General features: G+C 44.1%; 1 protein-coding gene across 1 annotated transcript; it reads left to right on the plus strand.

The window, feature by feature from the left end:
• The first annotated feature begins 68,224 nt into the window (after positions 1-68,224).
• Positions 68,225-242,457, plus strand: LOC129699608 (muscarinic acetylcholine receptor M3-like). The gene is given in 6 exon segments (XM_055639561.1): positions 68,225-69,815; positions 155,184-155,326; positions 168,113-168,212; positions 213,643-213,824; positions 239,834-240,057; positions 240,060-242,457. Coding segments are annotated over 2 exon segments (1,779 nt in total). The 5' UTR covers positions 68,225-69,815; positions 155,184-155,326; positions 168,113-168,212; positions 213,643-213,824; positions 239,834-239,849; the 3' UTR covers positions 241,631-242,457.
• The last annotated feature ends 1,336 nt before the right edge of the window (positions 242,458-243,793 follow it).

The following is a 243,793-nucleotide window of genomic DNA, read 5'->3' on the forward strand; positions in this document are numbered from 1 at the left end:
TCCTTCCCACAGCAATCTGAACCGGTTCAAATGTATATCAAAGTCTTTTTTGAAAGGTACCAATTATTTAGCTTTTCATCTCCGCACCCTGCATTCCAGATCACCAAACTGCTGCGTAAAATAAATTCATGTAGATAGAGCATTGTGTCCACAGCAAAGAAAGTAGCTCTTTGATTTTCAATTAACATTTATACAAATCCTACTAAGTTTACTTTAGTTTAGAGATACAGCGTGGAAACAGCGTGGCGCACCGAGTCCACACTGACCATCATTCACCCATACTCTAGTTCCATCCTACACACTAGGGACAATTTACAGCAGCTACCTAACTGATAACCCTGTGCATCTTTGGAGTGTGGGAGGAAACTGGAGCACCCGGAGGGAATCCACACAGTTACAGGGAGAAACTACAAACTCCATACCAACACGATCAAATCCAGGCCACGGACACTGTAAAGCTGCAGCTCTTCCACTGCGCAACTGTGACATCCTCTTATGATATATACCTTATGATATATTCCATCCCAGACAACATCCTGGTGAATCTCATCTGCACCCTCTCCAATACAATCACATCCTTCTATTTTGTTCTGAACAGAACTAAGAACATTATTTGTAGGAAGGAACTGCAGATGCTGGTTTAAACCGAAGATAGATTCCAAAAAGCTGCAATAACTCAGCGTATCAGACAGCACCTCTGGAGAAAAGGACTTGGGTCTGAAGAAGGATCTCAACCAGAAAAGTCACCTATTCCTTTTCTCCAGAGCTGCTGTCTGACCCGCTAAGTTGCTCCAGCTTTTTGTGTCTATCTAACAATAATCCATCTGTAACCCAATGAAGGTTTATGAAGTCGTGTCACGGACTCCCTCTTCTAAGACTCTATTCCCCATCCAATGAAAGCCAGCATGCTGTATGCTTTCTTCACCCTCCTCTCTGCCTGTGCTGCCATCTTCAGGGATCTTTGGATATGTAATGAATCTACTTCCATCTAATTTTCCCAATTTGTTTTAATTCATTCCTGGTTTGTTTGCGACGCTGACTATTTCAGCACTGAATGAGTTGAGGGGATAATGAGGAGCTGAATGGCTGGATTCTTTAGAGCGACTTTAGAGGCTTTAGAGATATACAGCACGGAAACAGGCCCTTTGGCTCACTGAGCGTGCTAACCACTGATCGCCCCGTACACTAGCACTATCCTACACACTAGGAGCAAGTTTCAATTTTACAGAAGCCAATTAACCTACAGCATGCCTTTGGAATGTGGGAGGAAACCGGAGCATCCAGAGGAAACCCACGTGGCCACAGCGAGAACATACAAACTCCACACAGACAGCACCCAAGGTCAGGATCAAACCTTGGTCTCTGGCGTTGTGATGCAGCAGCTTTACCAGCTGTACCACTGTGCCATATGTGTTTCTGGATTTTCACAGGAACTGTGCAGGTGCTGATGCCAGGTCTTTACAGAATAATGATGGTGAATAGTGACAGATTAACTGACAGTACAAGTGGAAATTCATTGGCAAGCTGAAGCGGACAATACAGAGGCATATGGCAGGAGAAAATGATATGTCACATCAGCGCAGTGATTGCTAGTTGCCAAAGTAGAAATAATTTTATTTGCATCTAACATGTTCCATGTTCACTAAGTTGAACTGTTGATCACTGTTTAGTGGGATATACCCCTGCTTTTCTCTCCCCCGTCTCTTCCTTGTGCCCCACCTGGCCCAGCACCCATTTCTGCCCTTCCACCTCTTTTCCTTCCTCTGGCTTTACAATTCTCATGTCTTCTATACTTATCTCACACCTTTTGTCTTTTCGTCTCTGTCCTTTGGCCAACCAGCTGCCTATCAAATCCCTCCCCCCCTCCCTCACCCATATCCACCTTTCACTCGCCCAGCTTTATCCTACCCCTAAAAAAGTCACAAATTGCTGGAATAAGTTAGCAGCTCAGGCAGAATCTCTGCAGAACATAGATAGATGATTTTTTCAGGTAGGGTCCCGACCTCCGTGTTCTCCAGAGATGCTGCCTGACCTGCTAAGTTACTCCAGCACTTTGCATCTTTTCCTGTAAACCAGCATCTGTAGTTGCTTGTGTAAACTTTATCCTACTCTCCTACACAATGAGCATGAAGAAGTGTCCCGACCCGAAATGTCCTTGTTCATGAATTTTACAGAAGAGATGGGAACTGGCTAGAGCAGCACAGTGGTGCAGTGGTATAGTTGTTACCTTACAGCGCAGGAGACCCGGGTTCAATCCTGACTATGGCTGCTGTCTGTAAGGAGTTTGCACGTCTTCCCTGTGACCTTATGGGTTTTCTCCAGGTGCTCCAGTTTCCTCCCACATTCCAAAGACGTTTAGGTTTGTAGGTTAATTGGTTTCTTTAAATTGTCCCTAATGTGTAGGATGGAACTCGTGCATGGGTGATCACTGGTCGGCATGGACTGAGTGGGCTGAAGGGCCTGTTTCCACATTGTATCTCTAAACTACAGATGTTGGAATCCTGTGTAGTACACAAAGTGCTGGAGTGCTGGGACAGGCAGCATCTCTGGAGGGAATGAACAGGCAATGTTTCAGGTCTGGACCCATCACCAGGTTGGGTAGGTGACATTTTGGATCAGGACCCTTCTTCAAATTCTAGGCCTGAAGAAACATTCCTACCCGAAACATGTCATCCCTGTCGCAATTAATTCTCATAATTCTTAATTATAATTTCTTTTACAAACCATTGAGGCCTCCGATGCCATTGGAAGTGCCCAGGAGTAGACCCACTGTTTCTTATGTCATTATAACCAGATGGCCAGTCTTGTTGCTTCCAATCTGCTGGACCTCTGGAACCTCGAGTCTTAATTAAGTGAGCTAATATCCCAATCAACAGCTGCCAATGAAAGTGAGAGATAGTTTAGTTTAGTCTAGTTTAGTTTTGAGATACAGCATGGAAACAGGCCCTTCGGCCCACCGTGTCCGCTCTGACCAGCAATCCCCCGTACACTAGTTCTATCCTACACACTAAAGGCAATTTACAGAAGCCAATCAGACTACAAATTTGCACGATTTTGAATGTGAGAGGAATTGTAATTAAATAATCCTGAAGATCCATTCCTTCAATTAAGTTGTTATCAATCTTCTTGCTTATATTCTCTTGACATTCTCCATGAACTTCATGGACCATTAACTCTCCCTTTGTGTGACAATCTACAAATATTGGTTCAGCCTAAAACCACTGTCCATTCTGCGATGATTATTTTTAACCCATATTGCCATAACAGCAAACAAAACTTGTTTCTTGGGTTGAAGGAAAATGTACAGTGGAGTTTCAAAGACTTTAGATACAGTGTGGAAACAGGTCTTCGCCGACCAGTGATCCTTGTACACTAGCACAATCCCACACACTAGGGACAATTTACAATTTTGCCAAAGCCAATTAACCTACAAACCTGTACGTCTTTGGAGTGTAGGAGAAAACCAGAGCACCAGGAGAAAACCCACGCAATCACAGGAAAACGTACAAACTCTGTACAGTCAGGATTGAACCAGGGTCTTTGGCATTATATGGCACCAGCTCTATCACTTTGTCACTGTGCCGCCCTAAATATTTTGGACCATTGCTTTTGCTATTATATAACCTAATGATTTGCACAAAGGTATATGGGAACAGAATTGCTAATGTCATGAACCTCGAGGCATAGTCAAGGGCGAGGAGGATAGTAATAGACTTCGTGGAGATTCTGAAAAATTTGAGTAATGGATGGATAAGACTCAATACATTCAAATGCTGAGGATATGAAGTATTTCAATTTGGTTGGAAGAATGAGAAGAAGCCATATAAACTGGAGCATGCTCTTTGGAAAGAGGTATATAAAAGAGCGTTCCAAGGATACATGTACATAATTCATAGTCATAGTCATACAGGGTGGAAACAGGTCCTGCCCAACTTGACGACCAACATGTCCCATCTACACTAGTCCCACCTACCTGTTTATGGGATATGGGCCAAATGCAGGCAGGTGGGACTAGTGTAGATGGGACATGTTGGGTGGTGTGGGCAAGTTGGTCTGAAAGGCCTAATTCCACGCTTTATGAGTCTATATGACAACTAAACACTCTTGACTTTTGACTGATTGGTATTATGAGATATTTTACTCTTCTGCAAGTGTGGACAGGCTTTACCGGTCACGGACAAGGAGATACCTCTGGAGCTTTAACATTCTCCAGGTTTTCTTGCTGAAAGGTAATTGAACCCACACCTGATTCAGAGGCAAGGTGCTACCAAGTTGACCTCAGAAGGCATGCAATTGCTTTTTGTTCTGTTTCACCTTTCCAGGCTTCCACTGGTTCCCTCCTTGGACGGTGGCTATTCATAGTAACATATCGAAATCTGTAGACTGGTGTTTACACAGAATGATCAGTGCACTGCTTTTATGCACTTGAAAGATAATACCAATCGTTTCAGCCGACACTGCACTTTTGTGATCCGCTCAGCTCCTGTTGTGATCGGAAGGACTTTGGTCGAGGTTGAACGGTTTATGGTGGAACTGACAATTTTATGTCAGCATTAACACTTGCATTATCGTAACTGTTTAGTCACACATCTGGCAGCTAAATAATCATTGCTTACAATTAAACCTGAAGTAATACTGGCAAATATCACTGGGGCAGTTAGATTCAGGTTTGGTCATTTAAAAATGTATTAACGTCTAATGTTGTACTGCATAGAGTTGCGCTATAAAAATGTCCTTCGATAAATGAGTGGGAACAAATTCTCCAGTCACAGACATCGAGACACACAGAGACACACCGAGACACAGTCACATAGTCACAGATGCAGAGTCACAGAGACACAGAGAGACATACTGAAACACAGAATCACATAGTCACATAGTCACAGAGACACAGAGACACAGAGACACAGAGACATATAGAGACATACCGAGACACAGAGCCACAGAGACACACAGACACACAGACATACTGAGGCACAGAGTCAGATAGTCACAGAGACACGGAGTCACAGCATCACAGAGACACTGATACACACAAAGACACATAGTCACATAGTCACAGAGACAGAGTCACAGTGTCACAGGGACATTGATACAGACAGACTTAGAGACACAGACACACAGAGACATACCAAGACATGGTCACAGCGATAGACACAGTGTCACAGAGACACGGAGTCACAGAGACACATCGAGACACACCTAGACACAGAGTCACACAGTCACAGAGACACAGAGTCACAGAGACACAGAATCATCGAGACAGAGAAACAGAGAGACACTGAGATACATGGAGACACATGGAGACACATGGAGACACACCGAGACACAGAGTGGAACAGAGACAGAGACACAGGGCACGGTAACAGGCCCTTCAGCCCAATTTCCCAGTCCGACCAAAATACTTGCCTGCATTTAACTCATATCCCTCTCAACCTTTCCTATCCATGTACCTGTCTATATGTCTTTTATATGTTTACTGTTTTTAAATGTTGACAGAGTCAACTTTACATTTCAAGATTTAGGCATATTATTCCCAGATTGTGGTTTTGGAATCTCTTCCAAATTTGCATAATTTGGTGGAAGTATCAGATTATCGGGAATGGGTGATTTGATGTAATTATTGGATAACAAAAGTCTGAGAGACACCAGAATATGCAGATGCTGGTTATAAAGAAAAGACACAAAGTGCTGGAATAAATCAGCTGGTCAGGCAGCATCTTTGGAGAACATGTATAGGTGACATTTTGGGTTGGTAACGTGCTTCAGACAGATTGTGGTGGGATGGTGGGTGGGGAGGGGGAGGGGGGGCGAGAATGCTGGAAGAGAGGAGGAGCAGGACAAAATGTGGAAATGCCCTGACCTGAAATGTCAACCATCCTTTTTCTCCAGAAATGCTGCTTGATCTGCTGAGTTAATCCAGCATTTTGTGTCTCTCTTTGGTATAAACCCTGCTCCAGCCCGGCTGGAGTTCCAGAACCCTGGCCTCACGGTACAAATTCGACCCGCCGATTGGTCGCGGATGTCCCGATGAGGCTGAGATCGCCCACCTTACACAACCTAGGCGCTGCATTTTCAGCTGGTCTACTTCGGGTGGCGGTGGGGGGGGGGGATTTCAAGTGCTCTTTCATAATTTAGTCCGGATTAAACCAGTTGCCAGAAAATATAGTCATAGTCATACAGTTTGCAAACATGCCCATTGGCCTAACTTGCCCACACCAAACTACCTCCTCCGGCAGCTCATTCCATACACCCCCCACCCTTTGAGAAGTTACTCCTCAGGTTCCCACTCACCTTAGGACCACCGACCCTGCGCCGACTGGCGATCACCCCGTACTCTAACACCATCCTACACACTTAGGACAATTTACAATTTTTACCCAAGCCAATCAACCTACAAACCTGCAAGTCTTTGGAGTGTGGGAAGAAGCTTAACACCTATGTCCTCTGGTTCTCGATGCCCCTACTTTGGACCACCGAGTCTGTGCCGACCAGCGATCACCCCGTACACTAGCACCATCCTACCCACTAGGGACAATTTACAATTTTTACCCAAGCCAATCAGCCTACAAATCTGCAAGTCGTTGGAGTGTAGGAGGAAACCAGAACACCAGAACAAAAGCCATTCAGTCACGTGGAGAACATACAAGGTTCGTACAGACAGCACCCATGGTCAGAATCGAAGCCAGGTCTCCGGCGCTGCGAGGCCAAAATATGCTCATGATTCAAAACCAAAAAGTTTTTTTAAGCATATAGTTATGCGAAGTCAGCCTTTTCAAATAGCTCCAATTATTTTACGTTGGCACACTGTGCAGTATGTACGTAGCTCAGCCATCTGCTCTGTCTTCTATTAGAGGAATCTATCCAAGTGTTGCATCAAATCTAGAAACCCATAAATTAACTTCACAGAATGGGATGTCTATCACAAAGGATGGGATGCTGTATAGTTATTTACACACTGCATTGTCTATCTGCTAAGATCACCAACACGATATAATAAATAACTAGTTTCAGTGATTTTTTTAACCACTTAACTCACAGCGGAAGCATCGTTGTGCTTCAGGCATTAGATTCAGACAGATAAATTGGCACAGAGTGACAAGTTAAAAATTCTTCTTGGCAAGATGTTCATTAAGATTTTTTTTGCTCAAACACTGCTGAAGCAAAGACTAATTCTACAAAATGAAGCTTGTCTATTGCTTCAATGTCATCTGTATAGACTTAACATGAGTTAATTGTGAATGAAAGGAAAGGTTGAGAGAAAGACAACATTTAGCATGTGCAAGAAAGCTTTGCAACCACTGAAGTAACAGAATTTGTGAAATGCAGGCACCACTTACCTGTGCGTCTTTGGAGTGTGGGAGGAAACCGGAGCACCCGGAGAAAACCCACGCAGTCACAGGGAGAAGATGTAAATTGTGTACAGACAGCACCCGTGGTCAGGATTGAACCAAGTCTCTGGTACTGTAAGGCAGCAACTCTACCAACGTACCACTGTGCCATTCTTTGGGTTTGTTCAAAAGAAACTACCATAAGGCAGTAAACATGGAGTCTTACAGTTTTACAGCATGGAAGCAGGACCTTCGGCCCAACTTACCTATGCTGACCAAGATGCCTCCACAAGTCCCATCTACCCATGTTTAGCCCAAATCCCTCTAAACCTATCCTTTCCATGTAACTGTCCAAATGTATCTTAAACGTAAGGACTATCTCAACTACCTCCTCAGGCAGCTCGTACTACATACCTACCACCCTTTGTGTGAAAAGGTTGCCCCTCAGGTTCTTATTAAATCTTTCCCCCATCCCCATTAAACCTATGCCCTCGAATCTATGTTCTTGCTTCCTTTAATCTAGGCAAAATATCCTATCTGTTCCCCTCATGATCTTGTACACCTCTATAAGATAATTCCTCCTCATTCTCCTGCGCTCCAAGTAATAAAGTCCTAGTCTGCTCAACCTCTCTCTAAAACTCAGGGCCCCGAGTCCTAGCAATATCTGTTTTTTAAACATTGTGAATAGAGAATAGTGAATATTTTTCAATATTTTTGATTATTTGGAAAATGGTGATTATGAATTTTAAGAGTAAGGATTTATCAAAGAACGAGAAGCAATAACAACCAATTGTGGACTCAAGCTAACATGCTGGGTAAGTATTAATAAGGATATTAAAAGGTTCTGAGCAATGCTTAATTAATGAAGATTGCAACTGTTTGTACATTGTTCAGCCCCACTGAACACCATTCTACATCATTTGCATTTTTTAATCCATCTGGATGGAATTAATGAAGGCACAAATATAGATAAATTTCACGGAGCAAATGGTTTGTGAAATGTAAATAGTATTTTTGCCGCTTCTTCAGGATTTTACTTCCACATTGTGTCATTGTTATGTCTCCTTTGTGTTTTTTTTACAAAAATGCCTCATGATAATTCCCCATTTGTTTATCAGGGAAATGTGTGCATTTTGGGATATGTTTGCATTGTTTTATGTAATTTCAGCCCTGATAGGGATAAAGTCTACGAAAGAAAATGTTAATCATGTGAGTCTTTTCAATTAAGTGTGGTATAAAAGGATGAAGTGAAGACAAGTAGTAGAAACAAAGAACTGCAGATGCTGGTTAATACAAAAAAGGGCACAAAGTGCTGGAGTAACACAACGGGTCAGGCAGCATCTTTGGAGAACACGGATAGGTGATGATTCAGGTCAGGACCACCTAGACAAAGATAATGTTAATGCCCTCTGGTGCACTATAGTAGTTGTGTCCTATGATAAAATGATCTATGTATTATCCGACAGCAAGGTCATTGGTAGGTAAGTGTTATCATCCACATCATAAAGGGAGTTGAGATTAGTTTAACTTGGCATCACATTCGCCACAGACATTGTGGGGCAAAGGGTCTGTTTGTTACCTTCACATCTTAGAATTTAACAATAAACAAGGAACTGCAAATGCTGATCAGGCAGCTTCTGGCCCATTCTTAGTCACATGTGAAACGAAAAAAGATGAAAAATTGTGGAATACATTTCTTCTCATTCTGAAAGCATTACAGGTATATTGTTTTGCACTACATATATGATTCATATTTTTTTCGGTTTATCAAGTGGAATTTTTATGTTATGCTGACAACGTTTGTTTAGGATCAGAGGTAAAATATGACTGGCCACGTGTGTGACATCACACCGAAGAATTATACAAACTATGAATTTTAAAAAGCTAGAATGTTCATATCTTTAGCAGGCATGCTTTATAATTCTGTAAGTAGGAAAATAGCAATGAATAAGATTAATCCCTTACAAGAATTTTTTAATGTATCACTTCGTGATGACATCTGGTCACGTGTGTGACATTTTGCTTCACTTTCCAAAGAATGAGCCTTCTGTGGAGGGAATGGACAGATGCCATTTCAAGTTGAGGCCCTTCTTCCAATTCTTCCTGAAAGTGGTAATAAATGTTGAGGAGATTTCACAGTGGAGCAGTAAAATGAAGTCATAAGAAACTGCAGATGCTAGAGTCTAGCAGGAGAAACTCAGCTGGTCAGGTGGCATCTGTGGAGGGATTCGAAGGATGACATTTTGGGCCGGGACCCTTCTTTGAACTGGAACTTTATATTCAGTTTGTGCGGGAATCCAAAGTCAAAAAACTGGTGTTATTTGGGCAAACCCTTGGGCTCTGACCCAAAATGTCACCTATTCTTTTTCTTCACAAATGCTACATGGCCCGTTGAGTTACTCCAGCATTTTGTGTCTATCTTCGGTATAAACCAGCATCTGCCGTTCCTTCCTAAAAAAATTGTCCAAAGATATAAAAGCTGACTTGGCTACTCTGGACTGGGAAAATAAATTAAAAGGTAGAATGGTGGATAAACAATTGCAGATATTTAAGGAGACATTTCATAATACACAATTTCATAATACCCAATACATAATACACAATAATACGCAATGCGTGTTTGACATTGAGGTCGGACGCAAATCGATCTTCGGTTTAAACCAGCATCTGCAGTTCCTTCCTACACACAATGTTATTGAGAAATGTATGAAGGACACAATAGGTCTAAAGGTTGCGGGCTTCCCCAGATTTGAGTTCCTATAATCTAGGGTCTTGGAGGAAGTGGCTACAGGGGTAGCCGATGTATTGGCTGTGATCTTCCACAATTTCATAGCGCCAGAAAAATACAGCACAAGAAGAGATCCTTTGGCCCACAATGTCCGTGTCGAACATAATGGCAAGATAAACTAATCTGTCTGCACATGACCATTTTGCTTCATTCCCTGTTGCAAGTAAGAATTGAATTGTTCCTTTTCGGAACACAGGACAATAAAACACTCTTGACTTTCTCTTGACTTATAGGGTGGCACAGCGGCGCAGCAGTAGACTTGTTGCCTTACAGCGCCAGAGACCCGGGTTCGATCCTGACCATATTCTTCCTGTGCCCGCATTAGTTATCTCCGGTGCTCCGGTTTTCTCCCACATCCCAGAGACTGGCGGGTTTGTAAGCTAATTGTCTTTGGTAAAATTGTAAATTGACCCTTGTGCATAGGATAGCACTTGTGTACGGGGGATCAATTGTCAGCATGGACTTGGTGGGCTGAAGGGCCTGTTTCTGCACTGTATCTCTGGTCTAAAGTATAATAAATCATCCCAACAATAATGGTGAAAAGGAGGTGAGAACTTAAGGCTGTTAGGTTTAAGGGGCTGTCCCACTGCGGCAACCTAATTGGCGAGTTTAGAAGAGTTTAGGAGATTTCGAAAAAAATGTCATGTTGAAGACCTCCTTCGACTATGTAGAAGACCTCCTTTGGCTATGTTGACGACCAGCTTCGACTAGCTAAGACTAGCTTCGACTAACCGGGAAAATTGGACACCAAATAGTGGAGAGTGAAGACAACCTCCTTCGATCTCCTTCAACCTCCCTTTGACTATGATGATGACTACCTTCAACTACCCTCGATTACCTATGACTAACATGCCGACCTACTACGACTAAACCTACGAGTAAAAAAGTATTGATTTTTCCCATGGCGACCTTTTTTTACTCGCGGGCATTTTTTAACACGTTGAAAAATACGGCGCAACCTAGCTGAGGCCTCGAGTATGCGGGGACTACTCTTGAGCATGAAGGAGAGTTACAAAGACCTCCTCGGACCCCGTGTCGACCATCCTATGAGTATGAGTCGAGGGCAAACTCGCCAGAACTCGCGGATTAGGTCGTCCAAGTGGAACAGCCCCTTTAGGTTTCGGTTTATTATTGTCATGTGCAATGAGATAGAATGAAAAGCTGCGTTGTGCAATCAGATCAGATAATACTATATGAATATAATCAAATCAAACTCATGTACAAAGGGGTAGATACAGAGTGCAGAATAAAACACTCTTGACTCTTAAATCTTGACTCTTGACTTGGAACAAGTATATGGGTGATCGATGGCTGGACTTGGTGGGCCGAAGGGCCTGTTTCCGAGCTTTATCTGTATCTGTATCTCTAAAATATCACTAATCCATTTGCCTATTGTAGATTCTCTTCCCTAAATTCCTGAGATATTGAAAATGATGGAAAACTGTAAACACAGTAGGCTTTATTAAGAAAGGAGTGAGGCAGAACGAAGGACACCAGTTAGTTTTACATATGTCAGCGGGTATATGCCGGAATATATTAAGGAGATAATAGTGGAACAGCAGAAAGCCATGGTAGAGATCAACAGGCATCAACATGATTTTATGAAAATGAAATTGCTTTTGACATTTTTAGTAGAATTGTTTGAAGATTTCACTAGAAAGAAAGGCAAAAGAATATTTGTTTTCCCAGAAGTCATTTGATTAAATGAAACATAAAAGGTTCCTCCACTAGTCTGGCAAGTGTTAGGTGGATACAGGAGTTGAGGGGAATACAGTATATTAGCATGGATAAAGGAATGACTAACAGAAAACTGATTGGAATGAAAGAATCATTTTCAGGTTGGCAGTAGGGATCAGTGCCGTAGTCTTTGATATTTAAAATCCACATTAAGTGAAAAGATCATGGCACACTGTGTTTAGTTTTTAGCTTCATTTATGGATAGTGTGGAAACAGACACTTCGGCCCACTGAGTCAGCGCCAAAGTTTTCTCCGGGTGCAAAGACATACAGGTTTGTAGGTTAAATTGTAAATTGTCCCTAGGGTGTAGGATTGTGTTAGTGTACAGGGTGATCACTGGTTAGCATGGACTTAGTGGGCCGAAGGGCCTGATTCCACGCTGTATCTCTAGACCACTAGAACTATCCTACGCACTATGGACAGAAGACAATTAATCTACAAATATGAGGTTATCCAAGTTTCTAAGAAGAATAAGAAATGTACAGTCACAGAATTATGCTGTACAGAGAGATGTGGGTGTCCTCATTCAAGGAACACAGAATGTTCATGTGGCGATATAGAAAATAATTAGGATGGCAAAGTGGTGATGGGTCCTTACTTCAGATTTCTCTTCTGGCTGCTCCATCACCACCTCCCCCCCCCCCCCCCACCGTGTACGCTTTCACCCATCCCTGTCTCCGGCTTGACATTTGTTTCCTCCTGTCCTTATCTGACTCCCTTTTGTCTCCTTTTCACCTCTAGCCTTTGTCTCGCCTCCATCTGCTAATCATCCCTCCGCCCCCTGATCTGTATCCACCTAACACTTGCCAGACTTTGCTCACCCACACATCTCCTTTCCAGCTTTCTCCCCACTACATCAGTCTGAAGAAGTCTTAAGGGCCTGTCCCACTTACGTGACCTTGGCACGCAAATTACGTGTTGTGGCGCCCGGGCATCATATGGCCGCGTGGGGCTGGTCCCACTGAGAAGCGCGGAGGGGTATGTAGTTGTGCGTGACAGTGCGCGGGGCTCTGAAATTTTTGTAGCGAACAAAATCTTTGTGCGCCAACGGCCTGTCGCGGAACTGACGGTCAAAGTGGGACAGGCCCAAGACCCTGGCGCGATGCAACGTCTCACCTTCAACAGCAGCAGAAGCAGGCAAATGATCGCCGAACTCGGCCTGGGGCTCGCGGCTGTAGCGGATCAGGATCCGCCCCCACTTCTACTCCCAGAGCAGGGCCAAGAAAATTGAAGAAAGACACAAAATCCAGGAGTAACTCAGCGGGACTGGCAGCATCTCTGGAGAGAAGGAATGGGTGACCTTTCGGGTCAAGACCCTTCTTTCAGACTGAAGAAGAGTCTTGACACAAAACATCATCCATTCCTTCTCTCCAGAGATGCTGCCAGTCCCACTGAGTTACTCCAACATCTTGTGTCCATCTTCAAAAATATAGTCACGCGCTCCAGATGGCTGTGCGGTTGAATGAAGTCGCGCCCGACCTTCGCGGGACCGTCGCGCCTCAATGCAACCACGAGGTCACGTAATTAGCGTGCCAAGGACACGTAAGTGGGACAGGCCCTTTAGAGTCATAGAATCATACAGCGTGGAAACAGGCACTTGCCGACCAAGATGACCCATCTACACTCACCCACCTACCCGCGTTTGGCCTATATCCCTATAAATCTTTTCAATCCATGCACCTGTCCAAATTAGCACAGCACAGCGATGCAGAGGTAGAGTTGCTGCATTACAGCGCCAGAGATCCGAGTTCGATCCTGACTACGGGTGCTGTCTGTATAGAGTGTGGACGTTCTCCCTGGGTCTGCGTGGGTTTTTTCCGGGTGGTCTGGCTTCCTCCCACTCTCCAAAGACGTACAGGTTTGTAGGTTAAATGGCTTCGGTAAGCTGTAAAAATTGTAAACATTTTCCTTAGTGTGTGTGGGTTTGTGCATGAGGTGATTGCTGGTCGGCGTAAACACAGTGGGCTGAAGGGCCTGTTTCTGCACTGTATCTCTAAAGCCTACCCATCCCTTCTCTCCAGAGATGCTGCCAGTCCCGCTGATTTGCTCCAGCTTTTTGTATCTATCTAAAGTAAAGTCTATTCCATCAGCCCCAACTTGCCCATGCTGACAAAGATGCCCCATCCACATTTGTCACACCTGCCTGCTTTTGTCCCATGTCTCTCTATCCTATCCTATCCTTATACCTGTCCAAATGTCTCATGTCCCACCCCGAAATGTCGTCTCTGTCCATTCCCTCCACAGATGAATCACTGTTTTCCCCCAATTCATGGTTTTGACTCATGATTCGAGTATCTGCAGTTTCTTCAGCCTATCTCGAGCTTTGCTCCACTGCACAGCTAACTGCCTTGTCACTTACAACTGACACCTCAGATGTATTCACATGGAACAGTTCCTCCCTCAACATTGTTTAGCCAAATGGCTATCGTTACTTATTTGTGTCTTTGTGGTCGTGTGGATATTCATTAGAACAAACTCTGGTATCAAAAAAAAAGTAGTTTGTCCTATATTTTGGAGACAGGGACTTTAATTCAGCTCAATTAATAATCTTGATAGGACTTTATCAACACTATCTACCAGTAAATTAATCTGTAGCTTGAAGCATTCAAATAACATTAAATGATGACAATACTGATTTATCCATCAATAACCACAAGGGTCTTGAGATTACACGTCACTGATTAAATGTTCATTCAGGGTTAGTGGAGTCCAATCTATTAGCTGGCTTCTCAATCAATTAGTGAGTATTTACAAAGGTCTAAAGGTTACTTATAATGAATGTTTAATGATGAGATAGTCTATCAAAGCATTGATTACACCAGTCTGTCATTACAAGTGTCAGACCATTGATTGCCCAGGGCTCTCATTAACTTCCACCGCTTTTGTGCCCATTATGGCTTTGGGTCATTTAATCAATGATTCAATGGTATTTTATTGTCGCAAGTGCCGAGGCATAGGAAAATTTCTGTTTTTGCATACACTTCAGTAAAAATCATACTATACGTAGGCACAAGCATAATGTAAATTTATGATCAGTGACAGACAAAGATTAGTTCAATTCCTAATCAGTGATAAACTCAGAATCCAAGGTCAGGCATACAAGATGGATTCCTGATTCTGATCAATAACCAGGGTCCTACAAATCAGAAATAAGGAAAGGTTTGGTCTTAGGTGAACCAGCTGTTTTGTTGCTTGGCTTGGATCTTCAGAGTCCCCTCCTACAGAGGGATTAAAAGGATTTAAAATAAGAGTCATCATAGTCATAGTCATGGAATCATAGTCATACAGCATGGAAACAAAAAGCACAAAGTGCTGGAGTGAGTCAAGCTGGAAAGGGTACAGAGAAGATTTACGAGGATGTTGCCAGGACTCGAGGGCCTGAGCTAAAGGCTTATACTTTATACTTGGAGCGCAGATATTATAGAGGTGTAAAAAAAATGAGCATAATAGATCATGGAATCATAGTCATACAGCATGGAAACAGGTCCAACTTGCCCACATCAACCAACATGCCCCATCTACACTAATCCCACCTGCCCACGTTTGGCTGATATCCCTCCAAACCTATCCTATCTATGTATCTGTCTCAATGCTTCTTAAACACTGCAGTGGTACCAGCCTCAACTACCTCCTCTTGCAGCTTGTTCTATACACCCACCACCTATTGTGTAAAAACTTTACCCCTCAGCTTCCCATTAAATCTCTCCCCCCTCAACTAAAACCAATGTCCTCTGGTTCCCGATTCCCCTACTCTGGAAAAAAGATTGCGTTTACTACGATCTATTATGCTCATTTTTTTTACACCTCTATAATAACTGCACTCCAAGTATAAAGTATAAGCGTTTAGCTCAGGCCCTCGAGTCCTGGCAACATCCTCGTAAATCTTCTCTGTACCCTTTCCAGCTTGACTCACTCCAGCACTTTGTGCTTTTTGTTCAAGATTACAGCATCTGCAGTTCCTTGTGTCCGCAGCAGACTGTTGGGGCTTCACAGTGTAAACAACTGTAACATCAATTTATGATCTGTGACAGACTTAAAGATTAGTTCAATCCCTGGTCTGTGATAAGCTCGGTCGGTATCCAAGTTCAAGCATACAAGGCAGATTCCCGCTTCTAATCAATAACCAGGGTCCCCTGCTGAAAATCTTTACTTGCAAATCCTAGATGAGGGAAGCTTTGATCTTAGAGATAGGTGAACTGGCTGCTGTTTGCCTTGGGTCTTCTCCACTATAGGCAATAAAAGAATTATAAATAAGAGTTGGAATTTAAATCCATTTTTCTGGAACAAATGTGTAGGAAAGAACTGCAGATGCTGGTTTAAATTGAAGGTAGACACAAAATGCTAGAGTAACTCAGCGGGACAGGCAGCTGGAGAGAATGGGTGACGTTTTGGGTCGAGACCCTTCTTCAGTCTGAAGAAGGGTCTCGACCTGAAAAGTCACTCATTCCTTCCCTCCAGAGTTGTTGCCTGTCCTGCTGAGTTACTCTAGCATTTTGTCTCTATCTGGAGCAATTCAGTTATATGCCTGAATTTTATAGCAAATAAGACATCCAAAGAGCAATAGGAACAAATTGCTAATCGCTTAGCTTTCAGTGAAGAAAGCGAATGGTATGTTAGTATTCAAAGCAAACGGATTTGAGTATAGGAGCAGGGAGGTTCTAATGCAGTTGTACAGGGCCTTGGTGAGACCACACCTGGAGTATTGCGTACAGTTTTGGTCCTGTAATCTGAGGAAAGGCATTCTTGCCATAGAAGGGAGTACAGAGAAGGTTCACCAGACTGATTCCTGGGATGTCAAGACTTTCATATGAAGAAAGACTGGATAGACTCGGCTTGTACTCGCTAGAACTTAGAAAATTGAGGGGGGATCTTATAGAAAATTTACAAAATTCTTAAGGGGTTGGACAGGCTAGATGCAGAAAGATTATCCTCGATGTTAGGGAAGTCCAGAACAAGGGGTCACAGTTTAAGGATAAGGGGGAAGTTTTTTAGGAGTTATAAAAATTCACACGGAGAGTGGTGAATCTGTGGAATTCTCTGCCACAGAAAGTAGTTGAGGCCAGTTCATTGGCTATATTTAAGAGGGAGTTAGATGTGGCCCTTGTGGCTAAAGGGATCAGGGGGTATGGAGAGAAGGCAAGTACAGGATACTGAGTTGGATGATCAGCCATGATCATATTGAATGGCAGTGCAGGCTAGAAGGGCTGAATGGCCTACTCCTGCACCTATTTTCTATGTTTCTATGTTTCTAATCAAAAGGAGAAATAATCTGTTTTAATCATGAAGAATCCTAGTTGTCCCATTGTTCCAGTCAATAAATGTATCTAATGTACTCAATCTTTTTTTCACTCATCCTTGCAAAAGACTATTAGACCGCCCTTGTCTGCTTATCATACAATGTGTCCTTTAGAATTTAGATCATCCACATTCACTCTGAAGATGTTTCACAGCAAGGCTAGAGCTGTGCGGAATGAAATAAGTTCAGAGGAAAATTAAAACCATCAGTGAACAAGAAATTCTGCTTTGCCCTTGGTCTGCATTGATTATTCACAAATACTTCAAGCTGCTCTGCCTGAATGTCAGGGCGAGAAGTGGAGAACCCTTAAGATTGTAGTTTGGTTTAGGATAGAGCTATAGCATAAAAACAAGGCTTACGTTCCAACGAGTCTGCGCTGACCAACGATCAGCCGTAGACTAGTTCTATCTGACACACAAGGGACAATTTTACAGCAGCCAATTAACCTACAAACGCGCACGTCTTTGGATGGAAACACAGGGAGAACATACAAACTCCGTACAGACAATAATAATACAATGCAATTTTATTGTCATTTGAACCTCAAAAGTTCAAACAAAATGTGGTTTCTGCAGTCATACAACAAGAAAAGAACCAAGACACACAACCAACACAATTTACACAAACATCCATCACAGTGAATCTCCTTCTCATTGTGATGGAAGGCAAAGTCCGTAGTCAGAATCAAACCCAGGTCTCTGGTGCTGTAAGGCAGCAACGGCCACCATGCAACCGTGGCGCCCAAGATGGTGAAGAATTTAGAAAAATCTCTATTTTGACAGCTTCTTCTACTCTGTTATCTGACTTCTGAACCCGATTCTCCCTCCTCATTGCGGATGTTGGATTTTTTTTCTCTGGAGGTGGCACAGTAGCGCAGTAAAGCTGCTGCCTCACAGCACCAGAGAACTGGATTCAATCCTGACCTCAGTTGTTCTCTATGTGGAGTTTGCATGGTCTGCCTGTGACAACATGGGTTTCATCCTGGTGCTCTGGTTTCCTCCAACATCCCAAAGACGTGCAGGTTTGTAGGTTAATTGGCTTCTGTAAATGTTCTCCTAATGTGTAGGAAGTGGATGAGAAAGTGGGGTAATATGACACTTAGTGTGAACACGTGATCGATGCTCAGCATGGACTCGGTGGACCAAAGGATTGGTTTCCATTCAACATCACTAAACTAAACTGTAACACTACAATGCTGAGAAACTATAGACAGTGCACTGTTATTTTTCTGTTCACTCTACTTACTGCACTTAGTTTGGTTTTAATTAGCTTAGGTTATTATTATCACGAGTACCGAGGTATAGGGAAAAGCATTTCTGTTGCATGCTGTCCAGTCAGCAAGAACGTACAAATTCCATACAAGAACAGCACCCATGGTCAGGATGAAACTGGGGGTTCTGGCATTGAAAGACAGCAGCTCTACTGCTGCACCACTGTGCCACGCAAAGTCTTTATATTTAAGGATGAAGGCTATTGCTTTGGGACTAGAAGCTAGGAACTGTAAATGCTGGTAAATACACAAAAGAATGCAATGTGCTAGAATAACTCAGCAGGTCAGGATGTATCTCTGGAGGACATGTCACACACACACGCTCGCTCTCTCTCTCTGTCCGTCTCTATCTTTCTGTGTGTGTGTGTGTGTGTCTCTCTCTCTCTCTCTCTCTCTCCCCTCTCTCTCTCTCTCTCTCTCTCTCTCTCTCTGGTCTCTCTCTCTCTCTCTCTCTCTCTCTCTCACTCTCTCTTGGTCTCTCTCTCTCTGAGTCTCTCTGTCTGTCTCTCTCTCCGTCTCTCTCTGTCTGACTCTCTCTCTCTCTCTCTCTCCTCTCTCTCTCTCTCCTCTCTCTCTCCCTCTCTCTCTGTCACTCCCTCTCTCTCTCTCTCTCTCTGTCTGTCTCTCTCTCTCTCTCTCTGTCTCTCTCCATCTCCCTCCGTCTCTCTCTATCCCTCTCGATCTCTCTCCATCTCTCTCTGTCTCTCTCCGTCTCTCTCCGTCTCTCTCCGTCTCTCTCTGTCTGTCTCTCTCTGTCTCTGTCTGTCTCTCTCTGTCTCTCTCCCTCTCTCTCTGACTCTCTCTGTCTCTCTGACTCTCTCTGTCTCTCTCTGTCTCTCAATCTTTATTGGTGCCAACCTAAGGTAAATGCTCAAATTCCAGATGTCAGCTTAAGCCTTAACCTTTAATCTTTTGGTTTAGAGGACGATGTCCTACAAAGCGAAACAGCAATACAATTAAAACAACTGATCAGTTGTAAACTGTGATGGGGGGGGGGTAACAGCATTGTCTTATAAGAAATGCTCATCCCGAAGAAGGAACGATTTCATGGAGATTTTTTATCCGTTGTTTGGATTGAATGTATTCGACATGAAGTTGATTTCACCACCTTGTGCTGATGAACAGCCCACCACCATGTGGCAGCTACTGACATTGCTGGCTGATGCTTTCTTAGCATGGAGTGAATCTACGACCTTGCATCCTTTGAATATATGAGCTGTATTTAACCAACACAAATTCAAGATGGCATCAAAGCAGCAATAACATTGAGAACAATGGGCTACGTACGGAGCAATGGTAAAATGGTGGCGTAAATCACACAACTTGATCTAGGGAGGCACAGTGGTGCAGCAATACAACGAGTTGCTGTCCTACAACGACAGAGACCCGGGTTCAATCCTAACTACGGGTGTTGTCTGTACAGAGTTTGTACATTCTCCTTGTGAATGTGTGGGTTTACTCCGGGTGCTCCGGTTTCCCCAAGATGTGCAGGTATGTAGATTAATTGGCTTCTGTAAATTATCCCTAGTGTGTAGGATAGAACAAGTGTACAGATGATCATTGGTCAGCGCAGACTCAGTTGGCTAAAGGGCCTGTTTCCATGATTTGTCTCTAAAGTCTAAAGTTTAAAGTAGGTTTTCTCAGGGTGCTCTGGTTCCCTCTGGTTCCCTCCCACCTTCCCATATTTGTAGGTTATTGGCTTCTGTAAATTGTCCCTAGTGTGTGGGATATAACTAGTGCACGGCCGATCTTTGGTCGGCGTGGACTATGTGGGTTGAAGGGCCTGTTTCCATGCTGTATATCTGAACTAAGCTAAACTAATCCAATCATAATGGGGAGAAGAACCACATCTTTCTCCTTTGGGGAGGACAGAGGCATTCGGCTTGTGGGAAACCCAACGTCCCACGCCAACTCATCTGTTCTCCTCTGATATGTGGTCCACAACCTATCATCCCCCTTCAACCCACCTTTCCCATGCCGACCAAGATATCCCATGTATACTAGTCCCACCGGCCTGCACTTGGCCCATATCCCTCTATTCCTTTCCTTTGGTCCAACTGTCTATTGTTGTTATAAGACCTGCCTCACGTGCCTCCCCCAGCAACTCATTCCATGTATCCACCACCCTCCCCCATGTGAAAACGTTGCCTCCCATGTTCCTATTAAATCTTCCCCCTCTCACCTTAAACCTTTGTCCCCACGTTCTTGATTCCCCAACTCTGGGTAAAAGACTCTGTGCAATCACCCTATCTATTCCCCTCATGATTTTACACACCTCTATAAGATCACCCCTCATTCGCCTGCACTCCAGGGAATGAATGAAGCCTGCTAGACCACTCCAGCCGTTGCTCAGGCCCTCTTGTCCAGGCAACATCCTTGTAAATCTTCTCTGTCCTCGTTCCTGCATGATAACATCCTTCAGCAGAGTGACCAAACCTGAATACAATACAATGAGGCCTTGCTTCAGATTTCCTTTTTATCCCCCTTCTTTCCCCTACCACTTGTCCCTTTCCACCCACATCCCCCTCTCCGGCTTGACATTTCACTCCTCCTCTTCTTATCTGATCCTTTTGTCTCCATTTCACCTCTAGCCTTTGTCACTTACGCCACCCATCTGCCAATCACCCCGCCGCCCCCTCTTCTGTATCCACCTATCACTTGCCAGGATTTGCCCACCCCCACATGTCCCTTCCAGCTTTCTCCCCACTACTGAACTGTGGGGAGAAAGACTCAGACTGAATGAGGGCGCCCCAAGCCCAAATGTCGAGTCTGTCCATTCACTCCACAGATGACCCATTTCTTCTTGTAGCACTGTTTTTGCTCAAGATTCAAGCATTGACAGTTTCCCACCAAATCCTCGATGACCATCGATCACCCATTCACACTGGTTCTATGTTATCCCACTTTTGCATCCACTCCCTACACGCTAGGGGCAATTTGTAGAGGCCAATTAACCTACAAACCTGCACATATATGGGATGTGGGAGCAAACCAGAGCACGAGTATGAATCTTCCCCTGGTTATCACCTTCCCCTCAGCTAATAATGAACCATTTAGGAATATGGGGAGAAAGCAAGAATGGGGTACTGATATTGGATGATCAGCCATGATCATATTTAATGGTGGTGCTGGCTCAAAGGGCCGAATGCCCTGCTCCTGTACCTATTTCAAGTTCAAGTTCACATTTATTTTCTGTTTTTATATTTTGGTTTAATTCTACATTTTTGATCATCGTCTGCTTTGATCTGTCGTTTTCACTCCTTACCCTTCCATATCTCTAATCTCCTGCTCTCCTGACTCTTAGTCAAAAGAAAGGTCTCAACCCGAATCGTCACCCATTCCTTCTCTCCAGAGATGCTGCCTGTCCCGCTGAGTTACTCTAGTTTATTGTGTCACGCACCTGAAGGAAACCCCCGTGGTCATGGGGAGAACATGCAAACTCCACACAGGCAGCACCCGAGGTCAGGATGAAGCCAAGCTTTAGCGCTGTGAGGCAGAAGCTCTACCAGCTGAGCCACTGTGCCGCACGCACTTTCCTGTGATTTTGGGTTCACATAGAATGTAACATTAACAAATGGAAGCAAAAAAACTACAGTTGCCCTGTAATTAGTTGAAATGGGGCTAATTTGATAGCTTTGGTCTAAATATTTAAAATGTAACTGGTGAGAGTGTGAAAAATGATTATAATATGCAATCATTGTGCTAACAAGCTAGAACTTAGATCAGTAGAGCCCATCAACGTCTCTTTGGCCCATGATCTCTATGCAGAGCATGGTGCCAAATTAAACTGATCCTCCCACCTGCATGTGATCCATATCCCTTCATCCCCTGCATCCCCATGTGCCTATGTAGGGTATAGGAGCCTCTTAAAAGCCACTAGGCTCCAAAAGCCTCTTAAATCCCACCATCGTATCGGCCTCCATCACCCATTCCAAGTACCCATCAATCTCAATGTAAAACCAAATCTTCCCCACACATCTCTTTTAAACTTCCTCCCTCTCACCTTTAAGCTATGGTTTCTTGTATTTGACACTGCCGGTAACTGTCAAGTTGCCGGCAGTCGCCTGAAAAACCGGGAACTGGAACGGCGATTGTCAGATTGGAACACACACGCGCGCACAACACGCACACACACACACACACACACACACACACACACACACACACACACACACACACACACACACACACACACACACACACACACACACACACACACACACACACACACACACACACACACACACATCACAAAGGCTCCAAGCGAGGGGAGCGTTGTCTGAAATTCGCACAGTGCAAAGTCAAGTTGATACAGACACACACCACGATGAATAGGAAGGTTGGCGCTGTAATTAAGACAGCTAGCAGTGTACGGTAAGTCCTTTAAAAGAGGGTGGGGGGGGGGGGGGGTGAAAGTAGAAAAGGAGGAGTGGAGACAACTTTTAAGAAGCCAGACAACTTTTAATGCCAGAGATGCACAGAGTGAAGTTCGGCGGACATTTAACATAACTGGTCGGTTTATCAACTTGTCATCGCACAAATACAAGTTCTACAAAACTGCCTGCTTACGTTAGTAGTTTTTAAAGAGAAAAGACCCCAATGAGCCAATGAAAATGAAATACAGAATGATTCAGCAAAGGCGATTAACTGTTAAAACTATCCCTATGACTATCTCGAATGCAAACCCATAATCTTCCCTACATCTCAGCGACCCCACTACGCTGCAGCTGCTGTACCATTTATCAGCTTGGAGGTGTTGAGGGAAGGACAAGTCCTGACCTACGACTACAGGATTATCGATTAGTCCTCCTCCATAGCGACCAATTTTTGAGGGTCGCACACCAAATTCATCAACATATGTTGCTGATCAGTCCTATACCGTGGCGACCATAACGTTGGAGGTCACGACTAGTTCCCAGCCCTGTGGCACTCCGGTGAATGCGGGAACTCCTCGCGATCCATGAAGGTGGAGACTCCCCTGAGATCAACCACAACAAACAGAGCTGAAATCTATGAACAGGTGACCAGTTGTTGTGGCGAGTGCAGAGTCTCCTGCACTCTGTAGACCTGTTGGTCCTAAAACTGGTGGTCGCCAGTGTGGGGGGGAGGCAGTGAGGTGGACAAGGCCCTCAAAGCACTTTGCAATAACAGGGGTGAGTGCCACTGGGCGGAAATCGTTGAGACTTGTAGCTGACTGTTTGGGCTGGCACGATGGTTGATGTCTTGAGGCAATGGGGACAACATCCAGTGAGAGATTGAAAATGTCGGCGAGGACTGGGGATAGTTGACCAGCACATGCCCTAAGCACCCGGCCAGGGATGCCATCGGGGCCGGCAGCTTTGCGCTCATTCACCTTGCTCAGTGCATCTTGCACAGCAGTGTGGGGGGATTACTGGTCGGTTTATCCTTGGTTCTGAAAACTCCTGCTTACGTTATTTTTCCCCAATGAGCCAATGAAAATGACCGGTCAGCAAAGGCGATTAACTAAAACTACCTATGACCACCTCGAATGCCCATAACTACATGGTGACCCCACTACAACTGCACCTACGACTACAGGGTTATCGATTATCTCCATGGCGACCAATTTTTGGTCGCAGAAAATTCATCAACATATGTTGAAAAATATGTGGCGACCATACTGAGGCCACGACTAGTTCCCAGAATGCAGGAACTCCTCGCGATCATGAAGGAGACTCCCCAGAGACCACCATGTGGTGACCATGTGGCGAGCGCAGAGTCTCCTGCACTCGCCTAAAAAGTCGCCTCAGTGGGATACCACTACTCCAGTGTTTTGTTCTATCTTCAGTGTCACAAATACTTCTTGCCCCAGAACTAAAACAGAGCCTTTTGTTGGCATCATCTTGTCAATAATACCTCATGATTCCTTCAGAATAAAACGGGTTTTGCCTCATAATTACTCACCACAAACTGAAAGCAATTTAAAGAACAGAACCCAGTCTACAGCATCAAGCAAGCTGTTGGTGATTTTAATTCTGCCGTGCAATCTCTTTCATTAATGAGCGTTAGTGATGTTCTTGCCTGGCTGTAATGTAAATAAATCAACACTGGGCCTCTGATGGTATTACGTACAACCTAAGGTTGTTTCTGCAGCCAAAGCACCAAATAACTGCTCAATGTGACACAAGGTGAAAATAACTGGTGCACGGCAATGACAAAACCTGAGTGCTCTAGAAATGCTGATCCTTAATTATAGTAATAAGATATTTTGGAGTACTATAATGAATATTTTCATGTCCATCATGAATTAGCATTTGTGAAGCAGTAAATAGATGCCTTCGCATGAGTTGTTCTCAAAGCAGTAATTAAATAAATAACTGATGAATCGTGCCTATGGACTGAATGATGATGCCGTTAAGGTTCCGTTTTAATCTGCAGCAAGAAGTCCTTGTGAGACTTGTAGACATTTTGTTATAGGAACACCGTTAATATTGACAAGATTGTTAGAGGAAAGACGTCACGTTGTCATGGTGCAGAGAAGATTTACGAGGATGTTGCCAGAACTCGACGGCCTGAGCTACAGGGAGCTGTTGAGCTGGCTGGGACTCGATTCCTTGGAGCACAGGACGAGGGGGTGATGATATAGAGGTGTAAAATATCATGGGAGTAATAAATCGAGTCTCTTGCCCAGAATAGGGGAATCAAGAATCAAAGGACATAGGTTTAAGATGAGGGGGGAAAGATTTATTAGGAACTTGAAGGGTATATTTTTCACACAAAGGGCGGTGGGTGAATGGAACGAGCTGCTAGAGGAGGTAGTTGAGGCAGGTACAATCGCAATATTTAAGAAGCATCTGGATAGGTACATGGATAAGATAGGTTTAGAGGGATATGGGCCAAACGCAAGCGGGTGTGACTAGTGTTGATGGGGCATATTGGTTGGTGTATACAAGTTGGGTGGAAGGGCCTGTTTCCACGTAATATGACTATGACATGCCCTACACTGCCTGAATGGAGTGCGGAAAGGACAAGAGGCTAGGCGGCTTTTGGACAAGAACTGGTATTTGTTTAGTTTAGTTAAGCATAGTTTATTATTGTCACTTGGTACAGTGTACATTGGTACCGCGGTACTGTGAAAAACCTATTTGTTGCATGCTATCTAGTCAGCAGAAAGACCACGCATGATTACAATCAAGCTGTCCACAGTGTACAGATACAGTATAAAGGAATAAAGGGCCTGTCCCACTCAGGCGACTTCTTTTGTGAGTGCAGGTGACTGTCTTAGTCTTGTTGAATCGCCGAAAAAGTGAATGTATCAAATGCATCCTACAACTATGTAGAAGACATCCTACCACTATGTAGGACAAGCTACAACTATCGACGACTTAACCGCCGATGCACTTGTGACAGTTGGCGACTCAAAAATTGCGCAATGACCGCACACTGGAATTACAGCACACTACGTGCTGCTGTTTACATTCCTTTTTATTTCGCAATGAGCCAATGAAAATGACCGGTCAGCAAAGGCGATTAACTAAGGCTACCTACGACTATCACGACTACCTGCTACCTGCAATTACCCCACGACGACTAGACCTACGACTACAAAGTATCGATTTTCTCCATGTCGACCAGTTTTGTTGAAAGTTTTTCGGCGACCATACTGAGGCCACGACTCGTTCCCAGAATGCGGGAACTCCTCCCGACCATGAAGGAGACCACCTGCGACCATGTGGCGATCTTGTGGCAGAGTCTCCTGCACTCGCCAAAGAAGTCGCCTAAGTGGGACAGGCCCTTAACATTTGGTGCAAGATAAAGTCCAATGCAGTCCAATTAAAGCGTTTGAATGTCTCCAACGACGTAAATAGTAGCTCAGGACTATGCTCTACTTGGCACAAGTGGGGTCTACTTGGTGATTAGGTTCAATTGCCTGATACCAGCTGGGAAGAAACTGTCTCTGAATCTGGAGGTATGCATTTTCATACTTCTGTACATCTTGCCTGATAGCAGAGGGGAGAAGAGGGAGTGATCAGGGGGACACTGGTTCGTAATTATACTGGCAAGCTTGCCGAGGCAGAGTGGAGTGTGGATGAAGTCAATGGAACGGAGGTTGGTTTGCATGTGCTACGTCCACAACTCTCTGCAATTTATTGTGGTCTTAGATGGAGCTGTTCCCAAACCAAGCTGTGATGCATCCCGATAAAATGCTTTCTATTGTGCTTCTGTAGAAGTTAGTGAGGGATGTTTGGAACATGCCCAATTCCTAAGTCTTCTAAGGAAGTAGAGGTATTTGTGTGCTTTTTTGGCCATCGCTTCTATGCAACAAATTTATTCCTAGGAACCTGAAGCTTTCGAACATCCCTACTACTGTGCCATAAATATATTCCAGGGTGTGTCTACTGCTTTACTTAGACTTAAAACTTTAGAGATACAGTGCAGAAACAGGCCGTTCTGTCCGCCAAGATCGTGCTGACCAGCCATCTCCTGACACTAATTCTATCCTACATACTGATTTACATGGTCACAGGAGAGAACATGTAAATCAGGGGAGGAAGGGAGGATCGAGAGGTAGGAGGGGAGTGTTTGTCTTGAGCTGATGCAACAAATGTTCACTATATTGATTCCAGGGATGAAACGGTTTCTGTTGTCAAGAAAGGATAGGAAAGTGGGGAGTACGTTTGTTGCGATGTAGAAAAATGTGAAGTGGTCCTATTGAAATATAGCAGCCTGTGAGGGATTGACGCTAAGACTCTGAATCCTCCTGATGTGGATGCGGGTGCCATGGGGTCAGTTAGTTAGGACTGAGATTGAGTCACGGAGTATAGAGTCACACAGCATGGAAACAGGCCCTTCGGCCCAACTTGCCTATGCCGGCCAACATACCCCATCCATGCTAGTCCCAACTGTCTGCATTTGGCCTATATCCCTCAAAATGTGTAGAAAGGAAATGCAGATGCTGGTTTATACCAAAGATAGACACAAAATGCTGGAGTAACTCAGCTGGTCAGCCAGCATTTCTGGAGAAAAGGAATAGGTGACTCAAGAAGGGTCTTGACCCGAAACATTGCCTATTCCTTTTCTCCAGAGATCCTGCCTGACCCTCTGAGTTACTCCAGTATTTAGGTGTCCATCTTCCATATCTCTCAAAAGTATTCCTATCTACACACTTGTCCACATTATTTTAAATGCAGTTATATAGTACCGACATTTTATGAAAATCTTGAATAAACAAGGTAATTCATTTCAGAAATAGAAAGAGCCATTTGAACTTGGTTCCTTTTTAATTGCTGGTTGTGTAAAGACATGTTTACTCAGTTTTAAGACAAGCCGTTCGATGGAGAGTGAGATGGAATTAACTCTACACATTCCTAATTCAATTTGCAAGAGAACCTATTTTATATTGTGTTGAGTCTGTTTACTCAGACACAACAGTAAAATGGTCAGAGAAGAAAGATGTTCTGGGGATAATGGCTTCTCCAAAACCCATTGTCCTTTCATTGATTTGTTGACGTCATGAATGGCCCTTGTTCTGAACCAATCGATGGAGTGTTGATGAGATTGTAACAGCTTTGTAAATGGGCCACGCTATTGCATGTCTGCTTGCAGCTTCAATGCATTAGATTGCACAAGAGTAGCAGCACAGGAACAGGCCCTTCGGCCCACAATGTTCTCACTCAACATGATGTCAAGTTGAACTTATCTCATCTCATCTGATCAATTGCACCTGTTGCATATCCTTCTTCCATTCCCGGCATATCGTGGAAACAAAGAACTACAGAAGCTGGGAGCACATCAGCATAGCCGTAGAGTTTCTGCCTTACCGCGCCAGGGTTCCGTGTTTGATCCTAATTACAGGTGCTGTCTGTATGGAACTTATATGCCGTGGGTTTTCTCTGGGTTCTCTGGTTTCCTCCCACATTCCAAAGACGTACAGATTTGTAGGTTAATTGGCTTCGGTAAAGTCGTAAATCGTCCCTAATGTGTTGGATTGTGCTAGCGACGGGGTGATCACAGGTTGACACGGACTTGGTGGGCTGAAGGGTCTGTTTCTGCATTGTATCTCTAAAGTCTAAAGTGAAGTCTAAATACACAATACAGATGCTGCCCTGCCTGGTAAGTTACTCCAGCACATTGTGCCCATTCCCTGCATATCCATATGGCAATCTAAGGGCATCTTAAATGCTACTGTTGTCCTTGCCTCAATCACCACTACTGGCAGCACGGTCCAGGCACTCACCACCCTCTGTGTAAAACAACTTGCCCCGCACACCTCATTTAAACTTTGCACCTCTCACTCTAAAGCTTATGCCCTCTAGACCTTGTAATTTACACCCGAGGAAAAAGGTTTTGACCAATCTACACTGTACGTTTCTGGTGATTTTACATACCATGATCAGGGCGGCAGATGTCATGGTGGCTTTGTGTGATGGTGTTCACATGCAGGTTCAGAACACTGCTGTCTCACCCTCTGCAGGGAAGCTGAATGCAGCAATCTATTAAAGTTTAAAGTGAATAATTTTGATTAATTAATTGGGTGGTGGATGCTTTATTATCACATGTGACAGGTCACAGCGAAATTCTTTGTGTTGCATACCTGAAATTGGAGGTGCAAACGGACTTGGTAGTACTGTTGCAGGAGTCCCAAAACGACAACCTGCAAGTCGAATCGGTAGCAAAGAAGGCAAACGCAATGTGAGCATTTATTTCAAGAGGGCTAGAATACCAAACCAGGGATGTAATAGTGAGGCTCTATAAGGCGCTGATCAGGCCACATTTGGAGTACTGTGAGCAATTTTGAGCACTATATCTTAGGAAGGATCTGCCTAACCTGAAAGGACTGTTGGAGTGTGTAGGAAGGAACTGCAGATGCTAGTTTAAACTGAAGATAGACACAAAAAGCTGGTGTAACTCAGCGGGACAGGCAGCATCTCTGGAGAGAAGGAATGGGTGACGTTTCAGGTCGGGACCTTTCTTGGGGTCCCTGGACAGGGTACTCTTGATACCCTGATTGATAAAGGCCATCGGTGAAAAGACTTTTGCCACCTGGTTAATAGTACCTTTATAATCTTCTGCAATTGAAGCAATTGTAGAAAGTATCAGATGTGTGCCGGGACAACCAGAAGACAGCAACTGCACTGAACCTGCAAATGGTTACCGATCCCTTTAGAGGGCACCGGAGGAGTCTTTTATGAACTCATGTTCAGTCATCACTGTTGTTAGAAAGTGCATTGAGATTAAAATCACAGCTCTGGCATCAAATCAGCTCGCTGCACCGATTAACGTCATGATCTGCCTGATGTCTACACTGTCATGTGCCTGTCCTCACCGCCGTGCCTTCCAGCATAACGATCTGGGATATCAATTTGCTGGAAGGAGTGAAGAGTCAAGAGTGGTTTATTGTCATATGTTCCAATAATAGGACAATGAAATTCTTGCTTGCTGCGGCACAACAGATATACAGACACAGTACTCTGTAAAATCCATAATAACAAAAAAGTTCAGTGTACAGTATGTATATATCCTGACCTTCTTAAAATGTTATTTATATACATACGGTGCATTCAGAAAGTATTCAGACTTCACTTTTTCCACATTTTGTTACGTTACAGCCTTATTCTAAAATTGATTAAATTCTTTTTTTATCATCAATCTATAAACAATACCCCATAATAAAAAGCGAAAACAAGTGTTTAGAAATTTTTGCAAAGTAATTAAAAAGAAATAACTGAAATATCACATTTACATAAGTATTCAGACCCTTTACTCAGTACCTTGTTGAGGCAGCTTTGGCAGCGATTACAGCCTCAAGTCTTCTTGGGTATGACACTACAAGCTTGGCACACCTGTATTTGGGTAATTTCTCCCATTCTTCTCTGCAGATCCTCTCAAGCTCTGTCAGGTTGGATGGGGAGCGTCGATGCCCAGCTACTTTCAGTTCCCTCCAGAGATGTTCGATCGGGTTCAAGTCTGGGCTGTAGCTGGGCCACTCAAGGGCATTCACAGACTTGTCACAAAGCCACTCCTGCATTGTGTTGGCTGTGTGGTCAGGGTCATTGTCCTGTTGGAAGGTGAACCTCCGTCCCGGTCTGATGTCCAGAACGCTCTGGAGCAGGTTTGCATCAAGGATCTCTCTGTACTTTGCTCCATTCACCTTTCCGTCGATCCTGACTAGTCTCCCAGTTCCTGCCGCTGAAAAACATCCCCACAGCATGATGCTGTCACCACCATGCTTCACCGTAGGTATGGTATTGGCCGGGTGATGATCGGTGCCTGGTTTCCTCCAGACGTGACGCTTGACATTCAGGCCAAAGAGTTCAATCTTGGTTTCATTAGACCAGAGAATCTTGCCTTTTGGCAAACTCCAAGTGGGCTGTCATGTGCCTTTTTCTGAGGAGTGGCTTCCATCTGCCTACTCTACCATAAAGGCCTGATTGGTGGAATGCTGCAGATATAGTGGTCCTTCTGGAAGGTTCTCCCATCTCCACAGAGGAACTCTGGAGCTCTGTCAGAGTGACCATCGGGTTCTTGGTCACCTTCCTGACCAAGGCCCTTCTCCCCCGATTGCTCAGTTTGGCCGGGCGGCCAGCTCTATGAAGAGTACTGGTGGTTCCAAAGTTCTTCCATTTAAGTATGACGGAGGCCACTGTGCTCTTCGGGACCTGCAATGCTGCAGAAATTGTTATATACCCTTCCCCAGATCTGTGTCTCGACACAATCCTGTCTCGGAGGTCTACGGATAATTCCGTTGTCCTCATGGCTTAGTTTTTGCTCTGACATGCACTGTCAACTGTGGGACCTTATATGGACAGGTGTGTGTCTTTCCAAATCATGTCCAATCAATTTAATTTACCACTGGCGTACTCCAATCAAGTTGTAGAAACATCTCAAGGATAATCAATGGAAACAGGATGAACCTCAGCTCAATTTTGAGTGTCATAGCAAAGGGTCTGAATACTTATATAAATGTGATATTTCAGTTATTTCTTTTTAATTACTTTGCAAACATTTCTAAACACCTGTTTTCGCTTCTTCATTCTGGAGTATTGTGTGTAGATTGATGACAAAAAAATAATAATTTAATCAATTTTAAAATAATGCTGTAACGTAACAAAATGAGGTAAAAGTGAAGGGGTCTGAATACTTTCTGAATGCACTATATATTAGTAAGATTAAACGAGAACTTACCAGTTTGAAGTTTGATCTGTACTTTATGAGGAGTTACGATGAGGGATTATGTGAAGAGCTCGCTCAGCACGCATGCGCGACATACTTCAAAGCAGCGGTGTGGAATCACAGACAGACACAGTTATTGAAATAAACATAGTAAAGAAAAGGAGACCTTAGTTGTCAGTTTGACCCATATTATTGAGGGTGGGAGCGGAGGGCACGTAATCCCTCATCGTAACTCCTCATAAAATACAGATCAAACTTCAAACTGGTATGTTCTCGTTTAATCTTACTATTTTATTTCGGAGTCACGTGAGTGACTACGTGAAGATTTTAAAGCTCTGTGATTTCAAACCGTGTAACAGTTCACACTTCACTCGCTGCCGAAGTCTTTCGAGGGAGGAAGTATGTTATCGTAATCAACCATGAATTTGTTTGTAAAAACAATAATGGTGTTATTAACAACAACAAAACCAAATGTTCTCCCGGGCTTAAATTATATATTTTTTGCAGATTCTTTTTCTGCAAACGATACAGGTTCTGTCAGTGGTTTGATATAAAAGTTTGGAACGTATACTCCCTAGACCACCCCGCTGTAGCCAGGATGTGATCCATTGGCACGTCCATCCTCTTAGTCACTGATGTGGATGCTGTCCTGGTGGAGTAAGATTTATACACGTTAATATGTACTCCAGCGACTCCCAGTACCTGCTTGAGTCACTTGAGATGGTTTGGCTCGTCACCTGACCATAACGTTTCTTGTGGCTGACCCATAAGGCTTTTTCTCTCCCTCGGGGATTACTTATTGTGTTGATGTAGTTCAATAAGTGGGTCATGACACATAACCGTGGTTCAGGTGGGTATGCCCGGAATTCCATGAATAGACCTGATGTTCCTGGTCTGCTCTGTTTGCCCAGTCCCTAATAGTAATGTAACGTGGTGTAGTGGATCATATCGTCCAATCGTAGTGGATGGAGGAACTGGACTCTTTGTGCTGAGACAAGGCCATCTGCATGTCCCTTCAGGGTGGGCTGTTCCAGGTTGAGGGACCTGGCTGGTGACCATCCCCTAAGGTACTAAAGAAGGAACTGCAGATTCTGGAAGATCGAAGATACATAAACTGCTGGAGAAACTTAGCGGGTGCAGCAGCATCTATGGAGCAAAGGAAATAGGCGACGTTTCGGGCCAAAACCCTTCTTAGACCCCTAAGGTACGTCAGGTCCACACTGACATCCCAGATTTGGGTGTACCTGGGTCTGGGGGATTAACCTCTCCTGAATTTGATCACCAGCGGGAGGTACCCTATGGCCTGTGGTCCTGGCGCCCGAGTTAAGTAGGCTGACAGAGCACTTCTGGCTGAATCCTTTATTGTGGTGAAGTCCTGCCAGAACTCCAGTACAGGTTTTTGTTGTAGTTGAATGTGTAGTTCCTGTGTTTGAGCAGTTTCTTCCCACTTCTTGATGTTCGTCAGGTATGTTCCCTAGTGGACATGCGACGGAATGCTGTCATCATGTTGATAGTGCTGTCTGATCCAGGCCCAGCAGTGGTCTTCCCAATTCTGCAATCCAGGCCCAGCAGTGGTCTTTTAATGGCCATGTCGAGGACCACTGGGAACCATGACTGTGGGTTTAGTCCACTGTATTTTGCGTAGTACCCGACTGATGAGGCCCTAGTACCTATTGATGAGGTAGAAGAAGGGGAGAACATAGAGATTAGATCCCCCCCCCCCCCTCAATACGTGGAATGTATCCATAGCCGCTGCCTTGAGTTTGGTTTCATGCGACATACATTGGTACGTGGCGCTTTAATTGGAATATAAGGAAGCCGATATCTGGTGACCATATTGCTTTATAATCTTTTTTTTGTAATTTGCAATTTTTGTGTGTAACGTGAATATGTTAATCTGTGTCCAAGATGGCTGTCGGAAGGGAGAGTGGACGCTGGCGCGCTTTAGCTGCCGCTGCTCTCTCTTTCACATTGTGTTTTTTGATTTTTTGTCTTTGGAGCGATTTCTGTCTTTAATGTGTGTATTGGTGATGTCCTTATTATTTATTTTACTCCGGCTATATGTTCTTTCTCTTCTGTTAATTTCTGTAAGGTGTCCTTGAGATTTTGAAAGGCGCCCAAAAATAAAATTTATTATTATTATTATTATTAATCTCAGCAAATATTTTGGTTTAAATGTTCGTTTACAGTATTTAGCTCACCTGATAGCTAAGTTACTGATGGTCAAACATGTTTGACGACATACGGTTACCAATTGTTAAATAAATTGTCACATGATATCGATTTTATTCCGCCCAAGTGGTTTGGTATATGTCACCACTGTGATGTTGTTAATTTATAAACGAACATGCAAAACGGTGCACTACTGAGCAATATGCTTCACTAATGGTAAGTAATTTTATTATATAGCATGTTTAAAGTCAACTCGCATTGGCCCCAAGTGCTAGCAAAGCTCAGTATCTATATCAGGACACACAAGAATGTTACTCAAGAAAAAAAGGTGGAAAGCATACAAATACAATCCTCCTTCTCTGAAGAGCTTGAGGCTGCTACACAATTGCATTTACAAATGAATTCCATAATGACACTGACCACTTAAAACAACTTTGGATGTTTGCATACCATAGAAAAAGGTTAATAAACAAGAAAAAATGGACATGACATATGTATAGAGTTTGACACATACGTCCCCCCACAGCAGAATCAATCTCCACTGTGGGGAAGGCATCAGAAATGTTAAGTTTTCTTCCTATGAAAACCCCCCAGGTCAGGTCCATTTGTGGCCTTACAGCCAGTCTGATGAATATACTCAATAGAACATACTCAAAATTACTAACTAGGTTAATGCCCAGTGTCTAAGTGATGATAACTCCAGATAGCCCATTTTCCACCATATTCTAGGTATGGAATATAGTTGAACACTAGTATCTAGCTCACTGGAAAGGTACAATGTTCAGTAGCTAGTAAAGCTGCTACTGATCCCAATACTCTATCACGTAGACGATAGGTGGTTGATGTGCCATAACTGATAGTATTAATGAATTCCAGATAGGCAATGTTGTGGATGGGGTCAACGTAGATATCTGAATATATGACAGAGCCCAGGCTAAATAAGTTAGTAGCTAATGCTGCTGATAGCTACATCCAAGGATAGTCTGTCGTGAATATATAGACATGCCATGACGTAATGTTCCTTAAGGTGTCAGGGCTGTTTTGATTCTGGATAGCTTCAGCTCGTATTAGCCAAGTCTAGTCACATACATATGAGAGATGTGCTGTGAATGAAAAATGGCAATGCTTGCCATGGTTACCCCATCCAGGTAAATTGTGGTATACCCGAAGCCTTATGAAGGGGTACTGAATAGTATGCATCTTTAAAGTCGATGTTTACCATAAAGTATCCTAGGAATCCATGGTAGCAGTTACAGATTCCATAAGTGGGTATACCTGATGAATATCTCATGTGGTTTTAACCAATGATGGTGCGACATTCACCGTCTGTGGTTATTAGGGTACCCAATGATATATGGGATTTCTTATGACCCCTGGTATATTTCCCCAGAAGCTAGACCCTCAAGTTTATTAGAGGGAGGGTAGACCCCATGCTGTACTGGTGGCAAGATGTTAATTCTATTTGGAATATAACCACCAAGAGTGATAGCTTCCCAACCAGGTGTGATTCCCTCCCCTCTGTAAGTACAAACCCTTCACCTTTATGTGATGGTAGGAACCATACTTATCTGTCTTCACTGTTGTTTCTTCGGTTTCTGGTTCCTAGTCTGTAGGGATGTTGTTTGTTGGGGGGTGGCGCATTTTCCATGGGGTCTCCTCTGGGCCCTGGCCTGAAAGGCTTACGGGATTGGCATGCAGGCCACGAGCTCGCGTTAGAGGTACTGCTGACTGGTTTAGTGTGGTGCTCATTCCAGAACCTGCCCTCTTGAGCCGAATATTTTGGACACAGTTTTTTAGGCTTAGTTTGGTAACTTAGCCAGATAGCAGGATCTGTGGTTGTGAGGTCGGTATTCTCACAGTCCTGTAAATTTCTTAAGTTGAGGGCAGGTTTTATGACTTCTTGAGAAGTTGCGGAGCATTGCGAGCAGTAGGGTCAGGTGTTTTGCCATACTACCCTGACCCTCTGGGATGAGCATGCGAAAATGATAGCCGACATCAGGGATATCAAATTCATTTTGAGATGTTTGGGTTTTTAAAAGCTATGCGCAATGTACCCCCCAATAACGGTGGGCACTTTGAGTAAATGCAATTTAGGGGAGGCGTGATGAAATCCAACACCTCATGACTACCTGTCTTGGAGAGGTTTTTTGAGAAGAACAGGTAGTAAGCTGGCCGCCAGTTGAGACTGAAAAGCCATCTCGCTAATGGTGGAGCCACATAGCGGCCACACCCAGCAGCTCTTCCTGATCCTGTACCACAGCATACTCCTCTTCAGCCAGTGACCCCTCTTCTTGACAAGCCCAGCTCTGGTCCCCATCGATCACTCGACAAGGGAGATGGCCAGTGTGGAAGCACTGGAGTGGGAGTGTTAAGCTCCCTTAGCGGACTTGCCCCTGCTCCTGAGGCAAGTCTCGCTGGAGTTTTTAGCTCCATGACCTTCCTCTGGCTTGGAGAAACAGACACTCTTGTTTCTTGTTTGAAGTGTTGATTCCATCTTCCGTGTTTGTCTCCAGCCTGAGGTTGGTCCTGACCTTGCTGTTAGAGGCTGTCAGCCGTTTTCGGGCGGCATTTCAGCGGTTCTCGGGCGGCGAGTCTCCTTGTCGGGAGTCTGCAGGGGTGCCGGCCGGTTTATAAATTTCCCTCCAGTCCGCTGCTGTTGGTCAGACAGCTATTTAGCGGACTGGACATCGGTGCAGTACCCTGCTGTGGACCGCAGTGTGTGCCGTCCCATTGCCGCCACTCCCCCCTCCACTGTCGGCTCCTTCAGGCTTGTAGTGGGAGCTGCCTACTTCCGCTGCGTCGCTGTTGCCTGCGTGAACGCAATGTCGCGCTTGCGTGCTGAGCGGGCTCTTCACGTAGTCACTCACGTAACTCCGAAGTAAAATTTAATATTATTGTTTGTTTATTTGTCTGCTTTTTATATATATACTGAACTTTAAAAAAAGACTAGACTAAGTTGGGTCACATGGGAAGGCTGGTCCCCCAACTCAATATTCCACCTATCCACCAATTCCAATATTGGTGGCCAGTGGGGGCTTTCTGGAGTGCTGGTATGGGTGTTGTGGGCTGAAAGGACTGGTCTCCAGAGGGCCAGTATGGACATTGTGGGCCAAATGGATTCTTGGGGTGGCGGCTCAGTCCTCAAGTCTGATGTGCTGGCAGCTCACTCATGGTGGGCGGGCTGGCACTTGACATGGCTATTCCTTGAAATTACATTTGCCTTTTTATGTTTCATCGATGGAAAAAATCCTCTTGCGTAGGGGTACTCTGAGTAAGCTGGCCAAAAATCACAGCCGTAAGTGGCAGCGTTTTTTCTAAAATCATGAAACAGAAAAACAGGAAGTGGTCAAGATCTTACTTTTAGTAATATAGATTATAATTACATTATTATTCATTTGTTTATATCTATAAGCTTATATATATATATATATATACTTCATACTGAATATTAATAATATATATTAGATAGATAGATGGACAGACAGACAGACAGACAGACCGACAGACAGACAGACAGACAGACAGACAGACAGACAGACAGACAGACAGACAGACAGACGAACAAAGACAAATAAACAAACAATAATAGTGCAACTTCTGTACTCGACTGATGAAGGAGCATTGGTCATGGTCACTTTTTTATTACTAAAGACGTTACACTCAAATTGGATTTCACTGTCTTGAGTGCATCTTCTGAATGCAAATTAAACGCAATATTAATTAAAATGGATCATCTGTTCAGAAACATAATTATCTTTACAATGCAAAGCATCCTCTAAGCACCACTTGAATGCAGAGATGATTTAGATAATTGCAATTACCTCTAATGGGCTCACAGTGAGCCATTCCTATCCTTTGTCATTTGCTATCTCGATGTGCACATCGGTCCAAACATGAGATTCTTGCTGGAAGCTATCAGTTATTAGGGTGTTGATCGCAAAATTGAATATTCAGCAAGATTATCTTTTAACATGAAAATGTTTAATTGGGATGCTTCATTTCCTCAACTGATTGAGACAGTGAAGAACTGGGTTCGCAGAATACGTCTTAATCACCAGAGACACGAGGAACTGCAGATGCTGCAATCTTGGAGCAAAACACAAAGTGCTGGAGGAACTCAACGGGTTAGGCAGCACCTGTGGAGTGCATGGACAGGTGATTTTTCGGGGTGGGACCCTTCTTCAGATTGAAGTAGCCCGAGTCTGAAGATGGGTCCCAAAGAACCAAAGAAGGATCTGGTGGCACAGTGGCGCAGCATTCGAATTGCCGCCTTACAACGCTTGCAGCGCCAGAGACCCGGGTGCGATCCCGTCTACAGGTGCCACCTGTACGGAGTTTGTCCATTCTCCCCTTGACTGAGTGGGTTTTCTCCGAGATCTTCAGTTTTCTCCCATACAGGTTTGTAGGTTAATTGGCTTGGGCTTGAATCATAGAAACATAGAAACATAGAAATTAGGTGCAGGAGTAGGCCATTCGGCACTTCGAGCCTGCACCGCCATTCAATATGATCATGGCTGATCATCCAACTCAGTATCCCGTACCTGCCTTCTCTCCATACCCCCTGATTCCCTTAGCCACAAGGGCCACATCTAACTCCCTCTTAAATATAGCCAATGAACTGGCCTCAACAACCTCTGTGGCAGAGAGTTCCAGAGATTCACCACTCTCTGTGTGAAAAAAGTTCTTCTCATCTCGGTTTTAAAGGATTTCCCCCTTATCCTTAAGCTGTGACCCCTTGTCCTGGACTTCCCTAACATCAGGAACAATCTTCCTGCATCTAGCCTGTCCAACCCCTTAAGAATTTTGTAAGTTTCTATAAGATCCCCTCTCAATCTCCTAAATTCTAGAGAGTATAAACCAAGTCTATCCAGTCTTTCTTCATAAGACAGTTCTGCCATCCCAGGAATCAGTCTGGTGAACCTTCTCTGCACTCCCTCTATGGCAATAATGTCCTTCCTCAGATTTGGAGACCAAAACTGTACGCAATACTCCAGGTGTGGTCTCACCAAGACCCTGTACAACTGCAGTAGAACCTCCCTGCTCCTATACTTAAATCCTTTTGCAATGAAAGCTACCATACCATTCGCTTTCTTTAAATCCTTGGTATAAGTGTCAATTGTCCCTAGTGTGTGTAGGCTTGTGTTAACGGGGATCGCTGGTCAGCTTGGCCTCAGTGGGCCGAAGGGCCTGTTTCCACACTTTATCTCTAAACTGAACTAAAGGATCCACTATCATCTATTACAATTGCTCTATACTTTTAAATCTTTTTTCTACCTGTAAAAATAGCACCATTTATAGAACTGTTTAGTTTAGTTTAGTTTATTGTCACATGTACAGTGAAAAGCATTTGTTGCGTGCTAACTAGTTTGCTGAAAAAGTACACGTAATTACAATCACAGTGCACGATAAAGGGAATAATGTTTAGTGCAAGATAAATTCCAGTAAAGTCTGATTAAATATTGCCCAACGTTCTCCAGTGAGTTATATAGTAGCTCAGGACCCCTCTTTAGTTTCTTAATAGGATGGTTCAGTTGTCTGATAACAGCTGGGAGAAACTGTCTCTGAATCTGGAGTGATGAATCTGAATCTGAACAAACGCGCTACAAAGCTGAGAACTACATTCCGTATTCTGTATCTCCCCTTTTAATGGGAATATCAGAAAAATATAGAAGCATCTCTGGAGAAAACGAATGAGTGGCGTTTCAGGTTGGAACCGTTCTTCAGACTGAAGCCCCGACCCAAAATGTTACCCATTCTTTTCCTCTGGAGATGCTGCCTGCTGAGTTACTCCAGCACGTTGTGTCTATCTTTGGCATAACTCAGCATCTGCAATTCTTTGTTTCCACATCCTGTTTCTATCCAGTTTTCCCAGGTAAGTATATGCTCTGGGGTCTGGTGAATCATCTTTGCATCCTCTTCATTGTCACTATATCTATATAACTAAAAGTCTCATCTTGACCACTTCCTGTCTGCGCTGTATATTGATTTTAGAAAAAACACTACAATATATCGCTATGATTTTTTGCCATCTTATTTACAATCCTCCTCTGCTGAGGCAGCCCCGAGGATTTTTCCGATCGATGAAAAATAAAAATGTTATGAGTGTTTAAAAAAGCTTGAGATCAGCTGATTGGTCCTCTCGCCTGTCAATCACCATCCCTTCCGGGAAGGGGGGGGGGCAGGACTATAAAACCCCAGATGCCTGGATGTGAGTTAGTCACTCTGGAAGATTGCGAGGGAGATTCCACAACTGTGATTCTAGGCTGTGAATCAACTGAACTGTAAGTCTGCTATGTACTTGCAATAAATGATTTGTTAGCCCTTAATGACAATGCAATGGGTTGTTTGGCAATTTGGTGGCCTGCACTCTGCTTGAAATGCTATGAAATTGAATTTGGTGGCCAGCACTCTGCTTGAAATGCTATGAAATTGAATTTGGTGGCCTGCACTCTGCTTGAAATGGAATTTCAAGGAATAGCCGTGAGTGAACTGCCAGCCCACCAGCCCTGAGTGACTGATCTGCCAGCCCACCAGCCCTGAGTGACTGAGCTGCCTGCCCATCAGCCACGAGTGATTGAGCTGCCAGCACACCAGGCCTGAGTGACTGAGCTGCCAGCCCAAGAATTTATTCAGCCCACAATGTTCATACTAGCCCTCTGGAAACCAGTCCCTTCAGCCCACATACTAGCGCTCCAGACCCCCCCTCCCCACTAGCTACCAATATTCAATTTGGTGGAGAGGTGGAATATTGCTTTGGGGGACCAGCCCTCCTCATGAACATGGGATCCAACGGGTCCCACTTAGTCTAGTATTAATTATAATCAGGACGTCTGAACTACATACAGCAGTACTCACAATACATTGAACAATATTCCTTTCAATTTCAACAAATCCATAAAATTCAACAGTCCATCCCTCCAGATGGCGCAGTGGCACAACAGTAAAGTTGCTACCTCACAGTGCCAGAGACCGGGGTTCGATCCTGACTATTTGGTGCTGTCTGTGCGGAGTTTGCATGTTCTTCCTGTGACTGCGTGGGTTTCCTCCGGGTGCTCTGGTTTCGTCCCAAGATATGCAGGTTTGTAGATTAATTGGCTTTTGTAAATTGTCCCTAGTGTGTAGGATATAAATGGTGTGGACTTGGTGGGGTGAAGGGCCTGTTTCCATGCTGTATCTTGAAACTAAACTAAACTAAGTAGGATTCGTATAGATGTTAATAGATAATCAAAGAGATAATTTATTTGCTGTGCGACACAATGTTCTATCTATATGCATTTATTTTCTGCAGCAGTTTTGTGATCTGAATCCCAGGGTGCGGGGATGAAAAGCTAAATGATTGGTATATTTCAAAAGGAGACTTGGATATATATTTGAACTGAAGTCCAAATGGCTGTGGGAAGGAGTGGGGTTGATTGACTAAACTAAACTAAACTAAACTAAGAACTAGTGTGGTTGATGGTGGGTGGCCGAAGAGTCTGTTTCCCTGCTGTATTTCTCAACCAAACTGAAATCAATTAAGTAGACTTGAATGCAGCTATAAGGAACTGCTAGACTCAATATCCCAACCCACCATTTCACTTCACATCCACTACGATATGAAATTTAGCTGTAAGCTAGGTTTACAACCAACAAGTTCCTGAATTGAATTCCAAGGGATATTAACCGCAACATTTCAAGGGCAGCTCAGTGGCGCAGTGGAAGAGTTGCAGCCTTACAGCGCCAGAGACCAGGGTTCGATCCTGACTATGGATGTAATCTATATGGAGTTGTACATTCTCCCTGTGGGTTTTCTCTGAGAGCTCTGGTTTCCTCCCTCGCTCCAAAAACGAGCAGGTTTGCAAGTTAATTGGCTTTGGTAAAATTGTAAATTGTTCCTGATGTGTAAGATATTGCTGATGATCGCTGATCAGCGCAAACTGAGTGGGCCGGAGAGCCTGTTTCAACCCTGTATCTCTAAACTAAACTAAACTAAAGTGAAGTATTTGTTTGCAGTCTATCTCATTTCTCTCATATTTACCCTAATTAAAGTGCTTCAAATAGTGACTGGTGCCCCAGTGCAAATAAATTAATGATTGTGAAATAAATATTTGAACATTAAGATTATTCCCTTGTCTCAGTTCCTTTTGCTTAATGTTGATACTTCGCATTAGGGGAGCTACATGCAGACCTTGATAAATATTGCAGCTGAGCAGCTGTTTCAAGATATAAATCAAGGGCTGCACACATATTGGACCCCTCATGTGGGAATTATGGAGCAACAACAGAAATGAAGTGATGTTGACAATATAACACAATCAGATTTCCCTGTAGTGCCATCTATGCCGGGTGTACTAAGTGTTTGACGGCACTGGGCCTGTACTCGCTGGAGTTTAAAAGAATGAAGGGGGACCTCATTGAAATTTACCAAATAGTGAACGGCCTGTATAGAGAGGATGTTTCCACTTGTGGGACAGTCTTGGACCAGAGGCCATAGCCTCAGAATAAAAGGTCGTACCTTTAGAAAGGAGAAAAACGCGTGGGTTTTCTACGGGTACTCCAGCTTGCTGCCCACGTTCCAAAGATGTACGGGTTTGCAGGTTAACTGGCTTCTCCAAGTTGCCCCTAGTGTGAACGATGTGAATCACATTGAATTCACGCACGGGTGATCGCTGGTCAGCGTGCATTCTGTGGGCAAAGGCCACATTAGAAACATAGAAACATAGAAATTAGGTGCAGGAGTAGGCCATTCGGCCCTTCGAGCCTGCACCGCCATTCAATATGATCATGGCTGATCATCCAACTCAGTATCCCGTACCTGCCTTCTCTCCATACCCCCTAATCCCCTTAGCCACAAGGGCCACATCTAACTCCCTCTTAAATATAGCCAATGAACTGGCCTCAACTACCCTCTGTGGCAGAGAGTTCCAGAGATTCACCACTCTCTGTGTGAGTCTTCTCATCTCGGTTTTAAAGGATTTCCCCCTTATCCTTAAGCTGTGACCCCTTGTCCTGGACTTCCCTAACATCGGGAACAATCTTCCTGCATCTAGCCTGTACCCTTAAGAATTTTGAGACAATGTACAATTTTTAAAACCATCCATCATAAGACAGTCCTGACATCCCAGGAATCCTGGTGAACCGTCTCTGCACTCCCTCTATGGCAATAATGTCCTTCCTCAGATTTGGAGACCAAAACTGTACGCAATACTCCAGGTGTGGTCTCACCACAACCCTGTACAACTGCAGTAGAACCTCCCTGCTCCTATACTCAAATCCTTTTGCAATGAAAGCTAACATACCATTCGCTTTCTTTACTGCCTGCTGCACCTGCATGCCTACCTTCAATGACTGGTGTACCATGACCCCCAGGTCTCGCTGCATCTCTCCCTTTCCCAATCGGCCACCATTTAGATAATAGTCTGCTTTCCCGTTTTTGCTGTAGAGAGACAATGTGGAAACAGACCCTTCAGCCCACCGAGTCTGTGCCAACTGGTGATCACCCTATATACTAGCATTCTCCTATACACTGGAGACAATTTACAATTTTTACCAATTAACCTACAGACCAGAACATTTTTGGTGTGTGAGAGGAACCTGGAGCACCCGGAGAAAACCCACACCCTCACAGCGATAACGTGCACACTCCGTACAGACAGCACCCATAGTCAGGATCGAACCCGGGTCTCTGGTGCTGTAAGGCAGCAACTGTACTGCTGTGCCACTGTGCTACCTCTACCCCCCCTATGCCCCTTTCCCTGCTGTATTTCCTATTAATTGCCGCAGGATACCCAGCCTCCGAGGTTATTGGTGAGAAGGAGGGAGCAACAATGACATTCAGGGGCCAAGGACACTCATGTGTTTCTGATGTTCCCACTCTAGTTTTCATGTGCAATAGCTCTGAGCATTCTCGGTGGCCCCATTTCTTCATGGTTCTCTTCCCCTTCAGTAAGACCGAATGAGTGTCATTTGTGCATTCAGTTTTGGCTACGTTAGTCAGAGAGTCATAGTGTCATGCAGCATGGAAAGAGGCCCTTTGGCTCAACTTGCCCACGCCGACCAACATGTCTCATCTACACTAGCCCTACCTGCATGTGTTTAGCCCATATCCCTCTAAACCTATCTAGCACATGTACCTGTCTAAATGTTTCTTAAAGGTTGCGATAGTACCTGCCTTAACTACCTCCTCCAGCAGCTCATTCTGTATACCCACCATCCTATTCTAGTACCTAGTCAAGCAGCTCATTCGATACACCCACCACCCTTTGTGTGTGACCCCTCATGTTCCTATTAAATCTCCCCCCCCCCCCCCCCCCCCCCTCACCTTAAACCTATGTCCTCTGGTTTTCGATTCCCCTATGCTGGACAAGAAACTCACAATATTGTACACCTCGATGAGATCACCCCTCATCCTCCTGCACTCCAAGGAATAGAGTCCTCAACCTCGCCCTATAGCTCAAACCATCGAGTCCTGGCAACATCCTCTCAAATCTTCTCTGCACTCTTTCCAGCTTGACAGCATCTTTCCTATAACATGGTGCCCAGAACTGAACATAACACTCCAATGGCCTCATCAATGTCTTATATGACTGCAACATGACCTCCCCCGACTTCTGTACTCAATACTCTGACTGTATTGTGCCAAAGCCTTTTTGAGCTGTGACACCACTTTCAAGGGAAAAAATGGTCATAGTTTCTTTGTTGGAAAAGCTGGGCGAGTGTCATTTGTACCTTCAGTTTTACCTACGGTACTGCAGAAAGAAATGTGCGGTTGCTATGAAACAGGATCCAGAGATGTTTAATTTGTCTTTTATTCAGATGGATAGCCTGAAGGTCTGTTGATGGGTGGCGACTCTCACTGCTGCTCAAATCTAATCGGCGGTTTGAATATCCACCGCTAATACTAATTTTTAGAAGAAAAATTGGGTTTAGTTGGTTAAAAATGAGAGATAATGCTTCCAAATGTCATCTGCTGTCCAGCTACATTTCTGGCAAGATTAATGTGAAAGTTGAATAAAATCCAGCCAGACTCAAACCCCGTCTGAAGAAGACAAACTGTGTCATAGTCAGAGAGCAGGAGCAATCACAAAGGGTGAGCAGTCTGAAGAAGGGTCTCGACCTGACACATCAGCCATTTCCTCCCCCCAGTGATGCTGCCTGTCCCACTGAGTTACTCCAGCATATTGTGTCTATCCCTGTCTGAAGACATTTAGTTCAGTTTAGTTTGTCACCTCTATCGCGGTACAGTGAAAATAATTTGTCGCATACTAACAAGTCAGCGGAAAAACAATCCAGTTTATGATTACAATTTAAGGTACACAAAAATGCTGGAAAAACTCTGCGGGTGCAGCAGCATCTATGGAGCGAAGGAAATAGGCAACGTTTCAGGCCGAAACCCTTCAATTGATTACAATTTGAATTCAAATGATCACAATTGATTCTTCCACAGTGTCAGATACAAGATAAAGGGAATAATGTCTAGTGCAAGAACTGTAAAGTCGGATTAAAGATTGGCCAACGGTCTCCAATGAGATAGATGGTAGCTCAGGGCCGCTCTCTAGTTGTTGATAGAATGGTTTGGTTGCCTGATAACAGCTGGGAAGAGGCTTGGAAGAAAGTCACCTCTCCATGTTTTCCAGAGATGCTGCCTGGCCCGCTGAGTTACTCCAGCATTGTGCATTTTCCTGTCCAGATCTTGTTGCTTTAGCCTGTCCTCGAAGTTAGTGCCTAGATCATCTTTCCAGAAGTGAGAGACTCCTAACAGTCTGAGCATAAACCACTCCCAGCACGTGTTGGACTACAGGAAGAATTACACACACAGGTTTTCGGTTCAGGTTTATTATTATCACGCGATCCAAGATACAGTGAAATGCCTTGTTGTTTATTTGTGTTGTTAATAGAGTACTATGTTTACCTATCTGTTGTGCTGCTGCAAGTAAGAATTTGAAGTCTGAAGAACGTTCTCGTCACGAAACATCACCCATTCCTTCTCTCCAGAGATGCTCCCTGATCCGCTGAGTTACTCCAGTATTTTGTGTCTATCTTCGGTTTAAACCAGCATCTGCAGTTCCTTCCGGCCCAGTAAGAATTTCATTGTTCTGTGTCGGGACATATGACAATAAAACACTCTTGACAATAGTCATCCATGGACGACGTAGTGCCTTGACCCAAGCTATTCCAACGGCAATGGTCCATGGGGAATGGTGTAATTTGATATGGATCAGACAAGCTAGGGATCCGTGCAGGAAGTGTCTGGGCTGAGTTTCTGTTGTGACACAAAATCAGCTGGAAATTTTCATTCTCGTAACTCATTCCAGGTAAATTTTCAATCATGTAGCCCTGAAATAAATAGAGCTCCATGATTGAATTTCTAAGCTTATGTTCATACTCTCAACCAGAAGTATTGGTTTGTAAAAAAAAAAATTATCCTATTAGATGCGACTTGCAGTCTATAAATATCTTTTCAGTCCAAGAATAGTGATGATTTGGAAATTGGGAAGAATATATTTCATGCTTTATCATATTTGAACATTAAACTGAGCAAATTTACTGGGGCAGCATAGTGGCAGAGCTGGTAGAGCTGCTGCCTCACAGCACTGGAGACCTGGGTTGATCCTGATCTCAGGTGCTGTCTGTGTGGAATCATCTAAAGATGATTAAAGTGTGGATGCAGTGAGGAAACAGGCCTATTGGCCCATCAGGTCCACGCTGACCTGTGATCACCCCATACACTAGCACTATCCTACACACGAGGGACAATTTACAGAAGCCAATTTACTTACTAACCTGTACGTCTTTGGAGTGTGGAAAGAAACCTCTCTGGAATACATGGACAAAACCCACGTGGTCGCAGAGAGAACGTACAAACGCCATACAGACACCACCCGTAGTCAGGATTCAACCCTGGTTTCTGTCGCTGTAAGGCAGCAACTCTACCGCTGCGCCACTGTGCTGCCCCAAAGTTAGGAACTCATGCATCGTACTGAAATTGTTATGTCATTTATTTAACAAAACTCTGCTCTCTATTAGCAATGAAGATTATTAATTATATTCCCCTCTGATATAGCGGAGACACAAAGAACTACAGATGCTAAAATCTGGATCAAAACACAGTGGCACAGAGGTACAACTAATACCTTACACTTACAGCACCAGATACCCGAATTCGATCCTGACTACTGGTGCTGTCTATGCGGAGTTTCCAAGTTCTGCTTGTGACCACATGTTTTTCCTCTGGGTGCTCAATTTCCTTCCACATTGGCTTCTGTAAATGGTCCCTATTGTGTAGGATGATCATTGGTCAGCACGGACTCGATGGGCTGAAGGGCCCGTTTCCACGCTGTATCTCTAGAACAAAATGCTGGAGGAACTCAGCGGGTCCGGCAGCATCTGAGGAGGGAATGGATAGGCGACGTTTCTGGTCGGGACCCTTCTTCGGACTTGATTAGGTTAGTTGAGATTGGTCACATTCCAAAGAAGCACAGGTTTGAAGGTTTAATTAGCTTCAGTAAAACAAATTGTAAATTGTCCCTAATCTGTAGGATAGCACTTGTGTAAGGGGGTCGCTGGTTGGCTCGAACCCGGTAGGCTGGAGGGTCTATTTCCAAACTGTATCTCTAAAACAAAGTGCTGGACAAAGTCAGCGAGTCAGGCAGCATCTGAGAAGGAAATGGATAGGTGACGTTTCTGGTCGGGATCTTTCTTCAGACTCTTAATTTAGTTGAGATTGATTAGGCATTTGCACCACCTGGGGTGGCACGGTGGCGCAGCGGTAGAGATGCTGCCTTACAGCCGCAGAGATCCAGGTTCGATCCCGACTATGGGTGCTGTCTGTACGGAGTTTGCACATTCTCCCCATGCACTTGGGTTTTCCCCGGGTGTTCCAATTTCCCCCCACTCTCCAAAGACGTACAGGTTTGTAGGTTAAATTAGCTTTGGTAAAAATTGTAAATTGTCCCTCGTGTGTAGGATAGTGTTTGTGTACGGGGTGATCGCTGGTTGGCGTGAGCTCAGTGGACTGAAGGGCCTGTTTCCATGCTGTATCTCTAAAACAGTGCTGGAGGAACTCAGCGGGTCAGGCAGCATCTGAGGAGGGAATGGATAGGCAACGTTTCTGGTTGGGACTCTTCAAACTGGATTAATATAGTTGAGATTGGTTCTGAATTTTAACCACTCCCAGACTCTCGCCCCTCACCTCCCCTTTTTCTATGGTTTCGAGTTAACAGCAGCTGACGTTTCCGTGGCAATGTTTTCCTGGGTGAGAGTCATTCATGGTGTGGATGAATCGTTGAAGCAAGCATTCGACCTTTGCCTCCTGTTTCATTGAGGAGCACATTGATATCTGTGGCTGCTATTCCCTTTACTTGCATCTGCACAAGAGTTCAAATGTTAAAGCTGGAACTGCGGGTGCTGGTTTACACCAAAGATAGACACAAAATGCTGGAGTAGCGCAGCGGGACTGGCAGCATCTCTGGAGAGAAGGAATGGGTGATGTCTTGACCCGAAACATCACCTATTGCTTCTCTCCAGAGATGCTGCCTGTCCCGCTAAGTTACTCCAGCATATTGTCAGACTTCAGCCTAAAGGAGGATATCAACCCAAAACATCATCTATTCCTTCTCTCCAGAGATGCTGCCTGTCCCGCTGAATTACTCCAGCATTTTGTGTCTTTCAGTTCAAATGTTAATATTAATATTCCATTTGCTGATGTATTTCTAGTTTTTAACATCTTTCCCGGGGAAGTCCAGGACAAGGGGTCACAGTTTGAGGATAGAGGGGAAATCCTTTAGGACCAAGATGAGAAAAACATTTTTCACACAGAGAGTGGTGAATCTCTGGAACTCTCTGCCACAGAAGGTAGTTGAGGCCAGTTCATTGGCTATATTTAAGAGGGAGTTAGATGTGGCCCTTGTGGCTAAAGGGATCAGGGGGTATGGAGAGAAGGCAGGTACAGGATACTGAGTTGGATGATCAGCCATGATCATATTGAATGGCGGTGCAGGCTCGAAGGGCCGAATGACCTACTCCTGCACCAATTTTCTATGTTTCTATGTTTCTTAGTTCTGAGCAGCTTTGTATCCTTGCAGGTAGTAACTTATCTGCATATCTGAACCTCTGAAAAAAAAGTCTCCCAAATAAAGTATATGATCCTATCAGGCTAGTCGTTCATGGAGACAATTATTATTGCTAATCCATTGCGAAATTTATTCCGGTAATGAAAGCAATCAGGTGGCAACAGACAGAGATGAGATTCTAATCAGTATTAAATTTAGTAACTTATTTCCCCAGAGGGAAGATGTCAATAATAGGGTCAGCCTCTGACAAAGTTACATTTTGAACTGATCAAACTCTGCTTGTTGTGTCCCATGGTTGTGTCTCTTCTCGCAGTGGTATCTATTGTAGTATTAACCTGTTAGAATTACATCTGCACCTTTCTGAGAAATATCAAAATGAAGAATGAGCCATGATTGATGGTCGGCATGGACTCGTTGGGCTGAAGGGCCTGTTTCCATGCTGTATCTCTAAACTAAATTCAGTCATAATGTGGAAACCATGCAGATGTGATGATAGTTATGGAGACTGTAATGTCTTACTCTGCTATGACAGATATTAACATACTTAACGAAGCTGTCACCATGGATTGGAGCCAGAATAATCATAGAGTTATTACAGCCCAGGAGGATGATGTTCGGCCCATCTAGTCCATGTTAGCTTTAATAAAGTAATCCAGTTATCCCATTCCCTCACCCTCTTCTTGAAATTGATTTTACTCACAGTACTTGCTGCAGTTTAGAAGGATGAGAGGGATTCTCATTGAAATCTACCAGAGTGGATGTGGGGAGGATGTTTCCACTAGCAGGAGAGTCTAGGACCAGAGGATACTACCTCAGAATAAAATGACGTACTTTCAAAATTGATACGAATAGGAATTTCTTTAGTCAAAGGGTGGTGAATCTGTGGAGTCCATTCCTGCTTACGGCTGTGGAGTCTGTCATTGGGTATCTTTAAGGCAGTGATTGATGGGTTCTTAATTAGGAAGGTTATCAAAGGTTGAACGGAGAAGGTAGGAGAACGGGGTTGAGAGGGAAATACAGATCTGCTATGATATATATATATAAAATTATAAAAGGATTGGACAAGCTAGATGCAGGAAAAATGTTCCCAATGTTGGGCGAGTCCAGAACCAGGGCCCACAGTCATAGAATAAAAGGGAGGTCATTTAGGACTGAGGTGAGAAAAAAGCGTTTTCACCCAGAGAGTTGCGAATTTGTGGAGCTCCCTGCCAGAGGGCTGAGGAGGCCAAATCACTGGATGGATTTAAGAAAGAGTTAGATGGAGCTCTGGGGGCTAGTGGAGTCAGGGGATATGGGGAGAGGGCAGGCACGGGTTATTGATTGGGGACGATCAGCCATGATCACAGTGAATGGCGATGCTGGCTCGAAGGGACAAATGGCCTCCTCCTGCACCTATTTTCTATGTTTCTATGATTGAATGGTGGTATAAACTCTTTGGACTGAATGACCTAATTCTGCTCTTATAACTTAAGGACTTATGACCTTATAGTAACCACCAAGCCCTTTGCTCCTGCCCATTCTTCAGAACAGTGCCAGGAAGTCCATATTGCCCCTTGCCATTCTTTGTGCCAACCTGCATCATCTGACATTTTCCCCAAACTAAATTCCATTTGTCACTTGTTTGCCCAGTCTGCCAGCCTATGTCCTGCAGCAGTCACCTGGTATGGCCCAAATGGTTTGGCACATCTCCAAGTCTGGCAACAGTGGTAATTCAAAACAAAAAGATTCTCCGTATACCACTATCCAATTCATTACTAAAACAAAATAGTCGTCCCAACACAGTTCCTTGGGGAACACTATTATCTACCATCTTCCAGTCTGAAAAAAAGAACTATTGTTTTCTTAAGCCAATTTGTTATCCAGGCTGACATAGACATTTTTGTTCCATTAACTCAATTTTGCTAACAAGTTTCCTGTTTGGCACATTGTCACAAACCTTTTTTTTAATACCTAGGTCAGCCAAGATTGAATGGCAGAGTAGACTTGATGAGCCAAATGGCCTAAATCTATTCCTATAACTTATGAACTTATGAACTTATGAGTTACTTTCCTACAACCTTTAAGTTCTTGAACCAACCTGCTCAACCCTAATCCAATCTCAGCAACAGAAAACTTGGGAAAACCTGGACACAAAGTGCTGGAGTAACTCAACGGATCAGACAACAACCCTAGATGACAGACGTCTGTAGACATCCGGAGGGATCCCAAGGACGGCACAGTGGCACAGCAGTTGAGTTGCTGCCTTACAGCGCCAGAGATTTGGGTTCAATCCTTACTACGGGTGCTGTCTGTATAAGGTTGGTACGTTCTCTCTTTGGCCACGTAGGTTTTCTCCAGTTGCTCCGGTGCCCTCCAACATTCCAAAGACGTGCAGGTTTGTAGGCTCTGTGGGAAGAAACTGCAGATGCTGGTTTACCAAAGATAGACATAGAAATATGGAGTAACACAACGGTTCAGTCAGCATCTCTGGAGAACAGGAATAGCTAACGTGTTGAGTCATGACCCTTCTTCAGACAGGTTAGTTGGCTAATTAGCTTTGGTAAAATTGTAAAATTGCCCCTAGTGTGTAAGATTGTGCTAGTGTATGAGGTGATGATTGGTTGGTACAGTGTTGGTGCACCAAAGGGCCCGTTTCTGCACTGTATCTCTAAACTAATCTAAACTAAACATCAATAGATTCATGTCACGACTGGACGAAACGTCACCTATCCATGTTTTCCAGGGCTGCTGTCTGACCCATTGAGTTACTCCAACACTTTGTGTCCTTTTTGCATTACCATGGACTTGTTTTCCAATTGTTTTTACATCAATGTCTTTTCTTTTGCAGTCTATTGTTCTTGTTGTCGTGGATAATTTATGTGCAAACTATGTATAATATATGTTTTTATGTGTTGTCTGAGTCTATGTACCAGCAATGCTTCTGCAGCCAAGATTTTAGTTGTACCTGTGCCTCACCACACTTCTGCATATGACAATAAATATTTGACGTGACTTTGCATTGACATATTCCTTCAGGAATGATATATCAAGTGAACGACCATAGGATCAATCAGTTCATTCGAATGGATCAGCTTCATCCCCAGCATGTGGTGAACTTGAAAAATGACTAATAGAAGGCAGGATCTTGCTGGTATCAGCATAGTTATTTCATCAGTGATGTAATCAATTCAGCAATAAAATGGTTGCTGTCAAAACAACTTATTGATTTAACAGTGTCTCGACCCGAAACGTCACCTAGTCCTTTTCTCCAGAGATGCTGCCTGACCTGCTGTGTTACTCCAGCATTTTGTGCCTATCTTCAGTGTCAACCAGCATCTGCTGTTCCTTCCTACATATCTATTATTGATTTAGACTTTAGAGATACAGTGTAGAAACAGGCCCTTCGGCCCACCGAGTTCATGCCGACCAGCGATCGTCCCGCACGCTAGCACTATCCCACACATCAGAGACAATTTATATGGGCCAAACATGGGACATCTTGGTCGGCATGGGCAAGTTGGCCTGTTTCCATGCTGTGTGCCTCCATGACTCTTGTGTGTCAGACCTATCTTGTGTGCAGTGAATTTCACTCAAATATGCGAGCAGTCTTCCGTCTAACCTACACTGAAAATCTGGCTTTCACCCTTGTGGATGTGACCAGTTTGAAATCTCAACAGCGTGGATGGCACTCACCCGTTCCATCCTGCATTTGTCGTCATGGCAACTATTGACGGGCCCTGCGTGGATGTCAAGACCATTGACATTCAGACCTCATGGCCTTGCAACATTGTCATTCAGAACCAGATGCAGCTTTAATGCCAGCTCGTATGGGTCATGCACATCGCCAGGCAGAATCAAACGTGCAGGAGACTGCCACCTTCAGAGACTAACAGAAGTGCTCCTGAAAAGGAAGAAGGTGTCAGCTGCAGTAAAATGGGCAACACAAGGAACTGCAGATGTTGGAAGCTTGTGCAAAGCCCAAAGTGCTGAAGGAACCTCAGCGATTACAAAGAAAGGTCCTGACACGAAACACTGCTATTCACTTCCTCCAGAGATGCTGCCTGACCCGCTGAGATACTCCAGCACTTTGTGTCTTTCAGTACAGACTTCTACAATCATTTAATGTCCACTGCTTATCATAAACTCTCAGAATATCAATGTCAGGCGGCATCTGGAGAGGGATTGGACAGGTGATGCTCTGAGTTAGGGACCCTTCTTCAGACTGAAAGTAGTAAACTTTATACTTTACTTTAGGGATACCTCTGACCTTTGTCCAAAACCATCTGCTTATCAAAAATCACCCGCCCCATCTCCTGCCTATGTTGGCAATTACGCTTTGTCCTGCCTCTCCCTTTTTCCAACTTTCTTCTCCCCACCTACAATCCCGACCTGAAACATCACCAATCCATGCTTTCCAGAGATGCTGCCTGACCTGCTGGGTTACTTAAGCATTTTGTGTCCCTTAATGTTCTCCAGAGATGCTGCCTGACCTGCTGAGTTACTCCAGCACCTTTGACTTTTTTTTTGTAAATTAGCATCTGCAGTTCCTTGTAAAATGTCACAATGCTCTGCAACACCTTCTCCTGACATTCAAAGAATCTCTTTGCGATTAATCCTGTTGTTTGCTCCTGTGCTTTATTTACATATCAAATGGAGCTCATTGTTTGTTTAATGGCAGCCAGGATAAAAGGAAAATAACTGGTCACCTCTGCAGTGTCGGCCACTATTAGTGAGAGAAATCAGGCAGAGAGTACCAAAGATACTAGAGCAAGAGCTCTTTGGAGAGTACAGCCAAGTCTGAGGATCATTAAGCAGGAACACTGAACAAAGAAAACCACACACAAGAGCTTGGAATAAAATGCCATTGGTTACAACACATATTACACAAGAACTCAAGGACATAAGAACATATTACGTGGAGCAGTTTTGGGCCCCATATCTTAGGAAGGACGTGCTGGTGTTGGAGAAGTTGGTCCATAGGAGGTTTTTGAGAATGATCCCCGGAATGAGTGGGTTAACATATGATGAGCTTTTGACAGCACTGGGCCTGTACTCGCTGGAGTTTAGAGGGATGAGGGGGAGGAACCTCATGAAAACTTACCGAATAGTGAAAGGCCTGTATAAAGTGGATGTAGAGAGGATGTTTCCACAGTGGAGAGTCTAGGACCAGAGGCCGTAGCCTAAGATTAAAAGGACCTCCCTTTAAAAAGGAGATGAAGAGGAAGCTTTAGTGAAAAAATGATAAATCTGTGGAATTGCTTTAGTGAAAAAATGATAAATCTGTGGAATTCATTGCCACAGACAGAGGCTGAATGTCCAAATTCTGCTCCTATAACTTATGAACTATGGAGACTCAAGGAAATACAAAAGCTGGAATCTTGAGCATAACTTAAAGTGTTGTAGGATAGACACAAAGTGCTGGAATAACTCAGTGGATCTTCTTCTTCGTGCATAGGGCGTGCACAGCCTAAAGTTGTAGGACAACTTGTTCTATTTGATCTTATTTGAATGTGCACGCCGGGTTGATTGATGGCATTGTGAAGGTTGCAATCTCCCACCCCAACTCAGTGGGTCAGCCAACATCACTGGAGAAAAGGAATAGGTGATGATTCTGGTTATCTCAGATTCCATTCTGACTTGAACCAACCATCAAACCATCACCTATTCCTTTTGTACAAATCTGCACATCTTTGGAATGTGGGAGGAAACCGGAGCACCTGGAGAAAACCCATGTGGTCACAGGGAAAATATACAAACTCCATATAGATAGCAGTCAAAATTGAACCCAGGTTTCTGGCGCTGTAGGGCAGCAACTCTACCGCAGCACTACTGTGCAGGTCAGGCACCACCTGCGGAAGGAATGGACAGACATAAGACGTCTTAGACGTGGACCCTTCTTTAATCTGATAGTTGCAGCGGGGAGAAAAGCCACCAAACCCAAACACACAGTCTCCCACAGTTATCTGGACAGCTCCTCCTCCCACCCCGCCTCTTGCAAAGATGGCATCGCCTTCTCTCAACCTCTACGTCTCTGCCGCATCTGCCCCCAAGATGAGGCTTTTCATTCAAGGCAAGAATCAAGAGTTGATTATTGTCATATTGTTATTCCGAAACAGAACAATGAAATTCTGACTTGCATGACAGATATGTGCACATAGTACTCTGTAAACACCATAATGACAAAAATGTTTAATATATATATTGAGCTTTTTATATATGTATATATACATATATACCATTATACATATATACAATACAATACAATACCGTTTATTGTCATTTGAACTTCAAATTAAGTTCAAACAAAATCACGGGGTATCACCAGGGGGCATGTCGCCAGGGGGTCGCCTGTGTGGTCGTAAGAGGTCGCTCGGGGTCACCTGTATGGTCATGAGAAGTCTCATAGTCACCCAAACAGCCGTAGCGTCTTTCTGGTCGGTGCTGAATTTTCAACGTTGAAAATTTTCGGCGACCTATGACAGGTGCCAGCTGTTGCTGAAAAGGTCGCGTAAGTAGGACAGGCCCATCACAAATATCTATTGACTTGGCCTCCACAGCCATCAGTGCAATGTATTTCACGGATTCAACATCCCCCGACTAGTCAGATCCATCGAATTACCTTCGCACTTTGTGTTATGGCTTTCAAAAATGTCTCACTTGATTGAATTTGTAAGAGCTTTTTAACCATCATTTTCAGTGCATGTTCAGATATGCGCTCAACAGAATTTAATTTCAAACTGTGCTGCAGTTCTGTTCAGATGTTTTCTGAAACCCCTCTTCAGGAATATTGCTACCTGACAATTTCTGCAGCTATTCACAGGCGAGTGGTTTCAGCCACTAGCTCCTTGTAAATCAGAGAACACTGCAGCACAGAAACTGACCCGTTATTGTTCTGTCCGTTCCCTCCAGACATATTGCTCAGCTAATCCCTCACATCCAGATAGACACCTCGCGATTTACGCACGTTTGATTTATGCATTCCTAAAATAATGCGCTTGTTCCTTAAATACCAAAGCCTGATTTACGTGCTGGTATTTTTGGAAAAACAAGTTCAAATTTACTGCTGACAGCGTAGTCCCGTACAGGTTCAATTTATGCCTTTGAATTATACGTTGCTTTTAAAGCACAGTGGCGCAGTGGTAGAGTTGCTGCCTTACAGCGCCAAATACCCGGGATTGATCCTCTCTATGGGTGCTGGCTATATTGGATTTGAGTATAAGGATTTGAGGATAAGATCAGGGAGGTTCAACTGCAGTTGTACACCGTCTTGGTGAGACCACACCTCGAGTATTGCGTACAGTTTTGGTCTCCTAATCTGAGGAAAGACATTCTTGCCATAGAGGGAGTACAGAGAAGGTTCACCAGACTGATTCCTGGGGTGGCAGGACTTTCATATGAAGAAAGACTGGATAGACTTGGCTTGTACACGATAGAATTTAGAAGATTGAGGGGGGATCTTATAGAAACTTAAGGGGTTGGACAGGCTAGATGCAGGAAGATTATTCCCGATGTTGGGGAAGTCCAGAACTAGGGGTCACAGTTTAAGGATAAGAGGGAAGTCTTTTAGGACTGAGATGAGAAAATTATTTTTTACACTGAGAGTGGTGAATCTGCGGAATTCTCTGCCACAGAAGGCAGTTGAGGACAGTTCATTGGCTAGATTTAAGAGGGAGTTGGATGTGGCCCTTGTGGCTAAATGGATCAGGGGGTATGGAGAGAAGGCAGGTATGGGATATTGATTTGGATGATCAGCCATGATCATATTGAATGGTGGTGCAGACTCGAAGGGCTGAATGGCCTACTCCTGCACCTATTTTCTATGTTTCTATATGGAGTTTGTACATTCTCCCTGTGACCATGTGGGGTTCTTACGGGTGCTCCGGTTTCCATCCACATTCCAAAAAATGTACAGGTTTGTCGGTTGATTGGCTTAGGTAAAAATTGTAAACTGTCCCTTGAGTGTGTAGGGTAGTGCTTGTGTACGGGGTGATCATTAGTTGACGTTGACTCGGTCGGTCGAAGCACCCGTTTCCAAAGTCTGTGACTAAACTTTATAGTCATGTTACTGCTGCATAAAACGTGAAGTGCCTGTATTCCCTGTACTCTTTAGTATATCATTGTGAGCAATTGTCTTACTCTCTGCCAGATAAGAAAGTACAGAGTATGCTTCAATAGATGATTAGATTTGATGCAAATGTCAGCCTAAGTACCTTAAAATAATGTGAGTGTATATGCATGAGGTTCTTTGTGTACCCTTGTGCAAGTGTGCAGGTTAGCACGTGTTTGTGCATACCAATACATTTACGCATGCATTGGTATGCATGTGGGAATCTGAGTACACAGGCACTCACCTGCACTCACCTACACATGTGCAATGATCAAAGGGGAGGCTTTCTCTCCATACTAATTCTGCTCTTGAGAATAAGAACAGATCTGTTCAGTGGTAACCCTGTTACAAAATCACAAAGACTAGAATTTACAGTGCAAAAAGATGTTAAAAATTGAAACAAGAATGTTGACTGAAGTCATTGAGTCAAATAGAGTGGAAACAGGCCTTTTGGCTTGAACTTGCCCATGCCGACCTATCTATGCTAGTCGCACCTGCCTGCATTTCGCCCATATCCCTCTAAACCTATCCTATCCATGTACTTGTCCATATGCCTTTTTAAACATTGCGAAAGTACCTGCCTCTACTAGTGTAGGAAAGAACTGCAGATGCTGGTTTAAATCGAAGATAGACTCAAAATGCTGGAGTAACTCAATGGGACAGGCAGCATCTCTGGCGAGAAGCAATGGCTGCGGTTCGAGTCGAGACCCTTCTTCAGAAGTCTCGACCAGAAACGTTACCCATTCCTTCTCTCCAGAGATGCTGCCTGTCCTGCTGAGTTACTCCAGAATTTTGTGTTTGCCTCAACAACCTCTTCCAGCAGCTCTTTCCATAAACCTACCGCCCTCTGTGTAAAAAGGTTGCCACTTAGGCTCCTTTTAAATCTTTTCCCCCTCGCCTAGTCTAGTTTAGCCTAGTTTAGTTTAGTTTAATTTGTTGTCACGTGTGTTGAGGTACAGTGAAAGGTACAGTGTGTTTTGGGTCAGGACCCTACTTCAGACCATTCCTCAGTTTGTCCATAACCTCCACAGATGCCGTCTGTTTGAAGGAATGGAGTCTGACCAGGATTATTCAATAATAATTCACGATGATGTAATTTTAAATATTTAAGTTGAAAATTATTAAAATAGTTTGTATAGCATTGAGACCATTGGGAATTAGTTTCCAGCCTCACATCCAAGAGCCTTGTGAAGTGCAGCATGAAGAACATTTGTATACTTGGCACAAGCCTTCCAGGACTTAAGCTGACTGTCCATCAACTACTGTGCAGCTCTCCCACACTCGCACACACACACACACACACACAGGGGAGCTGCCCACGCACTCTTTTTAATATCCCCTCTCAAGAAGCAGCTGCAAGATGTTTCCACTAATTCCATCTTAATTTTATTGTTTTACTCTGGTTCGTATTTTATGAAGAAGCACCGATCTTATTTGATTTTGTTCCTGGTTGAGATTGTGTAACCCAACATTTCCAGGTGAATGAGCATCTACAGACAAACTGGCTGGATATTTCAGGGTGTTTTTTTCGCCAGAGCCCTTACAAAGAATTCCCAGACTGGCCTGTCTTCCACAGAAACTTGACTTGATGACCGGGGGTTTTCTAGGATGACCTGCACCTTGCGCATCATACGCCTCTCAAGCACATCCATCCCAGAGTCCACTCTCCCCTCCAGCACTGAGCTAGCCCGTTTTACAAGTTTGTTGTTTTTCGCACTGATGCTGTTGCCCCAGCAGACAACAGCATAAAAAAATGACACTAACAACCACAGTATTGTAAAACATGTACAGCATATCATTACGCACATTGAAGGATTTGAGCCTTCTGAGGAAAAAGAGTCTGCTCGGGCCATTTTTGTAGAGGGCATCAGAGTTGACAGTCCAGTCCAGTTTGTTATCAAGGTCCACTCCAAGATATTTATATGTCTGCACCACCTCAGTGTCAGCCCCTGCAGCGTTGACTGGCTGAAGGGGGAGCTTGGACCTGCCAAAGTTAACCACCATCTCTTTGGTCTTGGTTGTATTCAGGATGAGACATTTCTCTTCACTCCAGGCACAGAAGGCACTGGTCAAGTCCCTGTATTCCTCCTCATGCCCGTTCCTTACAAATGCCACAATCGCTGTGTCATCTGAATATATCTGTACGTGGCATGTGTCAGACTTATAATTGAAGTCTGCAGTATACAGGGTGAAGAGGAACGGGGCCAGAACCGTTCCCTGTGGGGCTCCAACATTGCACATCGCTGTCCGGGAAACACAGTCCCCCAGCTTAACAAACTGTGGTCGACCCGTCAGGTAGTTGTATATCCAGGAGATAAAGGTGGAATCCATCCCCATCTTCTCAAGCTTGTCTTTCAGAATCAGGGGTTGGATGGTGTTGAACGCACTTGAAAAATCGAAGAACATAATCCTCACGTAGCCACCTGATTCGTCCAAAAAGGAGTAGTTATTAGCCCTCACTATTCTTTACCCTACATCAGTCTACTTAAAGGAGCATTGCCAATCAATCAATAGTTCCTTTATTATCACGTGTACCAAGGTACAGTGAAAATCTTATTTTGCGTACAGATTAGTATGATTATTGCCATACATGAGTGCAATTCCCAATTACTGTAGGTACATCATGCATAGAAACAGCCCACTGACTCTATAATTTAGTTTAGTTTTGTTTAGAGATATAGCACAGAAACAAACAGCACTAGTCAGAGCCCGGGTCTCTGGCATTGTAAGGCATCAACTCTACTGCTGCGCCACCATGAATGTACACTCTTCATTGTAATTAACGATACAAAAATGTTACCACTTTTTGTAATCTTTTTCATCCCTGGGTGTTCGAGTTTTCATCCCTGGGTGCCGAACCAGTTCATGATGCAACCAGTCAATAAGCTCTCTACTGTACAGATGTGGAGGTTCAATAGAGTATTCGCTGACCGAATACCGAATCTCCTCGATCTTCTAAGGAAGTAGAGGTATTGATGGGCTGTCTTTGTGGTTGCATCAATGTGCTATGTCCAGGATATATTTTCAGGGATATGCTCACCTAGGTAAACATTCCCAAGGAAATTCCTGATATTTGATCCTTGGGATGGGAAGAAGTCAGTAAGATCTGAGGGGTGAGTTACAGACAGGTAATTGGTTTTACAACACGGTGTGCATTCAGTGTAGCCAGTTCTAAATGCTTCTGTGCTAGCTACAATGTTGTAAGGCACACCATTACTTAATAGGTGATTTAATAGGCAATAGACAATTTCACTGGCGCAGCGGAAGAGTTGCTGCCTTACAGTGCCAGAGACCTGGGTTCAATAATGACTATGGGTGCTATCTGTACACAATTTGTATACATTGTCCCTGTGACTGCGTAGGTTTTTTTCCAGATGTTCCTGTTTCCTGCGGCATCCCACAGATGTGCAGGTTTTTAGGTTAATTGGCTTGTGTGAATTGTCCGTAATGTTTAGGATAGAACTAATGCACGGGTGATCGCTGGTTGGTGTAGATTCAATGAGCCGAAGGGCTTGTTTCCACACAGTATTTCTAAGAATAAAAATCTGACCTACCAAACACAATCCTTACTTAAGTTGGGGAGTGCTTGAACATTGAATTTACTGCATTTTTCACCTAGGGATTGCGGAAAAACTGTTGAATATTTACTGGTGGTTGGGATGAGATGGGAGGGCGATTATGAATGTCTTCACCACGACAGCACACAAAGAGTTGCCACGATTCTGGCGCCCAAAAAGTATTTAAAGTTCTTAAGAGTGCAGTCTTAACTTGGTCTTGAAGGCCTGTTGGCCTGACGCCAACAAATCTCTACTCCATCCATTGCATTGAAAATGGCCCTTTGTCCAGCGTTCGCTGCCCTTGCTGACTCCGTCCACCCTCTTCATGGTTCCCGGTCTTCGGGATGGAGCAGGAGACAAGCCTCGGACAACTCCAGGAGGGTCCCCGTTTCTGTGACAAGCAAACAGGCCGGCTGACAGGGTATGGCCATGAAACGCTGCGAGCCAGGAGCTTGGGTGGCACTTGGTGGGCACAAAGGGCTTGTTTCCATGCTGCGTCTCTAAAACAAAACTCAAACTCTAAAACTAAAGAACGACATCTAATATATAGTGGCTTTAGCAAACAATGCACCATGTGGCACTTTACCAAAACAATAATATGGGTTGAGGTACATCACATGTTTCCATGCCATGACTGAAAGCACCAAGAGTTCCTGGACCTTCTGAATTTAAAAAAAAAATTCATTCATTGTCGAAAAGATTAAAAAAATTAATGAAAAACAGCTGTTTATACAGCAGCCGCCCAGTGTAGGAAAAACGTTCCCCCAGCAACCAACAGACACCAGTTAACATGCCACGTGTTGGGGCCTAAGCCAACTAATTATCTCGAAAATTTACAACTGGCCTCTGAGCTAATACCCATTGAAAATGTCAAATCACCATTGTATTATATTACTTACCACTTCACACATTATCATCCCAATGTTCTAGACCAATGGTCCAGATGCAAAGGTTTCAGTTTAGGTTTATTGTTTCCGTGTGTACTGAGGTACAGTGAAAAGCTTTGTTTAACATGCTATCCCAAACAGATCAGATAATACCATACATAAATACAATCAAGACAAATTCACGTACAATAGGTAGAACAAAGGGAAAGAGACAGTGTGCAGAATATATTTCTCAGCATTGTAGGGTATAGAGTCACATAGAAACATAAAAAAATAGGTACAGGAGTAGGCCATTCGGCCCTTTGAGCCAGCACTGACATTCAAATATGATCATGGCTGATCATCGTAAATCAGTACCCCGTTCCTGCTTTCTCTCCCGTATCCCCTGATTCCATTAGCCACTGCCATATAACCAACCAGCTTCAAAGAAGACACGAAAAAAAGAAGATTAGCCACTTGACGTTTGTTAGGAAGTATAAGGTTTTGCAGGGGTTCAGTGCTGTGATCCCATCCACACCTGGGTTGAGTACTTGGGGAAAATAAAATACTATCAGGAAACAAGACAGCATAATCTGACTAAGATACAAAGAGCCTGCAGGGGAATATATCTAGATTAAGTGAGTGGGGGGGGGGGGGGGGTGCAAAAGGAATTGGAGGATAGAATATAATTCGGGAAACTCCGCTTTGGTTGGAATGGAAAAACAGAATATGGCTTTAACTGGGAAAGATTACAGAATACTGCTGAACAAAAGGATCTCCCCTTCCTCACACACAATACACAGGAGGATAACACGATGCACTGCAAATAATTAGGAAGACCAATGGGATGGAGTTTAGCTCAGTTTATTTTAGAGATACAGTGTGGAAACAGAACCTTCGGCCAACCGAGTCCACGCCGACACTATCCTACACACATTAGGGACATATATACCAAGTCAATTAACCTGCAAACCTGTACTTCTTTGGAGTGTGTGAGGAAACCAAAGATCTCGGAGAAAACCCATGCAGATCACGGGGAGAATGTACAAGGTCCGTACAGATAAGCGCCCATAGTCAGGATTGAACCTGGGTCTGTGGTGCTGTAAGGCAGTAGTTCTAACATCATGCCACCGGGCTGCTCAAACAACTAAATAACAAAATTAAATTCGGACACATTCTGAGCCAGCGTACTGGTGAGCTGGCTTGTTTTACTAGTTAAACTGGAGGAGCTGTACGATAAAAAGTTGGGATTCTTATCATTTGCTGCCTGGGGATTTTTGCTAGCGACTCTTATATACTATCTCAATGTACAACTACTAAACACGTACAGTATCTGAGATGCGTAACTATGATGTATCTCAGTGCTTATATATACTTGTATAATTGTATTAGCTGCCCTGGACATTTTAATGACTGTTTTTACTGTATTTTAATTTTGCTGTTTTACCTGCTTTTAATTATTTATACTGTTTCATCAGGGACTGGATTGTTTTTACTGTTATTATGTGTGAAATGTTTAAGTTTTATGTGCGATGCTCCGGTGTTCCCTGGGAAACGTCTTCTCATTTTGCACTGTACAACTGTCGCTTTGCAAGATGACAATAAAGGTTGATTGATTGATATTATAATGTATTATACATATAACATACAATATAATCATATAAAATAATATCTAATATAATATATAATATAATGTACACTTGTATAAGTATACGTGTACTGAACTTTATCCAAAACTTAATTTCATTGTACCTCAGTACATGTGACAATAAAGTTCCATTGAAGAAAGTACCATTACAGTCATGGAGGTACTGTACATGGCATTGAAACAGGCCCTTTTGGTCTATTGTATTCATACCAACCATCAATCATCCATTCACACTCATCCAGCACTAATCCCATTTTATTCTCCCAACATTCATCACAAATCTCACATTCTAGCAATCTTCATAAGTAGTAGGAGCAGAATTAGGCCATTGGGCCCTGATAATCATGACTGATCTATATTTCCCTCCCAACCCAATTCTCCCGAGGAATTCCACAGATATATCACCCTCTGACTAAAGAAATTCCTCTTCATTGTCTCTCTAAAGGTACAGGCTATATGCCCTCTGGTCCTAGATTCTCCCACCAATGGAAACTCTCTCCACATCCACTATGTCCAGGACTTTCACTATACCAATGTCCCCTCTCATCTTTCTAATCTCTAGCAAGTACAGGCCCAGTGCTTTGCTTTAACCCAATCATTCGAGGATCATTCTCATAAACCTCCACTGGACCATCTCCAATGTCATCTTAACTTCTACAAACTGCATCCTCTGTCTCCAAATCTAGTTTGGTGCACATGCAAGACCAGGTCAGAGAGTGAAGTACAGGAAGCCTTTTCAGTGTATGTGGAACAATAATTAAAACACAGTGAGCCCTTTCAAGAGAAAACTGTTAGTCAGATTTGGGGCCAGATAAAGAGCAGATTTGCTGAAAAGTCCTTGGGTTTGGTGAATAAGCAAATACTCATGAATCATCAAATAGAAATAAAACATGGAAACAGGCACTTCAGCCCATCGAGTCCACACCTGCATGCCCCATTGAACTAGTTTTATGTTATCCCACTGGGTCAAGAAGGCTTTCGGCACATTGGCCTTCATCAATCAGGGTATTGAGTATCAACGTTGTGAGGTCATGCAATGACACTGATATGGCCACATTCAATTTTGGTCTCCTTATAGGAAAGATGTTATAAGCTGGAAAGAGAGCAGAGAAACATAGAAACATAGAAATATAAATTAGGTGCAGGAGTAGGCCATTCGGCCCTTCGAGCCTGCACCGCCATTCAATATGATCATGGCTGATCATCCAACTCAGTATCCCGTACCTGCCTTCTCTCCATACCCTCTGATCCCCTTAGCCACAAGGGCCACATCTAACTCCCTCTTAAATATAGCCAATGAAGTGGCCTCAACTACCCTCTGTGGCAGAGAGTTCCAGAGATTCACCACTCTCTGCGTGAAACAAGTTCTTCTCATCTCGGTTTTTAAAGGATTTCCCCTTTATCCTTAAGCTGTGACCCCTTGTCCTGGACTTCCCTAACATCGGGAACAATCTTCCTGCATCTAGCCTGTCCAACCCCTTAAGAATTTTGTAAGTTTCTATAAGATCCCCTCTCAATCTTCTAAATTCTAGAGAGTATAAACCAAGTCTATCCAGTCTTTCTTCATAAGACAGTCCTGACATCCCAGGAATCAGTCTGGTGAACCGTCTCTGCACTCCCTCTATGGCAATAATGTCCTTCCTCAGATTTGGAGACCAAAACTGTACGCAATACTCCAGGTGTGGTCTCACCAAGACCCTGTACAACTGCAGTAGAACCTCTCTGCTCCTATACTCAAATCCTTTTGCAATGAAAGCTAACATACCATTCGCTTTCTTTACTGCCTGCTGCTCCTGCATGCCTACCTTCAATGACTGGTGTACCATGACACCCAGGTCTCGCTGCATCTCCCCCTTTCCCAATCGGCCACCATTTAGATAATAGTCTGCTTTCCTGTTTTTGCCACCAAAATGGATAACCTCACATTTATCCACATTATACTGCATCTGCCAAACATTTGCCCACTCACCTAGCCTATCCAAGTCACCCTGCAGTCTCCTAGCATCCTCCTCACAGCTAACACTGCCCCCCAGCTTAGTGTCATCCGCAAACGTGGAGATATTGCCTGCAATTCCCTCATCCAGATCATTAATATATATTGTAAATAGCTGGGGTCCCAGTACTGAGCCTTGGGGTACCCCACTAGTCACTGCCTGCCATTGTGAAAAGGACCCATTTACTCCTACTCTTTGCTTCCGGTTTGGTGTGTTTGTTTAGAGATACTGTGCAGAAACAGGCCCTTCAGCCTACCAATTCCATGTCGACCAGTGATCCCTGCACACTAACACTATCCTACACACACTAGTGACTATTTACCATTTATACAAGGCAATTTGCCTACAAACCTGTACGTTTTTGGAGTGTGGGAGGAAACCAGAGCTCCCCAAGATAACCCACACAGGTCACAGGGTGAACGTACAAACTCCATACAGACTAGTATAGTGTTGGTCGGTGTGGGTAATTTGGGCTGAAGAACCTATTTCCACACTGTATGACTCTGACACATCCACTCCATACACACTCAGGATAATTTTTTACAGGTCATTAACCTACAAAATCTGCAAGTCTTTAGGATGTGGGAGGAAACCAGAGCACCAGAAGGAAATCCATGTAATCATAGAGAGAACATGCAAACTCCTCACAGACAGCAACCAAGGTCAGGATCAAACTTGCTTGTCTGGAGCTGAGACACCAGCTGTGCCACTGTGCTGCCCATTCGTTTTAATTTTAGACAATAGATAATAGGTGCAGGAGTAGGCCATTCGACCCTTCGAGCCAGCACCGCCATTCAATATGATCATGGTTGATCATCCCCAATCAGTAGCCCATTCCTGCCTTCTCGCCATATCCCCTGACTCAGTTATCTTTAAGAGCTCTCTAACTCTCTTGAAAGCATCCAGAGAATTGGTCTCCACTGCCTTCTGAGACAGGGAATTCCACAGATTCACAACCTTCTGTGTGAAAAAGTTTTTCCTCATCTCCGTTCTAAATGGCTTACCCCTTATTCTTTCATTATTCATCCCTCATTTGTGAAAAATACATTGAACATTTGGGTGGCACAGTGGCGCAGCTGTACAGTTGCTGCCTTACAGTGCCAGAGACCCGGGTTCGAACCTGACTACAGGTGCTGTCTGTAAAGAATTTGTATGTTCTCCCAGTAACCGTGTGGGTTTTCTCCTGGTGCTCCGGTTACCTCCCACACTCCAAAGATGAACAGGCTAGTAGGTTAATTAGCTTCTGTAAAAATTGTAAATCGTTCCTAGCGTGTAAGATCGTGCTAGTGTCTGGGGTGATCGTTGGTCAGCATGGCCTCAGTGGACCCTAGGCCATATTTCCACACTGTCTGCAAAGTCTAATATCTAACACAAATGAAGTAATATGCGAGAGATATTTCAGGCCAGGATGGAAAAGAGAGCGCAACAAATTAGTTTTAAGCTTATGAGAGAGAAGCGAGTGTTACCAAACTTCTGAATTCTCTGGGGTGGAACCCTCTCTAAGACAGACATGAAGCTCACCGTTTGACCTGTTTTTACAAAATGTTAAATGGTCAGCTCGACATAGATTACAAGACCTACACCAAACCCAAACCAATTAGGAGCAGACGAGGGCATTCGATCCAATTTGTGATTCCAGCTACAAAGACAGATGTGTATAGCAATTTGTTCTTCCCCCACACAATTAAAGCATGGAATAATCTCCACCCTACTATAGTTACCCAACCTGATGCAACTAAATTTAAGGTAGCTCTTTCTTCCCAATAACCCTTTCTGGCTTAAGTCCTCCCTCCACTATATGTTGGAGGACCAAGAAACCAAGAACCAAGCTTACGACCCGAAAAATTAACTCTATTCCTCCTTCTTCAGATGCTGCATGACATATTGAGTGTTTCCAGCATTTCTATTTGTGTCAATTGATATTGTTTTCTTGAGGTACTCTTTAGTTTTTTAGTTTAGTTTAGAGATACAGCACAGAAACAGGCTCTTCTGCCCACCGAGTCCACACCAACCAGTGATCACCCCATACACTAACACTATCCCATACTAGGGACAATTTACAATTTTAACGCAGCTAATTAATCTACAAACCTGTACGTCTTTGGAGTTTGGGAGGAAACCGGAGCATCCAGAAAAAACCCACAAGATCATGAGGAGAACATATGAACTCTGTACAGACAGTACCCATAGTCAGGGTTGCACCCAGGTCTCTGGCACTGGAAGGCAGCAACTCTACTACTGTGCCACCCTGCCGGGTCACTCTCAACCAATATTAATCCACATATGTTGTGATCCTCAGCTAAAATAGAGAACAGTGAAACATCAAAGAATTGTGTTATGAGTTTGTCCCTAGACACTAGCAATTGTCCCTTCCACTGTGCCATAATATCTTTGATCGGACTCAGAACTGACAAACTCTGTAATAGTGACCATAAAACTGCTATTTTCCCATCTTCTTTGACCTCTCCAGCTTTGGACAGGGTTGACAACTGTACAATTACTTTTACTCTTCAATTGCCGGGTGAACAGGAGTCACTTAACTCAACACTTACTTATCCAAGTCAAGAGTCAAGAGTCAAGATCCTCGCCACAGAGTTTAGACTTTAGAGATACAGTGCGGAAACAGGCCGTACGCAAGCAGCATCCTACACACGAGGGGCAATTTACCATTTTCAGAGGTTAATTAACCTACTAACCTGTAGATCTATGGAGTGTGGAAGGAAACCCGAGCACCTTGAAAAAACCCACGTGGGTCACAGGGAGAACGTACAACTCCCTATAGACTCCATATAGGGTGATTTCACCAAAGGTCAAATGAGCGTAGATCCCCCCTCACGTGACCGAAACTTTTAACTGGAGGACATATGTCACATCGGTACATGTTAGTGAATGGAGAAACACGCACTTTCCCACCCGTTAAAAAATATGGAAAATGGCCGATTTGTGAGCTGAAATTTTCTGTGCTAGTCGGGGTGACCGTGAAGCACAGCGACATAAATTTTCAGGCAAAACAAAAGATAGAAAGTAAGGTAATTACAAGAGGGAACTGAAGGTGGAAAACAGCGGAAGTGAACAGCCGACATTTGCCGTGGAGATTTAAAGGTCCAAAATATCGGGAATTATCGCGTTTGCTCGCTGAATTTCATCAAAAGTAAGGCATTATTAACTTAACCTGAAAATTTAGGTCGCTGTGCTTCACAGTCACCCCGACTAGCACAGAAAATTTCAGCTCAAAAAAGTGCGTGTTTCCCCATTCACTAACATGTACCGATGTGGCATATGTCCTCCAGTTAAAATTTTCGGTCACGTGAGGGGGGATCTACGCTCATTTGACATTTGGTGAAATCACCCTATAGACAGCACCCGAAGTCAGGATTGAACCCGGGACTCTGGCACTGAAAGGCAGCAACTCTACTGCTGCGCCACTGAGCCACCCTATAAATTGGTCACAAAGCAATTTATTTATCTCCCAAATAAACTTTATACAGACAGACCGCTGAGATCGAAGGCGACACAGCGGGGTGCCACCTGCTACCAGATCGCCATTGCGAGAACATAAGACTGTTCGATTAACTTTCTGTAACTTTGTCGGTCCAGAAACATGGCGACTCTTATGTACCGGTATGATATTACCGGATTGTACACAAAACAAAGCATTTCACTGTACATGTGACAATAAAGTATCATTGAATAGGGTCACAGAGTCATGGAAACAGGTGCTTCGGCACAACTTGCCCGCACTGACCATCAGAACTATAACAGAACTAAACACAATACTCTAAGTACAACCTCTCCAACTTCTTTTATAAATGCAACATGTCCTCCCAATGTTTATACTCAATACTTTGACTGATGAAGAGTATCAGTGCCAAAATCGTTTTTTGACCACCTCATCTACCCGTGACCACCTCATCTACCTCATCTGTGACCACCTCATCTACCTGCCACTTTCAAGGAACTATGCACCTACACACCTAGATTCCTCTGCTCTACAACACTACCCAGAGCCCTACTTTTCACTGTATAGGTCCTGCCCATATTAGACTTTCCGAAATGCAACCTCCCATTTCTCTGGGTTATATGCAAAACAAAGCATTTAACTGTACATGTGACAATGTGTCATTGAATCAATAGAAACTATTTAGTCATACAGCCTGGAAATTTATCCACACCGACCAACATGTCCAATCTACACCAGTCCCACCGTTTGTTACAAAACAAGAACAGTGCAAAAACTCTCCCGACATTCTCAACGTTTATACACACATCCATTAGTGTTATATTCGGTCGTGTTCACAAGCTATCCTCATGCCAGGCACCCTTGCCACACACATGGCCGTATGTGTTAATATTGTTCTTTGTGCCTCTTCATATCTTTAGTTTCCCTCTCCCCCAACTCTCAGTCTGAAGAAGGGTCTCAACCCCAAACGCCACCTGACCCCTTTCTCCAGAGATGCTGCCTGACGCGCTGAGTTACTCCAGCATTGTGTGTCTGTCTCCTACGCCGATATTGTCAGCCTGTTCTCTCGCACTGTGCTTAACGATTCATCTCGGCGTGCATATGGACTAGGTAGGTGTGCCGGCCCTGACATCACAAGTCACAGCAACAAATCAGCCCAGTACACAGGCGGTAGCAATTGACGAGCGCCTGAGAGGCATTCCAGTGCAAGCAGAGGGGGGGTTGCAAAGCGGCGGCGGTGGCGGCGTGAGCTGTTCAGGGCAAGGGGATTTACTGAAAGGGAGAGTGGAGAGCGTCACGGCGCAGCGGCGCTCGTTAGGACTTGGCGGGGCTATCCCGGTGGATTAATGTATAGCGTGGGACGGCAAACTTACTGCACATTGTATTCTGCGTATCACATTCGCTTCAAGTGCTGAGCGGGAGAAAGGTAAGCGGCGTTTATTTAATATACGGTGCGCAGATTTGTGGATGGTCTGTGTTAAACTCCAAGTCCACTGTAAAGTGGGGCTGATAATGTCCCAACATTGCTCGAAATTATCTGTTTAAAAACTGAGAAAAATAAGCAAGGAGGAGGGAGGGGGTGGGGGATAGGGGATACATTTTGTACTGCTCCAGTGAGCAATGTAGTTTACTTAAGTTTTGATCCAACCTGCTTCTGGTTCCCCTATCATCATGTCTGCAAGAAGCTGAAACGTCTATTTCGTTATTTTCTTCTGATCGGTAAAAGCATCATGGATCAGGAACACCAGGCTGAGATTTTTGAGAGGTTTGCTTTGAGAGAGGATCCGCAGGGCTGTGCTTACACGTAGACTAGATCCGATAACAATTATGGCTCAGTGTGTGTGTGTGTGTGATCGGCTGGGACAGTCGATGTGACCACAGAATTCTCCAGCCTACGCCGGGAAGAGTATTTCCAAGTGAGTTTCCAGTTTCTCTTTGACGGGGAAATTGGGGAGCTCCCGAAATGTTGAAGGACAGGGAGTATTGGAGTTGAGGTCTGCCCCTTTTACTGAGTGGGATATTTCCCCAGGCGTCCTGTGGAATATTAATGGCTCTTGTTCTCTGGGTGTGTGTGTGTGGGTCCGGTCCGAGCCTTGTAGACAGAACACCGACCAGTTGATAGATACAGCGGGTAGCAGGCGATTCGGGATCAGTGTCACCTTTTGCAGTGACTGGGCAAATCTTCTTGCCAGTCACTACCACAAAAGCAAGGGGGAAAGTAGCAACACCTCCTCCACAACCAACAATGGGGCTGTTGTGTGGGAAGGAACTGCAGATGCTGGTTTAAACCGAAGATAGACACAAAAAGCTGGAGTAACTCAGCGGGTCAGGCAGCATCTCTGGAGAAAAATAATAGGTGACGTTTCGGGTCGAGACCCTTCTTCAGACTGGACTATTGTAAACTCACTCCTTGGCCATCGGTGCCGGCTCTGATTTAGTATTTGCCCCCATTCACGCATCTAGTTTCTCGCTCCCCTGACTCTCCGTCGTCTGAAGACGAGTCTCGACCCAAAACATCACCCTTTCCTTATTCTCCATAAATGCTGCTTGACCCGCTGAGTTACTCCGGCATTTTGTGTCAACCCTCTCTACGCCTCTGGACAGAAGCAAAAACCCCCCAGGTTTAACACCCCGATCGCTTCGCCTTAGCTCTAACCAGTTTCCACGGTGCGATCTCAGACTGGATGCAGCATTTTACTGATCTGATGCGCGATTAGAAGGTCCTGCCGTGCGGCTTCTGCGACCGGTTAGATTCGTGGCCACTTTCCGCCCGCATCTCCGCTGCCTCCTTGGATTTCATTTTGCCATTTGCAAAATTCAAACGTCGTGCACTTAATCCAATGTGAACGGTGGCTATGCTTTCTTTTAGTTTTTTTTCCCCTCTTCCATCCTAACTAAAACACCCGGTGAAAGTGACTCTAACTGACACAAGACAGAGAGGTGTTTGAAACTGCCAGGTGAGATGATGTTCAAATGTATTGCTTGATAAAGATACAATGGTTCGACTTGTGGAGCGTTTACAGAAGGTTCCCCTTGAAGTGCCTTGATGAAGTTAGAAGCAGGAGCGTATGATATTGATCGTGCATTCATTTCCTATGCTGTAAATAACAAAAAGCAGCTTTAACCCCGGGATATCCGGCAGCTGGCAAAATACAAAGTGACATAACATTTGCAATATTTTTACCGCTGCATTGAACTGATAACTAATGATGAATGAAGCAGTCAGGCCTGACGACTGTGTCTAAAGATCAGATCACATCTCAAATAACGACACAAAGTGCTGGAGTAACTCAGCGGGTCAGGCAGCATCTCTGGAGAACATGGATAGGTGACATAAAAACCTGTAGACTCTGAAGAAGGGTCTCGACCAGAAAAACGTCACGTATTCCTTTTCTTCAGAGATGCTGCCGGACCCGCTGAGTTACTCCAGCTCTTTTTTTGCCTACATTCCGTTCAAAGCAGCGTCTGCAGTTCCTTTCTACACATGGTTAGGTGACGTTTAGGCTCGGGGCACGACTTCTCTGTATTCGCCTATCGTTGTAATGGTTAATAGTTCATCTTTGGATGTCTGCAATGCAGTATCAGTCTTTCAGAAGTGGTGACATGTTATGCTGCCTGGATTATTTACAACTAGAGTGACTTGCAACTTGCAATGTACCAGTGCAGGCTTATTGATGGTTTCATGTGGCTATTCTCCCAACACAAGGACAATTGGCCTGTTCATTTCCCCTTAGACATAGCAGAATTCGTCCATTTGACCCATCATGTCTACTCCACCATTCAATCATGTCTGAGCTGTGTTTCCCTCTCAATCCCATTCTCCTGCCGTCTCCCCATAACTCTTCACATCCTTACCTGTCATCAGTTGAATAAAACATTTAACTTACTGACCCCAATAATTCCAAAGGAACTTGTATTGTGTGTTGTGCAAGGCAAACAACTACAAAACAGACAACTGCAAATCAATGTCTCTTCCTGATCTCCCGTGTTCTCCCTCTCCCTCTCCCTCTCCCTCTCCCTCTCCCTCTCCCCCCCTCTCCCTGCAAATAAATGGTCTGCCATGACTCAACGCTAGGTTTTCTGATTAAGTTTCAGCACAGGATGAGGTGCCCAGAGAGCAATCAATCCCCCATGCAATTTTCAATAATAATCAAATCTCAATAACAATCCATACATCTTAAATGGATATGTTGATATCGGAAAAAAATATCTTTAAAAAACAATATATTATTTGGTTTTATATTGTCTTAAATAAGGCAATATAAATTAAATATTTAGGGCAACGTTGTCTTATTATCAATAAGATAAAATTATATTGAAGATTGACACAAAATGCTGGAGTAGCTCGGTGAGTCAGACAGAATCCCTGAAGAACACGAATAAGTGATGTTTCAGGTCGGAACCCTTCGTGCGCCTATATTCTATTATTGTTAATAATAAAATATGATTGTATTAAATTGTGTTATCATAATATATCTTTAAAAAACAAAAACAACTAATCTTTAAGTTCAATTAATAAAAAAATGAATCAAATTGTAGGAGTGGTTATCATTATTCATTTAACTATATATAGATTGTTAATGCGGCTAATCATGTCTCCTTTAATGATATTGTTTGAACCCCCTTCCCCCCCCCCCCCCCCCCCCCCCCCCCCCCTCTTTAGTCCTAGTTATTCCCTCGGAGGTCATAACAATTTCCTGTGGTCTGCAAATGAGCAAAGATATTTTATTTGTAATATTGCCTGATGGCATCATCATTTTGATGAGAATGATGCTATCGCTCAGGCGATCGTATCTATTTGCTCAAGGTTGTTATCGAGATTTTGCACAAGTACACAACTGTAGATTAAAAGATATTACCATATTACCCAAAATAGGAACACAATCTTGCAAAACAAAGACAAAGATCCCATAAGCTTCATGTCCTAATATAGGAATGTCATGAAAAACAAAAGAACGCACACAAGTTCATAAGTTCATAAGTTGTTGGAGTAGAATTAGGCCATCAAGTCTACTCTGCCATTCAATCATGGCTGATCTATCTTTCTTTCTTTCTTTTTTGGATTCAATTTATTGTCATTATCTCATAAGAGACAACAAAATGGATTTTCCTTACTGTCATATAACATAAAAAATAAATAATAAATAAATAAATAAAAATCCCTCTCAACCCCGTCCTCCTGCCTTCTCCCCATAATCTCTGACACCCTTACCAATTAAGAATCTGCACCTTAAAAATACCCATTGACTTAGCCTCCTTGGTCATTCGGCACAAAAGCACAAAATGGTGGTGAAACCAGTCGGCATCTGTGGAGAGGGAAACACAAATAATGTTCCTGGTTAATAACTTATCATAAGAGTGGCTAAAAAGTCATTGACATGAAACATTAACTCCTTTTCTTTCTCAACCTAGATGCTGCTTGCCCTTCTCAATATTTCTAAAATCTTATCTTTGAAATGGACAATTATATTTAGAGATACAGCATGGAAGCCGGCCCAACAGCCCACCAAGTCCACGCTTTCCATGGCCCGTTCAACTAGTTCTGTGTTATGTGTGGGAAGGAGCTGCAGATGCTGGTTTAAACTGAAGATAGACACAAAAAGCTGGAGTAACTCAGCGGGACAGGCAGCATCTCTGGAGAGAAGGAATGGGTGATGTTTCGGGTCAAGACCCGTCTTCAGACTGTTAACCCATTTGGTCAAGAAGGCTTTCATCAGTCAGGATATTGAGTATAGAAGTTGGGGGGGGGACAGTGAAATGCTTTGTTTTGCATACAACCTATAGAATTGTACAGCAGACCTCACCTAGGCAGTACACAAGAATCACCACGTTTCAGGCGCCGACCAAGTAATAGAAAATGACAAATATTTTACTGTTGTACAAGACATTGGTGAGGCAAGTTCTTTGGAATGACACAAAATGCTGGAGTAACTCAGAGGGTCAAGCAGCATCCCTGGAGAACATGGATAGGTGACATTCAGGTTAGGACCCTTCTTCATGCTCCCGACCGGAAATATCACCTATCTATGTTCTCTGGGAATGCCACCTAACCCACTGAGTTACTCCAGCATTTTGTGTCCTTCCTTGTTAAACCAGCATCTGCAGTTCTGTGTTCCTACATTATTTCTATTATCCCACTTTTTCATCCACTCCTTACATTTTGGGGACAACTTTTTTTCTTTAGGGACCAATTAAACTCTAAATCCAACACGTCTTGGGAATGTGCGAGGAAACCGGAGCACTCAGAGACAACCCACATGATCACGGGGAGAATGTCAGGATTGAACCCGGGTCTCCGGCGCTATGAGGTGGCAGCTCTACAAGCTGACTCACAGTGCCAGAGACGAGGTCTTGATCCTGACCTCGGGTGCTGGCTGTGTGGAGTAATAACATTGATTTGTAATTAAGTGAATGTGTGAATGGAGGTTTTAATTTGTGGTGGCACAGTGGTAAAGTTGCTGCTTCACGGCGCCAGAGACCCGGGTTCAATCCTGACCATGGGTGCTCTCTGTGCTCTCCCTGTGTCTTGTGTGGACTTTCTCCGGGAGCTCTGGTTTCCTCCCAAACTCTAAAGACACACGGGTTAGTAGGTTAGTTGGTTCGGTATAATTGTAAATTGTCCCAGGTCTATGTAGGATAGTGTTAGCGTGCGGGTATCGCTGGTTGGCTCGGGCTCAGTGGGCCAAAGGTCCTGTTACCATGCTGTACCACTAAACTAAACTAAACTACTTGTCCCAAACTCATGCCAATTTACTTTCAAATGAAGATTTTTAGACCTCACCTCCAGACAATATGTTAAATCTCTTATCCATTGAGAGTTGCTGGGGAACACGGTGTTACATTGGAGACATTTGGCTATTCTCCCAAGTAGAGATACACTGTTGTATCTCTCTACCACTACCATCCTCTATGAATGGCCCTCTGCAATGGTTGTGAGCTACAATAGTGAACTGTCACTGCCAGCCTGCTGAGGGGATGCATGAATGGACCAGGAACTGATATATTTTCCTTCATTCTGTTTCTGGGGTGGAATGAAGAAGTAAAGGGGCAAAGTTTAAAGGAGATGTCCAGGGCAAGTTTCTTATACAGAGGTTGGTGGGTGCCTTGGATGTGCTTTCACAGGAGAATGAGGGGTGATCTTATAGAGGTGTACAAAATCATGAGAGGACTAGATCGGTTAAACGCACAGAGTCTCTTGTCCAGAGTAGCGGAATCGAGAACAGTGGACATAATTTTAAGGTGGGGGGGGGGGGGGGGGGGGGGGGTGCCAGAGGAACGAGCACCAGAGGAGGTAGTTAGGCAGGTACTATAGCAATGTTTAAGAAACATTTAGACAGGTGCATGGATAGGATCAGTTTAGAGGGGTATGGGTCAAACACAGGCATGTAGGACTAGTGTAGACGGGACATGTTGGTTGGTGTGGGCAAGTTGGACGGAAGGGCCTGCTTTCACACTGTAAGTCTCTCTCTGACTATGTATAGACTCAGTTTAACTTGGCATAATTGTTATCAAAGAACTGCAGATGCTGATTTATACCAAAGATAGACACAAAGTGATGAAGTAACTCTGAGGGCCAGGCAGCATCTGTGGAATAAAGCAATGGGTGACATTTAAAAGAAGGGTCCTGACCTGAAGTGTCACCTATCCTTCTCTTCCAGAGATGCTGCCTGGGTTACCCCAGCACCTTGTGTCTAACTTGGCATCAAGTCTGGCATGGACATTGTGGGCTCAATGTCCTGTCTCTGTACTGTATTGTTCTATGTACTCCCACCCATGAGGATTTTCTTTTGATTAAAGAAAATGATGTAATCTTGTTCTCAGCCACTTGTTCTCTGCCACAGAAGGCAGTGGAGGCCAATTCACTGGATGTTTTCAAGAGAGAGTTCGATCTAGTTCTTAGGGTTAACGGAATCAAGGGATATGGGGAGAAAGCAGGAACGGGGTACTGATTTTGGATGATCAGCCATGATCATACTGTACGGCGGTACTGGTTGGAAGGGCTGAATGGCCTACTCCGGCACCTATTTTCTATGTTTCTATGTAATTATGTGGAGACATAAGAAACTGTAGATGTTGGACTCTTGAGCAAAACACAAGGTGCAGAAGGAACTCAGCGGTTCAGGCAGCATCTGTGGAAGGAATGGACAGGTTGGGACCCTTTTCCAGACTGATCAGTTGTTCCTTTCCATTCAACTATCAATGTTGACCCAGAAGGGGACATATCATAGGATTGTACCACATAGGGGTAGAATGAGGTCATTCAGCCCATCTGGTCTGCTCCGCCCTTCAATCCCGGTTGATCTATTTTTCCTCTCAACTCCATTCTTCTGCCTTCTCCCCATAACTGTTGACACCCTTCCTAATCAAGAATATACCAATCTCTGCTTTAAAAAATACCCAATGGCTTGACCTCCACAGCAGGCTTTGGCAATGAATTCCACTGATTCACCATCTCCTGACTGAAGAAATTCCTCCTCATCTACATTCTGAAGGCAAGTGCTTTTAATCTGAGCCTGTGCCCTCTGGTTCTAGACTCTTTCAATGCTGGAAACAGTACTTTTGTTTAACTTTTCTAAATTAAGGTAAACAGGCCCTTCAGCCACTGAGTCAGCGTTCACCAGCGATCACCCCGTACGCTAGTTCCATCCAACACATTAAGGACAATTTACAGAAGCGAATTAACCTACAAACCTACAAGAATTTAGAGTGTGGGAGGAAACTGGAGCACCCGGAGGAAGCAGGGAGAACGTACAAACTCCGTAAAGACAGCACCCTTAGTTGGAATCATACCTGGGTCTCTAGCGTTGTGAGGCAGCAACACTACCGCTGCATTACCATGCTGCCCAAACCTCTACAGTTAATTGAATATTAAATCCTTTTCCTCACAACGGAACGCGTTACAATTTAAAAAATATATATTTCATTAAATGTACGCAATTTATTGAGCAGCCAAGATTTCTCAGGTCTCATTTGAAAGAGATTTTAACTGATGAGATTAAGCTCACTGAATCCCAGATCGATGAATGATGATTATACGGGACTCCGTCTGCCCCACGCTGTGCTTCATTAAAAGAAAAGCTCCCTTTTGTAATTTGTGAATTTTTTTTTCCCACAGTTTTGATCTCCATGATCAAATTTTAGTGCAAATGATAGACAGACAGGCAGCCAGCAAAAATCTCGATGAGCCGAGATGACCAACTAAACCAGCAGACATTTGAATTGATTTTAAATTAAAAATAGATAGTGCAGCAAATACTAGGCATTTAGCTTTTAAATTTGGAAAAGAAATGCAGGCACGGAATGTATTTGTGATGAATTTTCTGGTCAATTTGGCCATGGGTAATTGATGTAATTGACTGTTCATTGTCTTTGTACCATCTCCTCTTGAGTGCATTTCGTGAAACTATCGATAGCACTCCGTGAAATTAGTTTTGTTTTGAAGGACAGTTCTTTATCCTTGTACAAACTGCACGGTAATAGTATTTAACAGGGCACCTGCTTAAAAAACTGCCATTCATGCTTAAATAAATGTCTGACAGTGCTTTTCGCTTCAGCTGCATTAAGCTGGTCCTTATTCTTGTAACCCTCTCCCAGAAAATAAATTGCAAGGTGCAGCCATTAGATGATACTTTGCTCACTAGATTTGGAATATGCCCAGTCCGCCTTGGCCTACGCGATCTCCCCTTCATTTTAACCTACAAACCTGCTCGTCTTTGTAGTGTGGAGGAAACCCACGCAGTCACGGGGAGAACGTACAAACTCTGTATAGACAACAGCCATAGTCGGGATCGAACCTGGGTCTCTGGCACTGTGAGGATGCAACTTTACCGCTGTGCCACTGTGCTGCCCCATCCTCTACAATTAATTGAATATCATATCCTTTTCCTTCCAGCAGAATGCTTTATAAATTATTTTAACTGCAAACATTTTAACTATCCTTCCCATTCCCATACTGACCTTTCTGACCTTTCATTTGCAAATTAGAGGAACAGCACCTCATATATCGCTCGGGCAGCTTACAACCCTGCGTAATGAATGTTGATTTCTCTCATTTCAATTAACTCCTATATTCCATCCACCCTCTCCCTCCCCCATCCTGGTCATCCCACCAGTTCCACTGTTAGCATCCTTGTATCCCTGTCGTTCGCATAACTCCCCCAGCCAACAATGGGCCATTATGGACTCCACCCTTCCTGAGGTCATCTGTGCCAGCCCTGTTTTGTCCTCGCCTTTTCTCGCCTCAAATTCACTCCCACCCCTCAAACGCTGTCTTTCAGTCTGAAAAAGGGTCTTGACCTGATTCGTCACCTATTCCTTTTCTCCAAAGATGCTGCCTGACCCATTGAGTTACTCCAGCATTTTGTGTCTATCTTTAGTATAAACCAGCATCTGTAGTTCCTTCCTACTTATTTTGGAATAAATTTGCTTTGTTTTCATTGAGTTAGGGGTGTCAATACTAATCAATGTAAAACACTATTCAGCACTTAACATCCGGTGGGTCTAGAGTTAAGGGCCTGTCCCACTAGGGCATCATTTAGGCGACAGCCGAAAAATAGGTTGTCTCGTTGTGATGCGTGGTGAGGCATGCAGTGACGCGCAGTAGCGCGCGGTGCTTCCCTGTCGAATGTTTGGAATGTTCAAAATCCTGGGGCGACATTTGGGTGTCTCATCATGTCATGTGCCCTGTCACACACTGACGTACTTTGTCCTGTTAGGGTTAGGGTTAGGGACCACAGATGGGCTGTAAAATATTCTTCCTTCAATGCATGGATTTTAAACATTAATATATTAAAATTAATACAATAAAATCAATTGTGTAAATGAAAAGATGTCTGAGTCGTTCAGTTTTATTAATAGATGTATTGGACCGCTTCCAGATCCGATCACCGTCTCTTTTCACAGCAACGGATTCAGTGAGTGTTCACTGAAGTCCCCTGTACCCTGTTGAAAAGCTGCCTCTGGGGGTTTGGAGAGATCATTGGAAGAGAGATCTGCCTCTGGGACAACTCGTGGCCAACAGTTTAGTTCCCATAAGGAGCAGGCAGAACATTGTGGGTTTGAATCCAACCCCTGGACCCCCTGTGTCACATATAGTTCAGAAATACATTGCCCTTCGGCCCACCGAGTCCGCACTGACCAGTGATCCCGCGTACACTATCCTACACACGCTAGGGACAATTTATACTTATATCAAGCCTATCAACCTAAAGTTAGGGTTACGGTTACGGTTAGGGTTAGTGCTAAGGTTAGGGTTAGGTTAGGGTTAGGGTTTCCTCCCGCATTCCAAAGGTATGTATAAATTGTCCCTAGCGTGTGTGAGATAGTGTGCGGGGGATCGCTGGTCGCAGGCTGGGTCCACAAATGGGGGAGGGGGGGCGTTGGGGAAAGTGGGGGGTGGAGAATGAGGGAGGGAGGGGGGAAGAAGGAGAGATGGAGCAGGAGGAGGTAAGAGGGGAGAGGGGAGTCTACACTCACTGAATCCATCCCTTTGAAAAGTTATAGAGACGGTGATCGAATCTGGAAGCAGACCAATACATCTATAAATAAAACGGAACGATTCAGCCATCTTTTCATTTGCACAATTGATATCATTGTATTCAATTTAAAATATTAATGTTTAAAATCCATGCATTGAAAGAAGAATATTTGACAGCCTCAACCCTAACCGGGCATCACCCGCATGACAGCATGCGTCAGCGTGAATGGCGTGCAACTTGACGGTTTTACGGCCGTCCGCAGTTGCCCAAATATCACCCAAGTGGGACAGGCCCTTAAATCACATGCAAGGTCATCTGGTACAACCTTCAGAAGCAGATAAAGCATAAACTGAGTTTCTTCAAATCCCTTGGTCACTGCAGCTCCCTCTTTCTTCTCATCGTGTACTTTCTTATAATAGTGGCACAGCGGCACAGCTGGTAGAACTGCCACCTTATTGCACCAGAGACACCGGTTCGATCCTCACCTCGGATGCTGAATGTGTAGAGTATGCACGTTCTCCCTGTGACCACGTGGGTTTCCTCCGGGTGCTCTGGTTTCCTAGAAAATGAAAGAGTGTGGAACGATGTGGAAACAGGCCCCTCGGCCCAACTTGCCCATGATGCCCAACATGTCCCATCTATACTAGTTCTACCCGCTCACACTTCACCCATAACTCTCTAAACCTATCCTACCCATGCACCTGTCCAAATATTTCTTAAATGTTATGATAGTACCTGCCTCAACTACCTCCTCTGGCAGCTCATTCCATACACCTGCCACCCATTGTGTATTAAAAAAAAAGTTACCCTCAGGTTCCTATTAATTCTTTCCACCTTTATGTATCCTCCCACATCCCAAAGACATGCATGTTTGTAGGTTAATTGGCCTCTAGGGAAATTGGTCCTAGGTGTATGCAGTAGATGTAGGGAGTAGTGGATAACATAGTATTAATGTTTAGTTTTGTTTATCACCTCATGTACTGAGGTACAGTGAAAAGCTTTTGTTGGGAGCGAACTGGTCAGTGGAAAGACTATACATGATTATAATCGAGACATCCACAGTGTACAGGCACATGATAAAGGAAATAAGTTTTAGTGCAAGATAAAATCCAGTAAATTACGATTAAAGATAGTCTGAGGTCTCCAAAGAGGTAGTTCAGAACCGCTCTCTAGTTGGCTCTCTGCTCTCTAGTGATCGAATAGTTCAGTTGCCTGATAACAGCTGGGAAGAAACTGTTCTTGAATATGGATGCGTGATCAGATCAGTGGTTGGAGTGGATTTGGTGGATTCGGTGGGGCGAAGGACCTGTTTCCGTGCTGTATCTCTAAACTGAACTGAACCTTCCTTTGTTAGCGCTTCCTGATGAATACTTAATTCTAAGAATTTTTCTGCTATGAATGAATAAGTAAATATTGCATCAATTCACTTGTTTCTTGGATCAACACCAACATGAACATTACAAAGGGGATTGTCCTCTGCAAAATGAAAATTTGACAAAAGAAACTGCTAACGCTACACTAACCTGGCCGATTGATAATAGACAATAGACAACAGGTGCAGGAGTGGGCCATTCGGCCCTTCGAGCCAGCACCGCCATTCAATGTGATGGCTGATCATCCCCAATCAGTACCACATTCCTGCCTTCTCCCCATATGCCCTGACTGGGGAAAGTGTTGCAGAAGATGGATAACTTGGCTATGAGGGCGGCAAAGTGGAGGGCCGGTGGTTTCCTCCCACATCCCATAGACGTGCAGGTTTGTAGGTTAATCGGCCCTCTGTAAATTGTCCCAAGTGTGTAGGGAGTGGATTGAGATGCTCCAGCACTTTGTGTCTATCTTCTTATGTGAAGTCAGATATGATTAGTCTGTGTAGGCAACATGGCCGGCACAGACATTGTGGGTTGAAGGGCCTGTTCTTGTGCTGTACTGTTCTGTGTTATATGTTCTTAAGATGCAGGAAGAAAATAGCTCATGATGAGTACACATCACAGGTTAAAGTCATTGCTCTTGCAAAGATAAGCGTCTTATACAAAGTACAGTTGCACAAGAGCTCATCTTATAAACTGCCGAGGTATGCATAGTGATCACGTTACGCTTTTGTGTTCTTGTGCTGCCGTGACAATCATCAGCTGCTGATATACAGGCTTTTTGAATAAAGTTTTTTTTTTCTCTGCAATCTTGTAATCTGTTTGAGAAGATTATGGAGAATCCCTTAAATACCAAGAATGATAAACTGAAACACTATGGAGTTCTGTTTGCAAAATAATCTTTGCACATAGTCATACAGTGTGGAAACAGGCCCTTTGGCCCAACTGGCTCATGCCGAATAACATATCCCATTCATGTCCCACCTGTCTGTGTTTAGCCCATATCCCTCTCAACCTGTCCTATCCATGTACCTGTCTAAATATTTCTAAAACATTGCGATAGTACCTGCCTCAACTAACTCCTGAGGCAGCTCATTCCATACAACACTCATCATTTGTGTAAAAAAAAAGTTACCACTCTATGTAAACAAGCTGCCAGTAGGTAGTTGAGGCAGAGAATATTGCAGCGTTTAAGAAACATTTAGACAGGTACATGGCTAGGACAGGCTTAGAGGGATATAGGCTTAATGCAGGCAAATGGGACTAGTGTGAGCTGAAGGGCCTGTTTCTACACTGTGTGACTATGATTTCATGACGCTAACCATCCAACTAGAGAGCGGTCCTGACCTAACATCCATCTCATTGGAGATCCTCAAACTATCATTAATCAGACTTTATTGGACTTTATCTTGCACTAACATTATACCTTTTATCCTGTATCTGTACAGTGTGAATGACTTGATTGTAACCATGTAGAGCCTTTCCACTCTCTGGATAGCATGCACCAAAAAGTCTTATCACTGTACACGACACATGCGAAAATAATAAACTAAAATAAAAATCTGATCCAACAATATAGGAAAATATCTAATGTAATGTAAATATCTAAAGCACCCTGAGATGCTTTGTGCTGCAGGAGGTGAGCACATACAGGATATTTCTCACTTGCATGTGACCTCTAGTGGCAAGACTCCTCACTGCCGTGTGAGCTATTAATCGAAGAGAGGAGAATGGAAAACTGTGCAGAATCATAGACATTTACAATGGAGAATATCAGGCCATCCATCATGTTCTTTGCAGATGGAAAATTGCTATTCGGGCAAATTACATTTCCCATTTGGCAGGCTGTTGGGGAAGATCGCACATTATTGCACAGTGGCGCAGCTGGTGGAGCTGCTGCCTCACAACGCCAGAGACCCGGGTTCGATCCTGACCTCGGAGTGTGGAGTTTTCTCCCTGAGACTGCATGGGTTTCCTCTGGGTGCTCCAATGTCCTCAAACACTCCAAAGATGTACAGGCATTTGTGGGTTAATTGGCTTTGGTAAAAATTGTAAATTGTTCCTTGTGCGTAGTGTGTGCTCGTGTACGGAGTGATTGCTGGTCGGCGCGAACACGGTGGGCCGAAGAGCTTGTTTCCGCTCTGTATCTCTAATACTAAAACTAAATCCCAAAGACATGCAGGTTTGTAGGTGAGTTGGCCTCTGTAAATTGCCCACAGTGCGTAGAGAGTAGATGAGAAAATAGGATAACGCAGGACTAATGTGAATAGGTGATGATCGATTGTCGGTGTGGCTTTGAAGACTTGTTTCCAGGCTGTATCTTTCAATCAATATGAACTGAAACAATGACATTCTTGAAAGCAAAGCACAAAGTGCTGGAATAGCTTAGCGTCTCAGGCCACTGAGTCTGAAGAATGGGTCCAACCCGAAAAGTCACCTATCCATGTTCTCCATAGATGCTGCCTGACCTGCTAAGTTACTCCAGCATCTCCACTCCATCCAATTAAATTCTAAATTTCGGTAGTTTTATAGGCACATTAGAAACTAAGCAGGAATAATAAATCAACCAAATATTAGATAGGGTTTGTTTAGTTTAGTTTTTCAGTTTAGTTTTGCTTAAAGATACAGCGAGGAAACAGGCTCTGCTGCCCACCGATTCCGCATGGTCACAGAGAGAACGTGCAAACTCCGTACTGACAGCACCTGCAGCCAGGATCAACCCCGGGTTTCTGGCGCAGCAAGACAGCAAATGAGAAAACCATAGAGTAATGCAGTCAACAGTCATACAGAACCCATACAACTCTATTGCTGCACTAGTGTGATGCCCCCAAGGCACATGGTTTTCCCATGCAGTCTTCCATCCAGACCTGAGCCCACTTAGCTGCCGCGATCACAAGAGATCAGGCGTGTTAGCGGGAGTATGGCCGTAGACATCGGCCGTAGTTGTTGTAATCTTTTGAATTGCAAGGACTGTTGAGAGAATATGGTGGGCTGAGGTAAATGGGAGAGATAGAAGATAAGGACGTCACAGTGGGTTGGATCCTGACCATGGATGCTGTTTGCACATTCTTCCCGTGACCACGTGGGTTTTCCCCAGGTGCTCCGGTTTCCTCCCACATTGCAAACCGTACAGGTTTGTACGTTAATTTTGTAAATTGTCCCAAGCGTGTAGGATAGTGCTAGTGTACGGGGATCGCTGGTCGGCACGGACTCCGTGGTCCAAAGGACTTGTTTCCGTGCTGTATCTCTGAACTAAACTAAACTAAAACTAAGTCCTGGAAGTGGGGTTGAGGATCCGGTCATGATGAGGGAAGAAAATCAACTTGTCTTCGCAGTTTTGACAGGGAATGTACGCACGCACTTTGGTCATAGAGTCAAAACAACTCATCGATTTGCAGATCGTCCTTGGTGCTTTTGATTAAATGTCCCATCATGTATTAAGTGGATTAAAAATGCATAACGAGTTGGCTTATCACTAGATATCCTAATTTATTAATGTCAATGACTGGGCAGAGCATTTAATTAGTGTAGGTAATTCAGTATTGGCGAGATATAAATAAACTTGTGAAGTCTATTGATTCAGTAGGAGTGCATATCAGAAGCTGATAGATAGTCAAAGAGTGACACAGTTTGGAAACAGGCCCTTCGGCCCAATCTGTCCACGCTAGCCAACATGTCCCAGTTACACTAGTCCCATCTGCCTGCATTTGGTCCATATTCCTCCAAACCTGTCCTATCCATGTACCTGTCTTAACTGTTTCTTAAATGTTGGGATGCTCCATGCCTCAACTACCTCCCCTGGCAGCTTGTTCCATACACCCACCACCCTTTGTGTGAAAAGGTTACCACACAGATTCCTATAAAATCTTTTCCCCTTCACCTTAAACCCATGTCCTCTGGTCCTCGATTCTCCTACTCTAGGAAAGAGACTCTGGCATCTACCCGATCTATTCCTGTCGCGATCTTGTACACCTCTATAAGATTACCCCTCATCCTCCTGCGCTCCAAGGAATAGAGTCCCCGCCTACTCAATCTCTCCCTATTACTCAGACTCCTTAGTCCTGGCAAGGCAACATCCTCGTAAATGATATCTCATCATTATCTGAAACAAGACTTGAAGGCCTGAGCTATAGGGCGAGGTTGGGCAAGATAGGGCTTTGTCTCTTTTGTTCGCAGAAGGCTGAAAGGTGATCTTAAAGAGCTGTGTAAAACAAGGAGATGAGTTGGCCCATACATACAATAGATACTTGGGATTCAGAGTAGAACAGAACCAAATAACCTGGGTCCGCTGGTCAGGGTGGGAGATCCACCGAGCGTGGGTGTGGCATGACAAGGGATGTCCAGAGATTTAAATCTGGTGACATTATGAGTGTCACATTAAGCAGATGCATATAAAATATGAACACACATATGTATGTAATTTACGAGGGTGTTGCCAGGACTTGAGGGCCTGACCTGGTTGGGAAAGATAGGACTATTCCTTGGAGTGCAGGGAATGTAAATATTTTACATGGAAAATGATCACAGTTGTTAGTTTTGGGTGCACGTGCCTGTAAAACATTTCGTTCACCAACAATTTTTCAAAGAATTTAGCGATGGTTTGAGGAGATTTGGGAGAACTTCTTCAAAGTAGGCATACCTTGAGGAGATTTAAGGATTAGTGTGAAGAAGGGTTTCGGCCGGAAACATTGGCTATTTCCTTCGCTCCATAAATGCTGCTGCACCCGCTGAGTTTCTCCAGCACATTTGTCTACCTAGCGATGGCTTCAGATAGAAACAACTTGTACTGTTGCCTCTGCTCACATTGGTTGGTGGGACTGGGATGGTGGTGGAATTCCACACCTGCCAATGATAAATGAGAAACCTACCTCCCTTGCTGTGATGCATCCCAATAAAATGCTTTATGCACCACATAGGTTCATAAGTTATAGGAGCAGAATTCAGCCCATCATGTCTAATCTGCCATTCAATCGTGGCTGATCTATCTTTTCCTCTCAACTCCATTCCCCTGCCTTCTTCCCATGACCCCTGACACCCATGCTAATCAATAATTTGTCAATCTCCGTCTTAAAATTATCCATTGACGGCCTCCACAGGCTTCTGTGGTAATGAATTCCACAGATTCACCATCCTCTGACTAAAGACATTCTTCATCTCTTTTCTAAAGGTATATCTGTCTATTCTGAGGCTATGGCCTCTGGTACTAGACTCACCCACCACAGGAAACAACTTCTCCACATCCACTTTATCCAGGCCTTTCACTATGTGATACATTTCAAATAGGTCCTTTTAAACCCCAGTGCCGTCAAACGATCATCATATGTTAACCCAATCATTCCTGGGATCATTCTCATAAACTGTAAAAGTTGGCGAGAGCTGTTGGAGAAATGCTGAACTTTCAAGGCTTCTAAGGATGAAAAGGCCTTGGTGTGCGTTCTTGGCCATTGGTTTGATATTGCTGGTTTGATATTGCTCCTAGGTACTAAGTCTAGGCTTTCAACCATCTCTACTTCGTCGCCATCAATATATGACCAACACCAGGTTATGCATCACAATTGGCTTCCTGACCACAATCTCCTTTATCTTGCTGACATTGAGGAAAAGGTTATTGTCTTGGCACCAGATTTACGAGATTTTCATTCTCCTTTCTTGTACTCCATCATGTCATTATTTGATATCTGGCTCACTACAGTGGTGTCGTTTTCCAATTTGTAAATTGAGTTGGATTTGTGTTTCGCTGCATAGTGGTGGGTGTATAAGGAGTAAAGAAGAGGCCAGCGGGACGTTGTCTGAGATTTACTGTGACTGTGGAGGCACAGTGGCGCTATGATAGAGTTCCTGCCTTACAGTACCAGAGACACTGGTTCGGTCCTGACTACGGGTGCTGTCTGTATGGAGTTTGCATGTTCTCCCTGTGACCATGGGAGTTTTCTCCCGGTGCTCCGGTTTCCTCCCATTTCCCAAAGACGATCAGGTTTGTAAGTTGATTGGCTTCTGTAAATTGTCCCTAGTATGTAGGATGCAACTAGTGTACGAGTGCTCACTGTAATTGTTATATGGTTATATGTAGGATGCAGCTAGTGTACAAGTGCTCACTGGTCAGCAAAGATGCGATGGGTTGAAGGGCCTGTTTCCATGCTCTATCTCCCAAAGTAAAATTAACAACCTGATTTCTTAATTGAAAGTTTGCAACAGGGAGATTGACAGATACTTGATTAGTAAAGTTGTCACGGGTTCTGGGGAGAATACGAGCGAATGGGGTTGAGAGGGAAAGATAGATCAGCCATCCTTGAATGGTGGAGTAGACTCGATGGGCTGAATAGGCCTCATCCTGCTCCTATGACTTAGGAACATATGAACGATTGACATGGTGGTAAGAATGACCTGGCTTTGCGTAAATGCAAACTGTACTTCTATGAATTGGCTGGCAGATAGACTTAAATGTAAATGTCTGAAGAAGGATCTCGACCCAAAACATCACCCATTCATTCTTTCTAGAGATGCTGCCTGTCCCGCTGAGTTACTCCAGCATTTTGTGTCTATCTCAGACTTAAATGTAGTTGAATGGATTGAGCAGCTGGCAGGGAATTTGAAAATAAAACTGTCTGCACAGTTAACGGAAAAATTAAAAAAAAAACTGGGTAGGAAAGTGGCAGGCCAAGAAAGGTGAGCTTATGAACTTGGGAAAAGCAATTAACGCTGTGATTTGCATAATAAATGGGAAAGATGTGCAGCGACCTGCCTTGCAGTCCTTTATTTGCCAATGCATAGAAGTCAAGAGCAAGGAGGTCATGTTACAAAAGTATGGCATATCTGTTGGAGCACAGCTGGAGCAGTGTGATCACTTCTGGCCTCCACGCTGCGGGAAGGACACTGTGAGAGTGGGTGCTGCATGAGAACTGCAGATAGACACAAAATGCTGGAGTAACTCAGTGGGTCAGTCACTATTATTGTTTGTTTTTACTTATGTGTGTGTGTGTGTATATATATACATATATGTATACACACATACTGAACTTTATTTCTCTTTTATAGTATAGTTTACAGAGTACTATGTTTACATATCTGTTGTGCTGTTGCAAGTAAGAATTTCATTGTTCTATCTGGGATATATGACAACAAAACCACCGGGTAGTGCCAGCAATGGTTGCCTCGCCAACAGTCTGTCTGCCCTTTCCTTCTTTATGTTAAAATAGTATGTTAAATTTATGTTTTTAGTGTTCTTTAGCTTGTTTTATGTAGGGGGGGGGGGAGGTTGGGGGAAACGTTCTCCCTGTGACCCACTAATCTCTTACCTCGACGGAGATGTGATTTTTTTTTTCCGTATCGTATCTCCATCCACACTGCGTCCTAACATCGAGGAGTTGGTGGCCTTTGCGTGAGACCGACTTTTGAGAGCTCCATTGCGGGTGACTACGGGACTTTAACATCGTGGAGCCGGCGATCCCTTTGCCATGGGTCGACCTCAGAGCTCCAACCGTGGGTGCTTGCGGATTTAACATCATGTAGCCGCGGTCTCTGGTCAGAGACCGTCTTCGGGAACTACAAGACGCGGGAGCTTCGATCGCCAGCTGCGGGGGCTTTCGACAGCCCTGACCACGGGAGAAATAAAGAGGAAGAAGATTGGACTTTTTTGTCTTCCATCACAGTGAGGAATGTGGTGGATATTTATGTTAATTTTTTTTGTAGTTGTGTGTCTTGTTGCTTTTTTTTCATATGTCTGTATGGTAATTCGCATATCACTGTTCCTTAATTGGTACATGTGACAACAAAATAACTTTGAAACCTTTGAAAACAATCTTAACTCGTGACCTCAGGAGAAACAGAATACGTGATGTTTCAGGTCGAGACCCTTCATCAGATTGTCTGATGAATTCTGATGAAGGTTCTCCACCCAAAACGTCACATATTTCTTTTCTCCTTCCAGAGATGCTGCCTGACCTGCTGAGTTACTCCTGCATTTTGTGTCCATCTTCAGTTTAAACCAGCATCTGCAGTTCCTTCTTACACAAGGGAATGCAGGTGCTGGTGTACAAGAGAAACATCTGATATTCCACTTGGGTAACATAGAAACATAGAAATTAGGTGCAGGAGTAGGCCATTTGGCCCTTCGAGCCTGCACCGCCATTCAATATGATCATGGCTGATCATCCAACTCAGTATCCCGTACCTGCCTTCTCTCCATACCCCCTGATCCCCTTAGCCACAAGGGCCACATCTAACTCCCTCTTAAATATAGCCAATGAACTGGCCTCAACTACCCTCTGTGGCAGAGAGTTCCAGAGATTCACCACTCTCTGCGTGAAAAAAGTTCTTCTCATCTCGGTTTTAAAGGATTTCCCCTTTATCCTTAAGCTGTGACCCCTTGTCCTGGACTTCCCCAACATCGGGAACAATCTTCCTGCATCTAGCCTGTCCAACCCCTTAAGAATTTTGTAAGTTTCTATAAGATCCCCTCTCAATCTTCTAAATTCTAGAGAGTATAAAACCAAGTCTATCCAGTCTTTCTTCATAAGACAGTCCTGACATCCCAGGAATCAGTCTGGTGAACCGTCTCTGCACTCCCTCTATGGCAATAATGTCCTTCCTCAGATTTGGAGACCAAAACTGTACGCAATACTCCAGGTGTGGTCTCACCAAGACCTGTACAACTGCAGTAGAACCTCTCTGCTCCTATACTCAAATCCTTTTGCAATGAAAGCTAACATACCATTCGCTTTCTTTACTGCCTGCTGCACCTGCATGCCTACCTTCAATGACTGGTGTACCATGACACCCAGGTCTCGCTGCATCTCCCCCTTTCCCAATCGGCCACCATTTAGATAATAGTCTGCTTTCCCCGTTTTTGCCACCAAAATGGATAACCTCACATTTATCCACATTATACTGCATCTGCCAAACATTTGCCCACTCACCCAGCCTATCCAAGTCACCCTGCAGTCTCCTAGCATCCTCCTCACAGCTAACACTGCCCCCCAGCTTAGTGTCATCCGCAAACTTGGAGATATTGCCTTCAATTCCCTCATCCAGATCATTAATATATATTGTAAATAGCTGGGGTCCCAGTACTGAGCCTTGGGGTACCCCACTAGTCACTGCCTGCCATTGTGAAAAGGACCCGTTTACTCCTACTCTTTGCTTCCTGTTTGCCAGCCAGTTCTCTATCCACATCAATACTGAACCCCCAATGCCTTGTGCTTTAAGTTTGTATACTAATCTCTCTTATGTGGGACCTTGTCGAAAGCCTTCTGGAAGTCCAGATACACCACATCCACTGGTTTCTCCCCTATCCACGCTACTAGTTACATCCTTGAAAAATTCTATAAGATTCGTCAGACATGATTTACCTTTCGTAAATCCATGCTGACTTTGGCCAATGATTTCACCACTTTCCAAATGTGCTGCTATCCCATCTTTAATAGCTGACTCTAGCAGTTTCCCCACTACCGATGTTAGACTAACTGGTCTGTAATTCCCCATTTTCTCTCTCCCTCCCTTCTTAAAAAGTGGGGTTACGTTTGCTACCCGCCAATCTTCAGGAACTACTCCAGAATCTAAAGAGTTTTGAAAGATTATTACTAATGCATGCACTATTTCTGGAGCTACTTCCTTAAGTACTCTGGGATGCAGCCTATCTGGCCCTGGGGATTTATCGGCCTTTAATCCATTCAATTTAGCCAACACCACTTCCCGGCTAACCTGGATTTCACTCAATTCCTCCAACTCCTTTGACCCGCGGTCCCCTGCTATTTCCGGCAAATTATTTATGTCTTCCTTAGTGAAGATGGAACCAAAGTAGTTATTCAATTGGTCCGCCATATCCTTGTTCCCCATGATCAACTCACCTGTTTCTGACTGCAAGGGACCTACATTTGTTTTAACTAATCTCTTTCTTTTCACATATCTATAAAAACTTTTGCAGTCAGTTTTTATGTTCCCTGCCAGTTTTCTTTCATAATCTATTTTTCCTTTCCTAATTAAGCCCTTTGTCCTCCTCTGCTGGTCTTTGAATTTCTCCCAGTCCTCCGGTATGCTGCTTTTTCTGGCTAATTTGTACGCATCATCCTTCGCTTTGATACTATCCCTGATTTCCCTTGTTATCCATGGATGTACTACCTTCCCTGATTTATTCTTTTGCCAAACTGGGATGAACAATTTTTGTAGTTCATCCATGCAGTCTTTAAATGTCTTCCATTGCATATCCACCGTCAACCCTTTTAGAATTAATTGCCAGTCAATCTTGGCCAATTCACGTCTCGTACCCTCAAAGTTACCTTTCTTTAAGTTCAGAACCATAGGTAACTTACAACCTATTGCTATAAATATTGAATTCTTCAATTTTAGGTAACTACATAAAGCTCCCCCTCTCCCTTCTTCTCCCATATATCCTGTATCTAAACTCCCCTCCACTTTTACCTGTGCTCCACCTGGGCTTACACCTCTTTAGACTTTAGAGATACAATGTGGAAAGAGACCTGTCGGCCCACTGAGTCCGCACTGTCCTGCGATCACCCCGTGCACTAGCAATATCCTACACACCAGGGGCAATTTATAATTTTACCAAAGCCAACTAATCTACAAACCTGCATATTTGTGAAGTGTGGGAGGAAATGGGAGAAAACCTACGCGATCACAGGGAGAAGGTACACACTCCATACAGACAGCACCCGTAGTCAGGGTGAAACCTGGGTCTCTGGCGATGTAAGGCAGTAACTCTACCAGCTGCGTCACTGTGCCGACCCTACCCCTTCCCCCTTTCTCCCCTCCCCCGACTTAGAAACATAGAACATAGAAAATAGGTGCAGGAGTAGGCCATTCGGCCCATCGAGCCTGCACCGCCACTCAATATGATCATGGCTAATCATCCAACTCAGTATCCTGTACCTGCCTTCTCTCCATACCTCCTGATCCCCTTAGCCACAAGCGCCACATCTAACTCCCTCTAAATATAGCCAATGAACTGGCCTCAACTACTTTCTGTGGCAGGGAGTTTCAGAGATTCACCACTCTCTGTGTGAAAAATATTTTTCTGATCTCGGTCCTAAAGGATTTCCCCCTTATCCTTAAACTGTGACCCCTTGTCCTTGTCTCTTCCTATAGCTTCACAATCACAACTCTCCAGTCCTTTTGTCCCACACTTCTTGTCTTTTCATCTCTCGACTTTATCCAAACATTTACTTAGCAAAGCCACCCCCTCCCCTTCACCTATCCTCTCCCTCCTGTCTCAGGGACCCCCCCTACCCGTCCTCTATCAATTAGCACGTCCCCTCCTCTCGCATTGACCAACCCCTGATAAACTGATCCCTCGGCCACCTCCTGTCTCAATGAACCCACCCCACCCCACGCCCTTTGTTTGAAACAAAGAATTGCAGACATAGAGGTGGAACAGGTTTGGAGGTGGCGAGGAAAATATAGGACACCATCACATATAAATAGGCCCAGAGGCTGGAAGAAGGGTCTCAAGCCGAATCATCACCTATCCTTGTTCTCCAGAGATGCTGCCTGACCAGCTGGGGTGCTCCAGCACTTTGTATCATTTTTTACAAGGATATTGCCAGGACCCAGGGGGCTGAGGTAGGGGGAGAAACTAGGCTGGCTAGGACTTTATTCTTGGATTACAGGAGGATGAGCAGTGATCTTATGGAGGTGTATAAAATAAAGAGGTTCAATGTACAGAGCCCAGGATAGGAGAATTGAAAACAAGAAAACATAGGTTTAAGGTGAGATGGGCATGATTTAATAGGTACTATTTCCACTCGGAGTATGGTGGGTAAATGAAACGAGCTGCCAGACGAGGGAGTCGGGGCAGGTACTATAACAACAACGAGACATTTGGAAAGGTATATGGATGGGAAGGTTTGAGAGAGATATGGGCCAATCACGGGCAGGCTAGCGTAGATGGGGCATCAAGGCAGGTGAAAGGTTCGGAGGTAGATGAGGCAGGTACTATTACAGCATGTAGACAGGTAAATGGATAGGAAAGGTTTAGAGGGATATAAGCCAAATGCGGGCAAGTGAGGTTAGCTTAGATGGGGCTTCTTGGTTGGCATGGGTGAGTTGGGCCGAAGTGTCACCTATTCCCATTCTTCAAAGATGCTGCCTGACCCACTCAGTTACTCCAGCAGTTTGTGTCTATCTTCGGTGTAAACAGCCTGCAGTTCCTTCCTACATAGTTGGGCTGAAGGGCCTGTTTCTGTGCTGTCTGACTGTGTCTCTGTGACCCTATAACATTTTGCTGAGCCATTTGTGTGTGTGTGTTGGCCAGATTTGAATTCACAGACCTCATTATTAGCTTTGCAACCAAAAAACAAGTGAAATTCTGACGACATAACGGCTTGGTACGGTTTATTTCCCAGTGCTGTGGAACTTCCTCCTAAACACTGTTCAGGTGGTTTATGAGGCAATGAATAAAATGGTTTCTGCAGTGGATCAAATAATGCATGGACTTGTGAATTGTATTGCGCTCCTAGTATAATACATTGTAAACTAATACTGGTTCGATGTACTGTCAACAATCTTACAGCTCTAGTATTTATCACAATATTGAACAAAATCTTGCTTTAATCAATTACAATGATATTTACAATTAGCTGAAATGTTAACCAAATGCATTTCAAATGGGAATAGTGATATATGGAGCAGCTGTGAGAAAGATACATTTTATAGGAAGCAATGGGGCGACAGCGGTAGACACAGCGGTAGTTGCTGCTTCACAGCACCAGAGACCCTGGTTCGATCCTGACCCAAGGGTGCTGCCTGTACATAGTGCGTACGTTCGCCATGTGACCACGTGGGTTTCTCTCGGTGCTCCGGTTTCCTCCCACTTTCCAAAGACATGCAGGTTTGTAGGCTAATTGGCTTCGGTAAGAATTGTAAATTGTCCCTGGTGTGTAGAATAGTGCTAGTGTACAAGGTGATTGCTGGTGGGCATGGGCTCGATGGGCCGAAGGGCCTGTTTTCACACTGTATCTCTAAACTAAACAAAACTAAACATAACCATGGAGTAAAAGGGAGGAGAAACAATTAATATTTCTCCTCCATCATTAAAGGGCCTGTCCCACGAGCATGCGACTCCATGCGGCAAGCGTGACCTAACGTGGTCGCTTGAGCCGTACGGCCTCGTGGGGCCGGTCCCACTTCAATCGCCGGAGCCGTATGCAGTTGTGCGGAGCTGATCCCTACATCGCGCGGGGCTCTGAAAAACTGACCGTGTTCAAAAATTCCGCGTGGCAATGGCCTGCCGGCCCGCAGCTGCCTCGACGCCATACGTGTCTCGACGCTGGACGCAGCGTCTTGACGGCGTACGTCACGCGCGAACTTCCCGCTGACCGCTCGAATTTCACGTCATTCACTCGACCTCCGCACGGCCCCCGCTTCTGGTTTGGTCGCGCTCGCCACATGCACGCGCATGCTGGTGGGACTGGCCCTGTACGGGGATCACGCAACCTCCGCGCGGCCTCCGCTTCCGGTTTGGTCGCGCTTGCCACTTGCAGGTCACATGCTCGTGGGACAGGCCCTTTACTGATTGAAAAATATAACATGGAGACATGCTCTTCGGCCCCATAAGTGTACGTCGACCATCGATCACCTGTTCACAGTGGATTCCCCATCCGCCCCTTACACATCAGGGGTAATTTACAGAGGCCAATCAAACTACAACCCACAGATCTTTGGGATGTGGAAGGAAACTGGAGGAAAAGCATGTGGTCACAGGGAGCTCGTACAAATTCAGATTATGTGTGTTATGAACACAAAACCTTAAGCATATTCATGGATCGCCGACAACTTATAATCCATCAAATGCTCCAGTGCTCTCACTTAAATGTTCCCCCCCTGTTGCCAGCCGGGCAACCTTGGCAGCTTTTTAGGTTGCCAAATGACAGTTAGGTGGTCATTTAAGATGGCTTGCATGACACGTGCGATAATGTGCTCGGACGAAGTGCGTAGTTACCAGTCGGAATTATGCTCAATGAAACATTCACATATTATTTCTGCTTCAAATATAGTCACAAGCTAAACATATTCACCAATCAAGACATGATATATACCACAATTATTATGCAGCAAAATTATAATACAGTATTTCAACTCTATTTACACATTGCAATTAATGCAATTTCTATTAGTCCTTTCCACTTCCAAAGAAAAATGTGGTTGGATTATTCAGCGTATGATCAACCTGTGTCAATAAATCCTGGACCATGGTAACATATATACTTAACCATGCACACTACAGATTGATGCAAGCATGTTTTCTGTGAAGGACCGAAAATTACCATGACATGGCCATAGCATGGGTCATTATGGCTATTGGTACAGAAACACTCGCACTTCCCACATAATTTATCCATAACAAAATATACAGGTTGCAAGGAAATTTCTAAAGGCGTTTTATGATAATAGCTGTTAAAACCGACCATACCCATCTGACGTGCTCTGTCAAGCTCAAGATTCACACAGTCTCTGCCCAGCACTGTTGGGGTGTTGGTGTAGTCTGAAGATACCAGATACTGGAATATTGAGCAAAAAACAAAGTACTGTAGGAACTCAATTGGTCAGACAGCATCTGCGGAGGAAAATGGACAGATAACGTTTTGTATCAGTACCCCTCTTCGGTCTGAGGAAGGGTCCCGACCTGAAAAGCCACAGATATCTATGGCGACCATGATTTCAAATTAAATAAACCTCTCTGCCAATGCATATACCTCCATTCATTGAAGATAGACACAAAATGCTGGAGTAACCCGGCGGGTCAGGCAGCATCTCTGAAGAAAAATAAATGGGTGACGTTTCGGGTCAGAACCTTTCTTCAGACTGAGAGAGGAGGTGCAGTGGCCAAACCTTGTGAAGCTTTTGCAGAGGAGCAGATAACAACATGTGTAGGAAGGAACTGCAGATGCTGGTTTCAAGTGAGGATAGACACAAAATGCTGGAGTAGCTCAGCAGGTCAGGCAACAACTCTGGGGGAAAAAAAATGAATAGATGACATTTCTAGTCGGAACCCTTTATCAAATCTCAGAGATGCTGCCTGACCTGCTGAGCTACTCCAGCATTTTGTGTCTATCTTCAATGAATGGAGGAATATGTATAAGCAAAAGGGGGTTAATTTATTTCATTTGCACTTTATGTGCAATGTGACGAAGAAAACTGATTGTTGATTGTTGTTGATTCTGCCCATTCATTGTACATCCATGTGGTTGTCTAAATGCCTCCTAAACACCATTATTGTAACGGTTGCTGACATTACCCCTCTCATTACCCATCTCCTCCTCCCTCCAACAATACATCCCAGGCACCAAAATATCTGTGTACAAAAAAATCTTTGCCCACACATCTCCATAAACTTTCACCACTCACCTTAAACGTATGCCCTTTGTATTTTCTCATCTCATATTTTCTCCCTCTAGTATAGCCTCTTCTCATATAGATTACATTGACTTAGCGAGTGTACCCTTATAATCTTACAGATCCTTTGTCATTCTGCTGTTAACACTGTTTGCTTGCAACTGTTCCTTTATTTCTTATTCTGTGAACACAAATACTCAAAATACTTTGATGGGAATAGTTTTAAAGGAAGAGAAGCAATGGCATATCCAAGCCAATAAGTTAATGATTACCACCAATTGCGTGATTTCTTGAAAGGCAGAAAGGATGGGTGTAATTTTGTACCATGTTCGGCACGGACATTGTGGACTGAAGGGTTTGTTTGTGCACTGTTGCTTGCTATGGAAGATAGACACAAAATGCTGGAGGAACTCAGTGGGTCAGGCAGCATCTCTGGAGGAAAGGGATAGATGAGATTTTGGGTCAAGACCATTCTTCAGACTGAGAGTCATGGGAGAGGGATAATAGGGATATGAAAAGGGATAGAGAAGAAGTAAATGAAAGGTATCAAAAAGGACAAATCAAAATCTGTTTTATTTGTCGTCAATTTCCCTCCACAGATGCTGCCTGACCTGCTGAGTTTCACCAGCACTTTGTGGTTTGTAGGGCGTAGACTACCTCCATTTATTAACGGTTTGATTGCCTGACCCTAGAGAAGAACAGTTTGCATGATCTGAATGTGTATGCACATTATTACTGTCGGTTAATGAGATCTTATTAAACCTCTGAGTCATTGTATCACCTTATGACCAAGAAGCCTCCAGTTCTGTTTGAGTTCTGTGGCTGCCTTCTCTGATAGTGATGTTGCAATGATTATTTCCTATTTCTTTCTGCCTGCAGCATAAACACTATTTAATTTTCATTCCTCTTCATTTTTATTAATTTCAATATTGCACAGGGCAGAATACTTGGGTTATTTCTTGACAAGTTTACTTCCTTGCTAATGGGATATGTGTGCCCTGCTATTATTTGCATTCCTAGTCTTTTGGCTGCCTTTGAAATCTCAGGCCGTTTGGTTGCAATTGAAGCAGCACGCTGTCCTTAATGTTTAGTTCATATTCACATGTACCGAGGTACAGTGAAAAGCTTTTGTTGTATGCCAACCAGTCAACGGTAAGTCAGTACATGATTACAAACAAGCCACAGTGAACAGATACGTGATAAAGGGATATTTAGATCAAGATATAAAATGATATTTTGATCAAGATAAAATCCTGTGAAGTCTGTTCAAATATAGTCTGAGGGTCTCCAATGAGGTACATAGTAGCTCAGGACCGTTCTCTAGTTGTTGATAGGATGGTTCAATTACCTGATAACAGTTAGGAAGAAACTGTCCCTGAATCAGGAGGCGTGCATTTGAGTATGAAACAGACGGGTCAGGAGTTGGTTAACGGCAGCGTGAAATGTAGATGGTGTCAATGGAAGGGAGGTTGGTTTGCGTGATGGTTTGGGCTGCGTCTAGAATTCTCTGCAGTTTCTTATGGTTTTGGACGGAGCTGTTCCTAAACCATGCTGACGCATTCTGATAACATGCTTTCTACGAAACATCTGTGGACGTTGGTGAGAGTTGTTGGAGATATGCCTATGGACATGGAACTATGGACATAGTTCAGTATTATGAGGAAAGGCGCTGACTTGGAGGGCCATGTAACCAGAGCAACAAAAACCCAGCGGGCCTTGGCCTGTCGGGGGAAGCTGCCAAGACGGCCCCTGCTCATTCCCCAAAAAACAGAGACTGGGAGATCGCCCCTCATCGTTCTGTGCTCCAAGGAATAAAGTCCTGACCTGACCAGCCTCTGCCTATAGCTCAGGCCCTCCTGTCCTGGCCTCGTAAATCTTCTCAGCACCCTTTACAGCTGAGAGATTGAGATGTTCAAAATGAAATCAACAGCAAATTAAGCTGAGAGTGATTGCATTATCCTAACTACTCATTATATTCCAAGTCTTCCCTCTTGCTTTACTGCTTTGACGGGAAGTTTCCATAGGATTAATTCATATGAGCAGCTAGTTACTATCACAATAAAAGCGGAGAAATCTCAGCCAGTAAAGTTTGTCCTGAACTAATTATGGTATTTTTGCTCAGACAGTCTGATTGTTTCTCATCTGCTTCAACAGGAGTTGTCCCTGGAACTGGTGCGTTACAATGCTGAGAACTATGCTTTGCACCCTGTATCTTTGCTCTACCTATTGTACTTGAGATTGGCTTGATTGTATTTATGAATAGACAATAGATATTAGAGATGCAGTGCGGAAAGAGGCCCTTTGACCCATTGAGTCTGCACCAACCAGCCATCACCCCGCACACGAGCACTATCATACACACTGGGAACAATTTACAATTTTACCGAAGCCAATTAACCCTCATATCATTACGTCTTTGGAATGTGGGAGGAAACTGGAACACCCGGAGGAAACCCACACGGTCACAGGGAGAACATGCAAACTCCATACAGACAGCACCCGTAGTCAGGATCAATCCCGGGTCTCTGGCACTGTAATGGCCCTGTCTCATGGTGTGAGCCCACCCATGAGTGATCCCGAGTGAAAGTAAAAATCAAACTCGTGGTTGTCTACGAGATTCCAAGTTTATGTTCACGAGTTTAAACGAGTTCTAGGTTTGTCGTTTACTTGCTAAGTTACGTCCACGAGTTCCGACGTTCCCGCTACGTTAATTCTACGTGATTACCACGAGTTTGATTTGTTTTAAACTCAGGATCATTTGTGGGTGGACTCGCACCGTGAAACAGGCGTTTAAGGCAGCATCTTTTCCAGTGTGCCACTATGCTGCCCTATACTTAGCAGAGAGCAAAACAGATGCCATCTTTCTGTGGAATTAACTTGCGATTTGTATGCAGTGCTGATGGACGACATATAAAGAATGATAGTAATCTCATTGTTTCTAATGGGCCAAGGTCTTACCAAGAAAGTGCAAGATAGAAGCTCGGTATCAGGTTACAGCTGCTGTGCTTCAAGAGGCTTTGGTTTTAATTAACTACAGTGAGTTATTGTGTGTCTTGGCAGCACAACTCTATTTTGCACTCTGAGGATAATTTATTTTCATTTGGATCAGGACGTTAGCAAGGACTTGCTTCGATCTTTATTTAGCCGTGTTTATACTTGTGGTGTGGGTACATGGAGTATATGTGGCATATAAACTTCTCTGAAGCACTTCCCTTGTTATGCTGACTCTTTGCATATCTTTCAGAGGGTGTGACTAGAACTGACTGAACATTCCCGACCATGGTATTAATGTCGTTTACCAACCCCTGGCCCTTCTGTTTCATTCTCCACCACCTGTCAGTTTATCTGCTGCAAATGATGGTTTATTGCCCCAAGTCTCTCGCAAGAAATTGCAGAGAGCTGCGGACATAGCCCAGACCATCTCACAAACTGACTTCCCTTCCATTGTTCTTTAAGAAGGAACTGCAGATGCTGGAAAATCGAAGGTAGACAAAAGTGCTGGAGAAACTCAGCGGGTGCAGCGGCATCTATGGAGCGTAGGAAATAGGCGGCGTTTCGGGCCAAAACCCTTCTTCAGACTGATGTAGGGTGGGGGGGGAGTTGAAGTGCTGAGCCTCCGGGAGATCAGGTGGGCTCGGTCCGCAATAACCAACCTGATCTCCCCGTGGCTCAGCACTTCAACTCCCCCTCCCATTCCGAATCCGACCTTTTGGTCCTGGGCCTCCTCCATGGCCAGAGTGAGGACCACCCAAAATTGGAGGAGCAGCAGCACATATTTCGCCTGAGCAGTTTATACCCCAGCGGCATGAACATTAACTTCTCCAATTTCCGGTAGCCCTCATTGTCTCCTCCCCTTCTCAGCCCTCTGGCGCCTCCTCTTCTTTTCTTCTTCCAGCCCTACATCAGTCTGAAGAAGGGTTTCGGCCCGAAACGTTGCCTATTTCCTTCGCTCCTTAGTTGCTGTTCTCCAGCACTTTTGTCTACCTTCCCTTCCATTGTTTCCACCTACACTACACACTGCCTCGGCACGGCCGCCAGTACAGTATAATCAAGGACTAGTCATACTGTGATCATACCTGCCTCAACTACCTCCTTTAGCAGCTCGTTCCATACACTCACCACACTCTGTGTAAAAAGTTACTCTTCAGGTTCTTATTAAATCTTTCCCCCCCCCCCTCACCTCAAAGCTATGTTCTCTAGTTCTTAATCCCCCTACCCTGAGTGAAAGATGCATTTACCCTATCGATTCCTCTTATGAACTTATACAGCTCTATAAGATCACCTCTCGTACTCCAGTGCTCTAAGGAATAAATTCCAAGTCTGCTCAACCTTCCTCTGTAGCTCAGACCCTTGAGTCCTGGCAACATCTTTTTCTGCACCCTTTCCAGCTGAACGACATCTTTCCTATAACAGCGTGACCTAAAAACAGAAGATTGAGGGAGGAGTGAATCGGAGGTTTGTAGGCACTAGTTGGGATTTAGGTCGCAGGGGATGAAGTGTGGATGGAGCGAGATAGAGGAGGGGTAAGAGAAGTGTTTGGGACACAGGTTGGTAGGTGATAGGAAGAAATGTAAGAAATGAAGACAAAAGTTACTGGTGGGTGAGTGAGGGGACGGGAAGGGGGACGGGTAGAAACTGAGGTTGGTAGGTGAGAGGTGGAACCACATAAGGGAGGGACGTTGGACACTTGCAAGTGGGTGGGAGGATACGAAAAGTCACCCAATTGAGAAGAAACCTAGGTAGATAGATGTGTAAGTGACAAGTAGGTGGTATCAGATTAAATGATCCCAGGGATGACTAGATTAATGCGTGATGAGCATTTGACAACACTGGGCCTCTACTCACTGGAATTTAGAAGGATGAGGGGACCCCTCATCAAAACTTATCGACTAGTGAAAGGCCTGGATAGAGGCCTGGAGAGGATGTTTCCACTGGTGGGAGAGTCTAAGACCAGAGCCACAGCCTCAGAATAAATGGGCATATCTTTAGAAAGATGAGAAGGAATTTCTTAAGTCAGAAGGTGGTGAATCTGTGGAATTCATTTACCACAGACGACTGTGGAGGCCAAGTCGATGGATATTTTTAAGGTGGGGAATTGACTGATTCTTGATTAGTAAGGATGTCATGGGGAGAAGGCAGGGAGACAGTAAAATAGGGTTGAGAGGGAAAGATATATCAGCCATGATTGAATGGTGGAATAGACTCAATGGGCCTACTTCTGCTCCTATAACTTATATATGAACCTATGAAGAAGGGTCCCAACCCGAAACATCGCCTGCCCATGTTCTCCTGAGATGCTGCTGCTTGATCTGCTGAGTTACTTCAGCACCCTGGCTCTTCCTTTGTAAACTAGCATCTGCAGTTCCTTGTTTCCAAGATCATAAAAATATGAATATTATTTCTTTAAGCGGGGTAAACTGGTGGCTACATGCCCTCTGCAGAACATCACAAGATTAATATTTAATAAACAACATTTAAAAACTCTTTGGACAGGTACATGGATGGGAAAGGTTTAGAGGGATATGGATCAAATGCAGGAAGGTGGGACAAGTTGGATCGAAGGGCCTGTTTCCATGCTGTATGAGTCTATGACTATGAGTCTAATTCTGCTGACTATGTCTTGATTTGAGGATTCCACCAGATGCAAGCTGATCCCATAAAACAAACATTCTGCTGTATAATGGTCCTTGTGTGGTCATTTTATGGGGTTGTTTGGTCATGATATTACCACAGAAACACTTTGAAAACAAAACTTGTTTTGCCAAACAAAATAACAAACTTACAGGTATATGGTGGCATAAGATTCCTTGAAGCGCTGGCCCTTGTTGGAATACAATTATCTTTTCTATTACGTGTTTTTTATTATTATATTAGACTAAGTGGGACCCGTTGGGTCCCAGCTTCACATGGGAGGGCTGGTCCCACAACACAATATTCCACCTCTCCACCAATTCCAAGATTGTTGGCCAGTGTGGCGGGGCGGGGGGGGGGGGGGGGGGGGGGGGGGCTTTCTGGAGTGCTAGCCTGAGTGTTGGGGGCCGAGGGGACTGGTTTCCCGAGGGCTAGTATGGACATTGTGGGCCGAATGGATTCTTGGGCTGGCAGCTGTCACTCAGGCCTGGCAGCTCAGTAACTCAGAACTCAGAAATTCTGCCGAAAACAGGTGAGAGACTGTGAGAGAGAAGGGGGAGAGGGTGGACAATCAATTTTAGACATTTTCATCTTTTTTTACAGTTGCAAAAGGCACACATTTCAATAGCCGCACAGTTGCAAAAGGCACAGTTTAAAAACACATAAAGGGCACTCACAGCTCACAATCTGCCAGAAATTCTGCCGAAAACAGGTGAGAGACTGTGAGAGAGAAGGGGGAGAGGGTGGAAAATCAATTTTAGACATTTTCATCTTTTTTAACAGTTGCAAAAGGCACATGATTGCAAAAGGCATATGGTTGCCTGTGGTAATATCATGTCCGAACAGTGTTCTGTAGATTTCCAGCTCAGACTGAGAGTCGTGACCCTCTCCCTCCCCATCTTGCCGAGATTGCCACGCCCACAATTCTGGGTTTTATAGCTCCTCCCTCCTCCCACCGGAAGGGGCGTGGCCTTTGGCGTGATTAACGGGAGAGCGAATCTCAACGTTTTTTAAACATTAATAAGTCTTTTATTTTTCATCGATGGGAAAAAATCCTCTTGTCCTGCGCTAAGTAAGATGGTAAGTGGTAGCGTTTTTTCTAAAATCAATATGCAGTGCAAACAGGGTGGTCAAGATGAGACTTTTAATTATATAGATTATATTTTGCCACATTGGCATCTTGTAAAAAAATAACCCATTTATCATTCATCGGTTACTCTCGCATTTTGTGTCACATGTTCTCCAGAGATGGTGCCTGACCCTCTGACGTTGGTGGGGCTGCATTAGGAGGCTTGTACAAGACATTGGTGAGGCTGAATTGTGTTGCATTCAGTTTTCTGTCACCTTGCTATAAGAAGGATTTTTAGCTGGAAAGACCGCAGAGAAGATTTACGAAGATGTTGCCAGGCGTTGAGGGCTTGGGCTATAGGGAGAGGTTTGTGTACTCTAGGACTATATTTGTGGCGCAATAGGATGAGGGGGTAATCATATTGCGGTGTATAAGACCATGAGAGCAATATATAGGGTGAATGCACAGAGTCTTTTACCCAGAGTTAGGGAATCAACAACCAGAGGACATTGGTTTAAGGTGAGAGGGGAAAACACAGTAACATGAAAGGTAGCTTTTTCCCATGGAGGATGGATGGCATGTATATGGAATGAGCTGCTAGAGAAGGTAGCTGAAGCAGGTACAATTACAACATTTAGAAGACATTCGGACAGGTACATGGATATGACAGGTAGAGAGGGATATGGGCCAAACACAGGCTGGTGGGACCAGTGTAGACAGAGCATGTTGGTCGGCGTGGGCATGTTGGGCCTGTTTCCATGCTGTATGACTCTAAGTGGGACTAGCTGGATTGTAGAAACAAAGGACTACAAATGTTGGTTTATAACTCAGCGAAGAATGGTCTGAAGACCCGAAACATCACCTATCCTTTTTCTCCAGAGATGCTGCCAGACCCGCTTAGTTCCTCCAGCACTTTGTGTCTATGGATGGAGAGTGTTTGGATAATGCTGGCACAGAATGTTCTCCTTCCATGCTTTAACCTTGCTATGATTAAGAGATGCTTCATACGAGTCTAAAAGTGACACTCATTAAGGTCATATGGAAAGTGGTGACAGACACTTCTACCTGATAACAGTGAGATGTAATTTTATTCTACTTGTGAAGTGTCTCATAGTTCTGTGATGAAACTGCTCAAACTCTTTCAATGAGGAATTTGCCGGAGATCCTTGTAATCTCATTCAATCATTGTATGATACAGCACAGAAACATGCCCTTCGGCCCACCAAGTCCATACCGACCATCATTCAATTGTTCATACAAATTCCATGTTATCCCACTTTCTCATCCACTCCCTCCAGATTAGGGGTGTGGAAAGAATAGCTTTAGAAGGATATGGGCCAAATGCAGGCAGATGGGATTGAAGATGGACCAAAGGGCCTGTTTCTAGGCTGTATGACTATGACTCAGCCTTCAATCGGTGAGAAATTGTATTTCTTTGGTAAAATGCCACGTGGTGCTTTTTCAGTATCAGTATATCAGTATCAGTATCAGTATATCTTTATTGTCATTTTCCTGAGTACTCACATACCCAGAGGAAACAAAAAAACGTTGCTCAACCAGTGTCCATTCAGTGTGCAGTACAAATAACACCAAGTAAATAGAAATAAAAATACATATATCATGAACAAATTAAATTAAACACTCTACTCTCTACTAAACATCAACAGGCGTTCCGATCGACAGCTGTTGCAGTGTGTCCAGGTTGATGGTTGGTGCGCGATACTTTGGCAGGGGGCTAAGTCCATTTATCAGTCTTATAGCCTGCGGGAAGAAGCTGAGGAGCATCCTGCTGGTTTTGCAGCTAATGCTCCTGTACCTCTTCCCAGATGGCAGGATGGAGAATATGTGATGTGATGGGTGGTAGGGGTCTTTGATGATGGAGATGGCTCTGTTGATACATCTCTTCCTGTATATGTCCAGCAAGAAAGGGAGTGGAGCACCAATAATCCTGCTGGCGATCTTCACAATCCTGTCAAGTTGGTGCCGTTCGTACGCCTTGCAGCTCCCGAACCTGGAAGTGATGCCGTAGGTTAATGTGCTCTTGATTGTCCCCCTATAAAAAGTTCGTAGATGTGTGGTGGGGAGACCTGCTTTACGTAGTCTTCGGAGAGGGTGTAGTCGTTGCTGGGCTTTCTTGACCGGTGCTGTGGTGTTGGTTGTGGACATCAGGTCATCTGACAGGTGGAGTTAGGAACTTCACGCTGCTGACCCTTTCACGCTGCTGACCCTTTCCACATCAGCTCCACCGATGTGCAGAGGTGTATGGTGTTTTGCTTGTTAAAGCCACAATATATTTCATGGTGTTATTTAATTTTAGTTTTAGTTTGGTTTTAGATATACTGCATGGAAACAGGCCCTTTGGCCCACAGAATCCAGGGTGACCATGGATCACCTATTCACACTAGTTATATGTTATCCCACTTTCTCATCCACTCTCTACACAGTAGCGGTATGGATAAGGCATATTTAGAAGGATATGGGCCAAATGCAGGCAGGTGGGTCTAGTGTAGATGGGTCATGTTGGACCAAGGGGCTTGTTTCCTGGCTGTATGACTCCATGACTCTAGCAGGCTGCAGTCAGTGAGAAGTTTTATTTCTTTGGGGTTCTGTTTGTTTATAATGTTGTTACTTAGTTCTTGTTAGTTTCAGAGATACAGCATGGAAACAGGCCCTCCAGCACACTGAGTCCACACCGACCATCGATTACCCATTCACACTAGTTCTTTGTTATCCTACCTTCTCATCCGCTCCCGCTACACTAGGGTCAATTTACAGAGGGGCAATTAACCCTACAAACCCGCACGTCTTTGAGATGTGGGAGGAAACCGGAACACCCTGAGGAAACTTGCGCAATCATAGGAGAACGTGCAAACTCCACACCGAGGTCAGGATTAATCCCGGGTCTCCGGCAATGCGAGGCAGCAGCTCTACCAGCTGCGCCACTGTGCCACCCTGTGCAGCGTGGTTAAGAGCAGGATAATTTAGTATTCAGCACAGCCTGTTCTCTGATTAGTCGCTGAAAGCTTCGTTAACTTTAGCATCAGACTGGAACCTTCACACTAATTCATGCATTATTTTTGATTAATATGTGATCAATGATGGTGGAAAAATTCTGGTCATGAAACATCAACTCCATGCTACAATGTAAAGCGGTTGCAAAAACAGGGAGATCTGAGCCGGTACACACCCAGGTCTTTGCGTTACTGAGGGTATAGTCTGCACCCACACTCTTCTGTGTGGCTGTAATGCTGCTGCAAGCACGATGTTTGTTGTAGCCCTGTACCGTGCTGTACTTGTGCAGATGACAACAAACCTGACACAAAGTGCTGGAGTAACATAGAAACATAAAAATTAGGTGCAGGAGTAGGCCATTCGGCCCTTCGAGCCTGCACCGCCATTCAATATGATCATGGCTGATCATCCAACTCAGTATCCCGTACCTGCCTTCTCTCCATACCCCCTGATCCCCTTAGCCACAAGAGCCACATCTAACTCCCTCTTAAATATAGCCAATGAACTGGCCTCAACTGCCCTCTGTGGCAGAGAGTTCCAGAGATTCACCACTCTCTGTGTGAAAAAAGTTCTTCTCATCTCGGTTTTAAAGGATTTCCCCCTTATCCTTAAGCTGTGACCTCTTGTCCTGGACTTCCCTCAACATTGGGAGCAATCTTCCTGCATCTAGCCTGTCCAACCCCTTAAGAATTTTGTACGTTTCTATAAGATCCCCTCTCAATCTCCTAAATTCTAGAGAGTATAAACCAAGTCTATCCAGTCTTTCTTCATAAGACAGTCCTGACATCCCAGGAATCAGTCTGGTGAACCTTCTCTGCACTCCCTCTATGGCAATAATATCCTTCCTCAGATTTGGAGACCAAAACTGTACGCAATACTCCAGGTGTGGTCTCACCAAGACCCTGTACAACTGCAGTAGAGCCTCCCTGCTCCTATACTCAAATCCTTTTGCAATGAAAGGTAACATACCATTCGCTTTCTTTACTGCCTGCTGCACCTGCATGCCTACCTTCAATGACTGGTGTACCATGACACCCAGGTCTCGCTGCATCTCCCCCTTTCCCAATCGGCCACTCAGCGGGTCAGGCAGCATCCCTGGAGAACATCGACAGGCGACATTTTCGGGTCGGGATCTTTCTTCAGACCCACTGTGTTACTCCAGCACTTTCCGTCTTTTTTCTGTAAACTTGTATCTGCATTTCCTTGTGTATGACAATAACGGCGACTTGACTTGAAGTACCACATTCAAGATGAGCAGCAAAATGCGCTGCAGGACGAACGAGGGAGTACTGCATTGTAAGGATAAGACATTAAAACTGAAAAATTAACCCATTCCAACAGGGATACGGCCATGATTCCAGGAGCCTCCTGAGTCTGGCAATATTGTTCCGTCTACCAACACCACTAAAAAGATTGGTCTAAAAATCCAATTAGTTAAGAACAACCCATGCTTTTTGTGGTGTAATTGGTGCATCAAAAGCATTTTATAGAACATGGATCAGTTCGGCGCAGGAGCAAACCCTTCCGCCCATAATGTCTGTACCGAACATGATGCCAAGACCAACTCATGTCTGCTTGCACATTTTGAGGATGAAACAAGTAGAATGGATAAGGGAGAGCCAGTGAATGTGGTGTATCTGGACTTTCAAAAAGCCTTTTGACAAGATCCCACATAAGAGATTAGTGTGCAAAATTAGAGCACATGGTATTGGGGGTAGGGTATTGACAGGGATAGAGAACTGGTTGGCAGACAGGAAGCAAAGGGTAGGAATTAATGGGTCCGTTTCAGAATGGCAGGCAGTGACTAGTGGGGTGCCACAAGGCTCAGTGCTTGGACCCCAGTTATTTACAATATATATTAATGATTTAGGCGAGGGAATTAAATGTGACATCTCCAAGTTTGCGTATGACACAAAGCTGGGTGGCAGTGTGAGCTGCGATGAATATGCTATGAGGCTGCAGGGTGACGTGGATAGGTTGGGTGAGTGGGCAGATACATGGCAGATGCAGTATAATGTGGATAAATGTGAGATTATCCACTTTGGTGGCAAGAACAGGAAGGCAGATTATTATCTGAATGGTGTCACATTAGGAAAAGGGGAGGTGCAACAAGACCTAGGTGTCCATGTACATCAGTCACTGAAAGTAAGCATGCAGGTACAGCAGGCAGTGAAGAAAGCTAATGGCATGTTGTGAGAGGATTTGAATTTAGGAGCAAGGAGGTCCTACTGCAGTTGTACAGGGCCCTGGTGAGACCACACCTGGAGTATTATGTGCAATTTTGGTCTCCTAATTTGAGGAAGGACATTATTGCTATTGAGGGAGTGCAGCGTAGGTTCACCAGGTGAATTCCCGGGATGGCGGGACTGACAAATGATGAAAGAATGGGTCGACTGGGCTTGTATTCACTGGAATTTATAAGGATGAGAGGGAATCTTACAGAACCATATAAAATTCTTAAAGGATTGGGCAGGCTAGATGCAGGAACAATGTTCCCGATGTTGGGGGAGTCCAGAACCAAGGGTCACAGTTTAAGAATAAGGGGTAGGCCATTTAGAGTTGTGAATCTGTGGAATTCTCTGCCACAGAAGGCAGTGGAGATAGGCAGGAGGCCAATTCACTGGATGTTTTCAAGAGAGAGTTAGATTTGGCTCTTAGGGCTAAAGGAATCAAGGGATATGGGGAAAAAGCAGGAATGGGGCACTGATTATAGATGATCAGCCATGATCATATTGAATGGCAGTGCTGCCTTGAAGGACCAAATGGCCTACTCCTGCACCTATTTTTCCTGTTTCTATGTTTTTCTGTTTCTATCCACACCCCTCCATTCCGTGCATACACATGTGCCTATCCAAAAGCCTCCTAAATGCCTCAATTGTATCTGCCTCCCCGACCACCCCCAGCAGCTCATTCTAGGCACTCACCATCATCTGTGTAACAAAAAAATTTCCACCCACATTACTTTAAAACCTTGCCCCTCTCACCTTAAAGCTGTGCTCTCTAGTAATGGCTTTTTCTATCCCGAGGACAAAAGGTTCTGACTGTCTATCCTATCTATGCCTCTTTTAATTTTACATAATCTTTTGTTCGTTTGGAAGTATTTGCACCCATTTCCTTTGGGAAATCCAAGTTATACAGGTCTGTAGCAATTCAGACTAAATCTGATGACATTTCCCCACCTCATGATATCGTTGATGTGCATGTTTTTTTTCTGGGCATGGATCAACAGGTTGCAGCAACCTTCATTGTTCACTCAGTTAAAAAAAGCTACATCATGCTGATGGTCGGCAGCCAAGTGTAAACTAAAGAGTTCCTGCTGTGACATCAGGCTTATTTAGTTTAGTTTATTGTTACGTGTACTGGGGTAAAGTGAAAAGCTTTTTGTTACGTGCTAACCAGTCAGCAGAAAGACTATGCATGATTACAATCCACTGTACAGATACATGACAAAGGGAATAACGTTTAGGGCATGATAAGGTCCAACAAACCTCGATCAAAGATAGTTCGAGGGTCTCCCAACGAGTAGATAGTAGCTCAGGACTGCTCTCTAGTTGTTGGACGGATGGTTCAGTTGCCTGATAACACCTGGGAAGAAACTGTCGCTGAATCTGGAGGTGTGAGTTGTCACACTTCTGTACCTCTTGGAGGGGGGAGAAGAGGGAGTGATCCGGTTGAGACTCATCTGTGATTTTGCTGAACTGGTGGCATTGTCGAGGCAGCTGGAGTCAATGGGAGTTCTATGTTATGGTTGAAGTATCCAAGGGCAGCACAGTGGCGTGCCTTACGATCCTGACCACGGGTGCTGTCTGTATGGAGTTTGCACGTTCTTCCAGGTCCCTCCAGTTTCCTCCCACATTACAAAGACGGACGGGATTGTAGTTTAATTGGCTTTGTGGAAAAATTGAAAATTGTCCCTAGTGTGTAGGATAATGCTAGTGTACGAGGTGATCGCTGGTTGGCGTGGACTCGGCGGGCCGAAGGGCCTGTTTCCGCTCTCTATCTCGAAAGTCAATTAGACAGATAATTAGGGAAAAATTGTTTCCCTTGGATGAAAACTCATCAACCAGTTCACGTATCTGAGATAATTGGCAACATGCCACAAGGAATAGAAAATAGTGAGTTGTTATGATCTGAAATTCATTGCCTCGGAAGATGGTGGAAATTAATATTCATATTGGAACAGAATAAAGAAATATAAATTATTTGCTATGGGGAATGAACAGGTGGTGTGACTTGCTGAAGAGTTAATTAAAACCATTGGCCAAACAGCTGTAGCTCAGTTTTTGTTTTAGTTTTCAGAGATACAGCACGGGTACAGGCCTTTCGGCCCACCGAGTCCATGCTGACCAGCAATCACCCTGTACACGAGCTAGCTCTGTCCTACACACTAGCTCTGTCCTACACGCTAGCTCTGTCCTACACACTAGGAGCAACTTTCAGAAGCCAATTAACCTACAAATCTGCACTTCTTTGTCATGTTGGAGGAAACTAGAACACCCAGAAAAAATGCGGCAAGGTGGTGCAGCGGTACAGTTGCTGCCTTAGAGCACCGGAGACCCGGGTTCAATCCTGACTATGGGTGCTGGCTGTACGGAGTTTGCAGGTTGGGTTTTCCCCGGGCGTTCCAGTTTCCTCTCATTCTCCAAAGACCATGCAGGTTTGTTGATTAATCAGCTTCGGTAAATTGTCCCTAGTGCGTGGTATAATCCTAGTGTACTGGGGTTGCTGGTCCGCGTGGACTCGGTGGGCTGAAGCGCCTGTTTCCACTCTGTATCTCTAAACTAAACTGAAACGCACACGGTGACAGGGAGAATGTGGAACCTCCGCACAGACAGCCACCCGTGGTCAGGATCGAACCTGGGTCTCTGCCGCCGTAAGGCAGCAACTCTACTGCTGTGCCACTGTGCTGCCCCTTCTTGTGAAGTATAAATCCACAAGTAGTTTTCTTTGCTACAGTTGATCATTAGCTCTAGTTGTCAGAAGCCAGAGTATTAAATGGTCCCTCGGACATCAATACTAGCTCATTAGGATCATCCTACTTAAGATTTTTCTGCAGAGGTCGCTGTGTATTCACTGCTGTCAACTCATGGTTTGAATGACATGTAACTATTGATCTCTAGATGCAGATGCCGATCACACTGCATTTTGTCCTTGCTCTAGTGAACAGGCCAAGCCGACTTCTGCTTGACCAGCATAGAAAGCAGCTGCCGAGGAATCTAAGGTGGACACAAAATGCTGGAGTCACTCAGTAGGTGCGGCAGCATCTCTGTAAAGAAGGAATGGGCACCGTTTCGGTTTGAGACCCTTCTTCAGACTGCCGAGGAATCTACTTCCAAAATAAAATAATTGCAAGGACCTGCTCTGATTGCCTTTAAAACCAAAGCTGGGAGGCATTAGTATGACACTCTGCCACCAAGTATTGCTATAAAGTGTTTGGAATTGCAAGAAAAACATAAAAAGAAATGCCAGTTCATTGGGGAATTAAACAATCTTGACTCATAAGGAGATAAAGAATTGGTTTCAGTTCAAGATCCTTCTTCAGTCTGAAGAAGGGTACCCATCTGACACGCCACCTACCCATGTTCTCCAGAGATGACCCACTGAGTTACTCCAGTACATTGTCTCATTTAAAAAAATAAACCAGCGTCTGCAGTTCTTTGTATCTTTTAGCATAAGATATTCTCGCCTTCACACCTTTGGCTCAACTTGCTCTTCTACCAAGATATCTGCTGCTTCACAAGAATTCTTTATTTAATAAGAGCAATAAGTTCTTCAAATATAGAAACAAGGAACTCCAGATGCTGGTTTATACAAAAGATAGACACAAAGTGCTGGAGTAACTCAGCCGGTCAGTCAACATCACAGGAGAAAAAAGATGGGTGATGTTTTGGGTCGGGACCCTTCTGCAGAAATGTCACCCATCATTCTCCAGAGATGCTGCCTGACTAGTTGAATAACTTCAGCACTTTGTGTCCATCTAGGTTTTTCAAATATATCCCCAATAGACCCAAAGTGCTGGAGTAGCTCAGCAGGTCAGGCAGCACATGGATAGGTGACATTTCTGGTCGATACCCTTCTTTATCTATCCATATTCTCCAGAGATGCTGCCTGACTTGCTGAGTCACTCTAGCACTTTGTGTCTTTTTGTGTAATAACCTGCATCTGCAATTCGTTGGTGTTGATTGTATTCTGCTCAGAGGTTGGAGACAGGGGGCAGTGATTAGTTCAGTGCACAGATATTATTAATAAATGATGAGACGTGAAACTGTAGGCATTGGAATCTTGATCAAAAAACAAAGTGCTGGAGTAATTCAGCAGATCAGGCAACATCAGTGGAAGAAATGGTTAGTCAAGATACAAGACATCGCTTGTCCATTTCCTCCACATGTTTAGTTTATTGTCACATGTACCAAGGAACAGTGAAAAGCTTTTTGTCGTGTGCTAACCAGTCAGCAGAAAGGCTATACATGATTACAATCGAGCCATCCACAGTGAACAGATGCATGATAAACAGAATAATGTGAATAACGTTTAGTGCCTGATCCGCTGAATCCCTCCAGCACTTTGCAAAATGAATAACTAGTAATTGTTCATGTAATATCACATCACCGGGTCTCGCATAACCCAGGTTTCATTCTGTTCAATAGGGTAATCTCACTGGATGTTTTCTAGTATAGAATTATAACCATATAATCATATAACAATTACAGCACGGAAACAGGCCATCTCGGCCCTACAAGTCCGTGCCGAACAATTTTTTTTCCTCTTAGTCCCACCTGCCTGCACTCATGCCATAACCCTCCATTCCCTTCTCATACATATGCCTATACCCAATTTATTTTTAAATGATACCAATGAACCTGCCTCCACCACTTCCACTGGAAGCTCATTCCACACCGCTAAGGAAGACAGATAGCACAATGAGTTCGGCTGGCGACCGGAAGGTAGCCGGTTCAAATCCCGCTTGGAGTGCATACTGTCGTTGTGTCCTTGGGCAAGACACTTCACCCACCTTTGCCTGTAATGGAATGTTACGGCGGCAGGCGCGGGCACACCGCGACGCCCTGTGTCTCCCTTTCAAGGGAGATGCTAAAAATGCATTTCGTTGTCTCTGTACTGTACACTGACAATGACAATAAATTGAATCATTTCATTTTTTTTTTTTACCACTCTCTGAGTAAAGAAGTTCCCCCTCATATTACCCCTAAACTTCTGTCCCTTAATTCTGAAGTCATGTCCTCTTGTTTGAATCTTCCCTATTCTCAAAGGGAAAAGCTTGTCCACATCAACTCTGTCTATCCCTCTCATCATTTTAAAGACCTCTATCAAGTTCCCCCTTAACCTTCTGCGTTCCAGAGAATAAAGACCTAACTTATTCAACCTGTCTCTGTAACTTAGTTGTTGAAACCCAGGCAATGTTCTAGTAAATCTCCTCTGTACTCTCTCTATTTTGTTGACAGATTAATTAATGAAGAATCTAAAGATCAAACTGAAAGGCTCTAAATTTCAGTTGAAACTTCATTGTGTACAGTTTTAATGCAAATTTAACTTCAGTTAATGGATGGTTATTATTGGAGAATGCATCTTGATTTGCATGTCTAACGTGTAACTGTTAGATAAGTACCTTTGCTCTTATTCATTATGATCTGTGAACTGAACTAATAAACAGCAGCAAGGACGCTGCATTGTATTATATTGTAACTGAAGGCTCAGATTTCAAAGTATTTCTAGTATTTCCAAACATCTTTTTTTTTAGATGCTTGATTATGCAAACTGATGTTCCTGAGTGAATCTTTTAGCTTTGATGAACCATTGCTATTCAGGGAGCTTCATCCTCACCAGTTACAGAAAACAAGCAAAAGTGAATCAGAGGCAATTTTACACCTGGCCTGATTTTCCTTTCCGTTGAACTTCATAAGTTATAGGAGCAGAATTAGGCCATGCAGCCTATTGAGTCTACTCTGCCATTCAATCATGGCTAATCTATCTTCCCCTCTCAATCCATTCTCCTGCCTTCTTTGACACCCTTACTTATCAAGAACTTGTCAAACTCTGCTTTAAAAATATCAAAAGGCTTGCTTTCCATGTGCATCTTTGCCGTCTTTGGAAGGAATTCCACAGATTCACCACCTTCTAGCTTAAGAAATTCCTCTACTACTTTTTAAAGGTACGGCCTTTAATTTTGAGCCCGTGCCCTCTCTCACTAGACTCTCCCACTGGTGGAACCATCCTCTCCACATCCACGCTATGCCTGTGAACTCTGTCAGTGAACTGTTGGGCTAAATTTCCAGGTGATGAGCCATTTGTCTGTTATAGCATCATAGAGCCATATAGCACACAATCAGGCCCTTCAGCCCAACTTGCCCATGCCATTAGTCACACCTGCCTGTGTTTGTCCCATATCCCTCTAATCCTATCCTATCCATGCACCTATCTAAATGCTTCTTAAACGTTGCGATTGCAGCTGCCTCAGCTATCTCCTCCGACTGCTCGTCCCATACACCCACCACCTTTTGTGTTAAAAAAACTTACCCCTCAGATTCCTATTAATTATCTCCCCCCACACCTTAAACCTATGTCCTCTGGTTCTCAATTCCCCCACTCAAGAGACTGTGCATCCACCTGATCTATTCCTCTCATGATTTTGTTTACCTTCATAAAATCACCCCTCATCCTCCTGCGCTCCAAGGAATAGAGTCTCAGCTTGTAGAGTTCCACTACGATGTTAGTTATATCTTTCCTTTAATTTGTGACCTTGTTTTTGTAACAATCCAGCTGAGGAGAACATTCAACCCCCATTGATGACACCGTGATTAATTTACTTTCCTCTATCTGTAATCATGTATAGTCTTTTCTTCAATTCAATAGGCTGCAAACTAAAGCTTTTCACTGCACCTCGGCACATGAGACAATAATAACTACACTAAACATTCCATTAACATGTACGCGTTAATTAAGCCAGGCAGTTGTAAATTTGTGCCGTTTCTCCTAAAAGGGCATGTCCCACTTACGCGACCTTTACAGGCCACTGCCGGCACCCGTCATAGGTTGCCGAAATTTTCAACATGTTGAAAATTCAGCGGCGACCAGAAAGACGCTATGACTCTTTGGAGACCTCTCACGACCATAGGCGACCTCTCACGACTATACAGGCAACCCCTGGCGACATGTCACGGGTGACCTCTCACAATCATAGGAGACTTCTCACAACCATACAGCCTGTTCCTTATTCTCACATGTACCAAGGTACAGTGAGATTCAGTTTTTGCATACAGATCAATAATATTATTGCTGTTTAAGTCCTACTGATGAATGCAGAATATTCCTCCTCTTTTCCAGTTATCTCCCCAACCCCTACAGTCAGTCTGAAGAAGGGACCCAACACTAAAGATCAGCTAACCGTGCTCTCCAAAGATGCTGCCTGACCAGTTGAGTTACTTCAGCACTCAGCCATAGTCATACAGCATGGAAACAGGCCCTGCGGCCCAACTTGCCCACACACCGACCAACATGTCCCATCTACAGTTAGTCCTGCCTGCCTGCATTTGCCCCATATCCCTCTAAACCTATCCCATCCATGTACTGTACCTGTCTAAATGTTTCTTAAATGTTGCAATAGTACTTGCCTCAACCACCTCCTCTGGACACTCATATCATACACCTACCGCCCTTTGTGTAAAATAGATGCCCTTCAGGTTTACCCAGGGATGTGCATTAAATGCTGGCTCAGCCTGTGAAGGCCACACCTGTTGAATGAATAAAGGAAAGCTCATCATTATATTTCTCCGTCAATGCCCATTGTCAGTTTGTCCGAACATTGACTTCGATTTTGAAATTCCAATGACAATGAAACTATCAGTGTTTATCGTCCGCACCTCATGAAACTTGGCAACTCTTTCAACGCAGATAAACATGCCAATCCTGGTGTGGCTGGCAATGAGATTAAAAACTAAAAATGCTGGAAATATTCAGCAGGTCAGGCATGATCTATGAAGATAAGATTTCAGCTCTTGGATCCTTCATTTGAACGAGGAAAGAGTCAGAGATCTGAAGTGTTGACGGTTTCTCTATCCTCGGATGCTGCCTGATCCCATTGAATGTTTCCAGCATTTTCAGTTTTCATATTTCCAGCAGATTTTCTGTAATATCTTTGTATATTGAGTTGTCTTTACCTGTGGCCAATGGTGTTGTCTGCAGATTTCTTCCCTGTAATCAGCAGAAATTCAGTTTAGTTACATTTATTATTGTCGCGTGTACCGAGGTCCAGTGAAAAGTTTTTTATAGTTGCAGCTATCCAGTGAACAAAATGTCATGATTACAATCAAGCCGTCCACTGTGGGCAGATACTGGATAAAGGGTATAATGTTTAGCGCAAGATAAACTCTAGTGAAGTCCGATTAAAGATAGTTCAAAGGTTCAAAGGTTTCAAAGGTTCAAAGGTTTCTTTATTATTCACATACAGCTAGGTGTAGTGAAATGCTTGTTGCCAATGCAGCACATAAAAAAATAATACAAACATAACAATAATAAAGAACTTTAACATAAAAAACATCCCCCCCCACAATGGTTTCCATTATGAGGGAAGGCACTAAGTCCAGTCCCATCCCCATGTCCACCCATGTCAGGCCTATTGAGGTCTCCGCAGTCGCCGCTACGGAGGTCCGATGTTCCAGGCCGTTCTCGCCGGGTGATGGTGCTCCGGCGTCGGGAGAATCTTCTTCTCAGCGGCATGGGACACCTGGAACGGCCGCCTCCTTATTCGAGACCGCGGCGTCTGAAGCCAACAAGGCCGCGCCGGACGGAGCTCCACAACTGGTCATCTCGTCGAGAGATCCCAGGCTCCCGATGAAAAGTCAGCGCCGCCGCCCGCAGCTGGCCGCTCTACAGTCCCGCAGCTCCGCGGTGTTTTGCTCAGCGGTCCCAGGGGTCCCAGCACGGCGACCCGGGCAAGGCATCGCTCGCTCCACAATAGCGCTCCAGAGCTGTGCCGCTGCCGAAGCCGAAGTCCTCTCAGGTAACGCCGCTCCAGGCCCGCTTGTAGGCCGCGAGGACGGGTCTACGGTGCAGCCCGGAGAAAAGCTCTGCCTCTCCGACCAGGTAGGAACCCTGAAAGGTAGTTTCCCCCTTCCCCCACCCCCCACATGAAAAAGACTAGAACTCCAGAACAAAAACACTTTAACTAACTAAAAATTAAATAAAGAGATGAAAAAACGGACAGCTGCAGGCTGGGCAGCCATACCATACAGGACGGCGCCCCCTCCAAAGGTCTCCAATGAGGCAGATGGGAGGATCTAGTTGGTATTAGGATGGTTCAGTTGCCTGCTGACAGCTGGGAAGAAACTGTTCGTGAATTTGGAAGTGTGTCTTTTCACACTACTATTCCTCTTCCCTGATGGGAGTGGGGGCAAGAGGCGGTGACCAGAGTGAGACTGGTCCTTGATAATCCTGGCGGCCTTGCTGAGGCAATGTGATGAGTAGATGGAGTCAATGGAAGGGAGATTGGTTTGCGTGATTGTCTGGGCAGCGTCTACGAATCTCTGCCTCGGCCTTGGGTTTACCTTTGACCTCAAGTTTCTGTTTTCCTCTGATGCTGCCTTACATGGTGAATGTTTCTAGCATTTTTTGTTTTTATTTCCAACAGATTTTATTTTATTTAATTTTTATTTGCCAGTGATTTGGTGTCCCGTCTTGGACAGAGATGTGGTCTGCAGACCGCTCCATTGTTATTACCAGAAATCATTGAATCACTATAAGCTTCAGGCTTGGTACAAGAGCTGCCAGAGAAGGTAGTTGAGGGAGATACTATCACAATGTTCAAAAGCCATTTGGACAGGTACATGGATAGGAGAGGTTTAAAAGGATATGGGCAAAACACAGGTGGTGCAGCGGTAGAGATGCTGTGTTACAGCACTAGAGACCCGGGTTCGATCCCGACTATGGGCTCTATCTGACGGGATGGCGAGATTGTCATATGTTGATAGATTGGAGCGGCTGGGCTTGTATACTATGGAATTTAGAAGGATGAGAGGGTATCTTCTTGAAACATATAAGATTATTAAGGGTTTGGACACACTAGAGGCAGGAAACATGTTGGGGGGAGTCCAGAACCAGGGTCTATAGTTTAAGAATAAGTGGTAAACCATTTAGAACTGAGATGAGGAAAAACTTTTTCATACAGAGAGTTGTGAGTGAGTGGAATTCTCTGCCTCGGAGGGCGGTGGAGGCAGGTTCTCTGGATGCTTTCAAGAGAGAGTTACTGTAGATAGAGCTCTTAAGGATAGCGGAGTTAAGGGATATGGAGAGAAGGCTGATTGTGGATGATCAGCCATGATCACATTGAATGGCTGTGCTGGCTCGAAGGGCCGAATGGCCTACTCCTGCACCTATTGTCTATTGTCTGTATGGAGTCTGTACGATCTCCCAGATACTGTGTGGGTTTTCCCTGGGTGCTCCGGTTTCCTTTCACACTCCAAAGACATTTACATTTGTTGGTTAATTGGCTTGGGTAAAGATTGCAAATTGTCCCTAGTGTGTAGGATAGTGCTAGTGGCCGGGTGAGCACAGATGTGGTGGGCTGAAGGGCCTGTTTCAGCACTGTATATCTCTAGACTAAATGAACCAGGCAAGGGAGATTAATGCAGATGGAATATGTTGGTCGGTGTGGGCAAGTTGGGCCAAAGGGCCTGTTTCCACGCTGTATGACTATGATTCTCTGACTATTCAGGCATCTATGGGAAAATCTTGTAAAACTATCTGCCAATGTTGAGTGAATTTCATAAGGTGGAAACAAGCTTTCAATGCCACAGTAAAATGCCTCCCAGCAAATTCTCTGGCACTAAAGATAAAAGTTGCCTGTTTGCATTGTAATTCCCTCAGGTAGAATTTTTTTAATATAATGGAGTTCAATGTTTAAAGATATATTTATTTAATGCTTGCATATGGTAATTTAGCTTCCAATGTAGGAAGGATATCCAATTTTAATGTAATAGCTTGCAAAGTTTTAAACTATCAATTAAGATTGCTGGGGCTTCTGAATTTTCCAGCATTCTGAGCATAGAGCCATACAGCATGGAAACAGGCCCTTCGGTCCAACTTGCCCACACCGACCAACATGTCCAATTTTACTAGACTCACCTGGCTGCTTTTGTCCCACATCCCTCTAAACCTGTCCTATCCATGTATGTGTCTAATCTATATACTTAAAAGTCTGATCTTGTATATTTATTTGTGTGTGTGTGTGTTTTTCTATAATCACATCTTCGCGAAAAAACAACGCGGTAACGATAGAATTTTTACATATTCCGGTAGAGATTTTTCCCTTGGAGTCCAAAATTGCCGTATCTGAAAATGTCATGCTATATTTCTCGAGTTATTACTGAAAATGTTCAAAAATCTGACAAAACTTTGAATTTAAAAACAACTGTGTTTTGCTGATGGCATCATAATGGGTCTGGTCCATGCTCCATCTTGCTCGCTCTGCAAATGACGTCACCCCCCCATCCCTTCCTCCTCCCCCCCCATTCTTCAAAAGACGCAGAAAGAATGAGCATGTCAGGCCCTGGATTGAAGCCGCCGAACTCGCAGTCCATTGGTTGACGCCTTCTACCCGCTCCCCGCTGCCCCCCGCTCCCCAGCCGCCTGCCCCGTTCCACTCCTTCTCTCCCCATCCTCCTCTCCCCATCCTCCTCTCCTCTCTCTCCCCCTCTCTCTCCCCCCTCTCTCTCCCCCTCTCTTTCCTCTCTCTCTCTCTCTCCCATCTTTTTCTCTCTCCTCTCTCTGCCCCTCTCTCTCTCTCTCTCTCTCTCTCTCTCTCTCTCTCTCTCTGTCTCTGCTCCTCTCTCTGCTCCCTCTCTCTCTACCCCCCCTCCCTCTCCCTCTCTAGACACGCCTGAGAGTTGGGGGCTATGCGTGAGTGGATAAGGCGGGGATGGGGTAAAAGGAGTGAATTAATAATATTAGTATAATATCAAGGGGGTGGTTAGTGTGTGTGTGCGCGGTAGGTGGTTAATGTGTGTATGACACCGCAGGCAGCCCATCCCCCCCGCAATTGGACGTTGAGGGGACGGAACCCAATGGGTCCCCGCTTGGTAGTTGTTTCTTAAACATTGCAATAGTACCTGCCTCAACTACCTCCTCTGGCAGCTCATTCCATACACCCACTACTCCTATTAAATCTTTCCCCCTCCTCACCTTAAACCTATGGGCAAAAATTCTTCTGATTGTCAGCACCAAATGGCAGCTCATGTTCTTATCACAAACTGTGCTGACCAGATATGATTTCTGTGCAATTATGTACACAGAATTCAATATAAAAATGAAGGTTGCATTAACTGCCTTGCAAAAGGTCGTAATTCTTCATTGCCACTAATCTGACCAGTTTTTCAGCTGACTGTATCTCTTTCAGCTGTATTGCAAAGATCACACCCAACCTTTTCATCCATCTGCATTAGGCTGGGAGTCATTGTTAGGCATAATAGACTTTAGAGATACAGTTCAGAAACAGGCCCTTCGGCCCACCGAGTCCACGCTGACCAGTGATCATCCTGCACACAGGCATTATCCCACACACTAGGGATAATTTGCAATTTTACAGAAGGCAATGTAACCTACAAAGCTGTGCATCTTTGGAATGTGGGGGGGAATCTGGAGCAACCGGAGAAAACCCACGTGGTCACAGGGAGAATGTGCAAACTCCGTACAGACAGCACCTGGATCTCTGGCGCTGTGAGGCAGCAACTCTACCACTGTGCCACTGCTACTGAGACAGTGAAAGCAAAAACATTATTTGTCGTTCCAATGCTGACATAACCAATTTGGACCTTTCCTAACATAGCACAAAATGATTCTTTTCCGATACTGTTTCCACATGAAATAAAGCCCTCTTCTGGGTGGTTGCAATTTATTTATACATAGAGAAATAGGAAATCAGAGCACGATTTAATCGCTAAATCATCTGTCCTGTTTCAATTAATTTACAATGACATTCCTTGCTCTCTCTGATTCCTTCTGTAAACATATTTTAAATTCTGATGTCAATGTCAGCTCTCAGACTCTCATATTCATCGAGCCCAAGATCGCATAGCCTATTTCTTTAAAGAGTTAACTTTAGGTTGCATTGATTTGCCTTTTAATGCAAAAGATGGTTGGCACGGTGGCGCAGCAGTAGAGTTGCTGCCTCGCAGCGCCAGAGTCCCGGATTCGATCTGTCTGTACAAAGTTTGCACGTTCTCCCCATGACCAGGTGGATTTTCCCTGGGTGCTCCAGTTTCCTCCCACACTACAGATGTACAGCTTTGTAGGTTAATTGGCTTCAGTAAAAATTGTACATTGTCCCGAGTGTGTAGGATAGTGCTAGTGTACCCTGTGATCACTGGTCGGCGAGGATTCGTTGGGCCGAAGGGCCTGTTTCCATGCTGTATGTCTAAAATAAACTAATCTAAACTAAGATTCTCCTTTTTTCCCCCATTAATGTAGGACTTATTCAAACCAGCAGATGCTGGTTTACACAAAAGGACACAAAATGCTGGAGGAACTCAGCAGGTCAGGCAGCATCCCTGGGCAATGTGGGTAGATGACATTTCAGGTCAGGACACTTTTTCAGACTTGCTCTGGAGTGTGAGAGGGTTGAGGGAGAAAATTGGGAGGGAGAGGCGGGACTTGTAAAGGTGTATTTTTAGGTGGACAGTCAAACACATTTCCAAAGAGACATCCATTTATTTATTTATTAATTTATTAAAGATGCCAGATGGAGACATTTCACGAGAACAAAGGGGGCCTGGAATGCACTGCAAGGGGTGGTGGTGGAGGCACATACGATGGTGGTGTTTAAGAGGCTTTTAGACAGTCACAGGGAATAGAGGGATATGGATCTTGTACAGGCAAGATGAAATCAGTTTAACGACATCTTATTTGGCACAAACCCTGTTCCTGTGCTGTACTGTTCTATGTTGCATGTTCATTGCCCTTTATGGTATTGCACCATAAAAGTAACACCCTGTCTCCTTTGATTATCTCATGAACAATCTGATGTTTTCATGATTGTTTGTGGAAGCATTCACTGGATGTCACTGTACTCCTGATTCTGCTGGATCATGGTGACCAAGAATGAAATGGACTGATCACCATGTCTACAGGTTTTCAAGTTACTTCCAACCACAAAGTTGGCACTGCATCGGAAAGGTTTAGGAACCTCTCCCTTTCCAATCTCCAATTTCCTTCACCATTGGGAGACTTCGTTGGGGTAGGGATGGTTAAAATTTAACCTGTTCCACCTCTATTCCTGTCTTTATTAATGTTTATTTTATTAGAAGCAATTGTATAAGAATAAAACAATCCGCATAACAATTATACAATTTTCGTACAGCTTCATTTTTAACATTTTATAAACTGATAAGTGAATCGGGGGGGGGGGGGGGAAGTAAAAAGGAAAGAATGAAGACAAAGAAGAAAAATACAAAAAAGTGAGAAGAGAAGACCCCTGAACTGCTGAAGAAGTGAGAGACAAAAGAAAAAAAAGACAGATATGCCCCACTATCCTTTCCTCCCCCCTCCCCCGCTAACCCATCCCAAGCATCGGTTTTAAATGTGTGTTCGACCATTCTAGTGTTGATAAAATTCAGTGAAAGTAGACCATGTTTTGGAGAATTGGTCTGATTTTTCAGCCAAAACAAGCCGTATTTTTTCTAAATGTAGTGTCTCGGGCATTTATGTGATCCACATCTTCACTGTGGGAACTGTTATCTTTTTCTAGAATTTGAGTATAAGTTTTTTCGCGGTTATTAAGTCGTAGTCAAGGAAATGTCTTTGGAATGTCGTTAACTTAGAGCAGCCCTCTGACATTCCTAAAATTATTAGTTTTGCATCTGACTCCAATTGAATTTTAAGTGTTTTAGAGATGATATCGAATATTCCCATCCAGAAGTTTTGTATTTTTATACATGATACAAAGGAATGGGTTAAGGTAGCTTCTTGGAGGTGACATTTATCACAGATAAGGGGGGACAGTTGGAAAAATCTTATTCAATTTGGTGAAAGGGCACATCCTTGTCTGTTACCCTGGATAAGTGAAATTTAGGTGAAAGCATTTGATTTGTCAGTATTCTGGCTGTCGGATTAGTGTATAACAGCTTCACCCATGAAATGAAGTTTTCTCCTAATTGGAATTTTTCCAACACTGTGAAAAGATAAGCCCATTCCACTTGGTTGAAAGCTTTTTCTGCATCTAGAGAAATAATTGTTAGATCCTCATTTGTCGGTCTATGCGGGTATATTATATTAAACAGACGTCTCAGATTATAAAACGAGTGTCGATTAGGTTTAAACCCAGTTTGGTCTGGATGTATTAGTTTACTAATAACGTTTTTCCACTTTTCAATGATTTAGTAGTCTCTACAATGTATTTTGTTGTTATCTCTGCCCCTAATTCATCCCGTTACTCCTCATTTAGGGATGGGAGATTGCAATTCTCGAGAAAACTTTTAATCTTTGCAGGATCGGCTGTTGTTTTTGATGAATATAGTGTTGGATAGAATTTTAAGAATCTTTCATTAATATCTTTAGGCACTGTAAGCAGCTCTCCTTTTCTGATCTAATTTTTTGAATAGTATGATCCTTCTCTAATTTACAGAGTTGACATGCCAGTAGTTTATGGGGTTTGTCACCAAATTCCACATTTTTTTGCTTAGTATAATGAAATACCCTAATAATTTTTTGCAGAAAGGATCTGGTTTAATTTAAATTTTAAAGCGGCTATCTTATTATGTTTTTCAATGGTTGGGTCAATCGCATTTTCTGAGTCTAGCTGTTTAATTTGTTTTTCTAATTCCAAGTCTTATTTTTCTTGTTTTGAAAAGCTTGGTATGCAATAATACAGCCACTGATATAGGCCTTGACAGTTTCCCACAACAACCCTGCAGAAATACCAGGTGTGTCGTTTGTCTCAAAGAATATTTTCATCTGAAGTTTCAAATAGTCTTGTAAATTGGTTTACCTTGAGCCTGACAAGGCAAGAGAGAGAGAGAGATTCACTTGCACCTCCTCCAACCTCATCCTCTGTATCCGCTGTTCTAGGTGTGAACTCCTATATAACGGAGAGACCAAGCGCAGATTAAGCAATTGTTTAGCTGAACATCTACGTTCAGTCTGCCTTGGCCTACGTGATGTCCCAGTTGCCATTGCCACACTGACCTTTCTGTCCTGGGCCTCCTCCACTGTCAGAGTGAGACCACACACATATTGAAGGAACAGTACCTCGTATTTCGATTGGGCAGCTTACAACCCAGTGTTATGAATATTGATTTCATGTAACCCTTGCATTTCTTCACTCTCCATCCCTCCCTCCACCTTAGTCGTCCTGCTAGAGTCACTGTCATCCTGCTTAGTTTCACTGTTTGTATTCCCTCTACCTCCTTTCCCACAGCTAACAACAGATCATTGTGGGCTCCACCTTTCCTTGAATATCGATTCTGGGTTTGATTTATTATTTTCTTACCTTTCGTTCATTTGTTCCGTAACTTTTCATACCACTAGTTTCCCTTTCTTTTGACAGTCTGAAGAAGGATCTCGACCCAAAATAACACCTATTCCTTTTCTCCAGAGATGCTGCCCGACCCTCTGAGTTACCCCAGCATTTAGTGTCTAACTTCAAGGCAAGAGAAGTGCAGGCAAAGGAGATTAATTCAACTTTTGCTGTACTGTTCTAGACCACTATAGACTCTTCCTCATTGACCCATTCTTGGTGGTGCTAAGCTAACAGGCACTCAGAGTGTAGAAAGCATTTTATCGGGATGCATCGCATCATGGTTCGATAACGACACCATGCTAGACTGCATGAAATTGTGGAGAGAAGTGAACATCGCCCAGGCCATCACACAGACCCTTCCATTGACTCCATCTACATTTCATGCTGCCTCGAAAAGGCTACCAGCATCATCAATGACCACACTCACCCTGGTCACTCCCTCATCTCCCCTCTCCCATCAAATGCAGACCCGGATTCAGGAACAATTTCTTCCCAGCTGTTCAGGCAAGTGTACCATCTTCTCCCCAGCTAGAGAGTGGTCTTGACCTCCCATCTACCTCATAGGAGACCTTCGAACTATCTTTAATCAGACTTCACTGGACTGTATTCTGTATCAATACACTGTGGACAGCTTGATTGCAATCATGTATAGCCTTTTCTTTAACTAGCAAGCAACAAAAAACTATTCACTGTACCTCGGTACAAGTGACAATATTAAACTAAACTAAAGTAATGAAAGCTTCCCGTGCCCAGGCACCAAGAAGTGTAGTGTTGGAAAAGACATATTCTCGCTCAAACCTGCTCACATTGTTGGCAGGTGGATTGTGCACTCTTAAAGTAGCTATGACACAAGTTGATGCCATCATGCTAAATCGTCTACATCTTTGCTTTTGTTTGTTAAGTTTCTGATTCCAAGCTAAGACTCCAGTTGATTAGTCTTTATACTTTAGAGGTGCAGTGCAGAAACAGAACCTTCGGCCCTCCGAGTCAGCGCTGACCAGTGATCACTCTGTACACTAGCACTATCCTACACACTAGGGACAATTTACTATTTTTTTACCAAAGCCAATTAACCTACAAACTTATACATCTTTGGATAGTGGAACGAAACCGGAACACCCGGAGAAAACCCACGTGGTCACAGGGAGAACGTACAAACTCCGTACAGACAGCACCCATAGTCAGGATCAGACCCAGGTCTCTAGCGCTGGTGCGCCACTGTACCGCCCTCACCATGTGCTGGGTTACCGCAACACGAGAAGTGATGAAGCAATACTTATCTACGATGCCATCTCAATTGTTCAATAGAAACTTTATTGACACATGTACATAGATACAGTCCAATGCTTTGTTTTGCATACAATCCTGTAAAATTATTTTCCACTTTCCTGTTATCCCATTTTCTCATCCGCCCTACACACTAGGGGTAATTTACAGAGACCAACCTACAAATCTGCACAACTGGAGGAAACCCACATGGTCACAGGGAGAACAGTATGTGGTATCACATACTGGATAGAGAATAAGAATGTATAAACTCCACGCAGGCTGCACCCGAGGGCAGGATCTAACCCATGTCTCCGGTATCGTTAGGTAAAGTGATTTGCAAATTCTGCACTACTCATTGAATTTGTATATATTTTGATTGTCCTTACTTAAGGCATGATAAACTGGATAGCACGCAAAACAAAGTTCTGTATTATATCTTGCTGCACATTAGCGTAATGAACCTATACCAAGGAGCCGACCATAGGTGTTCTATGCTATTAATGGTATCACAGTGCGGCACGCTGGCACAGTGGTAGAGTTGCTGCCTTGCAGCGCCAGAGACCCAGGTTTGATCCTGACTACGAGTGCTGTCTATACAGAGTTTGTACATTCTCCCTGTGACTGTATGTGTTTTCTCTGTACTATGCACTATCTGTAGTACAAACTCTTTACAAACTCTGCTCCAGTTTCATGCCACATTCCAAAGATGTGCGGGTTTGTGGGTTAATTGGCTTTAGTACGAATTGTAATTTGTCTCTCGCGTGTAGGATAGTGCCAGTGTACGGAGTGATTGCTGGTCGGCGCAGACTCAGTGGGCCACAAAGCCTGTTTCTAAAACTGGAACAAAGTATAAAAACATACAAACTCCACAAAGAGAGAACCCAAGGTTAGGATGGAACCCGGGTCTCTGAGGTAAAGTGTCATAGAGCCATAGAATCTTACAATGTGGAAACAGGCCCTTTGACCCAACTTGTCCACACCGGCCAATGTGTCCCATCTACACCAGTCTACACTAGTCTTGCAGTGATCTGCAAATTCTGTTCATGCACAGCCTTTCAAGAGCACGTTGCAGTGTTGCACAGCCCATGAACACAAGTCTTGCACAACATGCGCAATGTAAAGTCTACACCTCAGTGGTGCTTGACCCATCTAACCATCCACTGTGCAATCCCATGATAACCAATATTTTCAGGTGAGGTTGCTTTTGTTTAAAATATTTAAATCTGATAAAGAACAGTTCTGCTTACCAGTAAATACCAAGTGCTATGGTGATAATCTTATCGACCGATCTAACTTCCTCTTATGTCTATTTCTCATTTGGGGATATCTGTCTCTGTTGGAAATACATTTGCTTAAATATTGGATTGGAAAAATGCCGCTGGTAACTGTTTTAATGCAAATGATTAATAAAAAGCTACTTACTCATGTTGTGCCCAGGTTTAGTTTTTAGTTTAGAGATACAACGTGGGAATAGGCCTTTCAGCCCTCTGAGTCCATACTGAACATCGATCACCTAGTCTCAACAGTTTCAGTTATCCCACTATCTTATCCTCTCCCCGCACATTTGGTCCAATTTTACAGAGGTCAACTAACCTACAAACCCGCATGTCTTTGGGAAGAAGGAGAAAATTGGAGCGCCCAGAGAAACCCTTGTGGTCATAGGGGGAATGTGCAAACTCTACACAGACAGCACCAAGGTTCAGGATTGAATCTGTCTCTGGCATTCTGAAGCAACACCTTTACCTGCTGCACCACTGTGTTGCCTCTTCACAGCTCCAGCAACCCGGACTCCATCCTGACTTTCGCTGTTTGCAGAGTGAAATTTGTATGTTTTCCCTGTAACTGCATGGGTTTCTTTTGGGTGCTCTGGTTTCCACCCACTGTGGGAATTGTGGGAACAAACAAGTTTGATCGTGACTATAGGTGCTGTCTGTTTGGAGTTAGTATCTTCTCCCTGTGACCGTGTGGGTTTTCTCCGGGTGCTCCGGTTTTCTCCCACATTTCGAAGACATGCAGGTTTGTAGGTTGATTGGCTTTGGTAAAAATTGTAAATTGTCCCTAGTATGTTGGATAGTGCAAGTGTATGGGGTGATCGCTGGTTGGTGCGGACTCTGTTGGCCAAAGGACCTGTTTCCATGCTGTATCTCTAAAGGTTAAAGTCAGTGAAGTATTCCCTCTGGGTGAGGCTAAACATGCCTGATTAATTTGTTGTTTACGTGATGGGGACCTGTCTTTGAGTGGAAAATTACAGAATGCAGGATCACATTAGTTAACCTTGTAAACAAGTTACATGTCTCACCTTACGTTTATGCTCTCAAGAATTATATAAAAAGGCTGCATGCTTTGAGTGTCTAGAACAGTCCCTTCCTTGTCTGTTCTCTTGTCTGACAAGTTAGTTTGAATAAAGAAGCTAACTGACTCTCATGCCTCGTGTAAATTATTCTGACTCCACATCACAAAAATATCTGGGTTTAGTTTAGTTTAGAGATACAGCACAGAAACAGGCCCTTCAGCCCACCGAGCCCGTGCCGACCAACGTTTTGCCTCTCACACCTTAAAGTTATGCCCACTACTGGGATACAGGTTCTGACTGCCTTCCCTATCCTTGCCTCTCATGATTTTATAAACTTCTATCAGGTCTCCTCGCAACCTCTGGTATTCCGTCTGGATTAAAGGAGGTGTCGGACCATCATTTGCCGGAAAATTGGTGGAGTACGTGTACTTTATTGTCACATGTACCGAGATACAGTGAAAATCCTTTTTTGCATACAGTTCAGTAAAAATCCCACCACACATAGGCACAACCGTACTTAAGTAGAAGAGTGTAATGGCCCTGTCTCATGGTGCGAGTCCACCCACGAGTGATCCCGAGTTTAAAACAAATTAAATTCATGGTAATCACGTAGAATTAACGTAGCGGGAACGTCGGGACTCGTAACACTAACGGCAGGCACTTTGGAAACTTGTTAACTCCTGAAAATCTTTCTCAGCATGATGAAACATTTCCACGAGTCAAATTTACTCTTGAAGTAAAAATTTTAAACTTTTAAACTCATTGTAAGAACGTAGTAGCCCGTGAGTTTACCGTAGTGACTCGTGAGTCTACCGTGGGCACTCTTTAACTCAGCGGGACAGGCAGCGTCTCTGGAGAGAAGGAATGGGTGACGGGATGACGTTTCCAAAATTCTGCTACGTCTTTGTGTTACTCCAGCACTGTGTGTTCACTTTTTGTCAACCAGCATCTGCCTGTTCTTGTGTATGGCATTATTTGTATCCATGGTACTTCATTGCCGCTCCTTTCAGTTTCCCAGGGGGTCGTTCCCGTTACATTAATTCTATGTGATTACCACGAGTTTGATTTGTTTTAAACTCGGGATCACTGGTGGGTGGATCCGCACCGTGAGACAGGGGTTTAATAATGGTACTTTACAAAAGAGAAGTACACAAGGGTCGCCACATTTCCAGCGCCAACTTGTACCCTCCAAACTGAGTTTAGTTTAGATTAGACATACAGCATGGAAACAGGCCCTTGGGCCCAAAATGGACCATTATGGCCAAGTTGATAGTCAAACATTTTTAACGACTCTGAACTGTGGGTGGCACAGTGGTACAACGGTAGAGCTGTTGCCTTACAGCGCTAGAGGCCCAGATTTGATCCTGACTACAAGTGCTCTCTGTACCTAGTTTATATGTTCACCCTATGGCCATCAACTCTGAGCTGGCCAGCAATCCCCGTACACTAGTTCGATTCTACAGACTAGGAACAATTTACAGAAGCCAATTAACCTACAAACTTGCACGTCTTTGGAGTGTTGGAGGAAACCGGAGCACCCAGAGAAATTCCGCACGGTCACAGGGAGAAAGTAGAAACTCTGTACAGATAACAACCGGAGTCAGGATTGAACCCGGGTCTCTGGTGCTGAAAGGCAGCAACTCTACAGCTGCGCCACCGTGACGTGGGCTGCAGGGGTCAGCCTGACCATACGATGTTGTCGATGTTGAGCATGTTATTGTGCTCAGGGTCCCTGAAGTGGTGTATGAATGGACCTGGAATCTATCAAATCAAAGTCTAGCATGTGCGTTGTCTTTCGTCCCTGAAATCATTCAATCCTACGCTTCTGCTCTCTCATTTTGCAATGCACTATCTGTAGAATTCTCACATTGTTTTTGTTTGGCTTTCTGAAAATCCATATCAAACTGTACAATTCCTTCCTGTTTGTTTATTCTATCATTCCACTGTAACACTACACTTCAGACCGTCTTGGCTTCTAATGGTTTAATGGAATCTTTCGTTGACACAAGAATCCCTCAAGACAGTGAGAACTCTTAGCCCTTGGATATTTTCCAAACCCAAACTAACGATCCATTTTGTTACTAGAGCTTGAACTGTGGTTGTCTGTGGCAAATGGATTAGCAAAGCTCTGTAGAAGATCAATCAAATCTAGGGAAGAGGCAGATGGAGTTTAAAAACAGAAATTTAGAAACATTTTAAGAAATGGAAGGGTAATTTTTCCTGTGGATGTGAATTGAATATTAAGAAGAACTGGTGTAATCTGAGCCATCATCCTGTGTTTGTGTACAGCCATGTCCCTGACTGCCACTCACTGCCTGGTTCAAGCAAGTTATTGTCTCATCACATGGAGACCTTGCCCCTCGATAACAAGCTATCACAAAGCCCACACTAAACTCGAGACTGAGGCAGAGATTTGTAGACGCAGCCCCGACCATCACGCAAACCAACGTCCCTTCCATTGACTCCAACTGCACCACGCTGCCTCGGCAAGGTCACCAGCATAATCAAGGACCAGTCTCATCCCGTTCACTCCCTCTTCTCCCCCTCTCCCATCAGGCAAGAGGTAAAGTGTAAAAATGCACACCTCTAAAATTCAGGGACAGTTTTTTCCCAGCTGTGATCAGGCAACTAGACAGCCCTCTCATCAGCAAGAGAGTGGCCCTGATCTCTCATCTACCTCATTGAAGACCCTCGGACTATCTTTAATTAGACTCTACTAGACTTTATCTTGCACAAAAACCTATTTCCTTTATCCTGTGGTCGACTTGATTGTAATCTTGTGAAGTCTTTTCACTGACTGGACAGCATGCAACAAAAATGTTTTTCACTATGCCTCAGTACACATGACAATACTAAACTAAACTAGACTAAAACTAAACTCAATCCAGGTTTATTTGGCTCTTAATCCCATTAAATTTTCCACTCATTTTTTTTTCTTTTTTGCTAACTTTAATTACTTGAGGATTTTGACTTTTTCCCTCATTCTGCTTTTCCATTATTTCTGGTTTGTTTTGGTGTGTTCCACTATGAAGAATTTACACAGGCGGCTGATAGAACTGCCACCCCATGGGTTCGATCCTGACCTCGGCTGCTGCCTGTGTGGAATTTGTACTTTCTCCCTGTGACCGCGTGGGTTTTCTCTGGGTGCTCCAGTCTCCTCCCACATCTCCAAGACACGCAGGTTTGTATGTTAATTAGCCTCTCTAAAACTGTACCTAGTGTTAAGAAAGTAGATGAGAAAGTGGCATAACATGAAACTAGTGAGATTGATGGCCAGAATGGACTTGCTGGACTGTGGGGCCTGTTTCCATGTCATTCCATTCAATTGCATTCTATTCCTTTCCTTTCCATGCCAGCCATTTCCTAATTCATCATTAAGACCAGTCCAAAAGAGATATAACTGATACAAGCACTATCAGAGCCTAGGTCATGGGTACAGTTAATTGACAAATTTCAGAGTTTAGGTTACTGTATCATACCTAATTGAAAAATAAGTTACAATGTAGAAACAAGGAACTGCAGGAACTTGAAACTGCAGATGCTGGTTTTCCAAGGAAAGACACAAAATCAGGCTTCTGGTCTGATCATTTATTCTATGCACTGACATTAGTCTGTGCACTGAATCTGCTGAAGCACAACCAGAGGCACCAGCCTGGTTAAAAGGCCAGCCCTTTATTTCTATCTATTAATAAATGCATACCCAATTTACGCATGTTGCAACTCTGTGCTCTGTTACCTTGTAATGGAAAAATAATAAAGACTAGACCTGAAGGGACCTGCAAATATAATTAGTCTGGATAATCCATCTCGCCCTCAGTACTCTTCTATCACCAGGGTGCAACATCATATGGAAAGTACTCAGTAACTTTAATATCACTTAAATGTGTAGAAAGGAACTGCAGAGGCTGACTTATACTGAAGATAGATGCAAAGTACTGGAGTAACTCAGCGGGTCAGGCAGCACCTCAGGAGAAAGCGTATGGGTGACGTTTCAGATCGGAAACCCTCAGTCTGCTGCTGACCCATCCTTTTCGTCCAGAGATGCTGCCTAACCCGCCGAGTTACCCCAGCATTTTGTGTGTATCATTAATATAGTTTAGTTTTGTTTATTGTCACGTGTACCAAGGTACAGTGAAAAGCTTTTTGTTGCGTGCTAACCAGTCAGCGGAAAGACTATACATGATTACAATCAAGCTGTCCACAGTGTACAGATACAGGATAAAGGGAATGATGTTTAATGCAAGTTAGCGTCTAGTAAAGCCCGATTGAAGTTAATATAATCTTTAGAGATATTAAGCTCTTTTTGTTGAAACAAAGAACTGCAGATGCCGGTTAATACACAAAAAAACACAGAGTTCTGAAGTAACTCAGCAGGTTAGGCAGCACCTCTGGAAAAGATGGATAGGCAATGTTTCGGGGATAAAAAAGGATCCTTTTAGAAGTGGAATTGCATAAATACAATAATTCTAGTTGAACATACGATTGCATCATTCCTCGCAGCATGTGCTGGTTACGTAAATTAATAACATTTATGTTGATTTTTTTTTTACTGATTCATTTAGAGATGATGTTGACACGACTCGAGGGCCTGAGCTATAGGGACAGCATGAGCAGGTTAGGACTTTTTCCTTGCAGCGTAGGAGGATGAGGGATGATTTTAGAGGGGTGTACATGATCATGAGGAATAGATCGGGAAAACTTAGAGTCTCTTGCTCAGAGTAAGGCAATCGAGAATCCTAAGTTTAAGGTGAGGAAGGAAAGATTTAACAGGACCCTGTAGGGTAACTTTTTTACACAAAATGTGGTGGGTATATAGATGCATAGACAATAGGTGCGGGAGTAGGCCATTCAGCCCTTTGAGCCAGCACCGCCATTCAATCACCCACAATCAGTACCCCATTCCTGCCTTCTCCCCATATCCCTTGATTCCACTCGCCCTAAGAGCTCTATCTAACTCAACTGCCTTTTGAGGCAGAGGATTCCACAAATTCACAACTGTGTGAAAAATGTTTTCCTCATCTCAGTTCTAAATGGCCTACCCCTTATTCTTAAACTGTGGCCCCTGGTTCTGGACTTCCCCAACATCAGGAACATGTTTCCAGCATCTAGCGTGTCCAATCCCTCAGGAACGAGCTACTAGAGAAGGCAGTTGAGGCAGGGACTATAGTTACGTTTAAGAGACATGGATAGGATAGGTTTTGAGGGACATGGGTCAAGTGCGGGCAGGTGAGATTAGTGTAGATGGGGCATGTTGGCCAGCATGGGCTAGTTGGGCCGAAGGGCCTGTTTCCACGCTGAATGACTCTGATGATAACGCTCAAGTGGAACAGTAAATATGATTCCAGACGAAGCCTGCAAAATAAGCTTGAAGTATGAGGTGTTAGTAGGTATTAAACTTTATAACCCAAATATATTCTGGTTGTCAGTCCCGAACAATCCTTCAAACAGAACAGCCTCATTTATGTTCCTGCACCAGAGAACCTGATTAATGAGCTGGAGACCTGAGTTCCCCACAGCAGCTGGGAGGTTTGAGTTCAGTTAACAAAATAAATCAAATATAATAATCAGGACCATATGGATAGGGCAGGCTGAGAGAGAGATGGGCCACATGCTGGCAGGTGGGACTGGTGTAGATGCGACATATTGGTCGGTGTGGACAAGTTGGGCCGAAAGGCCTGTTTGCATGAAGTATGATTCTATAAAATGCTATTCATATTCTCATTCTCTGCTTTCACACAGAAGGCAGTGCTTCAGCCCACCATGTCTATGGCGATTCTCAGAACAATCCCACTAACTCTAACCCCCCCATGATTCCTTATCGTCTTTTCTTTGTCATAGACCTATTAATTCAATGGTTTAGTGGTTGTCATTTCTTTATTATCATGTATAAAAAAGGTACAGTGAAATAAATGTTTTGCCTACAGATCAGCAAGACTATCCCCTTATATCAGCACAATCCCCCGGTCAATACAGAAGGTATAAAACATCCCACTGAGTCTATATGCAAGAGGCGCCATTTTACAGTGCCAGCGGCAGCTGACCACAAAGGCCCATTGCAGCCCCCATCTCCGGTCGTCCCCGAACTGTCGTTCCTCTCCGCACCTGGCCCTCCTCAGCCATCCTCCCTAATTCTCCACAAGTCCTTCCAAGTTTGGTCAGTGTGACCTTACAACCCATTCCGCTGAATCAAAATGCTGCAGAAATAACTTAGAAAACACGTGGACTGCAGCGATGCAAAGAAATGGCTCACAACCTCCTTCCCAAGGGATAGGCAATAAATGCTAGGCCTGCTAAGGAAGGCCATACATATAATAAAATCCTAAAAAACCTGATCTAGGTGGCTCCAATCTGCATAGTAAACAATTGTCAATAATTGTTGGGCAACACAGTGGTGCAGCAGTAGAGTTGCCACCTTATAGTGCCAGAGACCGAGGTTTGAATCTGCCTGTGGGTGATGTCTGTACGGTGTATGTTCTTTCTCTCTGTGGCCGCGTGGGTTTTCCCAGGGTACTTCGGTTTCCTCCCACACTACACACTCCGAAGATGTACAGGTTTTCAAGATCTCTGGTCAGTGCAGGTTCGATGGGCCGAAGGGCCTGTTTCTGCTCTGTATCTCAAAAGTTTAATGTCTATATCTTTGATTCAGAGATATCACAGAGCCTGTGGCCCACTGAGTCCATGCTGACTATCGTTCACCCGATCATACTATTTCTATGTTATCCCACATTCTCACCCACTGCCTACACCTTAGGTAGAATTTACAAAGGCCAATGAACTTACTAACCGGTAAGAAACCTACATTGTCATAAAAAGAACATGCAAACTCCACACAGACAACATCCAAAGTCAAGATCAAACATGGATATGTGGCGCTGTGAAGCAACAGCTCTACCAGCTGCACCACTGTGCTGCCCCTGTTATCTGGCAACTGAACGATCCTCTCATCAGCTAGAATGTGGTCCTGACCTCCCATCTACCTCATTGGAGACCTTAGAACTATCTTAATCAGAGTTTATCTTGCATTAAATGCTGTACCCTTTATCCTGAATCTGTACACTGTGATGGGCTGACTGTATACAAGTAGAGTATTTTCACTGACTGGATCACACACAAACAAAAACTTTTCACTGTACTTTGGTACACTTAACTATAATAAACTAAACTAAACTAAACTTAGTTATAATTTCTAGCTGAGCCAAAATCTAACAAAACTGAATATATTGGAAAATTATTATTTGCCTTCATTTTTTTGAGGCATTGCATCCAATATTGGAACTGACAATATTGGAAAATTATTTCCCTTTAATTTTTCAAGGCACGTATCCATTGGGCATCTGTGTGACTCAGCAGCATCAGTAGAGCTTAATGATGAAGATATGGCATTGGGCTGAGCAATCACATGCTTATCAATCAGTAGTTCATTTTGCATCCTGCTTTGTTTTTTTGGAAACATATCGACAGTTTGCTTTGGCAGTTTTGCGTTGAAACAAAAATGCTTTTGCCTGCTCTATTATTGGCTTCAGATGGGTGTAACTGAACAAATATTGTAATCAGCGCGTGGCTCAGTTTTCTTTTATTATCAAAAGATTTATTCAATTATAAAAAATAATATTTACAATACAATAAAACAAAACAGAACTCACCACCATAGTACAAGACAAACAAATATCCTAATTGAACTACTATACAACTATGTTATAATCCTTATTGAGGATACATTCAACCCCCTGCTGTGCCCAGCAGTGCCCAGCAGTCCCGGAAATCCCCAAGGTTGCCCGTGGACAGTGCATTGTCCTTCTGCAACACCACCCGGGTGTGGACGTTACCCTGGAAAAGGGGCAGGCAGCCGGCTCGGGCTGAGCCCTCTTCTGTCTGGCGCCGTGACTCGCGGATGGCCAGCTTGGCCAGGCCCAGGAGCAACCCAACCAGGCCATCTTCGGCCCTACTGTCTCCCCTACGCACAGGGTCCAAAGATGAGGATAGATGAGGATGGTGGGTGAGAAATGCAGCAAGGAGCAACCCCTTTTAGATAATGGAACAGGGAGGAGCTGCAGCCTCGCACACTCCATATACACATGGCACACAGACTCTTCCAGCCCGCAAAATTGGCAGGCGGCTGGTGAGTCTGTGAAATGTGCATGTGTCTCAGTGACGCAGTGGTAGAGTTTCCTCCTTACAGCGCCAGAAACCCGGACTACGGGCGCTGTCTGTACAGAGTATGTACGTTCTCCCAGTGACCACGTGGGATGTCTCTGGGTGCTCCGGTTTCCTTCCACTTCCATTGAGTTATAGAGCCATATGGCGTAGCAACAGGCCCTTCAGCCTAACTTGCCCACACCGACCAACATGTCCCATCTGCAAGAGTCACACTTGGCCTATATCCTTCTAAACCTTTTCTATCCGTGTACCTGTCTAATAGTTTCTTAAACATTGCGATAGTACCTACCTTAACTACCTCTTACACATTCTCAAAGACGTGCAGGTGTGTAGGCTAATTGGCTTGTTTAAATTCCCTTAACTTCCCTTAAATTCCCTTGGTGTGGCGGATGTGAAAGTGTGAATGGGTTATCGTTAATTAGTGTTGACTCAGTGGGCCAAAGGGCCTGTTTCTGCACTGTATCTCTAAACTGCACTTAACTAAACTAAACTTGTTTTGTTGGCAATTAGCATGATAGAGTCAAAGGGAACTGTAGATGCTGATATCTTAAGCAAAACACACAGTGCTGGTGTAACTCAGCAGGTCAGGCAACATCAGTGGAGGGAAGTGGACAGAACATGTCCCGTCCATTCTTTGGACATTGTAGAATGGGAAAGAAAGCTGCATAATAATAGGGATGGGGGTGGTTGGAGAAGTGGGCTCCTTCCAGTAATCCCCATCCCAGTATTCAAGGATTTTCCCTATCTCTCAGTCACTCTGCTCATTTCTCCTCCTTCCCACACTCATCTCCCTTCCCCGAGTCCTCATTTCCTTCAATCCTCCTCCCACTGACCTCCACCACCCATATCGCACCCTCATTTTTACCTTTCACTCTCCTCTTCTAACCTTATTTTGATTAGATTAGATTAGATTCAACTTTATTGTCATTGCACAAATACAAGTACAGGTACAAGAAATGCAGTTTAGCATCTAACCAGAGTGCAAAGTAGTAAAATGCTGATTAAAACGATATAGACAAATGAGGATATATTGATCTATGTACATAGGCATATACATATATACAGATAAAAGATTGACATGCGCTATATTCTGGTGAATAGAGCTTAACTGTAAATTATATAAACTATAAATAATACTGATGAGAAAGGTGGGGGGGGGGCTAGTACCAGGCCTGTGAGTTCAGCAGGGCAATGGTGCTGGGGAAGAAACTGTTCCTTAGCCTGCTGGTGCGAGACCTGAGGCTCCTGTACCGCCTCCCTGATGGGAGGAGGGCAAACAGTCCATGGTTGGGGTGTGAGGGGTCCTTAATGATTTTGCCAGCCCGTCTCAGACACCGTGTGTGGTGAAGGGCGGCCATGGCAGGGAGCGGGGCACCGATGATGTGATGGGCGGTTTTCACCACCCGTTGCAGTGCCTTCCTGTCAGCTGTGGTGCAGCTGACATCCTTTCGCCTCCTTTTCTCCTCAGGCCTCTGTCACTTACTCCACCCATTTACCATTCACCTCTCTCACCTGTATCCATCTATCACTTATCATTTGCCAGACTTTGACTACCTTTTTTCCAACCCCATCCCCTACATCCCCCCCTCCATCAATCTGAAGAAATATCCCGAATTGCATGAGTATAGAAGTGGGAGGTCCTGTTGCACATATAAATGTTGGTGAGGCCGCATTTAGAATATTGTGTTCAATTATGGGCATCTAGTTATAGGAAAGATGCAGTCAAGCTGGATAAGGTGCAGAGAAGATTGACAAGGATGTTGCCAACACAAGGGACACATTTTACATTTATACCAAGCCAATTAACCTACAAACCTGTACATCTTTGGAGTGTGGGAGGAAATAAAAATTATTGGAGAAACCCCACGCGGTCACGGGGAGAACGCATAAATCCCGTACAGACTGCACCCATAGTCAGGATCGAACCAGGGCCTCTGCCGTTGTAAGGCAGCAACTCTGCCACTGTGCCACTGTTTTTATAATTCAGTTGTATTTTGTTTCCATTTCACTCTACTGCGCTAAAGGAATATTTGTGCATAGACATATATTCACTTAATTTCCTTCCACAAATAGTCATCGATCCATTTGAAGATTGGTAATAGCAGGAGAGTTATATCAGAGGGCACCATTCGTGATCAGTCATAGGGTGCCTGCATTTATTTTTGTCCATTGCAATATTTGCCAGGTTTTGCGTTCTATTACATCAATCTCATAGGCTCTGCACTGCAAGGTTGTGTGCTTGTTTAATGCCAAATTCATTTTTCAGAAGCTCTGTACAAAAGTACTGTGACCATCTGGAATACAGAATAATGCTTTGAAAGCATCACATTGTCTTCCTTGGTGGGCAAAATTCCAACACGTGAATCATCTCCCATTTGACTCAATGACATTTGCTTTATGTAGATCAATTCATTCAGGGATGCAACCAAGCTGAAGATTTCAAGCTCCACTTTAGTCACATCATTTTAGTAGAGAAGGCTTCCTTTCAGTCCAATGGTTCCATACTTGTGCGGCACAGTGGCGCAGCTGGTCGAGCTGCTGCCACACAGCACCAGGGACCCGGGTTTGATCCTGACTACAGGTACTGTCTGTGTGGAGTGTGCATGTTCTCCCTGTGATTGCGTGGGTTTTCTCCAGGTGCTCTGGTTTCCTCCCACACTCCAAAGACGTGCAGGTTTTGTAAGTTGATTGGCTTCTGTAAATTGTTCCTAGTGTGTAGGATAGAACTAGTGTACGCGTGATCGCTGGTCGGTGAACTAATCATTTGTACCTGAGTGAGTTCATCCCAATGGAAGAGCTCAAGGGTGGCACGCTCAAGAGCTTAAGGATAAGAGGGAAGTCTTTTGGTACCGAGATGAGAAAATCATTTTTTACACAGAGAGTGATGAATCTGTGGAATTCTCTGCCACAGAAGGTAGTTGAGGCCAGTTCATTGGCTATATTTAAGAGGGAGTTAGATGTGGCCCTTGTGGCTAAAGGGATCAGGGGGTATGAAGAGAAGGCAGGTACAGGATACTGAGTTGGATGATTAGCCATGATCATATTGAATGGCGGTGCCGGCTCGAAGGGCCGAATGGCCTACTCCTGCACCTATTGTCTATGTTTCTATGTGACCCTTCAATTAAGAAGGGTTTGAACTGCATTAAATTTGCCACAGAATCTTCTCAATTACACAATACAGCCACTCTTGCATGTACAGAGCAAAGCCAAAGTGTTCAGTCTTTTATCGTACAACTCATGTTCCTGAAACAAATGGGTGTTTTGAAATATTTGTAAGGCACAAATGTACATTGGCCACGTGGCACAGTGATTTTAAACAGCGACTGAAAATAATGTGGTGCCAGCCTTTACCGGAGATATTTTTTGTGAAGGAGAACGCCCCATGATACTATAGAAAGCTGAAACAACCTTCAGTTTTAGATTTAGAGGTACAGTGTGGAAACAGGCCCCTCAACTCCCCCACCCCCCTTCCCCTCCCCCATCTCAACCAGCGATCACCCTGTGCACTAGTTCCATCCTACATTCTAGGGACAATTTACAGAAGCCAATTAACCTACCAAACTGCACGTCTTTGGAGGGTGGGAGGAAACCGGAGCACCCAGAGAAAACCCATGCAGTCACAGGGAGAATGTACAAACTCTGGCACTGTAAGGCAGCAACTCTACCACTCTCACACCGTGCAGCCCACAGGGAAAAATGATCCCCTGTGGCGTTCTGTGCTGCATCTTGGTGGAACCGGTCTTTTGCTGAAGGTGCTCCTTAGGTTGACCAGTGTGAGGAGGAGGATGAGCTGTGTTGTTCAAGATGCTCCGCAGGTTGAGGAGCAGCCTCCCCTCCAGGACCAGCCCCAGTGAACATCTGCAGCATCTTACTGCAGACACAGAAGGAGCGGAGCCTTCTCAGAAAGTACAGACGGTTCTGTCCCTTCTTATACAGCACTTCAGCGTTCCTGGACCAGTCCAGTTTACCGTCCAGGTAAACTCCAAGGTATTTGTACTCCCTGGTAAACTGCACATCCACACCATTGAGGAAGACAGGGGGCAGGGGTAATCCTCTCCTCGTAAAGTCCACCACCAATTCCTTAAACCCCTGTCTCACAGTGCGAGTCCACCCATGAGTGATCCCGAGTTTAAAACTAATCAAACTCGTGGTAATCACGTAGAATTAACGTAGCGGGAACGTCGGAACTCGTAACGCTAACGGCAGGTATTCGGGAAACTTGTTAACTCATGAAAATCTTTCAACATGATGAAAGATTTCCACGAGTCAAATTTACTCTTGAAGTTAAAATTTTAAACTTTTAAACTCGTTTTAAGAACGTAGTAGCTCGTGAGTTTACCGTAGTGACTCGTGAGTCTACCGTGGGCCCTCTTTACCTCAGCGGGCAGGCAGCATTTCTGGAGAGAAAGAATGGGTGATGGGATGATGTTTCCAAAATTCTGCTGCGTCTTTGTGTTACTCCAGCACTGTGTGCTCACTTTTTGTCAACCAGCATCTGCCCGTTCTTGTGTATGACATTATTTGTATCCGTGGCAGTTGATTGTCACTCCCTTCAGCTTCCCAGGGAGTTGGGAGGGGACTGGAGTTGGGAGGGAAAGGTGGGGGGGGGGGGGGGGGGGGGGGGGGGGGGAGGGGAGGGGAGGGGGGGGGGGGGGGGGGTTGGGGTGACTTAGTACGGGCGATGAGTGTAGGACAAGGTGTACTGACTGTGTGGGGAGACACTTTGGTAGTGATTGCCCATGGGGTTCACTGTCGAAGACTTCATAATGCAGAAAGCATTATAAACAGTGGAGCGATTAACCCTGGAAATGGGGGAAACTTCTCTCTGAGTTGGACCCAGGAAACTTAAGCAGGCTCACATAGACCTAATATTTTCTTGAGGTTATTAACAACAGATAAATGGATGGGAAGGGTTTAGAGGGCTATGGGCCACATGCAGGCAAATAGGACTATCCCAAGACGCCAACTTGGACGGCACGACCAAGCTGGGCCGAAGGACCTGTTTCCATGTTGTACAGCACCATGACTAAGGCCTATCCAGTGGGATTGACATGTTTTGTATTTTTCCTTTCTAAAGATGCAGTGTATTTGAGTGACTATTGCACACTGCAGACCAGAAGCGCCTTCAATACCCAGATATTCCAGATCCACACAAAATCTTTTTTTTGCGGCGACTGTTTATAATGCTCTCTGCGTTATGACGTCCTCGACAGTGAACCCCATGGGCAATCACTACCAAAGCATCTGCCCACACAGTCAGTACACCTCTCCCGGTACAGTACAAGTCAGTGGGTATTTTAAAAGCGGATATTGATAGATTCTTCTTTAGTGAGGGTGCCAAAGGTTATGGGGAGAAAGCAGGAGAATGGGGTTGAGAGGGAAAGATAGATCAGCCATAATTGAATGGTGGAGTAGACGTGATGGGCCGAATGGCCTAATTCTGCTCCTATGACTTACAAACTATTGAAGTAGTATTCTGTGGGCATGGGGGAGGTGTAAGTTATCTATTCTCAGGCCTGAGCCATTATTCCAACCCATACATCAGTACTGGTCGTGTAAGACACCTTCCATTATTCCCATCAATTCACTTATTGGTAAGAGAGTGGGTGGGCAGTTTCTCGGAATACAAAATTAAATCTATAAATTTTCATGTGTCCGTGGGCACTTTACTGCAAAGAAGATCAAACGTCTGGAAGGTTTTAAGTGCATTAACGATGGCAAGTTAGGACTATTTTACGATTATGGTTTTTAGTAACCGTTCTAATTATAATGCATTGAGTAAGGAGCACTGGGTGGCCTGTACAAGCTAACATGCGGTTGAAACAAGCCATTAAGAAAGCAAGTGGTGTAAGGTTGAAGAGATTCGATACGTAGATGAATGAACTTCTACAGATGACAAAATAATGAAATGTGTTTTATTGTCATATTTTGAGGTGGGGGGAGGGAGGGCGGGGGGAAGATTTAATAGGAGCCTGAGGGGTAACTTTTTTTTACAGAAAGGGTGGTGAGTGTTGTTTACCTGTATACAGTGTGGAAAAGATTTGTGAGGATACCGCCAGGACTCGAGGGTCTGAGCTATAGGAAGAGGTTGAGTTGGCTGGGACTTTATTCCTTAGATCACAGGAGGATGAGGGGGTGATCGTGTAGAGGTGTAAAAGATCATGAGGAGAATAGATAGGGTAAATGCACAGGGTCTCTTGTCCAGCATAGAGGAATCAAGAACCAGAGAGCAGAGGTTTAAGGTGAGGGGGGAAAGATTTAATAAGAATCTGAGGGTAACTTTTTAACTCAAAGGGTGATGGGTGTATGGAATGTGCTGTGGAAGAGGTTTTTGAGGCAGGTTCAATCACAATGTTTAAGAAACATTTAGACAGGTGCATGATTAAAACAGGATTATAGTGATATGGGCCAAAAGCAGGTAGGTGGGACAAGTGTAGGTGGGGCATTAGGCTTGGTTGGCTTGGGCAAGTTGGGCCGAAGGGCCTGTTTCCACACTGTATTACTCTAAGACAAAAGGGAACAATGAAATGAAACAGATATGAAAACATGTGTAGAAAGGAACTGCAGATGCTGGTATTTACCGAAGATAGGTAGGCTGGAGGGCCTGTTTCTGCGCTATATCTCTAAAGTATTGTGTTTTCTAAATGTGCCTGGCTAAATGTCTCTTAAACATTGAAATTGTATCAGACTCCACCATCTCCTCTGGCTACAAGTTCCTAACAGCAAACATTCTCTGTGGAAGACATTCAAAATGTCCTCATTTTTGATATCTCTAGCATGGGAAAAAGATGCTGGCTATCTACCTTATCTGTGCCTCTTATAACTTTACATACTTCTATCTCGTCGTTCCTTCCTCCCAGAGAGAACACACACATGTTATCCAATCTCTGTAAAGATAGACACAAAATGCTGGAGTAACTCAGCGAGCCAGGCAGCATCTCTGGAGAGAAAGGATGGGTGACGTTTCAGGTCGGGACCCTTCTTCAGACTGATATGTAAACATGGTACTGTAAAACCCATAATAAACAACAACAAAAAAGTTTAGTCTCTGAAAAAAACAGACAAATAAATGATTGATAATAGTGGTAGAGAACATACTGAGTAGTTACATCATGTCCTGGTCCAGCAACTCAGATACTCAAGAACATAGGAGATTACAGAGAGTTGTGGACACTGCCTGGTCCATTAGAGGTAGTGACCTCCCCACCATCAAAGAGATCTGTAAGTGGTGCTGCCTCAAGAAGGCAGCCAATATAATCAGGTACCCACATCACGCTGACCACGGTATCATTTTACTCCTAACACTGGGAAAACGGTGCAGCAGGTGCAGGATGGCACAGTGGCGCTGCAGTAGAGTTTCTGACTTCCCTCTGAACCTACTTAAGGCTTTCAGCAGGATCAGCATGACCTTCAGCTGAAATGATCAGGGTGTGTGGCAAAATAAATTCCCATTCCAAATAAAGGGAGATTGCACATGGCTGTATTCATATACAAATGCTTTAATGTGAATTAATTAACTAAGCAATGAAAGCAGGTTTAAATCGTAATCATACATTCCCTTCGAAGCATGTTTGCCTTCTGCTGCTTTGCCAACAGCTCCTTTTTCCAGCGTCACTACTAACTAAGAGTTTACTTTTCCACGAACTCATGGCAGCACAGTGGTGCAGCAGTAGAGTTGCTGCCTTACAACACCATATTCCCGGGTTCGATCCTGACCACGGGTGCTGCCTGCATGGGGTTTGTACGTTCTCCCTGTGACCACGTGGGCTTTCTTCAGGTGCTCCTGTTTCCTCCCATACTCCAAAGATGTGCAGGTTTGTAGGTTAATTGGCCTCTGTAAATGTTCCCTGGTGTGTAGGATAGAACTAGTATACGACGTGATTGGTGGTCGGTGCGGGCTTCGTAGGCTGAAGGTCCTGTTTTCACACGATGTTTCTAAAGTCTAAAGGACCACAATTAGTGTTGGGTTTAGGTATTATTATCACCAATACGTCATAGAGTAAAAATCTTTGTTTGGCTTGTTATCCAATCAGATCAGATAATATTAAATCTAAATCCAGTCAAAGCAAACTCAAGTACAATGGGTTTAGAGCAAAGGGAAATGTACAAAGTGCAGAATATGGTTCTCAGCATTGAGGTAGGATGGAATAATTGATGTCCCGTTCTAGGTACATAAAGTGTTTAAGTACATAAAGAGTAAAGATGTCAAAGGACATGGGGCGAAGAAAGGAAAATGGGGTTGAGAGGGAAAAATTGATCACCCATGATTGAATGGCATAGTCTAGATGGGCTGAATGACCTAATTCTGCTCCAATGACTTATGAACGTATTCCATGCCTATCCAGGTGCCTATCCAAAAGCACCTTGAAGCCCATTTTCATATTTGCCTCCACCACCATCCCTGGCAGCGCATTCCAGGCACTCGCCACCCTCTGTGTGAAAAATAAACTTGTTCAAGACATCTTTAAACTTTGCCTCTCGCACCTTGAAATTGTGCCATCTAGTATTTGATATTATCATCCTGGGAAAAAGGTGTGTAACCAGTGTATGTCTTATTTTCTGCATCACAATGGTAATTATTAGCTTTAAAAGTATTTGACATTTTCTAAAGCACTCAGAGATATCCTGAAAAGGGACATGACAAGTCAATTGTAAACACAAGATGTGCTATGTAGAGAGCTGTCAGGTTTGACTTCCACAGGCATTAATGCATATCTCATAAACCGAACATTTCCTGCATTTCATGCACACAGTTTAAAACCATCACCTGGTTTTGGTTTAGGTTTAGGTTTGTTATTGCCACGTAACACAATACAGTGAAAAGCTTTTAGGCTGTGGGCTCAAAAATATGTCTAGAAATCAACTTTCGTGACCCATGTCTCAGAACTACATGAAATTTTGCACAGATTTAGTTAAAACATAATTGAGAAGGAAGTCATAACTCGACAGTGCAAAACGTTGCACATTAATTAATTGAACTAATTAGAAAATTATATCGAAAAAGTAAGCACCATCTACTGTCCAATACCCATATTACATGGGGAACCTATTTACGTGTTGCAGTCTATTTAAACCATATATTATGATGATACCATATATATATATATTATGATACCATGTATATATCTATCTATCTATCTATCTATCTATCTATCTATCTATATCTATATATATATAAATATATATATTATTATATATATATATATATATATATATTATGCTATATCTATCTATATTACTAAATCTCTGATCTTGACCGCTTTTGGCCGACTCTGCTGCGATTTCCGAGAGAACGCCGCCACCCATGGCCGTCATTTTTGGCCACCTCGCTCAGAGCCCCCCTCCGCCGTATGAGTGCAGAGGATTTTTTCCGTCGATGAAAAATGAGAGAGATATTAATATTTTTACAAAATTCCCCGTTCTCTCTGCTGCCCCCACTGGCAGCAGGGGGAGGGACAATAAAACCAGGAAGTGACGTGCCTCACTCAGTCTCTGCCAGAACCAGGAAGTGAGAGGGTCACGGCTCACGGCTCTCTGACCTTCGAATAACACTGAAGGCACGTGGGGGGAGGCCCCCCCCCCCACTGGCGAGCAGTATTGGAATTCGTGGAGAGGTGGAATATTGCGTTGGTGACCAGCCCTCCCGTGTGATGCTGGGACCCAACGGGTCCCACTTAGTGTAGTATGTATATGTGTGTGTGTGTGCGTGTGTGTATTTGTGTGTGTGTATATATATATATATATATATATATATATATTCACAAGACTTGTGAATATGACTAATCATATATAATTATGTATAATTATTATATAAAAATAATATAATTATTATAATTGTGTGTGTTTTTTGAATGAGATTGCCGCAGAGATCCGGCTCCAGAACCAAACTAATTAAAGGGTGAGGACAGTTCCTCTGGGTTCCCCCATTTACTGAACCCCACTGACTGCCAGTGTGTAGAGTGGGGGTCACGGCCATAGTGGGACTGGGGTAGTACCAAGCTGGGGGAAGGCTAAGGCATCTTCCACTGACATGAAAATGCCTAACCCTAACTCGCCTCCGTTCCAGAGCTGCCCACGGCTGGAACTGGAGCCACTTTGGGACCGGCTGCGGGCTCCGTACATGCGGCCCGGCAGTACGTCCACCTCGGCCAACATGCCCTTCCGGGTCTTCGTGGTGATGATGGTGGGGAGCAGCACTGCCCTGCATGCAGTCCGGGGCTGCCTTCAGCACCAACATAGCGCCGGCTCCATCAGACCGCCCGCTCAATCACTGCAACACCAGCCTACCGACAGCCCGACCAACCACTCGCAGCATTCACCGGCCGTCCGACCACTCGCAGCAACCACTGGCGGTCGGGCCTGGCCCAACTCTCACCAGACACCGGCGGCCCGACAGCCCGACTGATCCTCCACAGCATCCATCGGTCTACCGACAAGCCCGACCAACAGACTGACCAATTAACCGACTGACTGACCCTAATGCCCCTGTCCCACTTATGAAACCTGAATGGAAACCTCTGGAGACTTTGCACCCCACCCAAGGTTTCCGTGCAGCTCCCGGAGGTTGCAGGTGGTTGCCGGAGGTTGCAGGTAGTGGAAGCAGGTAGGGAGACTGACAAAAACCTCCGGTAACCGCGCGGAAACCTTGGGTGGGGTGCAAAGTCCCCAGAGGTTTCCGTTCAGGTTTCCTAAGTGGGACAGGGGCATAACCCTAATCCTAACCCCAACTCTACATTTGTTATTCATCATTTTTATTTAACATAGATACATAGATCTCATCAACACCCCCAATTCTCCGGTCATCCATCCGCATTAAGAGTAATTCCTTAGTGGGTTTAGGGTGTAATATTGTCACACGTGCCGAGGTACATTGCAAAACTTTATTGTGCATGTTATCCAAACAAATCTCCTTGCATCCACTCTCTCTCCATCCCTCCCCCACCCTAGTTATCATATTAGTTTCAATATCGTCCTGTGGATTTTGACTATCTGTAAAACTCCTTATCACCTAGCCCACAGCCAACAATGGACTATTGTGTGCTCTACATTTCCTTGATTATCATTGCTTTTTGCGTATCTTCCATTCATTTGTCCCAAATATCGTCTATATCGCTCGTTCACCTTTCCCCTGACTCTCAGTCTGAAGAAAAGTGTTGACCCAAAACGTCACCTATTCCTTCTCTCCAGAGATGTTGCCTGACCGTTGAGTTACTCCAGCTTTTTGTGCCTGTATTCAGTTTAACCAGCTTCTGCAGCTCCTCCTTACACATACAGATCAGATAATACTAAACAGAAACACGATCAAATCAAACTCAAGTACAATACATAGAGCAACGAGTAAAGAGAGTGCAGAATGTCGTTTTCAGCAGGGGTGAATTGAGCAGTACCCTAGCTCATAGAAGGACTATTCAGAAGCCTGATAAAGGAGGGGAAGAAGCTGTTCTTGAGGCTGGTCGCACTTTCAAACTTCTGCTGGATGGGAGCAAGGAGAAGAAGGAATGTCTGGAGATTATGTTGGCTGCTTTTTCAAGGCAGCGTGAAATGTAGATGGAGTCAATGGTCTGGTCCGTGTGATGGACTGGGCGACATGTACGTCTCTCTGCAATTTCTGTAGGAAGGAACTGCAGATGCTGCTTTATACCGAAGATAGACACAAAATGCTGGAGTAACTCTGTGGGTCAGGCAGCATATCTGGAGAAAAATAATTCGGAACCTTCTCGAATCGTCACCTCTACTTTTTCTCTGGAGATGCTGCCTGGTCTACTAGTTATTCTGTGCATATCTTCTCTGCAATATATTGCAGGATCAAGAAATTGCTTGACTATTACAAATAAATAAGTGACTATTATATGTGGAAAACAGTGTGATTGAAACTGAGAGTGACTTCAGATTGGTTTGTGTTTCCAGGTTGACTTCTATTTAATTTTATTCCACACAACCTAAATGAGTATAAAAAGTGCCTGCTATTTCCATTAACATCTCTCTGTGTTACCGCCACTTATTTAATTAAAGAGAATGAGAACAATATTAATACAACAGGGGAAGAACAAGAGCATGAAGATCACATGTGCACACACCCTATCTATTCCTCTCAAGTTCTATGTTGATGGAACATAGCACAGTACAGCACAGTAACAGATCCATCGGCCCACAATGTCTGTGTCGAACATAGATAGATATGCCATTTATTGTCACTATACATGTACAGTGAAACTGAAAGCTGCTCGTACTCAGTGCATACATACAATTTAGCACAAAAAACAAGAAACAGAAAAAACAAAAAACAGAAGGGAGATGGGGGGGGGGGGGGGGAATAGGTGCACAAATTCTGCGGCACTACATACATATATACATATATACAGATGGAAGTCCGTGTTGGGCGGTGTAGTCAGTGCATGTGTGAATTTGAATTTGAATTTATAGTAGATATAATTCTCGGAAAGCAACTATTCCTGAGTCTGTTTGTCCTGGATTTGATGCACCTATAGCGCCTTCCAGAGGGCAGCAGGTCGAACAGTCCAAACGCAGGACATGATGCCAAATTAAATTTGATAGTATTTATGTATGGTATATCTGGTGTGTTTGGATAATTTGTAAAGCAAAGGCTTTCATTGTACCCTAGTACATGTGACAAAAATAAACTTAAACCTATTGCATATAAAAATAAACCTATTGAAAAAATGCCTACTTGTTAGTCATGTCAAAGTTCACAGATAACCAACCTGTTAAACGCCAACAGTTTTTGAATATTTGAGACTGTTCACTGGAACTTCATATTGTTTAGTTTAGTGTGGCACCAGGCCCTTCAACCCACCGAGTCCACGGTACACATCGATAACCCATTCACACTAGTTCTACTTTCTCATTCTACACCCTAGGGTTCAATTCACAGATTACACCTTACAGTGCAATTAACCTACAAACCCTCACGTCATGTTCATAAATTCAGAAATTATAGTAACAGAATTAGGCCATTCGGCCCATCAAATATACTACACCATTCAATAATGGCCAATTTATCTTTCCCTCTCAACTACATTCTCCTGCCTTCTCCCCATGACCCGTGACAGCCATACTAATCAAGAATCTGTCAATCTCCACCTTAAAAATATCCATTGACTTGGACTCCACAGCCGTCTGTGGCAATAAATTCCGTAAATTCACCACCCTCTGTCTAAAGGAATTCCTCCTCATCTCCTTTCTAAAGGTCTAAATGTCCTCCACTTTCTGGACTTAAAAGACTTTTGAATTACAGTCAAACAATACAGGCATTAATAGTTTATTATTATTAATGATTGCCTCCTACCAGCTGGGTATGAAATATTTATAGTAAACGTACAGCTTCATGGTAGAATCACTTAAAAAAAATGCACAGAAGGAGTTAATTTATTTTATCTCTCTCTCTGATGCTAGATGTGTGTTCATCTTTAAATATTTATAATTTTTCATTTAAAACCTACAAAGGATTTTATTTCCACCAAAATTATCGTGGAATGCATTCCCTTGTTCCAACAGTGCTCAACATAGATTATCTTTTTTGATCTAAATTGTTGGTCATTTTATTACATTTGTGTCACTAATTAGCCAGTAAAGGCAATGTTTTGTTTTGTTTAGTTTAGTGAGATAGCGTGAAAACATGCCCTGTAGCCCACCGAGTCTCCGTCGATCAGTGATCCTCGTACACGTACACTATCCTACACACTAGGGACAATTTACGATGTATCTGTCGAAATGTTTCTTACCAATTGCTATACTACCTGCCTCAACTACCTCCTCCGGCACGCGATCCATACACCCACCACCCTCGGTGTGAAAAGGTCGCCCCTCAGGATCCTATTAGATTTTAGAAACACGGTGCGAAAACAGGCCCTTCGGCCCATCAAGTCCGTGCCAATCAGCGAACCCCACACACAAACACCATCCTACACACAAGGAACAATTTACAATTTTACCGAAGCAAATTAATTTACAAACCTATACGTCATTGGAACGTGGAAGGAAACTGGAGCACCCAGGGAAAACCCATGCAGGTCATAGGGAGAATGTACAAAATCCATACAGACAGCACCTGTAGTCAGGATCAAACCTGTGTCTCTGACGCTGCAAGGCAGCAGCTCCAACACTGTGCCACCGTGCCGCCCCATTTGCTATTCACCTTATCAAAGTTATTTAAAGTTGTAAATACCTTTCCTGCTGTGCTTCTTCTGTTCAACCATCAGGCTATTAAACACTGCAACCTCCAAATAGGCTGCAAACCATATTCACTTGGGCGCATTATTTTTGGAATTTGCACTGTTATTGTTTATTTATTTGTCTGTTCTTTTTATATGTATACTAAACTTTTTTTAATCGTTTTTTTAATTATCATGGGTTTTACAGAGTACTATGTTTACATATCTGCTGTGCTGGTGCAAGTAAGAATTTCATTGTTAGGTTTCGGGACAAATGACGACAAAACACTCTTGACTTAACTTGACTTCCAACGGAGTGCTTCTGGTTTCAAGTCTTTGCATTCAGGGTCTGAGAAACTCACAGGAAATATTTATCTTGGAGTTTATAGATTCATAGAGCCATATAGCACAGAAACAGGCCCCTCGATCCAAGAAAGATACAAAATACTGAGCAACTCAGCTGGTCAGGCAGCATCTCTGGAGAAAAGGAATAGGTGACGTTTTGGTTCGAGATACTTCTTCAGACCGAGAGTCGGGAAAGAGAAACGAGACATATAGAAGGTAAATAGAACAAATTAACGGGAGACATGCAAAAAGCAATGATGATCAAGGAAAGATGGAACCCACAATGGACCATTTTTGGCTATGGGGTAGGTGATAATGAGTTATACACACAGTGAAACTTCGACCCAACTCTTCTATGCCAACCGTGATACACCATCTAAGCTAGTCCCATTTGCCCACGTTTGGCCCATAACCCTCTAAACCTTTCCTATCCTTGTATCAATCCAAGTACCTTTCTTAGGAAGATTGAAATATCTATTAATTAATGTTCACCCAGTTCAGGCACCTTACCATTGCAAAAATGAGTTAATTTTGTTATTGGTCTCAGATCTAAGCAACATAAGAGCATTCCAAGAAGAAAAACATAGCAGAACATAAATGAAACCTGCTGATGTTAGTTATCTGCTGCTATCTTCTTGAACATTGGGTTCAAATTGCAACGGCTTCAATCTTCTAGATAGTCTTCAGATCTAAATATACAGTACTTTGCAGAATATGGAGTACAGGATCAAAGAAAGCTTTCCTGCCGTGAATGCCGAAGAGCTTTCAAAGCCAGGATGTGACATAAGCCTCCTGAGAGTCCATAAAAACAACAGAACGTAGACCATCATCCACGACCTCCAGTGATAGCCACGACGCATATAAGTGCACAGTGACTTGGGAAAATACACGTTGTTCCATGATGTGCAGAAAATATTTAGTGTCTTTAGTTTTAGACATTTAGTGTTTTTGTGGTGTCATCTACTGTGAGTAATTAGAGCACCGTGTTTGTTCAACATCGCATCTTGTTTCTGTCTGCCGTTCATTCAACAACTCCAATTTTAGGTAAAATCTCATTAACCACCACCCCTCCCATCTTCCCTCCCCTGTGCTCCACCTGGCGTCCCACCTGAGTTTTAATAGAACAAAATGCAGCAGATTTACTCTCCTAATTATTTAATAGAGCACTCGTGCTTACAGATTTTATTGTTATCTAAATTACCATTTAAACTGGCTTTGTCTTTTATAGGTTGTTTTCTCCAATTAATTTGCACTCAATTACCTCAGTAAACCAATAAGGTGTAATTAGAACTATTGCTTTTTTTATTTAATTCTTGCAATGGTTAATCTCTTTCAAATAATTAAAACAGTACAAGGTGATTAACAGTGTAGAAATGAACTGCATATAATGATATATACCAAAGATAGACACAAAGTGCTGGAGTAACTCAGTGGGTCAGGCAACATCTCTAGAGAAAAAGGATGGCTGACGTTTTGGGTCGGAACCCTTCTTCAGCGACCTTCCTGGTATCGCCAGCAATGGATGCCTCGACAACAGTCTGTTCCTTCTTCTGTTGTTTGTTTGTTTGTATGTGTTAAATGTATGTTTTAGTGGGGAAACTTTTTCTAATCTCTTACCTCGGTGGAGATGCGATTTTAGACAGATCTAGGGCTATTCTTTACCTGTGGCTTGGCCAGTAATTATTTGTTTAACATTTAAACAGTAATTATTGGCTGGTTGCTTGACACACTGGTGTGGTGCGGTGCTGTGGATATGGAATGAGCTGCCAGAAGGGGCAGTTGAGGCAGGTACAAGAAATAACACTTAAAATACATCAGGTGGAGTTAGTGTGGATGGGATCTGCGTGGATAAGTTGGGCTGAAGGGTCTGGTTCCATGCTGTATGATTCTATGACTCTCTATGTTTCTATGTGTAATTCCCCCCTTGGTCACACTATAAAAAAACAGAACATAGCCTCTTGACTCTTTGCTTACTAGCTAACAGCTTGAGTTTCCAATGGCACCCGCAGCAGCCAGTGAGAGATGAAGCAATATCTGGTGCCGCAAGCTTTAACTTTGGCTGTGGTGTGATTTGAACGAGTGTGACATTTCGAAACAGCCGTTCCAGAGATGAAGCAAAGAAAAAGAGCAGTAATTGGAAATGCAGGGTGGAAAATAAGTGAGAGACTCCAGGCATTCTTTGTAACACACAGTTGGTTTAATGAAGAGAGTGTGGAACCGAGAGGCTGGAGGATGTTAAAGAAATGTTTCACTCAGTCACTGCTGTCACTGAGTCTCAATTCCTTGCTTTTATGTCACTGATGATGTAGCAGTGTTTAATAAAACAAATTCAGTGATAAAGTGAAAGACCCTGATTGCTACTGGCACTCTGATTCTATTTCATTACATGCCATCTGCTGCTTCAGTTTAGACTTTTAGTCATTAGAGATACAGCGTGGAAACAGTTCTTTGGTCCACCAAGTCTGCGCCAACCAGCAATAACCCCTTACACTAGTGCTATTTTCGAAGGATGAAGGGGTTCCTCATTGAAACCTACTGAATAGTATGGAACAAGTTGCCAGAGGAGAGTAACTGAGGGAGGTACTATCGCAACATTTATACAGGTACATGGATAGGACAGGTTTGGAGGGATATGGGGCAAATACGGGCAGGGAGGGCTAATGTAGACGGGCAAGTTACGCCGAAGGACCTGTTTCCACGCTGTATGACTCTATGACTCTACATGGACAGCACCTAAGGTCAGGATCAAACGCGGGTCTCTTGCACTGTAAAGTGGCAGCTTGACCAACTGCATCCCGACTTATATACGCAATGCTCTGACTGATAAAGGCAAGAATGCCATCTGCCTTTTTTATTACACTATCCAGTTTTTTTGTTACTTTCTGCAAGCTATGGCCATGCACCCTAAGATCACTGTCTTGCATCAATGTTCGTTACTGTTTTACTGCATACTATTCTCTTGTGTTTGACCTGCCAAAGTGCAAGTTTTCACACTTGCGTGGTTTGATCTCCATCTATCATTCCACTGCCCTTATTTCCAACTATCCTGCTCTGACAATCTTCCTTGCCATCCACAATTCTTTCAATTTTAATGGTGTCTGTAAATCTACTCTGCAACCCACCTGTATTTTCATCCATCAGTTCCATGAATCGCAATGAATAGAGGTCCCTGCAATGATCCCTGCAGAAAGCTGCTGGTCACAGACATCCAGTCAGAATAATAGTCCTCCATCACTACCCTCTGTCTTCTAAGAGTCATGTGAATCCCTAATTCTAAACATAACATGAACATTTTAGTACATTCAATTCAATAAATTTCAAGAGTCAAGCGTGTTTATTGTCATATGCCCAGAAACGGAAAGCAGTACTCTGTAAACACCATAATAAACAACTATATATATGCTTGTGGATGTGTCGAATATATATATATATATATATATATATACGCACACACACACACACGTACCTATATGTATGCATACATATACATGCACCCATATATTTACTTGTATATATACATAAGTACACACATAGACACAAACGTACATACTGTACATAGACACAAACAATAATAGTGCAAAGACAAAAGCAATGCACCCAAGTCGATGTAGTTTGGAACCTATTTGGAGGTTGTGGTGTTTAATATTCTGATAGCTGTCGGGAGAAAAGCTGCTCCTGAAGCTGGCTGTTACAGTTTTCAGGCTTCCGTACCTTCCTCCCGATGGCAGGAGTGAAATGAGAGCCTGACCAGGGTGGTGTGGGGGTCTGATGATGCTGGCTGCCTTTTTGAGGCAGCGTCTCCTGTCAATCCCTTCGATCGTGGGGATGTCTGAACCCGTGATGGACTGGGCAGCGCTCCCCATTTTTTTGCAATCTTTTGCATTCTTGGGCGTTTGAGTTGCCGAACCAGGCCGTGATGCGACCAGTCAATACGCTCTCCACTGTGCACTCGTCAAAGTTCAAGAAAGTATTCATTGACGTACCGAATCTCCTTAATTAATTCACATGGAATTCACACTCAGGAACAGTGGACAATGTGCTTTCATGTAGATGTATGTTAGTCCACTGATATTGCCATTTGTAATTTGTGGTTTATGTTTGACAGACTAACCGATTTTACTATTCTTCTCATCTCCAGATAAACAGAGATATTGAAGGAGTAAAGGAGCTGGTGATGCAAACAGTCTCAATCATGTCCTGCTTGTACTCTGGCTTGACTGTGGATCCATGAAGGAATTACTCGCAGACAATGATTGCTCATAGCATCGCTTCAGGGCACATGTGAGTAATCTTCATCTCATTCATTGAAAACCTGGCAAGCATTTGCCAGAGAGTTATGATTGTCATTCCCATTTGAAAGGTTAGAGATGTAAACTTTCCCTGCAAAAAAGTATAGCGCAAAATGATGGCATGCCGGTAGAGTTGCCGCCTCACAGCGCCAGAGACCCGGGTTCGATCCTGACTACGGGTGCTGTCTGTACGGGGTTTGTACATTCTCCCTGTGATCTGCGTGGGTTTTTTCCAGGTGCTCCTGTTTCCTCGCACACTCCAAAGATGTATAGGTTTGTAGGCTAATTGGCTTTGGTAAAATTGTAAATTGGCCCTAGTGTGTAGGATAGCGTTAGTGTGCGGGGATTGTTGGTCAGCTCGGACTCGGTGGGCCGAAGGGTCTGTTTCCGCGATGCATTTCTAAACTAAACTAATGTTTGTGCGGCGAACCAACACAACTTCATTCTCATCCCACTGGTATAAGTAAGCCATGGGTCGTGAAGAATGCAGATCAGAGGTTCTGCCTGAATCTTCCAGTGAGGGTTGTGCCTGATGCTGAAATGGCTGAAGAATGCTTTTTGTAGATGGGAATACAGAGCACAATTTATAGTCAGATCAGCTATAATTGTATTTAGTGTCAGGCTTATAGGACCAATTATGAGATAACCTCATCTTAATTTATGTTTTTAGACTTTACTTGAAACTTTAGAGATACAGCACGGAAACAGGGCCTTCAGCCCGCCGAGTCCGTGCCGACCATCGATCCCTGCGTACTAACACTATCCTACACATACTAGGGACAATTTACAATTTTACCAAAGCCAATTAGCCTACAAATCTGTACATCTTTGGAATGCGTGAGGAAACCGTTGCATCTGGAGAAAACCCACGCAGGTCATGGGGAGAAAGTAGAAACTCCGTACAGACAGTTCCCTTAGTCATGATCAAACCCTGGTCTCTGGCATGGCAAAGTAGCAACTCTACTACTGCACCGTGCTGCCTGTACATCTGCATGTTTCATAGAGGCACACAACCTGGAAACACGCGGACAATCTATCGTCCATTCTTACTCGTTCTACGTTGATCCATTTACTCATCTACTCCCTACACATTAGGGGGAATTTTTTTCATTTTGCAGAAGCCAATTAATCTATAAACCCGCACGTCTTTGGGATGTGGGTGAAAAGGGGAGCACATGATTTTTTTAGAGAATGTAAAACCGAAGTTACAGCCTGATCAGTCAAAATTTCATTAAATGACAGGTTTAAGGAACCAAATAGGAGCCTACTCTGGTCTTAATTATACAGAGATGTGCAGGGCAAGTTTTTTAGAGTGGTGGGTGCCTGGATATGCAGGGAAGAAAGGGGTATGGATCATGTATAGGCAGATAAGATTAGTTAATCTTGGCTTGGTGTTCAGCACAGACATGGTGGGCGAAAGGGCCTATTACTGTGCTGTATAGTTCTATGTTCTTTTGCTGTAAAAATGATAATAGAACAGAAAAAGCGCAAAGTGCTAGAGTAACTCAGTGGGTCAAGAGAAAATGGATAACATGGGAGAACTCTGGAGAACATGGATAGGTGACTTTTCAGGTTGGGACCCTACTTCAGACTGATTATAGTGGGGGGAGGAGGAGGGGGGAAAAAGCAGGAAGAGAGGAGGGGCAGGACAAAGGGGGGGTGGGAAGGGTTTCATAAACAGATGACCAAAGATGAAAAGACAGGAGTGAGACAAAAGGATTGAATAGTTATTAATTATGAAGGTAGAGGAAGGAATGTTGGTGGAGGGGAAGGGGAAAAATAGGTCCAGGTCCAGGTGGGGACTGACTCGAAATGACACATTTGCATGTTCTACGGAGATGCTGCGTGACCCGCTGAGTTACTCCTGTACTTTGTGTCTTTATTCTTCTAAACCAGCAACTGCAGTTCCATGTTTCTGCACTCTGATAATAGAACAATTCTATGCAATATTGAAATGGAAGGGAACGGGAAGGCAAGGTAATTAGAGGATTAGCTGAAATGCCAATAAACAACCAAGCCGTGCCTACCATGGGATATTCATTCTAAAGGTGCCCTCAATACCTTGCAAAAAAGTGATACATTAATGGTGCAATGCCCAGAACCCAAAAGCCATAAATCTAGACAGCAAGGCACAGCCAAGAGGATTCTTTATAAACCATTAGTCCTGCTGCCTAGGCTGATCACATGCAGAGAATGCTTACCCGCACTTCATTGTACCGGATGCCAACAGTCCAGTGAGTTGATAATTCAACCACAGTTGTCAGATGGACTTATTAGTAAGAATATCATCGACCAAGAACCCTTAGATGTCAAAGCACTTTAATAGCCTGGGCGGTAGAGTGGCACAGCGGGAGAGCTGCTGCTTTACAGCGCTGATGCCACAGCGAAAGGTTGGACAGACTTGAATTGTTTTCTCTGCAATCTCGGCGGTCGCTGGGAGACTTGAGAAAAGTGTATAAAATTATGGGAGGTATAGATAGGGTAGACAGTCAGAATCTTTTTCTCAGGTTTGAAAAATCAAACCTGAGGTGAGAAGGGCAAAGTTTAAAAAAGATGTGCCAGGCTAATTTTTAAAACAGAGGTTGGTGAGTGCATGGAATGAGCTGTTGGGGTGTTGGTTGAAGCACATACGCAAGTGGCATTTAAATGGCATTTGTATAGGCACGGATATGCAGGAGTGGAGGGATATGGATTGTGTGGAGATCGATAAGTGATGGTCTTGGCATCAACTTGTGTCTCCATTAAACAATATGTTAGTTTCCAGTTAGTTTTCTTTTCTTTTTATTTTCAACCGCGTTTAGATTTTAATTTAATTAGAATTTAATTTCTCCAGCTGTCTTGACGAGATTTAAAATCACTATTTGAACTATAGTGATCACTCTGGATCATTCACCTAGATGTTATAACACCATTTAAAAGGCTTTTGGACAGTACATGCATTAAAAAAAATGTTTAGAGGGATGTAGGCCAAATGCAGGCAGTTGGGACTATTGTGGATGTAAATGGCAGCACAGTGACGCAGTGGTATAGTTGTTGCCTTACAGGGCCAGAGATGCAGGTTCGATCTTGACTATGAGTGCTGTCTGTACAAAGTTTGTATGATCTCCCTATGACCACGCGGGTTTCCTCTGGGCGCTTGGGTTTCCTACCACACACCAATACCTGCAGGTTTGTAGGTTAATTGACTTCTGCAAATTCTCCCTAGTGTGTAGGATAGAGCTAGTGTACAGGTGATCGCTGGTCGGCATGTACTTGATGGGTCGAAGGGTCTGTTTTCATGCCGTATAAATTAAACTAAAACAAGGATGCGGCATCTTGGTCGTCATGGGCAACTGGGCCGAAGGGACTGTTTCGGTGGTGTATGACTATGACCCTATGATTGCCAGATTACTAGTCCAGTAATTTATCCACCATATTCCTCTTGGTAGCTTTTCTTTTTGACTTGGTGCTGAACAGTTGCAATGTTTTGGAATGACTCATTTGGCACCTCAGTATTATCTGCGTGCCAATTCATAATCTTGAAAGATAAAACCTCACACACTGTATTTACATGAAGAGAACAAATAGAATCACAGCTCAAAGACTTGAATGAGTCAACTGTCTACTTAACAGAAACACAATAAATGAAACAAAAGCTTAAGTTCCTTTCTTGTTTGGGTAGGTTAATAAGATGAGACGTTTTCTCTGTATAAAAAGAGAACCATCTTTGTAAACTGTGATCTATTCCAGTCGTGGGCTTTCTTAGGAATTTGACTGGGAAGAGTAAGGATCGTTTTATGAAGCAGCCGAGCAAAATGAGCAAGTTAGGATGTGCAATCCTTCAGCACACGGTTCCTTATCTCTGAAATCACGATTAAGTTCCTGTCTAGCCATGGATTGACGGATTTAGTTTTTAGTTTAGTTTAGAGGCACAGTGTGGAAACAGGCCCTTCAGCCCACCGAGTCGACCTCGACCGGCGATCCCTACACTCGTTCTATCCCACACACTAGGGACAATTTCCAGTGGTCCATTAGCTAACAAACCCGCCCGTCTTTGGGAAACCGGAACAGATGGAGACAACCCACGCAGTCGCAAGGAGAATGTGCAAGCTATGTATAGCCAGCACATGTAGACAGGATCGAACCCAGGTCTCTGAGGCTGTAAGGCAGCAGCTCAACCGCTGCACCACTGGGCCGCCTTACAAGAGTTGATATATGAATGGCAAACCATGTAACAGTGCAGCACAAGGTACGCGTTTGGGGTTGAAATTAACAGCTGTTGGACGGGCTACAGCGAGACTGCTCCCCCTACAGTACACTTGGATTCAAGATGTTTGACACTGACACTGGTTATAGAGCAAAGAGCACAGAACACAGAAAGTAGAACATAGAACATAGAACACAGAACATAGAACCTAGAACACAGAACCTAGAACACGGAACACAGAACACAGAACACAGAACATAGAACACAGAACCTAGAACACGGAACACGGAACACAGAACATCTGAAGAAGGGTTTTGGCCCAAAATGTTGCCTCTTTCCTTCGATCCATAGATGCTGCCGCACCTGCTGAGTTTCTCCAGCAATTTTGTCTACCATAGAACATAGAATACAGAAAATAGAACACAGAACATAGAACAGAAAACACAGAACAGAAAACACAGAACATAGAGCACAGAACATGCTGTATCTCTAAACTAACTCAAAAATACTTTCTCCATAGAATGCAAAAAATCTGATGCCCCCATGTGCACTGATGCAAGTAATTAGATATCAGAAGATATGGATGGTTTCTCTGGGAAATGTAACGCACAATATTAGCAACATCCATCAAGATGTACAAAAGTTCCAGTGCAGAACACGCAAAAATAAGGAAGGGCTGGAGTTATTCACGCCTGTTCCACCATTCAATAGGGTCATAACTAATTTGATCTTGACCTCATTCTACGCTGAGTCTGCCTTGGCCTACGCGATCTCCCGGTTGCCAAATATTTAAAATCCACTTCCCATTCCTATGCTACCCTTTCTACCCTGGCCTCCTCCCTTGTCAGAGTGAGGCTACACAAAAATTGGAGGGACTTACAACCCAGCGGTATGAACATTCATTTCAAGTAATTCCTGCATTCCTCCCCCCCCCTCCCTCCCTGTCGTTTTCCTAGTTCCACTGTTCGCATTCTTGTATCCCTGTCATTAGTATGTTTCCCCAGCCAACAATGGGCCATTATGGACTCCACCCTTCCTGAGGTCATCTGTTCCAGGCCCTGTTTTCTGGCCTTCTGCATCTTTCAGTCTAAAGAAACCTTCCGACCCGAGACGTCACCGATTCCTTTTCTCCGGAGATGCTGCCTGACCCACTGAGCTACTCCAGCATTTTGTATCTATCGTTGGTATAAACTGTGGTTCTTTGTTTCTACACATGACTGATTCGATGTTAGCCTAATTTCCATTCTCTTGGCCTCTTCTCTCTAACCCGCGACTCTCCTAACTTGCAGCCGAATAAATTGAACAATTTGCAATCGCTGCGGTTTCAGTCACACAAATTATCTGAGACAGGGATGGGAATATGCAAGGACATCACGCTTATTACGGCAGGCGATAGAGCAATCTGCACAATGACCCAGAAAACATGTACTGAGGAGCAAAATTCTGACACAGGAGAGTGCAAAGTTGCAGGTGACGCAACACCTGTCCTTATCCCTCCTCCCTCGACTCCATCCAGGGTCCCTGACAGTCCTTTCAGGTGATGCAGAGATCTACGTGTATCTCCTTCACATCATAGAAACATAGAAACATAGAAATTAGGTGCAGGAGTAGGCCATTCGGTCCTTCGAGCCTGCGCCGCCATTCAATATGATCATGGCTGATCATCCAACTCAGTATCCCGTACCTGCCTTCTCTCCATACCCCCTGATCCCCTTAGCCACAAGGGCCACATCTAACTCCCTCTTAAATATAGCCAATGAACTGGCCTCAACTACCCTCTGTGGCAGAGAGTTCCAGAGATTCACCACTCTCTGTGTGAAAAAAGTTCTTCTCATCTCGGTTTTAAAGGATTTCCCCCTTATCCTTAAGCTGTGACCCCTTGTCCTGGACTTCCCCAACATCGGGAACAATCTTCCTGCATCTAGCCTGTCCAACCCCTTAAGAATTTTGTAAGTTTCTATAAGATCCCCTCTCAATCTTCTAAATTCTAGAGAGTATAAACCAAGTCTATCCAGTCTTTCTTCATAAGACAGTCCTGACATCCCAGGAATCAGTCTGGTGAACCGTCTCTGCACTCCCTCTATGGCAATAATGTCCTTCCTCAGATTTGGAGACCAAAACTGTATGCAATACTCCAGGTGTGGTCTCACCAAGACCCTATACAACTGCAGTAGAAGCTCCCTGCTCCTATACTCAAATCCTTTTGCAATGAAAGCTAACATACCATTCGCTTTCTTTACTGCCTGCTGCACCTGTATGCCTACCTTCAATGACTGGTGTACCATAACACCCAGGTCTCGCTGCATCTCCCCCTTTCCCAATCGGCCACCATTTAGATAATAGTCTGCTTTCCCGTTTTTGGCACCAAAATGGATAACCTCACATTTATCCACATTATACTGCATCTGCCAAACATTTGCCCACTCACCGAGTCTATCCAAGTCACCTTGCAGTCTCCTAGCATCCTCCTCACAGCTAATACTGCCCCCCAGCTTAGTGTCATCCGCAAACTTGGAGATATTGCCTTCAATTCCCTCATCCAGATCATTAATATATATTGTAAATAGCTGGGGTCCTAGTACTGAGCCTTGGGGTACCCCCACTAGTCACTGCCTGCCATTGTGAAAAGGACCCGTTTACTCCTACTCTTTGCTTCCTGTTTGCCAGCCAGTTCTCTATCCACATCAATACTGAACCCCCAATGCCTTGTGCTTTAAGTTTGTATACTCATCTACTGTATCCGCTGTTCACGGTGTGGGCTCTTGTATATCGGCGAAACTAAACGCGGACTGGCCGATCATTTCGCTGAACACCAATGCTCCGTGAGCCTTGACCTATGCAATCTGCACTATGACCCAGAACAAAATTCACTGAGTGCAGAACTCTGCCACGCTATGCTCCACTGTCAATGCCCAAGAATCTATTATTTTAGTCGCACGCATTAAGCATGCTGACTCACCTAACCTCATGGGAGGTTTCACTCTTGTCTTTCTCATGTCATCATTGTGATGGCTTTCGTTATCGCTTATCTTGTGCAGATTAAGACACACCTTGATTAGTACAGGTCAGAGGTTATGGGGAGAAGGCAGAAGAATGGGGTTAGGAGGGAGAGATAGATCAGCCATGATTGAATGGCGGAGTAGACTTGATGTGCCGAATGGCCTAATTCTACTCTTATTCCTTATGGCCTCTCACAAAGCTAAATTTAGCCCAAAAGAATTGCAACTATCCACTTTGGAATCAAGTGCAGACTTCACAAGAAACAATTCAAGAAAGAATCTTGAACTGCTGCCAATATTTAGAATGTTTTCACCTGAAAACCACAGCAACAGCTCTATTACGGATGAATAGGCTTCAGTCATAGTCATACACCGTGAAAACAGGCCCTTCAGCCCAATTTGCCCATGCCGACCAACGTCCCATCTATACTAGCACTAGTCCAAGCTGCCTGCGTCTGGCCCATATCCCTCTAAACCTGTCCCATCCATGCACCTGTCCAAATGTTTCCTAAATGTAGTGACCTGCCTCAACTACCTCTTTCGGCAGCTCGTTCCACACACCCAGCAACCTTTGTGTGAAAAAGTTAACCTTCAGATTCTTATTAGACGTCAGAGATACAGCATGGAAACAGGCCCACTGAGCCCATATCGACCACTAGCACTATCCTGCATATTAGGGACAATTTATCATTTGTACCAAAGCCTACTATTGTATAATTTTAAGAGGCTTCAAAGGTGTTAACACAAATATGAATTGTATGAATAGATGAACAGTGACAGGCAGGGAAAACCTTCTGTGGAATCTGCTCTGAACACATTCCACACCTGCTAAACAAACTGGGCAGCACTAATGCTGAATTTAGTTGGTGCTTCGGTGCCATGTTGCAGCCATTATTTGGCCAATTTATTAGCCCGAACTCCTCAGCTGATGTGATGAGTTTGGTCATGGATCAACCTAGGCTAAAAGGCAGATGGAAATAAAGTGGCAACGTGACAAAGAACAAGAGCAGAGGTAAAGATTAGAAAGCTTGTATAGCTATCAATTAACAGTGACCCAAACAAAATATATTCTACAACAGATAGATGCATGAATGCTATCAAAATGCACACAGCAGGATACACAGTAGTTCAGCTGTAGAAATGGATTGACAAATGGCAGATGGAGTTTAATCGAGCAAATGTGAGTGTTGAGAGGTCAAATGTGAGGGGAAAATATTTAGTTTAGTTTATTATTGTTATGTGTAGTGTATAGGTATAATGAAAAGCTTATTTACTGCGTGCAATCTAGTCAGCAAAAACACCACACATGACTACAATCAAGCCGTCCACAGTGGACAGATACAGGATAAAGTGAATAATGTTTAGTGCAAGATAAAGTGCAGTAATGTCTGATTAAAGATGGTTTGAAGATCTCTAATGAGTAGATGGTAGGTTCAGGACTGCTATCTGGTTGGTGATAGGATGGTTCAGTTGCCTGATAACAGCTGAGAAGAAACTGTATCTGGAGGTATGCATTTTCAAACTTATTTTCCTCTTGCCTAATGTGCGAGGAGAGTAGAGGGAATGACTCGTCCTTGACTAAGCTGGTGGCCTTACTAAAGCAGCATGAAGTGTAGATGGAGTCAATGTAATGGAGGTTAGTTTGTGTAATGATCTGGGCTATGTCCACACATCTTGCAGTCTTGAATGGAGCAGTTCCCAAAACATGCTGCAATACCAATAAAATGCTTTCTATGACGAACCTGCAGAAGTTGGTTTGTTACAGGGTGACGCCCGGTTAGGGTTAGGGTTAGGGACCACAGATGGGCTGTAAAATATTCTTCATACAATGCATGGATTTTAAACATTAATATATTAAAATTAATACAATAAAATCAATTGTGCAACTGTGGGAACGGGAAAGAGGGGGGTGGAGGGGAGATCAGTCTACACTCACTGAATCTATCCCTGTGAAAAGTTATAGAGACAGTGATTGGATCTGGAAGCGGATCAATACATCTATAAATAAAACTGAACGTCTCGGACATCTTTTCATTTGGACAATTGATTTTATTGTATTAATTTTGATATATTAATGTTTACAATCCATGCATTGAAGGAAGAATATTTTACAGCCAATCTGTGGTCCCTAATCCTAACCCTAACCCTAGCCCTGGCCCTAACCCTAGCCCTAACCCGAACCCTAACCCTAGCCCTAGCCCTAACCAGGCATCACCCGCAGGACAGCATACTTCAGCATGAATGTCATACAACTAGTCGGTTTTATGGGCGTTAAGCCTTCTGAGGAAGTAAAGTCGTTGGTGTGCATGCTTCGTCATTGTTTACAACACAGCGATATGAATGATAATCTCATCTTCCTCAGCCAACAATGGGCCATTATGGACTCCACCCTTCCTGAGGGCATCTGTTGCCAGCCCTGTTTTGTTTTCTGAAGAAGGGTTCCGAACTGAAACATCACCCATTCCTTTTCTCCAGAGATGCTGACTGACCCGCTGAGTTACTCCAGCATTTTGTGTATATCTTCAGTCAAAGACAAGAGGCTGGGAAGATTCTTTGGGGTGGCACAGCGCCACAACAGTAGAGTTGCTGCCTCACAGCCCCAGAGATCCACGTTCGATCCTGACTGCGGGTGCTGTTTGTATGTAGTTTGTATGTTCTCCCTAGATTTTTGTTGGGTTCTTCGGTGGCTTCCGTAAATTATATCTAGAGCTTAGGATGTTAAAGTGAGATAACATAGTACTAATGTACAGTGAACAAGTATGTCAACCATGAACACTCTCTCCAAACCAGGAACTACAGATGCTGATTTGCAATAAAAGATACAAAGCATTAGAGTAACACAGTAGGTCAGGTACTACTACAGCAGAACATGGGTAGGTGACCTTTCGGGTCGGGACCCTTCTTTAGACTGATTGTGATAGAGGAGATGGAGAGAACTGAAAGGGAGGAGGGGCAGGACAAGTCAGGTGAGCGATGGGTGGATAAGGTGAGAGGGGGGGGGGTTGACGGGTAGATAGTTGGACAAAGGTCAGAGACAAGAAGACAAAAGGTGTGAGAAAGAAGAGAAGAAGGGCAAATTGATAGGTGTGACTTTAGACTTCAGAAATACATTGCAGGAACGGGCTCTTGAGCCCACCGAATCTAAGCTAACCAGTGGTCGCCACGGACATTAGCACCATCCTATACACTAGGACCAATTTACAGTTTTACCGAAGCAAAATTAACCTACAAACCTGTCATCTTTGGAGTGTGGGAGGAAACCAAAGCACAGGTTTCAGTGGTTACAGGGAAAACATACACACTCCATACTCTTTTTTTTTCTGGGGGGAAGAGAAAGGACTGGGTGATTGAAAAATAAGTGTGGATTGGGAAGCTTGGTTGTGACTGAGGTGGCTGTTGAAAGGACCATCTAAGCTGCCTCCACAAGTAATCAAGCTCCAAATACTTCATATCCCCACGTTATCACCTCCTCCACAGCCAACAATGGACCACTGTGGGCTCTTTGGTCAAGGGTGCTGGCTCTGTTCTGTTCTGTATGTTTTCACACTTCTCCCCTTTTTCACTCTCCTCTGGCTCTCAGTCTGAAGAAGGGTCTCGACCCAAAACGTCACCTAACCCTTTTCTGCAGAGAAGCGGCCTGACCTGTTGTTACTCCAGCATTTTGTGTCTATCTTCGGTGTAAACCAGCATTTTCAGTTCCTTCCTACACTCTTATCTAAATGCAGTAATATAGCAGCATAAGATTAATAAAGTCTGAAGAAGCGTCCCTACCCGAAATGTCACCTTATCTATTTTCTCCTGTGATGTCGCCTGATCCACCGAGTTACGCCAGCATTTTGTGTCCATCTTTAATAAAAATTATCATCAAAACTAATTTCTCCAAACACAATATTTTCCACTAAGTAATAGTTAAAATAGTTTTCTCATCTTTTGATCTCTGAGCAACAGTTAATCATAACACTTCAACTTGAGACTGCACCAAAGGCCATCTATCACTTGCCGTTCTGTTGGAAAAAAACCCTTAGCCCAGACAACTGGGCGGCAAGGTGGCGTAGCAGTAGAGTTACTGCCTTACAGCGCCACAGACCTGGGTTTGATTCGGAGTTTGTACTTTCAGAGACGTGACCTGTGTGGGTTTTCCCGGGTGCTCCGGTTTCCTCACACACTCCAAAGACATACAGGTTTGTAGGCTAATTGACTTTGGTAAAATTGTAAATTGTCACTCGTGTGTGTAGGATAGTGTTATTGAGCGGGGATTGCTGGTCGGCGCAGACTCCATAGGCCAAAGGGCCTGTTTCCGCGCTACATCTCTAAACTAAACTAAATTAAACAACAAAATTATTTTTTAAATCTCTTTGGCTTCTTTTGACATGCTGACATATAAAATTTTATATAACATCTACGATTCATCATATCTCGGCAAACTCTCTCTGTAGAGCTTAATATGGAGAGGAGAGGAAAACCAGCCCAAAGCCTGTAAAGGCCAATTTTCGACAAAACACCATCCCACTGGTTCAGGGCTTTGGTTAGATGTTATGTGTGGTTTGCAGTTCATTGAATTATTTATCTTTTAAATTATAGTTCACATATCTTTTTGGGTATTTGTAATAAAAGAGAACATGATAAATTACAAACTTCTCACTTTGTAAACCAAAAGAAATAAAAGTGGAGTTAAATTTTAGGCACACGGAACTGCAGAAGCTGGTTTACATTAAAAGAGATACAAAGTGCTGGAGTAACTCAGCAGATCAGGCAGCATCGCTGAAGAACATGGATGGGTGACAGTGGTGCAGCAGTAGAGCTGCTGCCTTACAGTGCCAGAGACCGGGGTTCGCTCCTGAATATGAGTGCTGCCTGTACGGAGTTTGTAAATTCTCCCCATGACCTGCGTGGTTTTTCTCCAGGTGTTCTGGTTTCCTCCCACACTCCAGAGACATACAGGTTTGTAGGCTAATTGGCTTTGGTAAAACTGGCTCTAGTGTGTGGGATAGTGTTAGTGTACAAGGATCGCTGGTCGGTTCGGACTTGGCGGGCCGAAGGGCCTGTTTTTACGCTCTACCTCTATAGACTAAAGTAAAGTCTAAAAACTCAGCAGATCAGGCAGCATTTCTGGAGGACAGGGATAGGTAATGTTTCAGGTCGTGATCCTTCTGCAGTCCGAAGATGTCCCGATCTGAAACATCCCCTATCTTTGTTCTCCAGAAATGCTGCCTGCTTGACATGCTGAGATACTCCAGCACTTTGTGTCCTTTTTTAGTTTTACATTTTGGCTGAAGGACATTTAGTGGTCATATTCCTCGCATTTTGCATTCATTGCTTTTTGATATATTTGTGGCATATCGTCAAGCAGCATGGAAGATGTAAAGCACTTTTAAACATTTTAGATCAAAAATCAATTTTGCTGATGTTAAAATGCAAATCCTTACATCTTCAAATAATATTCCTCTGTCTGTTTTTGCGGAAGGCAATAAAGTGATGCTCCTGGGAATAGAATGTAAAAGCCTTGCATTTAAAATTCAAGTGGTATCTGCTATGTTAGTCCAGTTCTAATGACAAGCTGAATGATATGATAAACTCTCTTGTTATTTTACAGCTACTGTATCATGCCAGGCTGCTCGATGTATAATGAATGTCCCAGGACTAGGTTGAGCTGCTGCAGTTTAATCTGGCAAGACTAGTCAATCAAATTGTTGGTAAGTTTCTTGTTACTTTTCCTTTTTTTTAGGCAGCATGGTGGTGCAGCGGTAGAGTTGCTTCCCTAGAGCGCCAGAGACCCGGATTCGATCGGGGCCACAGGTCCTGTCTGTAAGGAGATTCTCCCCGTCTCCTGCCTGGGTTTTCTCCGGGTTCTCCGGTTTCCTGCAACGCTCCAAAGACGTGCAGGTTTATAGGTTAATTGGCTTCAGAAAAAATTGTAAATCGTCCCTAGTGTGTAGGTTAGTGTTAGTGTACGGAGATGATCAATAATTGGCATGGACCTGGTGGGCTGAAGGGCCTGTTTCCCCTCTGCATCTCTAAATTAAACTAAACTATCTTATTGTTTCCATGGGGCAGCCCAGGAAAATAATGCTATCACCTGATTTTTCTAAACATTTCTTCTCAGGTTGATAATAACAAACATAATTCCGCTCAACCAACTTGGGCCACAGGGATATACATTTCCATGGCTGTGTTAAAATAAATATTCGATCCTCACTCTTGGTTCCACTCAAATTGTCAGGTTAAAATGACCTTTCTTCATGAATGTTGCAATGTCAGGCTGTTGTTATCTTGCATGCATTGTCTGAATAGGTGGCAGAGGCAGCTGCAACAATGAATCATCAAATGGAAATAGAGTCATAGTCTTACAGCATTGAAACTGTCCCCTCGGCCCAACTTGCCCACGCCTAACAACATGCCACATCTATCTTTTCACCCAACCTATTCCTTCTCTAATTTCTTCTCAGGTTGATAATAACAAACAGAATTCTGCTCAACCAACTTGGGCCACGGGGATATTAATTTCCATTGGTGTGTTAAAATAAATATTCGATCCTCGCTCTCATTTCCACTCAAATGGTCAGGTTAAAATGACCTTTCTTTATGAATGTTACAATGTCAGGCTGTTGTTATCTTGCGCATGCATTGCCTGAATAGGTGGCAGAGACAGCTGCAACAATGAATCATCAAAGGACATGGAGTCAGAGTCATACAGCATTGAAACTGGCCCTTCGGCCCAACTTGCCCACGCCTACCAACATGTCCCATCTATCTTTTCACCCAACCTATTCTTTTTCTCCAGAGTTGCTGCCGGACCCACTGAGTTATTCCCTTATTTTGTGTCTATCCCCATCTGCACTAGTTCCACCTGCCAACGCATGGCCCATAACCCTCTAAACATGCCCTGTCCATGTACCTGTCCAATTGTCTCTCAAATTTTACGATAGTACCTGCCTCATTTACCTCCTCCAGCAGCTCGTTCCATACACCCACCACTCTTTGTGTAAAAAAGTTACGTCTCAGGTTCCTATTAAATCTTTCCCATCTCACCTGAAACTCTTGTCCTCTAGTTTTCGATTCCCTTTCTCTGGGCAATAGACTCTGCGTTTACCTGATCTATTCCTTACATGATTTTAAGCACTTCTATAAGATCACCCCGTCATCCTACTTCAAGGAATAAAATTCTATCCTGCTCAACCTCTGCTTATAGATCTGCCCCCTCTCCCCCTTAGTCCTGGCAACTTCCTTGTAAATCTTCTCTGCATCCTTTCCTGCTTGACAACATCCTTCCTTTCACATGATGACCACAATTATACCATGGTGACTAAAACCAAAATACTGGGATAAAATAGTTCTCTAGGGTGTGAGGAAAGAGCAGAGGGTTGAGAATGGGCACACAAGGAACTGGAAATGCTGGGATCTTTAAGACAGGTACATGGATAGGATAGATTAAAGAGATATGGGCCAAACGCAGGCAGGTGGGACTAGTGTAGATGGGACATGTTGGTTGATGTGGGCAAGTTTTGGCCAAAGGGCCTGTTTCCACGCTCTATAACTATGGCTCTATGACATTACACGTTCTTCCCACACTGTCTGAGAAATTGATTTTTAATGGCTCAAGCACAATTTTGGAGATTTGGCAACCATTGATCCCCTAGTACAAAGGTAAATGATTTGAATTGTGTGCTTGATCCCACATCCTCCTGAATGAACTGACTGTGATTCTACACCATTCCATTAGCTTAATTAAATCCACAGCATGACACCTGTGAGATTGGTTATATTGATAGATACAGCATTGAAACAAGCCTTCGGCCCACCGGACACACACCGACCATCATTCACCCATTCACACTAGTTCTTTGTAATCCCACTTGTGCATGCTCTCCCTACGCACTAGAGCCAATTTACAGAGGGCAATTAACCTACAAACCCACAAACCTTTGGGATGTGGGAGGAAACCAGAGCACCCGGTGGAAACCCACATCAGGAAGAACCTACAAACTCCATGCCGACAGAAGAACCTACAAACTCCATGCAGACAGCACCTGTAGTCAGGATCAAATCCAGGTCACTGGCAGCTCTACCAGCTGTGCCCCTGTGCCACCTTGCCACCCTATTTGCTACCATTAGGTTTACGAGAATGATTCCAGGAATTAGTGGGTTAGAATATGATAAGTATTTGGCAGTACTGGTCCTGTACTCGCTGGAGTTTAGAAGGTTGAGGGAGGACTTCATTCAAACTTCCAGAATAATGAAAGACATATTGGAAAGGATGTTTCCACTGGTGGGAGAGTCTAGGACCCAGAGATCATAGCCTCAGAATTAAAGGGCGCTCTTTTAGAAAGGAGGTGAGGAGGAACTTCTTTAGTCAGAGGGTAGTTAATCTGTGGAATTTATTGCCACAGAGGGCTGTGGAGGCCAAGTCAGTGGATATTTTTAGGGCAGAGATAAACAAATTCTTGAATAGAACGGGTGTTAAGAGTGATGGAGAGAAGGCAGGAAAATGGGATTAGGAGGCCTGGATTGAATGGCGGAGTAGACTCGATGGGCCGAATGGCCTATTTCTACTCCTATAACTTGTGAACCATTTGGTGCCACCACTATCAGCATTTTATGCATCGCCTTTCATTGTTTCAAATACCACTTGAGTGTAGAGATCTTGGCCGACACTTTGATTTTGCTTTGTTAAAGATGCTTTGATTTGGTCAAAGCTGAGTAGACGCAGGTAGTCCTTAAAGTTCCCATGAAAATGTGATGTAGATGTATTCTGACCATCATTATTCATTGTAGAATTCATTGCCACAGACGGCTGTGGAGACCAAGTCAATGGATATTTTCAGGGCAGAGACTGTTAGATTTTTGAGCTGGGGTTATGGGAAGAAGGCAGGAGAATTGAGTTGAGAGGGAAAGATGGATCAGCCATGATTGAATGGTGGAGTGGACTAGATGGGCCAAATTCTGGTAATTCTGCTCCTATAACTTATGAATTTATTACCCCCCCCCCCCCCCCCCCCCAAGCAAAACTGGCAGATATTTCCAAGCATTTCTCTCAAATAAAATATCCCAAATGTCTGAAGAAGGGTCTTGATCTGAATCGTCACCCATTCCTTCTCCCCAGAGATGCTGCCTGACCCGTTGAGTTACTCAAGCATTTTGTGTCTGTCGCCCCAAATCAAAGCACTGACCACACTTCAACAACTCTTCACTGTTCATGTATCACTTCCGGTTACCCTGGCACTGTAAAGGGTGCTCAAGAGGTACAAGCCTGGCTTGCCTGATTAGTGACCACTCAGATCAAGTAAGTAAGTAAGTTTATTGGACAAGTATTCACATACAAGGAATTTGCCTTGGTGCTCCACCCACAAGTAGCAACATAACATACAGTGAGATACGAATTACTCAGAAAACACTAAGCATTAATAACAATAAAACATTAATGATAAAACACCATTGATCAAGCATGTGAACCAACAAAATACCAGATCAAAGGAAGGCTACAGATTTTTGGCTGTTGAGTAGAGCAACTACTCGTGGATAAAAACTGTTTTTATGTATGGCTGTGGCAGCTTTGACAGTCCGGAGTCGCTTTCCAGAGGGAAGTGATTCAAAGAGTTTGTGGCCAGGGTGAGAGGGGTCAGAGATGATCTTGCCCGCTCGCTTCCAGGCCATCAATGTCATGTCTGCCTGAATTCATTTCATCCAGTCTCCTCTAGGCCAGAAGGGTCAGTAGAATCTCACTGTAGGCCTGGTTTGACCTTATCTATCGTTTACATTTTACAGCTTCTCAGAGACCTCGTTTAGCCAGAAGGCTGTACATTCTATTCCAAGGGCATCTCTGGGTGCCCTTGTATTTCTGTTTCAATTTGGCATGGTCACTACAAAGTGATAGTGTCTGGAGTCAAAACTCTTCTAAATGTGGTGCTAGGCTTGAAAATATTGTGTGCCTTCCCCTCCTCTCCCCTCTCCCATTGGGCAACAGGTACAGAAATGTGAAAATGCACACCTCCAGATTCAGGGATAGTTTCTTCCCAGCTGTTATCAACAACTAGAGAGTGGTCCTGAACTACTATCTACCCCATTGGAGACCCTTGAACTATCTTTGATTGGACTTTATCTTGCACTAAACATTCCCTTTATCATGTATAAACACAAAAAGCTGGTGTGACTCAGCAGGTTAGGCAGCATCTCTGGAGAGAATGATTGGCTGATGTCTGAAGAAGGGTCTCAAGCCAAAACGTCACCCATTCCTTCTCTCCAGAGATGCTGCCTGTCCCGTTGAGTTACTCCAGCTTTTTGTTTGGTTTAAACCAGCATCTGCAGTTCCTTCCTACTATGTTATCATGTATCTGTACATTGTGGATGACTTGATTGTAACCATGTATAGTCTTTCCGCTGACTGGTTAGCACACGACAGAAGCTTTTCACGGTACCTCGGTACATGTGACAATAAACTAAACTAACTAAAAAAGATGGTTTAGCAAAGCAAGTTTCCTTATAAAAAAAAATCTAGTTGCACATTGTTTTGTCATTTATATTAACTGCGAAGCCCTGTAGCAACTGTATCGTTTTAATCTTTGCAAGACCATGCAACAAAAAATATTGCATAATTATATCAATCTGGCAGGTTTGCTTCAGAAAATGGATGATAATTTGACTCAGTTGCCTGTAGGTTTTAGACGTTTTGATGGATACCGAAATCAGCCTTTTAACACTCTGCTCTATGTCCAGGGGGAGAAAAATCACCATTAGTATTCAATGTTATTTCAATTATACTTTGCCATCTGATATTAAACAGACTATAAAATAAAGGTGTTAGTCTGTGGGCAGTACTCTGTAAATGTGTGTTAAAGGTGTTAATCAGACTCTCTCTGCACGACTTGGTAATGCATTGAAAACTTATGTTGCTCATTTCAACTAAAATGGAGGAGCATTTTCTGTTTCCTAGATGATGTTAATTAACAACTGATTACTCTGGGGAGTCCTATAGAGCAGAGGGGTCTAGGAGTGCAGGTACATAGCTCCTTGAAAGGGGTGTCACAGGTAGATAGGGTGGTCAAGAAGGCTTTCGGCACATGGTCCCTCATCAGTCAGATTACAAGCATACAGGGCTCTCGCTTAACTTTTTTTCCCTGTTGCCAGCCGGGCAACCTTGGCAGCACTTTAGGTTGGCAAATGACAGTTTAGGTGGTCACAAGATGGCTTGCATGGCGCGTGCGATAATGTGTTCGGACGAAGCGCATAGTTACCAGTCGGAATTATACTCAATGAAGCATTCACATATTATTTCTGCTTCAAATAAAGTCACAAACTAAACATTCACCAATCAAGACATGATATATACTAGGTATATTGCAAAGCGTACCTGAAGCGTACCTGAAAATCTATCCCAGCCCGTGTGCGCGATTTTGGCGCCGTTTAGAGGGGGGCAGGTTTAAAACGCGATTTCCCCTAGGCTGTTCAAATCGAGGATGTTCAGCCTAGTTAATTATTAACGAAAAATCACTGGAAGATTCCGTCGCTTTAGCTATTATTACTTTTAAGGGCGTTATCTAATTGTTATAGTAGTTTAAAAATTAACCTCTAAACCCCCGACCGCCGGCAACGGGTCGGATCTCATACAGGGGACAACAGAAGGTAGGCTGTTTATTTTTACATTAAAAAGGGCTTCTTAAGATCCCTTTATATAAAGTTTAATGTAACGAGTAGCTAATTTTGGGCCCATTACATCCCGCAGTATTTTTCTGGGCATTTGGGGCACAAATCGAGCGCAATGTGAACGTTCTAAACCAGCGCGTTCACAGGAACCCACTAGAAAGCTGATTTAAATTGACTTTAATTTACAGCAATTGAACACTAAATTCCTTCCATTTGGCCTATAAATTAATGTAAATGAGATTTAAAAATCATGTTTTATTGTGAATTATTTGTGAATATTATTTGGACACTTAGGCTATTTAAAAATGTTAATCATTTATTAAGAAATAGATAGATGTTTAGATCTAGTAATTGAAGTTTGAAATTAGCTACAATTGGGTAACTAACTAACGGGTCTCGTTGCCTATTTCCTTCGCTCCATAGATGCTGCCTCACCCACTGAGTTTCTCCAACCATCCCATACTGAACCCCCTCCCCCCCCCCCCATTCAACACCACTGACATCCCCCGTGCTCTCCCCTCACAATTTTACCTACACCAACCAACGCGTACTAATTCACCTGCCTCAATCCATCCATTCTGCACCGACTGCCTTCTAACCACCTATCCAACCCGCACTGATTCACACACACCCCCTTCCCTGACCCTATTGTCCTGGAAATGTCTTCAGAGCGAATATTGACTATGTTTGATAACGGAATGCAATCAAGTGTGTTTTAATTCCCAATGTTATTATTTGTTTGGAAGTGGAAATAACTAATTTTGTTTGGAAGTGGAAAGAACTAATTTTGTTTGGAAGTGGAAAGAACTAATAGAAATTGCATTAATTGCAATGTGTAAAAAGAGTTGAGATACTGTCTTATAATTTTGCTGCATGTCATTGAGGTATATATAGCAATGTTACAAAATTTTGAGATTTTAAAAATCAAGTCTGCAATTTATCCCATCAGATAAAGCATAAAAAGAAGTTTAATTTGACACCTAATTCACTTTCATATCTCAAGTATTTAAAAAGTTATGGCCATTTTCATACACAGAAATTAGCATCTTGTTCCCTATTGATTTTCTATGGACATAACAAAAAAGCTGTGATCGTGGACAGTCAAAAGCCCATAACTTTCTTAAAAATTAAGAGAACTGAATGAAATTTTCAGTTATCATAGATTAAAGCATTCTGAAACAAATATAAAACAATCTTACTTGGATAACCTGAAATTAAAGTTAGTGGGTCAGTACGGGATGAATGCATGGATTAGTACACGATGGATGGGGGATCAGTACAGGATGGATGGAGGAGAAGTGCAGGATGGATAGGAAAGGGGTAAGTATAGGGTGAATTGGGGAACCAGTGTAGGATGGATGGATGGGGGGGGGGGGTGTGTGGGGGGGGGGGGGGGGGGTCAGCGCAGGAGGATCAATGCGAGGTGGGGGATAGGGTGATCAGCGCAGGATGGATAGATTGGGGGGGGGGGGGGGGAGATGGGGGGGAGGGGAGCACAGGGGTGTCAGAGGCCTGTATAGAGGTCAGGGAATGGGGATCAGTGCCGGATGTAGAGGAGGGGTCCCAGGATGGGGCTGGGGGTGGTGGTGGAGGGGGCGAGCAGTGCAGAGAGAGAGAGAGATCTAGGGGGCGAGGTGGGGAGGAAGGAGGGTCAGCACTCCTCTGACAACATCGCCTGCTGCCTTGGCCATTGGGAACTCCTCGCCACCTCCTCCCGGTCTCGGCGGGCGGGCGGGTTTTTTTAAAGCGCCGCTTGCGTGTTTGCAGGCAGCGGCCCTTATCAGGGCGGGTGGGGTGCGGGAGGAGGAGGAGGAGATGAAGCCGCTGCTCGGGGCCCGTCATTCGCTGCGACCCTTCGTCACCCCGCACCTAGTATCTTTCCCACGCAATACAGCCGTCACCGCCGACACAAAACGTTGTGTTCGTTTTCTCCAAAGATGCTGCCTGACCCGCTGAGTTACTCCAGTTTATTTTGCCTATCTTCGGTACAAACCAGTATCTGGTTGCCAAGCCGGGCAAAATGACTCGGTGTTTAGGTTGCCCAGCGGCGCTTTGAATGGTCTGTGGCACCCGGGCAACCGTTAATTTCGAGCCCTGGCATAGTTGTGCAGCTGGGAGAACTGTGCCTGAAACCCGGATCCAATCCTGACCTTGGGTGTTGTTTGTGTGGAGTTTGCACGCTCTCCAGGTGACTGCATGGGTTTCCTCCAGTCCCTACATTTCCTCCCACATCCCTAAGATGTGCGATGTTGTAATTTAATTGGCCTCTGTAAATTGTCCCCTAGTGTGTAGGTAGTGGATGAGAACATGGCATAACTTAGAACTAGTGAGGATGGTTGGAATGGACTTGGTGAGGTGAAGGGCCTTTTTAGTTTAGTTTAATATAGTTTAGAGATACAGCGTGGAAACTTGACCTTCAGCCCACCAAATCTGCACCAACCAACAATCATCTGTACACTAGTTCTTTGTTATCTTAGTCATATCCTACACATTAGGTACAGGAGTCCTGACATATAAATTCACCTATCCACGTTCTCCAGGGATGCTGCCTGACCTGATGAGTTACTCCAGCACTTTGTATCTATTTTTGTCCCGACATCACATTTTTACTCTGTCACTAACCATATGATGTCCACACTGCAAAATAATATCTTTTTGTAAGGTGAGGCAGAGTTTCACTTGCACCTCCTCCAACCCCGTCTACTGTATCCGCTGTTCCAGGTGTCAACTCCTGTGCAGGCGAGACCAAGCGCAGGCTCGGCAATCCTTTCACTGAACACCTCCACTCAGTCCGCCTTAACCTACCTGATCTCCCGGTTGCTCGCCACTTCAACTCCCCCTCTCATTCCCAATCTGACCTTTCTGTCCTGAGCCTCCTCCATTGTCAGAGTGAGGCCCAGCGCAAATTGGAGGAACAGTACCTCATATTTTGCTTGGGTAGTTTACACCCTAGTGTAACCCAATGACATTGACTTCTCTAATTTCAAATAGCCCTTGCTTTGCCCCTTTCTCCATCTCCCCCCCCCCCCCCCCCCCTCCCCCCCCCCCCCCCCCCTCTTCCCAGTTCTCCCACCAGTCTTACTGTCTCCGATTACATTCTATCTGTCCCGCCAACATGTCATTAGATAAGGCCATTCGGCCTATCAAGTCTATCTCGCCCTTCAATCATGGCTGATCTATCTTTCATCCCCTCAACCCCATTATCCTGCCTTCTCCCCTGACACCCTTACTAATCAAGAATCTGTCAATCTCCACCTTAAAAAATATCTGTTGACTTGGCCTCTACAGCTGTTTATGGCACTGAATTCCACGGATTCACCACCCATCTGGCTAAAGAAATTCCTCCTCATCTCTGATATGAAGGTACATGCTTTTATTCTGAGGCTACAACCTCTGGTCTTAGACTCTCCCACTAGTAGAAACATCCTCTCCACATCCACTCTATCCAGGCCTATGACTATTTGGTAAGTTCAATGAAGTCCCCCCCTCACCTAATGTACAGGGTGTTGTTTGATTTAGTTTCACATGCAATAGAGTTTAGCAATGATGAGCTTCAAGGGTAACTTCCAGTAGCCGGCAATGCACTGCATGTTTAATAGCCTTTTCAGGCGCCAAATAATTTCTCGTGCCATGCACTCTCTCAGGAATGCCACTTAAAACTTGGCTCATTAAACACAATGAAGCAGTAAAATGTTTCCATGAATTCTTCCTGACCATGAACGTCTGCAATGCCTTCCAACTCCCATCATCCCTGATGTGTAGAGCACTTAAAACATAGTACAGCACAGGAACAGGCCCTTCGGCCCACACTGTCTGTGCCGAACATGATGCCAAGTTAAACTAATCTCATCTGCCTGCACGTGATCCATATCCCTCCATTCCCCGCACATTTATGTGCCCATCTAAAAGCCTTTTAAACTTGTTACCCTAAGAGTTATATTAATATGTTGCCATGAAAATTGCATTTTTGCCCACAGGGTTTTTTTGTGACTAAGCTTTAGATTGTTCTGGGAATCTTATCAGGTACCATGCAAATGCAAAAACATAGAACCAAAGCACTGCAGATGGTGGTTCATACAGAAAAGGGCACAGTGTTGGAGTAACTCAGCAGATCAGACGGCATCTCTGGAGAACATGGATAGGTGACATTACAAGTCGAGACCCTTCTTCAGACTTACCTTTTCAGACAATCAATCTGAAAAAGGGTCCCAACTCAAAAATTCACCAATCCATGTCCTCCAGGAATGGTGCCTGACCCATTGAGTTACTCCAGAGTTTTGTGCCTTCTTCTGAGGAAGAACACCTCAGCTAAACTTTTGGATGGCACATCAACGCAGTGGTAGAGTTTCGCAAATGACATTGTAAAATTAAATTGAACTATTTAAGCATTGATTTTTAAAAAAAGATTATCGAGGTGTGATAGGAGAATTGATGAATTTTATTTTCCGTTACTGTGCAAAATCTTGTGATTTGAACACTGACACCACACAAACAGATACTACCATTTTCCTCACATAATATAGAAAACTAACATGTTTTAAACCGCTGATAATGTTATTCCAGGCAATTTTCTGCTGGTTAGAGATACTACCCGCTATACGTCTAGTTGTATAGTTGGCTAGTAATTGTAGTTTGAGTGTTTTAATGTCATACGTCCCAGACAGAATAGTGAAATTCTTACTTGCTGCAGCACAACTTAATGCAAGCACAATTTAATTAAATACACACACGTAACGATACGAATGAACAAGGAGGCTTTGGTGTGGAGGCAGAGGGAGATTCTCTGCCCACCGCCCTTGCCTGGGACGGTGAAAGATAACACTCCCCACCCGCTGTAGTTGTGCCTCTGTTCTGAGGGTTGACATGACATACATGACATGTTCACAGCTTAAGGATAAAGGGGAAATCCTTTAAAACCGAGATGAGAAGTACTTTTTTCACGCAGAGAGTGGTGAATCTCTGGAACTCTCTGCCGCAGAGGGTAGTTGAGGCCAGTTCATTGGCTATATTTAAGAGGGAGTTAGATGTGGCCCTTGTGGCTAAGGGGATCAGGGGGTATGGAGAGAAGGCAGGTACAGGATACTGAGTTGGATGATCAGCCATGATCATATTGAATGGCGGCGCAGGCTCGAAGGGCCGAATGGCCTACTCCTGCACCTAATTTCTATGTTTCTATGTTTCTATACAACACGCACGCACTGCAGCCGCCTTCCACCTGACCCCCCACCCCCTCCATCACAGGCAGCATCTCTGGAGAAAAGGAATAGGCGACGTTTCGGGTCGAGACTCTTCTTCAGACTCCAGCATGTTGTGTCTATTGTCGGAGTATTTACAGTTTCTTCCTACAAATTCCTTCACTTGCAGTGAAGTCCTCATGGCACTCTAATCGCAATCATTTGTAAGAAGAACTCAACGGGTTCCAGGGGTACAGTTTTAATGCTACGTTTAACTGCAACTGATTGTCATTCATTAATGATGTAGGTGAACAAATTTTCCTCTCGCCTGACTCTCAGTCTGAAGAAGGATCCCAACCCGAAACGTCACCCTTTCCTTCTCTCCAGAGATGCTGCCTGTCCCGCTGAGTTACTCCTGCATGTTGTGTCTATCTTTACTCTTTAATTGCCAATTTCCACAATGCATTGATGGTATTGATCTATGTGCCTACGCCTCAAACCCAATAGATTAGTTTATTGCAATCTCTCGTGATTCTGTACTGCTCAGCTAGTCCAAACCTTTATCGACCGACATAAAAAACCCCTACTTTTCAACAAATTCGATTCTATTTCTAGCAAGGGGATTTTATTTTTTAAATTGTTTCTTCTGAACCCATTTTAAGAAGTGTACCCATTATGTTCCTAATACACTGGCGATTATACCAATATCGGTCTCTAACGAGTTAATTGTGTACATTCCATGTTCTCTCTGCTGGTATTAGCCAAAATCGTCTCCCTGGCAAATCTCCAATTTTTTTTTAAACTCCTTTCTAAGTCAAGACATGAATTTCAAATTCTGGAGGTATTTGTATGACTTTTCCTTGTTGAAAACGCGTAATAAATGTGCAAGCTTCCTGTTTAAAATCTTGCGGTTGTTATTAAATCGTATTTCGCAATGAATTTGCTGCCCCCTCGGTCCAACTTGTTCATGCCAAGCTAGGTCCTTCTTAGAGGGCTTGGGTTGCAAGAAGAAGGTGGATAGGTTTGAGTTTTTTTTTCTTTGCAGTGCAGGAGGCTGATTCTATTCAATATTTCCACCACCATCTCCCACTACCCTGGTAGTTACTCAAGTGTAACTCGGGAGACGAACTTAGTAACTCGGGAGACGAACTTGTAACATCGCAGAAATGACAAGTAAACGGCAAACTTGTCATACCCGTGGGAACTCGGTTAAACTCTTGATCATACACTTGGAATCTCGTATACAACCACGAGTCTTTCACTCAGGGTACCTCGTGGGTCAGCTCGCACCGTGAGACAGGGCTATAACACTATCCTACACACTAGGGACAATTTACAATTATTACCGAACCCAATTAACCTACAAACCTGTACGTCTTTGGAGTGAGGGAGGAAACCAGAACACCTGGAGAAAACCCATGTGGTCACGGGGAGAATGTACAAACTCCGTACAGACAGCACCCTTGGTCCAGATCAAACTCGGGTCTCTGGTACTGTAAGGCAGCAACTCCATCACTGCGCCAGCACACCGCTCTTAAAAGTGCCTAGAAGTATATATGCCCAGTGTGGACAAATGTGATTGGCATATATGAACCAAAAAGTCAGCATGGACAAAGTTGACCCAAGGGCCTGTTTCTATGTCTCCATGAGTCTATGATAATCCCAATGTCTAGAGTCATAGAGTAGTACAGCCTGGAAATAGGCCATTCGGCCCAACTCATCCATGTATACCATGGAATTTTGCATAACCAATCTAGACCCACTTGGCTGTGCCTGACCCCATCTCTCCAAACCGTTTCCTATCCCTATACCAGTCCGGGTGCCCTCTACAAGCTGTAATTAGACCCTCCTGTATCACTACCTTGGGTAGCCCATTCCATATACGCACCATCCCTTTGTGAAAATGTTGCCAGCGGTCCCTTATAAATCTCTCCCATCTTGCCTTAAATCTATGCCCTCTAGTTTTGACTTGCCTACCCTGGGAAAACACTGGCTGTTCACCTTATCTATGTCTGTCCTAATTTTATATACCTTTATAAGGACACCCCTCAGCCTCCTCATCTCCTGGGACAAAGAGCAATCTTATCCCATCTCATAAGTTTATGTCATAGGAGAAGAGTTAGGCTATTCAGCCCATCGAGTCTACACCGCTGTTCAATCATGGCTATCTTCCTTTTGCAACTCAATTCTCTTGCCTTCTTCCCATAAACTTTGATCTCCTTATAGCTCAAATCCTCAAGATCCAGTGGCATCTTGGTAGATATTTTTTGCACCATTCCAGTTTAATGACATCCTTCCTGTAGAAGGGCAGCCAGAAATGTACACAGTGCTCCAAATGCGGTCTCACCAACATTCTGTACAGCTACAGCATACCTTCCTGGCTCCTGTGCTCAATACCCTAACTGATAAACATGCCAAATGCCTTCTTCACCTCACTGTCATAGAGTCATATAGCGTTGAAATAGGCCCAGCAGCAACACTGACCAACATGTCCCATTTACACTGGTCCCACTCGCCTGTGTTTGGCCTATATCTCTCTAAACCTATATGCAAGAAGGAACTGCAGTTGCTGGTTAACACCAAAGATAGACACAAGATGCTGGAGTAATTCTGCGGGTCAGGCAGCATCTCTGTAGAAAAGGAATAGGTGATGTTTCGGGTCGAGGCCTTTCTTCAGACCTGAAACGTCACCTATTCCATTTCTCCAGAGATGCTGCCTGACCCGTTTAGTTACTCCAACATTTTGTGACTCTTCCCTCTAAACCTGTCCTATCCATGTACCTATCTAAATGTTCAATAAACGTTGAGATAGTCCTTGCCTCAACTAACTCGTCCAGCAGCTCATTCCATACACCCACCATCCTTTATGTAAAAACGTTACCCCTCGGGTTCCTATTAAACTTTCCCTCCTCTCATGTTAAATCTTCTCCCCTCACCTGTTCACCTGTGCCTTCACCATCATGGAACCATGTACCTGTAACCCCAGGTCCCTCTGTTCCACAGTGTTCCCCAGGGCCCTACCATTTAATGTATAAGTCCTACCCCGGCCCGTCCTTGCCAAACTGCAACATCTGATGTTTATCAATGTGGTTTGCATTTGTTCTCAGAGACTTCCTCTGCCCCAATCAAATATTTTAATTGTTCAGTAGTTCAGACATGCAGGCAATCGTCCAGGTGCAGTCTCATTTGAGATTTGTATGGTTACAGTAAGTTTACTCTTACACTCAATAAAGGCCAACATACCATTTATAATTGATTGCAATACCTACATATCAATTTTCAGTGCGTCATGTGAAAGAACTTCCGGGGATAAGGTGGGGGGGGGGAGCAGAAGTTCGGGAAATGGAGGAGATGCAAGATACAGCTCCCTCAACCACAGCAGCAGAGGAGCCAAGTTTCCGTAAAAAAGGAGTTTGACTCTTCCGAGAATGAAAGACCTCAGGAGTGGCACGGTGGCACAGCGGTAGAGTTGGTGCCTTACAGCGCCAGGGACCCGGGTTCAATCCTGACTAACGGGGGCTGTCCATACGGAGTTTGTACATTCTCCCTGTGGCTGAGTGGGTTTCCTCTGGGTGCTCTGATTTTTTCCTACATTCCAGAGACGTGCAGGTTTGTACGTTAATTGGCTTCTGTAATTTTTTTGCATGTTTAGCATAGACCACGTGTTTGTTGGGCCAAACGGCCTGTTTCCACACTGTATCACTCAAATTAACCTGGTCCCACTTCCCGCATTTGGCTTAAATCCCTCTAAACCTTTCCTATCCAACGCCTCTCTTTTAACTGCTGTCATTGTACCTGCCTCAATTAACTCCTCTGGGAGGCAACATTTGTAGGGAGGAACTGCAGATGCTGGTTTAAACCAAAGATAGTCACAAAAAGCTGGAGTAACTCAGCGGGTCAGACAGCATCTCTGGAGAAAAAGAATAGGTGACCTTTTGGGACGAGATCCTTCTTCTCGACCCAAAAGGTCATCTATTCTTTTTCTCCAGAGATGCTGTCTGACCTGCTGAGTTACTCCAGTTTTTTTTTGTGTCAAACTCCTCTGGCAGCTCGTTCCATATATCCATCACCCTCTGAGCAAAAAACCTACCCCTCTGGGTCCCTATTATATATTTCCCCTCTCACCTTAAACCGCTGGTTCCTGATTCCCCTACCCTGGGTAATAAACTCTGTGCATTCACCATATCTATTCCCCTCATGGTTTAATACCCTTCTATAAGATCATCCCGTCATACTCCTGCACTCTGAGGAATAAAGAGTTAGCTTGACCAACCTTTGCCTATCGCACAGGCCCTCGAGTCCTGGCAACATCCTAGTAAATCTCCCTAAAATGTAGTGGAGGCAGAGAAACAGGGAGAAAGGAAGTTCATTCTTATGCCTCTGTCCCACTTCGGAAACCTGAACGGAAACCTCTGGAAACCTTGCGCCCCACCCAAGGTTTCCGTGCGGTTCCCGGAGGTTTTTGTCAGTCTCCCTACCTGCTTCCACTACCTGCAACCTCCGGCAACCACCTGCAACCTCTGGGAACCGCACGGAATCCTTGGGTGAGGCGCAAAGTCTCCAGAGGTTTCCGTTCAGGTTTCTTAAGTGGGACAGGGGCATTACAAGACACAGGCTGGAAAGAGGCATATGAAAGGTATGCTTCTTGTCCAGAGTAGGGGAATCGAGAACCGCGGTGTGACTTCATGACTATGTGAATTGAAGTGTTGTAACTGAATCCAAATACTGACCATCAAACATAATCCTTCCTGAATGAGAGAAGATGTGGACAGGCGCCAGTGATCAGAGAAATGTGGTTCTATAGAAATAGTACATGATGGAGCAAGTAAAGCAGCTGGATTTTTGTGCAAGTAGTTTGCCTAAAGAATTAAATCAGTGAAGGGGAAAGTTCACACTGTGGATTGAGCCGGAAATGGCACGTAACAAGAGCACTCTTTGCTTATACAAGGAGCGAGAATTGCACCAGGCTAAAATGCGCTCAAATAAATCACTAATGCATTCATCAGAAGTGCTAAAAGCTCATGGTAACTATCTAGTAATTAAACCATTGCTCCTTTCTGTTTAGTTTAGTTCAGAGATACAGCAGGGAAACAGGCCTTTCGCCTCACCGAGTGTGCCAACCAGCAATCACCCATTCTCACTAGTTCTCTGCTATTCCACGTTTTCACCCACTCCCTACACAGCAGGAGCAATTTTACAGTTGCCGATTAACCTATGAACCCACAACTCTCTGGGATGTGGGAGGAAACTGAAGTGCATGGGTTTTCTCAGGTTGCTCCGGTTTCCTCCCACAAACCAAAGATGTGCAGGTTTGCAGGTTAATTGGCCTCTGTAAATTGTCCCTAATGTCTAGCATAGAACTAGTGTACGGGTGACTGTTGGTTGATGTGGACTCAGTGAGCCGAAGGGTCTGTTTCCTTGCTGTAGCTCTAAACTAAACTAAAACTAAAATAAACCCAGAGGAAACCCAGGTGGTCACAGGGAGAACCTACAAACCCCACACATAGTCGATCAAACCAGGGTTTCTGGTGCTGTGGGTCAACGGCTCGACCTGCTGCGCCTCTCTGCTGCCCCGATACACAATCTGAAACAGAAAGAACCCATTGACATTGTTCCTGGTGGAGTTAAAACGGTTCCAAATGGAACAGCTTGCAATTCAAGGTGGAGAGACATACAACATGTGCTAGTGCAGGCAGACAGCACCCGTATCAAGGGCTGTCTCCGATAGTAACCCTTCTAGCTTTGATGGCCAAGCAATCTGTGTAATTAATGCAAATATCGAGGAAGGTGACAGGCGCAGCTGTCGCCAAAGTGATGTTAATAGACCTACAAGTCTCAGAAGTGGCAAATGTGAATAGGAATTTGCCACAGTCAAATGTCTGCTTAGAAATCACCTCACACTAAAAATATTATTCCTGCCACTCAGATGGATCTGATTTAGGCAGCCATCATTTATAGCTCCTGTATTATTTAATAACATCATTCATTTTCACTATTTGGCTGTACTCACTCTTCCTATCTAATTATTTTAAATGTGTTTCATTTCCAAAAAGGAACAGTGCTTTATGACACAATTTCACTAGATGATATTGCAATTATTGTTGAATTATGGCCTGAAGGGGAGTTTGTTTAGAATGAAGATAGACGCAAAATGCTGGAGTAACTCAGCGGGTCAGGCAGCATCCCTGGAGAAATGGAATGGGTGACGTTTCGGGTCGAGACCCTTCTTCTGACCTTCTTCAGAGAGTTTGTTTTGTTTATTTGTCTAAAGATTCAGCTAGAAACAGACACTTCAGCCGACCGAATCCATGACGACCATTGACTAACAATTCACGAATATGGTGGAATAACTCAGAGGGTCAGGCAGCATCTCTGTAGAACGTGGATAGATGACGTTTCGGGTCAGGTCCCTTCTTCAGGTCTCCTGTTCATACTAGTTCTATGTTATCCCACTTTTGTATCCAATTTAGGATGGAACCTGGCTCTCTGGCGCTGTGAGGCAGCAACTCTACCACTTATGCTTGTCTTTAAGTCTTACCCAAGTCTTTAATTTCTAGAACTCATTCCCCTAAACTCATTCCTTCCATAGTTAATATGTCAGATGTCGGTCAATGTTGCAGTTTAGGTTGGTAACAGTCCTGAGCAGAGTTGTGGTCACATTAACAATGTTACATAAATACAAACTATTGGAGTGGTTGCAACTGTATCAGTTTGGATGTTATCAGATAAATGAAATGATAAATCATGATGGCACAGAAATAAGTTATTTACCCAATAACATTATGAGAGACATTACGTCTGAAGAAGGGTTTCGGCCCGAAACGTTGCCTATTTCCTTCGCTCCATAGATGCTGCTGCACCCGCTGAGTTTCTCCAGCTTTTTTGTGTAACATTATGAGAGACATAGATTGCGTAGACAGTCCCAGGATGGAAATATTTTAACACTAGAGGCCATAGTTATAAAGTGAGGAGCAGAAAGTTGAATGGAGATGTGCTGTAACTAGACTGAACATATTTTTGCTCAGATGGTGGTGGGAGCCTGGAATATACTGCCAGGGGTGGTTTAGTTTAGAGATACAGTGCCGTACCAGGTCCTTGGTCCACCAAGTCCATGCCGACCAACGATCGCCGTACACGAACACTATCTTGCACTCTAGGGGCAATTTACGATTTTTTACTGAAGCCAATTAACCTACGTCTTTGGAGCATGCGAGAAAACTGGAGCACTCAGGAAAACTCACGGGGGGAACGTTCAAACTCTGTACAGACAGCACCCGTAGTCAGGATCGAACCCGGGTCTCTGGAGCTGTACGGCAGCAACGTTATCGCTGTGCCACCGTGCAGCAGGATGGTGAGGGAGGCTGATACGAGAGTGGCGTTTCAGAGGCTTGCAGATGGGCACATGGAAGTGCAGGGAATAGAGGGATATGGATATTGATTGGCTTCATGTTCGGCATAAAATTTGCTTCCTGTTGTACCACTTGTTCAACCACAAGTCATTAGCCTGGAAAGAGTGCAGAGAAGATTGATGAGAATGTTGCCCAGGGCCTGAGCTATAGGGAGAGGTTGGGCAGGCTAGGGCTTAAGACCTTAGAGCGTAGGAGACAATAGACAAAGGTGTGATCTTATATAGGTGTATAAAATCATAAAGGGAATTGATGGGGTGAATGCACATGAGTCTTTTAATCAGGGTAGGAGAATCAAGAACCAGACGATGTAGGTTTAAGGTGAGAGAAGAAAGATTTAATAGGAACCCAAGGGGTAACTTTTTTACACAAAGGGTGTTGGGTGTATGGAACGACTTGCTGGAAGAAGTCGTTGAGGCAGTGTATTGCAAAGTTTAAGAAACATTTAGGCAATTACATGGATAAGATAGGTTTAGAGGGATATGGCACAAACGTGGGCAGATGGGACTAGTGCAGGTGGGACATGTTGATCTGTATGTGCAAGTTGAGCTGAAGGACCTGTTTACACGCTGTATGACTCTATGACAATTACTATAGTTTGATAATAAATGGATGGCATCTGCGTGGTGGATTGATATTGCTTCTGTGCCGTATGACTCTGTGAGTCCACCTTAGAAAGAGCCCTGACAGATTGAGGTTAGCAGACAAATTGCTCAAATGTTAAAGAAACCTAGTTTTTCAGCTTTGATTTTAATTACAGCTGAATGGTGAGCACAGTTCAGATAAGCTGGGTATCACGATAACCCCAGTATAGCAACATGAAGTCTGAGCCAACAGTTGTATGGCAAACTCAGTTTTTCAAGCTAATTCGAACTATGATCAGAGACAGTAATTGTAATGTTTAACTTTAATCAGATATTTTTGTAGATCATAAACATAAACATTTGTGCAAATATTTGTTCAAACATTTTTCAGTCCTATATATGTAAAAAATGGAGGGATTCAAAGTTTAGAGACACAGCCTGGAAACAGATCCTTCGGCCCACCGTGTCCGCGCCGAACCACATTCACCAATACATTAGTTCTACCCTTCACACTGGGGACAATGTACAGAAGTCAATTAACCTACAAACCTGCACGTCTTTGGAATGTGGGGGGAAACTGGAGCACCGGGAGAAAACCTATGCTAAAAGCAATAATATACTTTCCAAATAGAGTAAGATTCTAGTCCTGTTGCAGTGTGAAGCTACTAACAATGTATGTTAATGGTCAAAAAGGCTCCTTTTCAGGGTTTGAACACAGCAACAGGCCATATGGCCCACAATGTCCATGCTGACCATGATGCCAAATTAAACTAATCTCCTCTGCCCCAACATGATCCCTATCCCTCCATTCACTGCATAACCATGTGCCTTCTTCTATTAGCAACATAAAGCATCTTCTATTCCCCCCTATCATATCTGCTTCAACCACCACCCCTGGCAGTGCGTTCCAGGCACTCACCACTCTGTGTAATAAACATGCCCTGCACATCTGCTTTAAACTTTGCCCCTCGCACTTTAAAGCTGTGCCATCCAGATATTTGACATTTACACCCTGGGAAAACACTGAATCTGCTGATGAATTATTAGGAAGTTCAGTTAATGTCAGAATGAAATTTTAGTAAAGTTGTTTCTTCATCATTTAAAGAGGCAAACTGTAACTCCTGAAACTGTGCAATAATATGCAAAGATCTTGAGGAAAAAAGATATTTCAGGTTACAATATTCATCACTTTAATGTAAATCCAACTTTAACGTAAACATGGAAAGTAACATTTCAATGTTTAAAATAATTCATCTGTGCAATGATAAACAAAAGCCTGTGAGTAAATTGCTTGTGAAGTTTTGAACCAGAGTCAATTGTTTAACCATGCTGGTGCCAAAGTACTATTTTATTTTACTATTGGAAATCTCACGCTGGAAAGAGTTTAGTGAAAATTTACAAAGATGTTGCTCGGACTTGAGGGCCTGAGTTATAGGGAGAGGTTGAGCAGGCTAGGACTATTCCTTGGAGTGCAGGATGATGAGGGGAGGTGTACAAATCATGAGAGGAATAGATTGGGTAAACGCACAGAATTTCTTGCCCAGAGTTGGGTAATTGAGAACCAGAGGACATTGGTTTTAGATGAGGGGGGAAAGATTTTATAGGAACCTGAGGGGTACCATTTTCACACAAAGGGTGGTGGGTGCATGGAATAAGCTGCCGGATGAAGTAGTTGAGGCAGGTGCTATCAAAACGTTTAAGAAACATTTAGACAGGTACATGGAAAGGATAGGTTTAGAGGGATATGGGACAGACACAGGCAGGTGGGCCTTGTGTGGATGAGACTGGTCGGTGTGGGCAAGTTGGGCCGAAGGGCCTGTTTCCACTGTAATACTCTATTAAAACATGACATTGGATAAACGTTGCGTTTTGTTCGCTGATGTCGTTAATGTTTGTGCCTGGAATTTATTGGTGTGTAGAATCAGAGAGGGCTTTAGCCCACCTCGGTAAAATCATCACACACTCTTTGAGGTGGTTGAGGGGAAACTTGATAGAAGAATGTAAAATTGTCCGGAGGCATAGATAGGGTAGACAGTCAGAACCTTTCTCCCAGACTTGAAATGTCCAACACAAGATGGTATAAGCTATATGGTGAGAGGAGAAAAGTTTAATGGAGATGTGTGGGGTAAGTTTTTTTACACAGAGACTGTGGGGGCCTGGAATGCACTGCCAGGGGTGGGAGTGGATGCAGATATGCTGGTGGCATTTATGAAGCTTTTAAAAAAGCACATGAAAGGGCAAGGAATAGAGGCATATGGATCATGTAAGGGCAGATGAGATCAGATTAACTTGGCATCATTCGGCACAGAAAGGCCCATTCCTGCTCTGTAGTGTTCTATGTCCCATGTTCCATGTTCAATACCGTGAGATGTTAACTTTAATTCCCTCCACACTTATTGCTTGGTCTGCTGAGTATTTGTTTCCATCTTTAAATCCTTACCTTCACAGAGAGTGGCGAGTCTGTGGAATTCTCTGCCTCAGAGGGCGGTGGAGGCAAGTTCTCTGGATGCTTTCAAGAGTGAACTAGATAGGGCACATAAAAATAGCGGAGTCAGGGGATATGGGGAGAAGGCAGGAATGGTGTACCGATTGGGGATGATCAGCCATGATCACATTGAATGGCGGTGCAGGCTCGAAGGGCCGAATGGCTTGCTCCTGCACCTATTGCCTATTGTCTATTGTCTATTGTAAGTCATCAGTCTTCAATCAGTTTGAAGAAGAGTCCCTACCTGAAACATTGCCTGCCCATTACCTCCATAAACAACTGGCTGAGTTATTTCAGCACTTTGTGTTTTGCTCAAAATTCCAACATCTGCAATCTCTTGGTTCTCTGTAATGGGAGTCATTATAGAAGCAATTATGGAATGAAACAGTTCATATAGTTTTAGTGATACAGCATATTGTTTTAGTGAAACAGCTTGGAAACAGGAAACAGGCTGTTCATGCCACCGTGTCCATGCCGACCAACGATCACATCTATACTAGTTCCATCCTCTACCCTCGGGACAATTTTGGACGGAAACCAATTAGTGTACGAACCTGCACGTCTTTGGAATGTGTGAGGAAACCACCCAGAGAAAACCCATGCACTCACAGGGAGAATGTGCAAACTCTTTACAGACAGCACATATAGTCAGGACTGATCTCTGGGGCTGTAAGGAAGCACCTCTACCGCTACACCACTGTGGCACCCGTTAATAACATTAAAATTAAATGAAAGAACCTTAGAGGATCAGAAAATTGCCTTAGCTTTACAGTAAACTACTTCAAGTACAGGAATTACTCACTGAACCAGATGACAGTTCTCTGCCATTATGAACATTTCATTTGAAGAAATGAAACAAAGGCAGGCTCTGCCCAAACCTCATTATCTGAAGGAATTGCAGTCAGCAGATGTGACTCTCTGGCTGGCTGCATTGTATTTCATTATCATTATCCTGCACAAGTTATTTCAGTTGCTTCTAGATTCAGCCTTTCACCTGATAATTCATAAAAAGAACACACAGTGCTGGAGTAATTCAACGAGTCTGGCAGCATCTCTGGAGAACATGGATACGTAATGATTTGGGTCGGTATTCTGAAGAAGGATCCCAAGCCAAAACTTCACCTATCCATGTTCTCCAGGATGGCACAGTGGCAGAGTTGCTGCTCTTACAGCGCCAGAGACCCCGGTTCAATGCTGACTACGGGTGCTTTCTGTATGGAGTTTGTATGTTCTCCTTGAGACCATGTGGATTTTCTCCAGGTGGTTTGATTACCTCCAAAGACGTACAGGTTTGTAGATTAATTGGCATCAGTAAAATTGTAAATTGTCCCTAGTGTGTAGGATAATGCTGGTGTACGGGGATCACTGGTCAGTGCGGACTCGTTGGGCCAAAGGGCCTGTTTCTGTGCTGTATCACTAAAGTGTAAAGTCAATATGTGCCAACTAAAGGCAAATAGGACTAGCTCGGCTAAAAATCCTGGTCAGCATGGACAAGATGATATGGCACTGATCATTTCTTTCAAAACTTGCATCCTCAGTTGCTGGTGCTAAATGGAGCCATAGAGAGTCATAGAGGCATACAGCGTGGAAACAGATCCTTCAGACCAATTTGTCCACACTAACCATCATGCCCCACCTACACTACTCCCATCTACCCGTGTCTAGCCCATAACCTTCTCAACCTATCTTGTCCATGTAGCTGTTCAAATGTCTCTTAAACATTATGATAGTGCCTGCCTCCTCCAACTACTCCTTCAGCAGCTTGCTCCATATACCTACCACTCTTTGTGTAAAAAAGTTTCCTCTCACATTCCTATGAAATCTTTCTGCGCTGTATCTCTAGCTTAAACTAGACTAAACTAAACTAAACTTTCTGCCCTTACCTTAAACCAACACGCTGTTATTCTCTATTCCCTTACTCCGGGCAAAGGTGCATTTAACCGATCAATTTTCTCATGACCTCGTACACCTCTACAAGATCACCCCACATCCTCCTGCACTCCACGGAATAAAGTCCAAGACATAATTCCCCTGAATTTTGGAAGCTGTGAACAACATGCCTTTATTAATTTACAGTATGCTTTGCATCAAATGACCTGAGATGAATTTCAAGGTAAAGGATCTTTAGGATAATGATTTTGGTTCCAAGGCTGACAAAATTCCTCATGACTCTCCACCTTTCTTCAGTGAAACATCAGATATTAGAGCCATAGAGTCATACAACATGGAAACAGCCCCTTCAACCCAATTTGCCCATTCCGGCCAAAATGCCCTTCTACGCTAGTCCAACTTGTACCATCCTATCACCAACTAGAGAGTGATCCTGACTTACCATCTACCTCATTGGAGACCCTTGGACAATCTATAATCAGATTTTACTGGACTTTATCTTGCACTAAACATTATTCCCTTTATCCTGTAACTGTACACTGTGGACAGCTTGATTGTGTGATAGTCTTTCCATTGCCTGGATAGTGCGCAACAAAAAAGCTTTTCACTGTACTTTGGTATAAGTGACAATAAACTAAACGAAACTCAACACTTGCCCGCATTTGGCTCATTTCCCTATAAATCTTCCCTATCTATGTACCTGTCCAAATGGCACAAACCCCAGATATGCATTTGTAAGCAATGGTTTTTATGCTGTCTTTAAAGATACTCTATCAGAGTGCATTAAGAGTCAGCTTTAAGACACTTTATTGCTGCCTCATGGCTTTGCATTAGTGCTCTTGGGTTTAACCACTCAAGCCTTGTAATTGAGTTTCAGAATACTAGTGCACTAGTGTACAGTGCATTTATCTCAAATTTATCTCATCACTAATTGAAATAAATTAATTAACAACACTACTAAATTGGCAGAGGAAGCAATTTCAGGTAGTTAATTGTTTAGATAGTATCCCATTATAGAATTATCAGCTTCAGTAATACAGTTACATCAGAATTAATGGTGCTTCAACATCAACTCAGCTATATAATAGAGCAGCAAGGTACTGCAGAGGCTGGAATTTCGCTGTACAGTTTTACTGACAATGTGATAAGTAGTGAGTCAGGGCAGAAGTCTTTAAAAGCTGCAGACCTTTAAATGGTTTGCGATATGATTTAGACATCCCAGCCATTCTCCAGTCTACACGTCAAGGTCTTCTTGCACCGGAATAAGGTTCATCTTGCGACGTGCAATATCGCAGTTTCACGGCCACACTGGTGCAACACAGCTGCCCAATGCTTTGCCCATCTGGTAAGACTCGATACATCCATTTCTTGTCGTCAATCAAACACAAAATGCTGGAGCAACTCAGCGGGTCAGGCAGCATCTCTGGAGGACATGGATAGGCGACGTTTCGGGTCAGTTAGAGATGCTGTGTGATCCCCTGAGTTATTCCAGCACTTGGCATTTTGCCTCCAGATCCCAGCATCTGGCAGGACCCTTCTTCAGACTGTCCGTTAGATATGCTGCCTGACCCTCTGAGTACCTCCAGCATTTTGCATTTTACTCAAGATCCCAGCATCTGCAGTTCCCCGTGTCTTGTGTCAGTTTACTAATTAGAAGAAGATCTCTAACATGGTTCAACTCCGGATCAGATCCACTGATGTGTCTGATGTGCATACAGCAAACTACAGTTGCTGGTTTACAAAAAAGATACAAAGTACTTGAGTAAAACAGAGCAGGTAAGCTAGCTTCTCCATGGAACATGGATAGGCAATGTTTCGGGTCGGGACTCTTCTTCAGACTGATTGGGGTGGGGGAGGTGCGGGAAGTAGGTTTGGTGGAAAAAGGAAGCGGGGGTGGGGGAAAATATATTAAGAGTCCAGGTGAGGCACAGTGGGGGGGGGGGGTGGGGGGGGGGGGGGGTGGTTGAAAGGGGGGGAGTGGAGGTGTTGGGGGAAGATGGGAGAGGGGGGGGGAGGGGAGCAATAGGCACAAGTCCAGGGGAGATACAGGGGAGGGGGGAGAAGAGAGGGAAGGGGGGGGGAAAGAGAGTGCAGGGGGTTTGGATGAAGAAGGGAGAGTCAGAGAGCTTTGTAGGTGCCTAAAATTGGAGAATTCAATGATCCTACCGTTGGGGTTGTTAGCTACATAAACAGAATATGAAGTTTTGTTCCTCTAATTTGCACATGACTACGGATCTGTCGGCTGTTCCAAGCACGACGGGAATCTGCTTGCCCAGAATTTGTTTTGTATCCTTTCAACGTGTCTTTCTTCCCAGCTCAGCTTAGTTTAGTTTAGTTTATTATTGTCACGTGTTCCGAGGTACAGTGAAAAGCTTTTTGTTGCTTGCTCTCCAGTCAGTGAAGACTACACATGATTGCAATCAAGTTGTCCACAGAGTACAGATAGAGGGTGAAGGTTATAATGTTTAGTGTGACAGAAAGTTCAGTAAAGTTTCATTAAATACGGTTTAAAGGTCTCCAAAGAGGTTTACTTCAGATTAGTTTAGTTTATTGCCACGTGTACCGAAGTACGGTGAAAAGCTTTTGTTGTGTGCTAAAGGTAGATGGGAGATCAGGACAGTTCTCTAGTTGTGTTCATCCTGGCTAAGTTAGCAGCTAGGACTTCAAAATGGGGTTAAGTTTCAGGGTTGCTGGGAGATTTGGTCAACTTGGAATTACTCTCTGCAGAGCTGGGACAAGCTGCGAAGAGATGCCAGAGTGTCTGGAGCTTAGATACAATTTGCAAGCAAATAACGGGAAGCTCTGCAAACCCTGTCGATCTGGTGCAAAATGCATAGAATGGATTGGATGGCTGCAAACCAGACAAACACCTTGTAAATAGTTGTAAATAATGTTGCAGAGTTTGACTTTGCCAAGTGTTGACTGGATGAGATGTTGTGCCTTGTCTGGGTTTTCTGTAAATCAGGGTAAATGTTTCTAAGTAGGCTTCCATTCGAAGTCCGTTGTGAATACAATGTATTAAACTGTTGTATCATTGGGTTAGGGGAATGCCTGTTATGTATGGGGTTAATCGATATCTGTAATTGGGTCATTGAGAGACCACCCCCATGTGGTTTGGCCCCTCGAGGTCCCGGGACCTATAAAAGTCCGCGATCACGAGGCTCAGCGTCGATCTTCTGGAAGAGCGCTCGGGACTGCGTAAACTTCTGTAGTGTCTCTGTCTGAGCGAGGCCTAGAGGTGTGACGAGCTTGTGACGAGCTTTTGGTAAAATAAAATTTAGTTGTTTCAAGTGATTCAGTGTTTTTACTGAAACTAGACTGGGGGGAAGCTTAGAGACGAGCAAGAGGAGCTGTGAAGCTAGAGGAAGACCAGATTATATTCTTCAATGTATGATGGAAGCTTCGGTGCTGATGGACACTTCTCCCCAACTTAAATGTCTTGGTCTTTCTGATGCACCATTTGAATGTGGCATTCTCGTAAAGCAGATTCGATTAGTTTATCTGTAGGATCTCGGCATGTGACCTTTTCCTGTTCCTCCTCCTTTCCAGCTTACTCCCTCAGTCCGAAGAGGAGTCCCAACCCGAATCGTCACCTATCCATGCTCTAGCCATGCTGCCTGACCCGTTGAGTTACTCCCACACATTATGTTTTTTTTTGGAAACCAGCAACTGTAGTTCCTTGATTCTCCTCATGTCAACTGCTCTATGGATAAAGAATGCCTCTCAATTACAGTGCAAACCCCCAGACCCGTTCCAACATTAACAAAACACTTCCTTTTCTGTGAAATGTTTCCACAGCCCTAAACAGATTGAAGTGATCATGGAGTCATACATAGAAACAGGCCCTTTGGCCCAAATTACCCATGCCAACCAAGATGCCTCATTGACACTAATCTAATTTGCCCGCATTTGGCCCACATCCCACTAAACCTTTCCGATCCATGTCCCTGTTCAAATGTCCTCTAAATGTTATTATAGTACCTGCATCCAATACCTCCTTTGGCAGTTTGTTCTATATACCCATTGCCCTTTGTGTAAATAAAGTTGCCCCTCATGTTTGTTTTAAATCTTTCCCCCTCTCATCTTAAACCTATGTCCTCTGGTTCTTGATCCACCTATTCAGGGTGAGTACAGTATATTGAGTTGAGTATAGTTTATTGTGACGTAATAAGGTACAGTGAAAAGCGTTTGTTGCGTACTTGTCAGCGGAAAGACAATACATGGTCAACATCGAGCCATCCATGGTGTACAGATACACGATAAAGGCAATAAAGTGAATACTGTTCAGTGCAAGATAAAGTCATAAAGTCTGATCAAAGATAGTGTAAGGGTTGTCAATGAGACAGATAGTAGCTCAGGACTGGTCTCTAGTTGTTGGTAGGATGGTCAATTTTCTGATAACAGCTGGACGCTGTGATATGGGTGGCATATATGACAACATGCTGTAAGTTTTGGCAAGTGGGTAGGAGAAACTTGTTAGTTCCAAAAGTAGCAGTCAAGCTTGATTCTTCAGTAAACAGTATGGGAATTTAGTTAGAATCTTTCACACCAAACAGCAAAACAGCCAAGGTTGTCTTAAGATTCTGGTTACTTTCCATGAGTCACATACCGAGTAACTTATGAAATACTTCCCATGTGTGTGTCAATGTAGCTGATAGATTGCATTTGCTTCTTGCTGACATCAGCTTTATTCAGAAATCTGTTGCCAGAACATGCCCGAAATCTGATTAACTTTCTTCTGTGTCAAAATGTTCACATCAAGGGAAATGGGCTGATGGTTTAATAAAATGTCCGCCTTTGTGCTTGTCAACAATCATTTTATCCTAAGTAAATCACAACACTTGGAAATGTAGGCACGAGGAACTTTAGACTCTTATAATTCAATATAATTCTATGTGGTCTCCCAGGAATCTCCAGCATTCCAGAGAAAACAATCCAGGATAGACACAAAATGCTAGAACAACCAAGCTAGAGGTAGGAATGTCAAGTCAAGTTTATTCGTCACATACACATACGAGATGTGCAGAGAAATGAAAAGTGGCAATGCTCGCGGACTTTGTGCAAAAAGACAAACAAACAAACAACCAAACAAACTACAAACAGAATGGAACAGAATCACATATTCGTTTACATATTAAATATTGTGGGTGGAAGGAAAAAGGGGAAAAAACAGCAATTAAAAAAAAAAGCAGTAGAGTGGCACAGTAAAGTTAGTCCCTGGTGAGATAGAAGTTTACAGTCCTAATGGCCTCTGGGAAGAAATTCCTTCTCAACCTCTCCGTTCTCACAGCATGGCAACGGAGGCGTTTGCCTGAACGTAGCAGCTGGAACAGTCTGTTGCAGGGATGGAAGGGGTCTCCCATGATCTTATTGGCTCTGGAGTTGCACCTCCTGATGTATAGTTCCTGCAGAGGGGCGAGTGAAGTTCCCATAGTGCGTTTGGCCGAACGCACTACTCTAGTATGTAGGAATATAGGTGGAAGGCGATGGTGGAAGGGCAAAGGGTGAAGTGGGACACAAGGAAGAACACTGAGTTAGAGAAGGTGGACAGCCAAGGATTGTTTCTCTGTAGAAAGGAACTGCAGATGCTGGTTTACACCGAAGGTAGTTACAAAGTGCTGGAGTAACTCAATGGGCCAGGGAACATCTCTGGAGAAAAAGGATGGGTGCCATGGGGAGGGAACTGGAGGTAGGAAAAGGCCACAACAAAGCAGGACTGACAACAAATGACCAAGGAAGGAGAGAGGGAATGCAGGGTTTATTTGAAATTAGAGAAATCATTGTTCATACAGCTGGGGTGTAGGCTGTCCAGGAGTAGTTTTCTATTTGGACCCATGGGTATTTATCGACTGGGAAGATATTCTGAAGCTCTTTCGCTGGTTGGAAATGTCAAAGACCTACGGGCATAGCTTTAGATTGAGAGGGGCAAAGTTTTAAGGATATGTGCAGGTCAGGTTTTTTTACACAGAGAGTCTTGGGTGCCTTGAGCCCGCTACCAGGGGCAGCGGTGGTGGAGGCAGATACGATAATGGTGTTTAAGAGCCTTAATATTGGCACATGGGTTTGCAAGGAATGGATGGATATAGATCATGTCAAGGCAGATGAGATTAGTTTATCTTGGCATCATGTTCAACACATGTCTGTGGGCCGAAGGGCGTGTTCCTATGCTATACTTTTCTATGTTCTATGGGAACAGTGCCTTCAAATTCCCTAAAGAGACATTAAGTGTTTAGTTTTTTGCCACTTGTACCAAGGTACTGTACACTTCGCAAAAAAACCCAACACTTTTGTTGTGTGCTAAGCAGTCAGCGGAAAGACTATACATGATTACAAACAAGCCTTACACAGTGTATAGATACAGGATAAAGGGAATCATATTTAGTACAAGATAAAGCCCAGTAGAGTCCGATAAAAGTTAGTCCGAGGGTCACCAATGAGGTAGATAGTAGTTCAGGACTGCTCTTGTTGTTGATAGGACGGTTCAGTTGCCTGATAATAGCTGGGAAGAAGCTGTTCCTGAAACTGGGAGTGTGCATTTTCACACTTCTGTACATAGAACATAGCACACTATTGTACAGAAACAGGCCCTCTGTTTCACATTGTCTGTGCCAAATATGCCAGGCTTAACAAATCTCACACATGATCAACATCTCTCCATGCTCCCTATATATATGTACTCATCTAAAAGCTGTTTAAATGTCACTGTCTATCTGTCACCACCACCAGCCTTGGCAGTGCGTTCCAGGCACCCACCACTTTCTATGTAAAAACCTACCCCATACATCTCCTTTAAATGATGTCCTCTCACCTTTAAGATATTTCCTCTAGCCTTTAACATTGCCACTCTGGGAGGAAGGTTCTGACTGTCTACCATATTTATGCCTCTCATGTTATATATTTATATAAGGTATCCCCTCCATCTCCAACGTTCCAGAGAAAACGATCCAAGTCTATGATTCATTTCTGATTAAATGTGATATGTCACATTGAGTCATAGAGTCATACAGCGTGGAAACAAGCCCTTGTGTCCACCTAGCCCACCCCAACCAACATGTCCCATCGACACTAGTCCCACCTGCCTGCGTTTGGGCCATATCCCTCCAAACCCGTTCCATCCATGTACCCGTCTAATTGTTTCTTAAACGTTGCAATAATCCCAGCCTCAACTACCTCCTGTCAACTCGTTCCATACACCCAGCACCCTTTGTGGAAAAAATTACCCCTCAGATTCCTATCAAGTCTTTCCACCTTCACCTTAAACCTATGTCCTCTGGTTCACGATTCTCTCTCCAGCAATGGCTACATCGACAGCTCAGTGCAAAAGGGAGGCTTGTCTGGAGTGACGGGGTGTCTAGGGCACACAGCAGTGGTGACCCAGCTCATCAGAAAAGCCAGGGAGAACAAGGAAAACCTGACAGTGCTCTGGCTTGACCTGGCCAACACCTACGGCTCCATCCCGCACAAGCTGATCTAGACAGTCATGGCCAAGCACCATGTGCTGGGCCAAGTGGCAGATCTCATCCTGGACTATTATAACCAGTTCAGCATGAGAGTCTCATGAAGGACAGTAACATCAGAGTGGCACAGACTGGAGGTTGGGATCATCACAGGCTGTACCATCTCTGTGATCCGTTTTGCCTTGGCGATGAACATGATCATCAAGTCTCCCTCGGAACATGGACCCGTTGCAGTTCGCATACCGTCAGAACAGATCCCCGGACAATGTGGTCTCCCAGGTTTTGCACACCGCTCTCTCTCATCTTGACAGCCAGAAGGGGGGCTACGCGAGGATGCTGTTCATAGACTTCAGTTCAGCCTTCAACACGATAGTCCCCACCAGACTGGCCGGGAAGCTACTGGAATTAGGGCTCAACACCCCCCTGTGTGCCTGGGCCCTGGACTTTCTCACCGCCAGGCCCCAGGTAGTCAAGATGGGAGGGAATACATCGAAGTCCCTCACCCTGAGCACAGGATCCCCCCAGGGTTGTGTCCTCAGCCCCCTATTGTACTCCCTGTACACACATGACTGTGTGGCTAGGTTCAGCTCCAACTCGATAATCAAGTTTGCTGATGACACAGTGGTGGTGGGCCTGATCTCAGACAATGATGAGAAGGCCTACCGGGAGGAGGTGGCTGATCTGGCACTCTGCTGCCAGGACAACAGCCTCCTCTTGAACATCAAAAAAACTAAGGAGCTGATCGTGGACTTTAGGAGGGCACATCATCCGAGGACGTACACTCCATTGAGGATAAATGCAATATATAATACAATACAATACAATTTTATTTGTCATTTGAACCTCATAGAGGTTCAAATGAAATGTTGTTTCTGCAGTCATACACACAAGAAAAAGACCCAAGACACAACACAATTTACACAGACATCCATCACAGCGCATCTCCTCCTCGCTGTGATGGAAGGCAAAAACTTATTGGGGAATGGGGATACTGTGGATAGGGTGAGCTGCTTTAAATACCTGGGAGTCCACATCTCTGAGGATATGACATGGACATCACACGTCGCAGCACTCGTGAGTAAGGCAAGGCAGCGCCTTTACCACCTCAGGCAATTGAGGAAATTCAGAGTGTCTCCGAGGATCCTCCAGTGCTTCTACTCAGCGGCTGTGGAAAGCATCTTGTCTGGAAATATTACAATCTGGTTTGGGAATTGCTCTGCCCAGGACAAGAAGGCTCTGCAGAGAGTAGTGCGTTCGGCTGAACGCACTATGGAAACTTCACTCGCCCCTCTGCAGGAACTATACATCAGGAGGTGCATCTCCAGAGCCAATAAGATAATAGGAGACCCCTTCCACCCCTGCAACGGACTGTTCCAGCTGCTACGGTTAGGCAAACGCCTCCGTTGCCATGCTGTGAGAACGGAGAGGTTGAGAAGGAGTTTCTTCCCAGAGGCCATTAGGACTGTAAACTCCTATCTCACCAGGGACTAACTTTACTGTACCATTCTACTGTTTTTTTTTAAAATTGCTGTTTTTTTCCCTTTTTCCTTCCGCCCACAATATTTAATATGTAAAATATGTGATTCTGTTCCATTATGTTTGTAATTTGGTTGGTTGGTTGTTTGTTTGTTTGTCTTTTTGCACAAAGTCCGCGAGCATTGCCACTTTTCATTTCTCTGCACATCTCGTATGTGTATGTGACCAATAAACTTGACTTGACTAGACTTGACTTGACTTGACTTGACTTGACTTGACATCCTGAGCTGCTGCCCAAAGGCTCTTGGACAGGGCCGGTACACATGGCATCACAACCAGGTTCTTAAACCCATTGCAGAAGCCATCAGCATGGGAATCAGCAGCTGCAGACGAGCACGCCCCACCACCCAGATGATCACCTTCATGAAGGCCGGAGTGCAGCTGCCAAAACCACATTGCCAGGAATACATCAGGAATCCTGGTGACTGCGCAGGACTGGCAGCTTTCCGTAGACCTGGTGAAATAGCTGAAGTTCCCACAGCGCATTGCCACGACCACCCTGAGGCCAGACATCCTCCTGGTCTCAGAGGCGACCAAAAACATTGTCTTGTTGGAACTGACAGTGCCGTGGGAGGACCGTCTGGAGGAGGCGCACGAGAGGAAGATGACCAAGTATGAAGAGCTGGTCATAGATTGCCGCAAGCAGGGCTGGAAGGCAAGGTGTATACCCATCGAGGTTTGCTGCAGAGGTTTTGCAGGGCAATCGCTCTACAAAGCCGTGAGTGTGCTGGGCATCAACGGAGTGGTGAAGAGAAAGGCCATCAAGAACACCACAGAGGCAGCGGAGAAGGCCTCAAGATGGCTCTGGATCAGGAGAGAAGGACCATGGGGAGGAGCGAATGCCACCTGAACACAAGTCGTGGTCTGATCAACCACGGCTGGGTCACCTGGGTGAGGGTGTCTGATGTTGAAAGACCCGAAACACCCAATGACCCCAGGTTACATCACTGATGATGTGTTCAGGAGCATCTATCGATGTATTTGTATCATGGTTCTCGATTCTTGAGTGGAAATATTGGTTTGGCTAACTAACTGCAGAAAGACAAAATGCCAGTTATAATTCATGTAAGCCGTCATAATTTGTGATGGGTACTACAATCTATAATTGGATCTAATTCCTCAGATCAGTGTTAGGGTGGAGTTTCATATCAGTTGACAAGGCATCTTTTCTCAATGCTTGGCTCACGTATTAATTCCTTTACGCTGTAATAAGGCGGGGCAGCAGTCATTGCAAACGCAAGTAGGCGTTTATTCAAGACACAGTATGTGGGAAGCTTATACTGCTGAAATGTACGAAACCTGTTATTGTAAACGTGGAATATGTTTGCTACAACAGCAAACAATGGTGACGATTGGAGTAGTTTAAACCGGAGACGTAATTAGACTAGAATTACAAATGTTCTGTACTTTGTGAATGTTGAATCTCCAAGAAAAAGGAATTAGTGGTGGCGTGGGGTATCTTTACAAGATCTCAGCATTCAGCACTAACTCTTTCCATCACAAAGATTCGGACATTCAGTCACAAAGAATATATTGTAAAATAAAACAGTTGCTCGCTTTCTTGGAAGAAACAAAAATGCTTCATGGATCATTATGCAGCAAACTTTGTGAGGAAGAATTCAGTACTGGATGTTTTTCTGAATGAGCCATATCAGGTAAGCAACAAAAGCAAAGAGTTTACTTTGATTTGGAGACAGTGTCAGATATGTTGAAATGAATATCTATATTACTAAAAGTCTGTTCTTGACCGGTTTTGGCCATCTGTGCTGCGATTTCAGAGAGAACGCCGCCACCTACGGCCGTCATTTTTGGCCACCTTGCTCAGAGCCCCCCTCTGCCGCATGTGTGCCAAGGATTTTTCCCGTCGATGAAAATTGACAGATATATTAATGTTTTTACAAAATTCCCCATTCTCTCTGCTGCCCCTTTTCCTCTCCCCCCTCTCTCTTTCTCCCCTCTTTTTCTCCCCCACCTCCCCTCCATCCCCTCCCCCCCCCCCCGACCCTCCCCTAAACCCCCCTCCCCTCCAGACACCCCACCCCCTTCCCTCCACCCTCCCTCCCCCTCCCTGCTTGGTCTAGTTGAGTGTAGAATTTGGGAGGTCATCTTGGAGTGCAGGTGCATAGTTCCTTGAAAGTGGTGTCACAAGTGGATAGGGTGCTCAAGGAAGCTTTCTGGCATTCATCAGTCAGAGTATTGAGTATAGAAGTAGGGAGGTGACACCACATTTAGAGTATTGGGAGAGGCTGAGCAGGCTAGGTCTCTATTTCATGGAGTACAGGAGGATGAGGAAAGGTTTATAGAGTACAAAATAATGGGGCATAGATCGGGTAAACACACAGTTATTTGCCCAGAGTAGGAGAATCGAGAACCAGAGAACATAAGTTTAAGGTGAAGGGGGAAAGATTTAATGGGAATCTGGTGGGGAACTTCTTTACAGAAGGGGTGATGGGTGTATGGAACAAGCTGCTGAAGGAGGTAGTTGAGCCAGGTACTATCGTAACATTTAAGAAACATTTAGGCAGGTGCATGGATAGGGTAGTTTTAGAGAAATATGGGCTAAATGCAGGCATGTGGGACTAGTGTTGATAGAACATGTTGGTGCAGGCTGGAGCAGGTTGGTCCGAAGGGACTGATAAATTAGTAGATGACTTACTGTATGAAATAGGAAAAATATGGAATATATTTCACTCCATTAACTATTGAGGAACTATTGAGGACACACACTTGCAAACCATAATTTCATGAGTGAAATGTCTTATTAGATTGCGAATAACAAGCCAAGAAAAAGCTTAATGGAAAGGCACATTTGTAATGGAAAAATACTTCAGGGGAGCTACAAAGACAATAGACAATAGGTGCAGGAGTAGGCCATTCAGCCCCTCGAGCCAGCATTCTTATATAAAACTCTTACAACTAATATTATAACAATATAATGCAAATAGATATAGGGGCAGCACAGTGGTACAGTAGCGGCCTTACAGCACCACAGACACAGGTTCGATTCTGACCACAGCTGCTGTCTGTGCGGAGTTTCGACATTCTCCCTGTGACTGCGTGGGTTTCCTACAGGTGCTCTGGTCTCCTCCCACATTTCAAAGACGTGCAGGTTTGTAGGTTGATTGGCATCAGTAAATTGCCCCAAGTGAGTAGGATAGAACTAATGTATGGGTGGTTGCTGGTCGGTACGGACCCGGTGGGCTGAAGGTCCTATTTCCATGTTGTATCTCTAAAACTAAAACTAAATATGATAAGGAATGGAAGGATTACTCAGAAATATATATATATATTTCTTGTGGTCAACAAGGAAATGATCGTTCTTAAATGAAAAATTTGCATCAATATTTGTAGAAGAGAAAAAAATGAAGGAAGTAGTTGTATAGATGAAACCACATTCCTGTGGTTCCTCATGCGCTAAATGAAAAGTATGGGTATGTCAAGAGATATATTCAGTGGTCATTTGAGAACGTTTTATACTTCTTATATCCTTTACATACTTCAAGATATCCCCAAATCTATTGGGCCTTTTAGACTTTATAATTTGGAGACACAATGTGGAATCAGGCTCTTTACCCCACCGAGTCCATGCCGGCAAGCGATCACCCCGAACCCTAGCACTATCCTACACACTTGGGACAATTTACCAAAGCCAATTAACGTACAGACCTGTACGTCTTTGGAGAGTGGGAGGAAACTGGAGCACCCTGAGAAAACCCACACAGTCACAGGGAGAACGTACAAACTCCATACAGACAGCACCCATAGTCAGGATCGAACCTGGGACTCTGGAGCTCTACCACTGCGCTACTGTGCCACCCTAAACAATAATCATTTCACCATCCTTCTTGTCAATTTTCAACAGCCCATTGATACTAATCCTACACTAAACTAATCCAATTTAATTCTCTCCAGGTTGTTATCAATTCCCCAGAAATGTTACCACTGCCTAATTAATTATTTTTGAAACAAGTTCTCTCTCTGAACACGTCCATTTCTCCACCTTGTTTCCCCTGACCACACGCCTAAACGAACTCTTTGACAAGGATGTCAAACATACCTGTAAAATTGAGTGGAACACAAAGTGTTGGAGTGACTCAGTGGGTCCAGCAGTATCTTTGGAGAACATGGATAGGCGATATTTCGGGTCAGGGTCCTTCTTCAGGCCAGTCTTCAGCCCCAATCCGAAAAGTCACCTATCCACGTCCTCCAGAGCTGCTGCCTGAGCCGTTGAGTTGCTCTGCCGCTTTGTGTTCTATGCAAGATTTCAGCATCTGTGTTTCCTTGTGCCTTCATTTCCATTGAGACAGTTGGGAGTTTAATCCAAGCAAGTGTGAAGTGTTGCGCTTTGGCAGGTTGAATGTAAGTAGAAGGTATATGGTTGACGTTATTGTTTCCATGCGGTGTCTTTAATTCCATATACATATACAATTTATTTTTAAATGATAAAATCGAACCTGCCTCCACCACTTCCACTGGAAGCTCATTCCACACCGCTACCACTCTCTGAGTAAAGAAGTTCCCCCTCATGTTACCCCTAAACTTCTGTCCCTTAATTCTGAAGTCATGTCCTCTTGTTTGAATCTTCCCTATTCTCAAAGGGAAAAGCTTGTCCACATCAACTGTCTATCCCTCTCATCATGTTAAGGACCTCTATCAAGTCCCCCCTTAACCTTCTGCGCTCCAGAGAATAAAGACCTAACTTATTCAACCTTTCTCTGTAACTTAGTTGTTGAAACCCAGGCAACATTCTAGTAAATCTCCTCTGTACTCTCTCTATTTTGTTGACATCCTTCCTATAATTAGGCGACCAAAATTGTACACCATACTCCAGAATTCGCCTCACCAATGCCTTGTACAATTTTAACATTACATCCCAGCTTCTATACTCAATGCTCTGATTATATGGTATGATTCAATGGCTATGGCATATGACAATAAAACATACTGTTGACTTTTAACTCCATTGAGGTGGTTGGCAAGTGATGTTTTCAGAGCTGATTAGGTCACTGTAACGTCAATAGTATGTAAAGAACACTCTTCTTAAAGCCTTTATTAAGTTCCTTATTATGCTGGGTTTACACTACATTTGCTGTCGATTCTGTTGATCAGAGGTGGTGACCCAAAGTCGTCATTTCCTCATTTGAGGTACATCCTTTCCATGCCTGAGAACATGCACCTGTTACACCACTGAATACATTAACCTTCTTTGCACAACTGAGTCTTGTTGACATATATTCTGTCAGATGATTCACAAACTTGAAAGCCTGCCAAAGTCAACCTCAACTTCAATGTTCCACTGCTTTAAGAATCAATACATGAATGCTGAACATGGGCGGCACAATGGCACAGCGGTAGAGTTGCTGCCTTGCAGCACCAGACCCGGGTTCGATCCTGACTTCGGGTACTGCCACTACAGGTTTGCATGTTAATAGACTTCGATAAGATTGTAAATTGTCCCTAGTTTGTAGCATCTTCTTCTTCTTGCGTATGACGTGCAAAACTTAAAGTTGTAGGACAACTTATTCTATTCGATCTGTTTGTTTGTGCACGTCGGGTTGATTGCATTAGTCGAAACGGGGTGGACCACATGAAGGTTGCAATCTCCCACCCCAGTAAGTGTACAGGGTGATTGCTGGTTGGCACGGACTCGGTGGGCAGAAGGGCCTTTTCCCACACTGTATCTCTGAAGAATATATCTACTGAAGCTCAGTCGGAATTTGATCTATGCTTTTTCCCTTTACCTTCCAGTTCATTTTAGTTTAATTTAGAGACTCGGCCTGAAACCAGGCCCTTTGGTCCACCGGGTCCGCTCTGACCATCGATCACTCATCCACGCTAGTTCTATGTTATCCCACTCCTACATCTATTCCCTACAAACTAGGGGCAATTTACAGAGGATCAAGTAACTTACAAACCCGTACATCTTTGGGATGTGGGAGGAAACAGAAGCATCTGGAGGAAACCCACGTGGTCACAGGGGGAATGTGCAAACTCCACACAGACAGCAGGTGAGATCAGAATTGAACCTGGTTCTCTGGCGCTGTGAGACAGCAGTTTGGCCAATTGCACCACTGTGCTGTCCCTCTTACCATCCTAATTCTTTCTTTTAACATCATAGTCTCCTAGAGTCATTAGGGTGGCACAGTGGTAGAGTTGCTGCCTCACAGCACCATAGACCCGCGTTCGATCCTGACTACTGGTGCTGTTTGTATGTTTTCCTGTGACTGCTTGGGGTTTCTCCAGCTGCTCTGATTTCCTCCCGTTCCAGACATTTTATAGGTTAATTGGTTTCTGTAAATTGCTCCTAGTGTGCAGGATGTGAAACTGGGATAACATAGAACTAGTGTACTGGGGATCAATGGTTGGCACAAACCATGTGGGCCGAAGGGTCTCTTTCCATGCTGTATCTAAACTAAACCAAACAGAAAAATGCTGCTCATTGCATCCAAGTAAAATTTATATGGATCATTCAAATTAGTCTCACTACCTACCTCATAGTCATACAGCATAAAAACAGACCCTTCGGTCCAACTTGCCCACACCAAGCAATGTCCCATCTACATTAGTCCCACCTGCCTGCATTTTGCCCATATTCCTCTAAACCTATCCTATCCATGTACCCATCTAAATGGTTCTTAAATGTTACGATAGTACCTAACTCAACCTCCTTTGCCACCGCTGGTAGCTCGTTCCATACACCCACCACCCTTTGTGTGAAAAAGTTACCCCTCAGGTTCCTATTAAATCTCCCCCCTCTCACCTTAAAACTATGCCCTACTAGATTCTAGATTCCCCTACTCTGGGCATGAGTCTCTGTGCGTCTACCCGATCTATTCCTCTCAGGATTTTGTACACCTCTAGAAGATCACCCCTCATCTGCAAATTATTTTCTCTCAATGCCGATGCAATTCCCTCTTGAAACCATTGATCGCATTTGTTCCTATATCCCTTGTGTTCAGCGAGTTTCAGATCATAGACGTGATCGGCGTAAAGATGTTTTCCCTCCCCTTCCTTGCTTCTCTTGCCCATTATTTTAAATCTATGTCCTTGGTTTATGTCCTCTTGATTTATGTCCTCGTGGGATCAGGTTTTTGCCAATTACTCTATCCAAGCCTGTCTCACTGAACTGTTTCCATCACATTAACATCGCTCCTTAAATAAGGAGACCAATTCTGTGCACATTAGTCCAAAAACAGTCACTCAAACACTTTATTTTGCTGAAACATAATCTCCTCACATCTGTAATCAATTCCCTTCGCTATAAAAGATCAATCTGCTACATTTTCTCATTAGTTAGATTATTTGTGAATATCCTTTCGTGAAGCATGGATGAAAATATCCAGATTTCTTTGCATCTCAGAACTCTACTGTCCCTCGCCGTTTAGCCGTTGAATCATGCAGCTGTACAGCAAAGGAATAGGCTCTTAGTCCCATGGGATCTGTGCCAACCATCATGCCTATACATTAAGATAGGCACAAAATGATGGAGTAACTCAGCGTGTCAGGCAGCATCTCTGGAGAAAAGGAATAGGTGACGTTTTGGTTCGAGACCCTTTTCATAACTCAATGCATTTGCCACATGGCTGGATGTCCTATGTATTTACCTTTGAGTCCAACTTTGAGTAAAACCAAACTGAATATTTAGAATTTCCATTCAATATTCAACAGTACATGGCACTACTCTTTACTTTGTATGTTCTGCCATGGCCTATCTTCACAAAATGCACCACAGCACACTTTTACCTAAGTCCATCTGCCATTCCTTCATCGACTTTCCCAGTTGATTCAAATCCTGGTGTAAAAGCACCCTTCCCCACCAAACACTGCACCACCAATTTGGGTGGAATCTTACTAATCACAACACTTACACAGATAATGTGATTTTTAAAAAAATGTTTTACTTTCCCTGCCAAAATGGACAAAAATTCACATTTGACCATGTTCGACACCATCCGGTTCACATTTATCTTTGCCTGGACATTTTTGAGCAACTTAATATCCTCTTCACAACTTATTTTCCTACCGAGGTTTGAGTTTCTGATCCGGTAACAGTCCGTTTATGTAAAATGTAAGTTTAAAAAAATATAATCCAAATCAAGAGATATTCTGAGTCAAAGTGTTGGTGTAACTCAGCAGATGAGGCAGCATATTTGGCCCATATACCTCTAATCCTATCCTATTCATGTACCTGTCTAAATGTTTCTTAAACATTGTGATAGTACCTGTCTCAACTACCTCCTCCGGCAGCTCGTCCCATATACATGGCACCCTTTATGTAAAAAGGTTACCCAAGATTCCTATCAAATCTTTCCCCCCTCACCTTAAACCTATGTCCCCTGGTTCTTGATTCCCCTACTCTGGGTAAAGGACTCCGTGCATTTACCCTGTCTATTCCTCTCATGATCTTATACACTCCTCTCATATTAAACATGATCATGTTCGGTAGGTTCGTAAACTATCCTTAAACCAAGCACCCTTACCACTCTAGTAACCGCCTCTGGTGATATCCCTTCCCGTGTTTGAGGGTTGTCTCCACCGGACTCTGCCCCTCAATGTGCCACGGGTGGAGGACCTTAGACTGTGACGCAATTCTTTTTCAATACCGCTTGTGACAGTCCTTTGGGAAATATAAGTCCAATCGTCAACATTTGTCTATAAAGCAACCCAACAAACATAATGACTTTGAAAAGAATGGGCCTTTTGACTGGTAAATAAAGCTGTGTCAACAAACCAGGCCTGTGGTTTCTTCTTCTCCCACAGGTGATACACGTATTAGTTGCAGAATATACGTAATGGGCAAAAAAACAGAAATCACAATTACTCGTATCATAAATTTGAAGACATTTATAACATGCATTAGATCCAATTCCTTTACACCACATGGACCATTGACTTCAACCTTATGTAAACATGACTGTCTACTTTACTTATGACATTGGCTAAGTAACAGTGTCAGTTAGCGGGCATCATGGTGGCGCAGCGGAAGAGTTGCTGCCTTACAGTGCCAGAATCCTGAGTCTGATCCTGACTATGGGTAATGTCTGTACGGAGTATGTACATTCTCCCTGTGACCACATGGGTTTTCCCCGGTTGCTCCAGTTTCCTCCCATGTGCAGGTTTGTATGTTAATTGGCTACAGATTGTAAATTGTCCCTAGTATGCAGGATAGCGTTAGTGTATGAGGATCGCTGGTTGACATGGGCTCGGTGGGCCGATGGGCATGTTTCCACGTTGTATCTCTGTATCTATACTAGAGTCGCTGAGAACGGAGCGAGAAGCAAATATGGACCATGTCAGTTTACCATCTGCCAGGATTATTTATTATACGTAGGTATTGATTCATGCTAAATATTGCCTTGAACCATTTCCTGGCAAATATTTGCACGAGAAATAAAATACTTTTCTATTTTGGGCTTTTACGTTTCTGTAAATCAATCAAGGATCAAGCCCCAAATAACAATCTCATCAAACTATACTCACTAAAGAATCTACACGTCAGCTTTATAATGTCTCCAAAACGGTCGCTTTTGTTTCCCCAGTTAGGGAGATATTTGTGTCCAATGTCCAAGGTGAGCTGAGATGTTGCTGATAATGGACTTTGAGAAGTCAAATTCTGATGACATATAGAGAAATGGCAGAAAATTAGGAGTGTTGATGTACAGAGAGATCTTAAGATGCAAGTACCTAGCTTGTCTGAACTGGCAATAGTAGTGGGTTGGGTCGTGCAAAAGGCTTTGGTTGTATTTGTCTTCACAGGTCAAAGCATTGAATACAAGAGTTAGGACGTAATCACGCAATCGTACAAAACATTTGGTTCAGTGGTTGAACGGTGCTTTTATTTCCACATGTGGAAATGCACAATTAAATTATTTTCTTGCATACAGCCCAGTAGAGTTTCCCATACCTAAGCACATAGACCACTGATACCACATGCGAGAGGTGCTGTGTTTTGGCACCATTCTCAAAGTCCAGTCTGAGCTCTAGATATTATGAGCCGTGCCCAATCCAATGGTTCTTTTTTGTCATGTGAGTACTACACATTGACATTTTTGCACCGTTGCCATATTTTGGCACCATTTGCAAAAGAAAAAGAGAATGTCCAAAGTCCGGTCCACTTGCTGGATGTACTGGAGTGGATATCTGGAATACGCTACGAGAGGAGGTAGTAGTGGCAGATCGAATTACAACATGTAATGGGTGTTCGGACAGGCATTGAGTTGTACAATCCCATAATTCTCTGCAACAATAACATTGTAGGGATATTATGAATGCCGCCATCTTGAAGTTTAGCCAGGGGATATGAGGTCCAAATTCCACCATAACAGCTGTCAAATATTTTGTACGGACGGGGCGTCAAAGAACTAGAATGTGAAGAAGTGGAAGCCAAGATACCAACGGAAACGACGCCAAAAAGCCAAATAACCACACATAATGCCGGAGTAACTCAGCCAAGACAGGCAGCATCCCCGGAGGGAAGGAATGGGTGACGTTTCAGGTCGAGACCCTTCTTCAGACTGAACTGAACTCTCGTCGGTGAGAGTACTTGTGAATGTCTGAAGAAGGGTCTCCACACGAAACATCACCTATTCCTTCTATCCAGAGGTGCTGCCTTTACCGCTGAGTTACTCCAGCTTTTTGTGTCTATCTTCAATTTCAGAGTTAAATAAAAAACACAGAGTGCTGGAGGAACTCAGCAGGCTAGGCGGCATCTGTGGAGGGAATGGATTAGGAGTTGTTTCGGGCCAGGGTTCTTCTTCAATAGGAAGGAACTGCAGATGCAGTTGTCTTTGCAAAACGCCAAATTATTCCGAGAATGCCGAGAGAGAGAGAGATAGATAGAGAGATAGATAGATAGATAGATAGATAGATAGATAGATAGATAGATAGATAGATAGATAGATAGATGAGAAAGGGAGTGGGAGGGAGAAAGAGGGGGGAGAGAGAGAGAGAGAAAGAACGAGAGAGAGAGCGAGAGAGAGATAGAGAGAGATTTCAGCCTCTTAATCCCAATCACCGTGGTAGATCAACGCTTACAAAAATAATCCACTCTATGATCTTTGCAGTCCAAAAGCAGTGAAGGAGAATTAAAAATCACCCCACCCTCCCTTCTCCCCCGGCCAGTGGTGTGATGGACGCGGAGTTCTGGACCAAACACTGCCAAGGTCTCGGACAAATCCCGTCCCCTGAGACGTCGTGTCTGTTATTTGGCTTTGTTTCGGCGTAGTTTCCGCTCGGTATCTTGGCTTCCACTTCTTCGCTTCGGCTTCTCGTTCTTCAACGCCCTGTCCGGGTACCGTCAAATATAAATTCAAATGAATGAACTAAACATGATTTTAAAATGAAATGCAGATGTGTAAACAGAGTGGTGGTTCTTTTTTCAATTTATTCAGTAACATCCTCGGGTAGAGATAATTTATCCTTTGCAAGTCTGGCCTTCACTTCCGTTTTAGTATTATGCGTTTTATTGTTAATTGCCTGCTAAGGACTTGGAAGGATGGGCAGTGAATTTTGGACTTGCTCGTACCACCCACATGCCACCAGTATTGCGTGCAGTTCTGGTTGCCCCATGATGGGAAGGATGTGTAGACTTTGGAAATGGTGCAGAGGAGGTTTACTGGAATGATTCCTGGATTAAGAGGTATTAGCAACAGTGGAAGGGGTGGCACAGTGGTGCAGCAGTGGAGTTGCTGCCTTACAGTGCCAGAGACCCGAATTGATCCTGACTACAGGTGCTAGCTGTCCGAGTTCGCACATTCGCTCTGTGAGGGAAGAAGGTGTTCCTGAACATGGACATTACAGTTTTCAGGCTTCCGTGCCTTTTTCACGATGGCAGGAGTAAAATGAGTGTGTGGCCAGGGTGGTTTGGAACTCTGATGATGCTGGCTGCCTCTTTAAGGCAGCAATTCCTGTAAATCCCTTCGATGGTGGGGAGGTCAGAACCCGTGATGGACTGGTCAGTATTTTTCACTTTTTTGCAGTCTTCTTCTCTCCTGGGCATTCAAGTTGCTGAAACAGGCCGTGATGCAACCAGTCAATATGCTCTCTACTGTGTACCTGTAGAAGTTCAAGAGGTCAGGCAATATCTCCGGAGAACATGGATAGGGACGTTTCAGTTCGGGACCCTTCTTCAGACTGACTCAAAATGTCTCATCCATTTTCTCCAGTGATGCTGCCTGACCCATTGAATTACTCCAGCACTTAGTGTGTCCTTTTTTGTAAACCAGCATCTGCAGTTCCTTGTTTCTTAAGCTGCATTGAGCTTTGAATATATGATCAGTGAGTTAGTACAGGTAAACAATCTGGTGTGTGTTCACCACTAATGCATTTGTGCCATAAACCCATATTAGTAACTAAGTGCAACTAACAATGTGTTCCAGGCGCCATTCTTTGACTGATGAGGTTTGGAGATTCAACAAATGGGTTATGAAATATTGTTGCAGGTCGGCAGAGTACACAGCTAAATACCTCTGCAAATTCTGCATGCTATTGATAAGCACTGAACTCAGTTTCAATCTGAAGTGAATATAAACTAAATATATACTTGCTCGGACTGGTGAATACAAACATCATAGGCAGGATGTTATGTAAAAATATTACCATGGAAATGAAACAAACAACTCAATTGGTTGGTCTTTATTTTGGCCTTAATGCAGTGTGTGCAATAAGAGGGTTGAAAAGTTAAATCAATTGTTTCATCCATTATATGTGGCACAGTGTTGCAGCTGATAGAGCCGGAAGGGAGAGTGGACGCTGGCGCGCTTTAGCTGCCGCTGCTCTCTCTTCACATTGTGTTTTTTTATTTTTTTGATTTTGTGTCTTTGGAGCGATTTCTATCTTTAAATTGTATATTTTTCTCTGACTATATGTTTTTTTCTCTTCTGTTAATCTTTGTAAGGTGTCCTTGAGATTTGAAAGACGCCCGAAAATAAAATGTATTATTATTTATTATTATAGAGCCGCTTTCTCACAGCGCAGGAGACCCGGGTTTGATCCTGACCTCAGGTGCTGTCAGTGCAGAGTTTGCATGCTCTCCCTGTAACCGCGTGGATTTTCTCCAGGTCCTCCGGTTTCCTCCCGCATCCCAAAGACGTGGAGTTTGTCGGTGCATCCTGGAAGACAACCAGTGTCTGCTCGAAGTAGGTACCAAGCACTGGGTAGAAACAATGGAAGATAGTGACACTCAAATGGGGGTGGTTGGAGAAAGCATCCTGCTTGCCTGCTAGATTTTCACTTACTGTAACTGCAGGGAAAATGTTCCCGATGTTGGGGGAGTACAGAACCAGGGGTCACAGTTTAAGAATAAAGGGTAGGCCAGTTAGGACTGAGATGAGGACAAACATTCTTCAACAAGGGAGTTGTGAATCTGTGGAATTCTCTGCCACAGAAGGCAGTGGAAGCCAATTCACTAGATGTTTCAAGAGTTATATTTAGCTCTTGGGGCTCACAAAATCAAAGGATATGGGGAAAAAAAACAGGAAAGAGGTGTTCATTTTAGATAATCAGCCATGATCATATTGAATGGCAGTGCTGGCTCGAAGGTCCGAATAGCCTATTCCCGCACCTATTTTCTACGTTTCTATGCTTGAGTATATGGCAATAAAACTGGACCACTTGATTTTGAAGCATTCATGCACGGTGAAGGTATAAAGTATTCATCGAGTGATACAGTGTGAAAAGAGGCCCTTCGGCACAACTTGCCCACACCCGCCAACATGTCCCAGCTACACTACCTGCTTTTGGTCCATATCCTTCCAAACATGTCCTATCCATGTATCAGTCTAACTGTTTCTTAAATGTTGGGATAGTCCCTTCCTCAACTACCTCCCCAGGCAACTTCTTCCACACACCCACCACCCTTAAAAAGTTACCTCTTAAAAATACTTCAAACAAAAAACATTGAAATTATACTTCTACAATGCACTAAAACATACTTTTAAGACATCAAATTTCAATATATCCCTACCATGGGAGGGGGGAGACTGCCCTCCCACACCCTCCCCCTACTCTGTTGCTCCACTCCCTCACCGGATACCCCCAAGGCAAATGATCAGTGATCGCTCAGCCCCCCCCTCACTTTCAAAAACGCTCCATGGTCCCTGGTTCAGACAGAGAGCACAGCCAGATGTGAGCAGGGAACTGAGGCCAGTTGTCCGTGATGTCTGGAACTCAATGCTCAGCGCTTTGTGTATCGGAGTTGGCTAATGTTATTGATTTGTAATTAGCCTGATTTGTAATTAGTTGACAAAACCTTAATTTATTCATCTGGAATATACAGGGGTATGGGATAAGTGTAATATTAAAATGGCATGCAAGGTCTGTTACAACATACAGCCCCGATAACCCATTATTTCCTTCAGTTTAATATTGGAAAGGTAGCACTATTGTCGTTTGTCACTCAACTATTATGTTTGTTTACCTCATTGATTATTTCTAAAACCGCCCCCCCCCCTCCCTCCCCCCCACCAAATTCCTTTGACAGGTTGAATCAAAATGTCCCCAAACTCGTTGTTTTATTAATGAAACACGTAGATGAACATCCTCAAGGAGTGTAATCAGATGGAAACTGGTTCAGATGCGATGTTTAAGAGCTTGTCCAAAGAAAGGTCATATTTTAAAGAAATGACAGAGATACTTGCAGGGGAATGTGTGAGGAAGTTATTATTTGTCTTTAGTTTTAGCTTGAACCAGGACATCTGAAGATTCAAAGTTTAATATACTAATTGTGCTGATACTGACTCCAACCAACCACATAATGAATATCATCCATTCCAGAGGTTTTATTTTTCTGATGCCATTTAAACTTCACTTGGATTTCAATTACTTCAATGTAAAGGTAATTGGGAATGGGGAGTATTGGAACAAAAATGTGCCCTTGGTACATATTAACTGTAACATAATAATGTATGCATGTTGGTAGGTGCAATCAAACAAAGATATTTTATCATGAATACCACAGAAAATAGTATGTACTCTCAAGATCACATTTAATAGAATAATATTGCTTAAATATATAGTTATTGGACTTTGCATTTCAGAAAAGTCCCAGCTGAGAGGAAGACAGCAAAATCCTGAAAATATTGGGGTGAAAATGCCTTCAGGACAGTTTGTTAGGAAAATGAAGGATATGGTAACAGAATACTTATTCAGCTGTGAGTATAATTTTATGGATGAGAAATTGTGTTCAACCAATTGATGACTTATTTTAACATGCAACTAGCATGTTAGATAACAAGTAAGCCAATGGATGTAGCAAATTTTGGTATACAAAATTTGGTCTGTGAAGTGCCCCATAAAAGATTACCGCATTAGATAAGCACCTGTGGACTTGAACGTAACAGGTTAAATCCAGGGGATTAGATATGGGGCTTTATGTGTGGGCCAGATATATTGTCAGTGCAGAGGGGCTAGGAGCAAGGCCAAGTGTGCATCCAGAGTCAAGGTCTGGAACAGTACTAGGTATGCAGTCAAAGCTGGGCAATAGGAGTGTTCAGCACTGGGAATCTAAGCAGGCAAGCAGCTATGATCAGGAAAGAAGAGGGGGGCAGGTATAAGGCTGGACTCAGGGTCAGGAATGAGAGAAGGTATGCAACTGGAGTCAGGGTCAGGAGTAGTACCAGGTGTGCAGTGAGACCCAGGTTGGTCAACATGGGCCAAGTGTTTGATTATAATCTGATTTCCATACATGAATATACTAAGATCATTCATGTGCTGCACCTGTTGATCAGAGCCTGGCTCTACTGTGGAATTCAGCCTAACCTTATTCATAGCTAATCCAATTTAAGAAAATTGGTCGCTGTGCGGCCTCAGGCTTGGTCTCTCGCAATTTCTCACTCCCAACACTCACCCAATGTTGGCAGCCCTGTATTATACTAATCTGGTTTTCTGCGAAACCTGGTAATCCTGCTTTCTGCACTGTGTTATCTATTAACCTATTCCTTTCTAAGGGGTCATAGTTTAAGGATAAGGGGGAAATCTTTTAGGACCGAGATGAGGAAAACTTTTTTCACACAGAGAGCGGTGAATCTCTGGAATTCTCTGCCGCAGAAGGTAGTTGAGGCCAGTTCATTGGCTATATTTAAGAGGGAGTTAGATGTGGCCCTTGTGGCTAAAGGGATCAGGGGGTATGGAGAGAAGGCAAGAACAGGATACTGAGTTGGATGATCAGCCATGATCATATTGAATGGCGGTGCAGGCTCGAAGGGCCGAATGGCCTACTCCTGCACCTATTTTCTATGTTTCTATGTTTCTAAATAACTTGCCAGCCTCTGTGCCACCATGCTAAATAAATTCTTGCCGTCTTCATTTAGGAGACATATAGGCCTAAACTACCTTCACACTGAAGACTCTTTCTCCTTGGGAATGAACATTTCCCCTGCTCTACGCCAAACCCTTGGTATAACCTACTTCACCAAAACTATACGCTAGCATCCACAAGAATCTAAGCACATCAGGTGCACTTTTATATACCCGGTAAGGGACTCCATTCAGCCCTGGGGCCAAAGAAGCCTTTGCCCATCTTATTACGGCTTCCACTTCCTTTCACTTTGGTGGCAAAACATCAGACCCAGCGCAGATTGGGGGAAAGGCACTTCATATTTCACTTGGGTAGTTTACACCCCAACGGTATGAACATTGGACCTCTAATTTTAGATAACCCTTGCTTCCTCCATCCTTCCCCTCCCCCTTCCCAGTTCTCCCATGTACTACTGACACCGCCCTCTTCCTTTCTTTTTCCTGCCCCCCAACATCAGTCTGAAGAAGGGTCTCAACCTGAAACGTCGCCAATTCCTTCTCTCCATAGATGCTTCCTCACCCACTGAGTTTCTCCAGCATTTTTTTGTCTACCTAACTTATACTCTATATCTCCTAAGAGTGGTATATCTGGAGGGAACCCCATGCCCCTTTTATTTCTGGATCCGAGAAAGTCCTTTTTAAATATTCCTCTAGCTCTTCCTTTGAAGCATTGAGCTTCCACTTTTATCCTGACTAAACATTTTTAAAACAAATTTAAATGGATCCTTATAATGCTGACCTGATATTCCTCCTAAGGTGTTCTGCCCTCCTTAATATTGCTAACCGATTTCTTAACTCTTCTTGCAAAACATTAATTCCCTCTCTCTCATCAACTGTAGCCTTTCTCCACTGCTTTCTCAACTGTCTCCTCTCCTTCACTAATCTCCTGATTTATATCTCTCTCTTGTCTGGATCTAACCACCTGTGGAGACTGCACCTTCTTTTTCCTCAATAACACCAAACCTGTCCGCACCATAGTGATAAATAAACTCTCCCATCATATCTAACTTGTTTTCCATTGTCCCTTTCAGACTCTCTGACGCCTTGATCACCATCCCAGCGTAAAATACCACTCGTTTTTCCTGGGATATAACTAAAAGGTTACTGGTAATAGTCAGCCAGTCAAGCACCATCTGTGGGAGGAGAAATATACTTAGCATTTCAGGTTGATGAACTTTCATCAGTTATTCTGAATGCAAACTTGCTTTCACATCAAATTAATGAGTTACCTCAGGAAGACTGAGGTACATAGAACATAGAACTGTGCACCACAGGACCAGGCCTTTTGGACTGAAATATCTGTGCCAAGATAAACTAGTTTCATCTGTCTGTGTATGATCCAAATCGCTCCAATCTCTGCATAGCAACGTGCCCATCTAAAAGCCTCTTAAACCTCATTATCACCACTATTGACCACTGTATGAAGTGAAAAGCTGCATGGCAACTAACCTATATCAATCTACCACTTAAGTCTGTTTAAAGTAGACCATTATTTGTTTGACGATTTGGAAATATATATTTCAAGATGTTAAATAATTTATGTTTCCATTAAAATGTACTTTTAATTTAAAGACATTCCCCAGACTCCTCCAACAAGCGTGCAGATTGACAAAATAAATGAGATGCTGCTCAAAAAGTGCAGGAGTAACTCAATGGATCAGGCAGCATCTCTGGAGAACATGGATAGGCAACATTCTGGGTTGGAACACCTCTGCAGACTAAAAAACATTCCTGACCCAAAACATCACCTAATTATATGTTCTGAAAAGATGCTGAGGTGGGTTCCGACCCATAACATTACCGATCCAAGTTCTCCAGAGATGCAGCCTGATTCATTGAGTTACTCAGCACTTTTTTTGTAAACCAGCATCTACAGTTCCTTGTGTCTCATAATGTTACCCAGCAAGGATAAAATGACAAAGCTGAAATGAAGCAGATAGAAAGGTAGGAGAAACAAAATTAGTACAAATTCAAGCAAAGAATAACTATTTTGAATTGCCTATGGTAGATGTAATCAAGGACATCTCATAATCCTGGTAAAATTGCTACATACTCTTGCTATTCCCACCATGAATATCAACATCGTAAAAAAACAGCCATACGGGCTGACATCGGGTACTGAACTGTCTGTGTGGACTTTGCACGTTCTCCCTGTGACTGCGTGGGTTTTCTCCAGGCGCTCTGGTTTTTTCCCACATCTCAAGGACGTGCACGTTTGTAGGTTGATTGGTCTCTGTAATTTGCCCCTAGTGTGTAGGGAGTTGATGTGAAAGTGGGATAACGTAGAAGTAGTGTGAACAGATGATCGATGGTCAGTGTTGACTTGATGGGCCGAAGGGCCAGATTCTATATTGTATCTCTAAACTGAACAAAACCATTCAGTCTTTATGGCAAAGCCAATTTTTAACTTGGTTGAAGAATTCATGAATCCTATGTGCCTTAATCTTCTTGATCAACTTACCATTAGGCACCTTACTGAATATGTTACTAAAATCCATGTAAACAATATTCACTGCAATACCCACATTATCATTTTCATCACATCCTCAAAAAACATTGTAGTTTGTAGACATCAACTCCCCCGCACTTTCTGGCTGTCCCTATGTTCCTGCACCCGATGAAAGCCCATGTGGTCATCGGGAGATATCGGAAACATATAAGCTTATTAAGGGTTTGGACAAGCTAGAGGCAGGAAACGTGTTCCCGATGTTGGGGGAGTCCAGGACCAGGGGCCACAGTTTAAGAATATGGGGTAAGACATTTAGAATGGAGATGAGGAAACACTTTTTCTCACAGAGAGTTGTGAGTCTATGGAATTCTCTGCCTCAGAGGACGGTGGAGGCCGGTTCTCTGGATACTTTCAAGAGAGGGCTAGATATGGCTCTTAAAGATAGCGGAGTCAGGGGATATGGGGCGAAGTCAGTAACGGGGTACTGATTGGGGATGATCAGCCATGATCACATTGAATGGCGGTGCTGGCTCGAAGGGCCGAATGGTCTACTCCTACACCTATTGTCTATTGTCTATTGAGAACGTGCAAACTCCATACAGACAGCACCCGTAGTCAAGATTGAACCCGGGGTTCTAGCGCTGTAAGGCAGCAGCTCTACCGTTGCGCCAATGTGCTCTATGACATGATGTATGAAAGCCTACAACGTACTGAATCTGAACAGTGGGTTAGCACTGACATATCCAGTCATTGGTGATTGGCAAAGCGACAAGTCAAGTCGAATGCCTGGCTTTGTGTTCCAGAATTTCCTGTTTGTCCACATGAATTGTCTCACCTTGTGAGTTATTGATTTCTGCATGAGACTATTGAGTAAGTATGAGCAAATAAAAGCAGCATAATCTTGTACAAATCATCTGACAATGTCCATTGAAAAACAGATACTTGTTTTCTTTGGGTGCCTTACCTTTTTTAATGCCATACCCTGTTATGAAATTGACGTATACATGATGACGCATGTTCTCAAATATATGTTAAATATTGATATATTGTTTATTTTGCACTCAAGCCTGTAAATTTTTAAATACTACCACAGGAAGTTTTGTTTTATACGTCTGTCACTGAAACATTTTAATTCTGCAAGATTTATTGAATTGAAATGGGGATTTTGAAAGTGGAAACAAAAACATTTGTTTACTGGTGGTATCCAAGCAGGTCTGATGCACAGTTATTGAACTTTCCTCCCTACGTGATGGTTAACAGCTCTAATTAAGGCCACATGAGGAAGATTAAAATCTATGATTTTAATGGAGGAACAGCTTACTCAAATTGCACAGAGAATGGGGTTAGGAGAAAGAGATAGATCAGCCATGATTGAATGGGGGAGTAGACTCGATGGGCCAAATGGTCTAATTCTGCTCCTATGACATGAACTTATGGTTCTGGGAACTGCATTTTTTAATACTAGTTCACACTATTTCTACATTATTTCACATATTTCTCATGGTTTAGGTTTAAGTTTACCGGACTTTATTTAGAACGGAGATGAGGAAACACTTTTTCTCACAGAGAGTTGTGAGTCTATGGAATTCTTTGCCAGGATGGTGGAGGCCGGTTCTCTGGATACTTTCAAGAGAGAGCTAGATAGGGCTCTTAAAGATAGCGGAGTCAAGGGATATAGTAACGGGGTACTGATTGGGGATGATCAGCCATGATCACATTGAATGGCGGTGCTGGCTCGAAGGGCCGAATGGCCTACTATTACACCTATTGTCTATTGAGAACGTGCAAACTCCATACAGACAGCACCCGATAACATTATTCATATTCTTTCCCTTTATCATGTATTTGTGCACTGTGGATGGCTCAATTGTAATCGTGCACTGTCTTTCTGCAGACTGGTTCGCAAGCAACAAAAGCATTTCACTGTACCTCAGTGCATGTGACATAAACTAAACTCAAAGTTTATTATTGTCATGTATACCAAGGTAGAGTGAAAATTTGTTTTGCATGTATTTCCAATTAGATCACACAATACTAGACATAAATACAATTGTCAATTTCAAGTACAATAGATAGAGCAAAGGGGAAGATACAGAGTACAGAATATAGTTTTCAGCATTGTAACGTGCCAGTTACATAGACAAATGTAAATGTATTCCAATGTCTGCAATAGGGTAGACGTGAATTGAACAGTATCCGAATTTATGGAAAGACTATTCAGAAGCCTGATAATGGAGGTGAAGAATCTATTCCTGAGTCTGGTAATGCGCATTTTCAAGCTTATATACCTGCCTGACGGGAATGGGTAGAAGAAGGAATGACCGGAATGGGACAAGTCTTTGATGATGTTAGCTGCTGTGCACAGGTTGTGTTGTTGGGAAATCATATTTCAGCCAGATGATGTGTTGCTTTTCCAGTTGGTTTAACATTCAGACAGGTTTATGCCTAAGAAATTATTGTGGACTGCTAAATGCAGGATTCACTTTGTTGCAAGCACTTTGTTCAATGTTTAAACAGCTAAGTGTCTGATTGACAGACATGCCATTTCTCTATTATATGGTGTTAACGTAAGAAGAAAGCTAATTTTCAGTTTACATAAACCCTAGTAAAATTAAACTGGCTTCAATAGGCACGGGAAAAGAAAGCTTTAAAATGCAGGTTGACGGATGGTAAGGAGGAATGAGGGGAAGAAAGTTATTTTCAATCCAAGAGTTGCACCAGCACTTTGTGTCTTTTCCTGTAAACCAGCATCCGTGGTTACTCATGTGGACATTGCACACCTTGTCGCTGTCAGAAGTCAGCTAATCGCAGTGGGTCAATGTGTATCCATCAGGACGTCACATGCTAAAATAATTTAGAAGCACCAGTCATAGTCACAGAGACATAAATCGTGGAAACAAGCCCTTCAACCCAACTTGCCCACAACATGCCTCATCTACACTAATCCCACCTGCCTGTGTTTGGTCCATATCCCTCCAAACCTGTTCTGCCCATGTACCTGTCCAAATGTCTGTTAAACATTACGATAGTTCCTGCCTCAACTACCTCCTTCGGCAGCTCGTTCCTTATCCCTATCACCCTTAGTGTAAAAAAGGTTTCCCCTCAGGTTCCTATTAAATCTTTCCCCCTTCATCTTAAACCTATGTCCTCTGGTTCTCAATTTCTCTACTCTGGTGATTTTGTACACTTCTATAAGATCATCCAGGGCTCTCACTTAACTTTTTTTCTCCGTTGCCAGCCGGGCAACCTGTGAAGCTTTTTAGGTTGTCAAATGACAGTTCGCAATAACCAACATGATCTCCCGGTGGCTCAGCACTTCAACTCCGCGTCCCATTCCGAATCCGACCTTTCTGTCCTGAGCCTCCTCCATGGCCAGAGTGAGGCCCACCGTAAATTGGAGGAGCAGCACCTCATATTTCGCTTGGGCAGTTTATACCCCAGCGGTATGAACATTGACCTCCAATTTCAGGTAGTCCTTGCTTTCTCCTCCACTTCCCAGCTCTCCCTCAGCCCACTGTCTCTGCCTCTTCCTTTCTTCTTCCCGCTCCCCCCAACCCTCACCTAAACGTGGCCTATTTCCTTCACTCCATAGATGCTGCCTCACTTACTGAGTTTCTCCAGCATTTTAGTCTACCCATTCACACGAGTTCTGTTATCCCACTTTCCTCACCCACTCCCTACACATTAGGGGCAATTTTACAGAGACAAGAAGCTACAAAGCCAATGCATTTTGGGATGTGGGAGGAAACCCATACGCTTGCAGGGAGAATGTGCAAATTCAACACAGACAGTGCCCGAGGACAGAATCGAACACAGATCTCTGGCAGCAAGACCACCAGCTGTGCCACTATATTTTATTTTCCAACACACATAAAATTATACGTTGATAACTTTGGTTACTAAAAAAAAAGAAACTATCCATACACATGCACACAACCACGGCCGATGATGTGCTGGCCGTGGGTTGTGCGCATGTGCAGGGGGGGCACATGTGTAAGGCGGCCGGCCGTGCTGGCAACTGAGGAGCCAGCGGAGACCCGGACACAGATGGCGGGTGGAGACGGAGAGTGACAGAGAGAGGGGGGCCAGCTGAGAGTTGAATGATAGTTGAACGGCGTCCCGGTTGCTTGCCAAGCCGGGCAAAATGGCATGGCATTTAGGTTGCCTGGCAACACTTTAGGTCGCCATTGGCACCTGGGCAACCGCTAATTTCGAGCCCTGTCATACCTCAACCTCCCGTGCTGCAAGGAATAAAGTTCTAGTGTGTAGGAAGGAACTGCAGTTGCTGGCTTACACCAAATGCTGGAGTAACTCAGTGGGTCAGGCAGCATCTCTGGAGAAAAGGAATCGGTGGCATTTCAGATCGAGATCTTTCTTCAGACTGTTCTAAAGTCCTAACCTGCTCAACTTCTCCTTATAGCTCAGGTCCTGGAATCCTGACAACATCCTTCTAAATCTTTTCTGCACCCTTTCTAGCTTAACAACATCATTCCGATAACAGGGTGACCAAGACAAATTTTACTCTGAACATTTTAACATGTTAAAAAACAGGCCCTTTGGCCAACCAGCGATCCCTGTACATTAACACTATCCTACATGCACTTGGGATAATTTATGTCATTGGAGTGTGGGAGTGTGGGAGGACACCGAAGGTCTCAGATAAAACCCACGCAGCACCCGTAGTCAGGAACAAACCCGGATCTCTGGCGCTGTAGAGCAGCAACTAACCCTGCACCACAGTGTCACCCTACTATTTTAAAAATGTGGTTATACTGTAAGTACCTGCCTCAACTCGCATCTCTGGGGACAATGGATAGGTGATGTTTCGGGTCCGGACTCTTTTTCAGATATACAGTACATGTGCACGTGTTCATGAAACAAATGTAATGGCCACTTTTTGGGAAATAGCCTGCAAATAAACATTTTGATTTGTTAGGAAGTGTTGTTTCTTGACCAGCTTTAGAACGAGACTCGAAGTTTGTTCTTTTTCATATATTACCAGCTCAAAATTATAATAAGCAATACCATGTGTTGATAATTCCATGAATCCCAACATGGTGGACTTCTAACTAACTCTACAGTTACAGAGTCAGGGAGTCACAGTCCTTCGGTCCAACTTACCCACACAGACCAACATGTCCCATCTACACTTGTCCCACCAGCCCAGTTAAGAAGAAACTGGGGAGAGGGTGAAGAATGCTTCCAGAGACAGAGATGGGCACTTCTCATGTATCGAATAAATTTGCTACTGACACCATCCACCACCTCCATTGCACCTACCCACAGCTAATAGACACCATGATCACCATTTAAATGGCACTATCTTATCTCTCTCCACCATCACCCCTGGCAACAGGTTCTGGACACCCACCATTCCCTGTGTAAAATAACTTGGCCTGTGTCTTGTATGGAGTTGCTAGATACTCGCTGTGACCACGTGGGTTTTCTCCGGGTGCTTCGGCTTCCTCCCACACTCCAAAGGTGTATAGGTTTGTTCGTAGGTTAGCTGGCTTAGGTAAAATTGTCCCAAGTGCGTAGGATAGTGTTAGCGTACAGGGTGATCACTGGTCGGCACGGACAGGGTGGGCCAAATCACCTGTTCCTCTAAAATGTATCTCTATATCTCTAAAATCTAAATCTGAAATAAACCCACTCCTTTAAATGATACCCCTCTCACTATGGTGAGAGCTAAAGCTATGCCCTCTAGTCTTTAGCATTTCTAGCTTGAGATATTGGTTCTGACTGTCTACCCTATTTTGCAGCAACAATGTGTGTGGTGCTCAATCGGTGCACAGCTGACTCTGGCTATGTTAATACTTTAATCTAGTTACACTAACTTGACAGGTACAAGTGAGGCTTATTAATTAGCCTTGCGTCAGACTTGGGCACAAGGTTACATTTCCTGCATGCCTGTGGCATTGAGAACACACATCTAATTATGGCCTATAGTATGTGCCGTGTACAAAAACCTGAGCTCGAACTGGGCCTGCTGAGAGTGTACACACCTCCTGTCTCTCCATCTCTGCTGCCTCACGGTACAGCAAGGAGGCACTTTGCCTGAACAGACAAAAAAGAAAGTCTTGCCTTTGCAGAGTGATTTTCACAATCTAGAATGTCTCAAAGCACTTTATGTTTGTGGTTTATGTTCATTGTTCTCACGTGTACCAAGAGTGCATGCTATCCCATCAGATCAGATGATACTGTACATAAATACAGTACAATAGATAGATCCTTTATCGTGTGTCTGTACACTGTGGGTGGCTCAATTGTAATGAAAGGCATAGATAGAGTGGATGTGGAAAGGATGTTTCCACTGGTGGGAGAGTCTAGGACCAGAGGTCAGAATTAAAGGGTGCTCTTTTAGAAAGGAGGTGAGGAAGAACTTCTTTAGTCAGAGGGTAGTTAATTTGTGGAACTCATTGCCACAGAAGGCAGTGGAGGCCAAGTCAGTGGATATTTTTAAGGCAGAGATAGACAAATTCTTGATTAGAATGGGTGTTAAGGGTTATGGGGAGAAGACAAAATAATTGGATTAGGAGGCAGAGATCTCCATGATTGATGGCCTAATTCTACTCCTATAACTTTAATCATGTATAGGCTTGTTCACACACAACAAAAGCTTTGCACTGTATCTTGGAACATATGACAGTAAACTAAATTAAACTAAAGAGCAAAGGGGAGAGTGCAGAATATAATTCTCAGCATTATTCAATAGTGCAACAGTTCCATAGAATAGAATTCCACCATCAATAACTTCACGTTCGACTCCTCCCACTTCCTCCAAATACAAGGCGTAGCTATGGGCACACGCAACTTCTATTTTAGTCATACCAGGGGTACCTCCGTACATCGACGACTGCTTTGGTTTGCACACAACTGACTGGAATCCACTTCACCACATCCATCCGGCACTCAAATACACCTGGACCATTTCCGACACTTCCCTAGCATTCCTTGACCTCACTATCTCCATTGCAGGTGAGGCCAAGACATCACTATAAACCCACTGACTCCCATGGTGGACTACACTTCTTTTAAGGCAAGGAGATAGACGCCGCACCTGCTCCACGGATGAGGCGTTCCACACCAGGACATCTGAAATGTCCTCACTATTCAGGGAACGGGGGTTCCCCTCCTCCACCATAAATGAGAACCAGGGGTGTCTCTCTCCCATATCCCCGCACTCGCAACAAAGGGAGAGACCAGCCGTCACATACAAAAAGTAATCCTGGATTAGCCACCTCCAACGTGCATATCTGCCTTCCGCAAAGATCTCCATTGTCAATTCTTCCCTTCCCTCTGTCCACCTCCTCCCCGGGCCTTTAATTCTACTCCTATGCAAACTTTAATCGATCCGTATAGTCTTTTGCGACACTGGCTTGTTCGCACACAACAAAAGCTTTGCACTGTATCTTGGAACATATGACAGTAAACTAAATTAAACTAAAGAGCAAAGGGGAGAGTGCAGAATATAATTCTCAGCATTATTCAATAGTGCAACAGTTCCATAGAATAGTTCCATTAAGGGTGGCACAGTGGTCTGTCTGCCTTACAATGCCAGAGACCCAGTTTTGATCCTGACTACTGTTTGTACGTTCTCCCTGTGACTTGTGTGGGTTTTCTCCGGGCCCTCCAGTTTCCTCCCACACTCCCAAAAACGTACAGGTTTGTAGGCTAATTGGATTGATAAAATTGTAAATTTTCCCTGATGTGTGTAGGATAGTGTCAGTGTCAGTGTGCAGGGACTGTTGGCCGTCGTGGATTCAGTGGGCCAAAGAGCTTGTTTCTGCGCCGTACCACTAAACTAAACTAAATAATGGGGTAGTGAATTGGACAGTACCTTAGCTTGTGGAAGAACCGTTCAAAAGCTAGAATGTTTCCAAAGCACCAAAGCCTCACAAACAGCGATGTGCTTAGGACCCGGTTCTCAGCTTTTAAATTAGTTTGGATGAGAAATGAATATTGGCCAATATTAATACTGGAGGCAAAATTCACCAAGAGCAAAGCTTCGCTGCCACAATTTCACAGCAAATTTACACTGACATAATTAGATTTTTTTTTTTGCCTAGAAAAAGAATGAACGTGACTGTCACGTCAGCCGAGGGGAGTTTGAGAGCACCTGGTTGAAATTGTAATCTCTGCTATGTTTTTGAGTCTCCTGCAGCAATGTGATGGCATTGCTCAGGGTTAAGTCAGCAGAATATTGTCGGGTGTAAATTGCATTAGCAGGCATCGGTATTAGTTTGCAGAGGGGAATAAGAAAGAGGAATCTTCTTGAAGCATTTCTGAAGTGGACTGTCAGGCAATAGTTTAGTTTTAGTTGGAGATGCAATGGTTTAGATTTAGATGGAGAATAAGGCCCTTCGGCCCACCAAGTCCGATGCAGTCAAGCAGCACCTTTGGAGGAAATGGATAGGCAGTTTTTCGGGACGGAAAATTTGTTTAACAATACTAAACAATTAACTAAAACACTAAGTTTAAAGATGCAGCAAAGTAACAGGCCCTTCGGTCCTCGCCGACAAGCGATCATCCCGTACACTAGTTCTATCCTACACACACAAGGGACAATTTACAGAAGCTAAATAACCTACAAACCTGCTCATCTACGGGATGTGAGTTGAAATCGGAGCACCCGAAGAAAACCTACGCAATCCCAGGAAAAACATGCAAACTCTACTGCTGTGCCACTGTGCCGCTCCTTACGAATCTGCAGAGGCTCTATGTAATGCAGATACAGCTTGTTCCAATCCCCACCTCATCATATTTTAATTTTTATTTTTCTTCAGTTCAAAGATCCGATGAATTAGTGAGCATCTGGATAGGTGAAGTTTCCTATTTTCCAATTGCATGTCTAATCTTTGCAAAAGATTCACAACTTAAAGTATTACGCTTGAAGTGAATAAGTGGCCACACAGGCAAGAGCAATTATGATAATTGAAGGTACATTGCCTTACAATATATCTGAAACAGGGAAAAGAGCAAAAAACCGCATTTCCATATTAAAAGCTGCAGGAGCCTACATGTTAAGTCAATGACAGAAAGTACGACTGCCTCACAGCCTCAGCAACCTTTGCCCTGCCCTTGGATGCTCTCTGTGTGGAGTTTGCACGTTCTTACGTTTTTGATTGTCACGTACCAAGGTACAGTGAAAAGCTTTTTTGATGCATGCTATCCAATCAGCGAACAGACTATATGTGATTACAAACAAGCTGTCCACAGTGTACTGATACAGGATAATAGGAATAGTACAAGATAAAGTCCAGTAAAGCTTGATTAAAGATTGTCCGAGAGTCCAGGAAAATGTTAGGTCAGGACTGCACTCTAGTTAGCGATAGGATGGTTCAGTTGCCTGATAACAGCTGGGAAGAAACTGTCCCTGAATTTACAGGCCTGTGTTTGCGCATTTGTGTATCTCTTGCCTGATGGATGGGGGAGACGAGAGAGTGACTGGGGTGAGACTTGTTCTTGATTATGCTGATGGCCTTGCCGAGGCAGCGTGCTATGTAGATGGAGTTAATGGAAGGGAGGTTGGTTTCTTTGTAATGGTCTGGGATGCGTCCACAATTCTCTGCAATTTCTTGCGGTCTTAGATGGAGCTGTTGGAGCCGAAACACGCTGTGATGCCTCCATATAAAATGCTTTCTATGGCGCAGTTGGTGAGAGTTGTTGGGGACATGCCGAACTTCCCAAAAGGGCCTGTCCCACTTACGTGTCCTAGGCACGCAAATTACGTGACCTTGTGGTCGCGTTGAGCCGAGACGGTCGAGCGAATGTCGGGCGCGATTACATGCGTACGCACAGCCGTCTGGAGCCCATGACGTAATTTGAAGATGGACACAAAGCTGGAGTAACTCAGCGGCACCGGCAGCATCTCTGAAGAGAAGCAATGGGTGATGTTTCATGTCGAGACTTCTTTAGTCTGAAAAAAAGGGTCTTGACCTGAAACGTCACCTATTGCTTCTCTCCAGTGATGCTGCCGGACCCGCTGAGTTACTCCTGCATTTTGTGTCTACAAGTTTCTTGGCCCCGGTCTGGGAGAAGGAATGGGGGCGGATCCGGACCGCAAACGCTGTGAGCCCTAGGCTGAGTTTGGCGATCGTTTGCCTGCTTCTGCTGCTGTTCAAGACATTGCGTTCGGCCTGTCCCACTTTGGCCGTCACTTCCGCGACAGGCCGTTGGCGCGCGAAGATTTTGTTCACTGCAAGAATTTCGGAGTCCCGCGCGATGTCGGGACCAGCCCCGCACAACTCCATACCCCTCCGCACTTCTAAGTGGGACCGGCCTTGCGCGGCCATACGGTGCCCGTGCGCCTCAAGCGACCACGAGGTCGCGTAATTTGCGAGCCAAGGACGCGTAAGTGGGACAGGCCCTTAAGTCTTCTAAGGAAGCAGAGGCATTGCTGTGCTTTCTTGGCTATTGCTTCGATATGGCTGGTCCAGGCCAAGCTGCAGGTGATATCTACTCCTCAGAACTTGACCCTTTCAACCATCTCGACTTTGGGACTGCAATGTATATATGGGTACGTTTACCGTTTAATTTTGCCCTGAAATCGATCACTATCTCCTTTGCCCTTGTGATCATGTGGGCTTCCAAGTGCTCCATAGTTCACAAGCCATAGGAGCAGCATTAGGCCAATTGGCTCATCGTCTACTCTACCAATCAATCATGGCTGATTTATCTTTCCCTCTCAAACTCCCCATGATCCCTGACAGCCTTACTAATCATGAATCTGTCAATCTCCGCCTCAGAAATATCTATTAACTTGGCCTCCACTGCTGTCTGTGGCAATGATTTCCACAGATTTACCACCCTTTAGCAAATAAACTCCTCCTCATCTCCTTTCAAAAGGTACGTCCTTTTGTTCTGAGCCTATGGCCTCTTGGTCGTTGCTTCAATATGGGTGGTCCAGGTGAAGTTGTTGGTGATATTGACTCCTAGGAATTTGACATTTTCAACCATCCCTACTTCGGCATTGTCAGTGCAAACTGAGGTATGTGCTGAAGTTGATCACTATCTCCTTTGACTTGCTGACCTTGAGACAGAGAGTGTTATCTCACCACCAGGACACGAGGTTCTCAATCTCCGTCCTGTACTCCCTCATCAATATTTGATATTTGGCCCACAATGGTAGGGTCGTCTGTGAATTTGAAAATTGAATTAGCTTTGTACTTGGCTGCTCAGTCGTGGGTGTACAAGGAGTAAAGGCTGAGAGGGGGCTGAGAACACATCCTTGCGTTGAGGATTATCATGGGGGATGAGCTGTCCCCTATCCTCACTGATTGGGGTCTGTTGGTCAGGAAGTCGTGGATCCAGTTGCAGTTTGGTGATGAGCCTGGATGGTATAATTTTGTTCAAGGCAGAGCTGTAGTCTATGAATAGGGTAGGTACAAAATGCTGGAGTAACTCAGCGGGACAAGCAGCATCTCTGGAGAGAAGGAATGGGTGACGTTATGGGTCGAGACCCTTCTTCAGACTGATATCAGAGGAGTGGGCGGGTTTAAAGCAGCATTTGTAGTTCTTTCCTACACATCTATGAATAGGAGTCTGACTTAGATATCTCTCTTATTCAGGTGTTCTAGGGATGAGTTTAGTGCTAGACCATTGTCCATGGAGCTGTTGTGGTGGTAGGTGAACTGCAGTGGGTCAAGGTTGCTGGGTAGACTGGATGTAATGCATTCCATAACTAGCCTATCAAAACATTTAATGATGGTTGATGTCAAGGCCACTGGATGGTTGTAGTTTACGCATTGCTGTCTTGCTTTTCTTCAGTGGTGGGTACCACAAATGGAGTAGGGAGTAATTAAAAATGTCCGGGAATGCTCCCACTAGCTCCCCCAGCTACTAAGGACACGGCCAGGATCTCCATCTGGGCCAGTTGCTTTTTGTGGATTTACACTCAAGAAGGCCGATTTAACCTCTGCTACAGCCACCCTGGGGAGTGGCACACTGGAGTCTGAAGGACCAGGTGTCACGCCTTCTGTTCAAAGCAGTTCAGTTGATCAGCTAGGGTCACACTATCACCCATGATATTGCCTGACCTTCCTTTGCAGCCAGTTATCTTATTCAGACCTTGCCACATTCTCCATGTGATTACACTGGGACTCAAGTTTGTCTCAGTGTGGTCTCTTGGCATCCTTGATGGCTTTGCGGAAGATCATGGCAGATCTTATATTTCTCGGGGTCCACTTTCTCATCCACTTCTTGCACACTTGGGGTAATTTTACAGAGGCCAATTAATTACAAACCCCACACGTTTCGAATGCGGGAGGGAACTGGAGCAACGGGAGAAATCCACACGATCGCAGGGAGAGTGTACAAACACGGTACAGACAGCACCCGAGGTCAGGATTGAACCCGTGTCTCTACCGCTGTGAGGCATCACCTCTCGCAATGGCAGAGTTGCTGCCGTACAGCGCCAGAGACCCGGGTTCAATCCTGACTACGGGTGTTGCCTGTACAGTTTGTAAGTTCTTCCTATGACCAGGTGGGTTTTCTTCAGATGCTCTGGTTTCCTCCCACACTTGTAAAATTGTAAATGGTCCCTAGTGTGTAGGATAGTGCTAGTGCATGGAGTGATCGGATGGTCGGTGCAGACCGGTGGGCCGATGTGCATGTTTCCGTGCGGTATCTCTAAACTAAAGTAAACAAAACTAAACTACCTGCTGATGCCACTGTGCAGCTCAGTTCCTTCTTCTTGATCATTTACTGTGTATTCCCACACGTTTATTGTAAATTTCCTTCATTTTTGCTAATGCATTCCAGTGGTGGATGAAGAATTATTTTACACATATTTGTTTATCTATTTCAGTGTGCCTTATTGATTTATTTGGACAAGTTATATCCTAGACCCGCTGCATATTTCAATGTTTTATAACATTGATTAGATTGACACTTCCCATACATCATTAGAGCTTTCAGCAGATGCAATAAAAAATTCTGAGGATCTTACGCGTCAGAACCGAAGCCCACATTTAAAAGGCAATCAGAAATTTTAATTGCCTGCATCTCTGAGCAGATGGGATCCAAACAAATCTCACTGCAAGTCATGTCAATGTACCCTGCACTGTGGCAAGACAACCTACAGCAGATCTATTCAAGTCCAGCTGTTGTCACTTCCAGAAGACTCAAGATTTAAATAGCGTTACTTGCACTGAATGATAACTGGACGCTAGTCAGGGGCACTAGTCTAATTCCTGGCTCAGGGTATGTCGCCAAAACATTGGGTTCTAATATGCAAGCACACTTATACGTCTCAACGCCGTTCTCTAATGCAGGTCCACCACCGATTTTCCAGCAACTGGTGGTCTGGTACCTCTTTTAATCCGGACAAATTAAGAGAGCACACTTGAAATCCGCTCCCCCCCTGTCCCCGGAAGTTCTCCCTCACCTAAATGTGCAGCGTAGGATCGGTTAGGCGGCCGATCTCTATCTCATCGGGAATTCCGCGACTGCGTAGGGGGGCGAATTTTCCCCCTATAGGTTAATTGGTTTGGTATAAGTGCATATTGCCCCCAGTGTGTGTAGGATAGTGTTAATGTGCGGGGATCACTGGTTGGAACAGACTCGGTGGGCCAAAGGGCCTGTTTCCACACTGTATCTCTAAACTAATCTAAACTAAACTAGACTAAACATAGAACAATACAACACACGAAAGGGGACTTTGGCCCACAATTTTTGTGCCATACATGGTGCCAAGTTAAATGGATCTCATCTGCTTGTGCATGATCTATATCGCTCCATTCCCTGCATCTAATAACCTCTTAAACGCCACGTTCATATCTGCTGTCACCGCCACCACCCTTGGCAATGCATTCCAGGCTCCCCACCACTCTCTGAATAAAAAAACTTGCCCCGCAAATCTCCATTAAACATTCCCCCTCTCATTAAACCTTCCCCCTGACTGTCTTCCCCTACTATGCCTCTCATAATTATTTATATATATATATATATCTATCAAGGCTCCCCTCAACCTCTGACGTTCCACTGTACCTTGGTGCATGTGACAATAATAAACTGAAACCTGAACTCCATCCATTCTAAAAAGAAACATGAATGATTTATGAGAACGCAACCTCACATTTCATTTTGCTTTCCATTTTCACAAGATTGACAGATTTTTTCCACGGGTGAATCAATGGATGTGGAGCTCAGCTAGAAAATTGTAGATGATAAGGATATTCATCTGTGATATTGAATGGCAGGGCACACTTCACTGCTTGTACCTCTTACTCTTTTATTTTTCCGAGCTTTGTGTTTAGTCAAAGATGATATGATCTGATTTATTTGCTTCTGAGACGCCTTCAGACTTCATTTGGAAATAAATGTTGGATATAATTGAATTTCAATCCTGTCAGTTTTCTCTTTCTGAAAAAAAATTGAAATGTATACCAGCAATGAACTAGGAAGCCCAGAGTGTATAAAAGTTTTTCATTTGACAAAAGACGTGTTTTGCAACTGGTGTGAATTATGTAGAGGATCCAGTGGGATTATCCTGATTGATTGTTTGAAAGATACAGCATGGAAACAGGCCCTCCAGCCCACCAAATTCACATTGATCATCTCGTCATACTAGTTCAATGTTATTCCACTTTCTCAACCATTCCCTACAAACTAGCGGCAATTTGCGCATGCCGATTAATCTTACCATTGTATCTGCCTCCACCTCGAAACCTGCCAGTCTTCCAGGCACCCACCACCCTCTGTGTGAAAAAGCCCTATACAACATACAATGTTGCCCCTCTTACCTTAAAGTTATGCCCTCCAAACATAAACATTTCCACCCAGGGACAAAAGGTTCTGACTGTCTACCCTTTCTATGTCTCATAATTTTATATGCTCCCATCTATTTCACTTATTACTTTTTTATGCCATGTATTCCTGAATTTTGTTATTGTTCAATCATGGCAACCATATTGAGACTCTTTCTTGAATTCTATGCAGGTCTTTCACTGTTCAAGAAGTTCTCAGTGAGGAAGAGGCTATTATGGATAGAGGTGGAAGCTCAACAATTTTATGATTTAATCCAGTACTGTTCATGATTGTTTGGTCAATCCCGATGGAAGAAAAAAATGACTTTGAATCTGTTTCCTGCACTTTTGATAAAAATAGGTCTAGGGTCAAGAACTCCACATCCTTCCCATACAACCACAACAATGCTCTGACCCATGCTATTCCATAAGGTCCTAACATAGATGTTGTTAAATACATCATAACATTGAAAATATAACTCTGGCATCAAATAGTAAAATACAGTTGATTTCGGAAAGATAATTCATGGAATCACCTTCAAAATGTAGACTTAATATCTTGGAAATTATTGAATCCCACCTTTATCTTGTCAACAGCATATCTGAGAGTTTTCATCAAGACTGATGCAATGCGTTTGTTATATTCTACCATAATAGGAGATTCTGTGATACAGCCGCAAGCACTACTTCAAGCATTAGTTGGCAGGCTGTCAACAGGGCAGTGTAAAAAGTTGCCATCATTGGGAATGTGTGTGCTGTGTTTAAAAAAATATCCCCAGTGTGTCCCATGCCTGTAAGATCCCAGTTTAGTTTATGTGTATATGTGCACGATGCATGTGAGGAAGGTGTTGTATTAAGTTTCTCCAGCTTGCTACTACTATGACCAAGTGCTTCTGGCAGGGTCTTCATTGAGTCTGTTGTCTTCTTTGGGCAATGTATAGTTTAGTTTAGTTTAGAGATACAGCATGGAAACAGGCTCTTCGGTCCACCGAGCCTGCACCGACCAGTGATCCCTGCACACGCCCCTAAGCTACACACACTAGGAACCTACAGACATGTACGTCTTTAGAGTGTCGGAGGAAACCGAAGATCTCAGAGAATACCCACGCGGTCACGGGGAGAACATACAAACTCCGTGCAGACAGGACCCGTAGTCGGGATTGAACCCAGGTCTCCGGCGCTGCCATGCTGTAAGACAGCAACTCTACCACTGCGCCACCCTGCCGCCGTGGAATTTTGAATTCAACCTCCTAGCAGGTTGAGGACACAATCCTACAACTCACTGTGGTGGAACTCTAAATTTCAAGACTCAAGAGTATTTTATTGTTATATTGTGTGTTCCGAAATGGAACAATAAAATGAGCAGTGTGTAGGAAAGAACTGCAGATTCTGGCATAAATCGAAGGTAGGCTGGACAGGCAGCATCTCTAGAGAGAAGGAATGGATGACGTTTCGGCTCGAGACCTTCTTCAGATTTTTCCACCTGAAACGTCACCAATCCATGTTCTCCAGAGATGCTGCCTGACCTCCTGAATTACTCAAGCACTTAGGACTCTGTTCCTTGGAGTGCAGGAAGATGAGGGATGATCTTATCAAGGTGTACAGAATCATGAGAGGAATAGATCGGGTAAACGCACAGAGTTTCTTGCCCAGAAGACCGGGCAGCATTTCTGGAGAACATGGATAGGTGATGTTTCGGGTCAAGACCCTTCTTCAGATTTTTCGACCCGAAATGTCACCAATCCATGTTCTACAGAGATGCTGCCTGACCTCTTGAGTTACTCAACCACTTTGCTCCCCTTGTTGTCTTTGCAGTTTCTTAATTGGATGCATAGAATGGGTGAAGCCGTGAAATGAAACAAAATTAAAGAAACAACCTCCAACAACCTCCCCCCTATTGATGGATTGATTGAAAGATACAACATGGATACAGGCCTTTCGGCCCATCTATCCCACACTGACCACTGATCACCCATTCACATTAGTGCTATGTCATACCATTTTCTCATCTACTCTCTGCACATCAGTGGCAATTGTTTTACACAGAGCCCACAGAGCTACAATCCCGCATGTCCTTGGAGTGTGGGAGGAAACCAGAGCACTCAGAGGAAACTCACCGGTCACAGGGAGAACGTGCAAACCCAACACAGACCAACACCCAAAGTCAGAATCAACCCCAGGTATCTGGCACCATGAGGCAGCAGCTCTGGCAGCTGCACCATTGTGCTGCCCACAATATTGTAAAAATTGGCCTAATTAAATTTAACATGAGCAATAGGGTTTGATCAAATGAGAAACATTAGTTATTTTGCAGTTTGCCTAATAATTAAAATATTATTGATAGATACCAGTGATAGATCATAGGCCCCCCTCGGTCATGACTGACCATGGGTGATGCATCCTAGTTGTTGGCTGCTTGCTCCAAACCTCGGCTAGATCAGCGTCACTTGTGGCTGAAGAGACCAATGCGGGAGTGACAGTCTCTGTGGCAAAGGTCACATTTGTGTGTGGTCTCTGGTTTGTTGAAGTTGCTGCGCTCCTCTCTGCGTGCCCGCTTGTCTGCCGCTGTGTTCAACAGTTTCTCTTCCCCCGTTTTGGGACGTTGGTTCAGGAGTACCTCTCCACCTCCTGCGGCCAGCTGCAAGGCTCTCCCAGGACTCCACATCGATGTCGAGCGCCTTCATATCTCTCTTGCAGACATCCTTGTAACGTAGCTGGGGGCGGCCGATGGTTCTCCTCCCAGATGTCAGCTCTCCATAGAGGATGTATTTTGGAATACGGCCATCCTCCATACGGTGGACATGGCCCAGCCACCGCAGTCTGTGCTGCCTGAGTAGAGTGTACATACTGGGAAGGCCAGCACAAGACAGAATCTCGGCGTTGGACACTTTGTCTTGCCAGGATATGCCCAGGATACGGCGGCTGCTTCTCAGGTGGAAGGTGTTGAGTCTTCTCTCCTGCCTGGCATATGTAGTCCATGTCTCACTGCCATACAGAAGCGTGCTGTTGACACAGGCGTTGTAGACTGCTATCTTTGTCTTCACCGTCAGCGTTGGGCTGGTCTACACTCGAGTTGTGAGACAAGCGAGAGTTGTATCTGCCTTCCCGATCCTCTTGTCAATATCTGTGTCCAAGGAGAGGTTGTCGGTGATGGTGGAGCCGAGGTACGTGCACTGATGGACGGCATCAAGTTCGTAGCCGTCGATGGTGATGACAGGCGGCGTCTCTGTATCCTGCACCAGGACGTTCATCTTCTTCAGGCTGATGGTCAGCCCGAAGCCCTTGCATGCCCGATAGAAGCAGTCCATCAGTGATTGTAGTTCCTGCTGTGTGTGGGACACAACTGCTGCGTTATCGGCAAACAACATGTCTCTGATGAGAGCTTCACGTACTATTGTCTTTGCCCTGAGGTGGGTGAGGTTGAAGAGCCTGCCATCTGATCTAGTACGCAGGTAGATCCCCTCTGTTGCAGTGCCAAAGGCATGTTTCAGGAGCAGAGCGAAGAAAATCACAAAGAGTGTGGGAGCGAAGACGCAGCCTTGATTGACGCCACTGTGGATGTCGAAGGGCTCTGAGAAGCTGCCATTGAACTGCACTGTCCCCTTCGTGTTGATGTGGAAGGATTCTATCATGCTCTGCAGTTTTGGTGGGCAGCCGATCTTTGACAGAGCCTTGAATTGGCCATCGCTGCTGACGAGGTTGAACGTCTTGGTGAGGTCAATGAAAGCAACACAAAGGGGCATCCGCTGTACTCTGCACTTCTCCTGGAGCTGGTGAATGGTGAAGACCATGTCTACTGTTGACCTCCCAGCTCGGAAACCGCACTGTGACTCTGGGTAGACACGTTCTGCCAGCTTCTGTAGGCTGATCAAGATGACCCGAACAAAGACCTTGCCGATGATGTTGAGGAGGGAGATGCCTCATTAGTTGTTGCAGTCGCTTCTCTCGCCCTTGTTCTTGTAGTGGGTAATGATCGTGGCATCCCTCATGTCCTGCGGTGCAGCTCCTTTTTGCCAGCACTGGCAGAGGACTTCATACAAAGGAAGCAGTAAGGTAGTCTTGCAATGCTTGATCAGGTCAGGGGGAATCCCGTCGCTGCCTGGGGCCTTGCCTGAGGCCAGGCTGTCAATGGCCATGCTGAGCTCTTATACCGTCAGCCTAATAATTAAAATATTATTGATAGATTACCAGTGATAGATACCATAACACAAATTAGTTTGGTGTCACACTTACTTTGTTAATAAGTTCATGGATTTTGTTCAATGTTAACGATATATTGAAGTCTATTTAATAAGCAACTTTCACAAAATGTCCTATGAAATGAACATTTAATACTGGTCATGAAAGCACATTAAGATTATAGATTGTAAAGTAGGCTCCCAGTTGCCAAACATTTTAACTCTGTTCCCATTCTGACCTTTCTGTCCTGGGCCTCCTCCACTGACAGAGTGGGGCCACGTGCAAATTTGAGGAACAGCACCCTATATTTCGCTTGGGCAGCTTACAACCCAATGGTATAGATATTGATTTTTCTAGCCCTCTCTCTGTTCCTCCCCCACCCTTCTCGGCTTGCTAGTTTCACTGTTTATTTCCCTTCGTTATCACCTCTTCCACAGCCAACAATGGACCATTGTGGGCTCCACATTTCCTTGGCCATTGGTGCTGGCTCTGATTTGTTCTGTACCTTTTCGTACCTCTAGTTTCTCACTCACCTGACTCTTAGTCTGAAGGATCTCAAACAGAAACGTCACCCATTCCTTTTCTCTAAAATATCCCTGATAGATGATCCCTGACATGCTGTTATTCCAGTATTTGGTGCCTATCTTCAGTGTAAACCAGCATCTGCAGTTCCTTCTTACTCACTTTGTTATATATCGTTATAGCTCATAAGATGCTGTTGTGAGCCGTGATTTAAAAGCTTTCAGTGCCATCAAGTGGACAGAGATGTTATTAAAGTCTGCTGAATGTATGATAAATAAAGAAACATTACAGATATCACGTTAAAAAATCAATTTCTGGTACACAAGTTATAGAAGCAGAATTAGGCCATTCGGCCCATCAACTCTACTCCGCCATTCAATCATAGCTGATCTATCTTTTCCTATCAACCCCACTCCCCTGTCATCTCCCCATGACCCCTGACACCCTTACTAATTAAGAATTTGTCACCTTAGGGACAATTTACAGAGGCCAATTAAACTACAAACCCGCACATCTTTGGAATGTGGGGTGAAACCGGAGCACCCGGAGAAAACCCATGCAGTCAAAGGAAGAACATACAAACTCCACACAGACGGCACCTGTAGTCAGGATCAAAACTGGGTCTGGCGCTGTGAGGCAGCAGCGTTGCCATTGTGCCATTCTTTCTGAAGTATTACTTGTTAAATTTGATGCTCAAGAAATATAACAATTAATACATAATGGGTTATGGGGAATGGGTTTAAGAGGGAAAGATCGAACATCCATGACTGAATGGCGGTGTAGACTTGATGGGTCGAATGGCGTAATTCTGCTCCTATCACTTTATTGTGCTGGAGGGAGATTCTAATTTGGAATATGAAGGGTATTTTTGTCGATATTTTTGGATAGGGGCTTGTGTTTTCTGCAGAGGGGACTCATTTTAATTTTTACTCTCTTTGTTTTTTGTTTTGTACAGAATATGCCAGGAAGCCATGATGATCCCAGATCAGAACAGCACAGCTTCCTCGTTGTTTTTCAATTCCAACCTCTCGTGGAACAGGGGATCCCAGGACGGGGTGGTCCTGGGCGAAGGTGCTATGGACGGGATCGCCGGCAGCCTCCTCGGTTCGTCCATGCGTCCGCCCGCGGCCTCCCTGGCAGTGAACGCCACCGTCATCGGTAACAGCACAGCCGACCCTCTAGGGGCCACGCCGTCTGGCAAGTCATCCTGATCGCCTTCTTCACCGGCATACTCTCGCTGGTGACCATCATCGGCAACATCCTGGTGATGGTCGCCTTCAAGGTGAACAAGCAGCTGAAAACGGTGAACAACTACTTCCTGCTCAGTCTCGCCTTTGCAGACGTGATAATTGGAGTGATTTCAATGAACCTGTACACCACCTACATCATCATGGACCGCTGGGCTTTAGGCAACGTGGTGTGTGACCTGTGGCTGGCTATTGACTATGTTGCCAGTAACGCCTCTGTCATGAACCTTCTGGTTATAAGTTTTGACAGGTACTTATCCATCACACGGCCGCTCACCTACAGAGCTAAACGAACTCCCAAGAGAGCTGCAATAATGATTGGCCTTGCTTGGAGTGTTTCATTTGTCCTCTGGGCTCCCGCCATTTTGTTCTGGCAGTATTTTGTTGGCAAGAGGACAGTGCCACCAAATCAGTGTTTAATACAGTTTTTATCGGAACCAATAATAACTTTTGGCACGGCCATTGCTGCGTTTTACCTGCCGGTCACCATCATGACCATCCTGTACTGGAGGATCTACAAGGAGACAGAGAAACGCACTAAGGAGCTGGCAGCCCTGCAGGCTTCAGCCCGCGACATGGAGCCGATGCACCTTGTTCGCCCTGCCGCCAGCAGCACGAGGAGCTGCAGCAGCAACGAGCTGCAGAGGGCGAAGGGCAAGAGGCGGCTGGGCAGTTGTCACTTCTGGCCCCTTCTCTCCAAGTCGTGGAAGGCCAGCGCGGAGGGGGAGCCAGAGCCCAGCAGCAGCGACAGCTGGAACAACAACGACGGCGGCGGCGGCTCCCTGGACCACTCGACCTCTTCCGACGAGGAGGACGTGGTGTCGGAAACCAGGGCGATTTACTCCATTGTGCTGAACCTCCCCGGGCTTCAGGCAGCCGCCACCGCCGGGTTGTCCAAGTCGGACAACGTGGATCTGTGCGCTGACAAACTCAGCGAAGACGACGCCGACGAGAAGGAAGGGAAGTTCAAGGAGGAGCAGGAGAACAGCTTCCATCAACATTTCGCCAAGCTCCCCACTCACTCCATGCCCTCAATGCATCCTTCCAAGACCATGGGAGGGATTTCCGCATTAGCAAAGTCATCCTCGTCCATGCCCCTGTCTTTCAGAGAAACCACCACCTCGAAAGCATTTGCCACGAAGACGAGGACGCAGATAACAAAGCGTAAGAGGATGTCGCTGATAACGGAGAAGAAGGCCGCACAGACCCTTAGTGCCATTTTGCTGGCGTTTATCATCACATGGACACCTTACAACATCATGGTGCTGGTGAACACCTTCTGTGACAAGTGTGTCCACGACGCACTGTGGCGCCTGGGCTACTGGCTGTGTTATGTTAACAGCACGGTGAACCCCATGTGTTACGCGCTATGCAACAAGAACTTCAGGAACACTTTCAAAGCGTTGCTGCTGTGCCGGTGGGAACAGAAGAAGAGGCGGAGGCAGCAGTATCAACTGAGACCGTCTGTGGTCTTCCATAAAAGGATTCCGTGCCAAGCTTCCTGAAGCTGCACTTTGCAGACCGTGACCGGTTCTGCTTGGTAGCAATTGCATTGTGTTTCTCCGTCTCCTTGTTGAACACTGCATTGTTCAAGACCCATACTGGCTATCAGTGTTGTGAGCACATGGCTGGCGTAAATGCTGCTTTTGTATTATGTGTCGGATTGTGTTTACATGATGTAGACAGCAGTACAAGTATTTAAAGTAGTGCTGATGTATTTAAATTGTGTAATTTTGTCCTTCTGTTCATATGAGGTTCATGTACGCTTTGGCTTAATATTTATTTGACATCAACAAAGCACTTAAGTCCTAAACCCTATTATTCAATGCAGCATTACAAATGCTGCATTTCGCACCTCAGTCCTGGAGAGTACTCCTTACCTCAACTTGCACATGTGTTTCCACTCCCTTCCTTCCTTTCACCTGTGGTACGGTGGTACAGTGGTAGAGTCGCTGCCTCACAGCACCAGGGTCCCGGGTTCAATCCTGACCACGGGTGCTTGACTGCTTGGAGTTTGTATATTCTCCCTGTGACCTCGTTAGTTTTCGCCGGGTGCTCCAGTTACCTCCCACATTCCAAAAACATGCGGGTTTGTAGGTTCATGTAGACACATGGTGCTGGAGTAACACAGCGGGTCAGGTAGCATCTCTGGAGAAACATCATCCATCCTTTTCCTCCAGAGATGCTGCCTGACCTGCTGAGTTACTCTGGCACTTTGTGTCCATCTTTGGTATAAACCAGCATCTGTGGCTCTTTGTTTTGACAGGTTTGTGGGTTAATTAGCTTATGTAAATTGTCCCTAGTTTGTAGGATGGAACTAGTGTATGGGGGTTGCTGGAACTCTTTTTCCATGCTATAGCTCTAAACTGAACTAAAATTACCCATATTCTTTTAATACATTCCTCATCTCCATATAGTTAAAAAATGCTGGTTAGAGTTGGAATTTGATCTGCTCTGAAATGGTGCAGATTATTGCAATACAACCTGAGCCCCAAAAGAGTTGAGTGGAGAAGTTAGATCCACTTGCATGATATTCCTGGAGTAGATCATGCTGGTGATTTAAGTTTCAGTTCAGATCGCATCTTCAGGAAATTGGCACATGTACATACCACATGTATATGGAGTGTGTGAGGTTGCAGCCCCTGTTCCATTATCTAAAGGGGCTGCTCCTGGCTGCATTTCTCACCCTCCATCCTCATCTTTGGACACCCTGTGCGTAGGGGAGAGGGTAGGGCCGAGGATGTCCTTGTTGGATTGCTCCTGGGCCTGGCCAAGCTGGTCATCCGTGAGTCACGGCACCAGGTGGAAGAGGGCGCTGTCCGAGCTGGCTGCCTGCCCCTTTTCCGGAGTCACGTCCATGCCCGGGTGGTGTTAGAAAGGGACTACGCGCTGTCCGCGGGCGGCCTGGGGGATTTCCAGGACCGCTGGGCACCGCGGGGGGTTGAATGCATCCTGGACAAGGATTGTAAGATAGTTGTATTATAGTTTATCGTTTGTCGTGTATTATGGTGGTGGGTTCTGTTTTGTTTTTTACTGTACTGTATATATTATTTTAGTATTTGAATAAATATTTTTGATTAAAAAAAATACACCAGCACAATTCTACACACTAGGGATCATTTACAATGTTATCAAACCCAATGTCCCTATCCCCTGACTCTCAGTCTGAAGCAGGGTCTCTATCCAAAACGTCACCTATTCCTTTCCTCCAGAGATGCTGCCTGACCTGCTGAATTACTCTAGTATTTTGTGTCTACGGTGTAAACCAGCACCTGCATTTCCTTTTTACACCTAACCTACAAACCTGTATGTCCTTGGAGTGTGGGAGTAAACCGGAGCACCCGGAGAAAGCCTATGCGGTCACAGGGAGAACGTACAAACTCCATACAGACAGCATCTGTAGTCAGGATGGAACCAGGATCTCTGGAGCTGTAAGACAGCAATTCAACCGCTGCACCACTGTGCCGCCCGATAATAAAGTTTACTTTAGTTTTTTTTAAAAGGCACAAAGTGCTGGAGTAAATCGGTGGGTCAAACAACATCTCTGCAGAACATGGATGGATGATGTTTTGGGTCAGGATCCTTCTTTAGACTCAGTCACCACACCTGGCTTAGTTTAGTGATCAGAAATGGAAACAGGCACTTTGGCCTGTCTGAGTCTTTGCCCA

The sequence above is a fragment of the Leucoraja erinacea genome, chromosome 8, assembly GCF_028641065.1.
Source record: "Leucoraja erinacea ecotype New England chromosome 8, Leri_hhj_1, whole genome shotgun sequence".
In the NCBI taxonomy this organism is placed as follows: domain Eukaryota; kingdom Metazoa; phylum Chordata; class Chondrichthyes; order Rajiformes; family Rajidae; genus Leucoraja; species Leucoraja erinaceus.